Genomic DNA, 288,358 nt, shown 5'->3' on the forward strand with positions numbered 1-288,358 from the left:
GCCTTCCCATATGAGCTTGCCACCTGCGGCGGAGACAGGATCATGGCCAGGGGGAGATGAGCAAGTGGTCCAATCGTAGAAGCGGCAGATGGAAAGACAGAACAGATGCCGACAATTCTCAAGAATTCCCACATCCCCGGATACAGAAACGAGATCCCACATCCTGATTTCTGCAAGGTTCCCCATTTCAGGTCAGTGACGAAAAAGATATCCGAGCTGTCGGGGGAAAACCCCGAGGTAGAAATAAATCTACTCCGAGACTACGTTAGAGAGTTGAAAGCACACACAGTTTATTAATACAAGGTACCAGGGGAGTTGTATGTAGGTCCCTCAACCAGGCAACAACTCAACTTGGGGTTACAAAAAATGAGTATTTAAAGTCGTAAACCGCAAAGGTCACATGTCACTGCTTCTACATCTGGCATTGCAAAAGTGTCAACACAACGAGTTTTTTTTCGTCTTTGTCTGGCTTACTTCCTTATCTTCGCCCAGGGTCCGGTGTGGTTGGTTTCTTTCTTGCTCAGCGTCTTATGACCTTTTCACAATTGCTTATCTCATCCTGTCATACAGTACATTTTCTAAAGCACAGCAATTTCGCACTAACGCTATTAACCCTTCAATCCCTCATTTGGCCAAAATTTTTCATATACATAATTCTAGGCCAACGTATACCGGTCTTCATGCAGAAATTGATGATGTGATGTGCCGGTTCTTGAGCCCCGGGGTCTCCACTCCGGGGTCCAGGTTCCCATCTCCTGTCGCACCTCATTCTGCTGCTTGTAAAACCTCATCATATAGGTGTTTTGGGTGTGTGTAAGCCACCTTCTGAGACACCGCCGGGTTCTCGTAGTTGGAGGGCGGTTGGGTTACAGGTCTGCTCAATAGTAAAGATGACAGTGCTTTGCTTATACAACATTTAAGTAACATAGATAGGCAATACAGCATTATTACCACCACCACAAAAGTAACCAGACCTTGGATTAGTGACGTTCCCATAGATCCTAACCACCCTGAGAACCAGTCCCACAATGTGGAGGCTGGTGGTTGCTTAAGTTTTTTAACCTCTTCTTGGATATGCTCTGCCAGATTGGTAATTTCTTCCGAGCTATCCGGGATGTATGTACAACATTCGGCCCCGATGAGGGCACAGGTTCCCCCTTTTTCTTCCAACACATAGTCAAGGGCCATCCGAATTTGCAGAGCTACTGTGCAGAGGGCTACCATCTCTGCATTAACCTTAACTAGGGCTTCAGCTGTATCGTTGGCCACCTGTTCCAGGAAGCGATGTTAATGGATTCCCTTCCCAATTTACCCGCTCCATACCAGGGAAACGCAATGGCCCAGAATCTTTCAGTCTCCGTGATGGCTCGTCTGGCTCTCCAGTGGAGATCCTTCAGAGAACCCAGGTAATACATGTAGGTATGATATAAGCCAGATAACAAGAATCCGTCCATTCTCGGGCCAAATAGGGTTAGGCCCTGTGACCGCACACAAAATGAGTCCCGTTGTAGAGCGCATACGTATTTATCGCTGGGGGGTCCCATTGGACCAAAAAGTCACCGTTTCCATTTAATGACGGGAATGTCACCTTACCCCCTTCGGCAGGCAAGGTAAGGCTATATGTGCAGTTACTGTACCCCACAATAGGATCTTCCGGTCGTCCCTGCCTTGTGAGACATAGCCCCACTCCCTGCCCCTTATTATACCTTGTTCTCAGGAACGCTGGTAGATAGGAATCGTTATAGGTTGATCGTCTCCACCCACTACACTGTTCTGGATTATACCCATGACTTTTAAGTTTTATTATGGTGCTGCCGTCTGCCTCTATGGCATAAGAGCCAATGCGTGTGGATCCTGTTCTAATTCCAAACATCCAGCTGGCCATCAAATTATCACTAAATGGGATTGATTGTAGGGGGATTCCTTCCTCCGAGTGTGTAGGGACATGGGCACAGACCCAACAACTGGCAACATTGGCTTTCTTGGCATAGGTGTATGACATGTACAAAAAGGTGTTCACATACAACTCTCTCTTGGTCCGTGGGGGTACTCTGGCCTGAGTCCTCCCTAGGCTACATATTACAATTACACAAAAAAGCAAAGTGCACATAATATCACGTAACACATTCATCTTGGATCATCTTTATTTCTTCCGGAGTTTTCTGCTGATGCGTCCGCCTTCAGTTTCCTAGAATGTGTATGAAGGCAGGGTTATTTGTTTTGTTCGCTTGTGCTGGGGTCGTTGAATTCATATTCTTTGAGCTGAGACCAATGTTTCCATCGGCCAACCCCACTCATATCTATGCAGGCGCATGTACCTCCGCTAATTAGGACTTCAAATGGGCCAGACTAATGGGGAGCAAACTCCGTTCATCCTGGCAGACATTTTACCATTACCATGCGGCTACCTGCGGGACCTCTCCCTGGTCCTCCAATTCCTTCTGTTCGTCCCTGCCTGCTTGCCGTTCCCTCACTTCCTTCCTCAATTCCTTAAGTTGCTTACTCAGTTCCAAGATGTATTTTCTAATCCGATCCCTCAGGGGTCCTACGTCGGATCCCCAAGTTATGATTCTTCCGGCAGGCGCATCGCCCTGCCTGTCATCATATGGAGTTAATCCCGTCATTCGATTAGGAATTGCCCTTTGTCTCATCAAGATTGTGGGTAGTAAATCTGCCCAGGCTTGTCCCGTCTCTTGGATGGCCTTTGCTAGGGCTGTTTTAAGTGTCCTGTTCATAAGTTCTACCATTCCAGAGCTTTGCGTGTGGTAGGGGATTTGAAACTTCTGTCTAATACCCAACATAGCACACATCTCCTTCATTATTTGTCCGGTAAAATGGGTTCCTGGTCAGAATCGATTTGGATAGGGATGCCCCAATGTGGGATTACTTCCTCTGCCAATATTCGGGCCATCGTGATCGCGGTGCCATTTCGCGTGGTGAACGCTTCTACCCACCGCGTAAACTGATCTATTATTACTAGACAGTATTTCTTGCCCTTTGAGGATGGTAAAGGTCCCGTGAAGTCTATCTGTATACACTCCCACGGCCCTCTTGGTCGTGGTTGGTGAGCCATTCTAACCTTAACGGCCTTTCCTGGGTTGTGCTAAGCACTCGTGACACATTGCTGACAGTACTTAGCTACATCCCGTCCCATTCCTGGCCACCACCAATCCCCAGTTATGTTTGTTATCATGACGTTCCGTCTGACATGACTGATGCCGTGGTGTAGTTCCATGAGCATTTGCCTAATACAAGCCGGGGCTATCACCTTCCCATCTTTCCTCCATATGAAGTCATCACCCTGGCTCCCTCCTTTTGTGCCTCAATCTTTCTTTTCTTCATCACTTACATCGGCATGTAATCTCACAATGTCTATATCTTCCCTGGTAATGATACTATATACAACTTCTTCCTGCGCTTCTAAGGATATACCTGCTTCCTGTGCCACTTTATCCGCTGCTTCATTGCCCCATTGGACATGGTTTACTACTTTCTGGTGAGCCTTAACCTTGATCACTGCTGCCTCTGCGGGTTTACTGGTGGTGTCGAATAGTAGTCTGATTCGGCCCTCGTGTTTGATAGCCTCCCCACCCGAAGTGACGAACCCTCTCCTGGCCCAGGCAATCATGTAGTCATGGACTACCCCGAAGGCATAGCGGCTATCCGTATATATATTTGCCCGCCGGCCTTCAGCCAGTTGGAGGGCTTCAGTCAGGGCAGTGAGTTCAGCTACTTGGGCCGACAGTCCTCCGTCTAACCTTCCCTTTCAGACAGTGTTTCGCACTTCGTCTACCACCACCCATCCCGTATGCAGGATCCCCTGAATATATTTCCGGGACCCATCCATATACAGGATCAGCTCGGGGTTTTCAAGGGGAATCTCACTTATGTGTCCCGGTGAGTCCTCCCATTCCTGTGACTGGCACTCATGAGGCTCACCCATGGATAAGAGGCCCTCTGCCGGGTTCTCCCCCGTATTGCGTACAATTTTTGCGGACCCATCTAAGGGAAGTAATACTGCTTCCCATTTGGCCCGGCAGACGTTGGACACGGAGCACAATTTCCCGGTGTTGAGCATTTCCATCAAGGTATGTTTGGTATGTAGTATAACCTCTCCTGTCATTACTACTGGCTCATTAACTTTCGCCACCCACATTACACAGTCCAAGGCTGCTACACATCTTGACAGACCTCCTGCCACGGGCGACTGTTGGGTGGAATAGTAAGCTACTGGGCGGGCTCGGTCTCCATGCATTTGAGTAACTACTGCTCCGTAAAATCCGCCCTCGTTTTCACAATGAATGTGAAACGGTGCGTTCATATTTGGAAGTCCTCGGCCTGGTGCCGCCATCAGGGCTTCCTTTATCTGGCCGTATGCTGTTTCTTGTTCAGGGCCCCACTCCACACTTTCTAGAGGTGGTTTTCCTCCCTTAACTAGTCTCTGTATGGGTTCCGCGATTGCCGCGAAGTTGGCTGTAAAGTTCCTACAGTAGTTAAAGAGTCCTAATAGTTTACGCGCTCCTCGGACCGTTTTCAGTCGGGGCATAATGCGAATTGCTTCCTTTCTGTCGTGGGGCATTGTTTTTGTCCCCTGCGACAGTTGGTGTCCCAAGTACTGTACCTCCTTCAATCCGATCTGAGCTTTCTTGGGGTTTACCTTAAATTCCACTTTCTTTAAGGCTTCTAGGTTTCTATTAGAGCCCCCCTATGTCCTCTCTCGTCCTCTGAGGCAATCAACAGATCATCCACATGTTGGAGTATGGTACTTCGGTAGGGGGCTAAATCTACGGTCTCCAAGGCTCGACTCATACTTCGGTGAAATATGGCCAGACTGTTGTGAAAATCCTGGGGCACTTGTGTCCAAGTGTACTGCCTATCCACGAGGGTGAATGCGAATTTATCTTGTGACTCCTGGGCTAATGGTATGGACCAAAATCCATTAGCTATATCTAAGACCGTGAATATTTTATGTTCTGGTTTCAGTCCATTAAATATGGTCGCTGGGCTTGCTATGATGGGGTGCTGGCGGGGTGTTACTTTATTTAACGCCGTATAGTCTATGGTCAATCGGTATGACCCATCTGGTTTCTTTACGGGCCAGGTTGGTGAGTTCGTAGTGCTTTTGGCTTCCCGAAGGACACCGCTCTGCAAGAGGTCCTGTACTATTTGTTTTACGGCCTCTCGGGCTTCAGGTTTAATGGGGTATTGCTTATGGGGAGTGTATTTGGGCCCAGGAATGACCACTGGCTTGGTCTTTACCAGCCCACAATCCTGCTTTGATTGAGCCCACACTTCCCTCATTTGTTCGCATAATGGGCCGTAGTCTCCTGCTGTATCCCAATCTCGGGTGAGAAGTTGCACACTTCCGACCTTTGCGTGATTGTGCAAATTAGTCTGTTCCCCATACGTCGTGATTTTGCATCCTCCCTTATTTCTCCAAACTACTCTCTTATTCTGTGGGTCTATTATTGCCCCTAACTGTTCCAGGAAGTCGATCCCCAACATGGTCCCTTCTGCATTTGTGCATACGTAAAATTGTGCCGGGATCAGAATACCGGCTATCTCCAATAGAATTACTTCACTCTGGTGAGGTTGGTGGCAAATCCTCCCACACCAGTTATATGGACTACATGTTTAGTTGTGGGTAAGGGAATATCTGTCATAGATACCGAGGCTCCGGTATCCATGAAAATATCACACTGCCGGCCCCCGAACAGCGCTGTTATGTGAATACGTGGATCCTCTCCCTGCCCCACGGGGGCCGCTGGCCTTCAGTCTCTTCCTAAGTCCCTCAGCGCTGTGATTAGCTACTGTCGGTTCATCTCCTCTACTCTAAGGCCTGACTGACTATTTCTTTTCTCCTTGGGCGCCCAACATTTATCAGTGGCATGTCCCTTTTTCCCGCAATTGTCACATTGGACGGTTGGTCTTTTGGGGCCCCTACAGTCGGCGGCAAAATGACCCGTCTTGCCACAGTTGTAGCATTCCCCTCGGCCCGCAGTCTTGCTACTCTTAGCCATGGCCACTTCTTGTTTTATTCCTCCAGAGTTAATGTGGTATGCCCAATGGACAGCTTGGTCATAGGCGACTACCACCCCCATTTTTAAGATCTTTTGATGGTCGGCCGAAAGGCCGTCCTTAAACATTTTCATGAAGACTGGGTCATCTCTGGTTGGGGCCGCCTGTCCCAACGATTCTTGGTATTGGAACCGTAACCTCGCTCCGTAGTCATTGGCGATTTCTCCCTTTTTCTGGCGGGTCTGCATTATCAATCCCCAATTTGGAGTGGATGCTTCCATTAAAGCCTGTACAGCCTGCATGAACCCCATTCTGGCAGCGTCTCATTGTGCCCTTGTGGCACACATGGCAGGTATCCATGTGTCGTCACTGTGAGGGGGCGCTAGCCCTGTCCACCAGTCCTTTGGACACATAGCCTGAACTATTTGGTGGGCATCTCGCTCATGCATATCATGGGTCTCATACAATTCTTCTAACTTTTGCCAAAATTCTACATTTCTCTTCCATGGTTGTAGACTCCCCAAATCCTGATTCGTAAGAACATAAGAACATAAGAACATAAGAATTAGGAACAGGAGTAGGCCATCTAGCCCCTCGAGCCTGCTCCGCCATTCAACAAGGTCATGGCTGATCTGGCCGTGGACTCAGCTCCACTTACCCGCCCGCTCCCCATAACTCTTAATTCCCTTATTGGTTAAAAATCTATCTATCTGTGATTTGAATACATTCAATGAGCTAGCCTCAACTGCTTCCTTGGGCAGAGAATTCCACAGATTCACAACCCTCTGGGAGAAGAAATTCCTTCTCGACTCGGTTTTAAATTGGCTCCCCCGTATTTTGAGACTGTGCCCCCTAGTTCTAGTCTCCCCGGCCAGTGGAAACAACCTCTCTGCCTCTATCTTGTCTATCCCTTTCATTATTTTAAATGTTTCTATAAGATCACCCCTCATCCTTCTGAACTCCAACGAGTAAACACCCAGTCTACTCAATCTATCATCATAAGGTAACCCCCTCATCTCCAGAATCAGCCTAGTGAATCATCTCTGTACCCCCTCCAAAGCTAGTATATCCTTCCTTAAGTAAGGTGACCAAAACTGCACGCAGTACTCCAGGTGCGGCCTCACTAATACCCTGTACGGTTGCAGCAGGACCTCCCTGCTTTTGTACTCCATCCCTCTCGCAATGAAGGCCAACATTCCATTCGCCTTCCTGATTACCTGCTGCACCTGCAAACTAACTTTTTCGGATTCATGCACAAGGACCAACCGTGGAGCAGTGGAGGCGTGGCCTATTCAATTGGAGCCCTGCTGCTGTGAGAGGAGCAGCTACCAACCTTAGCTCCTGCCTTGGAAGGCCTAGGAAGGCCTGAAGAGCCCAGGAAGAGAAGGAGGGAAGAGGCTTCACCACCAACTTACACCCAGAGGGAGAGGAGGGAAGCAGAAAACTTTCAACAACTTTTACCATTTCTGCAAAGAGTTGGAGAGAGGGGGAAAGACCAACAACAACATCCAGTGTGGAAGGAGGGAGACTCTACCATTTCGACAGGTGGGTGTATTGGTGCAGTCCCCAATAGACTTTGTTGTATCGGTGGGGGGAGGAAAGAAGACCACTGAGGGCCGGAACATCGCGGGGGGTGTGTGTGTGTGGATAGTGTGTGTGGGGGTCTTGCCTACAGCTAGGCCCCACACATAATTGAACCCATTGCCTAGCCTGGGATAGCTGGAGCTACCAGGCTCAAGAATATTTACCACCTATTTAACATTGTTAGGAGTGTGTGCCTGGTGGCTCTAGCTGCCCCAGGTGAAGACATCTTCTCCCCTCACCCGAAGACCTCCCCAAAGACTATTTGTGTTTTGCCATCTGGGGATTGCACCCACCCACAGCTGCGAGGGGAGACCTGCCCTCGCAGTTCCCCCCCCCTTCCCACCCCCCTCTCTCTTTCTCTGTTACTCTCTGTTTCTCCCCTCTCTCTCTAGAGCCCTTTTCCTCCCAAATTGATTGGAAAAATATAAAACAATTAAGACAACTGAGCAGAGGGAGCAAGGCCCCTCCCCAATTGTCAACTAGGGGAGAGGTGTGCCTCGTTAAGAGCTCCTCTGCTCAGTCTATTAAACGAGGCCATTTAAAGACCATTAAGGCCTGTGACTTTGGGGTGGGTGTAGCCCTTAAAGGGACCCTGTGATGGCGACTCCAGCCACGCCGGTGGCGGGGTCAGCAAAGACATATGCGCAGGCGGCGTCGACATCCACGGCACCTCCTGCGCCTCCTGCTGCCCTGCCACCATTCAGATTAATTACGAGAAAACACGGGGTCAAGAGCTACACTCACCCCACAATGAGCATTGAGGAGTGCGTGCGGGCGATGGCTGGGGTAGTCGGCCCCTCGGCCATTGTCGCAGCCTCCAAGATGTCTGGGAAGGCTGTGTTCTTCCTTGGGTCGGAGCGGGCGGTGTCCCTGGCCCTCGAAAAGGGGCTCACGGTGGGCGGGACGTTCCTGCCGGTGGATCCTCTCGAGGCCACCGCGCAGAGGGTCATCGTGTCGAACGTCCCGCCCTTTGTTCCCACTGAGCTCCTCCTCCCTCACCTACAACAACTGGGGGAGGTAAGGTCGGGGATCAACCCCATACCGCTCGGCCTCAGGGAGAGCAGCCTGCGCCATGTGTTCTCCTTCCACCGCCAGCTCTTTGTCCGGCTGGCACGGGAGGAGACGACGGAGGGCTATTTTAATGTGGTGCACGAGGGGACTGCCTACCGCGTCTTCTGGACGTCGGACGGCGTGCGGTGCCATGGCTGTAGGGAGGTGGGGCACGTTCGCAAGAACTGCCCCGCCTCCAAGGCCGCCAACCCACCGAAGGCGGCTAAGGCTGGCGCCGCCGCCACCCCTCCCCCTAGTTGCGTCCGCGTGCCGGGAGCCATAGGTGCGCGGGCATCGTCGGGGGCCTTTGTTTTCACGGCCTCCGGCGGGGGGAGGGAGAGCGTCCGATCGAAAAGAGGGCGCGGAAGAAGACGAGACATCTAGAGGCGGGTCCCCTCAGTGCGCCAGAAAGTTTGACCACCGCGCTCAGCCCAACCCAGTCACCGGCGAGCGCGGGGTGCCCTGAGCCCGTGCCCGAGCCTTGACCAATACCGCAGAGGGGCTCGGGCGAGGGCAAGATAAGGAAAAGGGGGGGGCGGAGCGGGAGGCCTCGGCAGACATGGAGGTCTCCCTGCCTCCGCGCACCCCCAGGAACAAAAGGAGGCACCGCCCCAATGACGCGGAGGGGGAACAACATCCCTCCGCGGAAGAGGTGGTGCCCGCCGCGTGTCCCGCGTCCCCCACCAGCGCCCCCAAATTGCGCTGTAGGCGCGAGGAGTCTGTCCCCGGGGAGGGTGAGGCAGTCGAGGCTGCCCAGCCGCTGCCTCCTGGGGATGGCGTGGAAGATCTGCCTGTCGTGGGGGGCGTGGGGCCAGCGGAAGTATGCGTAGCCGCCGGGTCGAGCGTCCCGGGGACTGAGGCGGGCGGGGCCGAAAAGGTCGAACCTGAGGCCGCCCAGCCAATACCCAACTTCCCCCGGGATTTGCTCGACTCGGCAGAAACTGGAAATATGAAAATTTTTACTGAATCCGTACACGCTGGGCTGGGGGGTGGCGGCGGGGAAGAAGAACAACAACCCTCGCCCCCTACTGTGGAGCTGGGGGAATTGGAGGACCTGGAACATTACTTTGATCAGGTCTCTCCCTGTTCCCCGGTTCCTGGGGCGGAGGGGGAACCCCTTCCGCTGTCGCTTCCCGACCCAGCACCAATTTTAAAAGAGCCCAGTGGGGACTCCTCTGCCGACGATCCTGGGGGTGGGATCGGGGCAGAGCCAGGGCCAGATGGAGCGGCCGGGCCGTTTGCCGTACCTCGTGCGGTCGACGGGCCGGCTGCTAGCGGCGACCTCCCGGAGGGGGACGGGAACTCGGTGGAGGACGCGGGTGAAGATCTCGAGTCCATCGCCAGTGAGGCGGTGGATCTGCTCACGGCCGCCACTGAGACCCTCCTCATTCCCGCAGAGGAACTCCAGGACTTTTTGGTCCAGTGCCGGGGTCGCCGCGACCAAGCCCGTCTGGCCCTGGAAAGATGGTCCGAGCCGGGGCTGCTCGTCGCGTCCATCCGCGCCGCCGCTAAAACCATGGCCGCGGGCGGGCCCTTATCAAAGGCTCATGGCCTTGAGCTGCCCCGGCTCAAAAAGTTCCTCGCTGGGCTGCTGAAGGAGTGGAGGTCAACAAACGACTCCATTCCTCCCCCACAATAGGTTAGGTAGAGGTTGCACTATGCTCTAGTCATGAAGATAACCATAGCCAGCCTCAACATCAACGTCAGCAGAGAGGCACGCCGTAGATTTAACAATTTTTCGCTCCTGCGGGAGGGGAAATATGCGGTGTGCTTCCTGCAAGAAACCCACACCGTTCCGGGAGACGAAGCCACGTGGCTCCTGGAATGGCAAGGAGAGGTCCGCATGAGCCACCTCACCGCCACTTCCAGTGGGGTGGCCATCTTGCTGGGCCCGCATTTTCAGCCGGAGATCTTGGGGGTCGAGGAGCCCGTGCCAGGCCGCTTGCTGCACGTAACGGTTCGCCTGGGGCACGTGCCGCTCCATCTCGTCAACGTGTACGCCCCTCAGCCCGGCCCGCAGCAAACGCACTTCTTCGAAGAAGTGTCCGCTCTTCTTGGCTCCGTCGACGTCGGCGACTGCATTGTCCTCGGGGGGGATTTTAACTGCACCCTCGAGGCGAGAGACCGCTCCGGTGCCCCGCAGTGCATGACGGCGATGGAGAAGTTGAGGGACCTGGTCGGGTCCTTCGACTTGGTGGACGTCTGGCGAAATCTCCACCCCGACTCCAGCGCCTTTACTTGGGTGAGGCCTGGAGTAGGATGGTCTAGAGTCGACCGCCTTTACGTGTCTCGGGCGTACGTTTCCTGCGTCCCGGCGGCCTCCATGCGGCCGGTGCCGTGTTCGGACCACCACCTGGTGTGGGCGGAGCTCGCTTCGCTCTGCGCGAGGGCGGGGTCCGCGTACTGGCACTTTAATAACCGGCTGCTGGAGGACGTGCGGTTCCAGGACTCGTTCCGTCGATTCTGGTCCGACTGGAGAAGGAAGCAGGGGGGCTTCCCCTCCTTGAGGCTATGGTGGGACGTGGGCAAGGCTCACGTCCGCGTCTTCTGTCAAGAGTACGCGAGGGGGTCGACCAAGAGGCGGGCGGCCAGGGTCGGGCGCCTAGAAAAAGAGGTGCTCGACCTGGAATCCCGTCTCGGTCAAGTCGTCCAGGACCCGGCCCTGCGGACGGTGTACGAAGCGAAGACCGCGCTGAAGGACCTGCAGCTCGTCGGGTCCCGAGGCGCGTTCGTGAGGTCGCGGATCCGGTTCCTGTGGGATCTGGACCGCGGCTCCCCCTTCTTCTACTCGCTGGAAAAAAGGCAGAGTGTCCGTAAGCAGCTCTTGACGCTGCTGGCCGACGACGGCTCTCTCGTCTCGGATCCGGAGGGCGTCAACAACACGTCCCGTGAATATTACGGGGCTCTGTTCTCTCCGGATCCGTCCAGCGAGGAAGCGCGTAGAGTTTTGTGGGAGGACCTGCCGAAGGTCAGCCCGGAGGGCGCCGAAAATCTGGAAGCTCCGCTAAGCCTGGCGGAGCTGACCGGTGCCCTCGACCGGCTCTCGAGGGGAAAATCCCCGGGGCTGGACGGGCTGACCGTGGAGTTCCACAGGGCGTTCTGGGACGTCCTGGGGAGCGACTACGCGCGGGTTCTGGGGGAAAGTCTGGCGACCGGGGGGATGCCCCTCTCTTGGCGCAGGGCAGTCATCGTCCTGCTGCCTAAGAAGGGCGATCTCCGCCTCCTTAAGAACTGGCGCCCGGTCTCCCTCCTCAGCACGGAATACAAAATCTTCGCCAGGGCGATGTCTGCTCGCCTTGGTGCCGTGCTGGACCACATGATCCACCCCGACCAGTCCTACATGGTCCCGGGCCGGACAATCCACGATAACATCCATCTGGTCCGGGACCTCATCCATTGTTCCCAGGAGGCTGGTCTGTCGGTCGCCTTCCTATCCCTCGACCAAGAGAAGGCGTTCGACAGGGTGGATCATGACTATCTGCTCGGAACTCTGCGCGCTTTCGGGTTCGGGACGCATTTCGTCGCCCGGATCCGACTTTTGTACGCTGCCGCGGAGCGTCTGATTAAGGTTAACGGGTCCTTGACGGCGCCCCTTCGCTTTAGGAGAGGGGTGCGCCAGGGATGCCCCATGTCCGGCCAGTTATACGCCGTTTGTGTGGAGCCTTTCCTGCGCCTCTTGCGGACGAGGTTGACGGGGCTGGCTCTGCAAGGGCCGGGCGTGGAGGTCGTCCTCTCGGCTTACGCCGATGACGTGCTCCTCGCGGTAGAGGGTCCTGCTGACCTGCGGAGGATGCGTGAGTGCCAGGAGATTTACTCGGCCGCGTCCTCCGCCAGGATCAACTGGGAGAAATGTTCCGGACTCCTGGTGGGTCAGTGGCGGGTGGACTCCCTGCCGGAGGAGCTCAGGCCTTTTGCCTGGAGCACGACCCATCTCCTCTATCTGGGAGTCTACCTTAGCCCCGACGAGTGCTGTCCTACAGGGGTCGAGCGCTAGTCATAAACCAGCTGGTGGCCGCAATGTTGTGGTACCGGCTGGTCACTTTGACCCCTCCCCCTGCGTTTGTCGCCAAGATACAGAAGAAGCTGGTGGACTTCTTCTGGAACAACAGGAAGCACTGGGTCTCTGCTGCGGTCTTGAGTCTCCCGCTTGAGGAGGGCGGTCAGTCGTTGGTGTGCGTCAGAGCCTGCAGAGATACCTTTACGTCGAGCCCCCTCCTAGGTGGTGCGCTCTGGCGACGTATTTCTTCCGCCAGCAGCGCGACCTCAACTACGACACGCAGCTCCTGTTTGTGAACTTGGAGGGTGTCAGGACCGCCCTCTGGGAGCTGCCTGTCTTTTACAGGGACCTCATCAGGGTCTGGAACAAAGTCTCCACCAAGCGCAGCTCTCCGCCGGCTGGAGTGGCGGCTGTCCTGCAGGAGCCGCTGCTCGTGAATCCGTACCTCCATGACCGAGGTTTTATGTGGCGGTCGGAAGAGAGGGCTGTGGCTGGTGAGGTGACCAGGGTCAGGGACCTGCTCGATGGCGGAGGAGCGGGCTGGATGGCGCCAGACACGCTGGCGCGGCGCCTAAATTCTGCCAACGTCCGCCACGCGGCCGATGCCATCGAGTCGCTAAAAACAGCTCTGGGCCCTGACTCCATTAGGTGCATCGAGGAGGCTCAAGCACGTGGGGAAATCCCGTCCGAACTGACCCCCGTCCGGACGGAATTCCTCATCGGCGCCAAACCCCGGAACCTCCCTCGGGGGCCGGCGCCTCACAACTTGAGCCGCCTCGGGGAAATCCCCTCCGTGCCTTTCAGTTCTTGTACGGGCTGCTCCTGCACACTCTCAACTTTGCCATCCTCGCCTGCCGTCCGGACACGCCATGGCGTACCATCTTGCCGTCCGGAGGAGGCGGGGGTCCCCGATGGAGGGCACTCTACGCAGGGGTCCTCCCACTATTCATCAGGGACTTGGCCTGGAGGGTGGTGCACGGAGCAGTGCCGTGCAACAAATTTTTAAGCCGGTTCACGGACTCCCAGGCCGCCTGCAATTTCTGCGGTCTGGAGGAGTCCGTGTTCCATGTTTTTATTGAGTGCACGAGGTTGCAGCCCCTGTTCCATTATTTGAAGTGGCTGCTCCTGAAATTCTGGCTGCACTTCAGTCCCACTCTCCTGATCTTTGGGCACCCTGTGCGGAGGGGACTGGGTAGGTCCGAGGGCCTCCTCGTAGGACTGCTCCTGGGCAGGGCCAAGGGTGCCATCAGCCGGTCCAGGCAGCGGGCGGTCGAGGGGGTCGTTCAACCTGACTGCCTGCCTCTCTTCCGCTCTTACATCCGGTCCAGGGTGTCCTTGGAGATGGAGCACGCGGTGTCCACCGGTACGCTCGCGGCCTTCCGCGAGAGGTGGGCACCGGAGGGATTGGAGTGCATCATTACGCTCGGCAACCAAATTTTAAGTTGATTTTACGTTTTAAAGTTTAATTTGTTTTAATTGCCGGTGTTTTTAGTGTCCCCTTCCCTTTTATAGGGGGCACTGTGGAAAAAAGGTGATTTTAGTGCCCCAAAAAAAACCAAAAAAAAAGAAAAACACAAAAAAAACAAAAAAAGAAAAAAAAAGGGCCTTGTAAATGTCTGGTGTGTCATCCAGGTCGGGTGGCATGGTTTAATGTTTTATGTTTTATAGGTAGACTCTAAAAGAGTTTCATGCACAAGGACCAACCGTGGAGCAGTGAAGGCGTGGCCTATTCAATTGGAGCCCTGCTGCTGTGAGAGGAGCAGGTACCAACCTTCGCTCCTGCCTTGGAAGGCCGAGGAAGGCCTGAAGAACCCAGGAAGAGAAGGAGGGTAGGGGCTTCACCACCAACTTTCACCCAGAGGGAGAGGAGGGAAGCAGAAAACTTTTACCAACTTTAACAATTCTACAAAGAGTTGGAGAGAGGGGGAAAGACCAACAACAACATCCAGTGTGGAAGGAGGGAGACTCTACTATTCTACAGGTGGGTGTTGGTGCAGTCCCCAATAGACTTTGTTGTATCGGTGGGGGGAGGAAAGAAGACCACTGAGGGCCGGAACATCGCGGGGGGTGTGTGTGTGTGGATAGTGTGTGTGGGGGTCTTGCCTACAGCTAGGCCCCACACACAATTGAACACCCCCCCCCCATTGCCTAGCCTGGGATAGCTGGAGCTACCAGGCTCAAGAATATTTACCACATATTTAACATCGTTAGGAGTGTGTGCCTGGTGGCTCTAGCTGCCCCAGGTGAAGACATCTTCTCCCCTCACCCGAAGACCACCCCAAAGACTATTTGTGTTTTGCCATCTGGGGATTGCACCCACCCACAGCTGCGAGGGGAGACCTGCCCTCGCAGTTCCCCCCCCTTCCCACCCCCCTCTCTCTTTCTCTGTTACTCTCTGTTTCTCCTCTCTCTCTCTGAGACCCCTTCCTCCTAATTTTAAAAAACCAAACAAAAAAAAAACTGAGCAGAGGGAGCAAGGCCCCTCCCCAATTGCCAACTAGGGGAGAGTGTGCCTCATTAAGAGCTCCTCTGCTCAGTCTACATACGAGGCCAATTAAGACCATTAAGGCCTGTGACTTTTGGGGTGGGTGTAGCCCTTAAAGGGACCACGTGATGGCGACCCCATCCACGCCGGTGGCAGGGCCAGCGAAGACATATGCGCAGGTGGCAACCGCTTCCACGGCACCTCCTGCGCCACCCGCTGCCCTGCCACCATTCAGACTCATCACGGGGTCAAGAGCTACACTCACCCCACAATGAGCATCGAGGAGTGCGTGCGGGCGATGGCTGGGGTAGTCGGACCCTCGGCCATTGTTGCAGCCTCCAAGATGTCTGGGAAGGCCGTGTTCTTCCTGGGGTCGGAGCGGGCGGTGTCCCTGGCCCTCGAAAAGGGGCTCACGGTGGGCCGGACGTTCCTGCTGGTGGACCCTCTCGAGGCCACCGCGCAGAGGGTCATCGTGTCAAACGTCCCGCCCTTTGTTCCCGCTGAGCTCCTCCTCCCTCACCTACACCAACTGGGGGAGGTAAGGTCGGGGATCAACCCCATACCGCTCGGCCTCAGGGAGAACAGCCTGCGCCATGTGTTCTCCTTCCGCCGCCAGCTCTTTGTCCGGCTGGCGCGGGAGGACACGACGGGAGGGCACTTTAATGTGGTGCACGAGGGGACTGCCTACCGCGTCTTCTGGACGTCGGACGGCGTGCGGTGCCATGCCTGTAGGGAGGTGGGGCACGTTCGTAAGAACTGCCCCGCCTCCAAGGCCGCCAAACCACCGAAGGCGGCCAAGGCTGGCGCCGCCGCCACCCCGCCCCCTAGTTGCGTCCGCGTGCCGCGAGCCGTAGGTCCGCGGGCATCGTCGGAGGCCTTTGTTTTCAGGGCCTCCGGCGGGGGGGAGGGAGAGCGTCCGACCAGAAAGAAGGCGCGGAACAAGGCGAAACATCTAGAGGCGGGTCCCCTCAGTGCGCCAGAAAGTTTGACCACCGCGCTCGGCCCAACCCAGTCACCGGCGAGCGCGGGGTGCCCCGAGCCCGTGCCCGAGCCCTTGAACAACACCACAGAGGGGCCCGGGCGCGGGCAAGAAAAGGCTCTGCAAGGGCCGGACGTGGAGGTCGTCCTCTCGGCTTACGCCGATGACGTGCTCCTCGCGGTAGAGGATCCCGCTGACCTGCGGAGGATGCGTGAGTGCCAAGAGATTTACTCGGCCGCATCCTCTGCCAGAATCAACTGGGAGAAATGTTCCGGACTCCTGGTGGGTCAGTGGCGGGTGGACTCCCTGCCAGAGGAGCTCAGGCCTTTTGCCTGGAGCACGACCCATCTCCTCTATCTGGGAGTCTACCTTAGCCCAGACGAGGGAGCCTGGCCGGCGAACTGGCAGGAGCTGGAGGCCAAGGTCACCGCTCGCCTAGGGCGCTGGACAGGACTGCTCCGAGTGCTGTCCTACAGGGGTCGAGCGCTAGTCATAAACCAGCTGGTGGCTGCAATGTTGTGGTACCGGCTGGTCACTTTGACCCCTCCCCCTGCGTTTGTTGCCAAAATACAGAAGAAGCTGGTGGACTTCTTCTGGAACAACAGGAAGCACTGGGTCTCTGCCGCGATCTTGAGTCTCCCGCTTGAGGAGGGCGGTCAGTCGTTGGTGTGCGTCAGCGCCCAGCTCGCGACTTTCCGTCTTCAGACCCTGCAGAGATACCTTTACGTCGAGCCCCCTCCTAGGTGGTGCGCTCTGGCGACGTATTTCTTCCGCCAGCAGCGCGACCTCAATTACGACACGCAGCTCCTGTTTGTGAACTTGGGGGGTGTCAGGACCGCCCTCTGGGAGCTGCCTGTCTTTTACAGGGACCTCATCAGGGTCTGGAACAAAGTCTCCACCAAGCGCAGCTCTCCGCCGGCTGGAGTGGCGGCTGTCCTGCAGGAGCCGCTGCTCGGGAATCCGTACCTCCACCACCGAGGTTTTATGTGGCGGTCGGAAGAGAGGGCTGTGGCTGGTGAGGTGACCAGGGTCAGGGACCTGCTCGATGGCGGAGGAGCGGGCTGGATGGCGCCAGGCATGCTGGCGCGGCGCCTAAATTCTGCCGACGTCCGCCACGCGGCCGAAGCCATCGAGTCGCTAAAAACAGCTCTGGGCCCTGACTCCGTTAGGTGCATTGAGGAGGCTCAAGCACGTGGGGACATCCCGTCCGATCTGACCCCCGTCCGGACGGAATTCCTCATCGGCGCCAAGCCCCGGAACCTCCCTCGGGGGCCGGCGCCTCACAACTTGAGCCGCCTCGGGGAAATCCCCTCCATGCCTTTCAGTTCATCGCGGAGGGGTTTCCTGTACGGGCTGCTCCTGCACACTCTCAACTTTGCCATCCTCGCCTGCCGTCCGGACACGCCATGGCGTACCATCCTGCCGTCCGGAGGAGGCGGGGGTCCCCGATGGAGGGCACTCTACGCAGGGGTCCTCCCACTATTCATCGGGGACTTGGCCTGGAGGGTGGTGCACGGAGCAGTGCCGTGCAATAAATCTTTAAGCCGGTTCACGGACTCCCAGGCCGCCTGCAATTTCTGCGGTCTGGAAGAGTCCGTGTTCCATGTTTTTATTGAGTGCACAAGGTTGCAGCCCCTGTTCCATTATTTGAAGGGGCTGCTCCTGAAATTCTGGCTGCACTTCAGTCCTACTCTCCTGATCTTTGGGCACCCTGTGCGGAGGGGAGCGGGTAGGTCCGAAGGCCTCCTCGTAGGACTGCTCCTGGGCATGGCCAAGGGTGCCATCAGCCGGTCCAGGCAGCGGGCGGTCGAGGGGGTTGTTCAACCTGACTGCCTGCCTCTCTTCCACTCTTACATCCGGTCCAGGGTGTCCTTGGAGATGGAGCACGCGGTGTCCACCGGTACGCTCGCGGCCTTCCGCGAGAGGTGGGCACCGGAGGGACTGGAGTGCATCATCACGTCCGGCAACCAAATTTTAATTTGATTTTACCTTTTAAAGTTTAATTTGTTTTAATTGCCGGTGCTTTTAGTGTCCCTCTCCCCTTTTATAGGGGGCACTGGAAAAAGGAAAATTTGATTTTAGTGCCCCAAAAAAAAACCAAAAAAAGGGGAAAAAAAAGGAAAAAAAAAAAGAGGGCCTTGTAAATGTCTGGTGTGTCATCCAGGGCGGGTATCACCGATTAATGTTTTTGTTTTACAGGTAAACTCTAAAAAGAGTTTCATGCACAAGGACCAACCGTGGAGCAGTGGCTGCGTGGCCTATTCAATTGGAGCCCTGCTGCTGTGAGAGGAGCAGCTACCAACATTAGCTCCTGCCTTGGAAGGCCTAGGAAGGCCTGAAGAGCCCAGGAAGAGAAGGAGGGAAGGGGCTTCACCACCAACTTTCACCCAGAGGGAGAGGAGGGAAGCAGAAAACTTAACATCTTTAGCATTCTACAAAGAGTTGGAGAGAGGGGGAAAGACCAACAACAACATCCAGTGTGGAAGGAGGGAGACTCTACTATTCTACAGGTGGGTGTGTTTTGGTACATTCCCCAATAGACTTTGCTGTATTGGTGGGGGGATGAAAGAAGACCACTGAGGGCCGGAACATCGCGGGGGGTGTGTGTGTGTGGAAGTGTGTGTGGGGGCCTTGCTTACAACTAGGCCCCACACACAATTGAACCCCCCCCCCCCCCACCAATTGCCTAGCCTGGGATAGCTGAAGCTACCAGGCTGAAGATTTTCTTAATCACCCATTTAAACATCGTTAGGAGTGTGTGCCTGGTGGCTCGAGCTGCCCCAGGTGAAGACATCTTCTCCCCCCACCCGAAGACCAACCCAAGAAAAATACCCACCCATCGCTGTGAGGGGAGACCTGCCCTCGCAGCCTCCCTCTTTCCCGCACCCCCCTTTCTCTATCTCTCTCTCTCTGTCTCTCCCCTCTCTCTCTGAGACCCCTTCCTCCTAATTTTAAAAAACCAAACAAAAACAAACAACTGAGCAGAGGGAGCAAGGCCCCTCCCCAATTGCCAACTAGGGGAGAGGTGTGCGTCGTTAAGAGCTCCTCTGCTCAGTCTTTAGATAAGAGGCCAATTAAGACCATTAAGGCCTGTGACTTTGGGGTGGGTGTAGCCCTTAAAGGGACCCCGTGATGGCGACCCCATCCACGCCGGTGGCAGAGCCAGCGAAGACATATGCGCAGGTGGCAACCGCTTCCACGGCACCTCCTGCGCCACCCGCTGCCCTGCCACCATTCAGACTCATCACGAAAAAACACGGGGTCAAGAGCTACACTCACCCCACAATGAGTATCGAGGAGTGCGTGCGGGCGATGGCTGGGGTAGTCGGACCCTCGGCCATTGTCGCAGCCTCCAAGATGTCTGGGAAGGCCGTGTTCTTCCTGGGGTCGGAGCGGGCGGTGTCCCTGGCCCTCGAAAAGGGGCTCACGGTGGGCGGGACGTTCCTGCCGGTGGACCCTCTCGAGGCCACCGCGCAGAGGGTCATCGTGTCAAACATCCCGCCCTTTGTTCCCGCTGAGCTCCTCCTCCCTCACCTACACCAACTGGGGGAGGTAAGGTCGGGGATCAACCCCATACCGCTCGGCCTCAGGGAGAACAGCCTGCGCCACGTGTTCTCCTTCCGCCGCCAGCTCTTTGTCCGGCTGGCGTGGGAGGACACGACGGAAGGGCACTTTAATGTGGTGCACGAGGGGACTGCCTACCACGTCTTCTGGACGTCGGACGGCGTGCGGTGCCATGCCTGTAGGGAGGTGGGGCACGTTCGTAAGAACTGCCCCGCCTCCAAGGCCGCCAAACCACCGAAGGCGGCCCCTCCCCCTAGTTGCGTCCGCGTGCCGGGAGCCGTAGGTACGCGGGCATCGTCGGAGGCCTTTGTTTTCAGGACCTCCGGCGGGGGGGAGGGAGAGCGTCCGACCGGAAAGAAGGCGCGGAACAAGGCGAAACATCTAGAGGCGGGTCCCCTCAGTGCGCCAGAAAGTTTGACCACCGCGCTCGGCCCAACCCACTCACCGGCGAGCGCGGGGTGCCCTGAGCCCGTGCCCGAGCCCTTGAATAACACCACAGAGGGGCCCGGGCGCGGGCAAGAAAAGGAAAAGGGGGGGCGGAGCGGGAGGCCTCGGCAGACATGGAGGTCTCCCTGCCTCAGCGCACCCCCAGCAACAAAAGGAGGCGCCGCTCCGTTGAGGCGGAGGGGGAACAACATCCCTCTGCGGAGGAGTCGGTGCCCGCCGCATGTCCTGCGTCCCCCTCCAGCACCCCCAAGCAGCGCCGTAGGCGGGAGGAGTCTGTCCCCGGGGAGGGTGAGACAGTCGAGGCTGCCCAGCCTCTGCCTCCCGGGGATGGCGTGGAAGATCTGCCTGTCGTGGGGGGCGTGGGGATCGCGGAGGAATGCATTGCCGCCGTGCCGGGCGTCCCGGGAACTGAGGCGGGCGGGGCCGAAAAGGCCGAACCTGAGCCCGCCCAGCCAATATCCAACTTCCCCCGGAATTTGCTCGACCCGGCAGAAACCGAAATTATTAAGAATTTTAATAAAACTGTAAATGCTGGGCCGGGGGGTGGCAGCGGGGAGGGGGAGGAACACCCATCCTCGCCCCTTACTTTGGAGCTGGAGCACTTGGGGAGCCTGGGGATTTCCTATGGCCGGGTCTCTCCTTGTTCCCCGGTTCCTGGTGCGGAGGGGGAACCCCTTCCGCTGTCGTTTCCCGACCCAGCACCATTTTTAAAAGAGCCCAGTGGGGACTCCTCTGCCGACGATCCTGGGGGTGGGATCGGGGCAGAGCCAGGGCCGGTTGGAGCGGCCGGGTCATTTGCCGTACCTTGTGCGGTCGATGGGCCGGCTGCTGGCGGCCACCTCCCGGAGGAGGACGGGGACTTGGTGGGGGACGCGGGAGAAAATCTGGAGACCACCGCCAGCGAGGCGGTGGATCTGCTCGCGGCCGCCGCTGAGACCATCCTTATTCCTGCAAAGGAACTCCGGGACTTTTTGGCCCAGAGCCGGGGTCGCTGCGACCAAGCCCGACTGGCCCTGGAAAAATGGTCCGAGCCAGAGCTGATCAAGGGGTCCGTCCGCGCCGCCGCTAAAACCTTGGCCGCAGCCGGGCCCTTGACAAAGGCGCAACACCTTGAGCAGCGCGAGCTCGAGGGACTCCTCGCTGGGCTGCGGAGGGAGTGGAGTTCAACAAAAGACTCCGCTCCCTCCCCCACAATAGGTTAAGGTACAGGTTGCACTATGCTTTTGCCATGAAGATAACCATAGCCAGCCTCAACATCAACGGCGGCAGAGGGGCACGCCGTAGATTTGACAATTTTTCGCTCCTGCGCCGCCTGCAATTTCTGCGGTCTGGAAGAGTCCGTGTTCCATGTTTTTATTGAGTGCACAAGGTTGCAGCCCCTGTTCCATTATTTGAAGGGGCTGCTCCTGAAATTCTGGCTGCACTTCAGTCCTACTCTCCTGATCTTTGGGCACCCTGTTCGGAGGGGAGCGGGTAGGTCTGAAGGCCTCCTCGTAGGACTGCTCCTGGGCACGGCCAAGGGAGCCATCAGCCGGTCCAGGCAGCGGGCGGTCGAGGGGGTCGTTCAACCTGACTGCCTGCCTCTCTTCCACTCTTACATCCGGTCCAGGGTGTCCTTGGAGATGGAGCACGCGGTGTCCACCGGTACGCTCGTGGCCTTCCGCCAGAGGTGGGCACCGGAGGGACTGGAGTGCATCATCACGCCCGGCAACCAAATTTTAATTTAATTTTACGTTTTAAAGTTTAATTTGTTTTAACTGCCGGTGCTTTTAGTGTCCCCCTCCCCTTTTATAGGGGGCACTGGAAAAAGGAAAATTTGATTTTAGTGCCCAAAAAAAAACCAAAAAAAGGAAAAAAAAGAGGGCCTTGTAAATGTCTGGTGTGTCATCCAGGGCGGGTGGCACCGATTAATGTTTTTGTTTTACAGGTAAACTCTAAAAAGAGTTTCATGCACAAGGACCCCCGGGTCCTTCTGCACCACAGCATGTTGTAATTTCTCCCCATTCAAATAATATTTCCTTTCACTGTTTTTTTTTCCAAGGTGGATGACCTCACACTTTCCGACATTGTATTCCATCTGCCAAACCTTAGCCCATTCGCTTAACCTATCTAAATCTCTTTGTAGCCTCTATGTGTCCTCCACACAAACCGCTTTCCCACTAATCTTTGTGCCATATGCAAATTTTGTTACACTTCACTCTGTCCTCTCTTCCAGGTCATCTATGTATATTGTAAACAGTTGTGGTTCCAGCACCGATCCCTGTGGCACACCACTAACCACCGATTTCCAACCTGAAAAGGACCCATTTGTCCCGACTCTCTGCTTTCTGTTAGCCAGCCAATTCACGATCCATGCTAATACATTTCTTCTGACTCGGCGTACCTTTATCTTCTGCAGTAACCTTTTGTGTGGCACCTTATCGAATGCCTTTTGGAAATCTAAATACACCACATCCATCGGTACACCTCTATCCACCATGTTCGTTATATCCTCAAAGAATTCCAGTAAATTAGTTAAACATGATTTCCCCTTCATGAATCCATGTTGCATCTGCTTGATTGCACTATTCCTATCTAGATGTCCCGCTATTTCTTCCTTAATGATAGCTTCAAGCATTTTCCCCACTACAGATGTTAAACTAACCGGCCTATAGTTACCTGCCTTTTGTCTGCCCCCTTTTTTAAACAGAGGCATTACATTAGCTGCTTTCCAATCCGCTGGTACCTCCCCAGAGTCCAGAGAATTTTGGTAGATTATAACGAATGCATCTGCTATAACTTCCGCCATCTCTTTTAATACCCTGGGATGCATTTCATCAGGACCAGGGGACTTGTCTACCTTGAGTCCCATTAGCCTGTCCAGCACCACCTCCCTAGTGATAGTGATCGTCTCAAGGTCCTCCCTTCCCACATTCCCGTGACCAGCAATTTTTGGCATGGTTTTTGTGTCTTCCACTATGAAGACCAAAGCAAAATAATTGTTTAAGGTCTCAGCCATTTCCACATTTCCCATTATTAAATCCCCCTTCTCATCTTCTAAGGGACCAACATTTACTTTAGTCACTCTTTTCCGTTTTATATATCGGTAAAAGCTTTTACTATCTGTTTTTATGTTTTGCGCAAGTTTACTTTCATAATCTATCTTTCCTTTCTTTATTGCTTTCTTAGTCATTCTTTGCTGTCGTTTAAAATTTTTCCAATCTTCTAGTTTCCCACTAACCTTGGCCACCTTATACGCATTGGTTTTTAATTTGATACTCTCCTTTATTTCCTTGGTTATCCACAGCTGGTTATCCCTTCTCTTACCGCCCTTCTTTTTCACTGGAATATATTTTTGCTGAGCACTATGAAAGAGCTCCTTAAAAGTCCTCCACTGTTCCTCAATTGTGCCACTGTTTAGTCTGTGTTTCCAGTCTACTTTAGCCAACTCTGCCCTCATCCCACTGTAGTCCCCTTTATTTAATCATAGTACGCTCGTTTGAGACACTACTTCCTCACCCGCAATCTGTATTACAAATTCAACCATACTGTGATCACTCATTCCGAGAGGATCTTTTACTAGGAGATCATTTATTATTCCTGTCTCATTACACAGGACCAGATCTAAGATAGCTTGCTCCCTTGTAGGTTCTGTAACATACTGTTCTAAGAAACAATCCCGTATGCATTCTATGAATTCCTCCTCAAGGCTACCCCATGCGAATTGATTTGACCAATCGATATGTAGGTTAAAATCCCCCATGATTACTGCCATTCCTTTTTCACATGCCTCCATTATTCCCTTGATTATTGTCCGTCTCACCGTGAAGTTATTATTCGGGGGCTATAAACTACGCTCACCAGTGACTTTTTCCCCTTACTATCTCTAATCTCCACCCACAATGATTCAACATTTTGTTCATTAGAGCCAATATCGTCTCTCACAACTGCCCTGATATCTTCCTTTATTATCAGAGCTACCCCACCTCCTTTCCCTTCTTATCTATCTTTCCGAATTGTCAGAGACCCCTGTATGTTTAATTCCCAGTCTTGGCCACCCTGCAACCACTTTTCTGTAATGGCCACCAAATCATACCCATTTGTAATGATTTGTGCCGTCAACTCATTTACTTTATTTCGAATGCTACATGCATTTAGGTAAAGTGTTTTAATACTAGTTTTTAAACCATGATTTTTAGTTTTGGCCCCTCCTGCAGCCCCTTTATATTCATACATATTGTCCCTTCCTATCACCTTGTGGTTTACACTTACCCCAGTGCTACTCTACTCTGTTGCCTCCTGCCTTTTGCATTCTTTCTTGGGATTCTGGTCTTCTGAGCTCTCACCCACTCTAACTAGCTCAGAGCCCTCTCCTGTGTTCCGAATACTCCTTGCATTGAGGTACCGAGCTTTCATGCTTGCCTTTTTATTACACTTTCATCCTTTAGAATTTTGCTGTACAGTGGCCCTTTTTGTTTTTTGCCTTGGGTTTCTCTGCCCTCCACTTTTACTCATCTCCTTTCTGTCTTTTGCTTTTTTCTCCTTTTTGTTTCCCTCTGTCTCCCTGCATTGGTTCCAATCCCCCTGCCATATTAGTTTAACTCCTCCCCAACAGCACTAGCAAACACTCCCCCTCGGACGTTGGTTCCGGTCCTGCCTAGGTGCAGACCGTCCAGTTTGTACTCGTCCCACCTCCCCCAGAACCGGTTCCAATGCCCCAGGAATTTGAATCCCTCCCTGCTGCACCACGTATTCATCTGAGCTATCCTGCGATTTCTACTCTGACTAGCACGTAGCACTGGTAGCAATCCCGAGATTATTACTTTGGAGGTCCTACGTTTTAATTTAGCTCCTAGCTCCTTAAATTCATCTCGTAGGACCTCATCCCTTTTTTTACCTATATCGTTGGTACCAATGTGCACCACGACAACTGGCTGTTCACCCTCCCTTTTCAGAATGTCCTGCACCCGCTCTGAGACATCCTTGACCCTTGCACCAGGGAGGCAACATACCATCCCGGAGTCTCGGATGAGGCCGCAGAAATGCCTATCTATTCCCCTTACAATCAAATCCCCTATCACTATCACTCTCCCACTCTTTTTCCTGCCTTCCTGTGCAGCAGAGCCAGCCACAGTGCCATGAACTTGGCTGCTGCTGCCCTCCCCTGATGAGTCATCCCACTCAACAGTACCCAAAGCGGTGTATCTGTTTTGCAGGGGGATGACCGCAGGGGACCCCTGCACTACCTTCCTTGCACTGCTCTTCCTGCTGGTCTTCCATTCCCTAGCTGGCTGTGGATCCTTTACCTGCGGTAAGACCAACTCGCTACACGTGCTACTCATGTCATTCTCAGCATCGTGGATGCTCCAGAGTAAATCCACCCTCAGCTCCAATTCCGCAACGCGAACCGTCAGGAGCTGGAGGCGGATACACTTCCCGCACACGTAGTCGTCAGGGACACCGAAGTGTCCTTGAGTTCCCACATGGTACAGGAGGAGCATATCACGTGACCGAGCTCTCCTTCCATGACTTAACCCTTAGATACACTTAAATTGGCAACATCAATGCTAAAGTTTACTCGCTTTTATCGAAGAGAAAAAAGAAAAACTACTCACCAATCACCAGCCGATCACTTACCCCCTTGGCTGTGACGTCACCTTTCTGTTTCTTTCTACTTCTTTTTTGCCTTCTCCCTGCAGCTACACAAGCACGTCTCTCGCCGAACTCGCGCTGCTCCTGGTCTCACTGGCGTTTTGTAGGCCTCTCCGATCCCCGGAACTCCCGCCTCTCGCCGAACTCGCACTGCTCCCGGTCTCACCATTTGTTCACTATTTGTTTTTCTGTGGGGTTGAAAGTGTAGTATTGATATCGGGGGTTCCCTCCCTGTACACCCTGGGTTACCCTAAGAGGGGCTGCCCTTTCTGTATTTACTGAATTTGACGCTTCCATCTCAGTCTCCCCATCAAAGGGAGGAGCCAAGGCCGCTACTGCGGCAACGTAAGTCGGAGGGAGGTCATAATCTGATCCCCCCCACTTGCCAGTTTGTTCATACCGCTCTCTCCATTTCTTATTCTCGGCTTCTGTCTCCTTACTTTTCTCTACTAATTGTTTGGTTTTACTTTGCAGCACACATAACTGATACACTAAAAGTACTCCGGCTTTCTTTGCCTTTTTCTGTTTCTGTTTCTCCCACCAATTCTTTTGCTCTTTGGGGACAGCCGAGGGATCCCACCCATCTTTAATCATTTTATCTATTAAGCCCTTCTGGTCGTCTGCATAGAACCTACTCAGAGACCGTCCCGGCCCCCATTCAAGGTCTTCCCCCGATGCCATTATGTGATCTGACCTTCCCTTGCTTCCTCTGAGAATGAGTCTCTTCACGCGGGCCTACTTCTACTCCGTCACTTATTTATTGCGATGGGATTATCCCTCAACTCTCACACCAGTTCATGCGTATCACACAGTCACTCACAGGTTTCCGCTGTCACTTTGTCCTCCCGGTGTTCCCTTCGACCTTAATCCTTGACCATCACGTGGGGCATTTGTCCTCTTAATTCCAGCTCAAGTTAGGTGATTGAGATAGTTTGTGACAATTGAAGTGACGGGGACACTCGTTTCTCTTACACACCACTTATCTTACTTATATTCTACTTTATCTTAATTTCTACTCACTGTGTCTGTTATCAAACCTCCCCAAGTCTCACTTGTTCGTTGGGTGTCCGGCAGCCTCACTCCTGCCGGATCGACATTCCAATTTCTGGGATGTCGTGAAATCTGACCTTATCCCCATATGTTCAAGTCTCGGTCAGGAGGGCTTACCAGTACACCCAGCTCACAGCGCCAAAACTGTCGGAGGAAAACCCCGAGGTAGAACTAAATCTACTACGAGTCTACGTTAGAGAGTTGAAAACACACAGTTTATTAATACAAGGTACCAGGGGAGTTGTATGTAGGTCCCTCAACCAGGCAACAACTCAACTTGGGGTTACAAAAAATATTTAAAGTCGTAAACCGCAAAAGTCACATGTCACTGCTTTTCCATCTAGCATTGCAAAAGTGTCGACACAATGAGTTTTTTTCGTCTTTGTCCGGCTTACTTCCTTATCTTCGGCCAGGATCTGAGGAAAGAAACTGAATTTTGGACATCGGACCTACATACTGAGGTAAGGACTCCTCTTTATAAAAGTCCTCAGTCAAAAGTCGAAATTCGCCTCTCCTTCTACGCGATTCCGAAAGCCTCCAGTTTGCGAACCCTCCGGTTGGTAGTCGGCTCGAGGTCCCATAGACATCTAAACTTTGGCGGTGTGTTAGTTAATTAATCACCGACCTATTGATCGGCTAGAAAGCCTACGACTCGAGACCCCAGTAAAGAAATCAGTATTATGGCAGCAGGAGATAAGAGCAAAGAATTGCCTACAACTGTTAAAGGTGGGCAGGCACCACCTGAAGTTTCGCTAGATGAAATTCTCGAACAGTTGAAAGAATACATAGAGCAACAATTCAACTTATCTAAAACCTGTATTAAGATCGAACAAAAGTACGGAACCTCCAAAGGACAATGATCCTTGGATGAGATTAAAAGGGTCTGGGGAAAAACGACCCGTATGAAAAATAAAGAGCGAACTAGATGGTCCCTAGCGGTTATGGGACAGATTCGAAAGCGGAATGAAATTATAATGCGTTCCCAACATGATCGAGAACTGACCAGTACAAAGGATCAATTGCAAGCTGTTTGTGCGCAGCTGTGACAGAAAAAGCTTGAACTTGAAAAGCTGGAAGCGGAAGTTAAAGATCTTAAAGGCGAAATTAAAAAATGGAAAAAATCATTAGGTCAAGAGACAGTAATAGGAAAAGGAAAATGTATCGGTCAATTCCCAGGGTACCCATGTTTGGATAAATTAAAAGCGCAAACCCGAAGACACGACCGAGGAATAGATACGAATTCTGAATCCTTCGAAGATACAGGGTCGGAGGATGAAGAATTAGGGGTGCGCTTTGCCCCGTTTAAAAAAAATGATGAGTTGTAGTCAAATCAGAAGAGACTGCGGGTGAGGGTGGAACCAAAAAAACGAGGAAAAGGCTGTATGCAGAATACTTAATTCATGATCCGGCAGACCCAGAGAAAATTGATAAATGGTCCAAGGAATTGCCCAATCCAAAGAAAGGGGGAGTGAAAACGTGGGACCAATTGGACCGCTTAAGAAATATATATCAACTTCATCCCTGGGACGGAGTGCAAATTTTGACCATAATGGTGCCAAAAACACAGGGAAGAAAATTGCACGACAAGGTAGAAGAAGCTTTGGGGCAGGATGAGCAAGAGTTAGACGCAGGATGGGAGGCAATTAAACACTGGCTGCAAGCCTTCAGTCCAGCTAAGACAGACTGGGGAAAAATTGCAGCCTGCCAACAGAAAGGAACCGAGGAGGTCCTGGAGTATGACGAGCGGTTTAGATGCACGTGGCTAGAACATTCGGGTATGAATAATACGGATGAGGAAATGAATGAACAAGTGTTTGGACCCCTGAAAGCAGCTTTCGTGGCAGGTCTAAAGCCAGAATTGTCCAAAATGCTTAAGGTAGTGTTACCGGATTGGGAAGGTAGAGGAACTACCTTTGCAGCATTGGTGGATCGATGCAACCAATTAGACAGGGATATGGGAGCTAAAGTCCGAGCTGTACAGGCTATGGGATGGAAATCCCAGGATTCCGATAAACAGTTATTAGGAAAATTACCCAGAAAATGTCATTATTGTGGGAAAGAAGGTCACTGGGCCAAGACGTGCAGGGCAAAACAGCAAGGTCGTGGCTGGGGAAGAGGACGCAGCCAGGGATGCAATTCAGCCAACAAACCAGGCTTGTCACAAGATAACGACCTCATAGAAGCATTTAAGCAACTGACAATACAACAACAGAAGGAGTTACTTGGGATAGCAAAAAACGATTAGAGCCCACCCTGGCCCCCCTCCTCGCACTAATACAACAGAGGGGAGATGGGCTATATATAACTGTGAGGGTGGGCGATAAGGATGTGGACTATCTTTTAGACACAGGGGCGGAATTAACATTCTTACCCCTAAAATATGGAGACTTTTTGCCGTTGGATGGTAAGGCACGTCCAGCCTATGGAGTTGGGGGGCCATAAAATGGAAATTAAAAGGACAACACCGATACTTATAAGGCTGGGTCCACATGAACTAACCACGCCAGTCTGGATAGGTCCAGTAGATCAACCCCTTTTGGGAATGGACGTTCTAATCCAAATAGATTCATCGTTGCATTTCGAGGATGGTCGGGTGACATGGTCAATTAGAACTTTGAAGAAAGAAGAATTGAAGGAACACCCGATATGGGCTAAAGATAAGAACGATTGTGGCCTACTCCAGATGGAGCCTGCGTCATTTACCGGGACCAAGCCTCCATGCACTAAACAGTATCCCATCAGTCCAACTGCCATCGCGGGAATCTTACCAGTTATTCAGCAATTGGAGAAACAAGGGGTGCTTATTAAAACGCATAGTTCCTCCAATAGCCCCATGTGGCCGGTACAGAAATCTAATGAGACTTAGCGTTTGACTGTCGATTATAGGAAAGCTAACCAGTGTATTGATCAAAAAGCTCCTTTGGTCGCAGATCCCTCCACCATTTTTAATGCCCTCAAACCTGAACATAAATATTTCTCGGTTATAGATATGGCCAACAGATTTTGGTCGGTGCCTCTGGCACCAGAGGTTCGACAGTGGTTTGCTTTCACTGTCCAAGGACAACAGTATACTTGGACCCGGTTACCGCAGGGTTTCCACAACAGCCCTATGGTATTCCACATGGCTTTACAAAGCCATTTGCGAGAATTACCTCCCCTGTCATCCACAGTCATCCAATATGTAGACGATATCTTGCTAGCTTCAAACACGGAAGAACAGCATGAACAAGATTTACGAGCTTTGCTGGACCACCTTCGGCTGAAAGGACATAAAACCAGCATCGACAAAGCACAAATATCCCAAGAAGAGGTTGTATACCTGGGACAAAAGATTTCACAAGGAAAGAGAGAACTTACTCAGGATAGAACTGCAGCTATTCGGGCTGCTAAAAACCCCACCACTATTCAGGAACTAAGGTCTTTTTTGGGATTGTGTAACTTTAACAGAAATTAGATTGACTCCTTCACACAGCTTGCTCAGCCATTGAATGATATTTTAAAGGGGAAACGTGCCTCTAAAGAAGCCATCACCCTCACTAAGGAACAGCAAGAGGCGTTCCTAAGTTTGAAAAAGGCTTTGTGTTCGGCACCGGCTCTGGGAATCCCCGACAGTGGTAAGCCATTTACCCTGTTTGTCCATGAGAAAGAAGGATATATGAAAGCTATACTGACACAAGAACATGGGGATCGGCAAAGACCTATTTGCTATTATTCGGATGTGGAAGTGGATGCGGTAGCCCTCGGATGTGGAAGTTGCCTAAGGGCCATGGAACCTACATGTCGAGCGGTAATGATCACTGCGGGTCTAGTCCTCGACCAAAAGCTGATTGTCAAGTGTCCCCACACCGTATACGCTTTTCTGTCTATGAATCGAATGTCTCAGGTGACGGCAACTAGATGGACCCGCTGGACAGCAGTTTTGGAAGCTCCTAATCTCCATATCGTCCGGGCCAGCCCGGTTAATCCCGCAACTATGCTCCCGATGTCAGAATCGAGGGAGCAAGAGGGGGGAGAATGTGAAGAGCATGACTGCGTGGAGATTTTAGAAGAAACAGCCTTAGCAGCAGAGGAGCCTCTGCACAACCCAGACCTCATCCTCTTTACAGATGGTTCCTCCTTTGTTGACAATGGTACCAGAAAAGCAGGATGGGCAGTTACAACCTTATATGAGGTAGTGGCAAAAGGATGTTTACCCTCAGGAACGTCAGCACAACAGGCCGAGTTATGGGCCCTGTCAGAAGCATGTCGAATAGCAGAAGGACAGACAGCTAATGTCTACACAGATTCGCGTTATGCTTTTGGAGTCATTCACGACTTTGGTCTGTTATGGCGGAAAGGAGGATTCCTCACTGCTGGTACACCTATCCGAAATGGAAAAGAAGTCCGAGACTTACTGGAGGCCATACAATTACCTCAGGAAGTGTCCAACCTGAAGTATAAGGCCCATACCAAGGAAAATACCACAGAAGCACAGGGAAATGCCCTAGCCGACCAGGCAGCTAAAGATGCCGCTTCACAGGGCGTTCCTCCAGAAGAACCAACACAGATGTGCAGATTGAAAGCACTCAGGACTCTGACACGAGACCTTCAAACAATGCAAGGCGAGTGCTCCCGAGAGGAAAAATGGACATGGATTGAGGCAGGAATTAAGCTATGTGAAGATGGTGTCTGGAGACAAAGAGTTACCGACAAGCCAGTCGCGCCACAAGCGCTGATGCCTTTTTTAGCCCAACAGATCCACTCGTGGGGACACTTGGCTTCACAACAGATGACAGCACGGTTCCAGAAAAGCTGGTGGGGTCGGGGATTTAAAAAACATGCCCAGCTGGTAACAGACCGCTGTGTGGTCTGCCAGAAAAATAATTCTGGACCCATCACGGTAATGCCCCAACTGAGGCCCCCTGCCCCTGTCGGACCATTCCAGCATCTGCAGGTTGATTATATATCTCTTCCTTCATGCCAAGGATACACTAACATTCTTGTCATGGTCGACAGATTCTCGAGATGGGTAGAAGCTGTCCCAACTAAAAGAGCCACAGCCAATCACACTGCAAAGGTCTTGTGTAAGGATTACATTCCCCAATGGGGAGTCCCGAGTAGCATTGACTCAGATCAGGGAACACACTTCACAGGTGCTGTCTGCCAAGAAGTCTGTAGGTTACTGAACATTACATGGGATTTACACTGTCCTTATCATCCACAATCATCAGGACAAGTAGAATGAATGAATCGAACTCTGAAACAATGGCTTGCCAAATATCACCAAGAAGGAACACCATGGCCCCAGGCACTACCAATAGTGCTATGTAGCATTAGGGCAACCCCGAACAGAACTACAGGTCTAAGCCCATTTGAAATTATAACAGGAAGACCCATGTCGCTGCCAGGAACTATCGATTTACGGAAAGCTGATGTTCACTTAATGAGTGACACTTTGTTATCATACTGTCAGAACCTAACCAATGCTATTAGTTCTGTTTTCCGACAGGTATCGGCAGCTTGGGGTAATCCACCCGAAGGAGGACATGACATCATCCCGGGAGTCTGGGTGTATGTGAAAAAGTTGCATAAAGAACCTTTGGGTGCCAAGTGGGAGGGACCTTATCAAGTGTTATTGACCACCCAGGCAGCTGTTAAAGTCCAAAGAAAGAAAGCCTGGATCCACGCTTCACACGTTAAACAAGCACCCGTAACTGAAGCTGAAATCTAATAAGGACAATTACTTTTTGCCAAAATGTATAAATTTACTGTATTACTGATTGTAAGTATTCTAGGCATAGGCCTACTTCTTACTAGCCGACCCTCTGCACCAAAGGGAAATAGTAGGGTAGCAAGAGAATTACATGTAAATACCTTTTTATATATGTCATACATTTATGCCAAACAAGGTAACATTTCTAGTTGTTGGGTGTGTGCGCATATTCCTATTCACTCAAAGGGAGGGATTCCCTTGAGGCCAGTTCCCTTGAATATCTCGGAAATGGCTGAGTGGATAATTAATCAAAACAAAACAGGCAATGCGTTTCAGGATATGGAAAACTGGGCACGTAAATGGAAGTCAGCAGGTTACAATCTGACTACCTTTGAAGGGAGATACCAACTGTGCTACAATAATTCCAAACGGCCCCCATTTTTTGTTATCACTAATACAACGGGAATAGGAAGAACGGGGGAATCGGTCTGTCTGATTAGAAACATCAAAGGAGGCCAAAATATGGGGCATAGTAACTGCTCCCGGAATTATAATATAATCAAGCCACTGAACCGTCCAAACTGGGCCAATGTGGGAATTTTTAACGTAACGGGGATTCTGAATAAAACAGATGGAAAAGCCTGGACAGGCCCTGGAGTGTTGCTGACAAAGAAACAGCTAACATTCATTGCCTATAATGGCACCTATTGGGTGTGTGGCCACAAGGCCTACCCTTGGCTGCCCCAGAATTGGATGGGATCCTGCTATTTAGCCTACATTGTGCCTTATATGTATCATATAAAGTCACTGTCGGAACATTTACACCATCCTAAGAGAGCTATCACAGAAACAGAGAGGTTCTTTGCCATTCTGATCCCCAGGTATGGCACCGCCAGACTGGCAAGGGAATCCATTAACATGGCCTCCGTTGTGGAACGAGTGGCCAATGATACCTCAGAGGCCCTAGTTAAAATCAATGCAGAAATGGTAGCAATCCGCACAGTAGCCCTACAGAATAGACTGGCCCTTGATTACATCCTGGCTGAAAAGGGAGGTACTTGCGCCCTACTCGGAACTGAGTGTTGCACATATATCCCAGATAGCTCCGAAGAAATTACCCACTTAGCGGAACATATCCAAAAGGAGGCAGAAAAACTTAAGCAACCCCCATCATTCACTTTGTGGAGTGGAGCCACTGAATGGCTAGGTTCAATAGGAACTTCATTGATGGAAGGTTTAATTCTATTTGTTGTAATTATTTTACTTTTATATTGTTTGTTTATGTTGATTAAATGTTGTTGCGACCAGGTGGCTGTAGCTGCTGTCCCGCAGGTGAGACACCTTGCAGGTCCCAGCAGACCGTCTGTACATGGCACAGGGGTATGTTATGCTTAAGCGAAGGTTGTTTACTGGTTGAATTAAGATATTGATTTGGATTAAATTGGAATAAGGTTAATTACCCTACTAAAACCAGACTTCCATTGTGGCCACAATGGAACTTGGGTTGGTGTAACTTTGTGTGGAAGCTACTAGTCCGGACATGTGGCAAAACACATCAACAAATTTTAGAAGGAAACTCTATTAACATGTATGAAATTATTTTGTAGGATGTTTAACCAGTGATACCTGATGTTTTATGATTCAGTTTGTGAAAGAATCAAAGGGGGGATTGATAGAGAATTCAAACAGGCTGCATTTAGACAGGCTGTGAAAATTCACAGACACCAATTCAGAGATGCTACGTGAGTGGGAGCATGTTGCATTAAGTCATCAATCAACTTGACATTTTAGGACCTTTGGGTAGCGAGCCAATTAAAAGGTTAAAAGTCTATTAATTGAGCCAATAAGGTCAAAGAAGGCGAGTTCTTTTCTGTAAATTGATCCAGGTATAAATACAGCCATTTTGACCATGTGGTCTCAGAAGGACAAAGACCTGGCTTAGAGCCAAGAGCTTGTTGCTGTCTGCCAAAATAAAGTGACATTAAAACTACAATCGGAGTTCGTATTTCATTGGAAATTAAGAGATCTAACAAATCTTAATCAGAAACACATCTTCTGTATTTGCAAACCTTTCTAGAAGTACAGTTATGTAAGTAACTTCTCCTTAACCAATCGTTCTGGAATTATTGTATTTTATCTTTCATGTACGGTAAGAGATAAGTAACTTCTTTTTATTGCTGTTTTTGTTCAATTGTTACAGTTGTATTAAACGAATTCTAGATCTGTCTTTATTCTTTACCAACAGTTTTACACTGCATTTATTAAATAATTTGGATTCTGAAGCTCTGACCTTTATCCATATTTCTTGGGTAGTGTTACAGCTAGCTGGAGAATCAGAGTTATTGCTCGCTGTACGCTACACTCTGTCAGAAACAATACAAGCTTGATTCTCCCTTGTGTTATCAAGCTAACATACGCCTTCTTTTTCTGCTTCATCCTACTCTCCTGTTCATTTGTAATCCAGGGAGCTCTGGCGTTACTTGTCTTTCCTTTGCCCATTGTGGGAATGAACCTGAACCATCTTCTGTTTAAAGGCTGTCCAATACTCCATTACATTTCTGCCTGCCAGTCTTTGACTTCAATTCACCGGGCCAGATCCCTCCTAACTTCACTGAAATTAGCCCTCCTCCAGCTAAGGATTTTTATTCTAGATTGCTCATTGACCTTCTCCATAACTAATCTAATACTTACGATACTATGATCACATTGTTATATCTATCCTGTTCCAAGTGGCCTTTCCTACTGTAGCCCCTATACCCTTCAGCTAGATCCCATCTTCCTCTCGTCTAATGGGATGTGTGGTATTATCCCATGGAACAGCATCTGTATCTTGACCTGAATTTCTTCCATAAAGTTTTTCAGACATCTGTTGGTAAAGCTTCACATAAGTTTCATTGCACAAATCTGATAGCAAAGCAATAATTGAAAAATTAAACAAAGCAGGGAAGATTTCAAAATTCACAGCATTATACAAGGTTTGATGGTTTCACACTAGCCATTTCTTGATTCTTAGTTACTATCCTATGACTCCTAGCTATCTTGGCCTAGAAATGTGATAAGGCCCTAAAATGGGAGGTGCCACCCTGGAACGATGTTTGCTTGTGTCTGTAAAAAGATCGCAGGCAGCGCCGTTATTTTGGCGCTGCCTGCTTATTATCAAATTATTGTGGCTTTCAGCCCAGCGCTGAATGTGCTGAGCTCCCAGCAAGGACTCGGGTGGAGGGAGGACCTGGAGGTTGAGGAGACCTGGAGGTCAGGACTCGGGGCCAGCATGGGGGGAGATTGGAGAGGACCTACAGGTCAGAGTCGGAAGTCAGGTCGGAGTTAATAATGGTAAGTACTTACCTTTTTGTCATTCAACGCTGTTTAGCATTTGCACTCCTGGGAGTAAACATCGCTTCCTCAGACGCAAGCCAAACTTGCAATAGGCAGCAGAAGCAGGCATAAGGCCCCTTATTTGAATATGTTAATGTCCCAACGCCTGCTTCAGACAAAGATAAACATGCCTTTTTTTGCCCTCACTAATAGGGTGGGCAGAAGCGAGGCAGGCGCCATTTTTTCACAAAAGCGGCCTTAACAGCTGGCACTAAGGTGCTGAATTTCAGGCCCAATATCTTTCTAAGCATATGCTGTTTATGCATTTAGAGGCCTAACATAAACATAAACAAACTGAGGATAACTGAGTGAAGAGACTTCATACTGGAAGATCAATGGTTATAGTTCTCAGTCAGTGTTAAACTTTGATTAATCAGATGTAGCCATCATTCCTGATGAGATGTTGTCTCCTGAAATGTTTAAGTAGTTGCCTGCTGCTGTTAAAAATTATACTTGTGAGAAATCTGGAAGTGGACAAACTGAACAATCAAAATTAGCCAACAGATCTTTTCTTGTTGCATTAATGTATTTCGTCACACAAAAGTTAAGCAGAGAGCAAATGGAATTCAAACAACAGTCGGCGCAAATAGAGTGAGAAACCGCTAACTGGAAGAATTGGAATTGACAACAGTTGAGCCCGAAAACGTTAGTTATGCAGGAGGTTGGATCACAGTGCACTGAAAAGAAACTGATAGATTTATATGTAGGAACTTCCGTACAAGAAGCATGACAATGAGGAACCCAGGTTGCACTTAATAAGAGAGCCCTGTGCAACACTAGAAGAATTAAGAGAGAAAAAACAACAGTTGGATAGAACCCAAGCTGATTTAAACAGAAAACACCCAGAAATAGAGTAAAGAGATTAAGAGATGCACAGTGAGCCGGCGTGTCTGGGTCCCGGCCGAGTTGCTGGCTGTTCCCCGGAACTCCCACTGAAGTTACGGTGGGAGTACACCAGACCGGCGGTGGATTTTTAGGGTCATTATTCACAAATTAAACAGAAATCTTCCCTTAAATGTTCACATCTCGGGCGCAGTAAGAAGTTGCACACAGTTAGGGGCTTCTGTAGAATCAGGCCTGTTTCTGTATCTTCCCCCTCTGTGTTGTTCCAAGTATGGGCCCCAGTCAGGAGCTGGTGTACAAGCGGCAGAAATTTTCTGTGAAAAACAAAGTTAAATGTTTAATCATTTCTGCTTGATTTTTACCCACCATTAACACTCACCTGGAAACAGCCCAGATCATAAACAGATTATCCTGCAGTTTGTTCCAACAAAGGGATCACAGTGTGGAGGGAGGTTCAGGTGGTCCCAATAGTTATGATGGGGAAGAAATCTCACCGGGAATTATAGCCTGTTAGTTTAATGACAATCGTGAGGAAAATGATGGAAGGCGTTAGAAGGGATGTGAGTTCTGCTCAGCTGGAGAGTTTGGAAGTTAGTGGAGAATCACAGAATGACATTAGGAAATAGTTGGATGTTACAAAGTATTTATTTTTCACAGAGAGTCAGCGGTCTCTGGAACAGATCACTGACGTGTGCAGAGAGTGTGGATTCCCCACAGTACTTCAAAAATTCCTGAGAGAGGACCTGTCCAGTTCAAGAGAGTACGTTCTGGGCTAGTAGGGTTAATAAGTTATTGCCGTGTCCTGGAGCTATTCTGCATTGTCTCATGGGGTCAGGGAGGAATTCCCCCGATTCTTCCAATTTGCATCGTTTTCTTTCGCTGTTTTTGCTTCCCCAGGAGATTGTGTGCCTCAAGCTGGGGAGGGGGCAGAAGATTGTGTGACTCAGGATGGGGAGGGGGCAGGAGATTGTGTTACTGGGAGTGGGGAGGGGCCAGAATATTGTGTGCCTCAAACTGGGGAGGGGGCAGGAGATTGTGTGACTCAGGATGGGGAGGGGGCAGGAAATTGTGTTACTGGGGCTGGGGAGGGGGCAGGAGATTGTGTGACTCAGGGTGAGGAGGGGGCAGGAGATTGTGTGACTCAGGGTAGAGAAAGGGAGGAGATTGTGTTACTGGGGGTAGAGAGGGGGCAGGAGATTGTGTGACTCAGGGTAGAGAGGGGGCAGGAGATTGTGTTACTGGGGGTGGGGAGGGGGCAGGAGATTGTGTTACTGGGGGTGGGGAGGGGGCAGGAGATTGTGTGACTCAGGGTGGGGAGGGGGCAGGAGATTGTGTTACTGGGGGTGGGGAGTGGGCAGGAGATTGCGTGACTCAGGGTAGAGAGGGGGCTGTGTTGGGTCAGTGGTGTACGGGGCTGGACTTTCCCTGGATCGGATGGGCTGATGGACCAGATGGTCTTGCCCATCTTTTTCACATTTAGAAGGTGTGAAACCTCATAGAAAGGTACAATGGTGGATTCACTGAGCTCACTTTGTGGAGTGGAATTATTTGTGGCCAAATTGTATAATTAAAACAGGTATTAATGTTTTGACTATTAGTGTTACATTATCCAAATCTTCAGCAATGAATCTTTTATCACTTCACTCTTCGAGCAGTCATTATTTATGTGTGTATCTCTCTAGTTGTGATACTCTACATGTCTTCATCCATTCATAGATAAAAATAATGAAATTATTTGCTGTATTATGCTAATCACATCCTAACCCACCCAGTAGACATCAGGGAATGAGTCTGACATCAGACCCACAAAACTCAGGGCAGCCAATACAGTTCAGTAAACATAGAAGCATAGAAACATAGAAAATAGGTGCAGGAGTAGGCCATTCGGCCCTTCGAATCTGCACTGCCATTCAATGAGTTCATGGCTGAACATGCAACTTCAGTACCCCATTCCTGCTTTCTCGCCATACCCCTTGATCCCCCTAGTAGTAAGGACTACATCTAACTCTTTTTTGAATATATTTAGTGAATTGGCCTCAACAACTTTCTGTGGTAGAGAATTCCACAGGTTCACCACTCTCTGGGTGAAGAAGTTTCTCCTCATCTCAGTCCTAAATGGCTTACCCCTTATCCTTAGGCTGTGACCTCTGGTTCTGGACTTCCCCAACATTGGGAACATTCTTCCTGCATCTAACCTGTCTAAACCCATCAGCATTTTAAACGTTTCTATGAGATCCCCTCTCATTCTTCTGAACTCCAGTGAATACAAGCCCAGTTGATCCAGTCTTTCTTGATATGTCAGTCCCGCCATCCCGGGAATCAGTCTGGTGAACCTTCGCTGCACTCCCTCAATAGCAAGAATGTCCTTCCTCAAGTTAGGAGACCATAACTGTACACAATACTCCAGGTGTGGCCTCACCCAGGCCCTGTACAACTGTAGTAACACCTCCCTGCCCCTGTACTCAAATCCCCTTGCTATGAAGGCCAACATGCCATTTGCTTTCTTAACCGCCTGCTGTACCTGCATGCCAACCTTCAATGACTGATGTACCATGACACCCAGGTCTCGTTGCACCTCCCCTTTTCCTAATCTGTCACCATTCAGATAATAGTCTGTCTCTCTGTTTTTACCACCAAATTTATCTATTTCCTTTATGCAGGTGTCTCATAAGGATTGAGTGCCTCAGTGAGTTTGAACACTGTCCTTTCATCTCTGGTACCAATGGGATGAAATATTATTCCTTCTGATGGATGTAGGGTGTACTGTGTGTGTGAGAGAGAGAGAGAGTGGGAAAGTATTGGGAGAAGCACATTCTAGATTGTACATAATATTATTGTTAGGATGATGTAGATGGTGTGACGGTGTTGGGAGGCTGGGGGGTGCTGGCGGGGGGCGTTATACCTGAATTGGTAGAACTTGATGCTGACACAGCAGACTAGGTTATCTGATTGCCATTATTTAAATAATGGCATGAATCAATTCAAAATAAATTAACACCGGCATTTAAAAATTGGCAGAATACCTCGGAAAAACACTGGTTGTCTACACCATTTCTCCAATTTTTTGCTGATCTGAGAATTTGGAGACCTTCAGCAATTCTGCCCCTTACTCTTTGAAAGATATCAAGGTGTTTCCTTACCTGCCACAAGGTGGTGCCTTCAGCTTGGACAATTCTTACAATGGCGAAAATGGGGATCCACATCATACAGAAGATTATCATACACCAGCCAAGGATTATTGCCCAGACAGGGTACTCAACAGGTCCATGTGTTGGTGGGGCAAATGTTACAAAGGACCAGAAAAAGACTGCCTGTTTAAAATGATTGCACAAAACAAGTTCAGAAACAGAATGAGATAGACTATCTCCAGCTTGATTATTTTCAGTTTAAATCACTGAAAGATTACACAGAATTACACAGTTCTGGTATCATTCCAGTAAATCTTTTTTACACTTTCTCCAGTGCTTCTATATCCTTTTTATAATATGGAGACCAGAACTATGTGGTCTAATCAAGGTTCTATGGCAAATGGCATGTTGGCCTTCATAGCGAGAGGATTTGAGTTTAGGAGCAGGGAGGTCATACCACAGTTGTACAGGGCTTGGTGAGGCCACACCTTGAATATTATGTACAGTTTTGGTCTCCTAATCTGAGGAAGGACATTCTTGCTATTGAGGGAGTGCAGCGAAGGTTCACCAGACTGATTTCCGGGATGGCAGGACTGACATATGAAGAAAGACTGAATCGACTAGGCTTATATTCACTGGAATTTAGAAGAATGAGAGGGGATCTCCTAGAAACATATAAAATTCTGACGGGATTGGACAGGTTAGATACAGGAAGAATGTTCCTGATGTTGGGGAAGTCCAGAACCAGGGGTCTCAGTCTAAGGATATTTTATAGCCTTATTAACCTACATCGCTATTTTTAGTGATTTGTACATCTGTACCACAGATCCTTTTGCTTCTCTACTCCATTTAGATTCTTAGATTCTTATTTTACAAGGATTATGAGGCCTCCTTATTCTTCCTACCAAAATGCTCCAACTCACATTTATCCATATGGAAATTCATGTGCCAAATATACTCCCATTCTCCGTTTATTAATGTCTTCTTGTGTTTTGTCACCGTCTTCCTCTGTATTGACTACAACCATCCAATTTGGTGTCTTCTACAAATTTTCAAATTGTATTTGCGATCCCAAGTTCAAATCGTTTAAGTAAATGGGGAACAATGGTAGTACGAGCATCAATCCTTGTAGAACACCACTTCCCACATTTTGCTAGTCTGAGTAAGAGCCCTTAATCTCTACTTTCTGTTTTCTGCTTTACAGCTAGCTCGCTATCCATTTTACTACTAGTCTCCTAACTCCACTTGCTCTGACTTTAATCATGAGTCTAATATGTGGTACCTTATTGAAGGCTTTTCAAATATCTAAATATATTATATCTACTACAATACCCTTGTCTACACTTTCTGTTATTTCTTCAAAGTACTGAATAAGGCTTCTCAAGCTTGACCTTCCCATTTGAAATCCGTGCTTACTAGTCTTCATTATATTTTCAGTTTCTAGGGGCTAGAACCTCATTTCCGGCGTGGGCGGTAAAAAAGTTTTCAGATCGTTGGCTTCTCGGCCATTCTCAAAGCACCTAGTCTCCATTTTGAAAATGGGCATTACTGCGAGCGATATCAAATGGGCGTTAGCGTAAAATTTTTTTGACCTTCTGCCGTAAAGTGTCGCCGTCCTTAGCAATGGCATGGCAACGCTCGATTCCTGCGATTCAGGAGGTCAAGGATCATCATGACATGCGCAGAAGAGGAGGCAGAAAGAGAGGGAGCTCAGAGGGACTGAAAGCATGTGTGGCTGTGGTGTGTGCTTGTTTGGCTGTTGTGGGAGGCACGAGGGAGATTCACCAGCAGCAAAAAGCCTACTAAGCACCAAGAACATAGTTGGCACCGAGTTTTTGTCCAACAAATAACATATAAAATGGAAGAGGGCTCCCAGTGGTCCTGGAGCACGGCACTGCACCCCAAGGTGCCACACCCACATTGCCAATCACATGAGAGCCAGCAGCAACATCTTGTTTCTGGCTCAGAGCACCTTGGGACCATCCTCTCCTGTATCCGTCCAAGCAGCATTTCGGTCGTCACCCGCTCCCCCGCAATGAAGCATCGCCTGGCGGCTTGGAGTCAGGAGGGGAAGGGGTAGAGGTGGGAAGGAGAAACGGGGTGGGGGGGGCGGGGGCGGGAAGGGTTGGTTTGTACAGAAATACTGATGATTTCAGACTAATGTTCGGTTTAAATGTTTTTTATTTAACAAAGCCTTCTTGCGCATTGTCTCAGATAGCTGTACCGTTACACCTTGGTGATTCCTTTACATCAAAGGGTATAATGACACTTAACTTCAATCAACTTAAACTTTAACTGTCACCAAGGTGATGCCCACCATTGATGTATGACTTGCACACCCAGCAGTGTGTCAGCCTTGTAAATACTATCAACATTCTTTCAGGCAAAGCGCTCATTGATGAGCTCCTAACGTAAGGCTCTTGCAGCTATCATGCCACCATGGGCCCTTTCATGCAGTCTACAGGGGGGCAGGGGCATGTCTTCAGCATCAGTCTGATTGACTGGGCCGATGTCAGTGTCCGCCTCCTCATCCTCCTGTTCCTCTCTCTGGTGAGGTGGACTGTCAGACTCATCAGGCAATTCTTGTCCCCTCCTGATAGCCAAGTTGTGCAGCATGGAGCACACCACCACGAATTGAGCTACCTGCTCAGGGTGGTATTGGAGCTCACCTGAGCGATCCAGGCATCTAAAGCGCTGCTTCAGTACTCCAATGGTTTTCTCCACGATACTGCGAGTTGCTCTGTGGCTCTCATTGTATCGCCTCTCGGCTATGGTGTGGGTGTCACGCAGGGGGGTCATCAGCCAGGTGGCGAGGCCATATCCTTTGTCACCAAGCATCCAGCATTGACCTTGTGGCTGATTGTTAAACAAGTCAGATACAGTGCTCTCACGCAGGATGTGAGCATCATGGATGCTGCCCGGAAATTGAGCATTACCTGCCAGTATAATTTGCTGGTGCTCGACAACCAGTTGGACATTCAGAGAGTGGAATCCCTTGTGGTTCCTGAAAACCTCAGCAACCTGAAAAGGTGCCTGCATTGCGATGTGCATACAGTCTATTGCTCCCTGCACCTTGGGGAAGTTTGCAATACTGGAGAATCCGAGAGCCCTCTACTCTGTGCCTCCCTGGTCATAGGGAAACTGATCAAGTCCCATCTGCGTGCGTACAGGGTTTCAGTGATCTGTTTAATGCAGCGATGTGTGACATGCTGGGAAAGTCCGCAAATGTCTCCAGCTGTGGCCTGAAAAGAACCCAAGGCATAGAACGACAGTGCCTTGGTGACTTTGACCTCGACGGACAGTGCAGTACTGGCAGGCTGCAGATCTGCCCTTATCAGCTGACATACGTCAGTGATAAGCTCTTTGTGGAAGAGCAGTCTCCGAAGGCAGGTGGTGGTGGGCAAGTCGAGGTAAGAATGCATCTCCTTCTTCTTGCGGGGGGTGTAACGTCTGGTCCTACTCATTAGTCTGTCACGTCTTACGTTGGGTACATAATGCAGTGGAGCGTTACTTCGGCGATGTCGAGTCTGCTGCATGTAATTGGTGACCAAGAGAGGGTGAAAAAGGACAGACCTCATTGCAGTAACTCTCTGTTTTCCACCGATTGTTCACAAACAAGGAATGTCCCAATGAAGACACCTATTCAATTCTAATCGGTCACAGTATGGTCAAGATGTTTGTAGAGATGTTCACATCAACTCCAGCAACCTGCAGAGTATATCCGAACTCCGCCGAGGTTGAAGCACAGCAGTCTTTTAAAGGACACGACATATGATCTAGAACATGGCGTCCATAACGCTGTGATTAGTTCCGGTTAGTTCCACTTTTTCTGGGTTGTTTTTTGGGCGAGCAATGTTGTAGGTGATATGTGTGGGAGGTGGTGAAATTGCCGCTGGGCGATCTCATGGCCGCTTGTATAGGTAGATATGCTTTGTACGACAAAATAAGTCGGTATTATTGAATCTCGGCATTAAATCCGTGCGGAAATTAACACTGGGCGATATTATGGTCGTTGATTTCGTCCATTCTGATGATTCCACCCAAAAAAAGTGGGCGGGCAGTAATATTTCCCAGCGTTAAGCACATGGAGAAAGTAACCCTCAGCGATAAATTTCCTAAAAATGGCTGTCAGTTTCCATTTTGTGCCAAAATGGGCGATATATGGGCGTTATACGTCATTTCAACGGTAAAATGAGCGTTAAGTGAGCGTTAAGCATGCAAAAAAAGTGAAGGTTCTAGCCCTAGATGTTTTCCTATTATTTCTTTGAGTAAAGATTCCATTATCTTTTGTATCACTGACACTAAGTTAACTGATCTATAGCTCCTTGGACATGTTCTATCTCACTTTTTAAATACAGGAATCACATTAACTGTCTGCTAGTCCTCTGACACCATTCCCTTTTCTACTGAATCTTTATATATATGTAATAGTGCCCCTGCTATCTCTTCCCTAACTTCTTTTAATATGTATGGATGCAATCTATCAGGATCAGAGGTTTTATTCTCTCGGTTTGATTAGTTTATCAATTATCTCTTTTCCATCGTAAATGTCTTTATATATATTTTGATCTCTTCATCTAATTTCATGTCCCTGGTAAATACTGAGGCAAAATTATTCAATATTTCTGCCATTTTGCTACCATTACCTGTGAGTTTATCTTGTGCATCTCTCAGTGGGCCTATCCCTATCCTGGTTTTTAATTTATTATTTATGTGTGTCAAATACTTTACTATTTATTTTGATATTCTTTGATAATTTAATTTAATTGTTCCTCTTTGGTTTCCTAATTGTTTTTTGACTTATTTCCTAACCTATTTGTATTCCCCTTTTGTTACCTTTATCGTCTGTGTACTTAGTGCATGCATTTTCTATAATTTCAATGTTACCCTTATCTCTGTATACATCTATGGTGTTTAATTATTGACTAGTTTGTTATTGTTTTTAGTGGAACATATTTCTCCTGACTCTATTGATCACCTTCTTAAATATTTCCCATTGCTGTTCTATCTCTTTCTCTGTCATTTTTTCACAGTTTTCCTTCCCTAGTTCCAGGCTCATTTCAAAATGAGCTCTTTCCAATTTATTCCTCAGGTCTTTAGCTTATTTTGGTATTTCTCAAACCTTATCTTAAAACTTATTATGTTGTGATCACTCTTGTATGATGATCCCCTAGGCTTACTTCTCTTATCTGCTTTGGTTCATTACTCGATCCAGCAGTGATTCCTCTCTTGTTGGGCTTCTTAAGCACTGAGCACAAAAGGAGTCCTGAACACACTGTAAAAACTCTATTCCCTTTTACCCTTTCCCTACCACTTCTTGCCAGTTTATTTGGGGATCCGTGAAATGTCCCATGATTATTATTCTATGTATTTTAATCATTTCGCAGATTGGTTTAAATATTTCTTCCACCACTTCCCTTCCACTATTAGGTGATCAATGAGCATGATCAATCTCTTCTTATGCTTTATCTTAATCCATATGGATTCTATTTCTATCTTAATGTTAGTTTTGTCCTGTATCTACTGCCGTTAGGTTATCTCTAATTAGTACAGCTACCAACCCCCCACACTTCTGCATTCTTCCTTTTCTATCCTTTTCTAAGTATGTTATATCCTTCAATATTTAACTTTCAGTCCTGTTCTTTATGTAGCCATGTTTCAGGAATCCTGACTACATCTGGCTCCTCGCTGCAAATGGTTGTCTTCAGTTCCCCCATTTTGTTTCAGATGTTGTGCACATTGCCATACAGGCCATTTAATTTGTTTTTATTAATCATTTCACTCACTTTTTTTAAACAGTCATTTTATATTTATGTTCTACAACTGTACCTATTCCCTGAACTTTTATATTACACTTATTCCTCACCTTGGTCTGATCTTTACTCTCATCCATTATTTCTTTTATCTTCAGGCTAATGTTATTTTCACCAGATTCCACCCTCACCTTACTAGTTTAAAGTGTTATCCACAGCTCTATTTATCCTGTCCACGAGGACTCCGATCTCATTCCGGTTTATGTGGAGCCCGCCGCAGCAGTACAACTCCCTCCTGTCCTAGTACTAGCGTCAGTGTGCCATGAAATGGTACCTCTCCTTCCCACACCAGTCTTTCAGCCATACATTGATTTTCCTGATCTAACTCTGTGCTAATTAGCACCTGAATTAGGCTGTAACCCAGGATTACCACCTGTGAGGTTCTGTTTTATTAACATTTATTTCCTAGCTTCTGATATTGACTTAGCAGAGCCTCCTCCTTTTTCTTCGCGATGTCATTGGTCCAGATATGTACCATGACAACTGGGTCCTCTCCCTCCCTTTCCAAGTTCCTCTCCAGTTTCTACAAGAAGTCCTTTACCTTTGCACCAGGTATGTAACACACCTTCCTGACTCTGCGACTGCAACAAATGCTATTGATCCCTCTCATTATCAAACACCCCAAGACTACAACCTTTCTATTTCTATTTTGCTGCCTCCACTTGGCATGCCAGCTGCTCCACGGTGCTAGGGTTAACATTCTGGCCATTCTCCCTGCAGCCTTCATCCTATCCTCACAGATAGAAACTACATTGTACCTGTTGGATAGGATCGGTGTCTGTAGGATCTCCTTCTCTACCTCCCCTAGGTTCCCCCTACCCTGCTGACTGACAGTCACACTTTCCACTTCCTGCCTTTGCAGTTTCCTCAGAGTTGTGACTGTACTCTGGAGAAAACTATCTAGAAATTCCTCCCTCTCCCTTATGTATAAGAATGCCTCCAACTCACACTTCAACTCAATAACTCTGAACTTGAGTGTTTCAAAGTAATGACATGTTCTGCAGATGTGACAATTTGGGATAGCCTCGCTGTCCACAAACGCCCACATACAGCAGTCCTGACGCACTGCCTATGCTGACATTTCTAATCTTTATTTATTTTTTCACTTTAATAATTAGCAATAACTTATTTAGCAGTAATGTAACATCTCCTTACTGCCAACAAGCACGGAGAAATAAGAAACCAACACGCTCTCCACCACAGCCAGAAAAGCCAATTCTTTTCCCCAATCATCATCTCAATGTCCTCGATGAATCGGTTTATCCCTGTGAACAATGAGAGAGAAGAGATACACAATCACTTGGTTTGCTCTGTCTTTAGGACAGCTAATTTTCTGTAGAAGTTCATCCCGCATTGAGTGTCAATAATTCACAAGTTAAATCAGAGATAGAATCACTAAGCATTTCAAACGGTATGAGTAAATTGTATCCTGTCACCATCCTAATTACCCATGAAGGTAAAATGTTTCTACAAAATCCTGAAGAACAGGTGCTCACTCTAGGACAGGCTCTTGTTTCAGATCTGTGCTGGGATGGGCAGGTTCCCTGTTATCAGAATGGAGAGGATAGACTATCAATGTCAGTCCTCTGTCCTGAGCTGAAGAATAGTAAATCAATCACAAGAGGTCAGAAGAAACATCATGAACACCTGTCCAGTTGTTCCAGTTGCCTGAATCATTTGGGAGAAACTGGTAACTGACTGGGTCAAGTGACAAACAGCTGTTCAACTCGGGGTGAAGATGTTTGGACAACATCCCTCAACAATCTCCCCCCAAAAAAACAAGGGGGCACCAGAATAGGTCTTGGAGTGTGCCTCCCCTTTAATCAGGGGGCATTTGTTTAAAGTTTGCAACAAAATAGTTGTTTGGATAACATCCCTCAAAAAAATCCCCAAACCCAAAAAAACAAGGGGGCACTTGAAAAGTTTTTGGAATGTGCCCCCCCCCCTTTAATCAGGGGCACTTGATTAAAGTTTACAACTCAAAATAGTTGTTTGAACAACATCCCTCAAAAAAAAGGGGGCACTTGAAAAGTTTTTGGAATGTGCCCCCCCCCCGCCCTTTAATCAGGGGGCACTTGATTACTGATATGCAACAAAATAGTTATACTTACCATAGATCCAGCTGAGACCGATGAGTTCCAGCAGAACTGATATAATGAGTCCCCATCCAACACAGAAATGATCAATTAAATGCATCCAGTAAATCCCAGCCTAAAATTTAAATGGAAAATTAGGAAGTGTGGAGCTTGAGAAAACCCCAACATACTAATATTCAAGATAAGGGATTGCTTGGATATGAAAAATTTATGTTTTTACTCAAGTACAATCCTAACTTGACTATTTTGTCAGGCTCTATATTTAGTAATAGCAGATGGGGAAATGTCAGTCAATCCCACACCATCACTGCACAATATTAAATAAATGGAAAAACAACAGGACAACACACAATGGCCTTCTTTATAACATAATACTGTGAAATTTCTGACTTCATAGCGTTATAACCAGCACTACATGTGGAGGCATGGCAAACTATTAAAGGACAACATACCTGTGTTACATTTACAAGGCTAAGGAAATAAAATAACAAGCAAATGCCAGTTGTCAGATAAAGGCGCTTTGATCGCAGAAACTGAGGGAACCGGTCCAGCAGGATTGTTATAATTTTTTCTGATGAAATAAAAATTGTTACATGAGATCAGTAATTAATTACTAATTTACACAGTCCCAGAGAAACCCACCACTGGATAGACCAAAGCCCTGCAGACCAAGGAAGCAGATGAGGACAGCTTCCTCAATCCATGAGTCTACTCTCTGAAACATTGAAGAGTTGTGATCAGGCTGTCAGTACTTTACAAGATTAGAAGCAGAATAATACCACAAGGCTTGCTTCTGCTTAAGGCGTGTTTGCACCAGGAACACAGGAATCTGATGATCCAGAATCTGTTATTGGGGAGAGTGACTGAGAATTGCACAAATGTATGCTGACCAGAGAGAGCCAACATGGATTTGTAACATGTAAGACATGTCTAACTAACCGGGTGTTGACGTGATGAGATTTCTGCCCAGTGCTCTGAATGTCAAAGTGTTGAATTTTTTGAGGGGGTCACTAACATGGGAAATAAGGGTATATCAATGGATGTAATTTATCTGGACTTCTGGAAGACATTCAATAAGATTTTACTCAAGAAACTGTTTGGAAAAATGGAAGCACATGGAATTGGAGGCAATCTTTTAATATGGGTAGGGAATCGGTTAGGAGGTAGAAGACAGAGAGTGGGGATCATGGTATGTACTCCAATTGGCAGGATGTGACTAGCGGTCCTCCAGGAATCCGTACAAGGCCTCAACTTTTCACTATATTTATCAATGACTTAGATGAAGGAATAGAGAACTTTATATCCAGGTTTGCTGACAACACTAAGTTAGGTGCCATAGGTTAAAGTTAATTTGCCACTTCACTGCCCAGTCTACAAGTTTTCTAATGTCGTCTTGTATTATGTTGCATTCTGCCTCAGTGTTAGCTACACCCCAAGTTTACAAATTTTGATATTGAGTTACTTGTTCCTCAGTCCAAATCATTAAAGTACATTATGAACAGTGGTCCTAGCATTGATTCTTGTGGAACACCACTTTCTACCTTCCTCCAATCTGAATAACTACACTTTAACCCTATTCTCGGCTTTAAAAAATTTTAGCCAATATGCTATCCATCCAGTTATTTGTTCCCTATCTCCACATGCCCTAACCTTTTTCATAAGCCTATAGTGTAGTGCCTTATCAAAGGCCTTTTGAAAATTCAAGAATATAACATCTACTGCATTACCATTGTCCACTCTTTCCACTCGAATGCAAAGAATTCTATCAACAGGTTCGTTAAGTATGACTTAGTATTTCGGAATCCACATTGACTTTTTTTTGTTATATTTGCTGTCGCTGGATGCTCTTCTATCACTTCTTTTAAGATAGATTCCAGTATCTTTCCTATCACGGACATTAGCTGACTGGTCTATAGTTCCCAGGTTTTGTTCTTGTAGATAGGCACTAGCCCCTCTTCCATGGAACTTTTGTATATAAACTGGTGCCTCTGCTATCTCTTGCCTAGTTTTCTTGAGTATGCATGGGCATCCAGACCTGGGGTTTTATTCTGAGTTTTGCTAGTTTGTCAATTATTTTTTCCCTTTCTCTCCCGACTGTTAATTTTTTTAAGCTCATCCTCTAGTGAAGTATCTAATTCGTTACCTTCTTTAGTAAAAACTGAGGTGAAGTTATTCAATACTGCTGCCATTTCTCTGTCATTACCTGTGAGTTTAGCTTGCTCATCCTTTAGTTATTTATGTGTCCATAAAACATTTATTTATTTTTATATTCCTTGATCATTTGATTTTGTAATTTTTCTTTGCTTTCCTGATTTTTTTTTAACTTCTCTCCTAAGTTCTTTATATTCCCATTGGTCTTCTCCTTTAGTATCTAAATACTTAATGTACGCCCTTTTCTTCAGATTCAATTTCCCCTTTAGTTCTTTATTCATTCACAGTGCCCCACATTTAGCTTGCTTGTTTTTTGACTGTTAGTGGAATACATTTCACTTGAACTATTGATTACCCTTTTAAAGATTTCCCACTGTTTTTCTGACCTTGTCTTTCAAGATCTTCTCCCTATTTATCTTCTTTAGTTCCACCATAATTTCCTCATAATTTGCTCTTTCAATCTATTACCTTAGTCTTTGTCCTACTTATGTCATTCTTTGTCCTAATCTGGAACCATACGATGTTGTGATTACTACTATTAAGATGCTCTCCTACTCTTCTATCCACTCTGGTTCATTACCCATTACAAGTTCCAGCAGTGATTCTTTTCTTGTTGGACTTTAGGAACCAAAATTGCCCCCCTTCTTAAGGTCAATTACCGCCTCTAAGGCCTTTTCGGCCGGGGGCAGGCAGATGGACCAATACATCAGAAATTGTCCACGGGCCAGGATCTGCGGAGACAGGTTTCCGACCCGCCCGTGTTCCCGCTCCATCGGGCAAGTGCCGACCCCTTACTGCCGGCGGTGACCCCTTTCTACACCGCGAGGGAAATTGCCCCGCTGAAGCGGAGGGGCTACCACTCGGTGCCCATGACAACTTTTCCCGGCGGGAAGCTGCCAGTGGCTGGGCGCAATGCCGCCCTTAAAGGGGAGAGTCCCCCACCGTGGGCGCCATTTTATTTTACTTGTCGGCCTGACTCTGAAGTGGGCCTGACAATTGCAGCCACGGGTTCAGCCAATAGGCAGCCCGGCACAACCTCTTGGGTATCGGGCCGCTGGCCTGGCCGAAACCCTCCCTGGTGGCCCAGTGAGTGCCACTAAAGTGGCTGCAGAGCAGACAGCGGCCCTCCCCTTTAACTGAAGAGGAGGGACGTTGCTACATGTCAGCGTGATGTGCCACGTCTGTGTCGTTCTGCTGTCATCAGTGTCGTGCTGTCATGCTCGGCGCGGAGCTGATGACACTGTCCGCCTTCCGCCCCACTCCCAACCCACTTCCACCGCACAGCCACCCCAAACCCGCACGGACAAATAAATAAAATGAAAGAGACCATTTTTTTGCTAATCTTCGCCCCATGGATTGGTGTAAAGAATAATAATTGATTTTGAAATATGCGCCCTGTTTGGGGTGGTAGGCAATTTCGGCTCCTTTATGTACTGAGTGAGAAAGGAGTCCTTTATACACAGAAAAACTCAATTCCCTTTTCTTCTTTCACTACTTATTCTTGCCAGTTTATTTGGGGTCACTTGAATTCTCCCATGATTATTCTTCTATGTCTAACACTCACTTTATAAATTTGCCTCTGATGTTGGTGCGTCTGTCCTCCCAGGGGATTTGCAGGATCTTGCGGAGACATCATCGGTGATATATCTCCAGCGACTTGATGTGTCTTCTGTAAGTCGTCCATGCCTCTGATCCATACAGGAGGGCAGGTATTACTACATCCCTGTAGACCATGAGCTTGGTGGTAGGTTTGAGAGCCTGGTTTTCGAACACTCTTTTCCTCAGATGGCCGAAGGCTGCACTGGCACACTGGAGGCGATGTTGAATCTCCGCATCAATGTCTGCCTTTGTTGACAAGAGGTTCCCGAGGTATGGGAAGTGGTCCACGTTGTTGAGGGCTGTGCCGTGAATCTTGATGACTGGGGGGCAGTGCTGTGCGGAGAGGACAGGCTGGTGGAGGATCTTTGTCTTACAGATGTTAAGCGTAAGGCCCATGCTTTCATGTGCCTCGGTGAATACATCGACTATATCCTGGAGTTCAGCCTCAGAATGTGCGCAGACGAAGGCATCATCTGCGTACTGCAGTTCAACGACAGAGGTTTGGGTGATCATGGGAGTTTTTGGGTGATCTTGCAAATCCCCTGGGAAGACAGACGCACCAACATCAATGTCCTCACCCAGGCTAACATCCCCAACATTGAAGCACTAACCACACTCGATCAGCTTCGCTGGGCAGGCCACTTAGTTCGCATGCCAGACACAAGGCTCCCAAAGCAATGGCTCTATGCGGAGCTCCTTCATGGCAAACGAGCCAAAGGCGGGCAGCGGAAACGTTATAAAGACACCCTCAAAGCCTCCCTGGTGAAGTGCGACATCACCACTGATGCCTGGGAGACCCTGGCCGAAGACCGCCCTAGGTGGAGAAAGTGCATCCGAGAGGGCTTTGAGCTCTTCGAATCTCAACGCTGCAAGCATGAAGAGGTCAGGCGCAGGCAGTGGAAGGAGTGTGTGGTAAATCAGTGCCACCCCCGCTCTTCCCTCAACGAATATCTGTCCCACCTGTGACAGGGTTTGTCGCCCTCGTATTGAACTGTTATTAGCCACCAAAGAACTCACTTTAGGAGTGGAAGCAAGTCTTCCTCGATTCTGAGGGACTGCCTAGAAACATAGAAACATAGAAAATAGGTGCAGGAGTAGGCCATTCGGCCCTTTGAGCCTGCACCACCATTCAATGAATTCATGGCTGAACATGCAACTTCAGTACCCCATTCCTGCTTTCTTGCCATACCGCTTGATCCCCCTAGTAGTAAGGACTACATCTAACTACTTTTTGAATATATTTAGTGAATTGGCCTCAACAACTTTCTGTGGTAGAGAATTCCACAGGTTCACCACTCTCTGGGTGAAGAAGTTTCTCCTCATCTTGGTCCTAAATGGCTTACCCCTTATCCTTAGACTGTGACCCCTAGTTCTGGACTTCCCCAACATTGGGAACATTCTTCCTGCATCTAACCTGTCAGAATTTTAAACGTTTCTATGAGATCCCCTCTCATTCTTCTGAACTCCAGTGAATACAAGCCTAGTTGATCCAGTCTTTCTTGATATGTCAGTCCCGCCATCCCGGGAATCAGTCTGGTGAACCTTCGCTGCACTCCCTCAATAGCAAGAATGTCCTTCCTCAGGTTAGGAGACCAAAACTGTACACAATACTCCAGGTGTGGCCTCACCAAGGCCTTGTACAACTGTAGCAACACCTCCCTGCCCCTGTACTCAAATCCCCTCGCTATGAAGGCCAATATGCCATTTGCTTTCTTAACCGCCTGCTGTACCTGCATGCCAACCTTCAATGACTGATGTACCATGACACCCAGGTCTCGTTGCACCTCCCCTTTTCCTAATCTGTCACCATTCAGATAATAGTCTGTCTCTCTGTTTTTACCACCAAAGTGGATAACCTCACACTTATCCACATTATACTTCATCTGCCATGCATTTGCCCACTCACCTAACCTATCCAAGTCACTCTGCAGCCTCATAGCATCCTCCTCGCAGCTCACACTGCCACCCAACTTAGTGTCATCCGCAAATTTGGAGATACTACATTTAATCCCCTTGTTTAAATCATTAATGTACAATGTAAACAGCTGGGGCCCCAGCACAGAACCTTGCGGTACCCCACTAGTCACTGCCTGCCATTCTGAAAAGTACCCATTTACTCCTACTCTTTGCTTCCTGTCTGACAACCAGTTCTCAATCCATGTCAGCACACTACCCCCAATCCCATGTGCTTTAACTTTGCACATTAATCACTTGCGTGGGACCTTGTCGAAAGCCTTCTGAAAGTCCAAATATACCACATCAACTGGTTCTCCCTTGTCCACTCTACTGGAAACATCCTCAAACAGCCTATGATGATGATGATGAAATTTGCCTACATATTTCTTCCTCTAATTCTCTACTACTATTTAGTAGTCTAAAGTATACCCCTATTAGGGTGATGTATCCCTTTAGCGCAATCCATACGAATTCTGTATCTATCTTGCTGCTAGTTACATTCTTTTCTTCTATCATTATTATGTTATCTTTAATTAGCACAGCTGCTCCATCACCCCTCTCCTTCCTAAATGGGTTATATCTGGCAATATTTTGTTGCCAATCTGTTGTAGCTGCCTGTGTGGATAAGGGCAAAGTCTGCAGGTTGGATGGGCAAACTGATCATGGCACCATGGTACAGGAGGTCATTCAAGTGGAGGGAGTGAAAAGGAATGTTGTAATGATAGGGGACAGTAAGTATAATCAGGGTATAGACACTGTTCTCTGTAGCCGCAACCGAGAGTTCCGAAAGCTGCATTGCCTGCCCAATGCCAGGGTTAAGGATATCTCCTCACAGCTGGAGAAGAACATGGAGTGGGAGGGCAAGGATCCAGTTGTCGTGATCCACGTAGGAGCTGATGACATAGGTAGCACTAGGAATGAGGTTCTGTTGTGAGAGTTCGAGGCGCGAGGGTCAAAATTAAAACACAGAACCTTACAGGTCATAATCTCCCGAAGAGATTGGGACGGGCTCTATTTAAACCGGGCTGGAACCAGTGCCCTGGCGAATCAAATAACAAGGATGGTAGATAGGGCTTTAAGTTAATGAAGGAGGGATGGGAGGATTCAGGAAAGGTTAAATTCAAAAGCAGCAAGAGAAATGTCAAGGCTGTAGAACAGAGTAGTGATTTGAGTAAAAATAAGCAGAGTGGGTCAGGCGGGGACAGAGAGCTTAACAAAGGGCATTAGTGACTAAAGTGACATCAGGAAAAATAGAAAAATGTTAAAGCTAAAGGCACTGGGCTAAAAATGTGGTTGCGTAGCTCGAATTGGCTCGAAAATGATGTCTGAGCCTCACGTGCATACTTTTGAGGCAGGCCGCTTCTTGATGCGTGCACACCTTTGGTAAGGGTGTTGGCGTGGCACTGAGAGAGTGCACCGTAAGTTTGCAGAGTAGGCAGATCGTGACGTCAATCAGCAGGAAACCCTGACGTAATGCCAGCGCTGCCATTTTCGATCTCAATGCTGGAGCTAACCCTCTCTTAACCTCACACAGCTGAGCATGCGTTCAACAGTGTAATAGAGAGCTCCACCTCGTGGACTATTGCTCCCCCTAGTGGACTACTGTGGTAATGCAACTGCTACTGTAAATACAATAAAAGTCACATGATGTATTGGAGCCATCTTGTAAGGTCTGTGTGTTAGTGATGTCGTAAGAATAGATCACAAACAGCAGTAAGGACACCCCGCCAGTGCTGTTGCTGAGTTTGTAAAAGTGTTTGATGCTTTCCAGACTTTTTTAAAGTTGCCTAAAATCTACAAAGAGTGGTGTAGCACATGATCAAGGTATTGATTTCCAAGGGGTTTGCTCAGACCAGTTGCTCCCAGACATGGTGCAGTAATTTGTATCCCCCTTGACCTACAGCATAACAGGGAGAATGAGCAGAGGCGAACAGAGCAGGACAAGCTGCTAGAAGAGGCAGGAGGACGAGGGGGCGAAGGGCTCTCAGCAGGAGGCCATATCCATCCAGAGCTTTCAGGAGCAATTCTCCTACTCAACCTCAGTGAGGAACAGTGCATGCAACGTTTCTGTTTTACTAAGGAGGTGCTCACTGAAATCTGCCAGGGTGAGAACGGCATTGCCAATGGCTGTAAAGGTGACCGTGGCCTTGAATTTCTTCATGTTGGGTTGCTTCCAGACTGGAGCAGGCGACACTTGTAACAACTCCCAATTCACCGTCTCCTGTATAAGGGAGGTGAGTGAGTGAGGCTCTGTATGCAAAGAGAGCTGAATTACATTTCATTCTCACTTGCCAGATAGAAGCAGGCAGAGTGAGCACACAGCCTCGCCAGGATAGCAGGCTTCCCCAGAGTGCAGGGTAACGTTGACTGTACATATGTCGCATGTGAACTCAGAGTTGTACTGCAACCGGAAGGGATTTCACTCCCTCAATGTCCAGCTGCTGTGTGACCATACTCAGAGCATCATGCAGGTCAATGCTTGGTATCCTGGCAGCAGTCAGGATGTCTTCAAATGCTGTACCATCAGCATTTGAGCCACCACAACAAACCAGAGGGTGGCTACTGGACAACAAGAGTTATCCAGGAACCAAATGGCTCATGATTCCGATGCGCAACCCACGCACACATGGGCAGCACACCTACAGTAAAAGCCATGCTGCCACGTGGAATCTAATAAAGCATTCCAGTGGCATCCTTAAACAACGCTTCTGCTTCCTGGACAGCTGTGGAGGAGCCCTGCTGTACTCACCAGAATATGTCTCAAGATTTGTTGTAGTCTTCTGCCTGCTGCACAACTTCACCATCCTGAGGGCACAACCTATGCCACTAGGCATATGGCAATCAGTTGAGCAGGAGGAAGCAGAAGAGGGGGAAATGGAAAGGAGAAGGCAACCCAGAAAACCCCTTTTTGCCGGGCCGTCCTTAATTGATTCAACCAACTTTGGTACCAGTGAATGTAACGCCAAAGTCCCACATCTTTTAAAAAAATTGATTCATGGGATGTGGGCACCGCTGGCAAAGCCAGCATTTATTGCCCATCCGTAATTGCCCTTGAGAAGGTGGTAATAAACCACCTTCTTGAACTGCTGCAGTCCATGTGATGAAGGTACTCCTATAGTGCTGTTAGGGAGGGAGTTGCAGGATTTTGACCCAATGACGATGAAGAAATGACGATATATTTCCAAGTTAGGATGGTATGTGACTTGGAGTAGAGCTTGGAGGTGGTGGTGTTCCCACACACCTGCTGCCTTTGTCCTACTAGGTGGTAGAAGTTGCGGGTTTGGGAAATGCAGACGAAGAAGCCTTAGCGAGTTGCTATCATGCATCTTGTAGATGGTACACACTGCAGCCATGGTGCGTCACTGGTGAAGGGATTGAATGCTTAATGTGGTGGATGGGGCGCCAATAAAGTGGGCTGTTTTGTCCTGGATGGTGCCCACATGGTCATTGGCTGTCATATGTGTGGTGTGAATGTTACCTGCCACTTATCAGCCCAAGCCTGAATGTTGTCCAGGTCTTGCTGCATGCGGCATAGATTGCTTCATGATCTAAGGAGTTGCGAATGGAACTGAACACTGCAATCATCAGCGAGCATCGCCACTTCAGACCTTAGGATGGAGGGAAGGTCATTCTTGAAGCAGCTGTAGCTGGCTGGGCCTAGGACACTGCCCTGAGGAACTCACCTTACCTTCCCTCTGGTAGTGACCATCACAGCATCCTCTTGGCCATAAAACAAACATACAAAACCAATTTTATGAATCAAACTATTAGAATAATTCATTCAAAAGTCAATTAATCACCTTTGCGAATTCCTTTAGTGCCTGTCAACACTGTGCCTTTGTCTGTCCTAGTGCTCTGACACAGTGCTATCCCAGTGGCTGCAGGGTGGCTGCTGGAAGGCTTCTGACTTTCAGTGGGGGAGATTGCAGATGGCCTTGCAGGATGCCCTCGATTAGCTCTGGGCTAAGAAGACCCGGCTTTGGACTTCACCACTTCAGCATGAACGGCAGTCTGGACTGGCTGGCTGACAGGCAAAGGGCACTGGCGGAGTGGCAGTGGTGGGAAGGTGAATACACTCATCCTGAGATAGGACATAAGGTTCGTGCTCCTAATTCTTATATTTTTATCTTCTTATGCAGCCAATGTACAGTAACTCTCCAAAATGCCTTTCCATTACTTTTACATCAGAAGTTGAATATAGGACAAAGGTTTAAAGTAATAAATACATCCATTTTACCTCATCCCTGTCCTGTTACTCTGATGTGTGGTGAGTTTTTCGGGATGTACCTCAAACTATAATTATTATCCGCAGATGCCCAGTGCAACAGTACCTGGACACAAGCAGAGAAATGTGAGGTGATACATGTAGGCAAAAATAACAGGGAAAGGAATTCTTACCTGAACAGTGAGATTCTTAATAGTGCGGGGAATAGAGAGATCTAGGAGAGCAAATACTGAGATCTTTAAAGTTGGGAGTGCAGGTTTGAAAAGGCCACGAGAATGATTCAGGGTTTTATACACTGGAGTACTGAATATATAAGCAGCAAGTGATGTGGAATTTGTACAGGACATTGGTTTTTGGAATATCATGTGTAGTTCTGGCAGCCCCACTGTAGGGAAGATATTGGCTCCATGGACAGGATATAGAGAAGATTCACCAGAATGAGACCAAGAATTACAGATTATAGAAAGACTTGAAAAATTGGGGCTTTTTGACTGGAGCAGACTGGAAATGTTAAGGGGATCTAATGGAGGTTTTTTTTTAAATTATGAAAGGAAAATAGTGAAAGATTGTTTCTACTCATTATTGAATTGATAACAAGAGGACATCGATTCAGGGTCATAATGAAAATAACTAAAGGGGAAGTTTGAAGAAAGTTTTCCATACATAGAATTTACAGCACCGAAACAGGCCATTCAGCCCAACTGGTCTGTACCAGTATTCATGCTCCACACAAGCCTCCTCCCACCCCTCTTCATCTAACCCTATCCTCCTATTCTGTTCTACTCTATTCTCCCTCATGTGCTCATATAGCTTCTTCTTAAATGCATCTATGATATTCACCTCACTATTCCATGCGGAAGAGAGTTCCACATTCTTACCACTCTTTGGGTAAAGATGTTTCTCCTGAATTCCCTATAGGATTTATTGAAGACTATCTTGTTTATGGCCCCTAATTTTGGTTTCCCACAAGTGGAAAGATCTTGGGGGTGATGTACCCACAGGGGAACAGGCGGCCCTCCAGAAAGAAAGATGTGGGACCAGATCGCTGAGGCCATCACTGCCAGCAGTGTCCCCCAGGACCAGGTTCCTGTGCCCAAAGAAGTTTCATCACCTCAGACCAGGGGTCAAGGTCAATGAATGCATCTTCAAAAGCCGTCTCCTACCAACTGCACCACTAGCCGCACACACTGCTGAATGTATGACCGCCTGTTCCGCACACACCCGCCCCCCCACCTCCCCAAATCACTCACCTACCAACAATCTCTACCAAACACAAGGCACACCTCACATTGTTAGCTTCACCTCATCCCCTTGGAGGAGACAGTGCTGGCCATTCTATGCAGGGGCATGGCTGCGCCCATGGCCAGCTGCAGGACTGAAAGAATATGAGATGCCGGTATCCTCATACATTATCCTCCTTCTCTCATCCCACTAACCCTTCATCTCACAATATCTTCTGATTTACAAGCTGCTCGAGGTGCAAGCATGCATAACTTGCTTTACCCCCTCCCCTCACCACAACCCTACCCTTGTGCCTTCCTTGTTTCAGACACCCAAGAAATCCAGCCTGGCCAGTCAGTGGTTGACCAAGAAGAGGGAGAGGAGAGTGAAGAAGAAGAAGAAGAAACACCCACACTTTAATTCACATGCTCAGCCACCAGCTCCTTGAGATTGTCCTGCAAGGCCATCTTCAGTGTCCACCACTGAAAGCCATGCTGCAGCCACTGGGGTTGCATCAGTAGGAAAGGCAATGCCACACACAAGACGGTCACTAAGACAATGCACAAGGGTGATTAGTTGCTTTTTTGACATAATATTGGATGCATATATGGATAAAGTTGAATTGGAAAGTTTGCTTTGTGGTGGGTTTTATTTCAGCATTGTGGCCAAGAAGATGCTGTGATGGTCAATAACAGAGGGAAGGTAAGGTGTGGGACTAATGTTGAAAGGGGAATTGGGGTTGTGTTCACTGGTACTACAGGCGGATGATTCTATCCCAGATATTCCGGCCAGAAAGGGGCTGTCAGGGTTTCCATCTTCCTTCCACTTCCTCCTCCCTCTGTGAGCAGCTTGTCCCCTTTGCTGCCTCTGCCCCATCTCTATGTCCTGCTCCTGCCTAAGGGGGACTGCAACTAGAGCCAAGTAGCGTTCTCAGAGGCCTTTCTTTAAGAGCAAAAGCTTTGCAAATGTCCAGCAGCACTCTCTGCGCTCCGTGCAAACTTTAACAACTTTTTAAATGTATTGCACCAAGCCCGTACTCCAATAAAATGTAAAGAAACCAGTCCAAAAGCAAAAATGTAAACTTAACTGAAAGTTGTGTGTGTCCCTTTAATAAGCACTGGCAGCAGCTCCATTGTACTGCTACACACACATTCTTCTGTACATGGTTTGGAGGTAGTGTTAAGAGTGGCAACATCCAAAATTACAGATTGTGTGTCAATTCAGATGTTGCACTCTGATTGATGTCATGATCTGGATCATTTAAACATGGGAAGTGAGTGCAGGCAACGGCATCATTGCCGACCTACCGAAAATGGCCACCGACATGTTCCGCACCAGAAGTGGGTGGAAGTGAGGCGACTGCCATTTTTTCTTCCAAATTGGTATTAACAGCCAGTGCAAGAGGCTCCAATATCACAGCCCTTCTCTATGTTTTCTACATTAGATTATGAATTGCCTCATCACAAGTAGCTTTTGCGGCAGAGACTTTACATCATTTAAAAGGGAATTGGATAAATACCTGAAAAAGAAGAATATGAAAAGATACACAGAAAGGGTGAGGAAATGTAATTGGAGCAGATAATGCAGTTAAAGAAGTAGCAGTGGAACAGCAGTAATGGGTTGAATGGCCTTCTGTCCTGCAATTTGTAAGATTTGTTTGTCTAGATAAATAACTTCAAGAGTGGAATAATGCAATTAATTCCTGCAATGAATGTGCAGGTTTAAAATTCAAACAAAAATTGTTCAAGAGCTCTTCCAAATGTTGGGGTGACTTCCTCTGAATGTTACTTTACTGCAGGTGTTAACCCATTTAAAACAAACATTTTCATGCTCCATTAAGACATGAGCAGAGAATTGGTACACAAACACATTGAGCGTTTATCCACTTACATCATCATAGAATCATAGAATGGTTACAGCACAGAAGGAGGCCATTCGGTCCGTTGAGCCTGTGCCGGCTCTCTGCCAGAGCACTTCAGATGGTCCCACTCCCCCACCCTTTCCCCATAGTGCAGATTTTGAACACCTCCATCAAATCTCCTCTCAACCTTCTCTGCTCTAAGGAGAACAACCCCAGCATCTCTAATCTAGCCCTGTAACTGAAGTCCCTCATCCTTGGAATCATTCTTGTAAATCTGTTTTGCACCCTCTCTTAAGCTTTCACATCCTTCCTAAAGTGAAATCATGTTTGACAAGTTTGCTGGAGTTCTTTGAGGATGTAACGAGCAGAGTGAATAAGGGGGAACCAGTGGATGTGATGTATTTGGATTTTCAGAAGGCATTCGATAAGGTGCCACATAAGAGGTTACTGCATAAGATAAAAGTTCACAGGGTTGAGGGTAATATATTAGCATGGATAGAGGATTAGCTAACTAGCAGAAAACAGAGAATCGGGATAAATGGGTCATTTTCCGGTTGGCAAACAGTGACTAGTGGGGTGCCGCAGGGATCGGTGCTGGGTCCTTAACTATTTACAATCTATATTAATGACTTGGATGAAGGGACCGAGTGTAATGTAGCCAAGTTTGCTGATGATAGAAAGATGTGTGGGAAAGCAAATTGTGAGGAGAACACAAAAAATCTGCAAAAGGATATAGACAGGCTAAGTGTGTGGGCAAAAATTTGGCAGATGGAGTATAAGGTGGGAAAATGTGAGGTTATCCACTTTGGCAAAAATATTAGAAAAGCAAATTATAATTTAAATGGAGAAAAATTGCTAAGTGCTGCAGTACAGAGAGATTGGGGTCCTTGTGCATGAAACACAAAAAGCTAGGATGCAGGTGCAGCAAGTAATCAGGAAGGCAAATGGAATGTTGGCCTTTATTGCAAGGGGGATAGAGTATAAAAGCATAGAGGTCCTACTACAACTGTACAGGGTACTGGTGAGGGCACACCTGGAGTACTGCGTACAGTTTTGGTCTCCGTATTTAAGGAACGATATACTTGCATTGGAGGCTGTTCAGAGAAGGTTCACTAAGTTGATTCCAGAGAAGAGGGCGTTGACTTATGAGGATAGGTTGAGTAGGTTGGGCCTTTACACATTGGAGTTCAGAAGAATGAGAGGTGATCTTATTGAAACTTATAAGATACTGAGGGGGGCTCGACAAGTGGGATAGAGGATATTTCCACTCATAGGGGAAACTAAAACTAGGGGACATAGTCTTAGAATAATTTCTTCTCTCAGAGGGTTGTAAATCTATGGAATTCTCTGCCCCAGAGAGCTGTGGAGGCTGGGTCATTTAATATATTTAAGGCGGAGATATACAGATTTTTGAGCGATAATGGAATAAAGGGTTATGTGGAGTGGGCAGCGAAGTGGAGCTGAGTCCATGATCAGATCAGCCATGATCTTATTGAATGACGGATCAGGCTCGAGGGGCCAAATGGCCTACTCCTGCTCCTATTTCTTATGCTCTTATGTTCTTATGTGCGGTATCCAGAATTGGACACAATACTCCAGTAGAGGTCAAACCAGTGTTTTATAAAGATTATAACTTCCTTGCTTTTGTACTCAACGCTTCTAGTTATGATGCTCAGTATCCTGTTTACTTATTTTAGCCACTTTCTCAACCAACAGTAATTTCTCATTTTATATAATAAACCTAATACTTTACATAACTTCCTTTTACAAAAGTGGAAAGAGATAGATTAAATTAATAATAATGCTCTCACCTATATTTGCAAACTGAGTGTCGAGTCCCAGAGTGAGCAGCATGAAGAAAAATAAAATGGACCATAAAGGTGCCCACGGCAACTGTGCAAGAGCTTCTGGATAGGCAATGAAAGCCAAACCGAAACCTAAACAGTGGATACAATGATATGGTGCAATTAATGGTGCTTAGAAGAGCGAGTAAAGATTCCGCTACTCTGCCCCAACAATGTAATTCAGCCCCACCCTCAGAAGAGGTTGCACCTGTGTGATATTTTCTCATAGCAGCCATCCAGGGGCCTCTGAGTGATGTCGCCAATGGTGCACGATTAACCAGCGCTTGTTCATTGCTTTGCAAGCAGAACGTTAAATTGGTACTGTATGCTCTTTTACACGATTTGTGTGCGCAGCCAGCGCTACCCGCGTGTTCATTGGCTGCACACGTCAGCAGGAGGCCGATATTGCAAGTGGCTTGGGCTACCTAAAGGCAACCTGCACCTCTTAAAGGGGAGGTGCATTTTAAGGCGCTAATCTTGGGATGGTTCCAATACCGCCTGAAAAAAGTTTGCATCTTTGTCTAGAAATTTCGGCAAACAATGAGGATCCATTATCGATGGCATTAAATCAGGCATTACACAACGGTGTTTGTGTGCGGGAGCCAAAAATTGCGGCATTTTGCATATGCGCAACCGTGTTTTTGTTTTCCCAGACACAGATGTTATTTCAGGGCATGGCGGCTTCCTCATCGCATGCGCAGATAACCCACCCAACTTCTGGCACTTCTGCAGAGATGGACACCCTCACAGTCTCCTTGAAGAAATGTAATATTCCCACCAACACCTGGGAACCTGTGGAGGAAAAGCATCCAGGAAGGTGTTGAACATCTCGAATCTCTTCGCCGAGAGCAAGCTGAAGCCAAACGACAACAGCGGAAGGAGAGTGTGGCAACACAGGCACCCCACCCACCCGTTCCTTCCACCACCGTTTGTCCCACCTGTGACAGAGATTGTCGGTCCTGCATTGGACTCATCAATCATCTGAGAATTCATTTCTAGTGTGGAAGCAAGTCATCCTCGACTCCGAAGGATTGCCTATGATAATGGTGGCACATAGCATGACCAGTATTAGCTGCATCCCTCAGCTTCCTCCATTCAAGTAAACTATTACCAGCTGGTAACGTGCGGCTCTTGCTCCGGCAGCACATGAATGCGGCTTCCCCCGAGGATGGGGTGGCTGTGCAATCAGGATCTCGCCAGGCTCCTCTTCATCATCCTCCTCCACCGCCATAGTTGCCCGGGAACTCAGACGTTTTGACATTGACATCGCCGCCCGAAGCGAGACCCGGCGGGCAGAAGAAGGCCAGTTGAAGGAACATGGTGGAGGTTACACCTTCTTCTGGAAAGGGAAACCAGAGGCAGAAGGCCGCCTTCATGGAGTCGGCTTTGCCGTCAAGAATGAGCTGGTCGACTGCCTCAAAGACTCCCCCTGTGGGGTCAACAAACGCCTCATGACTCTCCGTATCATCCTATCTCGGAACCAATGTGCCACAGTCATCAGTGCGTACGCCCCCACACTTGATGCAATGGATGAGGCTAAAGAGGGTTTTTATTCCAACCTCGAGACATCCTTGTCCCCTGTCCCCACGGACGACAAATTGATCCTCCTGGGTGATTTTAATGCCAGGGATGGCAAAGACACAGCCCTCTGGGGAGGCGTGATTGGCAGAGAGGGGGTAGGGAAAGCCAATTCCAGCGGTACCCTACTCCTGACAAAATGCCGAGAACATGAACTCCTCATTACCAATATCCTGTTCCACAAGAGGGACAAATACAAGGTATCATGGCAACACCCTCGCTCCAAACACTGGCACCTGCTTGACTATGTCATCGTCTGAGCCAGTGATCGCAAGGATGTGCGCATCACCTGCACTATGTCAGGAGCTGACGACTGCTGGACGGACCACCGCCTAATCCGATCCATTATCAACATTAACATTGCCCCAAAGCAGGGGGGACAGCAGAAGCAGTTCCGCAAAAAAGTTAATGTGGGGCACTTAGAGATCCAGCTAAGAGAGCCCTATACAGCCAGTACCTCACTGCCAATCTGGCGTGCCTTGATAACCCTGAGATGCTGAATCCCCATAGCGCTTGGTCTGCCCTCCAGGCCTCTATAATCAGTGTCCGTCAAGAGACACTTGGTTACTCAACCAGAAAACATCAGGACTGGTTTGATGAAAATGATCAGGAGATCGAAGAACTAATAGATCGCAAGCGCAAAGCATTTCTGAGCCTCAAGCAACAGCCCAACTCGGAGCTGCAAAACAACATTACAGACAGCTCAAGCCTCAGGTTCAACAAAAAACTTGAGACCTAAAGAACAGGTGGTGGATGGAGAAAGTACAGGAGATACAACAACTGGCCGACAGCCACGATATGCGAGGATTCTTTACTGTAGTCAAGGCCACCTACGTTCCAAACTCCCAAGGCCTCACCCCACTCCTGGCCAAGAATGGGGAAACACTCATCAAGGACACCGAGGCTGTCAGGGCTCGATGGAAGGAGAACTTGGAAGATCTCAGAATCAAGACTCTGCCTTTGACTCGAGTGTTCTCAATTCCATCCCGCAGCATGCGACCCGCCACCAACTCAGTGAAACTCCAATGTTGCACGAGGTAGGCAAAGCCATAAAACAGCTTAAGAATAACAAGGCTACGGGTGCGGATGGAATCCCTGCTGAGGCATTAAAATATGGCGGAGAGTCGCTGTTGGCGCGGATACATGACCTCATCTCTCTCATCTAGAGGGAGGAGAGCATGCCGGGAGATCTCAGAGATGCAGTGATTGTGACCATTTTTAAAAAGGGGGACAAGTCCGACTGAGGCAACTACAGAGGAATCTCCCTGCTTTCAGCCACTGGGAAAGTTGTCGCTCGAGTTCTCCTCAATCGTCTTCTCCCTGTGGCCGAGGAACTCCCACCGGAACCACAATGCGGATTTTGTCTCCTACGGGGCACAACAGACATGATCTTTGCAGCGCGACAGTTGCAGGAAAAATGCAGGGAGCAACGCCAGCCCTTATGGCCTTTTTCGATCTTACAAAGGCCTTTGACACTGTCAACTGTGATGGTCTATGGAGTGTCTTCCTCCGTTTCAGATGGTCTACAGGATGGTAGTAATACCCGCCCTCCTGTAATGGTCTGAGGCATGGACGATGTACAGAAGGCACCTCAAGTCGCTGCAGATATATCACCAACGATGTCTCCGCAAGATCCTGCAAATCTCCTGGGAGGACAGGAGTACCAACATCAGTCTCCTTGACCAAGCTAACATCCCCAGTATTGAAGCACTGACCACACTGGATCAGCTTCGCTGGGCAGGCCACATAATATGCATGCCAGAGACAAGACTCCCTAAGCAAATGCTTTATGCGGAGCTCCTTCATGGTAAACGAGCCAAAGGAGGACAGCGGAAACGTTATTAGGATACCCTCAAAGCCTCCTTGGTAAAGTGCGACATCGCCACTGACACCTGGGAGACCCTGGCCGCAGATCGCCCGAGGTGGAGAAAGTCCATTCGGGAGGGCGTTGAGCTCTTTGAGGCATGACACAAGGAGCATGAAGGGGCCAGGCGCAGGCAGCAGAAGGAGCGCGCGGCAAACCAGCCCTACCAACCCCTTCCCCCGACGAATGTCTGTCCCATCTGTAACAGGGTCTGTGGCTCTCGTATCAGACTGTTCAGCCATCAAAGAACTCACTTTGGGAGTGGAAGCAAGTCCTCCTCGATTCCTAGGGACTGCCTATGACGATGAGGCTCCTCTTCATCATCCTCCTCATCCTCCTGTGGTGGGCCTGCAATCCCCACTGTCAATGCCTGGCTCCTCATGATAGCCAAGTTGTGCAACATGCAGCACACCACAATGAATTCGGTGTTGAGGGGAGTATTGAAGGCTGCCTCCAGAGCAGTCCAGGCATCGTAAAAGCTGCTTGAGCATCCGAATTGCCTGTTTGATGATGTTGTGGGTGGCTGCATGACTCTCATTGTAGCTGCTCGGCTTCTGTAGTGGGATTGCGAAGGGGGATCATGAGCCAGGCGACTCGGCTGCATCCTTTGTCCCTGATCAGGCAGCCCTGCCCTTCCCTTTATTGCTGAAACATTTGTGAGACAATGCTCTCGCGCAAGATGAAAGCATCATGTGCGCTCTCTGGATAGCGGGCATTCACTGCGAGGATGCGCTGCATGTGGTCGCACACCAGCTGTACATTTAGGGAGTGGTATCCTTTTCAGTTTCTGCATTGTCGAATAGTGCTCGCAAGGCGATGTGTGCAGCCAATGGCTCCTTGAACCCTCAAGAAGCCCGCTATTCTGCCAAACCAACATGCCCTCTCATTCTGGCTGTCCCTGCTCATTGGGAACTTTATCAAATTCATTCTTTGGGCGTACAGAGCCTTTGTGACATGACGAAAGCAGCAATGTGCAGCATATTCAGAGATGCTGCATATGACCCCTGCTGCTGCCTGGAAAGAACCGGAGGCATACAAGGCCAGGGCCACAGTCACCTTCACTGTCTTGGGCAGCGCAGTCCTGTTGGCGCTAGAACACTGTAGGTCTGCCTGTAGGAGCTGGCATATCTCTGTCAGCACTTCCTTTGGGAAGCGCAGCCTTCTCACACACTGCTCCTCAGAGAGCTGGTGGTATGAGTGTTATGGGGTAAGGCCTCCTCCCCAGACATCTTCGGCGTCTCCTCACACATGGCCCGACATGGCCAGCAGCCCTTCTTCCTAGCTTGATTTTGCCTGGCAATAGCAACCATCATGATATGCTGGCGAACTAGTAATGCCCCATTAAATTCTCTCACTGACCTTGTAAGGACACTGTAATGGCGGATAAAAATGCCATTTGCAAGTCGGAGCTTCATGCAGCGGGCGTGCGCAACCATTGCAGTCAATATGAGCTGCGATGTAGGATCCTCATCCCACCACTTAAATACACCGCTAATACTGCTTGCTGCACCCTGGGAATGACATTTTTTTCCAGACGTTTCCTGGGCGGACGTTAAATGAGGCATAAGGGTCAAATTTTCCACCTGGGGCACCATCACAGCGTTGCACGACGATTTACGTCATGATCTCAGTCAAACTGGAGGGCAGGGTGGTAAGTTTTTGCACTGCCGCAAAACAGGAGCCTAATTTACCAGCCGGGCGCTAAAACCTGGATGCCCGGCGTAACGGCCAGAAATACCATTTATCGCCCTCCAGGGCGCAAACAGAGGCACCTCAGTGACCTCACTTATACAGCAGTTCACTGCTAACTACGAGATGTTGATTATATCTCTAGCAGCAACCTGGAAGGAACCAGGCTCATAAAAGTTAATAGCTTTGGGCAATACTGTCCTTGCCCTGTTTTGAGGTTACAGTTGTGACTACAGCAGTTGGTAGATTTCATGACCTCTTTAGTTTGTTTTTATTCATTCCTGGGATGTGGGCATCGCTGGCAAGGCCAGCATTTATCGCCCATCCCTAATCTCTTAAAAAGGTGGTGGTGAGCCGCCTTCTTGAACCACTGCAGTCCTTGTGGTGAAGGTACTCCCACAGTGTTGTTATGGAGGGAGTTCCAGGATTTTGACCCAGCGACGATGAAGGAACGGCGATATAATTCCAAGTCAGGATGCTGTGTAACTTGACGGGGGATTTGCAGGTGATGGTGTTCCTATACACCTGCTGCCCTTGTCCTTCTAGCTGGTAGAGGTTGCGGGTTTGTGTGGTGCTGCCGAAGAAGCCTTGGTGAGTTGCTGCAGTGCATCTTGTAGATGATACACACTGCAGCCAAGGTGCATTGGTGTTGGAGGGAGTGAATGTTGAAGGTGGTGTATGGGATGCCAATCAAGCAGGTTGCTTTGTCCTGAATGGTGTGCAGCTTCTTGAGTGTTGTTGGAGCTGCGCTCATCCAGGCAAGTGGAGAGTATCCCATCACACTCCTGACGTGCCTTGTAAATGGTGGAAAGGCTTTGGGGAGTCAGAAGATGAGACACTCGGGGCAGAATACCTGCTCGTGTTGTTGGTCCAGTTAAGTTTCTGTTCAATGGTGACCCCCAGGATGTTCATGATGGGGAATTTGGCAATGGTAATAACATTGAATGTCATGGACGTTGGTTAGACTCTTGTTTGTTGGAGATAGTCATTGCCTGGCACTTGTGTGGCGCAAATGTTACTTGCCATTCATCAGCCCAAGCCTGAATGTTGTCCAGGTCTTGCTGCATGTGGGCATGGACTGCTTCATTATCTGAGGAATTGTGAATGGCACTGAACACTGCAGTCATCAGGAAACATCCCCACTTCTGACCTTATGATGGAGGGAAGGTCATTGATGAAAGAGCTGAACTGGTTGGGCCTAGGACACTGCCCTGCAGGAATTCCTGCAGCGATGTCCTGGGGCTGAGATGATTGACTTCCAACAACCACAACCATCTTCCTTTGTGCTACGTATGACTCCAGCCAGTGGATCATTTTCCCCTGATTCCCATTGACTTCAGTTTTACTAGAGCTCCTTGATGCCACACTCGGTTAAATGCTGCTTGATGTCAAGGGCACTCACTCTCACCTCACCTCTGGAATTCATCTCTTTATTCCATGTTTGGACCAAGGCTGTAATGAGCTGGAGCCGAGTGGTCCTGGCAGAACCCAAATTTTGCAACAGTGAGCAGGTTATTGGTGAGTATGTGTTGCTTGATAGCATTGTCGACGACACCTTCCATCACTTTGCTGATAATTGAGAGTAGACTGATGGGGCGTTAATTGGATGGATTGTATGTTTCCTGCTTTTTATGGACAGGACATGCCTGGGCAGTGTTCTACATTGTTGGATAGATGCCAGTGTTGTAGCTGTACTGGAAGTGAAGATGTCTCAAACATTGGTCCTCATTGAAGTCGAGGTAAGAAGATTGTTCCCTAAAGAACATGGGCGGATATGACTTCCTGCTGAGAGCCCTTCTCCTCATCTCTCTTCTAGTAGCTTGTCCTGCTATGCAAGTCCTCTCTTCATTCTCCCAGTCATGCTCAATTCCAAGAGGAAACCCTACCAGGCCACTGTTGACAGCTGTTTTCAATTCACCTCAACAATTTTTGTATTGCTGAATGTAAATTTATATATTGGGCATTTTTTAATTTTAAAGTTTCTTAATTTTTGTGGATATTTCCCCACGGTAGTAGAAGAAAACCATGAGTTGACAAATTAACCACTTATGCTCACATTCTTTTAAACAGTGGACCATGCTTTACCAGACCACATGAATTTTGATGGTGCAGTGAGAGATCCAGAGAGATCCAGTAGTTTTAAGAATTTAACATCTTATCTCTAAACATTGGCAAACATCAATGTCACAGCATGACGATAATTTGGACTAAGCTTTCAAGTGGAGAGTATCCCATCACACTCCTGACGTGCCTTGTAAATGGTGGAAAGGCTTTGGGGAGTCAGAAGATGAGACACTCAGGGCAGAATACCGAGCCTCTGACCTGCTCTTGTTGTTGGTCCAATTAAGTTTCTGTTCAATGGTGACCCCCAGGATGCTCATGACGATAATTTGGACTAAGATTTTGCCTTTCAAGAGCTTAGCCTTAACCCATTCAGGGTAATTTGTTATCTCACGAGACAGAGTGCTACCTCCAAAAGAAATTTCAAGTGCTTCTGTCTCTAAATGTAAAACCATCAAGCCGGGGCATCATTTCTTTCTGAAATTGGAACTGATGAGCTGCCGTTTCAAGCACTCAAGAAAGGAAAATTTACTTGAAGTTGATTCTCAAATTTTCATGAAAAAAAAAGAGGAATACAGTCTAGGTGGTTCCTACCCAATGCTGTGTGCCATGGAAGAACATTTGTGGGGAAATAAAATTGAACTTTGACAAGTCCCGTCAGTCCAACAATGCTGGCCTTCAGATTTGGGAACATTTAGAAATGATAAAAATGGACTCTCTCAATATATTGGGAAATACAAGGTCATCTAAAATAAACAAACAAAATGTATTAATAACTTTAACATTTAATCTATGTTTATCATTAATATTTTATTGGATAGTAAAGCTCCCCCAGCCTTATGAGATGAAATGGTAATTACCAACTCAGTAATGTCCCCAGGGAGGCTCCCCTAAGCCCCTGGCCCACCAAACCATGGTCGCGGGTGCATGTAGACTATGCGGGCCCATTCATGGGCAAAATGTTCCTCGTAGTCGTCGATGCATTTTCAAAGTGGATCGAATGCACCATTTTAAACTCGAGCACCACCTCCACCACTGTGGAGAGCCTTAGAACCATGTTTGCACGGAATTCCTGACATATTGGTCAGTGATAATGATCTGTGCTTCACCAGCACAGAATTCCAAGATTTTATAGTCGACCACGGCATAAATCACGCTAAGACGGCACCGTTCAAACCGGCCACCGAAGTTCTGCCACAAAGTCGGGTATGCTCTGGCCCACACAGCGTCTGTAATTGTAGAACCTGTGTCTGGCCATGTGTCGGATGCTCGCTGGCTTCAGGTGGTCTGTTACCAGTGTGCTCAACTCTTCAAACGACTTGCTTGCTGGTTTCTCGGGTGTCAGCAGGTCCTTCATTAAGGCGTATGTTTTCGAGCCACAGCTGGTCAAGAGATGGGCTCTTCTCTTGTCTGCCTTATCGTCGCCCAACCAGTCTTTGGTTACAAAGCTTTGCTGGAGCCTTTCTAAAGTCCTCCCAATCATCTCCAGCATTGTATTTTTCATCTGAGCCGTTGGTCGCCATTCTGTGGATTCTGTGATCCCGTAACTCGTCGCCACTGTAAAGTCCTGACCCTGCAATGAGGCACATGCTGAAGTCAAGGTCATTCAGGACCTGCACCTTTATTTCACAGCTCTCAAATGCTGCACTTGCCTGAGACCTGCCTTTATATACCTGTGTGGAACAGGTATGCAGTGTCTCCTGCAAGTGCACCTCTGGTGGTCAGGTATGCTTGTGGTTACAAGTTATATCTAGTTACAGTCATGTATAGCATGGTAAGATACAGTTATGTACAGTAGTGTGAGATACATGACAGACTCTAAACTCAATGATCCAAGGCAAGGCCAGCAAGGCCAGAAAGAAAGTTAATGGGTTAAGTGAAAATTGACCTCGAGATTTCACTCATGTTCAAAAGAAGAGAATGTCAGAATATTTTAAAGTGATTTAAATTTTCAAAGTATCCCAGCATGCTTTGCTTTCGAATTTTAGTTAGGGAGCGAATGTGGGGAAAAAGTTGAAGTTTCAAAACTATACCTAGATACGGGACTGGTTGCCAGCAGACCCACAACCTAACATGCAAAATCAAGTTCTGAGCCGGTATTATGATAACATATAAAGAAACATATAAAGAACCAGACAATTTGAGATGAGAAGCGAAAAATAATTAGGATGTTGTGTAAACAGCTCTGCCTGGTGTCAACTTGGCGGGATACTGATAGGACCATGTGCAGCCCAGGTTAGCCGAAAAGTAGAAGAATCGAACCTGCTCCCTCCAAATGTTAGAGTGTTCTCGGGACAGTCAGAAGTCCAATCACCTTAACAGAAGCCTAGAGAGCCAAAACTAATCACTCCAGGCCTAGGAACCGCCTGCCATTTAATGTAATCTGACAAACAGTTGTATAAGAACCATACTGTAATTAGTCAAAGTATATTGAAGCTGGTTGTTTAAAATCACCGGACCCTGAATCATACAGCGGTTTTTGTTGCAGGACTAACAACCTTTTATTGTGATCGTAACCATGGGAGTCCCACTAACACAGGGTCTCTGCAATTTTCTTCCTCAACTCCATCAGGATCCTAGGTTGTATTCTGTCAGGTTTGAAGCTTTGGGGGTGAAATTCCCCCTTTTTGAGAGGCCCGTTAGCGCCCCCAAGGGGAAATTGCCCGACAGTTTGCGGAGGCGCTGAAACAGCAACGTTGCACCCGCAGGTAGCACCCCGGGCTGCCACACAACCACCGATGCTGTCGTCACCATGCACGGCGACCCCTCAGAACCGCATGCCGACCCATTTCCAATCTGCGGGTCGCGAAGCCGGCTGACATCCGCTCGCGCGACTGAAGTTAAAGAGGAGGCCGCCACGTACCGCCATATTACATTTTTTACCGACTCTCAGGTCGGCTAACTTACCTTTTTTTTTGCATGGTCCGGGCCGCTGTCATGCAGCCTACCCCGTTGGTCCAGCGGAGGCCATCACAGGTATTGCAGAGTGTGCAGCAGCCCTCCCCTTTAAATGAAGGGGAGCGACGTTGAAGCGCATCAGCGCCACGCGGAGCATTTGCTTAGCACTGCACAATTGGGCCCGTTAGCGCCGCTGGCACTACCCCTAAAGGAGCGCGCGAGATTGTGCTCCATTTCCTTTGAGGGATGGTAAGCCCAATTCAGCGGCCGGGACGGGACTTGCGCACAAGAAGTCCTGCCCCGAACGGGTTACCATCCCCAATCGAGACACAGGGCCTTTTTGCCCCCTTTGTCTTCACTTAGCTTAACTAACTTATCTAAAATGTTCCTTTTACCCATCACAGTTTCACTCATTTCACTCTCAGCCTCTTCAGGATCCACCCTCTATTTAGTAAAGACATTCCAAAACATTATGCAGCTATTTCCATTTCAAAATTATTAGATTTCAGTTTTGCCAACAGAATGGAAAGGTGGAGATTGTCAACCAGGATCAGTTTCATCTCACAGTTGGAAACATTTTAACAGAAGACAGTAAATTTGACTTTGCAGGTACCTGACTGTGCAACCTCTGAAACAGGCTTGTCTTGTACATGTGCCATGTGTCCAAGGACGGAGAAGATGGCAAATCCAGCAAACACACTCGTAGCACAATTAACAACACAGACAATGATGGCATCTGCGAAACAGTTGTTGTGGAATTTGTTGTAGGATGATAGTGTTATTAAGGTGCCACAACCCACTGAGCTGGAAAAGAAAATTTGTACTGCCGCATCTTTCCACACCTGGTAAATAGAAGGTAGAATTAGTCAGCACCGGGAGATTTTACTTGAACTCTTTCAACACATAAAACTACATTAACCATGAGGAATTAGGGGTAGGTTATTCCCACAGCTCAATGGTGAGCTGACTGAATGAGCTCCCTCTGGTCAATAGTGTCTCCCTTAAATAGTCAGGCCATCGTTCTGTCTCCCTGTCCACTACTTGCTGCCAAATTCTCTCCAGGAGCTTCGATGTTTTCCACCGTCAGCCACGTTTTCTAGTGAGTGACGATCCTTTACTTGCAGCTTGTTCACTGTCACGCAGTGCGCTCCATTCTTTTATTGAAAGCAGCAACAAAGGAAAGAATTTCACCACAAAATAATGACCCACATCTATTTGGCTTGAGTTGAGGAACAGATGGGGAGCTGTTACATTGTCGGGAGTTTTTTTGTAACTAGAGCTCCAAACAATGAAAAAGGAGATAGATGAGCAAAATTAGAAGACTTTAATTAGCCTAATATAGGGCCCAACTTTGCCCAATCCCTTTTTTCGGCGCACTTACCTTAAGTGCATCGACTTTGCGTGCTGGAAAGGGCGCCGGAAAAAAGGGGCCCCATCCTGGCCACTCTTCGGCACCCCCAGAGTCCTGGCGTGGTGTGCAGTCTGAAGTGGGGGGCGGAGCAACAGGCCAGCGCCGAAAACAGTCCCGGCACCTGCGTGAATGCGCAGTGAAGGCTGCGCCCATGTTCCTGCCCTCCCAATGTGGCCTGTGGGCTGTGAGCAGGACCCAATGCTCGCAGCCCCTATCCCCGGCCGAAGAGGTGCCCCAATCTCGCCGCACCCTATCCCCGGCCGAGTGGCCTCCTGCACCAGTCGGCCGGCCCGCTGAGTTTCTGGGCGAGGTAGGACTTCAGTTTTATTTTTTATTGTGCTTGAGAGTTTTGATTGTGGGGCGGGGGGGTGGTTGGCAGGAGGAGAGTTTTGGTGGGGGGCGGGGGAAGAGAAAGAGTGTATTGGGGGGGAGGAGGAGAGTTTTGCTGGGGGGGGAGAGAAAGAGTGAATGGTGGGGAGAGAAAGTGTGTATTGGGGGGGAGAGGAGGAGAGTTTTGGGGGGCGGAGGAGGAGAGTTTTGAGGGTGGGGGGAGAGAAAGAGTGTTTTGCTGGGGTGGGGGGGGGAGAAAGAGTGTTTTGTATATCAGCATCTCTCTCTCTCTTTGGCTAACCCTCACCCTATGATATCGCGGCCAGCAGCTCGCATTTCTCCGGTCGGATTTAGTTCATTTTTATTAGTATTTTAATTGTTTGAGTTTTTCCTTGCAATGTTTGGTGCTTGGTTGTTGAGGTCCTCTCCAGTTCCCTTCCCTCCCCTAACCCTACCCTAACGTCTGCCGCATGTGCGCTGCTTTTTCTTCACTGCCCGCAAGGTTTTTCAGAGCTGGCCACATACGCTGACCTAAGTCGATTTGGAGTAAGTTTTTTGCTGGCCAAAGTGGCATAAATGGCCAAAACTAGCGTAAGTGTCTGGGAACGCCCCCTTTTGAAAAAAAAACTGACCTTAAAAAAAAACATACCTAACTGACTTACTCTGGAGCAAATGTTTGGGGGAAATTGGCATTTTTTTAAACTTACGCCAGAAAAAACAACTTACCCCAAAAAATTGATAAGTCATGGCCAATGTTGGGCGCATAGAGTGGGAAATACAGTACAGTGCTATGGGGTAGGGAAGGAGAGGAATTTCTGTTATGTGTACAGAAGAACTTTCTTGATCAATATGTCTCGAGTCCAAAGATGAAGGAAGAAGTATTGGAGCTGGTTTAGATAAATGAAGCAGGGCAAATGGAGTGAGTTACAGTAGGAGATCATCCAGCTAACAGTGACCACAATTCGGTTCAAAGTAATTATGGTAAGAGACCAGAAATTATCAAAGGTAAAAATGCTCAACTAGGGAAGAGCTAATTTCAGTGATTTGGAAGGGATCTAGCACAGGTAGATTGGAAAAGGTGGTTACAGGGTAAAGCAATAATGGAGCAGTGAAGGGTATTCAGAGGGGTACTGAGGGAATGATCAGCCATGATCTTATTGAATGGTGGTGCAGGCTCGAAGGGCCGAATGGCCTATTCCTGCACCTATTTTCTATGTTTCTATGTAAGAGATAGTTCAGATGCAAACTAGGCATATTCCTTTGAAGAGAGCCAGCATATGCATGACGGGCTGAATGATCTCCTTCTGTGTTGCAAGTTTCTATGATTCTATGATAACTGAAAGGCAATAAAGTCTGACTAAATCAAAAATAAGATCTCAATATCAATAAAATACTTGACATAATTCTGATTGTCCAGTTATTTGTTACTATAGTAAAATCAAATGACCCAAACACATAGAATGGTTGGAGCACAGAAGGAGGCCATTCGGCCCATCAAGCCCGTGCCGACTTTCTGCAAGAGCACTTCAGCTAGTCCCACTCCCCCGTCCTTTCCCCGTAGCCCTGCAATTTTTTTTTCCTTCGGGTACTTATCCAATTCCCTATTGAAAGCTACGATTGAATCTGCCTCCACCACCCTTTCAGGCAGTGCATTCCAGATCCTAACCACTCACTGCATAAAAAAGTTTTTCCTCATGTCGCCTTTGATTCTTCTGCCAATCACCTTAAATCTGTATCCTCTGGTTCTCAACCCTTCCACTAATGGGAACAGTTTCTCTCTGTAAGAGAAATTTGGCATTAGGGGTACCAGCAAGACAAGGGTTAAAGTGCTGGTTCCTGCACCGACCCATAAGGAGGTAAAAGGCCTCTCTTCGGCCTTGTACCAAGGCTCCAGAAGTTATTAATTCAATAATATTCCGACAGGATACAATGTGAGAACCTAAACAGACATTGATAAGACCTTGCGAAGAGGCTCGAGGCGAACTCACGGGCACCAAGGAGAATCAACAAATTCTGACCTAATGAAGTCATTCTAGTCACGGCCTAAGGTGGTCACGAGGGTCTTGGCCTGTCAATCCAAAGTAGCACGAATAAGGTAGTCCAATTAGAGAAATAGCACTGATAAGGTAGTCCAATTAGAGAAGTCGCATTGATATGGCAGTCCAATTAGAGATCTAGGGAGGTCTTACCAGGGAATGGAGGGGTTTTTGAAATGTATAAAAGTTGTATGATTGTGCTGTTCGGGGAGCATCTCCACTCACAGACAGTTGTGATGAGAGGTGTTCCCGGACGTTCATAATAAAGATCGTTATACCTTGCCATTCGTCTGTCTGCTAACTCCGGGGGCTGTTAGGCGGGTTGGGGTGAGCGCCGACCCTCTATATCAGGGGGCCCGCTCGTGGGAGGAGAAACCTTCCCTCACTGCAGTTTGAAAGATTTCCAAAATGGACGTTGTTTATCAAGAAAAGTCCCAAACAGTCTAAACAAGCAGGAGGGTTTTGAAAATAACGAGGAGAAAAGGTCTAAGCTATGCGAACTCAGCATAGAAAGAAAAAACTGGGAATTAGAGAATCTTACTGAATTTTAAAATTCTTATAGAAAATGGAACTGGCACGGAAGTTTAGATTTTGTGCTGAGGGAGAAATAAAACACAAGATTTGCCCAGTGAACGGGACCGTAAAATAAAACGAAATCTTGGAATGTATACAGCGTGTGTGAAAATTGGATTTCAGTAAACAAAATAGCTATTAAAAATGTGTGGTCTCGTTTTAAATCAATTTTTTAAAAAATCTTTGGCAAGTACTTGAATTAGAAGTTAAGAAAAAATTGGAGTTTAATCTAAAATGCCGTCTTTCCTGATGAGAAGACTTTTATTATGACGGCTTTACTAATGATTTCTGCTGTTTTAACGGATTCCTAATTTCTAAGCAAGTTTTGAAGGCACAAAGACTTAAAAAAGAATTTTTCGGATGATCACGCGAAGTCACGTAATGACATCAGGCCTTCTTACAAACCTGTAAAAGGAGTTAACCCTTTCCATTGACAGCTGTTTTATACTGGACATTATTCATTTGGATTTCTAAATAGAATAAAAAGGACTCACCTGACAGATAGAGGAAATGGTGCGATAGTCAGAATAAAAATAAAAACAGAACTAGCCTCTGTAATAATACTCGCCTGATATAAATAAAAGAAAGATACTCAAACAAAACAAATTCAAGAGTTAAAAGCTAAGATAAATAAGCTGGAAGAGATTTTTTTTTAAATGGGACCAGACGGATCGTGCAGGTCTGGCTGGGACACCAAACAAGCCCAAAGGGACCTTGGGAAGCCCTACCACTGCCCCGACAACCACCCTGGGGACAACAACTCTTCCCAGCACAACCACGCAAGTCCCCCCATAAGCCCGTCCATAAAGACTGGAGCCAAAGGGGGCCAATAATAAAAGAATCTAAAGAAAGGATATAATTTGGGGTGCGTCAGCGATTACTTAACCTAAATCTAATGGTTATCATTCTTCCTAGCTTCTGTGGGAATGAAACTACCAGAACCTGACACAACGGACACTCGAAGGCCCAGAATCCACTACCCTGAGATTTAATGTCAGAAAGGGAACAGGGCAAGGTCGAACAAAAAGGAGAATACTGGAAACACTAGGCACGGGTTATGTGGCAGGGGTTACGATGATGAATTCCATAGACCTGTATGCAATATACGACCGGGTTAACAACTTAACGTAAATCTTGAGGGGTTTACTGGGGAGGGACATGGATAATTTAAAACCGAGTTGAGAAAGAATTTCTTCTCCCAGAGGGTTGTGAATCTGTGGAATTCTCTGCCCAAGGAAGCAGTTGAGGCGGGCTCATTGAATGTTTTCAAGTCAAAGATAGATAGATTTTTAACCAATAAGGGAATTAAGGATTACGGGGAGAGAGCTGAGTCCATGACCAGATCAGCCATGATCTTATTGAATGGCGGAGCAGGCTCGAGGGGCTAGATGGCCGACTCCTGTTCCTAATTCTTATGTTCTTATGTTCTTATAATCAAGCCCTACAAGCGTGGTTGGGAGATGGCGCGGAAGGGGAACTGTTACATTGCAGAAACATGCCAAGACAATAAATTTGATCCATGCAATGGGGAACGACATAAGTAAACAATTACAAGCTGAGATAGTTTGCTCCAGGTATGGGGCCTGGATTAAGTGAAGTACAACATAATTTGGAGCAACTCCAGAATGGGGACATACCAGATTGGATCCCAAACAGCATACTTAACAATTGGACTCCAGATAAAAAAATGAATAACATGCGAGGTACAAGGAATAGTCACGCATGGGAGGAGTCACCCGCTGTGTCATCACCAACCCTAACTTCTGTTTCAGGCCCATGGGAAAAATAGACATAAATGGATACCACATACATCCCGAGACAACGGAAATCATCCACAGAACGGTCACGGATACCCTCCGAGAGGGGTACAAGGAGGCGGTATGGGAACCGCAAGGCACAGGAATTAAATGAGGAACAATTACGTTTGGTGCAAGGAATCCAGAATCATAGACGACAGTATATCCAGCTGATGGAAGAAGTAGACAACCTACAGAGAGACACTAACGCGATGCTGGCTGATCAGCTCTGGTACTCAAAGATATGGGACATTGGACTTGATAGTCAAATTCACCCATGGATAAGAATAATATCACATGTACTTGTAGCAATACAGGGCCTGGTTCTGATGGTCATGATGGGAGTAACATGTGCACGAATTAAACAAGCCAAACGATACGTCAGGGCACGCACTATAAGAACATAAGAATTAGGAACAGGAGTAGGCCATCTAGCCCCTTGAGCCTGCTCCGCTATTCAACAGGATCATGGCTGATCTGGCCGTGGACTCAGCTCCACTTACCCGCCCGCTCCCCGTAACCCTTAATTCTCTTATTGGTTAAAAATCTATCTCTGTGACTTGAATACATTCAATGAGCTAGCCTCAACTGCTTCCTTGGGCAGAGAATTCCACAGATTCACAACCCTCTGGGAGAAGAAATTCCTTCTCAACTCGGTTTTAAATTGGCTCACCTGTATTTTGAGACTGTGCCCCCTAGTTCTAGTCTCCCCAACCAGTGGAAACAACCTCTCTGCCTCTATCTTGTCTATCCCTTTCATTATTTTAAATGTTTCTATAAGATCACCCATCATCCTTCTGAACTCCAACGAGTAAAGACCCAGTCTACTCAATCTATCATAAGGTAACCCCCTCATCTCTGGAATCAGCCTCGCGAATCGTCTCTGTACCCCCTCCAAAGCTAGTATATCCTTCCTTAAGTAAGGTGACCAAAACTGCACGCAGTACTCCAGGTGCGGCCTCACCAATACCCTATACAGTTGCAGAAGGACCTCCCTGCTTTTGTACTCCATCCCTCTCGCAATGAAGGCCAACATTCCATTCGCCTTCCTGATTACCTGCTGCACCTGCAAACTAACTTTTTGGGATTCATGCACAAGGACCCCCAGGTCCCTCTGCACCACAGCATGTTGTAATTTCTCCCCATTCAAATAATATTCCCTTTTACTGTTTTTTTTCCCAAGGTGGATGACCTCACGCTTTCCGACATTATATTCCATCTGCCAAACCTTAGCCCATTTGCTTAACCTATCTAAATCTCTTTGCAGCCTCTCTGTGTCCTCTACACAACCCACTTTCCCACTAATCTTTGTGTCATCTGCAAATTTTGTTACACTACACTCTGTCCCCTCTTCCAGGTCATCTATGTATATTGTAAACAGTTGTGGTCCCAACACCGATCCCTGTGGCACACCACTAACCACCAATTTCCAACCCGAAAAGGACCCATTTATCCCAACTCTCTGCTTTCTGTTCGCCAGCCAATTCTCTATCCATGCTAATACATTTCCTCTGACTCCGCGTACCCTTATCTTCTGCAGTAACCTTTTGTGTGGCACCTTATCGAATGCCTTTTGAAAATCTAAATACACCACATCAATCAGTACACCTCTATCCACCATGCTCATTATATCCTCAAAGAATTCCAGTAAATTAGTTAAACATGATTTCCCCTTCATGAATCTATGCTGCGTCTGCTTGATTGCACTATTCCTATCTAGATGTCCCGCTATTTCTTCCTTAATGATAGTTTCAAGCATTTTCCCCACTACAGACGTTAAACTAACCAGCCTATAGTTACCTGCCTTTTGTCTGCTCCCTTTTTTAAACAGAGGCATTACATTAGCTGCTTTCCAATCCGTTGGTACCTCTCCAGAGTCCAGAGACTTTTGGTAGATTATAACGAATGCATCTGCTATAACTTCCGCCATCTCTTTTAATACCCTGGGATGCATTTCATCAGGACCAGGGGACTTGTCTACCTTGAGTCCCATTAACTTGTCCAGCACTAACCCCCTAGTGCTAGTGATTGTCTCAAGGTCCTCCCTTCCCACATTCCTGTGACCAGCAATTTTTGGCATGGTTTTTGTGTCTTCCACTGTGAAGACCGAAGCAAAATAATTGTTTAAGGTCTCAGTCATTTCCACATTCCCCATTATTAAATCCCCCTTCTCATCTTCTAAGGGACCAACATTTACTTTAGTCACTCTTTTCCGTTTTATATATCGGTAAAAGCTTTTACTATCCGTTTTTATGTTTTGCGCAAGTTTACCTTCGTAATTTATCTTTCCTTTCTTTATTGCTTTCTTAGTCATTCTTTGCTGTCATTTAAAATTTTCACAATCTTTTATTTCCCCACAAACCTTGGCGACCTTATACGCATTGGTTTTTAATTTGATACTCTCCTTTATTTCCTTGGTTATTCACGGCTGGTTATCCCTTCTCTTACCGCCCTTCTTTTTCACTGGAATATATTTTTGTTGAGCACTATGAAAGAGCTCCTTAAAAGTCCTCCACTGTTCCTCAATTGTGCCATCGTTTAGTCTGTGTTTCCAGTCTACTTTAGCCAACTCTGCCCTCATCCCACTGTAGTCCCCTTTGTTTAAGCATAGTATGCTCATTTGAGACACTACTTCCTCATCCTCAATCTGTATTACAAATTCAACCATACTGTGATCACTCATTCCGAGAGGATCTTTTACTAGGAGATCGTTTATTATTCCTGTCTCATTACACAGGACCAGATCTAAGATGGCTTGCTCCCTTGTAGGTTCTGTAACATACTGTTCTAAGAAACAATCCCGTATGCATTCTATGAATTCCTCCTCCAGGCTACCCTGTGCGATTTGATTTGACCAATCGATATGTAGGTTAAAATCCCCCGTTCCTTTTTCACATGCCTCCATTATTCCCTTGATTATTGCCCTCCCCACCATGAAGTTATTAATTGGGGGCCTATAAACTACACCCACCAGTGACTTTTTCCCCTTACTATCTCTAATCTCCACCCACAATGATTCAACATTTTGTTCATTAGAGCCAATATCATCTCTCACAACTGCCCTGATATCATCCTTTATTAACAGAGCTACCCCACCTCCATTCCCTTCTTGTCTATCTTTCTGATTCGTCAGATACCCCTGTATGTTTAATTCCCAGCCTTGGCCACCCTGCAACCACGTTTCTGTAATGGCCACCAAATCATACCCATTTGTAATGATTTATGCCGTCAACTCATTTACTTTATTTCGAATGCTGCGTGTGTTTAGGTAGAGTGTTTTAATACTAGTTTTTAAACCATGATTTTTAATTTTGACCCCTCCTGCAGCCCCTTTATATTCAGTGGCCCTTTTTGTTTTTGGCCTATGATTAAGGCCATAAGGGATGAAAATTTAAGCAGTCCTACAGGAAGGACTCACCCTATATAACTCTGCAGGAAAGGTCTCAGGAAGCCCCGAAGCTTGGGAGATGGCCACCCAGGTGAACGGACCTATCTGGAACTTGCCTACAGGGAGATAGTTATCGGGAAATATGGCCAGCTTGGCGTATAGCCAAGGGCCAAAAGGGGGGAATTGTAAGAGAAATTTGGCATTAGGGGTACCAGCAAGACAAGGGTTAAAGTGCTGGTTCCTGCACCGACCCATAAGGAGGTAAAAGGCCTCTCTTCGGCCTTGTACCAAGGCTCCAGAAGTTATTAATTCAATAATATTCCGACAGGATAAGATGTGAGAACCTAAACAGACATTGATAAGACCTTGCGAAGAGGCTCAAGGCGGACTCACGGGCACCAAGGAGAATCAACAAATTCTGAACTAATAAAGTCATTCTAGTCACGGCCTAAGGTGGTCACGAGGGTCTTGACCTGTCAATCCAAAGTAGCACTAATAAGGTTGTCCAATTAGAGAAGTAGCACCAATAAGGTAGTCCAATTAGAGATCTAGGAAGGTCTTACCAGGGGACGGAGGGGTTTTTGAAATGTATAAAAGTTGTATGATTGTGCTGTTCGGGGAGCATCTCCATTCACAGGCAGTTGTGATGAGAGGTGTTCCCGGACGTCCGTAATAAAGATCGTTATACCTTGCTATTCGTCTCTGTCTGCTAACTCCGGGGGCTGTTACGCGGGTTGGGGTGAGCGTCGACCCTCTATATCAGGGGGCCCGCTCGTGGAAGTTGAAGCCTTCCCATTTTCCCCTTACATCTCTATCTACTCTGTCCAGATCGGTCATGATTTTGAAAAACTCAATCAAATCTCCTCTTCTCTAAGAAGAACAACCCAAGCTTCTCCAGTTTATCCATGAACCTGAAGTCTCTCATCCCAGGAACCATTCTTGTAAATCTTTTTTGCACCCTCGCTAAGGCTTCGCATCCTTCCTATAGTGTGGTGCCCAGAATTGGACACAATACTCCAGTTGAAGCCGAACCAGTGTTTGATTCATAACTTCCTTGCTTTTGTACTCTATGCCGCTATGTATGAATCCCAGGATCCCGTAAGCTTTTTTAACTGCCTTCTCAACATGCCCTGCCATCTTCAGTGATTTGTGCCCATATACCCCTAGGTCTCACTGTTCATGCATTCCCTTTAGGATTGTACCCTTTAGTTTATATTTCCTCTCCTCGTTCTTCCTACCAAAATATATTACTTTGCACTTTTCTGCGTTAAATTTTATCTGCCACGTGTCCGCCCATTCCACCAGCCTGTCTATATCCTCTTGAAGTCTATCGCTATCCTCCTCACTGTTCACTATACTTCCACGTTTTGTTCATCGGTAATAGATTGGTCGAAAACTTACCTGAAAATTGTATTGATGAATCTGTTACAAGATACTAAAAAGCAGTCAGTACCAGGAAGGAAATATAGCAGCCATTCCATCTCAGCCTGTTCCATCCTAGTCTCTTCCCATCTTATCCTATTATATCCCTTACCCTCCCATTCCATCCCTTTCCAACATGGTAACATCAAGAAGTCAAAAAATAAGAAACTAAGCTCGTTAGAATTGATCACAAGGTTGCAATGAAAACTTTGTCCGGTTATTGCAACAACTGAAATTAGTTTTTCACATTTGAACAAGAACCAAAAGCAACATACATATCTTAAAATGAACTTTAAATAAGCAGGAAAATAGAGTGAAATATGAGACATTTTGACTGAAAATTACAGCTGAAATTCTGTGGATTATCCGGGTGTGTTTACCTCAGTATCAGCCAGTTTTGAGAAGTCTGACCTGCTTCCAATGTAGAATTCAATTCCTTTATAGGCTCCCTCCAGGGTAACTCCTCGGATCAGAAGTATGATCAGAACCACATAAGGGAATGTCGCAGTGAAATACACCACCTGACCATGGAGAGTAGATTGTTAGATGTTCCTGCATTGCTGGTACAACATTTACAGTATTGAATCTAATTGAATGGCAAATTAATAGGATTGCAATTAAAGCAGGAGAATAAACCAGAAGACAATTGGAGTAGTAATAACTACATGAAACGTATATTTAGCACTGAGCTGCATATTGTAACTGAATGTAAATAGTACAATATTATTCTAACTTATTTATATCTAATTCAGGAAAGAAACACATTTAAACAGAGTGCAATGAATATATTTAACTCCTCACATTTCTTTGCCATTCTCATTGTCCAGACAAATCTCAGTTCACTCAAATAAAACCATGATTCTAATCTGCTCATTCACTTAGCCAACCCTGCCCAGCCTTCCAGCGCAATTGGAAATTCACCCAAAGTCCTGTATCAGTGACTAAAACCCTTAGAATGAGGGGCACATTTCAGGGGTTTGGAGAATCGCTGCTGTTCTTTCAATCAGGAGAAAGATCTTCAGATCTCACTCAGGCCTGCGGTGCTCATAAATTATGCATCTTACCCTCCCCAAAGGGTCACTTATTACCTGCAAGATAAACCAGTCCATTTCAAATTTATAAATTCTAGTTTTAATGTACTTTGTCACCAGAGTTTTAACTATTTATCAATCATTTTACCTTTCCTGAAGATTTGATTCCTTTAGATAGCGCTGCCCCAACTATCAACCAAGCCAGAAGCAGAGAGAGGGCTAAATGCCAGACTATCTCTCCAGTCTCATCCATTGAACTTGTACGGCGTAAAGCCACTTTACTAAATAAAATAACAACAGAAAACATCTTACATAATATTACTGTTCATTACACACAATCACTATTAGATACAATGCACAAAAGTTTGAAAGATATCCAAGTTAAAGAGAATCAGTTCTGTGTTTAGAAGTTACATAGCATTACACAGAATCTACAACACAGATATAGGCCATTCGGCCCAACTGCGCTACACAAATATTCATACTTCCCACAATCCTCCTCCCACTCAAATGACCCCTTCCCATCATGCAACCGGCTATAGAACTAATGCTGTCTGCAATCCCTGCGGCAGTGAGTTCCACATTCTTACCACTCTCTGTAAAGAAATACCTTTAAAATTATTTGATCTGTTAGTGACTATCTTTTATTTATGCCCCTTGTTCTGGACTCGCCCACAAGTGGAAACAATTTCTCCACATCCACCCTAGCAAACATCTTCATTATTTTGAAGATTTCTATCAGTTCTTCTCTTCGTCTTCTCTTTCCCAGACAAAAGAGCCCCAACCTGATCAATCTTTCCAGATTGTTGCATCCTCTTAATTCTGGTAACAGCCTTGTCAAGCTTTTCTGCACTGTCTCCAGTGCTTCAATAAAAACTGACATTCAATTTTATATCCTTTTGTTTCTGCTCTCTATATCTATTGATTTAAAAAAAATATGAAGCCTTGTTTAATCAGTGAATGCTGATAAGATTCCCTGGACAGATGATTTGAAGGAGTTCCTGACAGTACTTCATTGACTGCCTTACAAAGCACTGTTAAAACTACCTGATTTAGTCACATTGGGCCCAAATTTGGCCAGGAGTTGCTCTGTGTTTTTTCGAGCAACTTGATTTTTCTGCAGTATCTTAAAAATCCCCATTTTTCACATTCAAATAGCACCAACGTAAGTGAGTTAAAGATTTTTTTTAGTTTAGTTTCATTTTGTTCAAAAGGGGGCTTTACCAGCCACCTATGCCCATTTTAGCCACTTTGCACATGCTCCAAGCTAACTTAGGCAAGCAAATGTGGCCACTTGTGGCCGCACAGAAAGCCCTTGCGGAGAGTTAAGAAATCAGCGCAGGTAGGTACTTAATGATTTGACTAAAGAATGTGAATAGGATCAAACAGCTATACAGGACATATGACAAACTTCGCAAAATTAATTTACTATACAACAGAAACATTCATGGAAGCTTAAACTACAAAAATAAAAGAAGTAAAGAGACAAAACATATTTACATAATTCTTTCAAAATATCCAAATAAAAAATAGAAGTACCTCCTCTCGTAATTCTTATGTTCTTATGTAAGAAAGTATTTTCATCAACAGAGTTAAGAAAAGTCCTGAGTAAGCTCATTAAAATTACTGGCTACACAGTTATCACCCTCCCATCAAAATTACCCCCCGCCTGCCATCAAATCTCCCTTCCCATCAAAACTCCATCCCCCCTCCAATCAAAACTCCCCTCCCGATCAAAACTCCCCCCCCCCATCAAAACTGCCCGCTCCCGATCAAAACATCCCCCCCCCCATCAAAACTTCCCCCCCCTCCCCACCCCCCGATCAAAACTCCCCCACCTCCAATCAAAACTCTCTCCCCCCCGGATCAAAACTGTTCTCCCCCCCCCCATCAAAACTCTCCTCCCCCCCCCAATCAAAACTCTCCTCCACTGCGCACCCGCCCCCTCACCTCCCCCCCCACCCCGCCCACACCATCAAAACTCTCCTCACTAAACAAAGCACAACCATCAATAATAAATAAAAAATAAAACTTAAGTCCTACCTCGGCCCGGAAAGTCAGTGGGCTGGCTAGCCGATGCGGGAGGCCACTTGGCCGGGGATAGGTGCAGGATTCTCTCTATGACGTGCAGCAACCTGCCTGCATCGTGAGGCCACTTGGCTTGGGATAGGTGTGGGACATCGGGTCCCACGCTGCAGAGGAGCTACTGCGCATGCACGAAACCTCCAGTGCACATGCGTTGAGCTGCCGGCACTCTTAAGTGCAGGGCCCTAGCTCCGTCCCCTAATTGAATTGCCACACTGCATCAAGCCATGGGAGAGGCCACAGAGCGGCCAGAATCTGGGAACAACTTTTTGGCATCATTTTTAACCTAGGACGTCGGCGCATCTCACGTGAGTGCGCCGAAAAAAGGGGTGGGCCAAATTTGGGTCCTGTATCTCCAAATGAATTCACCTCAATCAGATTGTTAAACATGGGACCTACTCCCAGGCAGTTTCCCCCAATTCAGTTACCAGACCTATAGGTTAATTACAACAGTATTAAATTAAAACACAGAGAAAGGGATATCAGTCACAGATAATTTGAACCACTTAGGGCCGGATTTTCCGCTAATTTGTGCCTCGTTTCGTGCCGCGGCAGGGTGGTAAATGGTGTTTCTGAGCGTCAAACGGGACGTCCAGGATTTAGTGCCCGGCCGAAAGTTTCGGCAATGGTTTAGCGGCGGCACAAAAACTTACCACCCTACCCTCCGTCTTGTCCGTCATGATGATATCAATTGTCGTGCAAGGCTGCGCTAGCGTCCCGGGTGGAACATTCGGGCCTAACACCTAATTTAACGGCCGCACCAGGTCCCGACGAATAAAACCAGGTAGTCCCAGGTGCAGCAGGAGCAATTGGCAGCATATTTAAAGGGAGGCTGGAGGATCTTATATCGCAGTTGTCAGTGACTGCCATGGTTGCGTGCAGAACATTGCGTGAGTCTACAGTTTAAAGCAGCACTTTTATGTAACTTAACCCTTTGTTTTCAAGGTCAGTAAGAAAGTTCAATGGCGGCAATGCTAGTTCACCAGCAAATCATGCTGGTTGCTATTGGCAGGCGGCTTCTAGCTGGAAGAAGGCTTATTATCTGTGGTGGCCAATGGAATCGAAGTGTCCGCAGAAGTTTGGGGAGGAGGCCTTACCCCCCATGGGTTTACAGGGAACATCGCTCATACCTCCACTTCATTTCTAATGGGCAGTGTGTTCGAAGGCTGCGCTTCAGAAAAGAAGTGCTGACAGAGATATGCCAGCTCCTACAGGCAGACCTACAGCCTACCATTGCCAACAGGACTGCACTGTCTGTCGAGGTGAAGGTGACTGTGGCGATGACCTTCTATGCCTCTGGCTCCTTTCAGGCAGCAGCAGGAGACATGTGCTCCATCTCGCAGCACACTACACATTGCTGCATTCGTCAGGTGACAAAGGCATGCAGAATGGACTTCATAAAGTTTCTAATGAGCAGGGACAGCCAGAATGAGAGGGCTATAGGATTTGGACGATTTGTAGGTTTCTCCAAGGTTCAAGGTGCCATTGACTGTATACACATCATCCTGCGAGCACCAACACAGAATGCAGAGGTCTTCCGAAACAGAAAGGGATACCACTCCCTAAACGTTCAGCTGGTCTGCGACCACTCTCAGCGCATCCTCACAGTCAATGCCCGCTATCCATGATGCTTTCATCTTGCGTGAGAGCATTGTCTCACAAATGTTTCAGCGACAAAGACAAGGTCAGAGCTGGCTGATCGGGGACAAAGGTTACGGCCTGGCCACCTGGCTCATGACCCCCCTCCGGAACCCTGCCATAGAAGCCGAGCAGCGCTATAATGACAGCCGTGCAGCCACCCAAAACATCAATGCACAGACAATTGGCATGCTGAAGCAGCATTTCGATGCTTGGACCACTCTGGAGGCAACCTTCAATGCTCTCCTCATCAGGTCTCTGAGTTTATTGTCGTGTGCTGCATGGTACGCAATTTAGCCATCATGAGGGTTCAGGCATTGCCAATGGAAATTGCAGGACCACCTCAGGAGGAGGAGAACAAGGAAGACGAGGAAGAGGAGCCTGCTGAGGAACCCATACCAAGACCATCACAACCACAGGGGAGGCAGCGTGGAGATGTGGCAAGAGCCTTACGTCGGCAGCTCAGCATTGATTTGCTTGAACAGGGAAGGGGAGATTTGAGCATTGCCTCGCTAGTCTGTGCCACCATGCTGGCTAATCTACAACTGATTCTGCAAATGAGACACAAGACAGCAATGTCAAAGGTCAAACAACAATTTTTACCAACATTAAACAATCTCAATTCCAGCCCCGCCGCCACAAAATCCAAAATTATACAATGGTTAAAGATTTATAGACACAGAACTGATCCCTGCAATCAGCAGCTTCTAAAGTACCAAAAAACTGCATCCTGCAGTGCACAACATGTAAAGGAAAAGAAACTGCTTCCTGCAGTGCACATTTAAAGGAAAATAAACTGCTTCCTGCAGTGCACAATATGTAAAGACAAAAGAAACTGCATCCTGCAGTGCCTAACATTTAAAGAGACAAAAAATGCTTCCTGCAGTGAGCAACATCTAAAGGGACAATTAATTGTTGCCAGCCCTTAATGGGTTTTGGACAGACTCTCCCGCCCCTCCCCACCCCCGTTCCCTTCAACCCCCTCCCATGCCTTCTGTTCCTCCTCAATGAGGCCTCAGAGCACACAGCAAGGCTGCTAGAGGGCTGTTGTGTTGGGAGGCCAGACAATGAAGACAGCATCTGAAGACACATTGGACCAGCTCCTGGCTTGATGGGCACAGCTTTTGACTGGGGCGCAACTTCCTTACTCACACATGGCTGGGGTGTCAACTGTGTATGGTGTATGGTTGGCGAATGAGTGGTGGGAGCTGGAATGCTGTCATCCTGAGGAATGACACCACCTCCCATTTCCCTGGAGTCACTCACTTTCCGACGACGCTGGGCCTTAGCATCTGAACACGAGGTCTACGAACATCTTGCTGACCTGCTTTGGCACCGTCACTTCCCCTTTGAACAGTGGGGAACGCAGAGAGTATGGAAGCAGACATGGACTGCATCATCTGCCCAAGCTGAAGCGTGATCAATGGCATGCGGCACACTCTCCAGAACTCCACAATCGCTACTCGAGGCTGTGTGTGGGCAATGATGGCTTCGTTGGATTCACGACTCACAACGACAATCTGCGATACCGTCTCCACAACAGTCACAGGGGGCTTATCAGTGCTCACTGGGGTCTGTCTCAATGCATAAATAAGATCACGGTGCATCGCTGTACTTTCCATGGACATTTCCACCAGGTCCAGTTTCATGTCTATCTGTCTGTGAGCAGACTGACTTTGCCAACTCACTCTCTGGAGAACGGGCCTGTGGGATTCCACCCTAGCACTGTGTTGCTATATGCCATTGGGGCCAGGAGCATCTGAATCCAAAAGACCGGGAAGTCAGCATTGTCACCCGAAGTATTTAATCCCGAGGGTGCGACTGGTGGGCTCAGATACTCTGCTGGAGCAGTGTCCTCTGGTGCCTCGTCGGCTGCAGGGCCTGAAGTGGAGGCTTCCCTTGAGGGATGCTGCACCTCGGATTGGCCATCTAGAAGTAGAAAACAGCAGACGAGTGGTTAGCAGCAGGGGAGGGGGCAGGGTGACATGAGGAAGGTGGCATAGCACAGGTTCATTTGAGGACTGCCGCAACTCCATAATATCTCGTAATGCTGTGAATTAAGTCGTGCGATCTATTTACATACCCTCACTACCCAGGTGTTCAGCATCGTCTCCAGCAACTGTTCGAGTTGGGACTCCGATGAGGGCAGAAACATAGAAACATAGAAAATCGGTGCAGGAGTAGGCCTTTCGGCCCTTCGAGCCTGCACCGCCATTCAATAAGATCATGGCTGATCATTCCCTCAGTACCCCTTTCCTGCTTTCTCTCCATACCCCTTGATCCCCTTAGCCGTAAGAACCATATCTAACTCCCTCTTGAATATATCCAATGAACTGGCATCAACAACTCTCTGCGGCAGGGAATTCCATAGGTTAACAACTCTCCTTAATGATTGATTCCAGCATTTTCCCCACTAATGATGTCAGGCTAACCGGTCTATAATTACCCGTTTTCTCTCTCCGTCCTTTCTTAAAAAGTGGTGTTACATTAGCTACCCTCCAGTCCATAGGAACTGATCTAGAGTCAATATACTGTTGGAAAATGATCACCCATGCATCCACTATTTCTAGGGCTACTTCCTTGAGTACTCTGGGATGCAGACCATCAGGCCCCGAGGATTTATCGGCCTTCAATCCCATCAATTTCCCTAACACAGTTTCCCGCCTGATAAGGATATCCTCCAGTTCCTCCTTCTCACTAGACATACTGTCCCCTAGTACATTCAGACAGAACCGAAGTATTTGTTTAATTGGTCTGCCATTTCTTTGTTCCCCATTATAAATTCACCTGAGTCCGACTGCAAGGGACCTACGTTTGTCTTCACTAATCTTTTTCTCTTACATATTTATAAGAAGCTTTTGCAGTCAGTTTTTATGTTCCCTGCAAGCTTCCTTTCGTACTCTATTTTTCCCCTCTTAATTAAACCCTTAGTCTTCCTCTGTTGAATTCTAAATTTCTCCCAGTCCTCAGGTTTGTTGCTTTTTCTCGCCAAATTATATGCCTCTTCCTTGGCTTTAACACTATCCTTAATTTCCCTTGTTAGCCATGGCTGAGCCACCTTCCCGTTTTATTTTTACTCCAGACAGGGATGTACAATTGCTGAAGTTCATCCATGTGATCTTTAAATGTTTGCCATTGCTTATCCACTGTCAATCCTTTAAGTATCCTTTGCCAGTCTATTCTAGCCAATTCCCGCCTCATACCGTCGAAGTTACCTTTCCTTAAGTTCAGGATCCTAGTTTCCGAATTAACTGTGTCACTCTCCATCTTAATAAAGAATTCTACCATATTATAGTCACTCTTCCCCAAGGGGCCTCACACAACAAGATTGCAAATTAGTCCCTTCTCATTACACATCACCCAGTCTAGGATGGCCAGCTCTCTCGTTGGTTCCTCACATATTGGTCTGGAAAACATCCCTAATACACTCCAGGAAATCCTCCTCCACCGTATTGCTACCAGTTTGGTAAGCCCAATCAATATGTAGATTAAAGTCGCCCATAATAACTGCTGTACCTTTCGTGCACACATCCCTTATCCCCAACCTTACTACTACTGTTTGGTGGTCTGTACATGACTCCCACTAGCGTTTTCTGCCCTTTGGAATTCCGCAGCTCCACCCATACCGATTCTACATCATCCAGGCTAATGTCCTTCCTTACTATTGCATTCATTTCCTCTTTAACCAGCAACGCCACCCCGCCTCCTTTTCCTTTCTGTCAATCCTTCCTAAATGCTAAATACCCTTGGATGTTAAGTTCCCAGCCTTGGTCACCCTGGAGCCATGTCTCCGTGATGCCAATTACATCATACCCGTTAACTACTATCTGCGCAGTTAATTCATCCACCTTATTCTGAATACTCCTCGCATTGAGGCACAGAGCCTTCAGGCTTGTCTTTTTAACACACTCTGCCCCTTTAGAATTTTGCTGTAATGTGGCCTTTTTTGTTTTTTGCCTTATTTCTCTGCCCTCCACTTTTACTATTCTCCTTTCTATCTTTTGCTTCTGACTCCATTTTACACTTCCCACACACGTAGTCATCAGGGACTTCTCACATAGTACAGGAGAAGCATAACACATGTCCAAGCTGTGCTGCCATGACTTAACCCTTAGATTAACTTAAATTGGCAACAACAATGCTAAATGTTACTTACTGATAGAGAAAAGAAAAAGGAAAATCTACTTACCAATCACCAGCCAATCACTTACTCCCTTGGCTGTGACGTCACCTTTTGATTTCTTTCTACTTCTTTTTTGCCTTCTACCCCTGCTGCAGCTGCACAAGCCACGCCTCAGCAACGAATCCCCGACTCTGCCGCTCTGCCTCCGATGACGCTGCTCCCCGGACTCCTTGCTGTGCCTTTTGCAGGCCTCAGCAACGAGCCCCCGACTCTGCCGCTCCGCCTCCGACGACGCTGCTCCCCGGACTCCCTGCTGTGCCTTTTGTAGGCCTCAGCAATGAACTCCTGACTGTCGCTCCACCTCCGACGATGCAGAGACCCTCTCCTCTATGGTCGTCAGAGGAATTGTTTGAGGCGGGCCTCCTCCTGTTCACAGCTGCTCCCTCCTGTTGTAGGAGTGCTTTGACTGCAAAGCGAAAAATAGGAAGGATTCAAAAATGTCTCTATGCTGTTGTGCCACATATGCCTACCACAGTAGAATAGGTGATACTGTGCGAATGTTCTAGAGGCCTCCGTTCAATCTGTTTGGATCTTGCATATGCTTCATGAGTATGTATTCGCAGGTTAGAGGCTGTAAGTGATCTTTCAGAAAATGATAGGAGCAGCTGGAGTGCATTGCGAGGGACGATCTTAACGATACAAATTATGTGCATCGACCACTAAAAGCCAATGGGTGCCGAAGTAATCCTTCATCTTTGTTATGCATTGTAAAAGGCACCCACTGAGTGTTGAGAGGGACCAGATACATGAAAAACTTCACATTTTGTGTGAGATTAAAGTTATAAGTCATGGAGGCATGCATACGTGCAAATGCTGCTCACCTTGAAGATCCTCGTGACGTCGTTGAACTTTTTTCGGCACTGTGTGCCAGTCCTGGACACAGTGTCTGCAGCAGACACCACTTGTGCAATATCACTCCATACTTGCTTAAACACAGGTGGGAGTGGTCGGACTCACCCAGCAAGATGGCGATAGGCCCATCTCCTCCACAGTATGGACTATGGCCTCGCTAGCCTCATGGCTGAAGCGTCAGGCACACTACCTTGCCTCCAGCTCCTCCATCTCAGCAGAAATGGCTGGAGTGGACCACTTTAAATGCGCATGCATGCAGGAAGCTGGCGCGTGTTGCATTTGCATCTGGAAAAGAATCGAAGTGAAAAAAAAAAACAATCAACGCGCATGTGCAAAATGGCTACCTCCTTCAACACCGAAAGTTTCAGTCCGGGTGCACAAAGTCAGTTGTGCAATGCCTGACGTAATGGCAATTCTCCTCTCGATCACTTTTTTGACGAAAATTCATGACGAGGGCGCAGACTATTTCCCGGCGCAAACTTTTGCGTACCGCCGCGATTTGCACCCCGAAATCCTAAAAGCCAAAAATCCAGCTCTTAATGTTTAGGAGTTCTAGTGGGGAATCTCTTCCTTGAAATAAATAAAAAATGCCCAATAAATGTTTCAGTGTATAAATATTGTTAAAGTAAACCTGCAATGTTAGAAACCAGGGCTCTTTTAACTAATGAAAGGGCCCCTGTTGTGATGTTATTATGTAACAGACATATGATGTAAATAGTACCTCTATCTAAATCAAACAGCTTTTCACTCATTTAGCAGGACATTCACCCAACTGACCTTCCCAAAAGGAAGCTACTGGTACAGCTGTGCAGGTTATAGGTGCAGCGATCTGTAGCAATTTACTTACTTCCAGTATTGCTCACTTGGACTCTGGTGAGGAATGTAGATTTCTGATCCATTTCTGCAAGTTTCATTGTTTGCCTGCAGCCATGTTGTATTCACTATTTCAAAATATCCATCATCCAGAGTGAGATTGCAGAGTGGATCTAGAAAATGTATTTAGAAGTACATTTTATTGGGAATTTTAAAAAATAATAATTCTTGGGATGTGAGCATTTTTGGCAAGGCAAGCATTTATTGCCAATCTTAACCGAGTAGCTTGCTAGGCTCCTTGCATTTGTGTGGGAGCCCTTCCAAACTAGACAATGGATAGGGCAGTTATATAGTAAAACAGCGACATATAGGCCCCGATATTAACTCGGAGGCACATTGGGAGCAGTGGGGTGGGGTCCAATATCAGCTTACTATCATTTTACTTCCAGGTTTGACGTCGATTGTACAGCAGCAGGTGTGATGAGGGCCTGTATAATGCGATCTCAACTCCAGTATTTAAAAAGCCAATCCAAAGATCGAATTTGGAGGAGTTTGGAGCTGGAAGCAAGAGAAGACAAGGTGCGACAATGGATTCAGGAGGCTCAAGGGTTGCTTCCTGCTTCAATGATGCCATCCCTGATGTACTGCTGGGGGCTGTGAGAACTGGGGTGAGATATTCTTCCCCAGCAACAGGAGGAAGAAACCTGCTGCTGCCACAAAGAAGTGTCGCAGGAGGTCAGTAGCACGAGCATTGTGCCTCACTCCTGGATTCAGTGCAGGAAGGACTGTAATGACCTAAGCAAGTCAGGAAAGGTGACTCTAGTTGCACATTCACCTACATCCTACTATGTACATCGTTGCCCCCCCCCCCCCCCGACCTGCGAGAGAACAGCTCCGCAGGTTGGGCTATAAAAGAGATAAAGCAGCGTACCACTTCAACCTCCAGCGTGAACTGCTCCAAGTATATGACGTTTTTGAGATGGGTGACAGGGTGACGTCATCAAAAGCCTGGTCACCATTTTGGAGCATGGGCAGGAACATCGGCAGGGCCTAGGTACAGAGGAGTGGGAAGGCCGGCGTGGATGAGCGGCGAGTGTTTGTGGTAAGATGCGGTGAATGTTTATGGCGGAGGAGCGGTGAGAGATCGTGGCGGAAGTGCGACAGATGAGGGTACGGGACCCAGAAGAGCCGAGGGCCCAAGGGCAGCACGGGCCAGCCCACACTGCGATATGTGTGCGCACTAGGTCCGTGCAGCAGAGCAGGTCTCCAGTCGTCTTGGGTAATCCTTGCCACTGGACCAAGACCTAGCTCTGTCAAGCCCGTGTGGTGGCTGGTGTGCAATGGTCACCACACATAAAAAAAAAATCCATGCACAGGCATCTTCCACCCCCTCAATTGGAGTTCAGGACTGGAACGTCAGGTCCTTCATCGAAACACCTGTGAACTCGTGGAAGCAAGTCATGCTTGTTCGAGAGACCGCCTATGATGATGATGATGATGATGTTGCCTACCAGGGTTATGGACATCTCCTCTGGGCTGGAGAGAAACTTGGAATGGAAGAGTGAAGATCCAGTCCACGTGGGTACCAACGACATCGGTAGGACAAAAAAAGAACTTCTGCTAAGGGAGTATGAGCAACTAGTGGCCAAATCAAAAAGCAGAACCACAAAGATAATCATCATCATCGGCAGTCCTTCAAAGCGAGGATGACTTGCTTCCACGCCAAAAAGGGATGAGTTCACAGGTGTTTCAATGAAGGACCTAATATTCAGGATCCCGAATTACATGTTGAAGGGGTGGAAGATGCCTGTGCGTGGATTTTTTTAACATATGGTGGCCGTTGCACACCAGCCACCACATGGGCCTGACAGAGCTAGGTCTTGGTCCAGTGGCAAGGATTACCCAAGATGACTGGAGACCAGCTCTGCTGCACGGACCGAGCGTGCACACATACAGCAGTGTGGGCAGGCCTGTGTTGCCCTTGGGCCCTTGCCCCTTCTGGGCCCCAGACTCACGCCTCTCCTGGGCCCCGGTCACTTCCATCTACAAACTCTTGCGCTCCTCCTGCTGTGCCTGCCCGCACTGCAATCAGCGACCTGACTTCGCAGCTGTCGACCTCCTGCAGTGGTATGCCGCCACACGCTGCTCCCTCTGATGGCCCCAGCCTGCTGATAGTCTTGCAGGCCGGAACTGCGCCGCCTCATGCTACTCCCTCTAATGCAGCCTTTCAATCACAGTAAAAAGATAATAATCTCCGGATTACTACCTGAGCCACAAGCAAATTTATATAGGGTAAATAAGATCAGAGAGTTAAACACGTGGCTCAGAGACTGGTGTGGGAGAAATGGGTTTTGGTTCGTGGAACACTGGCACCAGTACTGGGGTAAGAGGGAGCTGTTCCTTTGGGACGGCCTCCACTTAGACCGTGCTGGGAATAGAGTCTGGCAAATCGAATGACTCGGGCTGTAGAGAGGGCTTTAGACTAATTAATGGGGAGGAGGGTTCAGGTGAGCAGAAATTTAAAAAGTCAAAGAAGTCAATCGAGCAGGGTAGCACTGGAGAAAATGAAAACCAGAGTGTGACAGAAAGGGACATAATGTATAAACATAAAAGTCAATCAGAAAGTGGGGTCAAAGCAGGAAAAAATGACAAAAAAAACAAATTTAAAAGCTCTTTATCTGAATGCTCGCAGCATTCGTAACAAACTAGATGAGTTGATGGCACAAATAGATACAAATGGGTATGATCTGATAGCCATTACAGAGATGTGGTTGCAAGGCAACCAAGGCTGGGAACTAAATATTCAGGGGTATTTGATAATTCGGAAGGACAGACAGAAAGGAAAAGGAGGTGGGGTAGTTCTGTTAATAAAGGATGCGATCAGTGCGTTAGTGAGAAAAGATATTGGCTCAGAAGATCAAGATGTTGAAGCAATTTACATGGAGATAAGGAATAATAAGGGGGGAAAGTGGGCATTGTCTATAGGCACCCAAACAGTAGCTATACTGTTGGACGGAGTATAAATCAAGAAATAATGGAGGCTTGTAAAAAAGAAACAACAATAATCATGGGTGATTTTTACTTTCATATTGATTGAACAAAGCAAATTAGCTCGGCTTGTCTTGAGGAAGATTTCACAGAATGTATCCGGGATAGTTTCCTTGAACAGTACGTTGCGGAACCAACCAGGGAGCAGGCTATCTTAAATCTGGTACTGTGCAATGAGACAGGATCCTTGTAAACGATCTTCTAGGAATGAGTGACCATAACATGGTTGAATTTCAAATTCAGTTGGAGGGTGAGAAAGTTGGATTTCAAACCAGTGTACTAAGCTTAAATAAAGGAGACTACAAAGGTATGAAGGCAGAGTTGGCGAAAGTGGACTGGGAAAATAGATTACAGTGTGAGACGGTTGATGAGCAGTGGCAGACATTTAAGGAGATATTTCATAACTCACAACAAAAATATATCCCAATGAGAAGGAAAGATTGTAAGAGAAGGGATAACCATCCATGGTAAACTAAGGAAATCAGGGATGGTATCAAATTGAAAACAAGGGCATACAATGTAGCCAAGACTACTGGCAGGCCAGAGCTTTGGGAAAACTTTAAAAGCTAGCAAAGAATGACTAAAAAAATAATAAAGAGAGGGAAGATAGATTATGAAAGTAAACTAGCACGAAATATAAAAACAGATAGTAAGAGTTTCTATAGGTACATGAAAAGGAAAAGAGTGACTAAAGTAAATGTTGGTCCCCGAGAGGATGAGACTGGGGAATTAATAATGGAGAACAGGGAAATGGCAGAGACATTGAACAAATATTTTGTATCGATCTTCACGGTAGAAGACACTAAAACATCCCAATAGTGGATAATCAAGGGGCTATAGGGAGGGAGGAACTTAATACAATCACTATCACTAAAGACGTTGTACATAGAAACATAGAAACATAGAAAATAGGTGCAGGAGTAGGCCATTCGGCCCTTCTAGCCTGCACCGCCATTCAATGAGTTCATGGCTGAACATGCAACTTCAGTACCCCATTCCTGCTTTCTCGCCATACCCCTTGATCCCCTAGTAGTAAGGACTACATCTAACTACTTTTTGAATATATTTAGTGAATTGGCCTCAACAACTTTCTGTGGTAGAGAATTCCACAGGTTCACCACTCTCTGGGTGAAGAAGTTCCTCCTCATCTCGGTCCTAAATGGCTTACCCCTTATCCTTAGACTGTGTCCCCTGGTTCTGGACTTCCCCAACATTGGGAACATTCTTCCTGCATCTAACCTGTCTAACCCCGTCAGAATTTTAAACGTTTCTATGAGGTCCCCTCTCATTCTTCTGAACTCCAGTGAATACAAGCCCAGTTGATCCAGTCTTTCTTGATAGGTCAGTCCCGCCATCCTGGGAATCAGTCTGGTGAACCTTCGCTGCACTCCCTCAATAGCAAGAATGTCCTTCCTCAGGTTAGGAGACCAAAACTGTACACAATACTCCAGGTGTGGCCTCACCAAGGCCCTGTACAACTGTAGCAACATCTCCCTGCCCCTGTACTCAAATCCCCTCACTATGAAGGCCAACATGCCATTTGCTTTTTTAACCGCCTGCTGTACCTGCATGCCAACCTTCAATGACTGATGTACCATGACACCCAGGTCTCTTTGCACCTCCCCTTTTCCTAATCTGTCACCATTCAGATAATAATCTGTCTCTCTGTTTTTACCACCAAAGTGGATAACCTCACATTTATCCACATTATACTTCATCTGCCATGCATTTGCCCACTCACCTAACCTATCCAAGTCGCTCTGCAGCCTCACAGCATCCTCCTCGCAGCTCACACTGCCACCCAACTTAGTGTCATCCGCAAATTTGGAGATACTACATTTAATCCCCTCGTCTAAATCATTAATGTACAGTGTAAACAGTTGGGGCCCTAGCACAGAACCTTGCAGTACCCCACTAGTCACTGCCTGCCATTCTGAAAAGTCCCCATTTACTCCTACTCTTTGCTTCCTGTCTGACAACCAGTTCTCAATCCATGTCAGCAGACTACCCCCAATCTCATGTGCTTTAACTTTGCACATTAATCTCTTGTGTGGGACCTTGTCGAAAGCCTTCTGAAAGTCCAAATATACCACATCAACTGGTTCTCCCTTGTCCACTCTACTGGAAACATCCTCAAAAAATTCCAGAAGATTTGTCAAGCATGATTTCCCTTTCACAAATCCATGCTGACTTGGACCTATCTTGTCACCTCTTTCCAAATGCACTGCTATGACATCCTTAATAATTGATTCCATCATTTTACCCACTACCGATGTCAGGCTGACCGGTCTATAATTCCCTGTTATCGCTCTCCCTCCTTTTTTTAAAAGTGGGGTTACATTGGCTACCCTCCACTCCATAGGAACTGATCCAGAGTCAATGGAATGTTGGAAAATGACTGTCAATGCATCCACTATTTCCAAGGCCACCTCCTTAAGTACTTTGGGATGCAGTCCATCAGGCCCTGGGGATTTATCGGCCTTCAATCCCATCAATTTCCCCAACACAATTTCCCGACTAATAAGGATTTCCCTCAGTTCCTCCTCCTTACTAGACCCTCCGACCCCTTTTATATCCGGAAGGTTGTTTGTGTCCTCCTTAGTGAATACCGAACCAAAGAACTTGTTCAATTGGTCCGCCATTTCTTTGTTCCCCGTTATGACTTCCCCTGATTCTGACTGCAGGGGACCTATGTTTGTCTTTACTAACCTTTTTCTCTTTACATATCTATAGAAACTTTTACAATCCGTCTTAATGTTCCCTGCAAGCTTCTTCTCGTACTCTATTTTCCCTGCCCTAATCAAACCCTTTGTCCTCCTCTGCTGAGTTCTAAATTTCTCCCAGTCCCCGGGTTCACTGCTATTTCTGGCCAATTTGTATGCCACTTTCTTGGCTTTAATACTATCCCTGATTTCCCTAGATAGCCACGGTTGAGCCACCTTCCCTTTTTTATTTTTACGCCAGACAGGAATGTACAATTGTTGTAGTTCATCCATGCAGTCTCTAAATGTCTGCCATTGCCCATCCACAGTCAACCCCTTAAGTATCATTCGCCAATCTATCCTAGCCAATTCACGCCTCATACCTTCAAAGTTAGCCTTATTTAAGTTCTGGACCATGGTCTCTGAATTAACTGTTTCATTCTCCATCCTAATGCAGAATTCCACCATATTATGGTCACTCTTCCCCAAGGGGCCTCGCACAACGAGATTGCTAATTAATCCTCTCGCATTACACAACACCCAGTCTAAGATGGCCTCCCCCCTAGTTGGTTCCTCGACATATTGGTCTAAAAAACCATCCCTTATGCACTCCAGGAAATCCTCCTCCACCGTATTGCTTCCAGTTTGGTTAGCCCAATCTATATTAAAGTCACCCATGATAACTGCTGCACCTTTATTGCATGCACCCCTAATTTCCTGTTTGATGCCCTCCCCAACATCACTACTACTGTTTGGAGGTCTGTACACAACTCCCACTAACGTTTTTTGCCCTTTGGTGTTCTGCAGCTCTACCCATATAGATTCCACATCATCCAAGCTAATGTCCTTCCTAACTATTGCCTTAATCTCCTCCTTAACCAGCAATGCTACCCCACCTCCTTTTCCTTTTATTCTATCTTTGCTGAATGTTGAATACCCCTGGATGTTGAGTTCCCAGCCCTGATCATCCTGGAGCCACGTCTCCATAATCCCAATCACATCATATTTGTTAACATCTATTTGCACAGTTAATTCATCCACCTTATTGCGAATACTCCTTGCATTAAGACACAAAGCCTTCAGGCTTGTTTTTTTAACACCCTTTGTCTTTTTAGAATTTTGCTGTACAATGGCCCTTTTTGTTCTTTGCCTTGGGTTTCTCTGCCCTCCACTTTTCCTCATCTCCTTTCTGTCTTTTGCTTTTGCCTCCTTTTTGTTTCCCTCTGTCTCCCTGCATTGGTTCCCATCCCCCTGCCATATTAGTTTAACTCCTCCCCAACAGCACTAGCAAACACTCACCCTAGGACATTGGTTCCGGTCCCTATAGCCCCTTGATTATCCACTATTGGGATGTTTTAGTGTCTTCTACCGTGAAGATCGATACAAAATATTTGTTCAATGTCTCTGCCATTTCCCTGTTCTCCATTATTAATTCCCCAGTCTCATCCTCTCGGGGACCAACATTTACTTTAGCCACTCTTTTCCTTTTCATGTACCTATAGAAACTCTTACTTTCTGTTTTTATATTTCGTGCTAGTTTACTTTCATAGTCTATCTTCCCTCTCTTTATTATTTTTTTAGTCATTCTTTGCTAGCTTTTAAAGTTTTCCCAATGCTCTGGCCTGCCACTAGTCTTGGCTACATTGTATGCCCTTGTTTTCAATTTGATACCATCCCTTATTTCCTTAGTTTACCATGGATGGTTATCCCTTCTCTTACAATCTTTCCTTCTCATTGGGATATATTTTTGTTGTGAGTTATGAAATATCTCCTTAAATGTCTGCCACTGCTCATCAACCGTCTCACACTAATCTATTTTCCCAGTCCACTTTCGCCAACTCTACCTTCATACCTTTGTAGTCTCCTTTATTTAAGCTAAGTACACTGGTTTGAAATCCAACTTTCTCACCCTCCAACTGAATTTGAAATTCAACCATGTTATGGTCACTCATTCCTAGAAGATCGTTTACGAGGATCCTGTCTCATTGCACAGTACCAGATCTAAGATAGCCTGCTCCCTGGTTGGTTCCGCAACGTACTGTTCAAGGAAACTATCCCGGATACATTCTGTGAAATCTTCCTCAAGACAAGCCGAGCCAATTTGCTTTGTTCAATCAATATGAAAGTAAAAATCACCCATGATTATTGTTGTTTCTTTTTTACAAGCCTCCATTATTTCTTGATTTATACTCCGTCCAACAGTATAGCTACTGTTTGGGTGCCTATAGACAATGCCCACTTTCCCCCCTTATTATTCCTTATCTCCACGTAAATTGCTTCAACATCTTGATCTTCTGAGCCAATATCTTTTCTCACTAACGCACTGATCACATCCTTTATTAACAGAACTACCCCACCTCCTTTTCCTTTCTGTCTGTCCTTCCGAATTGTCAAATACCCCTGAATATTTAGTTCCCAGCCTTGGTTGCCTTGCAACCACATCTCTGTAATGGCTATCAGATCATACCCATTTGTATCTATTTGTGCCGTCAACTCATCCACCCTGTTCAAAGAACTCCAGCAAATTTGTCAAACATGATTTCCCTTTCATAAAACCATGCTGACTCTGCTTGATTGAATTATGCTTTTCCAAATGTCCTGCTACTGCTTCCTTAATAATGGACTCCAGCATTTTTACAATGACAGATGTTAGGCTAACTGGTATATAATTTCCTGCTTTCTTTCTGCCTCCTTTTTTAAATAGTGGCGTTACATTTGCGATTTTCCAGAATCTAAGAATTTTGGTAGATTACAACCAATGCATCCACTATCTCTGCAGTCACTTCTTTTAAGACCCTAGGATGTAAGCCATTAGGTCCAGGGGACTTGTCTGCCTTTAACCCCATTATTATACTGGCCTATATGTGACTTCAGCAATGTGGTTGGCTCTTAACTGCTCTCTGAAATAGCCAGCAAGCCACCCAGTTGTATAAGATGGCTCACCACCACCTTCTCAAGTGCAATTAGGGATGGGCAATAAATACTGGCCTTGCCAGCGACGCCCACATCACATGAACAAATAAATAGAAGATGGCAATTAAGAGTCAACTACTTTGCTGTGGGACTGGATTCTCATAGACCAGACCGGGTAAGAACATGAATGAAGTAGTTGGTTCGAATTCTTTTTCTGCCATGCTGTCATTTCTAGTCACATCATCACGACCACTGTTTCACTCTGACTGAATCAGTCCAATCTATTTTATTAATGGGTGAGGCTGTGGATGGGTCAGAACACAGAGGTACAGTCTCCACTCCACTCAAGGCACAGTCCAGCTCTGATGCTCACTCTGCTTGTAATGGTAGATTTTACTTGACAGATTCTGTAATATTTGTAACCACAATATTACGTTAAGGCATTACATTTTAAACAGTTTCTTCAATAAGTTGTGATTGTCACAGATGGCCTCAGGATATGAAAGAACACCCTTCAGGGCTTCAACATGTTTCAATGAAAGCCTCAGCTCTAGTGCACATCCACTCATTACTAATAAAACCTGTAGAGAGAGAGATTAGCACATACACCTATGGGGACACATGACTCATTGGTATCTCATGACCAGGAGGAACATATGACCCTATAACCATCATCGACATGCTGACTGTCAAGACCATTTACTAATTTTCATCTTCACTCTTAAGTGTCTTTTCTCCCCCTTCAATGGTTAACCCATCTTTCGGATGAGACGGCAAACTCAGGCCCCATCTGCTCTCTCAGGTGGACGTAAAAGATCCCATAGCATCCGTTGTTTAAAAAGGAAGGAAGAGATAGACCAAGTAATTACAAGCCAGTCAGCCTAACATCAGTGGTGGGAAAATTATTGGCAAAAATTCTGTGGGACAGGATAAATCTTCATTTAGAAATTCACGGATTAATCAAGGACAGTCAGCATGAATTTGTTAAGGGACGGTCATGTCTGACTAACTTGATTGAATTTTTTGAGGAGGTAGCAAGGAGGGTCGATGAGGGTTGTGTATTTGATGAAGTCAATATGGATTTTAGCAAGGCTTTTGACAAAGTCCCACATGGCAGATTGATCAAAGAAGTAAAAGCCCATGGGATCCAAGGCAGAGTGGCAAATTGAATCCAAATTTGGCTCAGGAGCAGGAAGCAAAGGGTAATGGTTGATGGGTGTTTTTGTGACTGGAAGGCTGTTTCCAGTGGAGTTCCACAGGGCTCAGTACTAGATCCCTTGCTTCTTGTGGTATATATCAATGATTTGGACTTTGTTATGTATGTAAACATTGTAACTGTGTAAGACTTGCCACCAGAGGGCGCAACTGTTGGAGACTCAAGGGTCACCTGCACACCTCGTGCAAGGGAGTATAAAAGGTTGTCTGCCATGCTGCTTAGGCACTCTGAAGTTGTATTAAAGAGATTAAGGTCACATTAGTTTTAGTTCACAGTACTCAGTCTTGTGGAGTTCTTCCATACATAACAATTGGTGATGAGTAACAGATAACGAACTTTCATGCGGTCATGGCTGCTGTTGGTATTTTAGAGAGATTTGTAGAGGATGATGATTGGGAAGCCTTCATTGAGCGCTCCACCAAGACTTCATGGTCAACGAGCTGGATGGGGATGATAAAGTGATCAAGCGCAGGGGGATTCTCCTCACCGTGTGTGGGTCCACAATATACGGCTTCATCAAGAATCTGCTAGCACCAGAGAAACCAGCGGAGAAGATTTGTGTATGCTGGTTCGGAACCACCTCAAGCCGAAGGAGAGCGTCTCAATGGCCAGGTATCGCTTCTACATGCGCCACCGCTCCGAGGGCCAGGTCGTGGCGAGTTATGTCGCCGACCTGAGACGTCTTGCGGGAACTTGCGAATTTGCTGGATTTTGGGGGGAAATGTTGTGGGACTTTTTTGCGCTTGGTATCGGCCACGAGGTCATTCTTCGCAAGCTGTTATATGCCGAATCCCTCGACCTGAGCAAGGCCATCACGATAGCCCGGCATTCATATGCACGAGCAATAATACCAGACAGATATCTTGCCAGCATCGAAGCCCACTGGCAAGTACTGTGCATAAAATAACGTCGCTAGCAGGCAGAACTGCATATGGCAGGGCCTTCACATCTGCAGCTGCAAGACCTAGGATGACTCAGAGTCCGCCATCAGGCGTGAATGCAAATCTATTAGCACCATGTTGGTGCTGCGGGGGTAATCATCGAGCCCATCAATGTCGATTCAAGCACTACATGTGCAAAGGCTGCGAAACAATGGGGCACCTCCAGCGAATGTTCAAGAGTGCTGCGACTCATCTCGTGGCAGAGTCGGCAGAGGATGATCGATCCGGCGCAAATCATGCAGACCAAACAAGAGAGGCAACTCAACCCGAGGAAGGAGTGTATGGGGTACACACCTTTACCACCAAGAGCCCTCCTATCATGCTGAAAGTCAAATTGAACGGTGTCCACCTATGTTATCCGCCACAGACCAGAGAACTGTGTTGATGCCCTCAGTCGGCTACCATTGCCCACTACCGGGGTGGAAATGGCGCAGCCCGCAGATTTGCTTCTGGTCATGGATGCTTTTGAGAGTGAGGGGTCACCCGTCACTACTCGCCAGATCAGGATCTAGACCAGCCAGGATCCTGTGCTATCACTTGTAAAAAGTTGCGTCCTCAGTGGGAGCTGGTCGGCCGTTCCCGGGGAAATGCAAGATGAAATTAAGCCGTTTCACCGACGCAAAGATGAAATGTCCATCCAGTCGGATTGTCTCTTATGGGGTAATCATGTGATTTTGCCTAAAAAAAGGCAGGGAAACGTTTATACGCGACCTACACAATCCCCACCCAGGCATAGTCATGATAAAGGCTGATGCCAGGTCGCATCTTTGGTGGCCCAGCATTGACTCGGACTTAGAGTCATGCGTACAACAGTGCAATACGTGCTCACAATTGAGCAATGCACCAAGGGAGGCACCATTGAGTCTGTGGTCATGGCCCTCCAAACTGCGGTCCAGGATCCACATAGATTTTGCTGGCCCCTTTCTTGGAAAGATGTTTTTAGATGTAGTGGACGCTTACTCTAAATGGATTGAATGCATAATCATGTCATCCAGCACATCCACTGCCACCATTAAAAGCCTCTGGGCTATGTTCGCCACCCATGGCTTGCCTGACGTCCTTGTCAGTGACAATGGACCGTGTTTCACCAGCTCGGAATTCAACGAGTTCATGACCCGCAATGGCATCAAGCATGTCAGGTCTGCCATGTTTAACGGTCAAGCGGAACTGGCAGTCCAAACTATCAAGCAGAGTTTGAAATGCGTGACGGAAGGCTCCTTGCAGACCTGTTTATCTCAGGTTCTGCTCAGCTACTGGATGCGACCCCACTCACTCACTGGGGTTCCCCCCTGCAGAATTGTTAATAAAGAGAGCACTCAAAACCAGGCTCTCCCTAGTCCACCCAGATCTAAATAATCATAGAAACATAGAAAATAGGTGCTGGAGCATGCCATTCGGCCCTTCGAGCCTGCACCACCATTTAATATGATCATAGCTGATCATGTAACTTCAGTACCCCACTCCTGCCTTCTCTCCATACCCCCTGATCCCTTTACCGTAAGGGCCACATCTAACTCCCTTTTGAATATATCCAATGAAATGGACTCAACAACTTTTTTGAGTGAAAAAGTTTCTCCTTATCTCAGTCCTAGATGGCTTACCCCTTATGACCCCTGGTTCTGGACTTCCCCAACATCGGGAACATTCTTCCTGCATCTAACCTGTCCAATCCCATCAGAATTTTACATGCTTCTAGGAGATTCCCTCTCACTCTTCTAAATTCCAGCGAATATAAGACTATTCGATCCAGTCTCTCTTCATATGTCAGTCCTGCCCGGGAATCAGTCTGGTGAACCGTCGCTGCACCCCCCCAATAGCAAGAATGTCCTTCCTCAGGTTAGGAGACCAAAACTGTACACAATACTCAAGGTGTGGTCTCACCAGGGCCCTGTACAACTGCAGTAAGACTTCCCTGCTCCTATACTCAAATCCTCTCGCTATGAAGGCCAACATGCCATTTGCTTTCTTTACTGCCTGCTGTACCTGCATGCCTACTTTCAATGTCTGATGTACCATGACACCCAGATCTCATTGCACCTCCCCTTTTCCTAATCTGACACCATTCAGATAATAATCTGCCTTCCTGTTTTTGCCACCAAAGTGGATAACCTTACATTTATCCACATTATACTGCATCTGCCATGCATTTGCCCACTCACCTAACCTGTCCAAGTCACGCTGCAGCTTCTTAGCATCCTCCTCACAGCTCACACTGCCACCCAGCTTCGTGTCATCTGCAAACTTGGAGATATTACCTTCAATTCCTTCGTCTAAATCATTTATATTGTAAATAGCTAGGGTCCCAGCACTGAACCTTGCGGTACCCGACCAGTCACTGCCTGCCATTCTGAAAAGGACCCATTTATTCCCACTCTTTGCTTCCTGTCTGCCAACTAGTTCTCTATCCACGTCAATACATTACCCCCAATACTATGTGCCTTAATTTTGCAAATTAATCTCTTGTGTGGGACCTTGTCAAAAGCCTTTTGAAAGTCCAAATACACGATATCCATTGGCTATCCCTTATCCATTCCACTAGTTACATCCTCAAAAAATTCTAGAAGATTTGTCAAGCATGATTTCCCTTTCATAAACCGATCCTGTCACTGCTTTCCAAATGCGCTGCTATTACATCTTTGATAAATTGATTCCAGCATTTTCTATAATTCCCTGTTTTCTCTCTCCCTCCTTTTTTAAAAAGTGGGATTACATTAGCTACCCTTCAATCCATAGGGCCCATGGAATGTTGGAAAATGACCACCAATGCATGTACTATTTCTAGGGCCACTTCCTTAAGTACTCTGGGATGCAGACTATCAGGGCCTGGGAATTTATCGGCCTTCAATCCCATCAATTTCCCTAACACCATTTCCTAACTAATAAGGATTTCCCTCAGTTCCTCCTTCTCGCTAGACCCTCGGTCCCCTAGTATTTTCTGGAGGTTATTCGTGTCTTCCTTAGTGAAGACAGAACCAAAGTATTTGTTCAATTGGTCTGCCATTTCCTTGTTCCCCATTATGAATTCACCTGATTCTGACTGCAAGGGATCTACATTAGTCTACAGTCAGTTTTTTATGTTCCCTGCACGCTTACTCTCAAACTCTATTTTCCCCCTCCTAATTAAACCCTTAGTCCTCCTCTGCTGAATTCTAAAGTTCTCCCAGTCCGAGGTTTGCTGCTTTTTCTGGCCAATTTATATGCTTCTTCCTTGGATTTAACACTATCCCTAACTTCCTTTGTTAGCCACGGTTGAGCCACCTTCCCCATTTTATTTTTATGCCAGACAGGGATGTATAATTGTTGTAGTACATCCATGTGATCTTTAAATGTCTGCCATTGCCTATCTACCATCAACCCTTTAAGTATCATTCGCCAGTCTATCCTAGCCAATTCACATCTCATACTATCGAAGTTACCTTTCTTTAAGTTCAGAATCCTAGTCTCTGAATTAACTGTATCACTCTCCATCTTAATGAAGAATTCAACATATTATGGTCATTCTTCCCCAAGGGGCCTTGCATGACAGATTGCTAATTAATCCTCTCTCATTACACAAGACCCAGTCTAGGATGGCATGCTCTCTAGTTGGTTCCTCAACATATTGGTCTAGAAAACTATCCCTTATACACTCCAGGAAATCATCCTCCATAGAATTGCTACCAGTTTGGTTAGCCCAATCTATATGTAGATTAAAGTCACCCATGATAACTGCTGCACCTTTATTGCACGCATCCCTAATTTCCTGTTTGATGCCATCCCCAACCTCACTACTACTGTTTGGTGGTCTGTACACAATCCCACTAACGTTTTCTGCTCTTTGGTGTTTCGTAACTCTACCCATATAGATTTCACATCATTCAAGCTAATGTTCTTCCTTACTATTGCGTTAATCTCCTCTTTAACCAGTAACACTACCCCACCTCCTTTTCCTTTCTGTTTATCCTTCCTGAATATTGAATATCCCTGGATGTTGAGTTCCCAGCCTTGGTTACCCTGGAGCCATGTTTCCGTAATCCTAATAACATCATATCCGTTAACAGCTATCTGTGCAGTTAATTCATCCACCTTATTGTGAATGCTCCTCGCATTGAGACCCAAAGTCTTCAGGCTTGTTTTTTTAAACACTCTTTGTCCTTTTACAATTATGTTGTAATGTGGCCCTTTTTGATTTTTGCACTTGATTTCTCTGCCCTCTACTCTTACTTTTCTCCTTCCTACCTTTTGCTTCTGCCCCTTTTTTACTTCCTTCTGCCTCCCTGCATAGATTCCTATTCCCCTGCCATATTAGTTTAAACCCTCCCCAATAGCACTAGCAAACACTCCGCCGAGGACATCGGTTCCAGTCATGCCCAGGTGCAGACCGTCCAGTTTGTACTGGTCCCACCTCCCTCAGAACCGGTTCCAATGTCCCAGGAATTTGAATCCCTCCCCCTTGACCATTCCTCAAGCCACGTATTTAGCTGAACTATCCTGCTATTCCTACTCTGACTAGCATGTGGCACTGGTAACAATCTGGAGATTACTACCTTTGAGGTTCTACTTTTTAATTTAACTCCTAGCTCCCTAAATTCAGCTTGTAGGACTTCATCCCGTTTTTTTATCTCTATTGGTATCTATATGCACCTCGACAACTGGCTGTTTACCCTCCCCCTCCAGAATGCCCTGCAGCTGCTCTGAGACATCCTTAACCTTTGCACCAGGGAGGCAACATACCATCGTGGAGTCTCGTTTGCTGCCGCAGAAACACCTATCTACTCCACTTACAATAGAATCCCCTATCACTATAGCTCTCCCATTCTTTTTCCTGCCCTCCTGTGCAGCAGAATCACCCCTGGTGCCATGAACAAGTGTCCCTGGCTTCCCAGATAGCACAGGAGGAGCATGATATGGCTCTGGGCTCTCCTGCCATGACTTAACCCTTAGATCAACTTAATTTAGCAACAATGCCAAAGATTTCCTACTGATAAGAAAAGAAAAAGAAAAAGAAAAAATACTTACTAATCAACCAGCCACTCACTTACCCACTTGGCTGTGATGTCACACTTCGATTTCTTTTTACTTCTATTTTGCTTTTTGCTTTTAGACCCTGAACAGCTAGCTTCTCCCGACTGCTGGGCCCCTTTTATGGGCCTCGCTGCTCCCGAACTTCTCCACTCCAACCTCCGCTGCTTCTCCCGACTGCTGGGCCCCTTTTATGGGTCTCTCTGCTCCCAACCTGCTCCGCTCCGACCTCCGCATGCGGAAGCCCGGCGTCACCGGCAAAACATGTACCACAATCGCGTGGCTGTATCACGTGACATTGATATTAACGACCCTGTGTTTGTCGTTAATTACGGTCATGGTCCTAAATGGGTCGCTGGCACTGTCTTGGCCAAGGAGGGGAATAGAATATTTATAGTCAAACTAATAAATGGACAAACGTGCAGAAAGCATTTGGATCAGACCAAACTGCGGTTCACCGACAATAAGGAACAACCTGAAGAGGACATCACCATCATCGATCCACCCTTGGTACTCCACTATTTCTGGGAGGTTTTTCATGTCTCCATCCGTGAAGACAGACACAAAGTATTTGTTTAGTTTCTCTGCCATTTCCTTAGTCCCCATTCTAATTTCTCCTGTCTCAGCCTGTAAGGGACCCACATTTACTTTTACTAATCTTTTCCTTTTTACATACCTATAGAAGCTTTTAGAGTCTGTTGTTATATCTCTCATTAGTTTACTCTCATATTCTATTTTCCCTTACTTTATCCAAGGGAGGGGCAGGGAAGGGAAGGTGGCTCAACAAGGGAAATTAACGATAGTGTTAAAGCCAAGGAAGAGGCATATAATTTGGCTAGAAAAAGCAACAAACCTGAGGACTGGGAGAAATTTAGAATTCAACAGAGGAAGACTAAGGATTTAATTAAGAGGAGGGAAATAGAGTACGAGAGGAAGCTTGCAGGGAACATAAAAACTGACTGCAAAAGCTTCTATAAATATGTGAAGGGAAAAAGATTAGTGAAGACAAACATAAGTTCCTTGCAGTCAGATTCAGGTGAATTTATAATGGGGAACAAAGAAATGGCAGACCAATTGAACAAATACTTCGGTTCTGTCTTCATGAAGGAAGACACAAATAACCTTCCGAATGTACTAGGGGACAGTAGGTCTAGTGAGAAGGAGGAACTGAAGGATATCCTTATTAGGCGGGATATTGTGTTAGGGAAATTGATGGGATTGAAGGCCGATAAATCCCTGGGGCTTGATAGTCTGCATCCCAGAGTACTTAAGGAAGTGGCCCTAGAAATAATGGATGCATTGGTGATCATTTTCCAACAGTCTATCGATTCTGGATCAGTTCCTATGGACTGGAGGGTAGCTAATGTAACACCACTTTTTAAAAAAGGAGGCAGAGAAAACAGGTAATTATAGACCGGTTAGCCTGACATCGGTAGTGGGGAAAATGTTGGAATCAATCACGAATCATGAAATAGCAGCGCATTTGGAAAGCAGTGACAGGATTGGACCAAGTCAGCATGGATTTATGAAAGGGAAATCATGCTTGACGAATCTTCTGGAATTTTTTGAGGATGTAACTAGCAGAGCGGACAAGGGAGAACCAGTGGATGTGGTGTATTTGGACTTTCAAAAGGCTTTTGACAAGGTCCCACACAAGAGATTGGAATGCAAAATCAAAGCGCATGGTATTGGGGGTAATGTACTGACATGGATAGAGAACTGGTTGGCAGACAGGAAGCAGAGAATCGGGATAAATGGGTCCTTTTCAGAATGGCAGGCAGTGACTAGTGGAGTGCCGCAGGGCTCAGTGCTGGGACCTCAGCTCTTTACAATATACATTAACGATTTAGATGAAGGAATTGAATGTAATATCTCCAAGTTTGCGGATGACACTAAACTGGGTGGTGGTGTGAGCTGTGAGGAAGACGCTAAGAGGTTCCAGGGTGACTTGGACAGGTTAGGTGAGTGGGCAAATGCATGGCAGATGCAGTATAATGTGGATAAATGTGAGGTTATCCATTTTGGGGGCAAAACCTCGAAGGCAGAATATTATCTGGGTGGCGGCAGATTAGGAAAAGGGGAGGTGCAACGAGACCTGGGTGTCATGGTTCATCAGTCAGTGAAAGTGGGCATGCAGGTACAGCAGGCGGTGAAGAAGGCAAATGGTATGTTGGCCTTCATAGCTAGGGGATTTAAGTATAGGAGCAGGGAGGTCTTACTTCAGTTGTACAGGACCTTAGTGAGGCCTCACCTGGAATATTGTGTTCAGTTTTTGGTCTCCTAATCTGAGGAAGGACGTTCTTGCTATTGAGCGAGTGCAGCGAAGGTTCACCAGACTGATTCCAGGGGTGACTGGGCTGTCATATGAGGAGAGACTGGATCAACTGGGCCTTTAATCACTGGAGTTTAGAAGGATGAGAGGGGATCTCATAGAAACGTATAAGATTCTGTCGGGACTGGACAGGTTAGATGCGGGAAAAATGTTCCCGATGTTGGGGAAGTCCAGAACCAGGGGACATAGTCTTAGGATAAGAATTAGGTCATTTAGGACTGAGATGAGGAGAAACTTCTTCACTCAGAGAGTTGTTAACTTATGGAATTCCCTGCCGCAGAGAGTTGTTGATGCCAGTTCATTGGATATATTCAAGAGGGATTTCGATGTGGCCCTGACGGCTAAGGGGATCAAGGGGTATGGAGAGAAAGCAGGAAAGGGGTACTGAGGGAATGATCAGCCATGATCTTATTGAATGGCGGTGCAGTCTCGAAGGGCCAAATGGCCTACTCCTGCACCTATTTTCTATGTTTCTATGTTTATCAATTTCTTGTTCCAACTTTGCTGAATTCTAAAATCCTCCCAATCCTCAGGCTTACTGCTCCTTTTGGAAACATCATAAGCCTCTTTCTTAATGAAATATTACCTTTACCTTCTCTTGTTAGCCACGGTTGGACCACTTTTCCTGTGGGTTTTTTGTGCTTTAAACGAATGTATGTTTGTTGTAAATTATGTAATAATTATTTAAATGCTAGCCATTGCTGGTCTAACATCATATCTTTTAATGTAGTTTCCCAATCTACCTCAGCCAACACTCCCCTGATACATATGTAGTTTCCTTTGATTAGACTTAAGACCCAAGTTTCAGATTTAACTAAATCCCTTTCAAACTAAATGTTAAATTCTGTAATATTATGGTCACTCATCCCTAAGGACCCCTTTACTACAAGGTTATTAATTAATCCTTTCTCACTGCACAATACTAGATTTAAAATAACCTGTTCTCTAGTTGGTTCCTCAACATACTGATCGAGAAAACAATCCATATTTTCCATTTTGTCTATCCCTTTGTTGGAGTCCATTATTAAAGAAGCAATAGCAGGACATTTAGAAAAGCAAAATTCGGTCAGGCAGCGTCAGCATGGATTTATGAAAAGGAAGTCATGTTTGACAAATTTGCTGGAATTCTTTGAGGATGTAACAAACAGGGTGGATAAAGGGGAACCAGTGGATGTGGTGTATTTGGACTTCCAGAAGGCATTTGACAAGGTGCCACATAAAAGGTTACAGCACAAGATAAAAGTTCACGGGGTTGGGGGTAATATATTAGCATGGATAGAGGATTGGCTAACTAACAACAAACAGAGAGTCGGCATATATGGCTCATTCTCGGGTTGGCAATCAGTAACTAGTGGGGTGCCGCAGGGATCAGTGTTGGGACCCCAACTATTTACAATCTATATTTTAGCGACTTGGAAGAAGGGACTATATGTAACATAGCCAAGTTTGCTGACATTACAAAGATGGGAGGAAAAGCAATGTGTGAGGAGGACACAAAAAATCTGCAAAAGGACATAGACAGGCTAAGTGAGTGGGCAAAAATTTGGCAGATGGAGTATAATGTTGGAAAGTGTGAGGTCATGCACTTTGGCAGAAAAACATCAAAGAGCAAGTTATTATTTAAATGGAGAAAGATTGCAAAGTGCTGCAGTACAGCGGGAGCTGAGAGTACTTGAGCATGAAACACAAAAGGATAGTATGCAGGTATAGCAAGTGATCAGTCTTGCTACAGCTATACAGGGTATTGGGGAGGCCACACTTGGAATAATGCGTGCAGTTTTAGTTTCCATATTTCCGAAAGTATATACTTGCTTTGGAGGCAGTTTAGAGAAGGGTCACTAGGTTGATTCCGGAGATGAGGGAGTTGACTTATGAGGAAAGGTTGAGTAGGTTGGGCCTCTACTCATTGGAATTCAGAAGAATTCGATAAGATCTTATCGAAAAGTATAAGATTATGCGGAGGATTGACAAGGTGGATGCAGAGAGGATATTTCCACTGATGGGGGAGACTAGAACTAGAGGGCATAATCTTAGAATAAGGGGCCGCCCACTTAAAACTGAGATGAGGAGAAATTTCTTCTCTCAGAGGGTTGTAAATCTGTGGAATTTGCTGCCTCAGAGAGCTGTGGAAGCTGGAATAAATTTAAGACAGAGATTGACAGTTTTTTAAACGATAAGGGGATAAGGGGTTATGGGGAGCGGGCAGGGAAGTGGACCTGAGTCCATGATCTGATCAGCCATGATCGTATTAAATGTCGGAGCAGGCTCGAAGGGCCGATAAGCCTACTCCTGCTCCTATTTCTTATGATCTTATATTCTTATGTTCTAAAAGTTAAATATCCTGGAATATTAGTTCCCAACCATGGTCACTTTGCAACCATGTCTCCGTAATGGCTATTAATTTCTGTCAGTGCTATTAATTCATCTATTTTTTTGTGAATGCTTCGCGCATTCAGATATAGTGCCTTTAGCTTTGACTTTTTTCTATTTTTCCCTGATGTCACCTTAGTCAGTAATGCCCTATTATCTTTGTTACACTCTCTATCCCATCCTGACCCACTCTGCTTATTTTTACCCAAAACTCTACTCTGGTCTATTGCCTTGGCATGTCGCTTGCTGCTTTTAAATTTACTCTTTCCTGAATCCTCCCACCCCCAGTTCATTAGTTTAAAGCCCTGTCTACTGCCTTAGTTATTTGAGTTGCCAGGACACTGGTAACTCCCAGGAGGGTTATACTTGCATTGGTGGCAGTCCATTGAAAGTTCACTAAGTTGATTCCTGGGATGAAGGATTTGTCTTTTGAGGAAAGGTTGAGCAAGTTAGGCCTGTACTCATTGGACTTTAGAAGAATGAGAGGTGTTCTTATTGAAACATAAGATTCCGAGGGGGATTGACAGAGTAGATGCTGAGAGGATGTTTCCCCTCTGGGGAACCTAGGGGGCATAGTTTCAGAATAAGGGGTCACCCATTTAAGATGGAAATGAGTAGGAATTTCTTCTCAAAGGGTCGTGAATATTTGGAGTTCTGTCCCCCAGAGAGCTGTGGAAGCTGAGTTATTGAATATATTTAAGGTGGAGATAGGCAGATTTTTGAACTACAGGGGAGTCGAGGGTTATGGGGAATAGGCAGGAAAGTGGAGTTGAGGTCAAGATCAGATCAGCCATGATCTTATTGAATGCAGAGCAGGCTCGAGGGGACTACTCCTGCTCTTATTTCTTATGTTCTTATGTTCAGAAATTCCTGAAGGGATGTGAATACTCAAGGCTCCCATCCTACCTTGGATGGTGAGGGAAACCTCTCACCGACGTTAGCAAGTGTTGTTCATCTCAGTCGGTAAGTCAATAGCGTCCTGTTATCGGCCCCCGGAGGCGATAACAGGAGGGGCAAAGGAGGCCAATTTCTAGGCCTAGTTCGTTAAATGTTTGCCATTGCCATCATATCTTTTAATCTGGTTTCCCAATCTACCTTTGCCAATCTGCCCCTCATACCCATGTAGTTTTCTTTGTTAAGATTTAAGACCCTAGTTTAAGACTTAACTGAAATTACTCAAACTCAACATAAATATTATGATCACTCTTCCCCAGAGGCTCCTTTACTGCAACGTTATTAATCAACTCTCTCATTGCACAATACTAGATCTAAAATAGCCTGTTCCCTAGTTGGTTCCTCAGCACTGATCTAGAAAACTATCTTGAATACATTCCATGAACTTGTGCCCTGCACTATTACTGCAAATTTGGTTTGCCCAATCTATGAAAATTAAAGGCCCCCATGATTACTGAATTACCCTTGTTACATGCACCTCTAATTCTGATATATATGGTGCCTGACACTACAACTACCATTAGGGGCCTATAAACTGCCCCTTGCTGTTTTGGCTCTACCCAGTGATTCTACTTCTTGACTTTGAGCTAAGATCCTTGCTCTCAACTGTATTTATCCCATCTTTTTTCAGGGTTACCCCTCCTCCTTTTCCATTTTGCACATCCCTTCTAAAAGTCAAGTATCCTGGAATATTTAGTCCCCATCCTTGGTCACTCCCATTTATTTCTATCTGTATTATTCATCTCTATTGTTGTGAATGCTTTGCACAGATAGTGCCTTTAGCTTTAAATGTTTTTTATTTTTTCCTGATATCACCTTAGTTACTGATGACCTATTACCTTTGTTAAGCTCTCTGACTCTTCCTGACCCATTCTGCTTATTATTACCCAAATCGCTACTCTGCTCTACAGCCTTAATATTTCTTTAACTGCTTTTGAATTTATCCTTTCCTGAATCCTCCTATCCTCCCCCCAATCCCCCCCACCCCCATTAGTTCGAAGCCCTATCTACCACCCTAGTTATTCAGTTCACCAGGATACTGGTCCCAGCCCTTTTTAATTGGAGCACATCCCAACAGAACAGCTCCCTCTTTCCCCAGTACTGGTGCCAGTGCACCATGAAGTGAACCCCCTGCCTCCCACACCACTCCTTGAGCCACACATTTCACCTTCTAATCTGCTTGTCCCTATGCCAATTTGTGTGTGGCTCAGGTAACAATCCAAAGATTACTATCTGTGAGGTTCTGCGTTTTAATTTCAACCCTAGCTCCTTAAGCTCTCAGCAGAACTCCATTCCTAGCTCTACCCATGTCATTAGTTCCTGCATGGACCACGACAACTGGATCCTCCCCCTCCCATTCCAAATTCTCCAGCCATGAGGATATCCCTTATCCCTGGCACTAGGCAGGCAACTCAGTCTTTGGAACTCCCAGTGGTGTTGCAGAGAACAGAATCTATCCCCCTGACTATACTGTCCCCTACCACTACAACATTCCTTTCCGCTCGCCCCCACTTGAATGGCCTCCTGTACCACAGTGCCGTGGTCAGTTTGCTCATCCACCCTGCAGACTTTACCCTCATCCACACAGGCAGCAACATCTTCGTACCTGTTGGACAAGGACAAAGACTGAGGCTCCTCCAGCACTGCCCTGGGACCTCCTTACCTGCCTGAGTCGCAGTCATACACTCCTATCCCTGACCACTAACCAGACCTGCACCATTACCTAACCTAAGGGGTGTGACTGCCTCCTGATCAAAATGTCCAGGTAAGTCTCCTCCTCTCTGATGCCCTAAGAACACAGAGCTGATGTTCTGAGATACAGACACTTCCTGCAGATGTGGTTGTCCAGGATCATGATGCTTTCCACAAACTATCACATGCTGCAGATGCACTCGGCAGGACTCACTCCGAGACACTCATTGAGTCACACCCATGCACCATACCCTTGAAGAGAGAAAGTGAGAAAAATATTCCGAACAAGCAAAAACTGAGACACAAACACAGACAGAAAAAGGGAGCAAGGGAGATAGAATTAGAGAATAGGTGAACAACAGAGAGACAGTTATAGGAAGAAAGAGCCAGTGTTTTTTTCCCATTGAAGTTCATGGAAAAGAATCTCAAGCGGGGAGTAACTGGGATGCCAATTCACCATCACCTGTTTGCACTATCACCCAAGGTGAATTTATTCTCCACAGGTTTTTGTTAATTTTTCTTATAAGCAACACCATAGGAGATCAACTATTTTTACTTTTCTCTGTTCAAAATAATTTATTACTGACTATTTTGAAAGTCCAGTGACTCAGTGACAATCCTGCTGCTGATTTCTATCCAAGTATTTCTGCTGTATGATCAAAATTAAGATGGTCACAAACTATTGTCAATTTTTCTCACTCACTCAGACCGACTGAATGAAAAATGAATTGTCGATGTCGCCACTTTACCCAATAGAAGTTAACACAGTACCTTTGGGAGTCCTGCTGCATGTTTCATCTGCACCCCACCAACTGAAGCAGTTTGCCCATGGCAGGGGGGATTGGAGGGAAGCAAACAAGTAGAATAGGCTGTAGGCGATGATGCAGTTGTAGGAAATGTCGGCAATTACACAAAATAGAACTGTAGTGATTCCCACACCTTTAAAATGGAATGAAGAAAAGGAGCTTAGATTAGAAATGATTTATTTGAAATAAATTCTTTCACATGGAATCAGCTGGTCGGACAAACCAATTGTGTTTAGTTGCCATTGGTTAGCATTGCAATTTCTGCTGTTATTTGTGTGTCCATAATTCTCTAGAATTATGTCCTAGATTAGGACATGCTGTACTTTAATGCCAAGCAGTTTAATACAAGTAGTTTTATTTCTCATTATATATATGTAAAAGACTTGAGTCCATCCTCCTTCAGTTGTCACTTTTGTTACATATGCAAAAAATTGTTAAATAAGCATAAAAATAAAAGCATGCCAGTCATTTCCTGCTGTTTTTTTTGACCTTGGGGAGAAGCCAGGCATTTACAACTAGTTGTAAATTTACACAGAAACCATTACCCTCTAAGTGACCTCAGGATGCACTATGTGCAGCATTTAGACATTGCGGCCTAAAGGTCAAGTTAAGCACAGTGGTACCTTAGCAGCATAAAAATACATTGTGTGTTGCTTGGTGTAACGTCTGTCCTTATAAACAGCTGCTCGTCTGATTCACACTGAGCAATGCCACAGGAGATATGCTACTGAAATAATTAAATATTTAATGCATAAAACTGTTATCATTTTCAATTCTGGGATTAACTAAAACTAAGTGGAATTAAATAAATTATACAAGTTGTGTGTTAACACCTCCCCCACTTTCCCGATGGTCTAACTCATTCTGGGGTTTGGTCCCACAGGGGTTGCTCACCCTCTGGTCTCCTATACGAGTGGCTATTCTTCACCTGTTACAGGATCCTATCATCTCAGGATCCCCGTTTCCATCCTAACAGTAGTTCTTGAACAATCCAAGTTTCAAACACCTTTTAATTCACGCCAGTCTCACCACTCTTGCCAGTCACATCTTTCACCTCTTCAACTCCCAGTCTCTTTCAGTGCCTACTTCTCTTCAACCTCCCCTTTTATGCTTTGTTGGGTGGTTAAAGTCTCCTCCCACTCCACATGCTCCCACTGCAATATTCTTTAAAGGGGAGAATCTTAAAGGGGCCATACCATCTTCTGGGATCAGGGCCCTCATCAGCCCATGACAACCATACCAGCCCTCAATCAGGGCGATTCACCTTGATACCCATTCCCCCTCCCCCGACCCTCCCTCCCCACAGGATAGAGCCATCTTTCTATTAATATTTCCACCATTAAATTAAGGATTGCAAAAAAAAAGCAGGAAAACAAATACTGCACCACGAGGCAGTATGCGTGCGAGAGACAATCGCCGTTCCCATGAGATACTCTCATCTGGTGTTCTACCTCAAAACAATAGGACTGCAGTGGCAAAAACCATCGGGTAACACGGGCATTTTATCTTTGTTGGACCGCATCCATTTGAGGGGCGCGTGATTGGTCACTGGGAGAATCTGGACCCCAGTAGGTAGTGCCTTAAGGTTTTGCAGCCCATTTCATCGATAGACACTCCTTTTCTACCGTAGCATACCATTGTTCCCTAGACAATAGTTTCCTGCTCAGGTAGAGCATAGGATGTTCCTCTCCCTTAGACATTTGAGAGAGTACAGCTCACAAACACAGCTTTGAGGCAGTGGATTGTAACACAATCTTTTCTAAAGTCTAACACCAAGAGCACAGGATTATTATGCAATGCTTGGCTCAGGTCTCTGAAATTAGTCTCCTCCCCAGGGCTCCACCATGCACAGTCTGGTGCCTTAGCTTTAGTTGGGTTGGTAAGAGGGGCAGCTTGGGTAGCAAAGTCCGAAATAAATCACCCAAAAGACCCCTGACTTGCTCTTATTCCCCATCCGGGGTCAGACTTTAATAGCTCCTACTTTGTTTACACAAGTCTTCAGCACCCCAACACCTATGGCGTACCCTAGTTATTTGGTCTCTGACAACCCAATATGGCACTTCTCTGGGTTTGTCATGAGCCCAAATATCCTCAAGCTGTCCAATACAGCCTCTACCTTACACAGATGTGACCCACAGTCTACAGTACTGATGACAACATCATCCAAGTATGCCATCATATACCGGGTATGAGGCCTCAATACTTGGTCCATGGGTCTTTGGAAGTGGCTGGTGCCCCATGAAGTACAAGTGGCTTGAGAGCACCTTGGGAGGTGATCTTACATAGGATTACATAGGATATACGGTACAGAAACAGGCCATTCAGCCCAACCAGTCCATGCCGGCGTTTATGATCCACTCAAGCCTTCTCCCATCTTTCCTCATCTAAAGCTATCAGCATAACCCCCTACTCCCTTCTCCCTCATATGCTTGTCTAGCCTTCCCTTAAATGCATCTATATTATTCGTTTCAACCACTCTCTGTGGTAGTGAGTTCCACATTCTCACCACTCTTTTACGTAAAGAAGTTTCTTCTGAATTCCCTATTGGATTTCTTGGTGACTATCTTACATTGATGGCCTCTAGTTATGCTCTTCTCCACAAGTGGAAACATTCTCTCTGTATCCATTCTATCAAAACCTTTCATGGATTTTAAAGACCTCTATTAGGTCAACCCATAGCCTTCTTTTTTCAAGAGTAAATAAACCCAGCCTGTTCATCCTCTCCTGATATGTATACCCTCACATTTCTGGTAGCATCCTTGTAAATCTTCTCTGCACCCTCTCCAGTGCGTCTTTAACCTTTTTATAATATGGCAACTAGAACTGTACGCAGTATTCTAAGTGTGGTCTAACCAAGGTTCGATACAGGTTTAGCATAACTTCCCTACTTTTCAATTCTATACCTCTAGAAATGAACCCTAGTGCTCGGTTTGCTTTTTTATGCCCTTGCTAACCTGTGTCGCAACTTTTAGTGATTTGTGTGTTTGTACTCCGAGATCCCTTGTTCCTCTACCCCATCTAGACTCGCACCCTCCAAGTAAAAAGTGACCTCCCTATTCTTTTTACTAAATTCATTTGATAATTATATGCCATTCTGCAAGTTTATTACTGTCCTCCTGTAATTTATTGCATTCCTTCTCAGTATTGACTAGCACTCCCAATTTTATGTCAACTGCAAATTTAGATTCCAAAGTCTAAATCATGAATATAAAATATGAACAGTAATGGTCCCAGCACTGATCCTTGTGGAACACCACTACACACCTTCAGTCATTGTGAATAGCGACCTTTTACCACTACACTTTGCTTTCTGTCTTGAAGCTAACTAGCTATCCATTCTACTACATGATCCCTGAGTCTGCATTCTCTGACCTTGTTCATCAGTCTATTGTGGGTACTTTATCGAGGCTTTTTGAAAATCTAGATAAATTACATCGAGTGCATTACCATTGTCTACTCTCTCTGTTACCTCTTCAAAAAATTCAATAAGGTTGATCAAGCAAGACTTTCCCTTTTGAAATCCATGCTGACTATTCATTTCTATATTTTTGGATTCTAGGGGGCTGAATTTCCCATCCGCCCAAATTGGGGCACACCTACCCATTTGTACGTGTTCCGTCCACCCCAATGCATGGGACGGACAATCCGGCGATTTTCAGCACTTTGTTTCCTGTTTTCGGTCGGAGGGGTGTTGGATTAGGAAGAGGGATGGAAGTGCGGGCGGGTTGGAGTGGCCGTCATTCCGAGTCATCAGCGCCGCGCTGACACGTCACAATTTCCCGCCTCTTCAGTTAAAGGGGAGAGCTGCTGCGAACTCTGCAGCCACTCTCATGGCAAACACTGGACCACCAGGGAAGGTTTTAGCCGGGCCAGCGGCCCGGTATCCAAGAGGGGGTGCCGAGCTGCCTCTTGGTAGTCTGGCCGAACTCATGGTCACCATTGTCAGGCAGTCCTGGCAGTCGGCCGACAATTAAAATAAAATGGCAGCCATGGCAGTGCACCCTCCTCTTTAAGAAGCTTCCCGCCAGGAAAAGCTGTCAGTTGCACCGACCAGCGGCCGATCAGCTCCTACAGAGCAATTTCCCACGGGCCAATTTCCCATTGGCCAATTTTCCATGAGGGGCGGAAAGGGGATCGCCACCAGTCGGTAAGGGGTCGACGGGGCGGCAACACGGGTGGAGTGGAGTCATTCTCTGCCAGGAAAACCCACGAGGGCAATTATCAAAATGGTGGTCCCTCCGTGCCGACCGAGCATTGAGTGCTTACCAACCCGTGGCCGCCTCTTTGAGGCTCTTATAGAATGGGGCAATTTTGGCCCATAGATGTTCTTCTATTTTCTCCTTTAGTAGGGATTCCATTATTTTTGCTACCACCAATGTTAAGCTGACTGGTCTGTAATTCCCTGGACATGTTCTAGCTCCCATCTTAAATATAAGTATTACGTTAGCTATCTGCCAGCCCTCTGACACTACACCTTAAGGCCATAATAAAAGCAAATAAGTGTAGTAATGCCTTTGCTATCTTTTCCCTAGATTTTTTTTTTATGAAATCCATCTTTTAATCCTCTTTGAATTTGATTAGTTTATTTAATATAACCCTTTTTATTTTAAACACACTTATCTCATTACTAATCTCATTATCCAATGTTATGTCCACCTGTTCTATCTCCCTGGTAAATACTGAAGCAAAATAATTCTTTAATATTTCTGCCATCTCTCTATCGTTGTCTGTAGTATTATCCTGCCTATTCCTTAATGGTGCTATTCCCATCCCAACCTTCCTTTTTTTATTGATGTGCTTATAAAATATTTTACTATTTTGTTTTATGTTCCTTGATAATTTAATTTCATAGTTCCTCTTAGCCTTCCTAATTTGTTTTGACTTCTCTCCTAATCTCCTCGTATCCTGTTGTCTATGTACTTAATGTATGCTTCTTTCCTTACCCTCAATTCTTCCCTTATGGCTTTATTCATCCCTGGAGTCTCATTAGTGTTTAGTTTATTCCTTCCTTTTTGTGGAATAGTTGTGGCCTAGAAAAACGGGCGTAACGCTGGCAATACGCCAAAAACGGCTTTGGGGAAAATTGAGCACCATGAGAGGGCTCGACATGTTGAATGAAGAGAGCATATTTCCACTCATAGGGGAAATTAAAACTAGGGGGCATAGTCGCAGAATAAGGGGCCGCCCATTTAAAACTGAGATGAGGAGGAATTTCTTCTCTCAAAGGGTTGTAAATCTGTGGAATTCTCTGCCCAGAGAGCTGTGGAGGCTGGGTCATTGAATATATTTAAGGCGTAGATTGAAAGATTTTTGAGCAATAAGGGAGTAAAAGGTTATGAGGAGCTGGCAGGGAAGTGAAACTAAGTCCATGACCAGATCAACCATGATCTTATTGAATGGCGGAGCAGGCTCGAGGGGTCAAATGGCCTACTCCTGCTCCTATTTCTTATGTTCTTATATTCTTATGATTGCCTCCAGCTCCCCTGTTTTATTACGGACACTGTGTGCACAGCTGTACAGACAGTTTAACTCATTTTTAATAGGATTTCCTCTCACTTTATGTTTAACCATCTTTTTAGACTCCTGTTCTATAACTCTATTTATTCCCTTGCCATCAATGTCCTTCTTTACTTTATTCTTTCCGATGATCTCTTTTCCTGTTTAGTTTATATTTAGGTTGGTTAACATTTCTTGCAGACCGCTTCCCCATCTTACTAGTTTAAAACCTTTGCCACCTCCCTATTTACATTTTCCACAAGGACATAGGTTCCATCCCGGTTCAGGTGGAGCCCGTCCCATCGATACAGCTCTTTCCTGTCCCACAACTGGTGTCAGTGTCCCATGTAGAGGAACCCCTCTTTCCTTCACCAGTCCTTTAGCCATGTGTTAATTCTCCTTGTTATGTCTCAAATAAAACAATGTGACTGAGTACTGTAGACATGAGTAAGTGTGACCTTAGTCTCTTTATTCTTACTCCAGAGTACTGGTACAGCATGGGAGGCCTGCTTATATACAATGCTCCCAAGGGATGCTGGGATCCCTTGGGGCTCCAACAGATGTGCCCTCTGGTGGCAGTGGAATTCTGGTTACATAGTGTTGCATAAATAATGTCACTCCCTCCCAAAGTCAATAGTACACTTATTTACAGGGTGAGACGATCTGGGGCTTCCCGCTCCCTAGTCGACCGTCTCGGTACAAATGCAGGTGCAGGTGAGTTGGTTGGTTCTTCACTGGGCTGCTGTGCAGCTTGCCTTGCTGGGCTGCTGGGGATGATGAGTTCAGCTTCGTGGTCAACCGTGATGTCGGTTGCCACTTGTGTGTGTGTCGGAGGGTCGAAGTTGGTGGTGTTATCTTCAGTTTGCTCATGGCTGTCTGTGAATCGCAGTTTGGTTTGGTCCAAATGCTTTCTGCAAGTTAGTCCATTTGCGAGTTTGACCTGAAACACCCTACTCCCTTCTTTGGCTATGACAGTGCCAGCAAGCCATTTGGGTCCATGTCCATAGTTGAGTACAAATACAGGGTCATTGACTTCAATATCGTGTGACAAATTTGCGTGATCATGATACATGCTTTGTTGATACCGCCTGTCCTCAACATAATCATGGAGATCAGGGTGGACTAGAGAGAGCCTTGTTTTGAGCACCCTTTTCATGAGCAGCTCGGCTAGAGTAACCCCGGTGAGCGAGTGGGGTCTAGTGCGGTACCTGAGCAGGAATTGGGACAGGCGGGTCTGCAGGGAGCCTTCCGACACGCATTTCAAGCTTTACGATGGTTTGGATGCGGGCTTGAACGGGGCAGATGTGACATGCTTGATCCCATTGCGGGTCACGAATTCCTTGAATTCAGCGCTGGTGAAGCACGGCCCGTTGTCGCTGACAAGGACATCAGGCAGGCCGTGCGTGGCAAACATGGCTCGTAGGTTTTTGATGGTGGCAGTGGATGTGCTTATAGATATTATTACACACTCAATCCATTTTGAATAAGCATCCACAACAACCAAGAACATTTTGCCTAGAAATGGGCCAGCAAAGTCAACTTGGATCCTAGACCATGGTTTGGAGGGCCATGACCACAAACTTAGCAGTGCCTCCCTGGGTGCATTGCTCAGTTGAGAGCAAGTGTTGCATTGGCGCACGCAAGACTCCAAATCTGAGTCGATGCCGGGCCACCACACATGGGATCTGGCTATAGCTTTCATCATTACAATGTCTGGGTGGGTACTGTGTAGGTCACGTATGAACGTTTCCCTTCCTTTCTTGGGCAAAACCACGCGATTACCCCACAAAAGACAGTCCGCCTGTATGGACACTTCGTCTTTACGCCGCTGGGACGCTGGACCAACTGCTATGGAGGACACAGTTTTTTACAAGGGACAGTAAAGGATCCTGGCTGGTCCAGGTCCTGATCTGGTGGGCTGTAATGGTTGACTTTTCATTTTCAAATGCATCCATCACCAAGAGCAAGTCTGCAGGCTGTGCCATTTCCACCCCGGTGGTGGGCAATGGTAGCTGACTGAGGGCGTCAGCGCAGTTCTCTGTGCCTGGCCTGTGGCGAATTACATAGTTATATGCAGACAGCATGAGCGCCCATCTTTGATGCAAGCAGAGGCATTGGTATTGATACCTTTGCTCTCTGAGAATAGCGATACGAGCGGCTTATGGTCAGTTTCTAACTTGAACTTAAGCCCAAACAGATACGGATGCATTTTTTTTACCCTGTAAACACATGCCAGAGCTTCTTTTTCAATCATGCTGTAGGCCCTTTCGGCCTTGGACAAGCTCCTGGACGCATAAGCGACCGGATGCAATGTTCCCGATTTGTTTGCCTGTTGTAACACACACCCAACCCCCTATGAAGATGCATCGCAAGCTAGTACTAAACGTTTACAAGGATCATACAGGACAAGCAGTTTGTTGGAACATAACAAATTTCGGGCTATCTCAAAAGCTGTCTCTTGTGATTTCCCCCATACCCAGTCATCTCCCTTGCGTAGCAACACATGTAGAGGTTCTAGCAAGGTGCTTAACCCAGGTAGGAAATTACCAAAATAATTGAGGAGTCCCAGGAACGACCACAACTCCATCACGTTCTGTGGTCTCGGCACGTTCTTGATGGCCTCCATCTTGGCATCAGTGGGTCTGATGCCGTCTGCCGCGATTCTTCTCCCTAAGAACTCAACCTCTGGTGCCAGGAAAATACACTTCGAGCATTTCAACCTGAGTCCTACACGATCTAGCTGACTTAGAACATCTTCTAGGTTCTACAAGTGTTCGATGGTGTCCCAACCTGTGATCAATATGTTGTCCTGGAAAACCATGGTGTGCGGAACCAACTTTAGCAGACTCTCCATGTTCCTTTGAAAAATAGCCGCGGCCGATCGAATCCCAAACAGGCATCTATTGTAGATGAACAGACTTTTGTGCGTATTGATGCAGGTGAGGCCTTTCGAAGATTCCGCCAGCTCCTGCGTCAAGTAGGCCGAGGTCAGTTTCAACTTGATGAACGTCTTTCCTCCTGCCAGCGTCGCAAATAGGTCGTCTGCCTTGGGTAGCGGGTACTGATCCTGCAGCGAAAAACGGTTAATCGTGACTTTATAGTCCCCACAAATTCTGACCGTACCATCGCCCTTGATAACTGGAACAATCGGACTGGCCCACTCGTTGAACTCTACCGGGGCGATGCTACCCTCTCGTTGTAGCCTGTCTAGCTCGATCTCCACTTTCTCTTGCATCATGTATGGCACCACCCGTGCCTTGTGCTGGATGGGTCGTTTACCGGGAATCAAGCGGATCTGCACCTTCACCCCCGAGAAACTTCCAATGCCTGGCGGAAATTTGCTCAGATCCTGGGCACATGAGGCATCATCGATGGATGAAAGCGCTCGGACGTCGTCCCAGTTCCAGTGGATTTTTCCCAGCCAGCTTCTACCGAACAGTGTGGGGCCATCTCCTGGTACAATCTATAGTGGTAGTTCATGCACTGCTCTATCATAGGAAACTTTTACTACTGCGCTGCCAATTACAGAGATCAGCTCTTTAGTGTAAGTTCTCAGCTTGGTATGAATAGGGCTCAGCTTGGGCCTGTGTGCCTTGTTGCTCCACAGCCTGTCAAAGGCCTTTTTGCTCATGATGGACTGATTCGCACCCATATCCAATTCCATGGATACTGGAATTCCATTCAGTTCAACTTTTAACATGATCGGTGGACATTTTGTGGTGAAGGTGTGTACCCCGTAAACTTCTGCCTCCTCGGTTTGAGTCTCTAGTTCAGTTTGATTCGCCATGGATTGGTCTTCCTCTGCAACGTGGTGGTTTGCAGGATTTGCAGCTCATTTGCACATTCGCTGGAGGTGTCCCATTGTTCCACAGCCTTTGCACACATAGTGTTTGAAGCGGCATTGATGGACTCGATGATCACCTCCGCAGTGCCAACAAGGGTCAATTGCCTCGCATTAAGGCTTAATGGCAGACTCTGAGTCAGCTGAGGTCGTGCAGCTGTAGGCATGTATGTTCTGCCATATGCATTCCTGCCTGAAAACGTTGTTACTTTGTGTACAGTACTTGCTGAAACATCTTTATGCTGCAAAATTTGTTTGGTGTTATCGCTGGTGGATATAAATGCCTGGGCTATCGTTATGGCTTTGCTCAGGTTCGGTGTTTCAACAGTCAATAGTTTGCGAAGGATAACCTCATGGCCAATGTCAAGCACAAAAAAGTCTCTTGGCATTTGCTGCAGGAATCCATCAAATTCGCAATGTCCTGCAAGTTCCTTAGCTTGGCAATATAGCTCGCCACTTCCTGGCCTTCAGACCGTTGACATGTGTAAAATCGATACCTTACCATCAGAACACTCTGATTTAGGTGCTCCCAGACCAGCGTATATAGTTCTTCATACGACTTGGTTGTTGGTTTCACCAGAGCAAGAAGATTCTTCATGAGGCCATAGGTTGTTGCCCTGCAGACGGTGAGGAGGATCGCCCTTCGTTTGGCAGCGTTCACACTCCCTTCCAGCTTGTTGGCCACAAAGTATTGGTGAGTCGCTCCATGAAGGCCTCCCAATCGTCCCCTTCTGAGAATTTCTCCAGGATACCAACAGTTCTCTGCATTTTTGCATGATGGTTTGTTATCTCGTCGCCAGTTGTTATGTCTCGAATAAAGCAATGTGACTGAGTACTGTAGACATGAGTAAGTGTGACCTTAGTCTCTTTATTCTAACTCCAGAGTACTGGTATAGCATGGTATAGCTTATATACAGTGCTCCCAAGGGATGCTGGGATTCCTTGGGACTCCAACAGATGCGCCCTCTGGTGGCGGTGGAATGCTGGTTACATAGTGTTGCATACATAACACTCCTGATCTGTCTGCTTCTATGCCAATTTGCACATGGCTCGGGCAATATTCCAGAGATTATTTTGTTCAAGGTCCTGCTTTTTAATTTAAAGCCTAACTATTGATACTCTTTCAGCAGGACCTCCTCCCTGTTCCTACCTATGCTTTTTTCTTCCAACATGGACCACGACAACTGAATTTACCCCCTCCCTTTCCAAATCCTCTCCAGCTGCCCTGAGATTTTCCTTACCCTGGGTAGGCAACATACCCTTTGGGATGCTTGTTCTTGGCTGCAGAGGATGCTATTTATCCCCCTAATTATCGAGTTCCCTATCACTACCACATTTATATTCTGTACTTCCCTCCCACTCTTGGACAGCCTTCTGAGCCATGGTGCCTTGGCCTACATTATGGCTGACCTCCCTGCAGTCTTTCTCCTTGTCCTCACAGGTAGTGAGTACACCGTACCTGATGGACAGGACCAGTTTCTGCAGGACCTCCTTCTCAACCTCTCCTAAATCCCTGCTATCTGGCTCCCTAACAGTCACCCTCCCTTTCCTGGACCTGTGCTTTCCTCTGGGGTGTGACTGTATTCTGGATAAAAAGTCGAGAAATTCCTCCCCTCCCTTATGTGTTGGAGTGTCTCCAACTCACACTCCAGCTCAATGAATCTGAGCTGGAGAGATTCCAGATGGAGACATTCACTGCAGACATGCTTGTTCGGGACAGTCTCGCTGTCCACAAACTCCCACATACTGCAGTCCTGACACACAACCTGCCCTGCCATATCTTAGTCTAACCTTATTTTATTTATTTAATGAGTTAAAATCTTTATTCAGTGATCATTTATAGTTATATTATTTATATTACTTTATGTAGTTTAGGTTTTAATTTAATAAAGTACGTTATAGGTTCCCGCTCTTGGTTGAAATCACTGTCCTAGCTTAGTGAAAAAAATCATTAATTTCTCTATTTGCTAGGAGGTTTAGAAGGGATTTGAGAAGAAATGTTGTCACCCACAGGGTGCTGGGGGTCTAGAACTCACTGACTGAAAGGTTGGAAGGTTGGTAGTGGCAGAAACCCTCATCGCAGTTAAAAAGTACTTGGGTGTACAGTTGAAGTGTTGTAACCTACAGGGCTACGGACCAAGAGCTGCAAAGTGGGATTAGGCTGGATAGCTCTTTTTCAGCTGGCACAGAAACAATGTGCCGAATGGCCTCCTTCTGTGTTGTAAATTTCTATGATTCTATGAAACAGGGACAGCTCTGGAGCCCTCACAGCTGCCCGGGAGTAACTGCACTGTTGAGCTACACATGATTTAATTTACTTTTTAATTCGAACCAGCACACCATTTCCCATTTTTTTCTCTCAAAACTTTCTTAATTTGTATTCATTTTTCATCAAGCTTCTTATTCCAGAGGCACACTACTGCACTCGCAGACTGAATTCCCTCCTCCGCTTTATATCAATGGGATATCTTTATTCATTGCTTAAATCCCTTTCAATGACCTGATGAGCCCCCAGTTGTTGCATCTAATTGAAACAAGTAAAACTAATGAGATCTGTTTATCAACATCTCTTTTAAAAAAAAGGAACATAAAACAAACATCAGTGTTAATTACAGAATGACAGATTGAGAGTTTTCCAGGTAGTGGGTCCAATATCTGACTACATTTGGAACGAGGAAGAAAAACATTTCACTTGCTGTGTCTGTCTCTTCACAGTCTGTATCTGTCTTTGTAAAGTGTACGACAGATAAGATTGTAAACAGCACCTCAGCTTAAACCACCTTCTGATAAGGAAAATATAACCAGTTTATTAAGATTAATTAAACACTATTACTCAAACTGGTGCTAAGCTTGTGTTGTTGAATAAACATTAACCTTGTAGCATTGGCACGGCTTTCCACACTGCAACAGGTCCGAGGCTGGCAAACTGCCCAAAGGAAGATTCCAAGAAAAATATTGGCATCCCAGCGAGTACCAGCATGAGTGTGTAGGGGATAAGAAACACACCTGGAAAATATAGTAAAGAAAAGCTGAAAAAGATTGTATGGATGTTAGAGTGACCAGGTTTATTGATGCAGGTTTGCAGTGAATGTTAAACAACTAAACAGTCCATTTCATATTAACACAGGAACTAAAAGTTATCATTGACATAACAGTATGACTGCAGATTGCAATATTATTCAAAGAATCATAGAATCATAGATGGTTACAGCATGGAAGAATGCCATTCGGCCCGGCGAGCCCGTGCTGGCTCTCTGTAAGAGCACTTTAGCTAGGCCCACACATATAAACTAAAGGGTACAATCCTAAAGGGAGTGCATGAACAGAGAGACCTGGGGGTATGTATGCACAAATCGTTGAAGGTGGCAGGGCATGTTGAGAAAGCAGTTAAAAAAACTTACAGGATCCTGGGATTCATGAGTAGAGGTATAAAGTGTGGAAATTATGATGAACATGTGTAAAACACTGGTACGGCCTCAACTGGAGTATTGTGTCTAATTCTGGCACTGCACTTTAGGAAGAATGTGAAGGCCTTAGAGAAGGTGCAGAAAAGATTTAAGAGAATGGTTCCAGGGATTAGGGGCTTCAGTTACGTGGATAGACTGGAGAAGCTGGGGTTGTTCTCCTTACACCAGACTAGATTGAGATGAGATTTGATTGAGGTGTTCCAAATCATGAGGGGTCTGGACAGAGTAGATAGAGAGAAACTGTTCTCATTGTCAGAAGGGTCGAGAACCAGAGGACACAAATTTAAGGTGATTGGCAAAAGAATTAAAGGCGACATAAGAAAAATCCTTTTTACACAGCGAGTGTTTAGGATCGGGAAGGCACTGCCTGAAAGGTTGATGGAGGCAGACTCAATCACAGCTTTCAAAAGGGAGTTGGATAAGTACCTGAACAAAAAAGATTTTCAGGGCTACAGGGAAACGGCGAGGGAGTGGGACCAGCTGAGGTGCCTGGCACAGGCTCAACAGGTCGAATGCCTGTTTCCGTGCTGTAACCATTTTATGATTCTATTCTATGATGCGTTGGATCTGTCAACTCTTGACAGATCGCAAGTTCCGGGTTTTAGCGCATGCGCAGCGCATGTCTAAACCCGGAACTTGCGTGGCCACTACCATTGCGTGCGCACCTCGTACGTGCCCAAAGGGGCCGCAAATTATGGCCCTCTAACTTTTTAAAAATGTTAGAGAAAGCAAAACAATAATTGGGGCTGTCTCATGGGGGAAAGGCAATCTTGAAATAAAGATGAAAAAGCTTTTTAAAGAAGTGATTTTTTAAATAATGTTTCCTAAAAATGTTATTTTTTTATTTATTAAAATGGATAAATTTCACACTGCACAAAATTAAAATTAGTTTTTCAGCCCCTAGCCTTTGTTTAACAGTCAATAGGCTGTTAAAACCTCAGTTACACCCTAATCCATTTGGGTCTAAATTTTAGTGAGGAATTTAACAGTGCTTTTGCTGCAGAAGTTTCCATCAGTTTCTCTGAATTGAGAGATTTCATTGTACAATGCAGTCTGTGAAGGAGCAGTGAATGATTTCCGCGTACTCCTCCGCATGCGCCAAATCCCAAAGACCTGCTCAGTTTCAACGGCGGAGTAACAGCGAACGCTGCCAGTCCGCTGTCATCCGGACCGCAAATTCTGAGCCATTATTCTTTATAAATCAATGAATTGTTCCCTTTATTTCTGCTTTCTCTGCCCTGTATTTTGGATTTGATGACAGTACCTCCTCCATTTCTATAAGCCAGGTAAGGGAATCGCCAGACATTGCCCAGACCCACAGCACTGCCGATCACTGAGAGCAAGTAGTCAGTCTTCGAGGACCAGTTGCCTCGCTCCACATTCTCGTCACTTTTATCCACATGTTCACTGGTAGCAGCCTGGGGGAAAGAGAGGAAATGACTGACTCAGAAGTTAGACTTTGTTAGACTTGAACTCAAGCAAAATGTATAATTTTCACCACTACAGAAACACTGTGTTGTTCACCCCACAGAGAGCCTCTGCAATTTACAAAAATCTAAATCCCCAAATCAGGTTTTTACATGAGTTTACTGTCATGTTTTGATAAAACATTCACCGTGTCCTGGGGAGGGTGTGTTTGGTAGTCATTCCATGAAAACCCAGATAAAGCCAATTCTCTCTGGTCCATTTTTGGACAATGATGAACAATTCTTCTGTTTACTGAGGGTATGGATGTCTAGTTTGAAGACATGCAGTGCTGCAGTAGTCTGGTTAATGGAATGAGTTCCTAAACCAAGTCCAAGAGCAGTGCAAAGTACAATGACTCTTCCACATGTGATTTAAAATGAGTGTAGCTCTGTTCTTACAGGTCATGGTTCCAGCCAAGTTCCTGAAATATTTCTGCTGGCAACTGATGAATCTGCTGGATCAAATATTCCTATTGCCTAATATGTATATTAGTTTCAGAACACTGAGTACCAAAGAGCATCTACAGTTTTGTCTGCAGTTGAATTTTTAAAGGAGACAGCACCTCAAACCTGCATCAGGAGCTCAGGCAATGCAAAACTCTCCATATGTTTGAAAGAAAGACTTGCATTTATATAGCACCTTTCACGACCACCGGACTCCTCAAAGTGCTTTACAGCCAATTAAGTACTTTTTGAAGTGTAGTCACTATTGTAATGTGGGAAACGCAGCAGCCAATTTGCGCACAGCAAGCTCCCACAAACAGCAATGTGACAATGACCAAATAATCTGTTTTCGTGATGTTGGTTGAGGGATAAATATTGGCCAGGGCACTTCTCTTCTTCAAAATAGTGCCATGGGATCTTTTACATCCATTTGCGAGAGCTAACAGTGCCTCAGTTTACTGTCTCATCTGGAAGACAGCACCTCCAACAATGCAGTATTCCCTCAGCACTGCACTGGAGTGTCAGCCTAGATTATGTGCTCAAGTTCCTGGAGTAGGACTTGAACCCATAACATTCTGACTCAGAGGTCAGTGTGCTACCAACTGAGCCACAACTGACACTATGTTTGCTCAAACAATGTGAGTTGTTTTTAATGCCTGAAGCTTAAAAGCAATCCAGTAGACTGCCTGAGTTCATTCAAACTTTACGATTCAAATATTTGTTTTTGCTTTAGTTATACTGAGACTATCTGTTCCAAGGAACAGGCCTCACTGGAGTCACTGGAATATGGTCCTGCACCATCTTCCTCTGCCCTATACTCTTAAACGCTCTGACCACTTGCTTCCTCACTCCCACACATCAGCTTAGATACTTACACTCAGGAAGAATTAGACAGTGTGAGTGAGGATGTAGTCTCAGGTGATTCACAAAATAAGAGGGAGTCGGAGAAGTAGGTAGTGTATGAGGATGTGCCACCTTCCCAGTAGAGGCTACTGTCAGTCCCAGAACTCATGGGTATTCTTCTGAAAAAAGAGATTTTTGAGGAACCTTGGGTGTGAACCTTGTCTTGGGCAGTTGCACAAGACGAGCAATAGCGATTCAATAGCCCATTTTACACAACATTCTATAATGGAAAACGGGCAGCTGATTCACTGTCTTCCAATTTGGCTCTACCGGCCAAGATAAATTTCACCCCCACTGTACTTCTATGGAGACTCTGAGGTCAGTCTTCAAGAAAGTGCGGCAACAGACAGGAGTGATTTTCGAGTTTACACATCCCATTTTCAGCAACAACAGGGAAGCTTCTTCCTTATTGTAGACATCAATGAAGTGAGTGGTACCTTCATTGGAGTCTGCAGTAGACCCTAACCTAAGATACCAGTCAGTGCCACTGCTTCCACAAAATCAGAGACTGTAAAACTGATGACAGTGAGGGAGAGGATAGGCAGCATCTGGCACACTGGCTTCCACACCATGGCTGCTCTGGTGCATGTTGCTGTCTCTCTGAGCTTTCGGGATCTAATAGCCACTGTCAGATCAGCGATCCCGCTGATCAGCAGGGACACAGCTCCATAGCCCAGTGGATACTGACGCCTCTCTGGACAACAGCAGATTCCAGGTCTTTGGTCCTCCTGCCCTCCCACCACCCAGAGCGCCGTATGAGTGAAATATAGGAAGCTACACCAGGCAGCCCAAGAACAAGGCCCAGAAATGCAACCAGCCAAGAGCAAGTTGCCATGAGAAAAGGGCCACCTCAATCCCATGACTCTTTTGCAGTACACCCTGCTAGTGATCCTGGTCTTCAGGTTGCACCTAGGAAAAACATTAGAATAGATGAAACAACAGTAAATGTGGAGACCCAGGGGAAGCAAAGTACTGGTAGAGTAGGTCGCCTTCTGTTCACTTTAAACTTGGTTGTAATAAAATGAAATATGCACTAGCGTTGCACTTTGTTATTCATAGAGGTTCGAGTCACACAGGAAAGGATGGACTTATTTGGTACTAACTAATTTAATCAGGTGATAATTATTAGCACGGTTATGTATAAGCAAAGAGGACTGATATGTGGTCATGCTATATAATGGGTAGTGGATTGAAGGATTGTCCCTTTATTTGAAGGTGGGGAGAAGGAGGTACAGCTCTGGTATCAATGGTAGACTCTGCTGTCAGTGGTGAGATGTGCTGTGATGCCCCTTGCAGTAAGCACTGAGAGTAAGTCATTGTGATGCTCTCTTCCATGTAATTATCACAGGAGATCAGGATAACCTTGCATAGGATTTTGATCCCACTATTTTTAGAGGTACGTAGTTAAGTGGATGGGGAAGCAACATGACTATTGAAAGGATATGACACCTTTTTCAGTAAAGTGATTGGCTCTTTTCTTTCTGAGAGTGCTGTTTTCAGAAGCTAGCAGAATAAGTGTTTCGTGTTTTTTTTTGGTTGCTTTTTAGTGATCATCATCATAGGCAGTCCCTCGGAATTTAGGAGGTCCTGCTTCCACTCCCAAAGTGAGTTCTTTGATGGCTGAACAGTCCGATATGAGAGCCACAGACCCTGTTACAGGTGGGACAGACATTCGTCGGGGGAAGGGGTCGGTAGGGCTGGTTTGCCGCGCACTCCTTCCGCTGCCTGCGCCTGGCCTCTTCGTGCTCCTTTCGTCGAGACTCAAAGAGCTCAACACCCTCCCGGATGGACTTTCTCCACCTCGGGCGGTCTGCGGCCAGGGTCTCCCAGGTGTCAGTGGTGATGTCGCACTTTACCAGGGAGGCTTTGAGGGTATCCTAATAACGTTTCCGCTGTCCTCCTTTGGCTCGTTTACCATGAAGGAGCTCCGCATAAAGCATTTGCTTAGGGAGTCTCGTATCTGGCATGCGTACTATGTGGCCTGCCCAGCGAAGCTGATCGAGTGTGGTCAGTACTTCAATGCTGGGGATGTTAGCCTGGTCGAGGACACTGATGTTGGTGCGCCTGTCCTCCCAGGAGATTTGCAGGATCTTGTGGAGACATTGTTGGTGATATAAGTCCTTACTACTAGGGGGATCAAGGGATATGGCAAGAAAGCATTTAAGTTGCTGAAGGTACTGAAGTTGCATGTTCAGCCATGAACTCATTGAATGGCGGTGCAGGCTAGAAGGGCCGAATGGCCTACTCCTGCACCTATTTTCTATGTTTCTATGTTTCTATCTCCAGCGACTTGAGGTGCCTTCTATACATCGTCCATGCCTCAAACCCATACAGGAGGGTGGGTATTACTACAGCCCTGTAGACTATGAGTTTGGTGGTAGATTTGAGGGCCTGGTCTTCAAACACTCTTTTCCGCAGGCGGCCGAAGGCTGCGCTGGTGCACTGGAGGTGATGCTGAATCTCCGCATCAATGTCTACCTTTGTTGATAAGAGGCTCCCGAGATATGGGAAATGGTCCACGTTGTCCAGGGCCGCACTGTGGATCTTGATGATTGGAGGGCAGTGCTGTGCGGCGATGACAGGCTGGTGAAGGATCTTTGTCTTACGGATGTTAAGCGTAAGGCCCATGCTTTCATATGCCTCAGTGAATACATTGACTATATCCTGAAGGTCAGCCTCTGAATGTGCACAGATTCAGGCATCGTCCGTATACTGTAGCTCAATGACAGAGGTTGGAGTGATCTTGGACCTGGCCTGGAGGCGGTGTAGGTTAAACAGCTTCCCACTGGTTCTGTAGTTTAATTCCACTCCAGCGGGGAGCTTGTTGATTGTGAGGTGGAGCATGGCAGCGAGGAAGATTGAGAAGAGGGTTGGAGCGATAACGCAGCCCTGTTTGACCCCGGTCCGGACGTGGATTGGGTCTGTAATGGATCCGTTGGTAAGGATCACGGCCTGCATGTCATCGTGAAGCAGGTGAAAGATGTTGACAAACATCTGGGGGCATCCGAAACGGAGGAGGACGCTCCATAGACCCTCACGGTTGACAGTATCAAAGGTCGAAAAAGGCCATGTATAAGGGCTGGCGCTGCTTTCTGCATTTTTCCTGCAACTGGCGCGCTGCAAAGATCATGTCTGTTGTGCCCCGTAGGCGACGAAATCCGCATTGTGATTCCGGGAGGAGCTCCTCGGCCACAGGGAGAAGACGATTGAGGAGAACTCGAGCGACAACTTTCCCAGTGGTTGAAAGCAGGGAGATTCCCCTGTAGTTGCCGCAGTTGTACTTGTCCCCCTTTTTAAAAATGGTCACAATCACTGCCTCTGAGATGTCCCGGCATGCTCTCCTCCCTCCAGATGAGAGAGATGAGGTCATGTATCCGCGCCAACAGCGCCTCTCCGCCATATTTTAGCGCCTCAGCAGGGAGTCCATCCGCACCCGTAGCCTTGTTATTTTTAAGCTGTTTTATGGCTTTGCCAACCTCGTGCAACAGTGGAGTTTCACTGAGTTGGTGGCGGGTCGCATGCTGCGGGATGGAGTCGAGAACACTCGAGTCAAAGGCAGAGTTTTGATTGAGGAGATCTTCAAAGTGCTCCTTCCATCGGGCCCTGACAGCCTCGGTGTCCTTGATGAGTGTTTCCCCGTTCTTGGCCAGGAGTGGGGTGGGGCCTTGGGAGTTTGGACCGTAGGTGGCCTTGGCTTCAGTGAAGAATCCTCGCATATCGTAACTGTCGGCCAGTTGTTGTATCTCCTGTAACTTTCTCCATCCACCACCTGTTCTTTAGGTCCCGAGTTTTTTGTTGGACCTCATCCTTGAGCCGTCTGTAATGTTGATTTGCAGCTCCCAAGTTGGGCTGTTGCGTGAGGCTCAGAAATGCTTTGCGCTTGCGATCTATTAGTTCTTTGATCTCCTGATCATTTTCATCAAACCAGTCCTGATGTTTTCTGGTTGAGTGACCAAGTGTCTCTTCACAGGCACTGGTTAGAGAGGCCTGGAGGGCAGACCAAGTGCTGTGGGGATTCAGCATCTTAGGGTCATCAAGGCACGCCAGATTGGCTGTGAGGCACTGGCTGTATAGGGCTCTCTTAGCTGAGTCTCTAAGTGCCCCGGCATTAACTTTTTTGCGAAACTGCTTCTGCTGTCCCCTCTGCTTTGGGGCAATGTTAATGTTGATAATGGATCGGAATAGGCGGTGATCCGTCCAGCAGTCGTCAGCTCCTGTCATGGCACGGGTGATGCACACATCCTTGCGATCCCTGGCTCGGACGATGACATAGTCAAGCAGGTGCCAGTAATTGGAGTGAGGGTGTTGCCACGATGCCTTGTATTTGTCCCTCTGGCGGAACAGCGTGTTGGTAATGAGGAGTTCATGTTCTAGGCATTTTGTCAGGGGTAGGGTGCCACTGGAATTGGCTTCCCCTACCCCCTCTCTGCCAATCACGTCTCCCCACAAGGCTGTGTCTTTGCCAACCACTTTTTAGTGAACTAATCAACACGCTGCGGACACATCAGTGTTGTATCGACGACAAGATTCCACACTGCTTCCAGTGTGCCAGCGCAGCCTTTGGCTACCGGAGGAAGAGAGTGTTCGAAAATCAGGCCCTCAAATCTGTCACCAAGCTTATGGTCTACAGGGCTGTAGTGATACCTGCCCTCCTGTATGGCTCAGAGACATGGACCATATACAGTAGACACCTCAAAGCGCTGGAGAAATACCACCAACAATGCCTCCGCAAGATCCTGCAAATTCCCTGGGAGAACAGATGCACCAACGTCAGTGTTCTCGATCAGGCCAACATCTCCAGCATCGAAGCACTGACCACACTTGACCAGCTCCATTGCGTGGGCCACATTGTTCACATGTCGGACACAATACTCCCAAAGCAAGCGCTCTACTCGGAACTACTACACGGCAAGCGAGCCCCAGCTGGCAGAGGAAACGTTTCAAGGACACCCTCAAAGCCTCCTTGATAAAGTGCAACATCCCCACCGACACCTGGGAGTCCCTGGCCAAAGACCGCCCTAAGTGGAGAAAGAGCATCCGGGAGGGCGCAGAGCACCTCGAGTCTCGTCACTGAGAGCAGAAAACAAGCGCAGGCAGCGGAAGGAGCGTGAAGCAAACCAGACTCCCCACCCACTCTTTCCTCCAACGACTGTCTGTCCCACCTGCGACAGAGACTGTAATTCCCATATTGGATTGTTCAGTCAGCTGAGAACTCACTTTTGGAGTGGAAGCAATGTCGAGGGATGGCCTATGATGATGAGAGCCACCTGGTGGACTACTGATGTAATAAAAATAAAGTCATGTGCTGTGCACTGTTCTTATCTGTGATAAGCTGTGTCCCAAGATATCACAGATTGACGATGAGGATATGATTTTCGGATTCCTCAGCTGAAATTTTTGTTGTAGGACCATCCTACCAACTGAAGGAGAGACAGTTAGAGGCTCTTCGTTTTGCAGAAAACCTTAAAAATCATAGGTAAATTTCGAGCACACTTGGCTGAACTGCCGACATTGCTAGAGTCCAGATGACTGCGCCTATGGGAATAATAGAGTGTTTGGGTGAGTTCCATCGCGAATGAGACTATCGGAGCATATGTGGAGCGGCTAGAAATGTTTTTCACCGCAAATAGTATCGTCAAAGTCCCCATAGAAGTAAACCTTAACCGGCCAGTTTTAGAAATGAAATGGGCTATTTTCTTGACTGAAACCCTGAAAAATGTGGTTGTTCCTGCCAAATCGATGGATGTATCACTGAAGGAGATTTTAACCAAGTTAAAACAGCACTACATTCCTGAGCCCCTGAAAATTGCTGAAAGTTATCGTTTGGGAACATGATGAGGGTATCAGTGAGTACATTGTAGCTTAAAAAAAGTTATTCATTCATTGTCATTTTGGAAACTTTCAGGAACGAGCATTGCGTGACCGCTTTGTTTGTGGGTTGAAAAATGAACAAATCAGAAGAAAGTTGTTGTCAACCCCTAATTTGACTTTTGATTTAGCTTGTCAGACAGCTAGTCGATGGATATGGCCGATCGTTACTTCTGAGAATTTTGTGCCATTTCCAGTCATCAGACAACCAAGATGAATCGGCGGCAGGCTAAAAGTAAAAGGCAGTTGGGTCTAACTCATTCTGGGATTTGGTCCCACAGGTGTTGCTCACCCTCTGGTCTCCTATAAGAGTGGATATTCTTCACCTGTTACAGGGTCTTATCATCTCAGGATCTCCGTTTCCATCCTAACAATAGTTCTTGAACAATCCAAGTTCAAAACGCCTTTTAATTCACACCAGTCTCACCACTCTCGCCAGTCACATCTTTCATCTCTTCAACTCCCAGCCTCTTTCAGTCCCTACTTCTCTTCAACCTCCCCTTCTTTGCTTTGCAAGTCTCCACCCGCTCCACATGCTCCCTCTGCAGGGGCAATATTCTTTAAAGGGGAGAATCTTAAAGGGGCTATACCATCTTTCAGGATCAGGGCCCTCATCAGCCCATGACAACCATACCAGCCCTCAATCAGGGTGATTGATGATGATGATATATAAGAACATAAGAAATAGGAACAGGAGTAGGCCATACGGTCCCTCGAGCCTGCTCCACAATTCAATAAGATCATGGCTGATCTGATCATGGACTCAGCTCCACTTCCTTACCCGCTCCCCATAACCCCTTATTGTTTAAGAAACTGTCTATTTCTATCTTAAATTTATTCAATGTCCCAGATTCCACAGATTTCTGAGGCAGCAAATTCCACAGATTTACAACCCTCTGAGAGAAGAAATTTCTCCTCATCTCAGTTTTAAATGGGCGATCCCCTTATTCTAAGATCTAGTTCTAGTCTCCCCCATCAGTGGAAACATCCTCTCTGCATCCATCTTGTCAAGCCCCCTAATAATCTTATACGTTTCGATAAGATCACCTCTCATTTTTCTGAATTCCAATGAGTAGAGGCCCAACCTACTCAACCTTTCCTCATAAGTCAACCCCCTCATCCCCTGAATCAACCTAGTGAACCTTCACTGATCTGCCTCCAAAGCATGTATATCCTTTAGTAAATATGGAAACCAAAACTGCACGCAGTATTTCAGGTGTGGCCTCACCAATACCTCATCCGCGCTCTCATCTGTCGAGAACAGACCCAGCGGATTGACGGGCGACAATCAGAGCTCCTCAGCACCAGATGTAGTACGATCGTCCGCCGACTCCTGCCCTGGGCCCCCACCTTCTGGCCTCTGTGGCTTTGCCAGGGGCCGTGCTGCTGGTTGAGCTGCAAGACACAAATGAGGTTATTAGAGGAGAAGGGGATGCTGACAAGGTGAGTCCAGCGCCACACACAGCATATGCATGACAAAAGCACCACCGCTCGCAAAATCATCACAGACATCACATTTCATCACAATCAACACATTGTGCATTGCAATGATTTTCATTAGGCCAGCATTATTTCTTTGACACTTTTAGAAATCATCTTGCATATATGATTGTTCGGATATGAGTTGGTGTGGCATCTAGTGACTTTACATCATGCAAAGACGTAAGCTTTACGCACGTGGCATCATTTCAGGGTCTGCAGGTGCATCCGTGGCTGCCGGAGGTGCTTCCCCATGAATGCTAGCACTCGCTCCTCCATCTCTGTGATGTCGCTGGAGACTGGTGGCCCCCCACCCATTCGCCTCTGCATGGAACTCATCGTCGAAAGCTTCTTCTATAAAAGGTGACAGGATGACATGGCTAGGTACTGTCACAGAGACTGATACAACACATAACTGACAGATGTAATCATGATTATTATGATTATTTTCATTCTTTACCTAAAGACGTACACCGTGACCGCAGGCTTTGAGTAAAACATTCCCAGTAAAAGTGCAAGACCACATCTGCTGATAGTCACTCATGAGTGTTACAAATTAAATTATATAAGTACACATAAATCAATGTAATACTTACTCTTGCAGATCCCACAAGGTCGTTCCATCGTTGCCGCATTGGTTGTACTCACGCACCTCGTTGGTCGCCGATGAGACCACCTCTGCTATTTCATACAGCAGTGCCTGGTCTCCAGTTGTCTTGGATCCCCTTGCCACTGGACCAAGACCTTGCTCAGCTAGGCTCGTGTGGTGGCCGATGTGCAACGATCACCCCACGTTAAAAGAACTCACGCACAGGCATCTTCCACTCCGTTAACATGAAGTTCGGAACCTGGAACGTCAGGACCCTCATGGACAACTCCAACAGCGACAGGCCGAAACGTCGCATTGACATAGTTGCTCGGCAACTTAGACGCTTTGACATCTACATCGTCGCCCTAAGCGAGACCCGGCGGGCAGGGGAAGGCCAGCTCAAGGAACAAGGTGGAGGTTAAACCTTTTTTCTGGAAAGGAAAACCAGAGGAAGAACTCCGTCTTCACGGAGTCGGCTTTGCCGTCAGGAATGAGCTGGTCGACCGCCTCAAAGCCTCCCCCTGCGGGGTTAATGAACGTCTCATGACTCTTTGACTCACCCTATCCCGAAACCAATGCACCACAGTCATCATTGCGTATGCCCCAACACTCGATGCAATTGATGAGACCAAAGAGGGTTTTTATTCCAACCTCGAAACATCCCTGTCCCGCGTCCCCGCAGTCGACAAACTGATTCTCCTAGGTGGCTTCAACACCAGGGTCGGCAAAGACACAGCCCTCTGGGGAGGCGTGATTGGCAGAGAGGGGTTATGGAAAGCCAACTCCAGTGGTACCCTACTCCTGACAAAATGTCTAGAACATGAACTTCTCATCATAATCATCATCATCATAGGCAGTCCCTCGGAATCGAGGAAGACTTGCTTCCATTCCCAAAGTGAGTTCTTTGGTGGCTGAACAGTCCAATGCGGGAGCCACAGACTCTGTCATAGGTGGGACAGACATTCTTCGGGGGAACAGGGGGTGGGACTGGTTTTCTGCACACTCCTTCTGCTGCCTGCGCCTGACCTTTTCACACTCGCCGCATTGAGATTTGAAGAGCTCAACACCCAACCGGATGCACTTTCTCCATCAAGGGCGATCTTCAGCCAGGGACTCCCAGATGTCAGGTGATGACGTCGCACTTTACCAGAGAGGCTTTGAGGGTGTCCATGTAACGTTTCCGCTGCCCACCTTTGGCTCGTTTGCCGTGAAGGAGCTCCGCATAGAGCAATTGCTTATCACCAACACCCTGTTCCGCCAAAGGAACAAATACAAGGCATCGTGGCAACACCCTCGCTCCAAACACTGGCACCTGCTCGACTATGTCATCATCCGAGCCAGGAATTGCAAGGATGTGCACATCACCCGCGCCATGACAGGAGCAGATGACTGCTGGACGGATCATCGCCTAATCCAATCCATCATCAATATTAACATAGCCCCAAAGCGGAAGGAACAGCAGAAGCAGTGCCACAAAAAAGTCAATGCCGGGGCGCTTAAAGACCCAACTAAAAGAGCCAGCGCCTCACAGCTAACCTGCCGTGCCTCAATGACCCTGAAATGCTGAATGCCCACAGCGCTTGGTCTACCCTCCAGGTCTCCCTAATCAGTGCTTATGAAGAGACACTTGGTCACTCAACCAGAAAACACCAGGACTGGTTTGATGAGAATGATCAGGAGATCCAAGAACTAATAGATCGCAAGCACAGAGCATTTCTCAGCCTCAAGCAACAACCCATCTCTGGAGCAGCAAAGCAACATTGCAGGTGGCTCAAGGCCGAGGTCCAACAAAAAACCCGGGACCTAAAGAACAGGTGGTGGATGGAGAAAGAACAGGAGATACAACAACTGGCCGACAGCCATGATGTGTGAGGATTCTTCATCGCATTCAAAGCCACCTATGGTCCAAACTTCCAAGGCATCACCCCACGGCTGGCCAAGAATGGGGAAACACTCGTCAAGGACACTGAAATGTCTGTAGCTCTACACTGTGGATGCCTGTGTTACAGCAGCTAGTGCTGTTAAATAAAGAGGTCAACTGACCAGAAGATCAGAAGTTTCCGGAACTTGCAGCCATCTTACAGGTTGTGCGTTGTGTGGTCTCTGAAGATATGACATTTGGCGACGAGAATGGGATGTAATCGGATAATACAAAGCTGAAATTTTTGTTGGTGAAGGATTCAGCCAGCCGACAGAGAGACTTTGAGAGCTTCTCTGTTTTTGGAAACAGCTACAAATCCAACGTAAATTACGAGCACACTTGGTTAAACCGCTAGAGTCAAAATGGCTGCCCCTATGGGAGTTATAGGGCATTTGGGAGCATTTCAACGTGACTGTGAAAGTTTCAGAGCGTGTGTGGATTGGCTAGAAATGTTTTTTGCTGCAAATAATATTATCAAAATCCCCGGTAATGAAGACAATAACCGGGCGGTGTTGGAACGAAAAAGAGTTATATTCTTAACTGAGGCCGGGCCCGAGTTGTATGAAACTCTGATAAATTTGTTTGTGCCTGACAAGCTAAAGCTGAAACAGATTCTAACTAAGTTAGACCAACATTACAGTCCCATTCCATTAGAAATTGCTGAAAGTTATCGTATCAGAATAAGAAATCAGAAGACCGAAGAAAATATCAGTGAGTACATTGTAGCATTAAAAAAGCTATCTATTCATTGTACTTTCAGAGACTTTCAGAACCGAGCATTGCGAGACCATTTTGTTTGTGGGATGAAAAATGTTGCAATCAGAAGAAAGTTATTGACGGCGCCTAACTTGACTTTTGATTTAAGTTTGTCAGACAGCTAGGTTGATGAGCATGGTCAACCAATATTCCCAAGAATTTCAAATTAATTTCAGTCATCAGACAACCAAGGTGAATTGCCTGTAGGTTCAAAGTAAAAGGCAGTGGGGCCCCAAAGTCTCAGAAACTGGAAATGGGAACAGAGCATTAATGTCCTGCTATCGGTGCCTGGGCCAACACATTGCTTAAAGTTGTCCATATGTGAAGGCAGAGTGTTTCGTCTGGAGGAAAACTGGGCATCCTGCGAAGGCATGCCGACAGAAGGGTAAACCAGCTTTCAAAGCTATGAGTAGAAATCCCCAGAGACTACATAGCATAGCATACAACAGGACGAGGAGATGTTCGAGTTAAACGTCATCAGGAGGTTAACGGACAGCGATTCGAAAAGTATCATAATCCACATAGATGTTGCAGGATTCAAGATACCCATGGAAATCGACACAGGTGCATCCGTGAATGTAGTACCAGAGTCACTATATCTCAACAAATTGCGGGATTTCCCATTGGAGAAAGCCAAGATAGAGCTGCGAGGCTACTCGGGAGAGCACATGCCGGTGGTAGGTCGTATCACTGTACCGGTGAAATACGCGGATCTAGTTCAGAGCTTGCCTCTAATAGTAGTGAAAGGAGATAAGTCTGCCTTACTAGGAAGAAATTGGTTGGGATCACTGAAGCTGGGTTGCAGTGAGATTTTTCGCGTTAAAACAAGATTTGCGTCAAAGGATGATATCATCAAGAATTATCCGAAGGTGTTCTGCGAAACAGGCAGTCCGATCCAAGGCTTCAAGGCGAGTGTCAGGGTACAGAAGGATGCTAGATCGGTTTACTGCAAGCCACGTTCCGTACCATATGCACTCAAGGAGAAAGTTGAGCAAGAACTCAAAAGACTAGAGACTGAGAACATTATTTCTAAGATAGATCAATGTCATTGGGCTACACCCATTGTTGTTGTACCTAAGTCTGATGGTAAGGTAAGATTGTGTGGTGATTATAAAGTAACCATAAACCAGGGTTCGAGAGGGTAATGTCCCCAATACATTGCCGAATAGAGAAGATTTGTTCACAACACTGACAGGGTCAGATTTTCTCAAAGTTGGATCTTATTAATGCCTACTTACAGCTTGAACTAGATGAGGAGTCCAAGTCATGTTTGACTATAAATACTTATCTAGGCCTATATCAATTTAATAGACTACCTTTTGGAGTGTCTTCTGCCCCGGCCATATTCCAAGGGGTGATGAACCAGATTTTGCAAGGTATTGAAGTGGTAATATGTTATTTGGATGACATACTAATTTCAGCACCAAATAGGCAAATTCATATTAACATATTGAATGAAGTCCTCAAACGGCTAGAGAAGCACAGAGTACGAGTGTCTGCTCGTAAGTGTGAGTTGTTTAAAAACTCAGTGGAGTACTTAGGGTACAGAGTAGACAAAGATAGTTTCCATCCAACCAAGGAAAAACTGAATGAAATCAGAAATGCACCCACTCCCAAGAATGTCACTGAACTTCGATCATTTTTAGGTCTTTTGAACTATTATGGGAAGTTCCTACCAAATTTGGCTACAGTATTACATCCACTGAATGAACTATTGAAAAAACAGGTCCATTGGAAGTGGTCAAAAGAATGAGATACAGCATTCAAGGAGTGTAAAAGCAATTTGGTAGAGAGCACCATGTTAGTTCACTATGACATATCTCAGGAGATCAAGCTAGCTTGAGGTTCTAGCCCCAAGTGTAGATCAAGGTCAGTCCTTGGAGAAAAAACTCTCCTCAGACTCAGCCTAGAATAAGTCAAAGTCCTACAACAAAATTGGAAAGTTCTGTTCAAGAAAGCAGGTATCCTCTTCAAAATAGAAAAGCAGTGGTTAAGTTTAAACTGCAAATATGGAAAATAATTTCATATCGTCTGTTTGTGTTATAGAATTCTATAGTAGAATTTGGAAACATAAAATGGGTTCCATTTGAGAAATGTATATCAAGAGCTGGGTATACCATGCAAGTCATGTACAATGATTATTTGTTATGATTAACTTCTTCAATAAGGAGGCAGAAGTGTTATAGAGCCACCAAGTGGACTGCTGATGTAATAACAATAAAGCCATGTACTCTGCAAATTCTGGGAGCCATGTTGTGCAGTTGTGTGTATAAGTTGCGTCTCAAGATATCACAATCAGGCCAAAAACTTGCTCTGCCATTCGATGAGATCACGGCTGGTCTGTATCTTAACTCTATCCAGCCACCTTAGCTCAATATCTTTTTATACCCATGTCTGGCAAAAATCTATTAATTTCAATTTAAATGTACTAATTGAACGAGCCTCAACTGCTTTTTGTGGGAGAGAGTTCCACACTTCTACCACCCTTTGCATGAAGAAGTATTTCCTAACTTCTCTCCTTAAAGGCCCAGCTCTGATTTTAAGGTTATGTTCCCTTGTCCTAGACTCCTCCACCAGTGGAAAAAGTCTCTCTCTATCAACCCTATCAATTCCTTTCAAAATGCTAAAAATCTCAATCAAATTACACCTTAACCTTCTTTATGCCAGAGAATACAAGCCTAATTTATGCAAGTGCAACTCCTAATCTAACCCTTGGAACCCTGGTAACATCCTGGTGAATCTGCATTGCCCTCCTTCCAAGGGCAAAATATCCTTTATAAGGTGTGGTGCCCAGTACTGTGCACAGTACTCCAGATGTGTTCTAAGCAGGACTTTTTATACCTGTAGCAAAACTTCCTCCTCTTTATATTCTAGCCCTCTAGTTACAAATGCTAAAATTCCTTGATTATTTATTTTACCTGATCATTACATTTTAGTGATCTGTGTACATGAAGACCTAAATCTCTTTAGATCGCCGCTGCACCTAGCTTTTCACCATTTAAATAATACTCGGATCTATCCTGTATTGGTCCAACATGGATGATCCCACATTTACCTGCATTGAATTCCATCTGCCACAGTTGCCCGAGGGAAGCAGTAGTGGTCAGTGGAGCAGGAACCTGCTGTCCTCTCTCAGGATAAAGCATTCCTGATCCCACCATTGCCACTTCACCATTGCACTTGTTGCTGCCTGTCACCCAGCCAGCCCAGACTATTGCCGCCCAGCCTGAGGTGGTGCAGTCAACAGCATTTCAGGCCCAGAGCAGATCGAGGGCATCCTGCAAGTCTTCTATAGTGTCTGGCCCTGAAACACACCAGCCTTCCACCAGCCTGCTGCAGCCACAAGGGACACACTGCAGAGGAGTATTAGAATAGGTCAATGAAAGAGGTAATATAAGGAAATGCACAATGGTGATGAATAAATACACATTTATACATTTTATTGTTGTTTCATAAATGTTGATTGGAATGTTTAATGTTTGCTGTTGTCTCTCATTTCAGTTTTGGGCCTTTGGTAAAGAAGAGAAATTGATGTGGTGATGGGGACATCCAGAGGAACCGGGAAGTGGGATAGAAATCAGTGGAAATGAGCTCTGATGAGACAGTCACAGACCTCCCTTGCAGGATTGTGATGGAGTCGCTACCTCCTCCATCGCAGGTGTTGCGCCTCCTCGTCCCCCTGCTGTTGCTCCTCCTCCTGATCTCCCTGCTCCTCCTCCTGGTCCTCCTCCTCCTCCTGAGGGGGTGCAGCTATGCCTGGTGTCAATGGCTGTGCCCTCATGATGTCCAGGTTGTGCAGCGTGCAGCAGACGTCGGCAATTAGGGACAACCACTCAGGTGAGTACTGGAGGACTCCTCCCGAGTGGTCAAGGCAGTTGCTTGAGCACTCCAATGGTCTGCTCAAGATGTATCTGGTGGCAGCATGGCTCTCATTGTATGAGAGCTGGGCAGGGTTGATAGAGTTACAGAGGGGTGTCATGAACCAGATGGAGAACAGAAAGCCCTTGTCTCCGAGCAGCCAACCGCAGGCTTAATGTGATGGCTGGAAGAGAGCTGGCACACCGGTCTGGTGCAGGATGAAGGCATCATGACTGCTTCCAGAATAGCGGGCATTGACGGTGAGGATATGGCATGTGTGCTCGCACACCAACAACACATTAAGTGATTGGTAGCCTTTGCGGTTACTGAAGATCTCAGAATTGTGATGCGGTGCCCGCAAAGCGACATGGGTGCAGTCAATGGCGCTCTGCACCATGGGGAAGTCTGCTATCCTGATGAATCCACATGCACACTGGTGCTGCTTCTCTCTGCTCATGGGGAAGGAAATGTAGTCCCTTCTCCTCTGTAGAGAGCATCTGTAACCTCACGGATACAGCAATGGACGGCAAACTGGGAGTTGTTGAACTTGTCTCCTGTTGCACACTGGAAGAATCCATTGGTGTAGAAATTGAGCGCGATGGTCACCTTGACTGCCACTGAGAGCGCCTTCCTTACCCGTCTGAGGCTCCAGGTCTGGTTGCAGGGTATAGCAGAGCTCTGTGACCACGTCCTTGTTGAAGCGCAGTCTTTGAACGCACTGCTCCTCAGTGAAATTGATGTAGAACTGCTGCCAGAATATCCTGGGAGGGTAAAGTCTCCATTTGACAGCCCTGTTGCACATTCTCCCTCTGGCCACATCTTGCTGTTCTTGTCTCCCTCTCTCTCTCCTTGCCTTGCTTCCCCTCTCTCTGTCTGTGCCTTTCTCCCTCTCTCTCTCTGTGCCTTTCTTCCCCTCTCCCTCTCCCTCTCTCTGTGCCTTTCTCCCTCTCTCTCTGCCTTTCTCCCTCTCTCTCTCTCCCACTGCCTTTCTCCCTTTCTCCCTCTCTCTCCCTCTCTCCCTTTCTCCCTCTCTCCCTCTCACTCTCTGTGCCTTTCTCCCTCTCTCTCTCTCTGCCTTTCTCCTTCTCTCTCTCTCGCCCCGCTGCCTTTCTCCCTGTCTCTCTCTCTCTCTCTGCCTTTCTCCCTCTCTCTCTCTCTCTCTCTGCCTTTCTCCCCCTCTCTCTCTCTCTCCCCCGCTGCCTTTCTCCCTGTCTCTCTCTCTCTCTCTCTGCCTTTCTCCCTCTCCCTCTGCCTTTCTCCCTCTCTCTCTCCCTCTGCCTTTCTCCCCCTCTCTCTCTCTCTCTCTCTCTCTGTCTTTCTCCTCTCTCTCTCTCTATGCCTTTCCACCTGTCTCTGCTTTTCTTCTTCTATTGTATTTCCTTTTCCCTGTCTTTCTATGGGGAAAAAGCAGGAATATGGTGTTGAGATAGAGGATCAGCCATGATCATATTGAATGGCGGTGCAAACTCAAGGGCCAAATGGCCTACTACTGCTCCTATTTTCTATGTTTCTCCTTGTATTGCTGCATCTCTTTCTCTCTGCATTTCTCTCTGCTTTTGTCTCCGCTAAAATAACCTCCAATGGTGACGTCACAGCGGGAGGTCAAGGGCCAACACAGCCCCCATGAAATGAGATAAATGTTGCATAGTCAAATCTGCCCTAAATTAAACAAAGCAATAGTTAAGAGCCAGAACAGTCCTTGAGGGGAAAACTGCTACAATCCTTGCAGCAAGCTGAAAATAATAATTGCCGCCAGAAAAGTTTTCGACAAGATGGCGCCGTTAAATAATGCTTCTCCAGCCGCTCCCGCCAGCAACTCGACAGTTAAATCTATGCCCCCTGGTTATTGAGCCCTCTGCTAACGGAAATAGATCCTTCCTATCCACTCTGTCTATGCCCCTCATAATTTTATACAGCTCAATTAAATCTCCCCTCAGCCTCCTCTGTTCTAAAGAAACCAACCTCAGCCTATCAATTTTTCCTCAAAGTTAAAATGTTACAGTCCTGGCAATATCCTCGTAAATCTCCTCTGTACCCTTCCAGTGCAATCACATTTTTCCTGTAATGTGGTGACCAGAACTGTATGCAGTACTCAAGCTGTGGCCTAACTAGTGTTGTATACAGTTCTAGCATAACTTCCCTGTTCTTATATTCTATGCCTCTAATAAAGGAATGCATTCCATATGCCTTTTTAACTACCTTATCGACCTGTCCTGCTACCTTTAAGGATATGTGGATATAGACTCCAAGGTCCCTCTGTTCCTCCACACCTCTCAGTATCCTTGCATTTATTGTGTATTCCCTTGCCTTGTTGCACCTACCCAAATGCATTACCTCACACTTCTCCAGATTGAATTCCATTTTACACTTTTCTGCTCAACTGACCAGTTCATCGATATCTTCCTGTAATCTAAAGCTTTCCTCCTCACTGTCAACCACACCATCAATTTTTGTAATCATTTGCAAACTTCTTTATCATGCCCCCTACATTTAAGTCTAAGTCATTAATATATACTACAAAAAGCAAGGGACCAAGCACTGAGCCCTGTAGAACCCCACTGGAAACAGCCTTCCAGTCACAAAAACACCCATCAACCATTACACTTTGCTTCCTGCCTCCGAGCCAATTTTGGATCCAATTTGCCACTCTTCCTTGGCTCCCATGGGTTTTTACGTTTTTGATCAGTCTGCCATGTGGGACCTTGTCAAAAGCCTTGCTAAAATCCATGTAGACTACATGAAACACACTGCCCTCATCGATCGTCCTTGCTACCTCCTCAAAAAATTCAATCAAGTTATTCAGACATGACCTTCCCTTAATAAATCCATGCTGATTGTCCTTAATTAATCTGTATCTTTCTAAATGAAGGTTTATATGGTCCCTCAGAATTGATTCCAATAATTTAACCACCACTGAGGTTAAACTAATTGGCCTGTAATTGCTCAGTTTATCCCTTCCTCCCTTTTTAAACAATGGAATATTAGCAGTTCTCCAATCCTCTGGCACCACTCCTGTAGCCAGAGTGGATTAGAAAATGATGGTCAGAGCCTCCGCTATTTCCTCCCTTGCTTCTTTTAATAGCCTAGGATATATTTCATCTGGTCCTGGTGTTTTATCTACTTTCAAAGTTTTAAACTCTCTAATACTTCCTCTCTTACAATGTTTAGCCCATCCAATATTTCACTCTCTTCCTCCTTAACTTCAACATCAACATCGTCCCCCTCTTTCGTGAAGACAGTCGCAAAGTATTCATTAAGTATCTTACCCACACCCTCTGCCTCCACACATAGGTTACCATTTTGGTCCCTAATAGGACCTACTCTTTCCTTAGTTATCCTTTTGCTCTTTATATAATTTTAAAACATCTTTGAGTTTTCTTTGATTCGAGTTGCCAATATTTTTTCATGACCTTTCTTTACTTATCTAATTTCCTTTTTAATTTCACCCCTACACTTTCTATACTCTTCCAGGCTTTCTGTAGTATTGAGCTCTCGATGTCTGACATAAGCTTCCCTTTTTTTACCCTATCTGACCCTGTGTGAACCTTGTCATCCAGGGGGCTCTAAATTTGGCAGTTCTACCCTTTTTCTTTGTGGGAACATGTTGAATGCCTTCCACTGCTCTGACACAATCTACCTTAAAGTAGCTGTTTCCAGTCCTTGTTTGCTAAATCACTTCTCAACTTAGTAAAACTGGCCTTCCCCAATTTAGAACCTTTACTCCTGTTTTATGTTTGTCCTTATCCATAACTATGCTAAAACTAACTGAATTATGAGCCCAGAAATCCCAGCCTCACCGGATGCGTATGGAGTTTCTACGGACCCGGGAAGGCATCGGAAAAGCTGGTTTTCAGCACATAATGTGTATGCACTGAAAACTGTCTTTTCCGATCTGTCAAGTTTCTGGCTTGACAGATCTCGCGCAAATCGGGAGCGAGGACATTTGCAAGTGCAAGATTGCGGGATTTACGCATATCTTGCCCATCAAATGTCCTCAAAACTGTAAAAGAATGGCCATTCTCCTCTTTTCACTTTTGTACCACCCATTTTAACCACCCCTCCACACTGATCACCCATGCACAGTGCAGCAAAGTTCAATGGCTTCAACCTGCAACCTGGTACGGTGGTGCAGCGGTTATGTGCAGCTGGATTAGTAACCCAGAGGCTTTGACTAATAAATTGAGAGAATATAAATCCAAATCATGGCAGTTTGAGAATTTGAATTCTGTTTTTTAAAATCTGGAAATAAAAAGCTGGTATCAGTAAAAGTGACCATGAAGCTGTTGGTTTGTCGTCAACACCGAACTGGTTCACTCATGTCTTTTGGGAAGGAAACCTGCTGTCTTTACCTGGTCTAGCCTATATGTGACTTACCAACATTTTAACTGCCCTCTAGAGTAGGCTAACAAGGCACTCGGTTGGATATAGGCTAACTAGGGATGGGCAATAAATGCCAGCCTTGCCAGCAGTGCCCACATCCCAAGAATGAATATTTTAAAACCTGCATTTGGAAGTCCCCTTGAAACTGCGTTCAGGGCAAACCAATTTGTTAACGGGAGCATCAAACAGCATTCAGCCTCTTATTTGCATTTGCAGGGCGCGGGCCCTGGACACCTATACAGGGTCCTTTCCCAAAATGGCGGATAGTGTCTCTGGCTCAGAATGGACCACACGCTGCCAGCCATATTGATTCCTTTTGCATCTGTTTCAGTCCTGTAACACGGGTGCAAGTTCATGGAATTTCTAGGCTTAAGTGTTCACATCTTCCTCCAATTATCTGTCAAGCCTGTAGATGGTGCTGTGATATCAAACCTGCCACATAACCATTTTATAGTGAGAGCATCTTGACAGCATGGTTATGAAAAGATAGCAGTTTCTACTGATCATCCGATGTAACTTCAGTGGAAGTGCCTTGTACGCCATTTTTGCAGGGTTTCTGTGGCTCTTCTGCCTAAGTTACGGTATGGTTGGGAGAAACCCCACAAAGATTCACCTGCATGGTATTCTGAGTCTGCATGCAGTTACAGGTTATAGCCACATGGGTGCACAGCAATTTTCATTTGATTTTCTAACTCCTGTTGACTTTAAGCTTTCAGGGAGCTCAGTTATCATAGGAAGTTGTAGAATCATAGAATAGTATAGCACTGAAGGTGGCCACTTGGCCGATCGAGTCTGCGCCGGCTCTTTCGAAGAGCAATCCAATTAGTCCCACTCCCCCGCTCTTTCCCCATATCCCTGGCATTTTCCCGGGAGGCAGTAGCGTCCCCCTCCCCCGGGTGAAAAGTGTTGTGCGCCCATTAAGGCCACCCCTCCCCCACGGGTGTGCTATTGGGGCTATAAAAAGGAGCAAGTTCACCCACTTAATGTTTCAATGAGATAATCTCCCATCCTTTAAACTCTAAAGAATATATAGGCCCAGTCTACTCAATCTCTCCTTGTAAAACAATTCCCTCATCCCAGAAATCAGTTTAGTAAACCTACGTTGCACTCCCCCCCTAAGGCAATTATATCCTTCCTTGGGTAAGAAAACCAAACTGGACACAATACTCCATGTGTGGTCACACCAAGGCCCTATATATTATTTACTCATACGCTGATCCCATCGTAATAAAGGATAACACACCATTTATTTTCATAATTGCTGGCTGTACCTGTATGCTATCTTTCTGTGATTCGTGTACAAGGACACCGCGGTCTCTCTAAATATCAGCATTTCCCAGTCTCTCACCATTTAAAAAATATTCTGCTTTTCTGTTTTTCCAATAAAGTGGATATCTTTACACTTCTCCATATTATATTCCATCTGCCACATTTTTGCCCAATCACTTAACCTGTCTAAATCATTTTGCATCCTCCTCACAATTTAGCCCAGCAGCGTCGGGAGCAGCATTCGGGAGGTGGAGCAGCGAGCGGCGAGAGGTGAGAGGCCTACTAAAGGCCCAGCAGCATCAAGAGCAGCAGTCGGGAGCCGGAGCAGTGAACCGCAAGAGGGGAAAGGCCTACTAAAGGCCCAGCAGCATCAAGAGCAGCAGTTGGGAGGCGGAGCAGTGAACGGCGAGAATGGAAAGGCTACAAAAGTCCTAGCAGCATCGGGAGCAGCAGTCGAGAGGGGGAGCAGCGAGCGGCGTGAGGTGAGAGGTCTACTAAAGGCCCAGCAGTGTCGAGAGTAGCAGTCGGGAGGCGGAGCAGCGAGCTGCGAGAGGGGAAAGGCTACAAAAGGCCCAGCAGCATTGGGAGCAGCAGTCGGGAGGCGGAGCAACAAGTGGCGAGAGGTGAGAGGCCTACTAAAGGCCCAACAGCAAGCTACTGCAGGGAGAAAGGGCATAAAAGAAGTAAAAAGAAATTGAAAGGTGATGTCAAAGCCAAGGGGGTAAGTGATTGGTGAATAGTTTTTCCTTATCTTTATCTTTTTCTTATCAGTAAGTAACCTTTGGCATAGTTGCCAAATTAAATTAATTTAACGGATAAGTCACGGCAGGAGAGCCCAGTCCCATGTCATGCTCCTCCTGTGCTATGGGGGAAATCGGGGCAGTGTTCCTGATGACTATGTATGCAGGAAGTGTATCCAGCTGCAGCTCCTATCAGACCGCATGACGGCGCTGGAGCTGCGCATAGATTCACTCTGGTGCATCCGCGATGCTGGGGATGTCCTGAATAGCACATTTAGTGAGTTGGTCACGCCACAGGTAAAGGTTACAAAGGCAGATAGGGAATGGGTGACCATCAAGCAGAACAGGAATAGGAAGGCAGTGCAGCAGTCCCCTGCAGTCATCTCCCTCCAAAACAGATACACCGTTCTGGATACTGTTGGGGGAGATGGCTCATCAGGGAAAGGCAGCTGCAGCCAAGTTCATGGACCGTGGGTGGCTCTGCTGCGTGGGAGGGCAAGAAAAAGAATGGGAGAGCTATAGTGGTAGGGGATTCTATTGCAAGGGGAATAGATAGGCGTTTCTGCAGTCGCAACCGAGACGCCAGGATGGTATGTTGCCTCCCTGGTGCAAGGGTCAAGGATGTCTCGGAGCGGGCTGCAGAGTATTCTGGAGGGGGAGGGTGAACAGTTGTCATGGTGCATATAAGTACCAATGATATAGGTAAAAAATGGGATGAGGTCCTACAAGTTGAATTTATGGAGCTAGGAGTTAAATTAAAAAGTCGGACCACAAAGGTAGTAATCTCAGGATTGCTGCCAGTGCTACATGCTAGTCATAGCAGGATAGCTCAGATGAATACATGGCTTGAGGAGTGGTGCAGGAGGGAGGGATTCAAATTCCTGGGACTTTGGAATCGGTTCTGGGGGAGGTGGGACCAGTACAAACCGGACGGTCTGCACCTGGGCAGGACCGGAACCAATGTCCTCGGGGAAGTGTTTGCTAGTGCTGTTGGGGAGGAGTTAAACTAATGTGGCAGGGGGGTGGGAACCTATGCAGGAAGACAGAGGGAAGTAGAATAGGGACAGAAGCAAAAGATAGAAAGAAGAAAAGTAAAATTGGAGGGCAGAGAAACCCAAGGCAAAAATCAAAAAGGGCCACATTACAGCAAAATTCTAAAAAGAGACAAAGTGTGTTAAAAAGACAAACCTGAAGGCTCTGTGCCTCAATGCGAGGAGTATTCGTAATAAGGTGGACGAATTAACTGCGCAGGCAGCTGTTAACAAATATGATATAATTGGGATTACAGAGACATGGCTCCAGGGTGACCAAGGTTGGGATCTCAACATCCAGGGGCATTCAACATTCAGGAAGGATAGACAGAAAGGAAAAGGAGGTGGGGTAGCGTTGCTGGTTAAAGAGGAAATTAACGCAATAGTAAGGAAGGACATGAGCTTGGATGATGTGGAATCTGTATGGGTAGAGCTGCGGAATGCCAAAGGGCAGAAAACGCTAGTGGGTGTTGTGTAAAGACCACCAAACAGTAGTAGTGAGGCTGGGGACAGCATCAAACAAGAAATTAGGGATGCGTGCAATAAAGGTATAGCAGTTATCATGGGCGACTTTAATCTACATATAGATTGGGCTAACTGGTAGAAATACGGTGGAGGAGGATTTCCTGGAGTGTATTAGGGATGGTTTTCTAGACCAATATGTCGAGGAACCAACTAGGGGGCTGGCCATCCATCTGGGTGATGTGTAATGAGAAAGGACTAATTAGCAATCTTGTTGTGCGAGGCTCCTTGGGGAAGAGTGACCATAATATGGTAGAGTTCTTTATTAAGATGGAGAGTGACACAGTTAATTCAGAGACTAGGGTCCTGAACTTAAGGAAAGGTAACTTCGATGATATGAGATGTGAATTGGCTAGAATAGACTGGCAAATGATACTTACAGGGTTGACGGTGGATAGGCAATGGCAAACATTTAAAGATCACATGGATGAACTTCAACAATTGTACATCCCTGTCTGGAGTAAAAATAAAACGGGGAAGGTGGCTCAACCGTGGCTAACAAGGGAAATTAGGGATAGTGTTAAATCCAAGGAAGAGGCATATAAATTGGCCAGAAAAAGCAATAAACCTGAGGACTAGGAGAAATTTAGAATTCAGCAGAGTAGGAGAAAATAGAGTATGAGATAGAGTATGAGAGAAAGCTTGCTGGGAACATAAAAACTGACTGCAAAAACTTCTATAGATATGTGAAGAGAAAAAGATTCATGAAGACAAACGAAGGTCCCTTGCAGTCCGAATCAGATGAATTTATAATGGGGAACAAAGGAATGGCAGACGAATTGAATAAATACTTTGGTTCTGTCTTTACGAAGAAAGACACAAATAACCTTCTGGAAATACGAGGGGACCAAGGGTCAAGCGAGAAGGAGGAACTGAAGGAAATCCTTATTAGTCAGGAAATTATGTTAGGGAAATTGATGGGATTGAAGGCTGATAAATCCCCGGGGCCTGAGAGTACTTAAGGAAGTGGCCCTAGAAATAGTGGATGCATGGGTGATCATTTTCCAACAGTCTATCGATTCTGGATCAGTTCCTATGGACTGGAGGGTAGCTAATGTAACACCACTTTTTAAAAAAGGAGGGAGAGAGAAAACGGGGAATTATAGACCAGTTAGCCTGACATCGGTAGCTGGGAAAATGTTGAAATCAATTATTAAAGATGAAATAGCAGCGCATTTGGAAAGCAGTGACAGGTTCGGTCCATGGATTTATGAAAGGGAAATCATGCGTGACAAATCTTCTAGAATTTTTTGAGGATGTAACTAGTAGAGTCGACAAGGGAGAACCAGTGGATGTGGTGTATTTGAATTTGGGCTTTTGACAAGTTCCCACACAAGAGATTAGTGTGCAAAATTAAAGCACATGGTATTGGGGGTAATGTATTGACGTGGATAGAGAACTGGTTGGCAGACAGGAAGCAGAGAGTCTGGATAAACGGGTCCTTTTCAGAATGGCAGGCAGTGACTAGTGGGGTGCCGCAAAACCCAGTGCTGGGCCCCCAGCCAATTACAATATACATCAATGATTTAGATGAAGGAATTGAGTGTAATATCTCCAAGTTGTAGATGACACTAAGCTTGGTGACGGTGTGAGCTGTGAGGAGGATGCTAAAAGGCTGTAGGTTGACTTGGACAGGTTAGGTGAGTGGGCAAATGCATGGCAGATGCAGTATAATGTGGATAAATATGAGGTTATCCACTTTGACGGCAAAAGCTGGAAGGCAGAATATTATCTGAATGGCGACAGATTAGGAAAAGGGGAAGTGCAACGAGACCTGGATGTCATGGTACATAGTCATTGAAAGTTGGCATGAGGTACAGCAGACGGTGAAGAAGTCAAATGGCCTGTTGGCCTTCATAGCTAGGGGATTTGAGTATAGAAGCAGGGAGGTCTTACTGCAGTTGTACAGGGCCTTGGTAAGGTCTCACCTGGAATATTGTGTTCAGTTTTGGTCTCCTAATCTGAGGAAGGACGTTCTTGCTATTGAGGGAATGCAGCGAAGATTCACCAGACTGATTCCCGGGATGGCAGGATTGACATATGAGGAGAGACTGGATCAACTGGGCCTGTATTCACTGGAGTTTAGAAGAATGAGAGGGGATCTCATGGAAACGTAAAATTCTGACGGGATTGGACAGGTTAGAGGCAGGAAGAATGTTCCCGATACTGGGAAAGTCCAGAACCAGGGGTCACAGTCTAAGGATAAGGGGTAAGCCATTTAGGACAGAGATGAGGAGAAACTTCTTCACTCAGAGAGTTGTTAACCTGTGGAATTCTCTACCGCAGAAAGTTATTGAGGCCAGCTTGTTAGATATGTTCAAGAGGGAGTTAGATATGGCCCTTATGGCTAAAGGGATCAAGGGGCATGGAGAGAAAGCAGGAAAGAGGTACTGAGAGGAATGATCAGCCATGATCTTATTGAATGGTAATGCAGGCTCGAAGGGCCGAATGACCTACTCCTGCACCTATTTGGCATGTTTCTATGTACATTTCCACCTAGCTTTGTATCGTCAGCAAACTTGGATATAGTACATTTGGTCCCCTCATCCAAATCATTTATATAGATTGTGAATAGCTGAGGCCCAAGCACTGATTCTTGCAGTTCCCCATTAGTTTCAGCCTGGCAACCTTAAAATTCCTACTCTCTGCTTTCTGTCCGTCAGCCAATCCTCAATCTATGCTAGTATATTACTGCCAACCCCATGAGCCCTAATTCTGTGTAATAACCTCTAGTGTGGCACCTTATCGAATGTTTTATGAAAATCGAAATACACTGCATCCACTGATTTCCCCTTATCCACCCTGCTAGTTACAATCTCAAAAAACTAACAAATTTGTCAAACATGATTTCCCTTTCATAAAACCATATTGACTCTGCCCAATCAAATTTTTAATTTTCTAATTGTCCATGTTTTCACGTCCCAAATAATAGATTCTAACATTTTACCTACCACTGATGTCAGACTAACTGGCATATTGTTTTCTCTCCCTCCTTTCTTGAATAGCAGAGTTGCATTTGCTATCTACTAATCCACAGGGACCATTGCAAAATCTAGGGAATTGCAGTTGGGAGGGCTTTAAACTAGCTTGGCAGGGGGATGGGAACCCAGGAGAGGGCTCTGAGCTAGTTAGAGTGGGTGAGAGCTCAGATGAACAGAACCCCAAGAAAGGATGCAAAAGGCAGGAGGCAACAGAGCAGAGTAGCACTGGGGTAAGTGTAAACCACAAGGTGATAGGAAGGGACAATATGTTGGAATATAAAGGGGCTGCAGGAGGGGTCAAAACTAAAAATCATGGTTTAAAAACTAGTATTAAAACACTTCACCTAAACGCATGCAGCATATGAAACAAAGTAAATGAGTTGACGGCACAAATCATTACAAATGGGTATGATTTGGTGGCCATTACAGAAACATGGTTGCAGGGTGGCCAAGACTTGGAATTAAACATACAGGGGTATCTGACAAATCGGAAAGATAGACAAGAAGGGAAAGGAGGTGGGGTAGCTCTGTTAATAAAGGATGATATCAGGGCAGTTGTGAAAGATGATATTGGCTCTAATGAACAAAATGTTGAATCATTATGGGTGGAGATTAGAGATAGTAAGGGGAAAAAGTCACTGGTGGGCATAGCTTATAGGCCCCCAAATAATAACTTCATGGTGGGGCGGGCAATAATCAAGGGAATAATGGAGGCATGTGAAAAAGGAACGGCAGTAATCATGGGGGATTTTAACCTACATATCGATTGGTCAAATCAAATCGCACGGGGTAGCCTTGAGGAGGAATTCATAGAATGCATACGGGATTGTTTCTTAGAACAGTATGTTACAGAACCTACAAGGGAGCAAGCTATCTTAGATCTGGTCCTGTGTAATGAGACAGGAATAATAAACGATCTCCTAGTAAAAGATCCTCTCGGAATGAGTGATCATAGTATGGTTGAATTTGTAATACAGATTGAGGGTGAGGAAGTAGTGTCTCAAACGAGCGTACTATGCTTAAACAAAGGGGACAACAGTGGGATGAGGGCAGAGTTGGCTGGAAACACAGACTAAACGGTGGCACAATTGAGGAACAGTGGAGGACTTTTAAGGAGCTCTTTCATAGTGCTCAACAAAAATATATTCCAGTGAAAAAGAAGGTAAGAGAAGGGATAACCAGCCGTGGATAACCAAGGAAATAAAGGAGAGTATCAAATTAAAAACCAATGCGTATAAGGTGGCCAAGGTTAGTGGGAAACTAGAAGATTGGGAAAATTTTAAATGACAGCAAAGAATGACTAAGAAAGCAATAAAGAAAGGAAAGATAGACTACGAAAGTAAACTTGCGCAAAACATAAAAACAAATAGTAAAAGCTTTTACCGATATATAAAACGGAAAAGAGTGACTAAAGTAAATGTTGGTCCCTTAGAAGATGAGAAGGGGCATTTAATAATGGGAAATGTGGAAATGGCTGAGACCTTAAACAATTATTTTGCTTCGGTCTTCACAGTGGAAGACACAAAAACCATGCCAAAAATTGCTGGTCACGGGAATGTGGGAAGGGAGGACCTGAGACAATCATCACTAGGGGGGTAGTGTTGGACAGGCTAATGGGACTCAAGATAGACAAGTCCCCTGGTCCTGATGAAATGCATCCCAGGGTATTAAAAGAGATGGCGGAAGTTATAGCAGATGCATTCGTTATAATCTACCAAAATTCTCTGGACTCTGGGGAGGTACCAGCGGATTGGAAAGCAGCTAATGTAATGCCTCTGTTTAAAAAAGGGGGCAGACAAAAGGCAGGTAACTATAGGCCGGTTAGTTTAACATCTGTAGTGGGGAAAATGCTTGAAGCTATCATTAAGGAAGAAATAGCGGGACATCTAGATAGGAATAGTGCAATCAAGCAGATGCAACATGGATTCATGAAGGGGAAATCATGTTTAACTAATTTACTGGAATTCTTTGAGGATATAACGAGCATGGTGGATAGAGGTGTACCGATGGATGTGGTGTATTTAGATTTCCAAAAGGCATTCGATAAGGTGCCACACAAAAGGTTACTGCAGAAGATAAAAGTACACGGAGTCAGAGGAAATGTATTAGCATGGATATAGAATTGGCTGGCTAACAGAAAGCAGAGAGTCGGGATCAATGGGTCCTTTTCTGGTTGGGAATCGGTGGTCAGTGGTGTGCCACAGGGATCGGTGCTGGGACCACAACTGTTTACAATATACATAGATGACCTGGAAGAGGGGACAAAGTGTAATGTAACAAAATTTGCAGATGACACAAAGAATAGTGGGAAAACGGGTTGTGTAGAGGACACAGAGAGGCTGCAAAGAGATTTAGATAGGTTAAGCGAATGTGCTAAGGTTTGGCAGATGGAACACAATGTCGGAAAATGTGAGGTCATCCACCTTGGGGAAAAAAAACAGTAAAAGGGAATATTATTTGAATGGGGAGAAATTACAATATGCTGCGGTACAGAGGGACCTGGGGGTCCTTGTGCATGAATCCCAAAAAGTTAGTTTGCAGCTGCAGCAGGTAATCAGGAAGGCAAATGGAATGTTGGCTTTCATTGCGACAGGGATGGAGTACAAAAGCAGGGAGGTCCTGCTGCAACTGTACAGGGTATTGGTGAGGCCGCACCTGGAGTACTGCGTGCAGTTTTGGTCACCTTACTTAAGGAAGGATATACTAGCTTTGGTGGGGTTACAGAGACGATTTACTAGGCTGATTCCAGAGATGATAGATTGAGTAGACTGGGTCTTTACTCATTGGAGTTCAGAAGGATGAGGGGTGATCTTATAGAAACATTTAAAATAATGAAAGGGATAGACAAGATAGAGGCAGAGAGGTTGTTTCCACTGGTCAGGGAGACTAGAACTAGGGGGCATAGCCTCAAAATATGGGGAAGCCAATTTAAAACCGAGTTGAGAAGGAATTTCTTCTCCCAGAGGGTTGTGAATCTGTGGAATTCTCTGCCCAAGGAAGCAGTTGAGGCTAGCTCATTGAATGTATTCAAATCACAGATAGATAGATTTTTAACCAATAAGGGAATTAAGAGTTATGGGGAGCGGGCGGGTAAGTGGAGCTGAGTCCACGGCCAGATCAGCCATGATCTTATTGAATGGCGGAGCAGGCTCGAGGGGCTAGATGGCCTACTCCTGTTGCTAATTCTTATGTTCTTATAAGACCAGGCCCTCAAAACTGCCACCAAGCTCATGGTCTACAGGGCTGTAATAATAACCGCCCTCCTGTATGGCTCAGAAACATGGACCATGTACAGTAGACACCTCAAATCACTGGAGAAATACCACCAATGATGTTTCCGCAAGATCCTACAAATCCCCTGGGAGGACAGACGCACCAACATTCGTGTCCTTGACCAGGCTAAAATCCTCAGCATCGAAGTACTGACCACAGTTAATCAGCTGGGTAAGCCACATTATTCGCATGCCAGACACGAGACTCCCAAAGCAAACACTCTACTCGGAACCCCTTCATGGCAAACGCACCAAGGTTGGGCAGAGGAAACGTTACAAGGACACTCTCAAAGCCTCTCTGATAAAGTGCAACATCCCCACTGACACCTGGGAGACCCTGGCCAAAGATCGCCTTGAGTGGAGGAAGCATATCAAGGAGGGCGCTGAGCACCTCGAGTCTCTTCGCCGAGAGCATGCAGAAATCAAGCGCAAGCAATGGAAAGAGCGTACAGTAAACCAGTCCCACCCACCCCTTCCCTCAACGACTATCTGCCCCACCTGTGACAGAGACTGTGGTTCTCGTATTGGACTGTAAAGCCACCTAAAAACTCATGTTAAGGGTGGAAGCAGGTCTTCCTCGATTCCGAGGGACTGTCTATGATGATTCCCTTTGTTAAGCCTCTGTTCCTTCCTGACCACTCTGCTTATTTTGACGCAAATCACTACTCTACAGCCTTGACATTTCTCTTACAGCTTTTGAATTTAGCATTTCCTGAATCTTCCCACTCATGCCCTTTCATTAGTTTAAAGCCCTATCTCCCGCCCCAGTTATTCAATTTGCTAGGACCGGGTTAAATGGAGCACATCCCCACGGAACAGCTCTCTCTTTCCCCAGTACTGGCGCCAGTGGCCCATGAAGCAAAAGCCTCCAGTACTCAGCTGAACGGATGTCACTTTTCATCGTCGTCTGCTGCATGCTGCACAACTTGGCCATCATGAAGGCGCATCCATTGCCACCAGGCATAGCTCCACCACCTCAGGAGGAGGAGAAGGAAGAGGAGGAAGAGGAGGAAGAGGAGCATGAACAACAGCGGCGGAGGAGCCAGGCACTCAATCGGCCTTGTAGAAGGGCGGTCTGTGACCGCCTCATCAGACGTCGGTTGCTCAGCATGTCCCCATCATTACATTAATTTCTCATTCCATACCACACCCCAAAATTGAAATGAGAGACAGCACTAAATGTGCAACATTCCACTAATAAATGTATCCAAAAATATTAACCACATATATACACACACACACAACAGCAAAATTGACTAATCACCCTTGTGCAAACCATTACCTCCCCTCTTAACAGTGCCTTTTCCTATTCTACTGTTCCTATGTAGTGTCTTCCCTGTGGCTGCAGCAGGACTGATAGAAGGCTGCTGAGTATCGGTGCCAGAGACTACAGATGACCTGGCAGAATGCCCTGGACCAGCACTGGGCCTGGAAGGCTCGGCTGCATACTGCAACACCTTAGCATTGGCGGCAGCAATCTGTGCTGGATGGGTGACAGGCAGCAACAATGGCAATGGTGGAATGGCAGTGGTGTAATCAGGAATGCTGTCATTCTGAGAGAGGACAGCAGGTTCCTGTTCGACTGACCCACTGCCACTCCCCCTGGGCGCCACCTCAACATCCCCACCAATCTGCTGGAGCACAGATTGGTGGCCTGCTGCGACACCGTGAGATCCCCAGTGCCAGCAGTCAGAGCTTGCGTGGCATCCAGCGGACACTGCATGAGAGCAGTCTGAGTTTCAATGCCAGCAACCATTGATTCCATTGCAGCACTAAGACATTGCGTTGCTGCTGCCTGTACTACAATAGAAGCTGCCACATCACCCATGACATGCGTCATGAGGTCTTTATCCGCACGGTCTCTCTGGGAGTCCATCATCATCTGCAGACTGGAAATGATGGGCTCCATGGTGTGCGCAGAGCTCTGTGCAATGTTGGAGGTGCACTCCTTACCACTGTCAATTAGTTCTCGGGCACCCTTGCCATTGTAACTATCATCTTGGAGTCCATGGTCATCACTATTCTTGTGAATGCCTCTCCATCGAAGTCCTCATCTGAGTCCTGTGCAGCAGAACCCATGTGAGAACTCACCCTCCAGGGAGCTGGCTCCCGAGCTACCCTTTCCCCTTGTCCTTGCTGCAGTCCGCTCATCCCCGTTGTAGACCCCTCGTCTAAACTTGCCTCTAAAGATCATGCAGTGCCAGTCTCTGAGGTGGTGCCTGTGGGTAAGAGATGCAGTGACGGGGTGCTTGGGTCCTCCTCTTCTCCTTCCTCACTCTCAGTGGGAGGCTCAGGGACAGGCTGGTCATCTGCTGTATGGTTATCTGAAAGCATAAAGGTATAAGACTACCATTAAGGTGAGGGCAGGGGGGCAGGAATGGAGCAAGAATTGCAGACAGTAGCAGGAGCTGCAAAGTGATAAAGGTTATTGCTGTGAGGGGGAAGTTGATATATATGTGGACTTGTATTTATTCTGTACAGCCACCAGAGGGCTCATTCTCCGGAGTCCCAAGGGATCACATAATCCTTTGGGAGCACAGGTATTTAAGAAGGCTTCACAGGTTGGAGAGGCACTCTGGAGACCTGCAATAAAAGACTAAGGTCACACTCTACTTTAAGCTCAATGTTCAATCTGACTCTTTCTCCATACACAACAACTGATGATGAGATACAGATAGCGAACCCAAAGATGCAGAGAACAGTGGGCATCCTGGAGAAATTCTCGGAGGGAGATGATTGGGAAACTTTTGTGGAGCGACTCGACCAATACTTTGTAGCACACTGGTCCGAGAGCATTTGAATCCGAAGGAAAGCATTCTGATGGCGAGGTACCGGTTCTACACCTACAAAAGGTCTGAAGGCCAGGAAGTGGCGAGTTATGTCATCGAACTGAGACGCCTTGCAGGACATTGCGAATTTGAAGGACATTTGGATCACATGCTCACAGACATTTTCGTACTTGGCATTGGCCACGAAACCATACTTCGCAAGCTTTTAACTGTAGAGACCCCAACCTTGAGTAAGGCCATAGCGATAGCCCAGGCGTTCATTGCCACCAGCGACAATACTAAACAAATCTCTCAGCACAAAAGTGCTGCTACAAGTACTGTGAACAAAATGATGTTGTTTTTGAATCGTAACATACAGGGCAGGTCACACATATCTACAGCTATACATCTGCAGATGTCTCAGAGTCCACCATCAAGGGTGTTGAATGCAAGGCCATTAACACCTTGTTGGCGATGCGGGGGTGATCATTTCCATTCATGCCGATTCAAAGGATACATTTGCAAGGGCTGTGGAACAATGGGACACCTCCAACGAGTGCGCAGGCGAGCTGCTAAGCCTGTTAAACCTGCAAACCACCACATTGTAGAGGAGGACAGATACACGGAGGATCACTACAAACCAGAGCCTCAGATAGAGGAGGCAGAGGTACATGGGGTGCACACATTCACCACGAATTGTCCCCGATAATGCTGAATGTTGAACTAAATGGACTCCTGGTGTCAATGGAGCGGGACACGGGCGCGAGTCAGTCCATCATGGGCAAAAAGACTTTCGAAAGGTTGTGGTGCAACAAGGCCTCAAGGCCAGTTTTAACTCCAGTTCGTACGAGACTAAGAACTTATACTGAAGAACTGATTCCTGTAATCGGCAGTGCTACCGTAAAGGTCTCCTACAATGGAACGGTGCACAAGCTACCACTCTGGGTGGTACCGGGCAATGGTCCCACGCTGCTCGGGAAAGATACACTGGAACTGGGACGACGTCCGAGTGCGATCGCCTGCTGACGACATTTTGTGTGCACAGATCTTAAACAAATTTCCTTCGCTGTACAAACCAGGCATCGGGAAATTCCAAGGAGCAAAAGTGCAGATCCACCTAATTCCGGGGGCGCGACCCATCCATCACAAGGCGAGAGCAGTACCGTACATGATGAGAGAAAGGGTAGAGATCGAGCTCGACCGGCGGCAACGAGAGGGCATTATTTCACCGATCGAGTTCAGCGAGTGGGCCAGTCCTATTGTCCCAGTCCTCAAGGGAGATGGCACTGTCAGAATCTGTGGCGATTACAAAGTAACTATCAATCATTTCTCCCTGCAGGACCAATACCCACTACCAAAAGCCAACGACCTCTTTGCAACACTGGCAGGAGGAAAGACATTCACGAAGCTGGATCTGACTTCAGTCTACATGACGCAGGAACTGGAGGAATCATCGAAGGCCCTCACTTGCATCAACACGCACAAAGGTCTTTTTGTTTATAACAGATGCCCGTTTGGAATCCGATTGGCGGCGGCGATATTCCAGAGAAACATGGAAAGTTTATTGAAGTCGGTCCCGCACACAGTGGTCTTCCAGGACGACATCTTGGTCACAGGTCGGAACACAGTCGAGCACCTGCAGAACCTGGAGGAGGTTCTTAGTCGACTCAACCGCATGGGGCTCAGGTTAAAACACTCGAAGTGCGTTTTCCTAGTGTCTGAACTGGAGTTCCTGGGAAGGAGGATTGCGGTGGACGGCATCAGGCCCACCAACGTGGAGACGGAGGCAATCAAGAATGCACTGAGGCCACAGAATGTGACGGAGCTGCGGTCGTTTCTGGGACTCTTAAACTACTTTGGTAACTTCTTACTGGGTCTCAACACCCTGCTAGAACCACGACATATCATACTACGAAAAGGGGGCGAATGGGTTTGGGGCAAAAGCCAAGAAAATGCCTTTGTAAAAGCGAGAAAATTGTTATGCTCAAACAAATCGCTTGTGTTGTATGATCCATGTAAGCATTTGGTACTAGCATGTGATGCGTCGTCATATGGCGTCGGGTGTGTTTTGGAACAAGCTAATGATTTCGGGAAACTGCATCCAGGAGTCTGTCTAAGGCCGAGAGAGCCTACAGCATGATTGAAAAAGAAGTGTTAGCGTGTGTCTATGGAGTAAAGAAAATGCATCAATACCTGTTTGGGCTAAAATTCTAATTGGAAACTGACCATAAGCCACTTATATCCCTGTTTTCCGAGAGCAAAGGGATAAATACCAATGCATCAGCCCGCATCCAGAGATGGGCGCTCACGTTGTCCGCATACAACTACGCCATCCGCCACAGGCCAGGCACAGAAAACTGCGCTGATGCTCTCAGTAGGCTGCCATTGCCCACCATGGGGGTGGAAATAGCGCAGCCTGCAGATCTAGCCATGGTTATGGAAGCATTTGAGAGTGAGCAATCGCCCATCACTGTCCAGCAGATCAAAACCTGGACAAGCCAGGACCCCTTATTATCTCAAGTCAAAAGCTGTGTGCTTCACGGGAGCTGGTCCAGTGTCCCAGTGGAAATGCAGGAAGAGATAAAGCCGTTCCAGCGGTGCAAAGATGAAATGTCTATACAGGCAGACTGTCTTCTCTGGGGCAATCGAGTAGTGGTCCCCAAGAAGGGCAGAGATACCTTCATCAATGACCTTCACAGTACCCACCCAGGTATCGTAATGATGAAAGTGATAGCCAGATCCCACGTGTGGTGGCCCGGTATCAATGCGGACTTAGAGTCCTGCGTTCACAGATGTAATACATGCTCGCAGTTAAGCAATGTATCCAGGGAGGTGCCGCTAAGTTTATGGTCTTGGCCCTCCAAACCGTGGTCTAGGGTACACATCGACTATGCAGGCAAGTTCTTGAGTAAAATGTTCCTTGTGGTTGTAGACGCGTACTCCAAGTGGATTGAATGTGAGATAATGTTGGCTAGCACGTCCGCTGCCACCACTGAAAGCCTGCGGGCCACGTTTGCCACACACGGCTTACCCGATGTCCTGGTGAGCGACAACGGGCCATGTTTTATCAGTGCTGAGTTCAAAGAATTTATGACCCGTAACGGGATCAAAATGTCACATCTGCCCTGTTTAAACCAGCGTCCAATGGTCAGGCAGAGAGAGCAGTGCAAACCATCAAGCAAGGCTTGAAGAGGGTAATTGAAGGCTCATTGCAGACTCGCCTATCCCGAGTCCTGCTTAGCTACCACACGAGATCACATTCACTCACTGGGATTCCACCTGCTGAATTGCTCATGAAAAGAGCACTTAAGGCAAGGCTCTCGTTAGTTCACCCTGATCTACATGAACAGGTAGAGAGCAGGTGGATTTAACAAGTGCATACCATATGATAGTGCAAATATGTCACGCGAGATTGAAGTCAATGATCCTGTATTTATATTAAATTATGGACAAGGTCCCAAGTGGCTTCCCGACATGTCATGGCCAAAGAGGGGAGCAAGGTGTTTCGGGTCAAACATTCAAATGGACTCATTCACCGGAAACACTTGGACCAAATCAAACTCAGATTCACGGACTACCCTGAGCAATCCATCTTGGACCCTACCTTTTTTGATCCCCCAACCCACACACCAGTGGCAACCGGCACCACGGTTGACCACGAAGCAGAACCCACTCATAGAAACATATAAAATTCTGACGGGGTTAAACAGGTTAGATGCAGGAAGAATGTTCCCAATGTTGGGGAAGTCCAGAACCAGGGGTCACAGTCTAAGGATAAGGGGTAAGCCATTTAGGACCGAGATGCGGAGGAACTTCTTCACCCAGAGAGTGGTGAACCTGTGGAATTCTCTACCACAGAAAGTTGTTGAGGCCAATTCACTAAATATATTCAAAAAGGAGTTAGATGAGGTCCTTACTGCTAGGGGGATCAAGGGGTATGGCGAGAAAGCAGGAATGGGGTACTGAAGTTGAATGTTCAGCCATGAACTCATTGAATGGCGGTGCAGGCTAGAAGGGCCAAATGGCCTACTCCTGCACCTATTTTCTATGTTTCTATCTGCAGCAGCCCTGAAGAGCCCAACACAGCAGGCAGCCCAGCAAGGCCAGCTGCACAGCAGCCCAGCGAGGGCCCAACAAATGATTCAACAATACCAGCTTTCACACCAAGATGATCAACCAGGGCAAGAAGGACCCCAGATCGACTCACATTGTAAATAGTTACACTTTATTGACTTTGGGGGGAATTTTAGATATGTGGACTTGTTTTTACTCTGTACAGCCACCAGAGGGCTCATTCCCCGGAGTCCCAAGGGATCCCATAATCCCTTGGGAGCACAGGTATTTAAGAAGGCTTCACAGGTTGGAGAGGCACTCTGGAGAATAAAAGATTAAGGTCACACTCTACTTTGAGCTCACAGTGTTCAGTCTGACTCTTTCTCCATACACAACCGAAGTGAGATGAGAAAAGGAGAGGGTATGAAGATACCACTATAGCCTCCACTTGGGTCGACGTCACCAACGGCCACGGCGCCCACCACGTGCTGTCCAATGACTGACAGCACTCACTCCTCAAGGTCTGAGAGCGGCTGGAGCTGATCATCACCCCCGCATGTTCTCTGCTGATCCCTCCTATTGTGATTCATCTTGGTCTGCAAAAGAAATGAATGTGTATGAGTCAGAGTTCAGCTATGTGTTTAGGAGATATGCCTGCCATCGTTGAATAGATGTGATTGTAGGTAAGGCGTGCGATGTGGATGAGAGTTTGAGTGGGTGCAGATATTTGGTGGACGTGTGGTGGGGGTGTGGTGCTTTGCACAGTGTACACAGACTGAGGTTCAGATGCTGTTGAAGCATGTACTCACCTTGACCACATAAGTGAAGTTGTTGAATTTCTTCCAGCACTGTGTCAGGCTGCGTTGCACCACACTAGTGGCCGAGATCTCCTATGCCATTTCCCTTAACATTGCCCTGAAGACCTGAGGCAATGGCCTCCTTCCAGTGGTTGGGACAGCCCTCTTCCATCCTTCACTCCACTCCAGCCAGCAATGGCTCCAATGCCCCGTCTGTGAAGCGACGAGCTCTCTCCCTGGGATTGGGATCATCCATTGCCCACAGGGGATTCACTTGCTCACAGGTCGCCTTCACAGCCAGAAAGGCTGAAAAGCAGCAGCTGCACAATGATACAACCTCCCCTTTAAGAGCTGGAATGAGCCAATGTGAAGGATGGAAGAATCATTGCTGAATGAATTGCATCTGAAATTCATTATCACTCTGCTGGTAGCACCCTGCAGCGCCCTACTGAGGTCAATAGTGCTTGATGTAGCATTTCACTTCCTTCCTGGGGCACTAACATCCAATTTCCTAGAAGTTCAGAATCATTAGTGCCTGGCCCTAAAATTTCACAATTCCAAAAGTTAACACCCCAAACGGGGCGATACCGAATTTCTCCTCCCAACTATTTATATATTAAAATCCCTCTATGGTTCGCAACATTCCATTTCAAATTACATGCGTCAGCTGTGGCTGAGTCAGAAGGTTGTGGGTTCAAGTCACCCCCGGCAACCAAATTTTAATTTGATTAAATATGTTTTAAAGTCTAATTTATTTTAAATGTCGGTTTTAGTGTCCCCCTCCCCTTTTATAGGGGGCACTTGGAAAAAAAAACTATGATTTTAGTGCCCCCAAAAAAAACAAAAAAACCCCCACAAAAATCACCAAAAAAAACCCCCAAAAAAAACACAAAAAAAAGGGCCTTGTGAAATGTTTGTAGTGATCGGGGGACACTTAATCTAATGTTTGTTTTGTTTACTCAAAAAGAGTTGTGGGTTCAAGTCACCCCCGGCAACCAAATTTTAATTTGATTTTATATGTTTTAAAGTTTAATTTGTTTTAATTGCTGGATTTTTAGTGTCCTCCTCCCCTTTTATAGGGGGCACTTGTAAATTATGGTTTTAGAGCCCCAAAAAAAAACACAAAAAAAACCTACAAAAATACAAAAAAAACCAAAAAAAACAAAAAAGAGGGCAGTTAAATGTGTCTAGAGTGTCCCCCAGATCGGGGGGGGGCACTTGATCTAACGTTTATTTTGTTCCCCCCCAAAAAGAGTTGTGGGTTCAAGTCACCCCCGGCAACCAAATTTTAATTTGATTTTATATGTTTTAAAGTTTAATTTGTTTTAATTGCCGGGTTTTTAGTGTCCCCCTCCCCTTTTATAGAGGGCACTTGTAAATTATGGTTTTAGAGCCCAAAAAAAGACACAAAAAATAACTACAAAAATACAAAAGAAAAGGACCTTGGGAAATGTTTGGAATGTCCCCCAGATCGGGGGGCACGTGATTTAATGTTTATGTTTGCCCCAAAAAGAGTTGTGGGATCAAGTCACAGCCGGCAACCAAATTTTAATTTAATTTTATATGTTTTAAAGTTTAATTTGTTTTAATTGCCGGGTTTTAGTGTCCCCCTCTCCTTTTATAGGGGGCACTTGTAAAATATATGGTTTTAATGCCCCCCAAAAAAAATCACCAAAAAAAAGATTTTTAAAAAGGGGCAGTTAAAAGTGTCTGGAGTGTCCCCCAGATCAGGGGGCACTTGATCTAATGTTTATTTTGTTCCCCCCCAAAAAAAGTTGTGGGTTCAAGTCACCCCCGGCAACCAAATTTTAATTTGATTTTATATGTTTTAAAGTTTAATTTGTTTTAATTGCTGGGTTTTAGTGTCACTCTCCCCTTTTATAGGGGGCACTTGTAAATGATATGATTTTAATGCCCCAAAAATTTTTTTTTTAAAACACAAAAAAAAAAGAAAAAGGAAAAAGAGGGCAATTAAAAGTGTCTGGAGTGTCCCCCAGATCGGGGGGCACTCGATCTAATGTTTATTTTGTCCCCCCAAAAGAGTTGTGGGTTCAAGTCCCACTCCAGAGAATTGAGCACAAAAATCTCGGTTGACACTCCAGTGCAGTACTGAGGGAGTGCTGCATTGTTGGAGGTGCCGTCTTTTGGATGAGATGGTAAACTAATAGCATCTGCTCTCTCAGGTGGACGTAAAATATCTCATGGCACAATTTCAAAGAGGACCAGGGCAGTTATTCCCTGTGCCCTGGTCAATATTTATCCATCAATCAACATCACTAAAACAGATTATCTGGTCTTTATCACATTTCTGTTTATGGGAGCTTGCTGTGCACAAATTGGCTGCTGATTTTTCTACACTACAACAGTGACTACACTCCAAAAGTACTTTATTGGCTGTAAAGTGCTTTGGGATGTCCATGTCATGAAAGGTACGATATAAATGCAAGTCTTTCTTTCTTTCTTACATTACAAATTCCTACGTCAGGCTCTGTCAATGAGAAAATGCTTTATAAAAATATAAATATTTACCTGCAAACCCAGTAGAAATTTTCGATATTAAAAGACACATAACATTAGCTGCTAAAAAGTTGCTGAATAATATGTTGTTAAGGTTAAAAAAAAGCTATTTTAACCTGGATACAATTGCATGATATGGCCACCTGAAGGCACTGTGGAATAACTTACATTGAGGCTCCGTGGTAGTCAGCAGCCATGTTGGTATTAAAGTACCAGTACTTGAAAGAAAATTTATTGTTTGTTTTAAAATTATTTCCCAGCTTATCATTTGCCCAGATGCTCTGCAGTTCCATCCTACTGGACCCACTTTCTGGCGGAAAAATGCCTTTGCCCCAGTTCCTATCTTGCTGCTCCACATTCCTCCAATTGCTTACCCACTACTGTTCCTGGCTGCCCTTTTTGCCAAAGCCCCCCCTCCACCCCAGCACCCCGGGAAATCCCAAACTGCTTTTCAGTCACTGAAGTACTTTTGATGCTCAGTTTGGGTTCCACCAGGAACACTCGGTTCCAGACCTCACTAAAAAAGGAGTGCAGAAACAGAGAGACCTGGGGGTGTATGGACACAAATCTTTGAAGGTGGCAGGACAAGTTGAGAAGGCTGATAAAAATGCATATGGATCCTTGGCTTTATAAATAGAGGCATAGAATACAAAAGCAAAGAAATTCGGCTAAACCTTTATAAGACACTGGTTCGGCCTCAGCTGGAGTACTGCGTTGAATTCTGGGCACCACACTTTAGGGAGGATGTCAAGTCCTTGGAGAGAGTACAGAAAAGATTTACTAGAATGGGACCAGGAATGACGGACTTCAGTTATGTCGAGAGATTGGAGAAGCTGGGGTCGTTCTCCTCAGAGCAGAGATAGTATGGAGGAGATTTGATAGAGGTTTTCAAAATCATTAATTGTTTTGATAGAGTAAATAAAGAGAAACTGTTTCCTGTGGCAGAAGGGTTGGTAACGATAGGACCCAAATTAAAGATGATCAGCAAACGAAGCAGAGGTGGGACCTCAATGCATTGCGAAGCATATTCTGTAGTAACATGCAAAAAGGAATTGAATAAATACTTGGAGAAAAATATTTATAGGGCTATGAAAGAAATAAATAAAGATTTGCATTTATATAGCGCCTTTCATGACCAACGGACGTCTCAAAACGCTTTACAGCCAATGAAGTACTTTTGAAGTATAGTCACTGTTGTAATGTAGGAAACGCAGCAGCCAATTTGCGCACAAGCAAGCTCCCACAAACAGAAATGTGATAATGACCAGATAATCTGTTTTTGTTATGTTGATTAAGGGATAAATATTGGCCAGGACACTGGGGATAACTCCCCTGCTCTTCTTTGAAATAGTGCCATGAGATCGGTTTAACATCTCATCTGAAAGACGGCCCTGCAACAGTGCAGCACTCCCTCAGCATTGCCTTGGAGTGTCAGCCTAGATTTTTGTGCTCAAGTCCCTGGAGTGGGACTTGAACCCACAATTTTGACTCAAAGGCAAGGGTGCTACCCACAGAGTCACAGCTGACAAGAAAGAGCAGCTGGGTGGGATTACTTGGATAGTTCTACACCTTCTTTGCTGTATCATTCTATTATTCTATGAGCTGCAAATTCCATATTTACCACCACCGCCTATATCTCTGCGGTATTCTGGCGGTATACACTAATTTTTAGTACCAACGGAATACTGCTAAGAACCAAACCACTATTTTCGGCTAAATTTCCCTGGTGGTGGCAGTACAAACATAGAAACATAGAAAATAGGTGCAGGAGTAGGCCATTTGGCCTTTCGAGCCTGCACCACCATTCAATAAGATCATGGCTGATCATTCCCTCAGTACCCCTTTCCTGCTTTCTCTCCATACCCCTTGATCCCCTTAGCCGTAAGGGCCATATCTAACTCCCTCATGAATATATCCAATGAACTGGCCTCAACAACTCTCTGCGGCAGGGAATTCCACAGGTTAACAACTCTCTGAGTGAAGAAGTTTCTCCTCATCTCAGTCCTAAATGGCCTACCCTGTATCCTAAGACTATGTCCCCTGGTTCTGGACTTCCCCAACATCGGGAACATTCTTCCCGCATCTAACCTGTCCAGTCCCCTCAGAATCTTATACTTTCTATGAGATCCCCTCTCATCCTTCTAAACTCCAATGAATAAAGGCCCAGTTGATCCAGTCTCTCCTCATATGACAATCCAGCCATCCCTGGAATTAGTCTGGTGAGTCTTCGCTGCACTCCCTCAATAGCAAGAAGATCCTTCCTCAAATTAGGGAGACCAAAACTGAACACAATATTCCAGGTGAGGCCTCACTAAGTCCCTGTACAACTGCAGTAAAACCTCCCTGCTCCTATACTCAAATCCCCTGGCTATGAAGGCCAACATACCATTTGCCTTCTTCACCGCCTGCTGTACCTGCATGCAAACCTTTAATGACTGATGAACCATGACACCCAGGTCTCGTTGCACCTCCCCTTTTCCTAATCTGCCACCATTCAGATAATTTTCTGCCTTCATGTTTTTGCCCCCAAAATGGATAACCTCACATTTATCCACATTATACTGCATCTGCCATGCATTTGCTCACTCACCTAACCTGTCCAAGTCACCCTGCAGCCTCTTAGCATCCTCCTCACAGCTCACACTGCCACCCAGTTTAGTGTCATCTGCAAACTTGGAGATAATACACTCAATTCCTTTATCCAAATCGTTAATGTATATTGTAAAGAGCTGGGGTCCCAGCACTGAGCCCTGCGGCACTCCACTAGTCACTGCCCGCCATTCTGAAAAGGACCCGTTTATCCTGACTCTCTGCTTCCTGTCTGCCAACCAGTTCACTATCCATGTCAGTACATTACCCCCAATACCATGCACTTTGATTTTGCACACCAATCTCTTGTGTGGGACCTTGTCAAAAGCCTTTTGAATGTCCAAATACACCACATCCACTGGTTCTCCCTTGTCCACTCTGCTAGTTACATCCTCAAAAAATTCCAGTAGCGGTAGATATCGGGCGGTAGCAGTATTCTTAGTCGTGAAAGACTGCACAAATTTTTTCCCGCTATTCAGGGGTCAGGGGGTCATCCGCACATGCGCAGAAGAGGGAGGGGGGCGGGGGAGAGAGAGAGAGAGAGAGAGAGAGCGAGAGAGAGAGGAGACTGCCTGCTAGTATTCTTCGACATTCCAACAGATAATTCACTGCAATATATTAGATTTCTGAGTTTCCAGCTTAAATTTTCTGCATTTATTTGCAATTATTTATCATCTATATTGATTATATTGAATATTATATATTCATAATTTCCATCAGAAAATAATGGAGAGGAAGGTGAGGGAGTGGCTAAACGAGAGGTAAGAGGAAGGAAGAGGGCCAAGAGATTCCCCTGGGAAGCCCAAGAGGCCTTGGTCCATGAGGTGGAGGCAAGGTGGACTCAATTGACCCGGGGTAGACGTGGGAAACCCGCCCAGCGGTCTACCAGAGAATAAGGTCGGAGATTTCGGAGGCAGTGTCCTCGGTTGCCCAGGACTATCAGGAGGCAAACCAATGCCGCAAGCATTGGAACAACATACCAGCTCCAGGGCCTCCTCCATCCCTTCCATGTTATATCTTAATTGTTGGACAAAAACTCGGTGCCAACTATGTTCTTGGTGCTTAGTAGGCTTTTTGCTACTGGCGAATCTCCGTCATGCCTTCCACAACAGCCAGACAAGCACACACCACAGCCACACATGCTTTCAGTCCCTCTGAGCTCCCTCTCTCTCTATCTCCTCTTCTGCGCATGTCATGATGACCCTTGACCTCCTGAATCGTGGGAATCGAGCATTGCCATGCCGTTGCTAAGGATGGCCACACTTTACGGCAGAAGGTCAAAATAAATTTAACGCTAACGCCCATTTGATATCGCTCGCAGTAACGGCCATTTTCAAAAATTGAAACTGGGTGTTTTGAGAATGGGCGAGAAGCCGGTGATCTGAAAACCCTTTTTTAATGCCCACGCCAGAAATAACACCCATTTTTGGCCAATAAGCACAAAAGTGGAGGTTCTAACCCTGTAACCTGCATAATTTCCACCCAATAATTTTAATAAACAGAATATGATTCAGACGCTGACTTTTGCACCCGAATTCAGTCTCACCAAGTTCTGCACTGGAAATCCTGAATCATAAAACCTAGCCAGTGGGTGAAGCCATGACTGGAAAATAATCTGTGGCAAGTAATGAGCTCTGAGTAAAACTGACAAATATCCCATGATCATTATTAAATTTGGAGTGTCTTTCCCCGTGAAGGTTAAAGCCAACTGTGAATGCTCCATTTCTCCCTTTTGAAATTCTGCTTAGTATGGTCTGTATTTTTATTAGTTATCAGTGGTTTATGCATATTAAGGAACAATTCATGGAATTTGGGCTGTTCTTCATACCAGCCAGCACTACAATGATTTCCTTTTACCAAACACTTCACAAGCATACATATCGAACTCTGTGAAGAGAGATACACCATATTATCCCTTATTGATCGTCCTATTAAAAACCTGTCACATGATAAGAATTGTTATTCTGATGCAGATTATGGGGGAATCCCTGCTTCCATGGACATACTGGTTACAAGCTTACATTTTACTGTAACTGGTATATTATAAAACTATTCAAAGCAAGGGATTATCTATTAATATGATATTGATCCAATATGTAATATGTATTTTTTAAGATTAAAATAACATAGTTTGTTTCTTCAATCTTTTGACTCCTGCTGAATGTTTTGGAGGTGGAAGTGACTTTTAAAATATTGACATTTTGAACAGTTAAAAATCAGTTTCAAAGGCCAGTTTTTTAGAGCTCTGTTATTTCCAATTAAATCTCTTCCTTAAACACATAATCCATTGCACAATCAGATAGTAATTACTGTTGATGATATCAGTGACTAAACATTTAAAGCATTCAAATTACAGTCCTCTGTCCTCTATTTTGTCTCATCATAAATGAGTTAACACCTTCGCTAACTGGGCAGTCTAAGGAACCTCATATGAACTGGCTCATCGTCACTGATAATACCAACAGTAACTTTTAGTTAAGAACAGTGGGCTCCAAGACTCTTTTAGCACTAATAATACTGCGACACTGCATATCCTGTGTACCTGAGATACAACATAAACCTCACAGGGGGATCAGTCTGTGTTGGTTGTGAGACCACTTGGAGGTGAAGCATATAGTCTCAGAATAACTGGAGCAAAACCAAATATTCAAACAGTAATTTAAAAGTGTAAAATGAACTCAGGCACCAGTGGATTACCTTTAAGTTTCTGACATTAGAAAAGACTGTCCCACTTTTAACATTCAAAGTGCTGCTTTGCCTGAGCTCCTGATTGTTGCAGGTGCACTTGGTACTGTCTCGTTTAAAAAATATTGTGAAACCTGTAGATTTTGGTCTGGCAGATTAACCGAATAACATTTGAAATACTCTGGGAGCTTGGATGCCATCATAGCATGAGTAAGCAGAGTTACACCCCTTTTAAATTGCATATAAGGAACTTGGTTCTGACTGCAGAAGAGTCTCTGTCTGGTGTGGAGCTGATTAATCCTTAACCAGAGTCAAGGAGCAGTACAAAGTGAGAAGATCATTGGGCAAAGGTGTCCTCCTCAAGTTTTACATCCCATCTTCAGTAAACAGAAGAATCGTTCATCATTGTCCAAAAATGAACAAGGGAGAATTGTCTTTACCTGGGTTCTCAACGAATGACCACCAAACGCACTCTCCAAGGGACACAGTGAGTATTTTATCAAAACATGACAAACCCGAGAGGTGCTGATGATTTGGGGATTTTGGTTGTTGTGAATTGCAGAGGCTTTCTGTGGGGTTCGGGGTGTTTCCAAACTATCAACCGATTGCTGCTAAATGGAGAACAACACAGTGTTTCTGCAGTGGGTGAAAACTGTACTTGTTTCTTGAGTTCTAGTCTGACAAAGTCTAACTTCTGAGTCGCCCATTTCCGCTCTTTCCCCCAGGTTGCTACCAGTGAACATGTGGATAAAAATGACGAGAATGTGGAGCGAGGCAACTGGTCCTCGAAGACTGACTACTTGCTCTCAATGATTGGTTATGCTGTGGGTTTGGGCAATGTCTGGCGATTCCCTTACCTGGCTTACAAAAATGGAGGAGGTACTGTAGTCAAATCCAAAATACAGGGCAGAGAAAGGAAGAAATTGACTTGTAAAAACATATTTAATTCAGTGAACCAGGGAACCTAGGTAAATAAGGCAGGGTTGATCATTACTGATATAAGGAACAATAAATTGAATTACAACTTTAAACTGTTGGCTATTTATAAAATGTAGTGGGGATTTAAGAAGCACCCCATGATTAGATAGCAAACTGGAAATTCATTCCACCAGTCCCTTCCAGAGTAAAACTGACAAGATCAGTGATTATTTAGGAGTGAGATTTATATTTCTAGAAAGACTGACACTGAACAAAAACCCATTAAGAGAAATCTGTTTTTAGTTAGGAGTGAGATATATCACATAGATGGTATTTAAAACCTAAATGAATGAGCCTTGGCAGGTGTGTAGAACTGATGAGTTATTACTTTTGAATACCTTTTAAAGTGTTATTGTTTAAAATGCATGAACTGGTCACATCAGGCGCCTTTAGTGCACAATATCTGAATTCCTCAATCATCAATCTCCCAGTCAGGTTCTAGGCTCAGGTTTGTAAATTGGATTATACTGCTCGTATCGCAAACCCACAAAACTGGATCAATGGAAACAGAGAACAAAAGTGTAAAAATATTATAACACGGGTGCTCAATGTCTTTAATTAAAGAGATGGAAAGCATTCTGATTCAGTGAAAGAGAGGAATTTAAAGGTGAGAATTTCCCTGGTAATTTAATTTTTCATTGAACATTCAGAATGGGAGCTGAGAGATAAAACACCTCCCATATATTAATGTATATTCACATCATAAAATATTAACGGAATCACAATATGAACAATGAAATAGAAAAAAAGAAAAACTTGCATTTCTATGGCGCCTTTCATGACCACCTGACCTCTCAAAGTGCTTTACAGCCAATGAAATACTTTTGGAGTGTAGCCACTGTTGTAACATGGGAAAGAATGAAGATAATTTGATTATTCTGTGTAGTGATTAAAGAAAATGTTTCTAGACAGACAGACAAATAGATAAACCGAGGGATATGTTTCAACAGAGAACAATACCTATGCCATGCTTTTACGAAGATTAGAGTGCCAACCCTTTGTCGGACTCCAAAATAATCTGAAGGAGCCTGTCCTTCCCTGAAAATAGTACTTCTACTGAGAATATCTGTTCTCCAGTATTCAACATTCAGCCCTTGAAAATCAGGAACTACTAACTGCCCCTTTTCACCATCGGTGGGTTTATTAGAAGTTAGTGAGTCAGTGCACTGTCCTTTCCTGGGGACAGTTTGACCAGTATGGAAGTGGCACACAGAACTTTCAGCCATATATTCATTGGATCTCTATAATTGGTTTTAAATGTTCACATTTCCATATTATGTGTAACAAGAAATAGTTACTGAGCAGTTTCTCCAACATCGGAACCAGGTCCAAGCCCTACCCTTTGGTGTCAGATTACTGTAAGTCTGTAAATATATCAAGGAAACCCGCCAGCAACATAAATCACTGCATTTAGTGCCTGACTAATGTTCGACTTCAGGGTTGTACTATGTGAAAGCATGCAGGGGTATATTATACTCATATCTACAATACCACTCAAATTAACAGAATTAAAACATCTTTAATGCATTATATCCCGTAATTTACAATGCTACAATTACACTTCCAAAATATTCACTCAACAGGCTGCCTTACCTACATTCCTTCAGACCAGGTTTCTGTATCCAAGTCATTTCTTGTGTTAATTTCGCTGAAGACCTGAGATTATGGGAATATTCCTGTGAGTTAGTTTGAAATCCATTTTCATAAGCTTCCTTTCCCATACAATACCTCAGGTTACAAGGGAAACTCCCCAGCAACATAAATCACTGCATTTAGTGCCTGACTAATGTTCAACTTCAGAGTTTTACTACATGAAAGCATGCAGGGGTGTATTATACTCATATCTACTTTGCCACTCAAATTAACAGAATTAAAAAATCTTTAATTCATTATATCCCCTAATTTACAATGCTACAATTACTTTCCAAAATTCATCCAGTTGTTGTATTAAAACTGTAGAGAAACAACAACATGTATAAATTAGTTTCATCAAAACTATGATTACCTGCCTTGTTAACTCACTTTGGGAAAAGCTTAAAACTTGTTTCCTGCTGTCACTGGCACACATATCAACTGAAGTGTATCTAACAATAATAAAGGAGGCCACAGCAAGGTAAATGCAACTTAAAGATCAGTTGCAAATCCAGGGAGGTTAGTGCCTGTAGCATTTCAGTCTTTCTTAATAACGTCCAAAGGGAAAAAAGAATCTGATCTAATAAAGGTTTTAATTTTCCACTAAGTATTGCCAAGTTGTATTCATATTTTTTCTTTTTAACCATGCTGTTATTCACACTGCCTGGAGATTTGAACTTGCTCGACGATTTACCTAAAGTAATGGTGCATTTTGATGTTATAATAATAATCTCTTTATGTACTTTCATATTCTGTAGTTTCAGTAGTTATTATAGATACTCCATTTCTTGGTGAAAAATCAATGTCGAAAGTTTCTGCTGGGAACACAGATTCTATTTTCACCTCCAGCCCTGATCCCATAAGGATTACCCTGTAAAATACATGACTGTGCTGAAATAGAGCATTTGCTTTGTGCCAGGTGCCAGTTGAGACTCTCTAGTGCAAGGGACTGGGGTGTTGGGAGAAATGCGATAGGATAAGAGCCTGAATGTTCATTGTGGCTGTTTTGTTTTGTATTCAGGCGCTGAGTAAATTTTACATCTGCAGTCACACCGTTCTGTCAATTACACCTTTTAGTTCCTGTGTTAATATGAAATGGACTGTTTAGTTGTTTAACATCCACTAGAAACTATCAATAAACCTGGTGACTCTAACATCCATACAATCTTTTTCAACTTTCCTTTGTTATATTTTCCAGGTGCGTTTCTTATTCCCTACATAGTCATGCTGGCACTGGCTGGAATGCCCTTGTTTTTCTTGGAGTGCTCTTTTGGGCAGTTTGCCAGCCTCGGACCTGTTGCAGTGTGGAAAGCTGTGCCAATCTTACAAGGTTCATATTTATTTAGCAAAATGTTAAATGATTAATATTGTTTCATTCATATGAATATACTGGTTATTTATTCCTTATCAGATGGTGGTTTAAGTCAGCCTTTGAAGTACTGTTTACAATCTAATCTGTCGTACACTTTACAAAGACAAATACAGACAGTGAAGAGACAGACGCAGCAAGTGAACCATTTGCTTTCCTCATTCCAAATTTAGTCAGATATTAGAGCCAATGCCTGGAGAACTCTCTGTAATTCAGTTATTAATGCTGATGTTAGTTTCATGTGTTATTTTTCTAAAAGAGTTGTTGATTAATTGAGATTGTGTTAGTTTTACTCATTTCATTTGGATGCAGCAACTGGGGTTCGACAGGTAATTGAAAGGAATTGAAGGGTTTGAATAAATATTTTCCATATGAAGTGGAGGAGGGAATTCAGTCTCTCCTATTGCATTATTATGCTCTGGAATGAGAAGCTCAATGAAAAATAAAAGCGAATGAAGAGAGTTTTGAGAGAAAGAACAGTGCTGCTTAGAATTAAATAAAAATGGAATTACATGTGTAACTCAACAGTGCGGCAGTGAGGGCTCTAGAGCTGTCCCTGTATCCGATAATGCAGCATCCCCCTCAATGCTGCACTGGAGTGTCATCCTATATTTTTGTGTTCAAGTCTCTGGAGGGGGATTTGAACCCACAACCTTCTGACTCAGAGGAGAGAGTGCTAGCAACTGAGCCACGACTAAAATTAAAAGCATTTGCATTAACCTGCTTTGCAATTAAGTAGTTATGAGATAATTCTAGAGAATGATGTAAACACAAAAACACAGAAGTACTGTACACCATCCAACTCCCTTCCCCAATTCACAGAGATTCCATACACCATCAAACTCCCCACTCTTTCACAGAGGCACTCTCCTCCAGCTCTCTCAGTTCATCCTGGCACTCTACCAATGTGTTGCTGCCCTTTTCCTCCCTCCGTTCGAGACAATTATGGACACACAAGTGACAGAAGAACTGACCTTGCTGATCAAAATTGGTTTATCCGACCAGCTGAATATGTGAAAAAACAATAATTTCAACTGAATAGTTTCTAATTTAAATGTCTCTTTCTCAATCCATTTAAAGGTGTGGGTATCACCATGGTTCTTGTGTCAACATTTGTGACCATTTACTACAACTGCATCATCGCCTACAGCCTGTACTACTTGTTTGCTTCCTTCCAATCCCCCCTGCCGTGGGCAGACTGCTTCAGTTGGTGGGGTCCAGATGAAACATGCAGCAGGACTCCCAAAGGTACTGTGTTAACATTATATTGCTAAAGTATAGACACCGACTATTCGTTTTACATTCTGTTGGACTGAATGAATGAGAAAAAGTTGAAAATACTTTAAGTAGCTATCTTCATTTTGATTGAAGGCATCTCAAGTAATAGAAGATAGATAGGTTGAAGGGGATAGTGGCATCTGTTATCATGGTTTCCTGGAACTTACTTAATTGCCAAAAGGTTTTTTTCCTTGATTGGCCCATGGTTCTTTTTCTCTTTCTTTGACTCTCTTTGGAGATTGTTTGGGTTTTAATGTGGGGGATGGAGGTTGAGATGGGATGGGATGAGATGGGTGCGTATAGGTTACACCATGTGAGATAGGATAGGACAGGCTCAAAGGACTAGCTGGTGTCCTCCTATTGTTGTAAGTGTTTGGTTAGCATTCAGGGGTGGCAAGCATATTACTGAGCCACTGCGTTTTCAGGATAGTCAGTACATTTTAACAGACAAAATGCTTAAAATGAAACGAATTGATCTCCCATGATGTTGCTCATGGGTAAAAAAAAATGTGCTTCTTTGTTCCTGCAACTGTAGAGTAATTTTAACCTAACCCGCCTGAAAGAAACTATTGAGATCTCATGGGCTATCCATTTTACACCCTACCTAATTTTACTTTCTATTGAGCACAATGGGCAGCCAATCAGATCCAGTCAGTTTCCCGCTGGGCAGGTTAGGTTAATTTTAAACCTATCTGTTCGTCACCTATTTTAAGATTCTTCCTCTCGTTCTCGCTTTCGTTCTGTTTGTCTTCCATTCTTGTTTGTCGCTTCATTTCTGTATATCTACCACTCACTCTCTGCCTCACACAAACATACTCCCTTTTAGTGTGTTTCTCTATCTTTTGAATATTGTGCACTCTTTCCTTTTCTTCTCACTAGCCATGGAAACCCACTGTTCAACGTCAGGCTTAGAAACACAGAGAGCTGCAGAAATAGTCTTGGCTCTGTCTTGAACAGGGGCTAGGACACGGGCGTGACAAAAATGAATCTAGTTTTGATTTAGTGGCTACTCCTTTAAATTCAGCCACAGTACACAAGAAATTTAACAAAAATGAACTGCAGTTAAGATCCCAGTTCAATTGTATTGGAATACAATTATGCAAGTTCATTAAGTTACAGGTTGGAGTAATGCTGTGTGATTGTGACTGGCAGTAATCTTTTAATATAAAAACAGAAAATGTTGGAAATACTCAGCAGATCAGGCAGCATCTGTGGAGAGAGAACAGAGTTAATGTTTCAGGTCGATGACCTTTCATCAGAACTGGAAAAAGTTAGAGATGTAACAGATTTTATGCAAGTGCAGGGAAAGGGGCGAGAGGAGGAAAAAACAAAAGGGAAGGTCTGTGATAGGGTGGAAGGCAGGAGTGATTAAATTACAAAAAGTATGATAGTACAAAGCAAAAGGAGCTAGTAATGGGACAAGTAAAGAAAGAAAAGATAAGTCAAGCGGTTAGAACCTCCACTTTTTTTGCATGCTTAATGCCCACTTAACATTCATTTTACTGCTGAAATGACGTATAACGGCCATATATCGCCCATTTTGGCACAAAATCGAAACTGGCAGGCATTTTTCGGAAACTTATCGCCGAGCATTACTTTCTCCATATGCTTAATGCAGGAAAAAATTATTACCGCCCGCCCACGTTTTTTGGGCGGAATCAGCAGAATGGGTGAATTCAACGACCATAATATCGGCGAGCGTTACGTTCTGCACCGATTTAACGCCGAGATTCAATATTAACGCCCGCCCCCTTTTTTTGTTGTAAAGAGCAAATTTACCGAAACTAGTGGGCATGAGATCGCCCATCGTCAATTTCACCTCCTCGCACACATATCGGCCACAATATCGCTCGCCCAAAAAAACACCCAGAGAAAGCGAATCACAGCGTTATGGACGCCATGTTCTAGATCACATGTCGCGTCCTTTAAAAGGCTGCTGTGCTTCAACCTCGGCAGAGTTCGGGTGTATTCTGCAGGTCGTTGGAGTTGATGTGAACATCTGTAAAACCATCTTGACCACACTGTGACCAATTGGAATTGAAGAGCTGTCTTCATCGGGGCATTCCTTGTTTGTGACCAATCGGTGGAAAACAGAGAGCCACTGCAATGGGGCCTGTCCTTTCTCACCCTCTTTTGCTGACCAATTACATGCAGCAGACTCGACATCGCCGAAGGAACGCTCCACTGCATTATGTGCCCAATGTAAGACGTGACAGACAGATGAGGAGGACCAGACGTTACACCCCCCGCAAGTACAAGGAGAAGCATTCTTACCTCGACTTGCCTGACACCACCTGCCTTCGGAGACTGCACTTCCACAAAGAGGTTATCACTGAGGTATGCCAGCTGATAAGGGCAGATCTGCAGCCTGCCAGCACCATCAGTACTGCACTGTCCATCGAGGTCACTGCGACACTGTCGTTCTCCACCTCTTTTCAGGCCACAGCTGGAGACATTTGCGAACTTTCTCAGCAGGTCACTGAAGCCCTGTACGCATGCAGGAGGGACTTGATCAACTTCCCTATGACCAGAGAGGCACACACTGAGAGGGCTCTAGGATTCTCCAGAATTGCAAACTTCCCCAAAGTGCAGGGAGCAATAGACTGTATGCACATCGCGATGCGGGCACCTTTTCAGGATGCTGAGGTTTTCAGGAACCGCAAGGGATTCCACTCCTTGAATGTCCAACTGGTTGTCGACCACCAGCAAATTATATTGGCAGTGAATGCTAAATTTCCAGGCAGCATCCATGATGCTCACATCCTGCGTGAGAGCACTGTATCTGACTTGTTTAACAATGAGCCACAAGGTCAATGCTGGATGCTTGGTGACAAAGGATATGGCCTCGTCACCTGGCTGATGACCCCCCCCCCTGCGTGATACCCACACCAAAGCCGAAAATGATATAATGAGAGCCACAGAGCAACTCACAATATTGTGGAGAAAACCATTGGAGTACTGAAGCAGCGCTTTAGATGCCTGGACCACTCAGGAGGCGAGCTCCAATACCACCCTGAGCAGGTAGCTCAATTCATGGTGGTGTACTCCATGCTGTACAACTTGGCTATCAGGAGGGGAGAAGAATTGCCTGATGAGTCTGAGAGTCCACCTCACCAGAGAGAGAAAGAAGAGGACGAGGAGGCGGATGCTGACATCGGCCCAGACAATCAGGCTGACGCTGAAGCCATGCCCCTGCCCCCCTGTAGACCACATGAAAGGGCCCATAGTGGCATGAGAGCTGCAAGAGCCATACATCAGGAGCTCATCAATGAGCACTTTGCCTGAAAGAACATTGGTGTTATTTACAAGGCTGACACACTGCTGGGTGTGCAGGTCATACATCAATGTTGGGCATCATCTTGGTGACAGTTAAAGTTTAAGTTGATTGAAGTTAAGTGTAATTATACCCTTTGATGAAAAGGAATCACCAGCGTGTAATGGTGCAGCTATCTGAGCCAATGTGCTACAAGGTTTTGTTAAATAAAAAACATTTAAACCGAACATTTATCTGAAATCATCAGTACTTCTGTAATAACCAACCCTTCCCCCTGCCCTCCCCCACACCACCCCCCCCCCCCCGCTTCTCCTCCCCACCTCTACCCCCTTCCCTTCCCCTCCTGACTCCATGCCGCCTGGCCGAGGAGATCCTCAGGCGATGCTTCATTGGGGGTGACGGCTGAAGCACTGTTTGGACGGATATGGGAGAGGACAGTCCCGAGGTGGGAATGTGCTCCTAGCCAGAAGCAAGATGTTGCTTCTGGCTCTCATGTATGGTTGAGATAAGCTCCCTCTCTTTCTGTCTCCTCTTCTGAGCATGTCATGATGACCTTTGAACTCCTGAATCACGGGAATCGAGTGTTGCCATGCCATTGCTAAGGACGGCCACATTTTATGGCAGAAGGTCAAAAAAATTTAACGCCCATTTGATATCGCTTACGGTAATGCCCATTTTCAAAATTGTAAACTTGGTGTTTTGAGAATGAGTGAGAAGCAGACGATTTGAAAAACCTTATTTAACACCCACGCTGGAAATAACGGCCATTTTTGGGTGATAAGCACAAAAGTGGAGGTTCTAGCATCAGAAGAGATGTAAATGGGAATGGCAGAATCATCAACAGCTGCCATGTGAAAAAATAGGGGCAGAGGTTCTGGTCTGAAATTGTTGAACTCAATGTTGAGTCCAAAAGGCTGTAAAGTGCCTAAACAAAAAATGAGGTGCTGTTCCTCAAGCTTGCGTTGTGCTTCATTGGAACAGTGTAGGAGGCCGAGGACGGAGAGGTCAGAGTGGAGTGGAGCGGGGAATTAAAGTGACAGGCAACCGGAAGCTCGGAGTCATGCTTAGGAACTGAACAGAGATGTTCCGCAAAGCAGTCACTCAATCTGCATTTGGTCTCCTCAATGTAGAGGAGATCGCATCGTGAGCAGTAATCTTTTAAATTTGTGTGCCGGAGTTTTTAAAATCTGGAAGTCTTAATAAATATTTTCTGAGCTATCAAAGTGGGTGAATCAATTTGAAAATCTCAGGCAAGTCACTGGTCACTATGAATTTCTAAGAAACAGCTTATTAAGCTACTCAATGCACGGAAAATATATAAGCATATAATATGATTATTACTTATTTGCTGTTATTTCATAAAATAAAATAACAATGTTTTAATTTAATATGAGGTCTGATACGATGTTTAGCTGCTTTCAGAGGCTGGAATGAGATCTTATGGAAACATAGGATTTCTGCAGTAGCTAAAAGCTATGGCCAGATAGGGTTTGTTGTGCATTTTCCACACATGTTACTGAAAGCTTACCTAGATCTCAAGGTGAGGATAGACACTCGCAAAAACTTGGGGAGTTGAGATTCGTCCATAAGAGATGAGAGCCAATATAATCTGAAGTCAGAAGATTAGAATAGACCCAAAATGGCGGCTGGGTATTGTCCTAATATCAGTGTGTGTGGGATTGGGGGCAGGGGCCTGGTTTGGAGTGGAACAGGGAGCCTGCGGTCTGGGCTCATGATTGGAGGGAGCAGGGAGACCGGGGTTTGGCCCCAGGGCGATAGTTGGGCTGGAAGCTCAATGATTGGTCCCTGCTTACTGTGTGAGCAATAATGTATTAACAATTACACGGCTAGTACGGACCAATCAGATCTGTGGGTCACAATGGACAATTGTGGGGAAAACTCTTTTTATATAAATACCAAGTAGATGAATTATTGCAGTATTATAAATGATCCAAGTATCCAGTAGACAACCCTTTAACAAGGTTTTCATCCCTCATCAGCTTCTCTCTTCACACCCAACAACTGGGTTTCTCTGTCTCTATTTCTCATTTCACCCACATGATCATCTCCAATGTCTTTCCCAACCAGAGCATCTCTATCTCTTTCCCCTCTCCAATTATTATCTGTCTCTCTTCTTTCCCATCCCACATCGATGCTGAAATAAATAGAAATTCATTCACCCTGATACATTAATGAATCGGGTTACATTTACATTCCCCTTACCACACCCTATGACTCACATCCTGTCCTTAGTCTTCCATAATTACAGTCTGCAAATTACTATGGAATGTTTAACTTATGGTTTTCCCTATTCATTGTTGTAGTACAGCAATAACTTTACACAACTGGGACTGTGGGTGATGTCTGACCTTATTATACAGACTGGGACTGTGGGTGATGTCCAACATTATTATACAGACTGGGACTGTGGGTGTTATGTGAACTTATTGTACAGATTGGGGCTATGACCCTGGTTCTGTAGACTAGGAGGCTGGCCATTGTCTGACTTTGGTTCTGAAGATTGAGATTGGAAAACTATTACAATATGACCATTCAAATAAGTGCTACCATTTTGAAATGGTCTACCAATGATGAATTAAATAATCATAGAAATTTACAGCACAGAAGGAGGTCATTTGGCCCATTGTGTCTGTGCCGTCCGAAAAATAGCTATTCAGCCTAATCCCACCTTCCACTTCTTGGTCCATAGCCCTGTAGCTCATGGTGCTTCAAGTGCACATCCAATTATTTTTAAATGTGATGAACGTTTCTGCCTCTACCACCCTTTCAGGCAGTGAGTTCCAGTCTCCCACCACCCTCTGGGTGAAATATTTCTCCTCGACCGATGGAAATTCTATCATTAACACTGGGTGTCAGGGATGCCCGTTTGTCCTGGCATGCAGCATTACAATGTGTGGCAGAACAGCCATTTACATTTTTAAAGAACCAAAAAGTTAAGTTATTGATTGCACGGTGACCAATTTATTTCTGTGCCCATTGGTAAAATTTTAATTCCCCACCAAAGAGTTTAGTAAATAGCACAGAGACTGCCTGCCATACTACGAGGGCTGCTGCAGCCAATCTCCAACTTCTCCAGGTCAATTCCCTTCTGGAGTCTGCGGAGCCCCTCCCTAAATAATGCGAATTAGCTTAAAATGCAGAATATCAGCTCAACCCAATGGATGCAGAGAAGCAGCTCTGCCATAGGTCCACGTTTGTGAAAAATCCAAGCTGATATGTCCACCGGACCTTGCAATGTCTACCGCTGCAACCTCCTCCAATGTTATATCCCCTCTGACACCCTTCAGTTTTCCAGTTCTAGCCTTCTCTGTTTACTCCACCATTTGCTCCATCATAGCTGATAGAGTTCCAGAGAGTAAGACTCTCCCTAAATCCTTCCACCTCCATCCTCATCTCTCTACCATTAAAATGGCCAACTCATGTCGATTAATATCTAATAGCTGATGATTTTATTTTACAAGTAGGCTAGTAAGACAATTCTTCTATAGGAAAAAGATGTTCTCTAATTTGTTAGTGCCCCACAGTGATGACTTTTTGAAAGCTCCACACTTGGTCTGTGAGACTCTTTTCCTTAACGTTTTAATTCCTGCTGCTATTAAAGTTAATGCAGGAAAGAGAGAGTTTCCATATTGAGAACCCAGGATGTGTTGAGGCCTAATGGGGTGTGTTGTGCTGTTTATGGATGGGAAGTTGTTGTAGTCAAGTTCATAGATAAATTGATGATTTCTTTGTGACGTTTTCTGATATGCATTGGAGTTATTTTTAGGGTGATATAGTAGGTTGGGTGAGGAATTGTTCTGGTGCTTATATATTGGATTTTTTTTTTGCTGGTATGTGCTTGGGAACAAATTAATTCTGGTAGAATGGGATTAGAGAGAAAATTTACTTTGTGGAAATATTTTGTCCAATATGATTGGCGAATAACAGAAGTGGGAAATAACCAAAATAACAAAATAGAAAGTAGAAAAACACAGAATTAACGAGCGAGGGAGAAGAAAGGACATTTAACCAGCAACAAAGAAAAAACTGACAAATAGGGGGTCAAATTGCTCTTCGCCCAGAGCGCAAAACAAGTAATAGCGAATTGGCAGACCCTTTTACACTATGAAGTCAATGGAAAAGACACCCATTTTGCACTATTGCTGAAAACCAATTTCAACCCCATTGTCTTAACAGTTATGAGCTAGATATTGGTCATGGTATGGACCATAATCATGACAAACCCAAGAAATGTTACTCTAAAGGTAGATATGGGAAGCAGTTAGCACTTTTACCCATGATCCACAAGGATGTATTATCTGTTATCAGAGGGCAAAGGGTTGCCATGGGGTCATGTGTTCTCATGGGGACATTGTGGGGGTCATGTGTTCCCATGGATTCACTGTGGGGTCAATTGCTATTTCTCTGTACCAGCTGTACTAGTGAATGAAAGTGCACTATACCTGAGCTTTCAGTAGAAACACTTTAAAGCCCTAAATTTATTTAATAACCAGATGGCCTTGTCTGATAAGCATGACTCATTAAAGGATCTGTTTATGCATTAATGCCTTAATCAAATATTGTGGTTAGTAGCTTTACATAATCTATCAAATAAAATCTACAATTACAAGTAGAGTGACCACAATAAAATATATATGTCACATTGTAGTAGATATGATGCACCGTTATACAACAGGGATACCGTAATATGCGAGGTGCATCATAATATATGGCATGCACTAATACATGGGATGCTGTATAATTCTTGGGGAGCAACGTAAACATGGCATGCAATGTCATACATAGGGTGCGCTCTGATACATGGGGTGCACTCTGATACATAGGGTGCACAATAATACAGAGAATTCAGTGTAGTACATGGGATGTACTGTAATACATGGGGTGCACAATAATACAGAGAATTCAGTGTAGTACATGGGATGTACTGTAATACATGGGGTGCACTGTAATACATGGGGTGTACTTTAATACAGGGGGTGCACTCTAATACAGGGGGTGCACTCTAATACATGGGGTGCACTGTAATACAGTGGGTGGACGTAATACATGAGATGCACTGTAAAAAATACTTCTGAATAATTTTTTATCCACATATTGTTTATTATAACTGATTTATGGTTTCACAAAATCTCACTGGAACTAAAATATTGGTAAAAAAGATCATAGGATTCGTTGCGGCAAAAATGAACATTGGTTTATTCTATTACTGTAAACCAATGGCCGAAATGCAAACAAAATCATAAGAACATAAGAAATAGGAGCAGGAGTAGGCCATACAGACCCTCGAGCCTGCTCCGCCATTCAATAAGATCATGGCTGATCATCGATCCTCAACTCCACTTTCCCACCCGATCTCTATATCCCTTGATTCCCCAAGAGTCCAAAAATGTATCTATGTCAGCCTTGAACATACTCAAAGACTCAGCATCCACAGCTCTCTGGGGCAGAGAATTCCAAAGATTCACAACCCTCTGAATGAAGAAATTCTTCCTCATCTTGGTCTCAAATGCCCTCCTAGTTCTAGATACGCCAGCCAGAGGGAACAACCTCTCAGTATTTACCCTGTCAATCCCCTTCAGAATCTTGTATGTTTCAATGAGATCATCTCTCATTCCTCAAAACTCCAGAGAGTATAGGCCCATTCTACACAATCTCTCATCATAACACAGCCCTCTCATCCCAGGAATCAATCTGGTGAACCTTCATTGTACCACCTCCAAGACAAGTATATCCTTGCTTAGATAAGGAGACCAAAACTGTGCACAGTACTCCAGGTGTGGTCTCACCAAGGCCCTGTACAATTGTAGCTAGACCTCCTTACTCTTATACTCCAACCCCCTTGGAATAAAGAACAACATGCCATTTGCCTTCCTTATCGCTTGCTGCACCTGCATGCAAGCTTTCTGTGTTTCTTGCATGAGGACACCCAAATCTCTCTGAACACCAACATTTAAAAGTTTCTCACCACTTAAAAAAGATTCTGTTTTTCTATTCTTCCTACCAAAGTGAATAACCTCACATTTCCCTACATTATACTCCATCTGCCACCTTACTGCCCACTCACTTAGTCTATCTGTATCCCTTTGCAAACTCTTTGGGAGCAAAATTGTGTAGCTTCCCGTTTGGGGGCGGTAACAGCCGTGAGGCGGGAGTTCCTGTGCCAGCCGCGGAAGTCCCACCTTGTGACCTATATTCAGGTTACCGCCCCCGACAATAGGTGGAGCTCACAATATCATCCTACATTTGCTCTGTGGGGTGCGAACAGGGTGGAAGAACTCCGTGAGGGGTGCTGCGCTACGCGGTGGAACACGTATAGACAGAGCCCTTCATTAAAGGGGAGGGCCAAACTGCTGACTCTGCATGTGAGAAACAGGGCCCCAACTGGATCACCAGGGAGCGGGGTGCTGTGGCAGCAGTTTGGCACATAAGCAGAGTGCCGGGCTGCAAGATCGCGGCACAACCACCACTATCCAAAATGAAGAAAGCTGCGACCGGCCATTTTTTTCAATTCCCCACCTCCCTTTAAATTTTGCCTAGCAAGCGGCCTACAGCTCGCTATGTGCCTCCTGAGCATGTCGCTGGCATCGCCCAGTACAGCTTCAGGGGGCGCTACCGAATTTTCGCTCAGGAGCGAAAACGGGTCCCTGCGCAGTGATTTCCATGGGGCACTACAGGTAACCGCTGCCGCTAAACTCCCGCAGAATTTCACGGGAGTCATTAGCGGCATGAAATGACGAAAAGTCATTTTCCTCCTGAATTTCTCTCCCTTTATGTTCTCCTCACAGCTGACTGTCCCACCTAGTTTTGAATCTTCAGCAAACTTGGATAAGTTACACTCGATCTCTTCACCTCGGTCATTAATATAGATTGTAAATAGCTGAGGCCCCAGCACCGATCCTTGCGACACCCCATTAGTTACAGCCTGCCAACCTGCAAAAGACTCGCTTATCCCTACTCTCTGTTTTCTGTCCATTAACCAATCCATGCTAATACATTAACCCCAATCCCATAAGCCCTTATCTTGTGTAATAACCTTTTTTTGGGTACCTTATCGAATGCCTTTTGGAAATCCAAATATACTACATCCGTTGGTTTCCCTGCTAGTTACATCCTCAAAAAAGTCTAATAAATTTGTCAAACACGATTACCCTTTCAGAAAACCATGCTGACTCTGCCTAATCATAGTATGATTTTCTAAGAGCACTGATACCACTTCCTTTACAATGGATTCCAGATTCCAGGGAATCAGAATCTGGGAAAACCAGCAAAAATCCCATGTAATAAAACAGATCTGACTTCTTCAGTCAAAATAAAACAGTGGCCCTGATTATATGACAGTATTGTTACCAATAAAATGTTCTTTTAAACACATAGGTGTTAGCTGTGGCTCAGTGGGTAGCACTCTCACCTCTCAGTCAGAATGGTTGTAGGTTTAAGTCCCACTCCAAAGACTTGAGCACAAAATCTAGGCTGATACTCCACTGCAGTGCTGAGGGAGTGAGTGCTACACTGTCTGAGGTGCTGTGTTTTGATAAAACATTAATCCGAGGCCCCACGTGCCCCCTCAGATTTCCATTAAAGATCCCATGACATTATTTCAAAGAAGAGCAGGGGAGTTCTCCCTGGTGCCCTGATCAATATTTTCCGTAAAACATTATCACCCATTATCTGGTCATTTATCACATTGCTGTTTGTGAGACCCTGTTGTGCGGAAATTGGCTGCTGCTTTTCATATATTACAACAGTGACTACACCTCAAAAGTACTTCATTGACTTTAACGCATTTTGGGATATCTTCAGTTTGTGAATGGAGCTTTATAAATTCAAGTCTGTCTTTCTTTGTTTCACATTCCACATTTTCTAGATCCACTCTGCAATCTCACTCTGGATGGTGGATATTTTGAAATAGTTAATACAACATGGCTGCAGGCAAACAATGAAACTTGTACAAATGGATCAGAAATCTATGTTCCTCACCAGGGTCCAAGTGAGCAATACTGGGAGTAAGTAAATTGCTACAGATCACTGCACCTATAACCTGCACAGCTGTACCAGTAACTTCCTCTTGGGAAGGTCAATTGGGTGAATGTTCTGTTTAATGAGTGCAAAGCTGTTTGATTTAGGTAGCGGTACTATTTAAATTGGGAGATACAGTGACTAAACCCAGCTAGTTTTAACAATTCTTTGTAAGGCAGTCAATGAAGCACTGTCAGGAACTCCTCCTTCAAATCAACTCTCCAGAGAATCTCATTTGCACTCACTGTTTAAACAAAGCTTTGCACTGCTATGACTTAATTGTTTAATTTAATTATTGCGACCCACAAAATATTTTGTGATAAAGTAGTTGAGTAATATGAGACGGCGGCTGGAATTTTCCCCGTCCCGAGCGTGTGGTTAGGAGGGTCGTGTCAGCAGTAAAACTCGCAGAAATTGCCTGCGTGTCGGGAACCCGCCGTAATCCTGCCGACTTCCACATTTAACTCAGGCGCATTTCCCAATGCACCACGGACCTGCTTGGGAGAGGCGGTGACCTCATTGAAATATTTAAATGCTTGTTGAGAGACCCTGGAGAGGCTGTTTAACATCAGGATTTGGCATTAACTTGTTGCGCACGGGATTCACACACCTCGGGATTCACATATCTCGGGAAACTCGCCTGTGAAGGGAAGGCGGATGCTCAGTGGCCATTGTGCGAGTCCATTAATTGATAGCTGGGAAAAATGCATAAATACTCCCACATGAAACCTGCTTTCTTGCCTAATGGAATCATCATCATAGGCAGTCCCTCGAAATCGAGGAAGACTTGCTTCCACTCTAAAAGTGAGTTCTTAGGTGACTGAACAGTCCAATACAGGAATTACAGTCTCTGTCAAAGGTGGGACAGACAGTCATTGAAGGAAAGGGTGGGTGGGGAGTCTGGTTTGCCGCAACACCTGGGAGTCCCTGGCCAAAGATCGGCTGAAGTGGAGGAATGCATCCGGGAGGGCACTGAGCGCCTCAAGTCTCATTGATGAGAGCGTGCTGAAATCAAGCGCAGGCAGCGGAAGGAGGGTGCATATGATGATGATTCCATTTAAAATGGAGATGAGGAGGAATTTCTTCTCTCATGGGGTCATGAATCTTTGGCATTCTCTACCCCAGAATGCTGTGGAGGCTGGGTCATTGAATATATATTTAAGGTGGAGATAGACAGATTTTTGAACTTTATGGGAGATAAGGGTTATGGGGAGTGGCCAGGAAAGTGGAGCTGAGGCCAAGATCAGACCAGCCATGATCTTATTGAATGGCGGAGCAGGCTCGAAGGGCCAAATGGCCTAATCCTGCTCTTATTTCTTATGTTCTTATAAAACACCTTCTGCACTCCTACCTCAACCTTCAATGGAGATGTGTGCAAGGCTACTTTAAATATCGATTTAATTGGGCCGGGAAATGCGCAAACTGTTTTAATTGGGGCCATTGAATGGAATGCGCAGTGCAGAAGAGCTGTTCAAATCTTCGAGTTCCTGACCCACCACACGGCCCATACACATGCAACCCAACTCCAAGTTAATGATTCCGGCCACAAATGGTAAGTATAGCATGCTTGGGAGGAACAGGTGACTTTGGACCTATGGTTCGCAAAGCTTTCCACCATTGGGGTTTTCCTCGTGTTATGTCTGGGACTGTTGTAAACTAATTGATAGAGACTGATTGCCATGATTAGTCAAACAATTCCATTATCTTTGTATCATGAGATTACCAGGAAAGTAGAAGTCAAACTAGGTGGACATGAGTCTCTTTTCATCTGGCACTTCCTACGTTCCTATGGGCTCCTTCTTTCCTCTAATGGCAGGAGTAAATAAAAGCTGAACACCACAAATACAAAGAAAAAATAAAATATTAAATTTAATCTCAATTCCTTGTAACAATTCACTTCTAAAAGCAGTACTGATTCTCTTTACCTTTCAAATCCATGTGTAGTTGACTAAATGTGTGTAATGAACAGTACACTTACATGAGATGTTTTCTGTTGTTATTTTATTTAGTAATGTGGCTTTACGCCGCGCAAGTTCAATGGATGAGACTGGGGAGATAGTCTGGTATTTAGCCCTTTGTCTGCTTCTGGCCTGGCTGATCGTTGGGGCAGCGCTATCTAAAGGAATCAAATCTTCAGGAAAGGTAAAATGATTGGTGATGAATAGAGTTAAAACACTGGTGACAGAGTACAAATTTCTGCAACAATTAAACTGGAATTTATAAATCATTTGTGAAGTGGGCTGGTTTACCTCACAGATGATGTTAACAGTGACTCTTTGGGGAGTGTGAGATCCATAATTTTTGAGCACTGCAGACCTGAGTGAGATTTGAAGATCTTTCTCCTGAGTGAAAGAACAGCAGCAATTTCCCAAACCCCTGAGAAGTGCCACTCATAACTGCACCCTGCTGATTACATCTTTTTCTGCACTCTTCAGCTCAAAATTATTTGCACCATAATTTGCTCGAAGTGCGAGCTGAAAACAGCTTGGTGAGGACAATGGGCATCTGGCACCTCAGTGAACAGCAGGACCAACAATATATCCTTAACCAATGAGATTTAAGGATTGTGAAAGAAAGTGAAAGGAGTGAGATGGAGGGTGAATTAGAGTCAAACCAGGTACAGAAAGTGAAATAAAGAGAGGGCCAGACAAATTAGATTAAGAGAGAGAGAAAAAAGGGACAGAAAGGAAAAGTAAGAAAACAATTAAAAAATTAAAAATTTGACAATTTTTAAATCTCTAAGAACAATTTACCACCTAAAGAAATGAGACTCCACTATTTAAATTGTTCAATTTCTGGGACAAAGAGGTTGATTGACACGGTATTAACAATTATCACATCATTAAAAATGTATTTATCCTCTTAATTACAAGACGTAAATTTCTGTGCTGATTTTAATAGGCTATTAATGTGTAAATCCAGTAAGTTCTTAAAAATAATGGGAAGGCGAAGGGTGAGATACCGTTTGTGTGAAGCAAACAGTGGAGTTGCACAAATCGACCAGCAAGGTCTGGAGATTCGTAACTCACACCGTATCTTTAAACCCCGCATTTGCTGGCCGATTTGGACATTAATAAGGGTGCATATCATTAACTCACCGTTATACTTACAGCAAGATCCAGCCCAATATCATGCTATTTTTAAATTCAGTTACAATATGCAGCTCAGTGTTAAATATACCCTTCATATAGTTATTACGCCTTTAATTGTATTCTGGGTCATTCTCTGCTTTTATTACGAGCCTATTAGTTTGTCATTAAATTGCATTCAATACTGTAAATGTTGTACCAGGAAAATCTAACAAGCTACTCTCCATGTTCAGGTGGTTTATTTCACTGCGACATTCCCCTATGTGGTTCTAATCATACTTCTGATCCGAGGTGTTACCCTGGATGGAGCCTATAAAGGAATTGAATACTATATTGGAAGTCAGTCAAACTTCACGAAACTGCGTGAGGCTGAGGTAAACACACCAGGATAATCCACAGACCTTCAGCTGTATTCTTCAGTCAAACTGTTTCACGTTTCACTTTTATTTATTTTCCTGACTTATGACAAGTTCGATGCAAAAGCTGTGTTGTTTTTTGATTGTTCACTTATGGGAAAACAAATTCCAGTCATTGCAATTCAGTTGATAGAAGGAGAAGCAAGTTGCAACTGAAACATAGGGTTAAAGGCTAATGACTTTAATTTATGCATTTTAACATCGAGATGTTTGCAGATATGATGGGATAAAATAGCAGAAATGGGATGAGATTGGATGAAATAATGATAGGATGGAATGGGATATGATAGAATTAAATGGGACGGGCAGGATAGGATGGAATGGGATACAATAGAATTGGATGGACAAGGCAAGATAGGATGGAATGGGATACGACAGAATTAAATGGGACAGGGCAGGATAGGATGGAATGGGATACGATGGAACTGGATGGGACAGGGCAGAATAGGATGGAATGGGATATGATAGAATTGGATGGAATATGGCTGGATAGGATGCAATGCAACAGCAGCCATATTTCCTGCTTGATGCATACTTTATGGTATCTTGTAAACAATTCACTAATAAAATTGTACAGTAATTATCTTATCAAGCTATATGTGTAGGTCGCACAGTAACATTTAAGTGGACAATCAATATTGTGACATGGCAGTTATTGATATTATGATCTGATTGTTAATTTTAGTGGAATTCTGTTAGCTTTTTGATGCACCTTTGATTTGTGCTACTTTTAACTAGGGTGACAGTAATTCAATTAAACCATCAAGTCATACACTTGAAAACATAGCAGTACAGAGCATATAAGCTCCTGGAGAAAATTAGACATGGAGGCAGAATGGGGCTTGGCAGGGTAGATGCAGAGAGGATGTTTCCCCTCGTGGGGGAATCTAGACCTAGGGGGCATAGTCTCAGAATAAGGGGTCACCCATTTAAAATGGAAATGAGGAGAAATTTCTTCTCTCAGAGGGTTGTGAATCTTTGGAATTCGCTACCCCAGAGAGCTGTGGAGGTTGGGTCATTGAATGCATTTATGGTAGAGATAGACAGATTTTGAAAGATAAGGGAGTCAAGGGCTATGGGGAGCAGGCAGGGAAGTGGAGTTGAGGCCAGATTCAGACCAGCCATGATCTTATTTAATGGCAGAGCAGGCTCGAGGGGCCAAATGGCCTACTCCTGCTCCTATTTCTAATGTTCTTATGTTATGTTCTTTTGGCCCTAGTATTTAAGGGAGACTCTATTGACCAAAGGGATTTTCATTCAGTTAGCTCACCATTGAACTGTGATACTAACTTCCCATGGTCCTCATGGTATGTAGTTTTATCTGCCACAATTCAAAGAGGCCAAGTAAAATCTCCTGGTGCTTACTAATTCAACCTTTTATTTACTGTACCAGGTCTGGAAAGATGCTGCAGGACAAATTTTCTATTCATTGTCAGTCGCTTGGGGAGGTTTGACAGCACTGTCATCCTACAACAAATTCCACAACAACTGTTACACAGATACCATCATTGTTTGTGTTATTAATTGTGGCACAAGTGTGTTTGCTGGATTTGCCATCTTCTCCATCCTTGGACACATGGCTCATATACAAAACAAGCTTGTTTCAGAGGTTGCAAAGTCAGGTACCTGCAGACTCAAACTTATTGTTTTCTGCTAAAATGTTTCCAAACTGTAAGATAAAATTGTTCTGGCTCAACAACCTCAGCCTTTCCATTCTGTTGGCAAAATCTGGAGGCAATAGTTTTTAACTGGAAATCGTTTAACATAAAACTTTGACATGTAAACAAAGCAACTACGTCAACAACAACAACTTGTATTTATATAGCACAAAGTAAAATGTCCCAAAGTGCTTCACGGAAGTGTTATCAAACCAAGCCACATAAGGAGATATTTGGACAGGTTTTAAGGAGCATCTTAAAGGAGGAAAGAGAGGTGGAGAGGCGGAGAAGTTTAGAGAAGGAATTCCAGAGCTTAGAGCCTCAGGTGCTGAAGGGATGGTTGCCAATGGTGGAGTGATTAAAATCAGGGATGCTCAAGAGGCCAGAATTGGAGCACTAATTGATCAGCTGCTTGTAATTCATAAACAGGAATAACCTGGGGATTGCGTGCTGCAATGGGATGGACATGCATCTTACTTCTCGGATCTGGCACCAAATTTGGCCCAAACTGATGGGACTAATGTCTCCACGACTGCTGAGTGCAAGGGTCCTACCTGGAAAGAGTTTGGGCAGTCTCCATCCTGGTCCTAGTGGGCCTGGGCCCACAGCACAAAACTGGCACTGAATTGGCAACATCACTCAGAGAGGTCCCAGGATGGCTGGTCTGGGCAATGGGAAAATGTTACACTGGTGCAACCTCTTCTAAGGGTGGGGCTGAGGCACATTGTTGAGGCAGAGTAGAGGGATCTTTATTCTGCAGATAACTGTGATGAAACTAGGAGGGAGAAATTGATTATTGCCCCGTTTGGGGGCAGTAACTCTTGAGGTGGGAAAATTAGCGGCAGGCACTAAAGTTTGCCCGCTCTCAAAAAATTTGCTTTAGTGCTCCAGGAAGGAAGTGAAGCGCTAAATCAAGCACCCCACTTCCTTCTTGGAGCGCTAACAGGGCGCACACTTCAGCAACACTGCACACTGGGCCGTGCAGAGCTGCCACGTACAAATCGCTGCACACTCTGCAATTTAAAAAGCACCTACTTGGAGCACCAAGGGAGCAGGGGAGCAGCACAATCAGTGGCACTCAAGCAGAGTGCCGGGCTGAACGGTCGCAGGCAGGACCCCGCGAAGAAAACGGAGGAACACAGCAGTCACCTCGTCTTTAATTATCATCCCGGTAGCAGCCGACTGCCCGATCCAGACTTCCTGCACCTGACGATGTTTTTGCTCGGCACTGCTGCAGTTGGTTAAAATCAACTTCAGGGCCGGGCGTTAACGAGGCGATGCGCACTGCGATGACATCACGATCTCCGGACGAAGGAGATTGGGGCACAACACTGTAGCGCTGCCACTAAACTCCTGCCCAATATGGCAGGGGTCATTGTCAGCGCCTCGCCCGGGTGCTAACAGGAGGTGCATATGCACCAAATTTCTAGGCCTGGGGGCCTTAAATGGAAACTGCCCCATTCCCCAGCACTGACATCACTCACCCTGATGGAAAGAAATCACAAAATCTCAGGCCGAGTACACAAGTACTGAACAAAAGTGATAAATTTTGACAGTCTAGATTCCAAATTAATTAATACATTTTAAATAAATTACATCAGTTTAGAGTATTTCTCTTTTAAGCACCATTAATTGCACCATTTCAATTGTATCCGCTGTTTAGGTTTCGGATTGGCTTTCATTGCCTACCCAGAGGCTCTTGCACAGTTGCCAGTGGCACCTTTATGGTCCATTTTATTTTTCTTCATGCTGGTCACCCTGGGACTTGACAGTCAGTTTGCAAGTATAGGTAAGAATGACATCACTTCATTGAACATATTCCTTTCTACGTATATAAAATAAATTCTATAAAGTATTAAGTTTATATCAGTGGACAAATATTTAACGTGTTTTTATATCAATTTTGTGCTTGCTATGTTAATGGAGCATGGACCTGTTTGGTTTAAGTGGGTTAACACCTCCATTAAACTAACGGCCAGAGGAATGCCACACCAACATTTGGAAGAGTTCATTCACGAATATCAGCAGCAGTAATTCTAGTCCAGAACTTTCATTTGATGAATCAGTTTTTCTAACTCTAACATCTGTTTCTAATCATAAATCTTTCAGAATAATGTTTCGTGCAGTGAATCCATCCATTTCGCTGCTGTGTTTAGCCTTGTGTTATTGAAGATGGAGGTCATGAGATGAGGTCATTTTAGGCCAGTGTAGTGACAAGGAGTTATTGTAGAATTCTGGAGATGCTATGGTATCAGCCGTTGGTCACAATCAGATTTCATGAATAAAAATCGAGGCCTAGAGATTTGTCTTGGGCGGTGATGCAAAATGGACAGGATTGGATCGGCCTCCCATTACACACAGCGCCTGATATTCAGTTCCACTGCAGTCGGCACATTGAATCCAACCCTAGTTTTTGTAATCTCTCCTCGTAAGTTAACTCTTGGAGTTCAGCTATCGTTCTGGTAAATTTACACTGCACTCTAAGGCCAATGTAGCCTTCCTAAGGTGCAGTACCCAGAACAGAACATAGTACGCCAGGTGTGGTCTAACTCGGGCTTTGTATAACTGTACATAAGAACATAAGAAATAGGAACAGGAGTAGGCCATACGGTCCCTTGAGCCTGCTCCGCCATTCAATAAGATCATGGCTGATCTGATCATGGACTCAACTCCACTTTCCCGCCGGCTCCCCATAACCCATTATCCCCTTATCATTTAAGAAACTGTCTATTTCTGTCTTAAATTTATTCAATGTCCCAGCTTCCACAGCTCTCTGAGGCAGCGAATTCCACAGATTTACAACCCTCTGAGAGAAGAAATTTCTCCTCATCTCGGTTTTAAATGGGCGGGCCCCTTATTCTAAGATCATGCCTTCTAGTTCTAGTCTCCCCCATCAGTGGAAATATCCTCTCTGCATCCACCTTGTCAAGCCCCCACATAATCATATACGTTTCGATAAGATCATCTCTCATTTTTCTGAATTCCAATGAGTAGTGGCCCAACCTACTCAACCTTTCCTCATAAGTCAACCCCCTCATCCCTGGAATCAACCTAGTGTTTCCAGGGATGAAGGGGTTGACTCGCTTAGCCTGTCTATGTCCTTTTGCAGACTTTTTGTGTCCTCCTCACACATTGCTTTTCCTCCCATCTTTGTATTGTCAGCAAACTTGGCTACATTAAACTCAGTCCCTTCTTCCAAGTCGTTAATATAGATTCTAAATCGTTGTAGCATATGTAAATAACTGTAGCATATCTTCCAACCCTTTGTATTCCAATTCTCTAGATATAAAGCCCAGTATTCCATTAGCATTAATGATTATTTTCTGTACCTGTCCATGAAATTGTAATGATCTATGTACATGGAGCCCTAAGGTCCCAACAAAAATTCTTGCGGAACACCACTAGTCACATCCTGCCAATTAGAATACCTCCCCATAACCCTACTACGTGTTTCCTGCCGCTCAGCCAATTTCCAAACCAGGTCAATAATTTGCCCTCAATTCCATGAGCTTCAACTTTAGAGGGACTTTATCAAATGCCTTCTGGAAGTCCATATAAATAACATCCATAGACATTCCCCTCTCTACTACTTTAGTCACCTCTTCACAAAATTCACTCAAGTTCATCAAGTATGATCTATCCTTTGCAAATCCATGCTGGCTCTCTCTGATCAGCTGAAAATTTTCAAGGTGTTCAGTCACTCTATCCTTAATTATAGACTCTAGTAATTTCCAGACACCAGATGTTAGGCTAATTAGTCTATAATTCTCTGGTTTCCCTCTTTCACCTTTCTTCAATAGCGGAGTGACATATGCAATTTTCCAATCTAAAGGAATGGTTCCTGAATCTAGAAAAATTTGGAAGATTATAGTTAGGGCATCTGCAATGTTCTCACCTACCTCCTTTAAAACCCTGGGATGGAAACCGCCTAGTCCTTGGACTCTGTCACTCTTTAGTCCCATTATTTTCTTCATTCTTGTTGTTTTGGCTACATTAATTTTGGTGAGTCCTCGTCCCTGATTCAATATTAGTTTCCTTGGGAAGCCAGGCAAGCTATCCTCTTCCTTTACTGTAAATACTGATGCAAAGTAATTATTCAACGTGTCCTGGTTTTCATTTACAGAATCACCGTTATCAATTTTCAAGGGGCCCACATTGTTCCTGATTACTCTCGTTTCCTAATATAATTGTAAAAATAATTGTGTTGATTTTGATATGCCCTGCAAGTTTTTTTCATACTCCCTTTTTGTAGTTCTGTTTGTTTGTCACCCTTTGTTGTTCTTTGTATCTCTCCCAATCATCAGGATCTATGTTTTTTTTGCATTTTTGTATGCTTTTGGTTTTAGTTTTATGTTATCCTTTACCTCTTTTGTCATCCATGGACTTTTTTCGGCAAGTAGAGCTCTTAGACCTTCGGGGTATAAACTGGTTCTGTATCACCTTAAATTCTTTTTTAAACTTCTGTCAATTTAACCATTAACAGATTTGCCCAGTTTACTGTGGACAATCTTTGTCTCATCCCATTGAAGTCAGCCTTACCCAAACCTAGAATTTTGAAATTGTTTCGCATTTCTCCCTTTCAAACGCAAGGTTGAACTTGATCGTATTAGGCCAAAAATTGCGGTCAGCGGCGTAGTTCCAGAGTACGCAGCCAACCTACGAAAAGAATGAGTACTTACCTTGAGCGAGGCCTGGAATGGAGACTTCCTCTTCAATGCTGCAAAGTTCTGTGCAGCATATGATGTCAGGAAGGCCAGGAGTGCAGCTTACAGCCTATGTATAAGGGAAGACATGCCCATAAAGCCCTCAGAAACTTCTTTCAGCCTCTTCCATTGAAATTACATTTTAAACTTTCTAAAAACTTCTTTCAAAATCTTCTAAAACTTCTAAAAAAAAACTTTTAATTAAACTGGTACTTTAATTTATTTCATATATCAGCATTTTGTTTTATTTTTTCATCCAAACTCACAATTTATTAGTCCCTATTTATACAGCTTCCTGTTTAGATAGTCAATAAAGTTCTAACACTTCTACGCGTAATGTTGTTGTACTTCAGAAAGAGATTCCCAGCCATATATTCAATATTAATTTTCAGGATTAAAATATATTATTCAGACCTCACTTAGATTGGTAATAGATAAATCTATTTTCCTTGTTATAGATGCATTATATAGTTTGTTATGTTGTTCATTTTCGAGTTGAAAGGGTAGAATTGGTCACTGAAATCTGATAGATGTTAGTGATTAAGAATGAAATTACTTCAATGATAAGAGAGGAAATAATGAGAGGTAAGTAGGCAGTTGAAACTTTATGGGTAGAATTAAGAAATAGAAAAGAATCTAAGACTGTAGTGGGAGTTGTATATAGGCCCCGATAGCAGCTGTGAAGTGGCAGAATATATAGACTAGACAAGTATGTAGCAAAGGCAGAGTGGTTTTAATGTGGAATTTTAAGTTTTTTATAATTTGGAATAAGCAGACTCGCACCTGTCAGAAAGGTAGTACATTTCTTGATTGTGTTCAAGATAGTTTTCTACATCAATATATGTTTTAGAACCAACAAGGGGGCTAGTATTATGAGATGTAATAATGAGTAAGGAGTCAGATTTAGTTAACAGCTTAACGGTGTGTGAACATTTATCTAGCAGTGATCATAATGGCTCGGATTTTGTCGTACCCTCTAAGTTGCATTTACGCCTGGAGTTCATTCAATTTGTTCCTTATACTCCATTTGTATAAAGAAGGTTTATTTGGGTCACACACCCTAACTTGTCTTTATGCTCGAATGTTGTTTTTCTCACACATTTCTTTTTTCTCTCTCCTGGTTTAATTACTTTACATCTTTTAGTTTTCCTTTTACCTGTAGGTTTTAGAATTATTATTTATACTACCTTTTCCACCTGAGCACTCCCCCAACCCCCATTTACTAGGTTAATGACCCTGTGACCGCCCTATTCATCCATCTCGCTCGGATCCTGGTCCCAGCCTGGTTCAGGTGGAGCCCATCCCAGCTGTACAGTCCCTTCCTGTCCCAATAATGGTGCCAGTGTCCCATGAAATGGAACCCCTTCACAATCACAATAAACGTGTGAGTACTGCTCCATTTCCCCTGCATGGATATTGTCAATTCCATCCTGACCGCCACCCCCCCACCCCACCCCACCCCTACCCCATTCCAAGACTGATAGCACATCTTCAGTTTCTTCTGTACAGAGGCCATCCATGGATGGATCTGCAATGGCTTTAACTCTCCAAGAACAAAGGCAGGTTTAGTCTTCCAGTCACTACGGTGGGGCAGTGCCCCTCTATGGGATCATTGCTTGGAACGTTGCCTCTTCCTGAAATCTCTTGCTGGGTATGGAGGCACGATTTTCCCTCCCATTCCTCTCTTCATCCTTCTTATTACACCCCCAAAAAAGACCATCAGGATACTGAAAACATCCACTGGTCTCATTGACACTGGAGGGAAGGCTGCAATGCCCTGCACTGAGTGTACTTCGAGTTTTGGCCTTTACTCCACAATGGTACAGCAGCACCAACCTCTCAGGAGCTCACTGAAAATGGCTTCAAGACACAACATGAGAAAGGAGGCATTGAAGTTATCAACCTGCTCCACCAGGGTCAGATGCTGTATTCCTGGTGCAAACACAGCGTAAGCACAAGCAAGCCTTGGTGGTGATATTCTGCTTATAATCTTGTAAAGGATTGACAGCCTGACCACGTCTCTCCAATGTTTCAGAGAGTGGACTCATGGATAGAGGAATCTGTCCTCATCTGCTCCTCTGGCCTGCAGAACCATGGTCTCCAGTGGTGGGTTTCTCTGGGACTGTGTAAATTATTAATTAATTACTGATCTCATTTAACTTTTTTTTCATTAGAAACAATTATAACAACCCTGCTGGACCAGTTCCCTAAGTATTTGCGATCAAAGCGTATTTATCTGACAGCTGGTATTTGCTTGGCATTTTTTTTCCTTGGCCTTGTATGTGTAACACAGGTACGTGGTCCTTTAATAATTTGCTCTGTTTCCACACATAGTACTGGTTATAACCCTATGAAGTCAGAAATTTCACAGGATTAAATAACAAAGAAGGATCTTGTGTGTTGGTCCTGTTGTTTTTCAATTTATTTAATATTGTGCAATGATGGTGTGGGACTGACTGACTCTTCCCCATCTCCTGTTTCTAAATACAGAGCCAGGTTAAAGAGATGAGAATCATCTTTTTTTAACACCATATGAATCAGGTTTACAGTGTACACATTTTAAAACAGCAGGGTGTTGTTTAAAATATTTTCTTTCTGTTTAGGGGTGCCCACCTTGATAAGTTTCTGTCTTAAGTTTCAGTTTGCCTCAATTGGAAACACGCTCACCGCTGAGTTAAAAGGTGGTAGTTTCAAACCGCAACCGAGAATTGAAGCACATATTCTAGGCTGATACTTCCGTGTAGTAGCTGAGGGAGTGCTGCATTGTCAGAAGTGCTGTCCTTTGCAGGAGATATTAAACCAAGATCACATCTACCTGTTCAGGTGGATCTTGAAAATTCCATTGCATCTTTTGGTTACGTTTCCTGCATCGCCCAACTCTACCAGAAACAGATTAGCAGGTCATTTTATTCCTGTATGTAAAGTGGCTGCTACATTTTTTCACATAATCATGGTAACCGCACAAAGTAATTCATTAATGTCCAATTTCAAGGCACTGGATAAGCTCCTTGAGATGGATCAGAATCATTACATTTCCGGCTATCACAAATATTTTTGAGATTTTTTTATACTAACTGTAGTTCTAGTAGAGCTGGAGGCTGTTTCAAATGATCTCACTGGGGATAGACAAGGTTGTAGATAATGAGACAGACAGATCAAATTGGTATTTTTGCATTATATACCAGCAGAGATCAGCAACAAAATACTTGAGTCCTTTCAAACTGTAGGAAAACATGGGACAGTAGTGGAATGTATCAGAGAATATAACAGTGCAGTCAATTTTGTTTGTGGTTGATAAGTGTTAATTTTTCATGCTCTTATTTTGAATATCAGAGTATTTTAGTTTTCTCATGCAGGATATTTTCTGATATTTCATTTCTATTTAGGCTGGGATTTACTGGGTCAATTTACTTGATCATTTCTGTGCTGGATGGGGAATTCTTGTAGCTGCTGTCATTGAACTTGTTGGTATAAGCTGGATTTATGGTAAGTGCAACAGAGAAAGCACTGAAACAAAATGAAATTATTCAATTGTCACAAAATACTTGTATGGGTCTTCATATCTTGTCAGAGAAAATAGGACAAATGAATAAGGTGATGTGATGTAGATAGTCCTTCATCTTCAATAATAACTGAGAATTTAAGAGTCCCCTTGGTTGTCAACAATCTTTCCCCATTTGGTTCCAAAGACCAATATGAGAGAGGCAGTGTCTTCTGCATCCTTCACCTGTGGTCCCCTTGTTCTTGCTGGGTTGCAGCTGGTTGTTGTTGGGGTGAATTCTGCTGCAGCCATTTTCCTGTTAATTGCTGATGGGGTGTTGTTCAAACATCTTCATCCCGAGTTGAACAGCTGTTTGCCATTTGACTCAGTCAGTTATCAGTTTCTCCCAATTATCCAGGCAGATGGAACAACAGGACAGGTCCTGCTTCAGCTTGTTCATGATGTTTCTGGGATCCATTTGCTATTTTTCAGCTCACGACAGAAGACTCACTTTGATAATCCATTCTCCCCCATTCTGATAACAGGGGGCCTGTCAGTCTCACCACAGAACTGATACATCAGCCTTTCCTAGAGTGAGTTCTTCAGGATTTTATACAAACTATTTTGTATCCTGTTTGGAGTCCTGAGTGATCCCTTCTCTGATTTAACATGTTCATTAGTGACACCCAGTAGGGGATGAACTTCTACAGCAAACAAGCTGCCCTAAAGCCAGGACAAACCAAGTGATTGTGTAGCTCTGCTTTCTTGTTCACAGGGATAAACCGATTCACCAAGGACATTGAGATGATGATTGGGGAAAAGAATTGGCTCTTCTGGCTGTGGTGGAAAGTGTGTTGGTTTTTTATCTCTCCGTGCTTGCTGGCGGTAAGGAGACGTTACACCTTTTGGTGATTTAAACTGAAAATAATCAAGCTACAAATAATCTATCTCATTCTGTTTCTGATCTTGTTTTGTGCAATCATTTCATACAGGCAATCTTACTCTGGTCTTTAGTAACATTTGTTCCACCAACATATGGATCTATTGAATACCCTGTCTGGGCAACTGCACTTGGCTGGTGTATGATAATCTTCTTGATTATGTGGATCCCCATTATAGCCATTATGAAAATTGCCCAAGCTAAGGGCTCCAACTTATGGCAGGTAAGAAAACACTTTGATATCGTTTAAATGCTAAGTGAATTTTACACTTATTCAGGTGCAGATGTCAGTGCAGTGTAATGGAAAATCATATACATTTATCACTGTCTATTCAACTCTAACATTGTGCCTTAGTTACAATCTCTGAAGAGCATCTTCCAACACTCTCTCACTCACTCACTACCAGCCATCATGTGATTCCAGTTAGTAAAATTTATAGTTTAGTGCCAATTATGGACAATTTTATTGTTGTGAATGGAGTATACTGGTCCAATGGAATCAAATGAAAAACACATCATCAGTGAGAATGGTGATTAAAAACCTCTACCTATCCATTGTGCAAATTAAGAAGTGCAAAGAACATTTAAAACTATGTACAGCAGCTCGAATGTTGTTATTTCAGTCCAATTTCCAATCCATAGTTCCACATGCAATAGTAACTGGGTTGAAAGTCTATCAGATTTCACTCCCTGGTGGTGTTTTAGTGGCACAATTTTGCATCTCCTGGCTCTTCATTCTATGTTGCAGAGAAATTCTTATGCTCTACCCCTCTTTTCTTCCCAAGTTATTGGAAGTTCTGCTATTTACCTATAAATAATAATATTAAAATCAAAGTATTATATAAAATTAGAGATGGAATGTATGACTTTAAAATGGGGACTGAACCATATCTGTGCTCCGGTCTAATTATTCTCGGCCCTCTAAACTTGCATCATCTGAAGACAGCTCTTGGCTTTGACTGACTCCCCATGTGCGATGCCATGGGAGATCAGCTAATAGATTTAAATATTCTCTAAATGTATTGAATGTGAAGTGTGTTTAATGCTTTGAAGGACTTTGTGACAAAGTACTGCATTCATGCGACTACCAGGTTGGTAGATGGAAAACTATATATACCTTGGTCTTTTTTCATCTAGCAATTCCTATCTTCTTTAAGTCGTTTTGTTGATAAATAAAAGGTGGAAATAGTAAAATAATGCTGTATACAACAGTGATTAGTGCCATCATCCTGCTTTATGGCAGAATACATGGATCAATTCTGACCTAAAGTCAAAAGTTTCCAAGTCATAAGAGCTGCTGTAGAGGGACCAAATATTGGGACAGGTGTAAAAACTGTTAATTAAGTCAAAGATAATTCTATTGATATAATTCTTCAGAGGAATCCATAGACACTGAGAATAATAGGCACAAGCATACTACCATATGTTACAGTATGTTAGTGGTGTATCACACTAAATAACACAGTAATGGGATTTGTGCTCTCAATCATGATTCCTCACATAGTGAGTTCCCAATTTCGGCCATACAGACGGAAGGGATGTGAGCCATTTGTCAAGTGGGAAGGATAGACCTCTCAGGTCCAGTTCAAAGTATCATTAACAAGAGAGGCCACCTGGTCACTTCTGCCTCAGTGAATGGGTCCTAGAGCAGGGAGGGCCTAAAATGGGAAATAAATAAACAAAAATGGAGAGCGGAGGGAGGAAAACATAACATGTTAGAATGTGATCATTTAAGCACACAATCCAAAAAAAAACACTGCAGATAATTCTGTTAGTTGATATTTCAGCCATTTTGGGTTTTGACTGTAAACTGAAAAAGTGATAAAAATGCAAATTAAAACTATAGCTGAGCTATGATCACATTTAGGGCACACACACATACTGTCATCTTGTATAGATTTAAATGCTCATTGACACAACTGTCAATATAGCTCAGGAGTCAGGCCCTGATCTCACTGCCCAGTGTATTAGATTTCCTGGGTATGTTCTAAACTACTTTTCATTATTTTTCATTTCAGAGAAAGGAGATCTTTAATTATTAGAGCTCTGGACATGAGCCGAACACGCAAATGCACCGCTCCTTAATGGTTACCCTACATGTGACCTGCACTGAAGCATATGCAACAAGTATAACTCTGATCTGCTAACATAGCAGTTCCCTTCACAAAAACCAGCCTGAGATGAATAACTACAGTTTAACTGCAGTCTCACTGTTAGAATATTCATCACAAAGACTGCTTACTTCCACAGCCACATTACTTCCAACTTTCCTATCAAAGTCCTTTCACTGCTCAAACCCTTAGACTTGCTTTCATCAGCTCCAGGATCAATTACTCCAGTGCTGACCTTGTTGACCTCCTTTCTTCCGCCATCCATAAACTGCAGTACATCAAAAACTCTGATGCCTATATCCTACCCCTCACCAATTCCTGCTCATTCATCACCTTTGTCCTCACTGAATTACATTGCCCACCGGTCCAATGTCCCAAATTTAAAATTCCCATGTATATGTTTAAATCCCTCCATGGTCATTCTACCCCATATCTCTGTAATCTCCAGCCACCCTAAACCCTCACCAACTTTCCATTCCTCTGACTCCACACTCTTGAGCATTTCTCCCATTGTTTTCTCCAATATTGGTAGCACAGGTTTCGGCCACTTGTAGAGTGTTAATGGTGGATAAGAATCAAGCAGAAATGATTAATCATGTAATTTTTCTTTTCACAGAAAATTGTTGCAGCTAGTAAGCCAACTCAAGACTGGGGTCCATACTTGGAACAACATAGAGGCGAAAGATACAGCAATAAGCATGATTCTAAAGAAGCTGCTATTCATGAGATGGCAAAACGTTAGGGAACATTTTCATTTCAATTTGTAAACATTAATTTCAAAGTCAAAGAATTTTAAAAGAAAAAATGTTGTTTCTAAAAGAATCATTAGAAATGTTTGTTCGAACACATCTTTCAAAGTACAAGGTTAATTTTAAAAATGCATACTCCACTGCCTGTGGTGCTTTGCTGGCCTGAGCATTTATCAAGAATTCAGGCATGTATTCCATGGTAAATCAAATCGAACACATTACTGAATTCTCAATGTGCACTCCCAATGGGCAAGGCTCCATGCTGGGAGCACACTTTCATAAAATTACATCTTTCAGTTTCTATTCAAAAAACATCACATCTATAAAATGCTTAAGGGGGATTCGGTTAAATTTAAACAGTGCCTATGGCCCCAATATTACCAATGAGGCACATTCTGTGCGGGGTGGGGTGAAGTTAGGAATGGGAATCCCGGAAGTTCGGGTTTCCCGAATGTCCTGCAATCTTTAACTGCAGCTCATCACTTAATTATTTATGTAGGTTTCCCACCCACAGCCAGCTTGATTGACAGGCTGACTGCCTGTTGGCCAGGAAAGCCTGCAGCACAAGATCGCAGCCAAACAGAGCAGGTAGGTCTAGTGGGGGGCATGGGAGATATCGTGGAGGTGGTGGTGGTCAGGGGTTGCGATCGTGGAGGGGGGTGGGGGGGGGGGGGAAAGCGGAGATGTTGATCAGGAGGAGCAGATGGTGTCGAGAGGGTCTTATTGCAGTAAAGGGAGCAGACAGATCGTGGTGGGGGAGTTGGGGGAGATAAGAGGTTGGACAGACCACAGGTTGGTGTACTGGTAAGCTTGTTGAGCCTGGAGGAAATGCTCCTGCTTCTCTTCGCCCATAACTTCAAAAACTCTTACATAACACACTGGCAATTCTTTGGGGGTGAAAGCGCAAAATCCCCAGATTTATTACACGGTAAATGTAAAAGGATTCACACAATGGAGATACAACAATCCCTAAAGCTGTTGATATCTCTTCTTATGGAGCTGATTAAGTGACTGGCTGTTTGGCCAAGCAATAAATGTGATTTCCTTCAATGTCGATTTTGCTTGAAATTCAGTGAGGACATTGCTCCAATATCACAATACACCTTTGAATCCTATGGGGATGCAACACAGTCAACAATTTAGGTGCATTCTCCTAGTCCTGGCAGTGACAGTGACTCAGTGAGGGAGCAACGTCCTCCCAATCCTGGGAAGTGACAGATGCCTACCTGTCAGTGCATAAATGCTATTTGTGCAAATAAGTTCATCAGGTAATGGAGAGAGACCAGAAGCACAATGACAAGTTCCCTCACCAACATTTTATACGATTTTCCTCCTTTCTTGTAAATTGATTATGATTGGTTTGTTAAATTCTGCCCTAATATATAATGAGGTGATTTTAAAAATGAACCGTTCCTAAGAAAGAGATTCATGGGATGCGAGTACATGCTGGGAATTTGGATGCAGAGATCAGCGTGATTTTCCACCCATTAATATGGTCACTGATTTCTGAGCCCAAATTCTTGATTATGAGAAGCCCTGCACTGAGAGGTCAATGTAAAATCTTCCCTAGTGTCTCATTTTGTTTTAAATAATCTGTGTTTTGGCCCACTCCAGTGGGGATCGTTGCTGAGATGAGGTCTCACTCTGATAATTTGTTTGGTTGCCTGCATGTTGCTCCCACAATTTCCCTCATCATCATAAATGATGCAAAGGCCCCTTGTGTACCCAATGTTGCTCTCTTCCAAGTTAATTCCACAAGCATTGGACAGTGCGCTAACTAACAAGTTTGGGACAAGTGTGGGAGTTATTGCCAGTACAGCTTTAAACTGTTCAGCCAGTGGACTGATAAATTTAGATTGTGCCACCACAATTGTGCGAATGATCTTAGCCTGCCCTGCCCAGCGCAAAACTGACATGATTGGATGGGCCACACATTTTACACTCCACCCGCTTTTACTTTCCAGTGACGGGCAGCCAATTAGATGCTGTCGGTTTCCTGTCAGGTTGGTTAGGTTAAAATTATCCCCATATGAATCAGGAAATGTATTCTAAGGGCTGTTTTTATATCTAAAAAAAAAATAAATGTTATTCATGTTTGCTCATAAAGTGTTTTGTCTCCTTCTTCCAAGCCTGGATCCTTTTAGGAAGCAACAATTATCATATATTTTAGAACTCCAAATGACACCATTTGTATGTGTGTATTCATCTCACATCACTGAATAGAATTCTTCATTAGTTGCCTGTAAATGCCAAAGGCTGCTGACTTGCAGTTTTCACAAAAAATTGGACAGAAGCGGAAGACGGCCCCAAAAATGCATTAAAAAAGTCACAATAATTCCCAAGTAATGAAGACAGAATTCAACTGATTTCAGTCACCAGGAACCAGATCGCCTAAATAGAAATGGACGGATTCATTGGATTCAAAGAACAAGGAAATGTCCCAGAATGCCTTGCAGTAGAGGGATTGGTGGAAACATAGAAACATAGAAAATAGGTGCAGGAGTAGGCCATTCGGATCTTCGCGCCTGCACCACCATTCAATATGATCATGGCTGATCATTTTTGCAACTTTAGTACCCCATTCCTGTTTTCTCTCCATACCCCTTGATCCCTTTAGCCGTAAGGGCCACATCTAACTCCCTTTTGAATATATCTAACGAACTGGCCTCTACAACTTTTTGTGGTAGAGAATTCCACAGGTTCACAATTCTCTGAGTGAAGAAGTTTCTCCTCATCTCAGTCCTAAATGGCTTACCCCTTACCCTTAGACTGTGACCCCTGGTTCTGGACTTCCCCAACATCAGGAACATCCTTCCTGCATCTAACCTGTCGCATCCCGTCAGAATATTCTATGTTTCTATGAGATTCACTCTCATTCTTCTTAATTCCTGTGAATATAAGTCTAGTCGATCCAGCCTTTCTTCATATGTCAGTCCTGCCATCCCGGGAATCAGTCTGGTGAACCTTCGTTGCACTCCCTCAATAGCAAGAATGTCCTTCCTCAGATTAGGAGACCAAAACTGTGCACAATATTCAAGGTGTGGCCTCACCAAGGCCCTGTACAACTGCAGCAAGACCTCCCTGCTCCTATACTCAAATCCTCTCGCTATGAAGGCCAACATGCCATTTGCCGCCTTCATCGCCTGCTGTACCTGCATGCTAACTTTCAATGACTGATGTACCATGACACCCAGGTCTCGTTGCACCTCCCCTTTTCCTAATCTGTCACCATTCAGATAATATTCTTCCTTCCTGTTTTTGCCACCAAAGTGGATAACTTCACATGTATCTACATTATACTGCATCTGCCATGCATTTTCCCACTCACCTAACCTGTCCAAGTCACCCTGCAGCCTCTTAGCATCCTCCTCACAACTCACACTGCCACCCAGCTTAGTGTCATCTGCAAACTTGGAGATATTACATTCAATTCCTTCGTCTAAATCATTTATGCATATTGTAAATAGCTGGGGGCCCAGCACTGAATCTTGCAGTACCCGCTAGTCACTGCCTGCCAGTCTGAAAAGGACCCGTTTATCCCGACTCTCTGCTTCCTGTCTGCCAACCAGTTCCCTATCCACGTCAATACATTACCCCCAATAGCATGGGCTTTAATTTTGCACACTAATCTCTTGAATGGGACCTTGTCAAAAGCCTTGTGAAAGTCCAAATACACCACATCCACTGGTTCTCCCTTGTCCACGCTACTAGTTACATCCTCTCAAAATTCTAGAAGATTTATCAACCATGATTTCCCTTTCATAAATCCATGCTGACTTGGACCGATCCTGTCACTGCTTTCCAAATGCGCTGCTATTACATCTTTAATAATTGATTCCAACATTTTCCCCACTACGAATGTCAGGCTAACCGGTCTATAATTACCCGTTTTCTCTCACCCTCCTTTTTTAAAAAGTGGGATGACATTAGCTACCCTCCAATCCATAGGAACTGATCCAGAGTCTATAGAATGACCACCAATGCATCCACTATTTCTAGAGCCACTTGCTTAAGTACTCTGGGATGCAGACTATCAGGCCCTGCGGATTTATCTTTCGTCAGTCCCATCAATTTCCCTAACACAATTTCCTGACTAATAAGAATTTCCTTCAGTTCCTCCTTCTCGCTAGACCCTCAGTCCCCTAGTATTTCCAGAAGGTTATTTGTGTCTTCCTTAGTGAAGACAGAACTAAAGTATTTGTTCAATTGGTCTGCCATTCCTTTGTTCCCCATTATAAATTCACCTGATTCTGACTGCAAGGGACCTACATTTGTCTTCACTAATCTTTTTCTCTTCACATATCTATAGAAGCTTTTGCAGTCAGTTTCTATGTTCCCTGCAAGCTTACTCTCATACTCTATTTTCCCCCTCCTAATTAAACCCTTTGTCCTCCTCTGCTGAATTCTAAATTTCTCCCAGTCCTCAGGTTTGCTGCTTTTTCTGGCCAATTTATATGCCTCTTCCTTGGATTTAACACTATCCCTAATTTCCCTTGTTAGCCACGGTTGAACCACCTTCCTCATTTTATTTTTACACCAGACAGGGATGTACAATTGTTGAAGTTCATCCATGTGATCTTTAAATGTCTGCCATTGCCTATCCACCGTCAACCCTTTAAGTATCATTCGCCAGTCTATCCTAGCCAATTCACGTCTCATACCATCGAAGTTACCTTTCTTTAAGTTCAGGAACCTAGTTTCTGAATTAACTGTGTCATTCTCCAACTTAATGAAGAATTCTACCATATTATGGTCACTCTTCCCCAAGGGGCCTCGCACAACAAGATTGTTAATTAATCCTCTCTCATTACACAACACCCAGTCTAGGATGGCCAGCTCTCTAGTTGGTTCCTCGACGTATTGGTCTAGAAAACCATCCCTTATACACTCCAGGAAATTCTCCTCCACCAGTTTGGTTACCCAATCTATATGCAGATTAACGTCGCACATGATAACTGCTGTACCTTTATTGCACAAATCCCTAATTTCCTGTTTGATGCCATCCCCAACCTCATTACTGCTGTTTGGTGGTCTGTACATAACTCCCACTAGCATTTCTGCCCTTTGGTGTTCCACAGCTCTACCCATACAGATTCCACATCATCCAAGCTAATGTCCTTCCTTACTATTGCGTTAATCTCCTCTTTAACCATCCACCTTATTATAAATGCTCCTCGCATTGAGACACAGAGCCTTCAGGCTGGTTTTATTAACACTCTTTGTCCTTTAGAATCATGTTGTAATGTGGCCCTTTTTGATTTTTGTCTTGGGTTTCGCTGCCCTCCACTTTTCCTTATCTCCTTTCTACTTTTTGCTTCTGCCCCCCTGCATAGATTCCCATCCCCCTGCCATATTAGTTTAAACCCTCCCCAACAGCACTAACAAACGCTCCTCCTAGGACATTGGTTCTGGTCCTGCCCAGGTGCAGACCGTCCGGTTTGTACTGTTCCCAACTCCCCCCAGAACCGGTTCCAATCCCAGGAATTTAAATCCCTCCCTCTTGCACCATTCCTCAAGCCATGTATTCATCTTAACTATCCTGCTATTTCTACTCAGACTAGCTCGTGGCACTGGTAGCAATCCTGAGATTACTACCTTTGAGGTCCTACTTTTTAATTAAATTCCTAGCTCCTTAAATTCAACTTGTAGGAACTCATCCCATACTTATATGCACCACGACAACTGGCTGTTCACCCTCCCCCCTCCAGAATGCCCTTCAGCCGCTATCCCAACATGCCAATTAAATCTGATATGTCCTTACTACACAGTATAGAAGCACACGAGGCCCATACTTGAGAGAAGTTCACTCTGTAACCAGTAACCTTTATTAGCCAGCACTGAAGTGATGAAGGTGGGTGGAGCTTCCCCTTTTATACCTGAAAGTCCAGGTTAGGAGTGTCTCCCACAAGTTCACCACCTAGTGGTCAATGTTCTCACAGTGTACAACTTAGGTCAATTTATACATGGGTTACAATGACAGTTAAATACATGACATCACCTCCCCCCCCCACCAAAGTCTTATTGAGATCACAGGTTAAGTCTCTCTGGTGGTTAACACTCCCTTGTAGAGCGCCTGAGTTGGGGCTCTGGCTGTTGGGCGCTGGCCTGAGTATCTGCTGTTTGCGGTGCCTCAGGCCTGTCCGGACAGTGACTGGGCTCTCCTCCGCTTGGTTCTGGTGTTCGGTCACCTGTGGAAGAGTGAACTCTACATCGTTTTCTTCCTCTGCTTCTTCTATGGGGTTGCTGAAGCTCCTTTTTGTTTGATCCACGTGTTTGCGGAAGATTTGTCCATTGGTAAGTTTAACTACCAGAATCCTATTCCCCTCTTTGGTAATCACAGTGCCTGCGAGCCATTTAGGCCCTGCAGCGTAGTTGAGGACAAAGACAGGGTCATTGACATCAATACATCGCGCCCTCGCATTCCCGTCATGGTAGTCACATTGGGGCCAAGTTTCGGCCTGAGTTGCTCCTGTTTTTTTGGAGCAACTGGTTTAGAATGGAGTATCTTAGAAATTTGAATTCTCGGCATTTAGTTTGCTCCAGTTCTAGTCAGTTAGAACAGTTTCACTTTGGAACAGAATTTCTTTTTCAAAAGGGGGCGTGTCCGGCCACTTACGCCTGTTTTCAAAGTTTAGGCAGTGAAAACTTACTCCATTCTAAGTTAGTTTGGAGTAAGTGAAGATTTTTGTACGTTCGAAAAAACCTTGTCTACACTTTAGAAAATCAGGCGTAGGTTACAAATTAGGTGTACGGAATGGAGGGGGGGGGGTTTAAAGGGAAGTTTACAAACATTAAACACTTCAGTTTTACAAATAAAGAGCCATCATCAATAATAAATGATAAATACATCAATAAATCAACCAATAAATCAATCAAAAAAAATTAATAGGAGCACTTTCATCATTAATCGGTGGAGTCCTGGTGTATGAACTGTATATGTGCTCCACATGAATTCGCTGAACCTCAGCTTCCTGCGATTTCCCCCAGTGTCCATTCAGCCTCGTAGGGCTTACATCGTCCGCGTCCTCCTCATACATCAATCTGGCTGCAGGCTTCCTGCACATACACGCCAAGTGACCGCTGACGTTGCAGTTTCTGCAGGTATATTACTGATACCTGCAAGCTCTGGCTGTGTGTTTGCCTCCACACCTCCAACATGAGCCGTTGTTGGAAACAAATGGTCCATTACCAGTTGATCGTCTCTGACTGTCTCTGTAACTATCCTTAAGTGCACCATTGACAGGTGTTGATGGCCCCATTACTGGCCGCATTGTCCCTTGCGATGACATGAATCACCGTTCAGCTAGCCATTGTCTCTGTTGAATTCCCCCTTTGGGTTCGACTACATGCTCGTGCATGTCCGATTGCCCCTGCTGGCCTGGAGAACTGTGTGCCGCATTAACAATGTTGACTCCCTGTCCATTTGATGCCTTTAAACCAAGATTTTTGTCAACCATCATTCTGGTCTCTTCCTCCCCTGAGATAAATGTCTGGGCCATCAAAGCCGCCATTTCCAGGGTCAAGTCTTTGGTCTCAATCAGTTTCCTGAAAACCCCAGCATGCCTGATGCCCTCAATAAAAATGTCTCGCAGCATCTCCACTCTGCATGCATCTGGGAACTTACATAGGCTCGCCAGTCGCCGAAGGTCTGCCACGAAGTCTGGAACACTTTGCCCTTCTCGCCGCTGGTGCATGTAAAACCGGTGTCTCGCCATGTGCATGCTGCTCGCCAGTTTAAAGTGTTCCCCAATCAACAGAGTGCAGGAACAATCTAACCAGCTGAAAGGAAAGAACAAATTAAACACTAATGAAACTCCATGGATGAATATAGCCATAAGAGAACAATTGAGGGTAAGGAAAGAGGCATACATTAAGTACATAGACAGAAAGAGTGTGCATGATAAGGGAGAATACGAAGAAATTAGGAGAAAAGTCAAAAAAACAATTAGGTGGGCTAAGAGGAACTATGAAATTAAATTATCAAAGAACATAAAACAAAATAGTAAAATATTTTACAGACACATCAATAAAAAAAGGAAGGTTGGGATGGGAATAGACAGATTAATACCACAGGTAATGATAAAGAGATGGCAGAATTATTAAATAATTAATTTGCTTCAGTATTTACCAGGGAGATAGAACAGGTGGACATGACATTGGATGATGAGATTAGTAATGAGATAAGTACATTTAAAATAAAAAGAGTGCATATATTAAATAAACTAATCAAACTCAAAAAAGGATAAAACCCCTAGTCCGGATGGATTGCATCCACGCTTTTTAAAAGAATCTAGGGAAGAGGTAGCAGAGGCATTGCTACACATATTTAATAATTTGTTAGAAAAAGGTGTAGAACCAGAGGACTGGTGGATAGTTAACATAATATCTATATTTAAAAAGGGGGATAGAACATGTCCAGGGAATTATAGATCAGTCAGCTTAACTTCGATGGTAGGAAAAATAATGAAATCACTACTAAAGGAGAAAATACACGAACATCTAGAAACCAAAAATATAATAGAGTAGACAGCATGGATTTCACAAGAACATAAGAACATAAGAAATAGGAACAGGTGTAGGCCATGCGGCCTCTCGAACCTGCTCCGCCATTCAATAAGATCACTGCTGATCTGATCATGGATTCACTTCCCCGTCTGCTCCCCATAACCCCTTATTGTTTAAGAAACTATTTCTGTCTTAAATTCATTCACTGTCTCAGCTTCTACAGCTCTGTAAAGCAGTGAATTCCACAGATTTACAACCCTCAGGGAAGAAATTTCTCCTCATCTCTGTTTTAAATGGGCGGCCCCTTATTCTAAGATCGTGCCCTCTAGTTCTAGTCTCCCCCATCAGTGGAAACATCCTCTCTGCATCCACCTTGTCAAGCCCCCTCATAATCTTATACATTTCGATAAAATCACCTATCATTCTTCTGAATTCCAATGAGTAGAGGCCCAACCTACTCAACCTTTCCTCATGTCAATCCCCTCATCTCCGGAATCAACCGAGTGAAACTTTTCTGAACTGCCTCCAAAGCAAGAATATCCTTTCGTAAATATGGAAACCAAAACTGCACGCAGTATTCCAGGTGTGGCCTCACCAATACCTTATATAGCTGTAGTAAGACTTCCCTGCTTTTATACTCCATCCCCTTTGCAATAAAGGCCAAGATGCCATTGGCCTTCCTGATCATTTGCTGTACCTGCATACTATCCTTTTCTGTTTCATGCACAAGTACCCCCAGGTCCTGCTGTACTGCGGCACTTTGCAATCTTTCTCCATTTCATCATAGGCAGTCCCTCGGAATCGAGGAAGACTTGCTTCCACTCTTAGCATGAGTTCTTAGGTGGCTGTACAATCCAATACGAGAACCACAGTCTCTGTCACAGGTCGGACAGATAGTCGTTGAGGGAAAGGGTGGGCAGGGAGCCTGGTTTGTCGCACGCTCCTTCCGCTGCCTGCACTTGATTTCTGCATGCTCTCGGCGACAATACTCGAGGAGCTCAGCGCCCTCCCGAATGCACTTCCTCCACTTAGGGCGGTCTATGGCAGTTATTATTTAAATAATAACATGCTCTTTGAGTTTTTTTCTGCCAAAGTGCATGACCTCACACTTTCCAACAGCCAAATTTTTGCCCACTCACTTAGCCTGTCTATGTCCTTTTGCAGATTTTTTGTGTCCTCCTCACACATTGCTTTTCCTCCCATCTTTGTATCATCAGCAAACTTGGCCACGTTACACTCAGTCCCTTCTTCCAAGTCATTAAATAGATTGTAAATAGTTGGGGATCCCAGCACTGATCCCTGCGGGACCCCACTAGTTACCAACCAGAGAATTTATCAATTTATTCCGACTCTCTGTTCTCTGTTAGTTAGCTAATCCTCTATCCATGCTAATATATATTACCCCCAACCCTGTGAACTTTTATCTTGTGCAGTAACCTTTTATGTGGCACCTGGTCAAAAGCCTTCTGGAAGTCCAAATACACCACATCCACTGATTCCCCTTTATCCACTCTGTTCGTTACATCCTCAAAGAACCCCAGAAAATTTGTCAAACATGACTTCCCCTTCATAAATCCATGCTGACTCTGCCTGACCGAATTTTGCTTTTCCAAATGTCCTGCTACTGCTTCTTTAATAATGGACTCCAACATTTTCCCAACCACAGATGTTAGGCTAACTGGTCTATTGTTTCCTGCTTTTTGTCTGCCTCCTTTTTTAAATAGGGGTGTTACATTTGCAGTTTTCCAATGTGCTGGGACCTCCCCAGAATCTAGGGAATTTTGGTAAATTACAACTAATGCATCCACAATCGCTGCCGCTACTTCTCTTAAGACCCTAGGATGCAAGCCATCAGGTCCAGGGGATTTATCTGCCTTTAGTACCATTATCTTACTGAGTACCACCTCCTTAGTGATTGTGATTGTGTTAAGTTCCTCTCCCCCTATAGCCCCTAGACTATCCACTATCGGAATATTGTTAGTGTCCTCTACCGTGAAGACTAATACAAAATATTTGTTCAGAGTTTCTGCCATCTCCGTGTTCCCCATTAGTAATTCCCCGGTCTAGTCCTCTAACGGACCAACATTTACTTTAGCCACTCTTTACCTTTTTATATACCTATAGAAACTCTTGCTACCTGTTTTTATATTTTGCGCTGGTTTACTTTCATAGTCTATCTTCCCTTTCTTAATCATTTTTTTTAGTCGTTCTTTGCTGGCTTTTAAAAGCTTCCCAGTCTTCTATCCTCCCAATAGTTTTGGCCACTTTGTATGCCCTTGTTTTTAATTGGATACCATCCTTTATTTCTTTAGTTAGCCATGGATGGTTATCTTTTCGCCCACACCCTTTCCTCCTCACTGGAATATATTTTTCTTAAGAGTTATGAAATACCTCCTTAAATGTACACCACTGTTTATCAACCATCCTACACTTTAAGCTATTTTCCCAGTCCACTTTACCCAACTCTTCCCTCATTCCTTCATAATCTCCTTTATTTAAGCTTAGCACGCTTTTCAAAAGGGAAAGTCTTGATGGAACAACCGCATTGAATTTTTTGAAGAGGTAATAGAGAGTAGACAATGGTAATGCAGTAGATGTAATTTATCTACATTTGCAAAAGGTCTCGATAAGGAACCCATAATAGACTGATGAACAAGGTCAGAGAATGCGGAGTCAGAGGACAAGTAGCAGAATGGGTAGTTAGCTGGCTTCAAGACAGAAAGCAGAGAGTAGGGGTCATTCACAGTGACAGAAGGTGGGTAGTGGTGTTCCACACGGATCAGTGTTGGGACCACTGTTGTTCACAATTTATATTAATGATTTAGACCTTGGAATCAAAAACACAATTTCTAAATTCTTGGATGACATCAAATTAGGGGGGCGGGGGATAGTCAATACTGAGAAGGACTGCAACAAATTACAGAACTTGCAGAATGGGCATATAAGTGGCAAATGAATTTGGCAGGATGAATAGGGAGGTCACTTATTACTTGGAGGATGCGAGTCTTAGTGGGGCATAGGAAGAAGCGATCACGGAGTACAAATACACAAATCACTAAAAGTTGCGACACAGGTCAGCAAGGGCATAAAAAAGAACAAACTAAACACTTGGGTTTATTTCTAGAGGTATAGAATTGAAAAGTAGAGAATTTGTGCTAAACCTGTATCGAAGCTTGTTTAGATCACACAGGGGTAGAAATTGCCCCCTGCCCAAAACAGGGTGTACGCACCCCAATTCAATGGTTTTTACCGCAGCTGTGGTTGAGGTCGCCTTTTGAGCAAAATTCCGCTCTTTGTTTTTTTTTACTTGGATCTGGAAGTCGCTCTCAATGTGGGCGGTGACTACACAAGAGAGGCATGTACACGTGATGGCAGCACCTGAGGGGCGGAAGTTGGGGGTGATGCGGAGCGACCACCACGATGACATCATCATGGCGCTGCGTTACCATAGCTCTCCACTTTACTTAAAGGGGAGAGCCTTCGCGATTTTATAACTTCGGCCCACTGGGCCACCAGGGAGGGTTTCAGCCGGGCCAGCAGCCTGGAACCCAAGAGGGGGTGCCAGGCTGCCTGTTGGTGGCCAGGCCGAACCCGGGGGCATAATTGTCGGCCCGACATGGCGGCATTCCCTTTAAGGGAAGCCGCACTGCCGTTGCAGAAAGTCACAGCCTCACTGGACCACCGGGAAAAAACAGGCTTTGACACCGCTGGCCAGGCCAAGGATTTTAGGAGGGGAATGTCACCATCGGGGGATAGATCAGCAGTGTGCACTGTGATGATGCACTTAACATGGATCGGCAGCAGCGGTGTGGTGGGGTGGGGGGGCGGGGGGGGAGCAGGTCACCACCGGAAAATCTTGGAAGGGCAATTAGGCTATCAGCGACCATTCCATGAAAAGTCAGCGGCCACTCCATTCCGCAGCGTGGCCACCAATTTGAGGTGGTAACAGGCTTTAAGGAGAGGGGCAATTTCGGTCCCTTAGAGTACTGCGTACAGTTCTGTTCGCCATCTTATAAAAAGGATATAGAAGCACTGGAGAGGGTGCAGAGAAGATTGACAAGGATGATAGCAGAAATGTGAGGGTATACATATGAGGAAAGGATAAATGGGCTGAGTCTCTTTTCTCTTGAAAAAAGAAGTCTGAGGGGTGACCTAATAGAGGTCTTTAAATTTATGAGAGGTTTTGATCGAGTGGATATAGAGAACATGGGGCTAGAATTTCCCCTCTGATCGGTGACACCGGGATCCTTAGCGGTATTCCAATGGTTGCATCTTTTTAACCGCCGGAATACCGCTGGTGTGCACTCCTGCAGTTTTCGCGTCCTCGATGTCGGCGGTGGTGAAGCCTAGCGATAGCGGAGTGGAGTGAGCGGCAAGAACGGGAGAAAAGCTGCCGATCTCCTTACGTTTATGGCCGGAAAACCAATGACCACGATTTCGGGGTCAAGGGTGACCCTGCACATGCACAGAGAAGAGTAGGACAGCACTGGACATCTTGAAGCTGCAAAGATTGGTTGAGGTCAGTGAAAGAGGAGCTGTGAGAGGATTTGTGAGGTGTTTTGAGGAGTACATTGATTATATTCAGTTTCTTTACAATATCATAATATAAAATAATATAATTAGTAATATAACGACTAATAATTATAATAATAGGTCTTAAAATCTTAAAAAATAATATTAATAATAAATAAATAATTAAATTCAAATATAATATATATATAAATAAATATCAACAAAATGGAAAATCAAGCCATGGAAGTGGAGAGGGAGGGAAAGCACCACTCATTTCTCGGAGGAAGCCCAGGACTCATTGGTGGAGGAAGTGGAGGCCCATTGGAATCAGTTAACACGGGGTGGGTGAGGGAAACCATCACCGTTCATGTACCAGCGGTTATGGCAAGAAATCATTGAGGTGATGTCCTCCATCACGCCCATGATGCGGGGGGCGAACCAGTTCTGCAAACGGTGGAATGACATCGTTGGGTCTGTGAGAGTAAGTACTAACTTTTATCATGCATTGATGATTGACTCTTAAGTAGTGCCCCATTTTATTATGTTGTAAAGCTTGGTGTCATTTTTATTTCCCATCATCGATCTAATTGTGTTCGTCCTTTTTATTTTCATGTGTTCATCATGCAACATTTGCGTGGTAACAAAACTTAAATCATGCACCTGTTGACGAAAAGACTGGGGGACGCTTAATTGGGGATGTGTACCTATATATAGTGTATGTATGTATGTGTGTGCTCTGTATTAGTAGCTGTCAAATTAGTTCACACATACTTTTTGTCCCCTTTGCCGAAAAAAATGAGCCGGCAATAGGACGGAGCTCTGCAAAACGGGCGGTGGTCCGCCAAAGACTATTCCTCTGACGGACCTCAAGTAATGTGTTGCAGCCCTGATGGGAGTGTACGATCGCACTGCCACATGTGTTGATGCCAAATCAGTTCTCCTGGAGGGTAAGTCTACGTAATCCCTGGACTGTACTGCGGTCATGTAATTCAATCTTATGGCAATATAATGCAGAATGTAATGTAATGGTGGGAGCAAGATATGTTGTTAGTTGTGACATGATTTATTGGTTGATCAAACTGCCACTTGGAAAGCAAACTGTTTGGGACTCAAGTTTTGTTATGTCATGTACTTTCTCTATACTTTGCTTATGACAGTTACATGTAATGATTCTCAGTAAAAAATGTTTGTTCTCCACATAAGCCTGCGCAAAGTAAATTGCTCTGATGTTACCTCTGACCCCTCCCCTCATGTGCCACCAATCATTAATGTTATGTTTTTACCGTTGCACAGGTGGAGACGCCTGCCCCTCCCAGAGAGGAGTCATTGCAGGGAAGAACAAATGAAGAGATGGTGGAAGCGACAGAGGAGATGGTACTGCAAGAGCTGGAGGAGACCACTCCTCAAAGCGTTGCAATGGTGGTGGTGCAGGAGGGAGGGGTGGCAGGACTTGAAGGGTCCTTTCTACCGGCGGCCACACTCTCAAACCACGTGAAAAATGGTTACTTGGATGAGGCCCCAGTGCGTGGACAGATGCGAAACATCTGCAATCGAATTGGGTTTATTTTTTAAATAATGTTTCGATTGTGAGCGTCTTGTTTCTGTGGATCCAGAAATACACCAGGCAGCATCGCTTAGCAAACTCCCTGAGTTCAGTGTGTCTCTGAATTGACAGCAGCTAGCGAAACATGGCGTGGGATCAGTAGTGAGGCATCATTCCTTGCCAACCTGCATTCCTCAGTTTAAAAAAAAGTTCAAACAATAAAATGAACCACTGCCCTCCCTCTTCCCATCCCACTCACATGTGTAACCGCTAATAAAATATTTCACTGGTGATGATTGATGTGACTGATTTTAATTAGATCAGCCCAGGCCTGGTTGTAAGTACTCCAAAAATTACTTTATTATATATGAAATGTGATAATAAATGCAGATTTTCTTTCTAAAGGCTAACAAGCTGTAATGCATTCCAAGGTCAAAATGTTTCTATCATCCTCTGCAAATGTTGCTTCCTCTCCATGCAAACAGCTCCAATAACTGAAGCTTGATGGAAGTTCAACTCATGATGTTGATGGAACAAATGCTGAGGTTGCTCCTAGTCAGTCTAATTCAAAAATCTCTGGTTGGATCTAATGGGGAGCAAAAGTTGTTGGGAAAACGGGGGGTATCTCCCCAGACTGTTATATCACCTGATAGTGAGATTGAAAAGGGGTACAGCCTATTTTCTTCACTGGAAGTACTGCTTCTCCTTGGAGCTCTGATCCATAGCAGCCCTCCAGCACCTCACCCAAGTGGCTATCCCTTTGAACTTAACGAATTTTGGGCTATTTGGCTATGAACCAAATTTACAACACGTAAAAAGGCCATCTCAGCCCATTGTGTCCGTGCCGGCCGACCAAGAACTATCAAGCCGAATCCCACTTTCCAGCTCTTGGCTCTATGGGTGTATTGCAGTCGATCCTCATTAGGTGATCCAACAGTATATCAATACATTTTAGAAGAAAGTGTTTGGTCTTGGTGCTGAAGCGCGGCTTGTGCTGGTGACGCGGGATTCCGTGTGGCAGAGGGGATTTGATCTTGGAATCATGGAATCGGGAATGGGGTGTTCCCCCTCGGCTCAGGGAATGGGAGGCTGCCCTTCTGGGTGAGGAAATGTTAGACTCCTCTGCCGGGTCATGGAATTGGGGGGGGGCGGGGTGGGCGATCCACTCCGGGTCAGGGAATGGGGGGGGAGGCTTCTCCTCCGGGTCAGGGAATGGAGGGGCATGGGCTCACCCTCCGGGTCAGGGAATGGGGGGGGGAGGCTCCCCCTCCGGGTCAGGGAATGGGGGGGGAGGCTTCCATTCCGGGTCAGGGAATGGGGGGGGGACTCACCCTCCGGGTCAGGGAATGGGTGGGGGGAGGCTCCCCCTCCGGGTCAGGGAATGGGGGGGGGGAACTCACCCTCCGGGTCAGGGAATGGGGGGGGGGGGGGCTCACCCTCCAGTTCAGGAAATGGGTGGGGGGACTCACCCTCCGGGTCAGGGAATGGGGGGGGGGAGGCTCCCCCTCCGGGTCAGGGAATGGGGGGGGGCTCACCCTCCAGGTCAGGGAATGGGGGGGAGGGGCTCACCCTCCGGGTCAGGGAATGGGGGGGGGGGGGGGACTCACCCACCGGGTCAGGGAATGGGGGGGGGAGGCTCCCACTCCGGGTCAGGGAATGGGGGGGGGGGGGGGGGGGTTCACACTCCGGGTCAGGGAAGGGGGGGACGACTCACCCTCAGGGTCAGGGAATGGGGGGGGGGACTCACCCTCCGGGTCAGGGAATGGGGGGGGAGGCTCCCCCTCCGGGTCAGGGAATGGGGGGGGGGGCTCACACTCCGGGTCAGGGAATGGAGGGGGGGACTCACCCTCCGGGTCAGGGATTGGGGGGGGAGGCTCCCCCTCCGGATCAGAGAATGGGGGGGGAGGCTCCCCCTCCGGGTCAGGGAATGGGGGGGGGACTCACCCTCCGGGTCAGGGAATGGGGGGGGGGACTCACCCTCCGGGTCAGGGAATGGGGGGGGGGGGGGGCTCACCCTCCAGTTCAGGAAATGGGGGGGGGGACTCACCCTCCGGGTCAGGGAATGGGGGGGGGAGGCTCCCCCTCCGGGTCAGGGAATGGGGGGAGGCTCCCCCTCCGGGTCAGGGAATGGGGGGGGGGCTCACCCTCCAGGTCAGGGAATGGGGGAGGGCACTCACCCTCCGGGTCAGGGAATGGGGGGGGGCAGCTTACCCTCCGGGTCAGGGAATGGGGGAGGGCACTCACCCTCCGGGTCAGGGAATGGGGGGGGGTCACCCTCCGGATCAGGGAATGGGGGGGGGGGGCTCCCCCTCCGGGTCAGGGAATGGTGGGGGAGGCTCCCCCTCCGGGTCAGGGAATGGTGGGGGAGGCTCCCCCTCCGGGTCAGGGAATGGGGGGGGGCTCACCCTCCGGGTCAGGGAATGGGGGAGGGGCTCCCCCTCCGGGTCAGGGAATGGGGGTGGAGGCTCCCCCTCCGGGTCAGGGAATGGGGGAGGGGGCTCCCCCTCCGGGTCAGGGAATGGGGGAGGGGCTCCCCCTCCGGGTCAGGGAATGGGGGGGATCCCCCTCTGGGTCAGGGAATGGGGGGGATCCCCATCCGGGACAGCGAATGGGGGGGATCCCCTTCCAGTTCAGGAAATGGGGGGAGGGGACTCACCCTCCGGGTCAGGGAATGGGGGGGGGGAGGCTCCCCCTCCGGGTCAGGGAATGGGGGGGGGGGGCTCACCCTCCAGGTCAGGGAATGGGGGGGGAAGGGCTCACCCTCCGGGTCAGGGAATGGGGGGGCGGCTTACCCTCCGGGTCAGGGAATGGGGGGGGGGGACTCACCCTCCGGGTCAGGGAATGGGGGGGGGGGGAGGCTCCCTCTCCGGGTCAGGGAATGGGGGGGGGCTCACCCTCCGGGTCAGGGAATGGGGGGGGCGGCTCCCCCTCCGGGTCAGGGAATGGGGGTGGGCTCACCCTCCGGGTCAGGGAATGGGGGAGGGGGCTCCCCCTCCGGGTCAGGGAATGGGGGAGGGGCTCCCCCTCCGGGTCAGGGAATGGGGGGGACACTCACCCTCCGGGTCAGGGAATGGGGGTGGGGCTCCCCCTCCAGGTCAGGGAATGGGGGGGGGACTCACCCTCCGGGTCAGGGAATGGGGGGGATCCCCCTCTGGGTCAGGGAATTGGGGGGTGGGGGCTGACCCTCCGGGTCAGGGAATGGGGGGGGGCTCCCCCTCCGGGTCAGGGAATGGGGGGGGGCTCCCCCTCTGGGTCAGAGAATGGGGGGGATCCCCCTCTGGGTCAGGGAACGGGGGGGGGCTCCCCCTCCGGGTCAGGGAATGGGGGGGATCCCCCTCTGGGTCAGGGAATTGGGGGGTGGGGGCTGACCCTCCGGGTCAGGGAATGGGGGGGGCTCCCCCTCCGGGTCAGGGAATGGGGGGGGGCTCCCCCTCTGGGTCAGAGAATGGGGGGGATCCCCCTCTGGGTCAGGGAACGGGGGGGGGGCTCCCCCTCCGGGTCAGGGAATGGGGGGGGCGGGTTGGGCGATCCCCTCCGGGTCAGGGAATGGAGGGGGGACTCACTCTCTGGGTCAGGGAATGGGGGCGGGGCTCCCCCTCCAGGTCAGGGAATGCGGGGGGGAACTCACCCTCCAGGTCAGGGAATGGGGGGGGATCCCCCTCCGGATCAGGGAATGGGGGGGATCCCCCTCTGGGTCAGGGAATTGGGGGGGGGCTCACCCTCCGGGTCAGGGAATGGGGGGAGGGCTCCCCCTCCGGGTCAGGGAATGGGGGGGGGGGCTCCCCCTCTGGGTCAGAGAATGGGGGGGATCCCCCTCTGGGTCAGGGAATGGGGGGGGGCTCCCCCTCCGGGTCAGGGAATGGGGGGGGCGGGTTGGGCGATCCCCTCCGGGTCAGGGAATGGGGGGGATCCCCCTCCGGGTCAGCGAATGGGGGGGATCCCCCTCCAGGTCAGGGAATGGGGGGGCACCCCCTCTGGGTCAGGGAATGGGGGGGATCCCCCTCCGGGCCTTCACCTGTTCCCTGACCCCTGGGACCACCTGTTCACCCTCACTGTCTGGGCTCAAACAGTCCACAGTCCCGCAGGAGACGGAGGCTTCAGAACGAGCGCGCGCTTCTCCCGCTCTTGGGGGTGTGGGGGAGCGGTGTCAGGGTCACGTTCCATATCCGAGGATGTCCAAACTGTTCTCCTTCAGCTGGGCAGCAGGAAGCTGGATCCTCTTCTGAACGAGGAAAACATATTCAATCTGATCAAAACCTGCCTCGACAGTGTGTTGGGACTGCCGCCCCTCGGGATTGAGAAGACCAAGGACAAGACCAGTGCCGGCATGGAGAGCGAGAGGTAATGATCAAGGTTGTTTCGCCGCTTATAGTGGAGTGGGCTTGATACTGGCATTTGACCTATGGTGCCCGAGTTTAAAGGGAGCCTTACTCTGCTGTACCCGTGCTGTACCTGCCCTGGGAGTGTTTGATGGGACAGTGTAGAGGGAGCTTTACTAGTATCTAAACTCTAAAATCATAGCAGGCCAGCGACACTTGCTCGATGGAATCTCTTGTACCTTCATGATCTGAATGGAGTGAGCATGAGCATGGTGGCGATCCCCCATTTCACGGTAGCACTGGGTGACAGCACCAGCAGTGGTCAGGTCCCTGTACACCCTGTACATATGGGTTCCACTGTGATGCGTTTATATATTTTTTTAAATCTTCTCCTCTCCTCTCTGGCTCTTTAGAGAAGATGGAACAGCTGGAGTGATCAGCCAGCCTGTTATGATGATGAAAAGTAGTAATCTCCACTCTGAATAAAGTTTATAACCCAGCTGCCAATACTTAATCCTGCATATCGCTGGCCCAAGTCAGGTTGGTACGTTAAAAATGGGCGGTTGTGATTGGAGTGGTAGCGGGCCTTAAAAAATACGTTTTGGTGGAAATTAGTGCTGGGGGAAATTTGAGGCGATTTCTGGGCGGCAACTGTGGACGGGCGATTTGTAGCATCGCCGGCAGTAATCGTAGGCCAAAATTACCGCCAGCGATAATCGGGAGGTGAAACAGGCGGCACAGAGCGGTAATTTACATTTTTGACCAAAACGGGTGGAAACTGGGCGTTAAATAGGCGATTATAGAGGAAATTCTAGCCCCATATGTTTCCACTTCTGGGGAAGAACAGAACTAGAGGCCATCAATATAAGATAGACTCCAAGAAATCCAATAGGGAATTCAGAAGAAACTTCTTTACCTCGAGTGTGAGCACATGAAACTCGCTACCACAGAGTGGTTAAAGCGATTGGTATAGATGCATTTAAGGGGAGGCTAGACAAGCATATGAGGGAGAAGGGAATAGAGGGTTATGCTGATAGATTTAGATGAGGATGAGGAAAGACGGGAGGAGGCTTGAGTGAAGCATAAACGCCGGCATGGACTGGTTGGACCGAATGGCCTGTTTCTGTGCCATATATCTTATATAATCCTATGTAATTAGTTTTGATTGCTCTAGCACAGAGACAGTACTGACATGATGGGCTGAATTGCTGCCTCTTGTACTGTAAACTTCTGGAGAGATGAGAGCTGGTAACACAACACTGCTAATAGTGATTCCCAAGATATGTTGATAGGCTGAGGCTCAAGTGGAGCATAAACACCAGCTAGACGTGTTGGGCCGAGTGGCCGCTTTCTGTGCTGCATTCTATGTAATCAATTTGTTTTAAAATTAAAACAAACTCAAATCAGTTACTGTAGGGTTTTGAAATTCTGTTTACTCTCCTTCGTGGGGGCTTGAGTGCTTCTCTGATCCCCACAGGGAAAGCACAAGCCTCCCCCTCACCCCCAAGCGTGAGATCCCTTCGAAATGCTGCTTGAACCCAATCCTACCACTGATCTTTTTTTTAATTAAAGTTTCTGGTTTCCTAAAATCCCTATCCTACCTTTTTATTTTCAAACCAGAAATCAAGTGGGTGGACAGTTAAAACCCTCCAGGTTGCTTACCACTAGGACTCCCTGTCCACAATTTTAACCTGCTCTCCTGAGCAAGCGGCAAAGGTACCTGCTCAAAGCCACAGGGAACGTTCCTTACATATGCATGTCCAGTCTCGACGGCATTATTGGGAACTGACTGCAATTTTAACTCACACACGAGCAGGGAAGCCACCAGGTGAAGGCCAGTCAGGACCTGCCCTGGAGAAGAAGAGGCTACAAACAGTAAGTTGTTTACTCTCCTTTGTGGGGGCTAGAGTGCTCCTCTGATCCCCACAGGGAAAGCACAAGCCTCCCCCTCACCCCCAAGCGTGAGATCCCTTCGAAATGACCCTTGAACCCAATCCTACCACCTATCTGTTTCAGTGGGCAGCCTCCAGGCCACTTGATTTTCCATCGCTTGCCACTGACTTCCACCCACAACGACATGGAAGGGGGAAACTGGCTGGCAGGATTTAGATGAGACCTGATCAGGAGGCAATTTTAATCTAGCTCATTGAAGGGTAACTGACGGGATCGGATCAGCTGCCTGTTTTACACCCTGCACAGTTTTATAAAATATTGTGGGTTGTAAAGCAGCCACATGATCCAATCCCTTCAGGATCCTGCCAGGTGGGTTAGGTTAAAATTAACCACACCACCCATCCCAGGACTTAAAATAGCCTCATTTCTAGAGCAGCAGGAACTCACCTCGTTAACCAACCATACAAAACCCACCCGGTGTTAAAATAGGGGCCATCCTCTTTACCATTTTTGCTGAAAGATTAATTTCCTATTCAACAAGTGCATTATTCAACCTGGTGAATCTGCCCAACATCGCATCTGGTACTGCTGCTATTTTGAATATTCCTCTAACAGTGTATTTGCAATTTAAGAGTAAGAAACTTGAGAGTTTGCAAAGTGTTGCTGATGTTGGAGTGTGCACAGTTACCTAACACTTCTCAACCCTTAGCCTACTAGTTTTTCCAACTCAATTGGGAGGGAAAGCTGGAAATGTAAACAAGAGCCCCCCTTGGATCACCAACCAGCTGTAATTTTCTCTTACATGCTCTTGCAAGGACTGCAAACACATTAACAGCCAGGCTATCGTGCAGAAAACTGCCCACTCATTCTTGCGCAGCACTTCAAATGATTAAGGACCAGCAACAAAAGGAGCAAGCAATTCCACCTGGGGTGGGGCACGAAAGAGGGTTAGGGAGACACATTCCAGACAAGCATTAAGCAATGGCTTCACCTAACCATGAACCCCGCCCCCCAACACACCTAATTTTGTTAGGTCAGAGATTAAACTTTATCTTCAAAAATTCAAATATTATTTCAAACTAAGATAACTTCCAAATACTTCATCCCTCTCAATCAACATCTAAACGCTCAGTCAAATTTGAGAGAAGGCTGTAATTAGATAATGGCAAAGTCAGCATACTTTATGCCAGAGTGAATCAAACTCTCATACATCGCAACAATAGACGGATTGGTGTTCTCAGGACAGAAATGAATTTCGTACAGTAGAATGTTCTGTCAGTTGTACATCATAAATGGACTTAACAGGTTGCAATTGAGGGAAGGATGGATATTCATCCACCTGTAATGTCCACTTCCAGTTGGGCACATGTTGGGAATAGGAAGATTCCCCCAAAACAGGCGGGAACTTCATTGTAAGTTGTTAATAGGCTGCCTATGCCGTCATTTGTATGTCAACGCAATCTAATTTTTCAGGCATAGGAACTACTCTCTTTGTAAATTTTGTCCATATTGAACATGGTTACTAGGTTGTCACATGTCATTTGACGAGATATGTGGTAAGTAGAAATAATAGGCCAGGATTTGCTGAAAAAATAACAGTGAGTGAATGATGCACACCATTATTAATGTGCAAATCAGCCACCAACTTGTAGAGAGAAATACGCTGATAATTGTGAATCGCTGGATGATTTGCACCGTGAGCTTCATGAAAATGGCATCTTACCCGTAACCTCCTTGTGTGTTCAATGAAGTTCCTGTACTTGCACATTAATTGCCCATTAAATTCGCCACAGAAAGCTAAGTCTACTAATTAATAGTGCAAGTACCCTTCTGGCGAGGTGATAATTGTTCATGACTACAAATCAATCACGCTGGCCCAGGAAAGTGAATTAAAAATGTGGGCCGGAATTTTGCGGGGGGTCAGCAGGCATTGTTTTTCACAGCGGGTCAGGACCCTGCTGTGAACCCGCCGCCATGCGCCTTTCCCAATGTCAGGTCTGTCAGCACTGAGCAGATCCAACACGCAGCAGGAGGGGACCCAATTAAGCTCATTATAATCTTGTTTAGACGTCATTAAGAATACATTTTAGCTTACCTTTTGACTTTACGCACTCACCGATGGGGTACTCGCTGCTCGGGGATCACATCTGTTAAGCTGAGGTGGGAGATGAATAGCCATTGAATCAGTTGATTACTTGACAGCTTGAAATGTGCTATAAAAGCTTCCACCTCATAGCTCTTCACTTTCCAAGCTCAGAAACTGTTGCTTACTGCATTTGGAAGACATACTGAGCTTTATGCAGGTTGCAATTATTTGGTGCAAACTCTTTATCCAGTGTCACCTCATTAGAACAGCCTCTCTCACCACTGACAGATCGCTTCTGTCATCTCAAGTTCACCTGCCATCTATTTCATCTGCATGGGTGCCCTTTATAATCTCACTTTGGTCCTCAGAATCCCACCATGATCAGCCAACACCAGCAGCACCAGACAAACCATCAAAAACACAAACCTTCTCCACAGTCAATTGATGCTGTACAGGATACAGGGCATCAGCACCTGACCACATTGCTGCCCGGGATGCCGGAGAAGGCCTCACCATGGCGAGCTTTACTTCACTTGACGATGTACACCCTGGCTGCCACATGATGCGCCAGGTTGGCACCACCCCATATCAACACCATAAAGCATCCCTACAATGCCCAAGCCATTCCTCTCATATTCATGATCATTGCAGGGGGGTACCCTTGTGTCCCACCATTCACTGCAACTCATTAAGCCACTTCCAGAGGTGCACACAAATCTGTCCAAGGATATACAGCATCAAATGAAGTAAAGCTGGCTCTTTTTTCTCTTAGTCCAATCTTTTTTTCCCTCTCTTTCTGTACCCGATTGATATTGAATTCACCTTCCTTCTCAGTCCTTCCTGTTTATTTCTCAATTCTTAAATCTCATTGAGATACACTTTTGGTCCTGTCATTCACCAAGGTCCAAGATGCCCTGCAATCAGCACTCACTTCCAAGAACTTACAGGGCAAAAATATATTGAGCTGAAGGGTGCAGGGTAAAGTCTAACTAACCGGCCACCCCCCAAGATGCCCTGCTCCAGCAAATTCCAGCGCAATATTTTGTTGGCAGCTTTTGACGTCTTTTTCCACTAGCTTTCTTACTGTCAAGTTGTTAAACATGTTTTGATTCATGGAGTTTGGAAATTATATTTTTTGCATTCCCACTTCCTTCTGGGAATTGGGACAATGGGTGTCACTACTGGAATCCTGATGTATGTCAGAATATAAAGGTTTCATGTAGGTTGGGCCAACACAGAATGTACTTATCATTTATACTGAAAGCGGTTGACAGAGAAAATGATCTAGCTGTGATTATGTTCCGATCACAAAAGCTGAGAAGCCATAGCCAAAGCAAACAAGATATTGGGCTGTGTCAATAGAACCATTGAATACAAATCAAAGGATGCCATTCTGTCATTATCATCATCATTGGCAGTCCCTCAAAACGAGGATGACTTGCTTCCATGCCGAAAAGGGATAAGTTCACAGGTGTTTCAATGAAGGACCTAATATTCCGGATCCCAAACTACATGTTGAAGGGTGGGATGCCTGTGTGTGGATTTTTTTAACATGTGGTGACTGTTGCACCCCAGCCACCACATGGGCTTGACAGAGCTAGGTCTTGGGCCAGTAGCAAGGATTGACCAAGATGACTGGAGACCAGCTCTGCTGCATAGAGCTAGTGTGCACACATATTGCAGTGTGGGCTGGCCCGTGCTGCCCCTGGGCCCTCGCCTCTTCTGGGCCCTGATCACATCCCTCTTGCCGCTCCTTCGTCCTGACCTCGCCACTACTGCTGTACCTGCTTGCACTGCAGTCAGCCATTGCACTCCTGCAGTAGCAGGCTATACAGGCCATTGTTTAGAACGCCTCTGGAGTACGATGGACAGTTTTGATCCCCACATATGGTGGGTGATATACTGACCTTGTAAAAGGTTCAAAGGATAGCTACGAGAATCATTCCCAGCTTAAAGATCCTCTCTTACTCAGATAAGCTTAAAGTTCTATTTACTTTAGAGCAGTGTAGACTTGGACATGACCTAATCGAGGTCTATAAAATAATGAAATGACCGGATTGCATGCCTATTTCAATTTGAATGATTGTGGAGGGCAAGTACAGTTAAACTGTACAAAAGTAGGAATAGACTGGATGTTGGGCAGTTCTTTTTCCAGAGAGTAGTGAGCCTCTGGAATGCTTTACCGACTTGTGCAATGTGTGCTGACTGCCTGTATTACCTTCAAGAGGGGGTTGGACCACTTCTTTGCTGAGGCAGAGATCACATCATATGAAAGGTAAGTGGATTAACAGTTGACATACGCATGGCCAATGTGATCTCCTGGACTGGTTTTGATTGCCTGAGAGGGACGGGAATTTTCCAGAAGTTGTTTTTTCTTTATCGCCCTTGAGCTTTTTTCTGTGTTTTTCTCTCACAAGAGATTACATGGCTGTGGGAATCTGGGCCAGGGGTTTGGGGGTGGGGGTGGATGGGGTATGTCAGTGGAGTGGGGGGAGGGGGGGCTGGCGGAGGGTTGCAGGTGATAAGAAGTGTCTAGTCATGATACTCCAGGTATCATGAATGTGGGCAAAGTACATGGACCAGACTTTTCCTGCCCGTCATTTTCATGTGTTCATATCTGAATGACATTCATGATTCCCTGGATAGTAGGCAGAGAACTTCTGTGCTACAACAACAACTTGCATTTATATAGTGTCTTCAATGTAGTAAACTGTCCCAAGGTGCATCATATTAAGTGTTATCAAACAAAATTTGACACCGAGCCACACAAGGAGATATTAGAACTTGGTCAAAGAGATAGGTTTTAAGGACCGTCTTAAAGGAGAGAGATAGAGAGGCAGAGAGGTTTAGGGAGGAAATTCCAGAGCTTAGGGCTAAGGCAGCTGAAGGCATGGCCACCAATGGTGGAGTGATTAAAATCAGGGATGCGCAAGGTGCCAGAATTGGAGGAACACAGAGACCTCGGACAGTTGTAAGGCTGGAGGAGGTTACAGATATAGGGAGGGGCGAGGCTGTGGAGTGACTTGAAAACAAAGATGTGAATTTTAAAATTGAGGCAATGCTGGACCAGAAGCCAGTATAGGTCAGCAAGCACAGGGATGATGGGGTGAACTGGTCTTGGTGCAAGTTAGGATACTGGCAGCAGAGTTTTGGATAAGCTCAAGTTTATGGACGGTGGAGGGTGGAAGGTGAGAGGCTGGCCAGAAGATCATTGGAATGTTCATTGAATAATGGGTCCAGCCTTTGGACAAAGATGGAGAGAAGGACTGAAAGAAATAACTTATAAATAAGCACCTTTCATGACCGGGGATGTCCCAAAGTGTCAATTAAGTACTTTTGATGTGTAGTCGCTGTTGTAATTTAGGAAACATATTATTGTATTTCATGCATTAAAAGCCCATATTATTAACCAAATAAATATCTGCCACCCAACTAGTTTCTCTCTTTATTACAAGTAGCCAGACTAAACATGCAAAAGATACAAACAAATGTACGTGGGTATGTTTACTCGAGGGGCTATTGAACAGAATCATTTTTAGGAGATGCACAGCAGATCAAAGAGAAAGTACAGATTCAGACTTTGAGAGAATCTTCCTGTTCCTCCCCAGCACTACAGACAGCGCAACACAAAGGAGATATTCAGTATTCAAAGAGTTATTTGGCAACCTCAAGGGAAATTCCAACACGCAGGTAAGACTTTCCATTGAAGTAATACATATTTTGTTGGTAATAAAGTGATGCATGTATGGAGCTCAAGGTGAAACAGGCTGGAGAAGCGCCACTGTAAGAATATGTGAGAGTACAATTTGTTCAATGAGATTAAACACCATTAAACTCTTGTGTAACATGGCTATCGTTCAGGAGGTAAAGAGATTTACTGGCAATCACATATTTTTTGGGGAAAAAAGGTGCTAATGCTGCACCGTGGCAGAAGAATAGCAGCATAAAAAGGGGAATATTAACATGGTGAAGTGCGTGGGTTTGGGTGCAGGTGGGAGTTTAAATCCGGGGAAAATGACAGCGCACTAGGAAGCCGGTATCAACTCCCCAACTTATGCATTTCACTCGAGTGTGTTACACGGTGTGTGCGCAGACCCCTCGGGAGAGGCAATTTGCCAATTAACTTGGCTTTTACAAAATTAATAGTCACTTGGACAAGTGTGGATTAATTAAGGAAAGCCAGCACGGATTTCTTAAAGGCAAATTGTTTAATTAACTTGATAAAAACTTTTGATGAGGTAACAGAAAGGGTTGATGAGATCAATACGGTTGATGTGGTGTACATGGACTTCCAAAAGGCGTTTGATAAAGTGCCACATAGTAGGCTTGCCAGCAAAATTGAAGCCTATGGAATAAAAGGGGCAGAGGCAGCATGGATACGAATTGGCTCAGTGACAGGAAACAGAGAGTGGTGGTGAACGGTTGTTTTTCGGACAGGAGGAAGGTGTTCCCCAGGAGTCAGTACTAGGAACATTGCTTTTCTTGATATATATTAATGATTTGGACTTGGGTGTACAGGGCATTATTTCAAAATTTGCAGATGATTTGGAAGTATAGTGAACAGTGAGGAGGATAGTGACAGACTTCAAGAGGACATAGACAGGCTGGTGGAATGGGCGCACACATGGCAGATGAAATTTAAAGAAAAAAATATGACGTGGTACATTTTGGTAGGAAGAATAAGGAGAGGCACTATAAACTAAAGGGTACAATCCTAAAGGGATGCATAAACAAAGAGACCTGCGGGTAGATGTGCACAAATAGTTGAAGGTGGCAGGACAGGTTGAGAAAGTGGTTAAAAATGCATACAGGATTCTGGGCTTTATAAATAGAGATATAGGGGCCAAAATTGATGAAGGCCAAGGCCCTCCCAAGTGCCGCCCAAAGGACCGCCAGTGGCTGCCAAGAGACTGGGCGGTATTTTGCCAGGAAGATTCCTCTAAAAGAGATGGCAGTACCGCCCGGGGCCAAACAATGGCTTACACTGTCAATCAAAGGATCTTGCCACCCAAATGCCGCCGAGGATGGAGTTGGGCCCAGGGAGGGTGGAAGACCTGCAACTAAAAATCATAGGAAACAAAAAAAAACACTGGAACACCTTCAGGGGATCCGTCCAGGTCTCTAGCAAAAAAACCATTTTAAATATTTTCACTAATCTTTTTTTCTGCTCTTCGTATCTACCATCGGGGTTAGAATAGCCTCCACGCAGTGGTCCTTCCCCCTGCTGGCGCCGACTCCTGTCCGCACCAATCTGGCATCTCAGTGGGCGGGAGGCCACTTGTGCTATTTGGCCGCCAGAGGACGTCAACGGGCAGTACTCCTCTCCCAAGTGGAAACTGGGAGAGAGAGGAAACCGGAGACAAAACTCGGCAGCAGTCGGCGGTAGCAGGCGGTAAGGCCACCAATATCAGGCCCATAGAGTACAAAAGCAGGGAAGTTATGATGAACCTTTATAAAACACTAGTCGGCCTCAACTGGAGTATTGTGTCCAAGTCTCTGCTCCGTACTTTAGAAAGGATGTGAAGATCTTAGAGAGGGTGCAGAAAAGATTTACAAGAATGGTTTCAGGGATGAGGATCTTCAGTTACATGGATAGGCTGGTGAAGTTTTGGTTCTTCTCCTTAGAGCGGAGAAGACAGAGGAGATTTGATAGACAATGACTGTCCGGTGGACATTGCTACCAATGCTGTCATGGACAGATGCATCTGTGACAAGGTAAACTAGTGAAGACGAGGACAAGTAGGTTTTTCCCCTCATGTTGGTTCTCTCACCACCTGCCACAGGCCCAGTCTGGCAGCTGTGTCCTTCAGGACATAAGAAGATAAGAAATAGGAGCAGAAGTAGGCTTTCGGGACCCTCGAGCCTGCTCTGCCATTCAATTAGATCATGGCTGATCTGATCTTGGCCTCAAGTCCACTTCCCTGCCCTCTCCTCATAACCCTTGACTCCCTTATCTCTCAAAAATCCGTCTATCTCCACGTTAAATAAATTCAATGACCCAGCCTCCACAGCTCACTGGGGTAGAGAATTCCAAAGACTCACGACACTCAGAGAAGAAATTCCTCCTCATTTCCATTTTAAATAGGCGACCCCTTATTCTGAGACTATGCCACCTAGTTCTAGATTTCTCCAAAAGAGGAAACATCCTCTCTGCATCTATCCTGTCGAGCCCCCTTGGAATTTTATACGCTTCAATAAGATCACCTCTCAAGTCTTCTAAACTCCAATGAGTATAGGCCCAACCTGCTCAACCTTTCTTCATATAACAAACCCTTCATCTCAGGAATCAACCTCATGAACCTTCTCTGAACTGCCTCTAATACAAGTATATCCTTCCTTAAATAAGGAGACCAATACGCTACGCAGTACTCCAGCTGCAGTTTCACCAATGCCCTGTACAGTTGTAGCATTACTTCCCTTTTCCATCCCCTTTGCAATAAAGGTCAACATTCCATTTGCTTTCCTAATTACCTGCTGTATCTGCATGCTAACTTTTTGAGTTTCATGTAAAAGGACTCCCAGATCTTTGCAATATCTCCCCATTTAAATAATGATTTGCTTTTTTATTTTTCTTACCAAAGTGGATAACCTCACATTTTGCAACATTATGTTCCATCTGCCAAATATTTGCCCACTCACTTAGCCTATCTATATCTCTTTGCAGATTATTTGCATACTCCTCACAATTTGCTTTCCCACCTATCTTTGTAACATCAGCAAATTTAGCTACATTACACTCGGTCCCTTCATCCAAGTCATTAATATAGATTGTAAATAATTGAGGCCCCAGCACTGATCCCTGTGGCACCCCACTAGTTACAGTTTGCCAACCTGAAAAAGACCCATTTATCCTGACTCTCTGTTTTCTGTTAGTTAGTCAATCCTTTATCCATGCTAATATATTACCCTCAACCCCATGAGCTCATATCTTGTGCAGTAACCTTTTATGTGGCACCTTATCGAATGCCTTAAAGAGGTTTCGGGGTCCATGTACATAGATCAGTAAAATGTCATGGACAGGTACAAAGAATAATCAGAAAGGCTAATGAAATTCTGGGCTTTATATCTAGAGAATCAGAATACAAGGGGGTAGAAGTTATGCTAAAGTTGTACAAAGCCTTCATTAGACCACACCTGGAGTGCTGTGTTTAGTCTGGGCACCACACCTTAGGAAGGATATATTTGGCTTTGGAGTATAGCGTAGATTTAGTAGAATAATACCTGAACTCCTTAGGTCACAGATCTACCATGATCTCATTGAATGGCGGAACAGGCCCGAGGGGTTAATTGGCCTATTCCTGTTCCTATAATTCCCTCAGAAGGACTCGGCTCCTCGAAGGAATTATCGTCGGCGACATTCATCGATTTCTGCTGCACATGTGAAGGCCTGTTGGAGATAATAGATATGGGCCCTGAAATTGCAGCCTCCCCGGATCCGTACGGAGTGTGTATGGACCCGTGAAAGCATCGGAAAAGCCGGTTTCAGCACGCAATGCGCATGCGCTGAAAACCGGCTTTTCCAATCTGTCAAGTTTCTGGCTTGACAAATGACCGCATCTCAGGAGCGAGGAAATGCCCACGGCAGAGATTGCGCTATTTGCTCATCTCTTGTCCTGCGGATGTCCTTAAAACTCTTGTGCTTGGTAAAAGCAGGCGCATAGCCTATTTTTACCACCGTAAGAGTTTAAAAACATATCAAAAACATGTTAAAATAAAATTTAAAAATACATATTTATGTTAAAAACTCTGCCACTCAGGTAATTTTATCTTAAACCATAATTAAAACTTTTTGTTAAAAATCGGCAAATTTTTTTTTCAAAAACATTTCTATCAACTTTAATTTATATAATGTATTTATGTGAGGTGTTTTTTTAATGTTTTACGTAGTGTTTGGAGGTGTTTCTCATTCATAGTAATAGGAGTTTCGGACTCCTATTACTATGAATGAGAAAATATTTTACCGTGATTGGGTGTCTAGGCCCACGTGACTCCTACAGACGTCCCACGTGAACGCGCTCCATTGCACAAGAGGCGGCCTCAAGTCCGGGATCTCTAGCGAGCGTTCGACCAAAAGGTGTGTGCATCTTTTCACCTATTTTTAGTCGAATGCCTGCAGGAAGAAGAAATCGGGATTTCAGGGCCATGAATTCATCCTAGCAAGGTAAGGATATGTTGCAAGTTATCAAGATGATAATATTTTACTCGTTGTTGAAATCAAGTCAACGTGACTGTGTGTTGTATGTCGTGTGGGTCACTAATATTTAATTGTGTCACCAGGTAGCTGGGATGTCCCCATCTCCGACAGTCAGTGAAGCCGAAACTCCATTGATTTCTAGCACCTCCTTCTCTGTGCTGGTCAGTTGCAAGATATTTGGAGGACCACCTCCAGTTCTCTCCTTTTCCTTCATGTTCTGTGCTCCCTTCTCCTGCAACGAGGGAAAGAACAGGCCTCTGAATTAGTGTAATCGCATGTGTTAACACGATGGATCGAGTGCATTTGATGAGAATATCAGGGAGCGACATGAAATTGCATAAGGGTGAGGGTGAGTGGCAGTGGTGGATGTATAGATGGGGATGTGAGGAAGTGCATAGAGAGAGAATGATGGGTGCACCTGCAAGCTAAGTAGGCGTGAGGAATGATTTGATGGAATAGGCTTGAGAAGGCAGAATGACGGTATTGCGGTAAAGCACACAGCAGAATGTAGGTGAATAAGCAACTGTACTCACCTTTCCGACGTGGCCAGGTCATTAAACTGCTTCTTGCACTACATCCAGGTGCTTAGCTCTACGTTCCTGCTGCAGACCTCCTGGTCAACCTCTAACCACACTTTCTTCGTTATTACCACAGGTTTTCTCCTCCCATTGCTGGGTTTGGTATGTCCCTCGGCTCCTCACCTACCCCAGCAGCACATCAAGGGAGGTACCAGTGACACAGGGCACAGCCTTTGATCATCTCGGAACTACTGTTGAAGTTGCTCCTCTCTTCTCAATTCCAACTCCTCCAAATTGCATCTTTGGATTGGCCTTTTAAATACTGGAGTTGTGATCGTGTCATATGAGTCCTCAACACACCCGCTGCCATGGATTGGACGGCAAACCCGGAAGTAAAATTATAATGAGGTATCGGAGTTAAAAAGCCACTGTCAAGCGCGCTGAATATACTTTTGGGTTTCCCATGCAATATCGGATCTCACCCCCAACCACCGCACCCCCCCCCGCCCCCCCCCCCAACTCCCAGCACATCTCTCTGTTATTATTGGGGCCAATGATTTAGATGCCCTTTGAAAAACAAGGTGACTTTGTACCTTAGGTTCCCAAAGCTATCTACCACTGGGGTTTTCCTCGCCTCATGTAAACTAATTGATAGAGAATGATTGCCATGGTTAGTCAACAACTCCATTTTCGTTGTGGTATGTGACTACCAGGATGGTCGAAGAAAGACTAGATAGGCCTCTGTCTTCTTTCGTCTAGCAGTTCCTATGTTCCTCAGGGCCCAGGAAATATACAGCACTTTGTCTGTTTCCGTTGAAGTACAGACAATGATTAAAGAATCTGAATGCAAATTTGTCCAAATCTATGACCTGCGGAAGGCGAAACATTTCAATTTACCTGATAAAGCTAAAGCAAACACAAGCAGCTCTATTATGGGAGATCATTTTCTTCCATTTAAATGGAAGTAACATTATATCCCTCAGATATTGGGAGCCTGGACAAAGACTCAAAATAATTAAGTTAGATGTATTACATATAAAAAAACAGAAAGAATTTTCTTTTGTTGGCTACTAGATTTTGATTATTTAATCATTGTTTCTAGAACTGAGTTTGAAAGAATGTTAAAAATCAAAGGCAAACAATGAGTTCATTCATTCGCTGATGCAGGCCAAGTTAAGCCTCCCATTATCGGCTACAATAGTGCTATTGTACTGCTCACCACTATGGCATGCATTAAATAAATAAACTTACTGTCAGTTACAATCTGGTTTACTGTTTAAATATCCAGCAGGCTTTGCACTGACTATTTTCCCACTAACCCATTCAAAAAATGATTTGTTCCTAGTCAAACTCATTAGCTTGTTCATTTGACAAGGGCTCACATATTCAATTAAAACTGAATAAATTTGTCTCTATGTTACCACTATGTTTATTTGGCCAGTCCACCTGGTTGTTGGATTTTGGAGAACTTATAAACACTGATCAGTCTACCTTCTGAAAAATTTGTTCTCAGCAACAATTTTTTTGTTGCTTCAATTATTATAACGCTGTCTGATAATTCCACCTTGTTGTTATTTTTCTAGATCTAGAACAAACAGAGAGGTTCAAACAGACTTGATCAGCCAACTGCAGTACCCCCTGAAAAAAAGTTAGCAGAAGTTATTAAAATAGAAATAGATGAAGATAAATTATATCGGTACTTACTTGCGTTTCAATTTTATTCACCGCTAATGATGCTCCCCGATACCTGACACCTCTTAGCTTGAACCATTGCATCAACATTTGGAGCAAATGACTGGCCTGAGGCCTGCCTTGGATAAAAACATGAGGACCACTTGTCACGATAGAACTTTGTGCCCAAACCATTAACCCTGGAAGTGAATTCCACAGTCTCACAACTCTGTGTGTGAAGAAGTTTCTCTCAATCACTGTTCCGAATATCTTACATTTAATCTTGTATCTATGGCTCCTTGTCTTGACCCCTCAACCATTGGAAGCAGCCTGCTTCTATCTATCCTATTTTTCAACATTTCTATCATAGCCCCCTGGATTATGTTGAATATGAGAAGGATGAGTCCAAACAAATAGAGCACAAAGTCAGAATGGGCCTGAGACTGAGCCACCTACCTTTCTGGTCAAGAATGCACCTGTCTTGGTTGACTTCCTGTACTCCTGATGCGTCAGTGAATATTGCTGTAAACCACACACACACACACACACCTTGCAAGCTGGGTCCTTCACATTGGGGTCTAAAACAGCAGGAAGAGAGGATAAAAGGAGCCCTCCATTCCCATAGCAACCCGTGTGCTTCACTCTGTAACCTTCACTGTTCAAATAAAGTATGTCCCTTCTGGCTTCTTGCAAGGTTTCTTCGGATGACCTTTTCTCCTTGTTCAGAGTGACTATTGACAACGCAGCCAACCTGCATCATCGATGACATCGCAACATGGCCTTGCATCGCGCTATTGACAATGGACAATTTAGGGTTGGTGCTCATTGGTTAGTGATTGGGGCTAGCAATTGGAGTGTTAGGGTTAGGGGCTAGCGATTTGGGTGTTAGGGTTAGGGGCTAGCAATTGGGGGATTAGGGGCTAGTGATTGGGGTGTTAGGGTTAGGGGCTAGTGATTGGGGTGTTAGGGTTAGTGATGGGGTAAATGTGCTAAACTTAGGGGTTAGGATTAAGGTTAGAAATGCTATTGTCACCAGAGGCATAATTTTCATTTCATGTTTCCACCTCATGCAGACAAGTCACAAAACAGGCCCCTGAAGTTTTCATTCAAAGAACCTTCTTCTGGCCCGAGCCCGATTTCCTCCTTTCTTTCAGATCTCCACATTTCTCACAGAAACCGAGATTCAGGAAGTTAGACTTTGATCCAGGTATTGCTCTGGTTACATTCGGTCATCGGGCTGCCAGCAAAGGGCTTCTGGCAATAGCCCGTCACCAGATCCCACCCTGAGATCCGCCCATTCGCCACCTCTCGCCTACACTCGAGCTGGTTTCTGCACCAGGACCATTCCCGGGGCGGAGGCTCTGATTCCCATTTCACAGTCTCAGTCTCGGGGCTCCCTGCATTTGGTCTCAGAGAGGAAGCTCACTGTCGCCGCCATTTCCTTATCCCAGGCCATCAGCTGAAGCCCCTCTGCTTCCCCATTGCCTGCTTCACCTTCGATGCTCAGATCTCTCTGCTGTAAAATGCTGTTGAACTGCGGAGCGCCAAGCCCTGTTGCAGAGCGAGGGAAAGCGGCTGAAGGTCAACTGCGCGCGGAGCCCAGGCCCAACGGAAAGAGCGCGAGCGGGGAGAGCCAGGGAGAGCTGTAATTGGAGGATCAGTGAGCGGGGTGGGAGCTGTGATTGGAGGATCAACGAGCGAGGGAGATGCAGTTGGAGGATCAGCGAGCAGGGGAGATGTGATTGGAGGATCAGCGAGTGGGGGAGCTGTGATTGGTGGATCAGTGAGCACAGTGGAAAGGGAAAGCTGTGATTGGAGGATCAGCGAGCACGGGGACAAGAGGGAGCTGTGATTGGAAAATCAGCGAGCACGGGGGAAAGGAGGAGCTGTGATTGGAGGATCAGCGAGCAGGAGGAGCTGTGATTGGAGGTTCAGCGTAAATGGGAGAAAGTGGAAGCTGTGATTGGAGGAGGGGATGGGAAAAGCAGCTTTAGAAAGTTCCAGAGCTCAGGATTTGTCTGCCGAGGCTCCGGGGTTCAGGGAAGTTGCCCACAGCCTGCCTCTGACAGGAAGTGTGTGGCCGGATGGTAAACCGGCCTGGATTTTCCTGGGCCTATGACGGTGTACATACGCGGCCATAAGTGCCCCGCAAGGTCCAGGTTTCCACTTGCGATATGCATGCACAAAAACCCGGAACTTGTGATTTGTCAAGATTCTGCTTGACGGATCCTCCGCATCCCCAGGACATGAAGCACTGTCGGCGAAATATTTGCCCAACTACTGCCCAGTGAATACCCACCAAACTCTTACGCCTGGTAAAATAGGCAGGAGGCCTTTTACCAGCGTAAGGGTGTAAATAAATATTTAAATACAGTTTTTCATTCATTTAAACATTCTGAAACTTGTAAAATTAGTCAAGGTTACTTTTGGCCCCTTTAAAACTGTTTAAATTTATTTTTCAAACTATTAAAATGTTGTTTTACTGTTTAATTAAATTGTATTTTAATTCATTTTGACCATATGATGATTTATTTTTATATAACTAATGTGTAATTATGTTTTCCAGGGGTTTCCTATTCTTGCTTATGGGAATTCCGCATGTAAATAGATTTCCCAATAACCATAATGAGGATTCCCCTTTGTGATTGGTTGGGCCGGCCAAGGTGATCCCAGCAATGCTTGTGAACTGCTTGCACCCATGGGATACGTGGGCCTTTACGCAGGCCTACGCCTGCAGGCCAGGATCGCAAGAGTCCGAAGGTACGGAGCTGTCAGATAGGTTTGTACTTTTCTCATGGATTGGAGGCATTTGCCCACGGGAAGCCTCCGACCGCAATTTCAGGGCCAATATATTATTAGCCAATCTCCAGATGATAGGCAGTCGAATACTATCTTTCATAAGAGCCATGAATTTAAAATGAAAACAATTGGCAAAATGGTCACTTCCGGAAGGGCTGTGACATTATTCGGGTTTTGGCTATTCACTCCAGCTAGGAGATTTCTCAGAGCTAATCCTGCTCCACCACTGGAATTTTCATCACAGTTCCAGTGAAGTTACAGTGATGCAGCACGATCAGCTCGGAGGAATTTCCTGGCCCCTATCAAAGCCTTACATAAAACATTCCTGTTAAATCTCCCTAGACTTCTCTGCTCCAGTAGAAATATTCCAAGTATCTTAAGTCTCCTCACAACTACAGTTCCCCATCCCGGGCACCGTCCTGGTCAACCTATGGTTTTAATGTCCTTTCTGTAATGTGGCCCTGAAAACTGCCCTCAGTACTTTCACTATGGCCTAACCATTGCCTTGCACCAATTTATCATCAGCTCTTTCTTTATTCTTGTGCTCCTTGCCATTATTTATAAAAACCCAAATACTATAAACGTTTCCTCTTTCATGATTTTATCTACCTTCATTTGCATTTTCAGGGGATTATGCATTTGAGTCTCTGTTCATCTACACCCTTTGGCTTCTTTCTTTAAGTGTGTACTCTCATTCCCTATTTTCCCCAAAAATATATTCCCTCCATTTCACAACTTTAATTGCATCTGCCATCTCTCTATCCATTCCACTATCTTGCCTGTTTTCCCACATTTCTTTCATACTGTCTTCTCCCTTTGCTTCTTTGAGTGTATCTAGAGGAGGAAGAGAGGTTAGAATGGGTTGCTGAGGAGCAAAGTTTGCATTTTACTTGCAGTAGGGCTAGCATGAGTGTTTCATGATCTAGGAAGAGAAGCCTAAACCTGCGGCTGGCGGATAACCTCCAACTTTCCTGTCCCAGACTCTATGACCTTTTGCAGCTGGATCTAAAGAGCTTGCTCATCATAGAGGGAAGAGGTTGAAGGGGAGGCTCGCCCACTCGTCACCAATATCTTTGTGTTATTATGTGTTGTCTTCTTCTTTAAAAAGCAATCCATTAAGTCTTTGTTTCCTATGAGATACAGTAAAACCCAGTGTCAGCATGCAGAGGGGCAGGGACATGCACGTCCAACATGCAATTTCACTTCATGTGAGGGTTTTAATGAAGTGAATACACATAAGTTGGTCAGTGAATGAACACTTCCAGGTGAAGACAAGAAACAAAAAGGACCACTGAATATAAAAGGGCTGCAGGAGGGGTAAAAACGAAAAATCATGGTTTAAAAACTAGGATGAAAACACTCTACCTAAATGCACGCAGCATTAGAAATAAAGTAAATGAGTTGACGGCACAAATCATTACAAATGGGTATGATTTGGTGGCCATTACAGAGACATGGTTGCAAGGTGGCTAGGACTGGGAATTAAACATTGTCGAAATCTCGACCTCCGAAAAGAATGACTCCGACACTTACAGCTCCGGTAGAAGTTTCTTTTTAATTTACTTGCTCGCAAGGGGTAGGTCACACTCAGTCAAGGGCTAAGTGAACACCTCCCAAATGGTTCAGTTTAACAAGATATTTATACAGTAAAACCAAACTTCTGGCCTCTCCCTGTGTATTGCTCTGTCTCACAGTCAGTGAATACAGATAAAGAGTTAATTACTATATCCTGGTGCTGACATGGTATCCAGAAATTTCCTTTTGTCAGGGTTATCAGAAAGCCAAACGGCCATTACTCCATGAGTCATAGGTAATGGGCTATCACCTGTCTTGTATTGTGTCAGGATTGTTTTAATTTCCTGGTCAGTTTATCTGTTTGCATCAAATGGATGAGGTCTCGGAAAGAGATAATGGCTAGAAGATAAGGGTGGGGTGACATGGAACTCCTGTAGTGTAGACAATAGGAGAGCACCATGGGGGTTACTTGTCTCAGCATGACTTGTCTCCTAGCTGTCTGATGGCCATCAGTCATCTCACAGCAGGTTTAGCTGTTTATGCAAGCTGACTGCTAAAATGCAGAAAGTTCTGGAAGGGCCAGGACTCCATTTTAATCAAAAGGCACACAAATACCGTATGGTATCAGCTTAGATAAAAATACTTTCCACAACATACAGGGGTATCTGACGATTCGGAAAGATAGGCAGGAAGGGAAGGGAGGTGGGGTAGCTCTGTTAATAAGGGATGATATCAGGGCAGTTGTGAGAGATGATATTAGCTCCAATGAACAAAATGTTGAATCATTGTGGGTGGAGATTAGAGATACTAAGGGGAAAAAGTCACTGGTCGGCGTAGTTTATAGGCCCCCAAATAATAACTTCATGGTGGGGAGGACAATAATCAAGGGAATAATGGAGGCATGTGAAAAAGGAACGGCAGTAGTTATGGGGGATTTTAACCTACATATTGATTGGTCAAATCAAATCGCAGGGGGTAGCCTGGAGGAGGAATTCATAGAATGCATACGGGATTGTTTCTTAGAACAAGCCTACAAGGGAGCAAGCCATTTTGGATCTGGTCCTGTGTAACGAGACAGGAAAAATAAACGATCTCCTCGTAAAAGATCCTCTTGGAATGAGTGATCACAATATGGTTGAATTTGTAATACAGATTGAGGATGAGGAAGTTGTGTCAGAAACGAGAGTACTATGCTTAAACAAAGGGGACTACAGTGGGATGAGGGCAGAGTTGGCTAAAGTAGACTGGAAACAAGGACTAAATGGTGGCACAATTGAGGAACAGTGGAGGACTTTTAAGGAGCTCTTTCATAATGCGCAACAAAAATATATTCCAGTGAAAAAGAAGGGCGGCAAGAGAAGAGATAACCAGCCGTGGATAACCAAGGAAATAAAGGAAAGTATCAAATCAAAGACCAATGCGTATAAGGTAGCCAAGGTTAGTGGGAAACTAGAGGATTGGGAAGATTTTAAGCAACAGCAAAGAATGACTAAAAAAGCAATAAAGAAAGGGAAGATAGATTACGAAGGTAAACTTGCGCAAAACATAAAAACAGATAGTAAAAGCTTTTACAGATATATAAAACGGAAAAGAGTGACTAAAGTAAATGTTGGGCCCTTAGAAGATGAAAAGGGGGATTTAATAATGGGAAATGTGGAAATGGCTGAGACCTTAAACAATTATTTTGCTTCTGTCTTCACAGTGGAAGACATAAAAACCATGCCAAAAATTGCTGGTCATAGGAATGTGGGAAGGGAGGACCTTGAGATGATCACTATCACTAGGGAGGTAGTGCTGGACAGACTGATGGGATTGAAGGTAGACAAGTCCCCTGAAATGCATCCCAGGGTATTAAAAGAGATGGCGGAAGTTATAGCAGATGCATTTGTTATAATCTACCAAAATTCTCTGGACTCTGGGGAGGTACCAGCGGATTGGAGAGCAGCTAATGTAACGCCTCTGTTTAAAAAAGGGGGCAGGCAAAAGGCAGGTAACTATAGGCTGGTTAGTTTAACATCTGTAGTGGGGAAAATGCTTGAAGCTATCAATAAGGAAGAAATAGCAGGACATCTGGATAGGAATAGTGCAATTAAGCAGACGCAGCATGGATTCATGAAAGGGAAATCATGTTTAACTAACTTACTGGAATTCTTTGAGGATATAACGAGCATGGTGGATAGAGGTGTACCGATGGATGTGGTGTATTTAGATTTCCAAAAGGCATTCGATAAGGTGCCACACAAAAGGTTACTGCAGAAGATAAAGGTATGCAGAGTCAGAGGAAATGTATTAGCATGGATAGAGAATTGGCTGGCGAACAGAAAGCAGAAAGTTGGGATAAATGGGTCCTTTTCCGGTTGGAAATCAGTGGTTAGTGGTGTGCCACAGGGATCAGTGCTGGGACCACAACTGTTTACAATATACATAGATGCCCTAGAGGAGGGGAGAGAGTGTAGTGCAACAAAATTTGCAGATGACACTAAGATTAGTGGGAAAGCGGGTTGTGTAGAGGACTCAGAGAGGCTACAAGGAGATTTGGATAGGTTAAGCGAATGGGCTAAGGTTTGGCAGATGGAATACAATGTCGGAAAGTGTGAGGTCATCCACCTTGGGAAAAAAAACAGTAAAAGGGAATATTATTTGAATGGGGAGAAATTACAACATGCTGTGGTGCAGAGGGACCTGGGGGTCCTTGTGCATGAATCCCAAAAAGTTAGTTTGCAGGTGCAGCAGGTAATCAGGAAGGCAAATGGAATGTTGGCCTTCATTGCGAAAGGGATGGAGTACAAAAGCAGGGAGGTGTTACTGCAACTGTATAAGGTATTGGTAAGGCCGCACCTGGAGTACTGCGTGCAGTTTTGGTCACCTTACTTAAGGAAGGATATACTAGCTTTGGAAGGGGTACAGAGACAATTCACTAGGCTGATTCGAGAAATGAGGGGGTTAACTTATGATGATAGATTGAGTAGACTGGGTCTTTACTCCTTGGAGTTCAGAAGGATGAGGGGCGATCTTATAGAAACATTTAAAATCATTAAAGGGATAGACAAGATAGAGGCAGAGAGGTTGTTTCCATTGGTGGGGGAGACTAGAACTAGGGGGCACAGCCTCAAAATAAGGAGGAGCCAATTTAAAACCGAGTTGAGAAAGAATTTCTTCTCCCAGAGGGTTGTGAATCTGTGGAATTCTCTGCCCAAGGAAGCAGTTGAGGCTGGCTCATTGAATGTTTTCAAGTCAAAGATAGATAGATTTTTAAGCAATAAGGGAATTAAGGGTTACGGGGAGAGGGCGGGTAAGTGGAGCTGAGTCCACGACCAGATCAGCCATGATCTTGTTGAATGGCGGAGCAGGCTCGAGGGGCTAGATGGCCTACTCCTGTTCCTAATTCTTATGTTCTTATGTTCTTAAGACTGGGGGTGTAAGGAGAACTGCACGGCCTCTTGAGCATTAATGGTGATCTATTCACACATTCTTGAGCATAAGGGAAGGGGCCAAAGTGGCTGACATTCTTCAAAGATGTGAGTGGCTCCATTAACTTTGCCTGAGTTGGTAAAATAATTAAATGTCTCGTAGCAGTGAGCTGCATGTATGCTGCATTACACTTGCCACCAATTGTGCTGGCCACCTTCATGCACTGCAGATCGTCTTGCACGCCTCAGTGCCAAGTAATACCATCCTACTCCGTCTGACTTCATGACAAAACAGTCCCCTGACTTCCCTGTGAAACTGAAGACACCAGTCGCTCACTGGCCTCATAGCCATTCTTTGAACACTTTTAGTTCTGCGTCCAAAACCTTTAAGCTGTTGCCAGATTTTCAGTGCTGCAGGAATTGAGTAGGCACCACTGCCAAACAGCAAGCTCCCAAACACTATCATTCATAATGCCAGGAGCTTTACATTATGATAATTAGTATTATTTAAATGGTGACGGCTTGGGAAATGTCGATGTACAAAGGGACCTGGGTGTCCTTGTACACCAGTCATTGAAAGCAAACATGCAGATGCAGCAAGCAGGTAGGAAGGCAAATGGTATGTTGGCCTTCATTGCAAGAGGATTTGAGTAAAGGAGCAAGGATGTCTTACTACAGTTATACAGAGCCTTGGAGACCGCACGCACCTGGAGTATTGTGTGCAGTTTTGGTCTCCTTACCAAAGAAAGGATATACTTGCCATAGAGGGAGTGCAGCGAAGGTTCACCAGACTGATTTCTGGGATGTCAGGACTGTCGTATGAGGAGAGATTGAGTCGACCAGGCCTGTATTCACTAGAGTTTAGAAGAATGAGAGGGGATCTCATTGAAACGTATAAAATTCTGGCAGGGTTGGATAGACTGGATGCAGGGAGGATGTTTCCCCTGGCTGGGAAATCTAGAACAAGGGGTCACAGTCTCGGGCTATGGGGTAGGAAATTTAGGACCGAGATGAGGAGAAATCTATTCAATCAGAAGGTGATGAACCTGTGGAATTCTCTACCACAGAAGGCTGTGGAGGCCAAGTCATGGAATATAGTTAAGAGGGAGACAGATAGATTTCTGGAAACAAAAGGCATCAAGGGGTATGGGGAAAAAGCAGGAATGTAGTGTTGAGATAGAGGATCAGCCATGATCATATTGAATGGCGGTGCAGACTCGAAGGGCCGAATGGCCTACTACTGTTCCTATTTTCTATGTTTCTATAACCCCTGACAATGCAGTGGGATCAGCCCACTTCTCTTCAATGGGCATGAATTGTTTACACTGTAGTAGAATTGCCATCTAATCAGGAAATTACACCTAAAATGCGCTTGAAATTGCACTGGTTAGGTTGCAGTTCAAATTTTCATTAAAATTCATTTACATAATCACAAATGTAAAATCTTCAATTTACCAGTATGTAATAAAATGGAATTGTTCCTTTTTTATTCTTTCCATTAAAAAGTAATCTTTTATTAATACAGCTGAAAATAGGGTTATTAAAAATAAGATCATGACTGACCGATCACAACTCCACTTTCCTGCATAATCCCCATATCTCTTGATTCCCTTAATTTACAAAAATCTACCGATCTCGGTCTTGAATATACTCAACGACTGAGCATCCACAGCTCTCTGGGCTAGAGATTCACAACCCTCTGAGTGAAGAAATTTTATCTCAGGCCTAAATGGCCGACCCCTGAGACTGTGACCCTGGTTCTGGACTCCCCAACCAGAGGAAACATCCTATGAGATCACCTCTCATTCTTCTAAACTCTTGACAATATAGGCCTAATCTACTTAATCTCTCCTCAAAGGACAATCCCCCCCATCCCAGGAATCAGTCTGGTGAACCTTTGTTGCACTTCCTTAATGGCAAGTATATCCTTCCTTAGGTAAGACCACCAAAACGGTACACAATACTCCAGGTACGGTCTCACCAGGGTTCTATATAATTGCAGTGTCATCTTTACTCATACTCAAATCCTCTTGTAATAAAGGTCAATATACCATTTGCTTTCTTAATTGCTTGCTGTGCCTGTATGTTAACTTTCAGTGATCCATGCACAAAGGACACCCAGGTCCCTCTGAACACCAACATTTCCCAATCACCTACCTGTCTGGAACCTTCCCTGAAGTTCAGTATTATTCATTCTATTATCGGAAATGTGACAAAACTAGGATAAAATTGCAAGCAAACGGGAGTGATTGGCACGCCTTCAATCTAGCACAACCACCTCACCTTCAAAGTGAGGGCCAACAATAGAGAAACCCTATGGGAGATGCATTAGATTAGCCTGAAGTAGAACGGGTATTCATACCCGCTCATTACAGACTACTTTGCATTTTCTCTCCTCCAATCATCCTTATGACTTTATCAAGAGCCTTCATAGTCACAGCATTCAGACAGTATGATTTGCTTCCTGGAGATGAGTGCAGCTCCAAAATAGGGCAATCCCAATTTCGAAGAGAGACAATATTGGCTCCTATACGGAAAAACAATATTAGATCTCTTTGGAGCTTATCTTAAAAGTATGCATCCCTATAGATTAATCCAGAATTTGTATCAATATTCCCTCTAGCTTCGCATTAGTGGTTGGGGCTGCATTTATACTACAACTGTTGTATTGCTGTGAAGTAGTTTCCACGTTAAAGTTGCAGTACAATGTCCCATCTCCTGCATCTGACCGCCATCCAATCGTGCACACACCCTTCCTGTTCTTTGCAATTTCACCTCTTCTCATCCATAAAGCCCACCACCTATCATCCATAATCCTCCTCCTATCCCAGCTCCTGAAAAATCAACTTGACCTTTTCTTTTTACCATCATCAACCATGTTCTCTTATCCACACCTTCTCCACACTGCGGTATCACACTCCTCCTCAGGAAATCGATCTAAAAGTCTTTCTCAAACCACCACCACCCCACTCATACCTTCCATCCTCACTGAAATCCTGGAAAACATTTTTATCTTGTATATCCCACCATTCCTTATTTGAGTTCCTCCATTCTGGCTTCTGCCCTTCCTAAAGTACAAAGACCACAATGGTCAGAGTCACAGAAGACATCATGTGTGACTGTGACTATCACTTTCAACTTTCTGCCTCTCAGCTTACAATGTACATCCGAGCTCCATCCTTGGTCTCCCCCCATCTGCATGTTATCTCTTGAAGGAAAGAAAAGTAAGACTTGCATTTATATAGCGCCTTTCACGGCCTCCAGATGTGCCAAAGCACTTTACAGCCAATGAAGTTTGTTCACTGTTGTAATGTAGGAAATGCAGCAGACAATTTGCGTACAGCAAGCTCCCACAAACAGCAATGTGATAATAACCAGATAATCTGTCTTACTGATGTTGTTTGAGGGGCCACGACACTGGAGATAACTCCGCTGCTCTTCTTCCAAATAGTATGATAGGATCTTTTATATCCACCTGAGAGCGCAGACAATGCCTCGGTTGAAAGTGCACCTCCGGCAGTGCAGCACTTCCTCAGTACTGCACTGGAGTGGCAGCCTAGATTTTTGTGCTCAACCCACAACCTTCTGACTCAGAGGCACAAGTGCTACCCACTAAGCCACAGCTGACATTACCCAGAAGCAGGGGGTCAGGTTCTACATGTATGCTGATGACACACAGCTCTAGCTCACTGTCTCATGTACTGACCCAAAGTTTGCAGCCCACACTCTCAATAAAGGTTAACATACTAATTGCTACTACCCCATTGTATTTTAATAGGAGTTGCTCATGGACAGATAACAGTTAGATGACATATGCTACAATCACAATGGCAGTGTCACACAAGAAAGAGTTGAAAAACCCATATTTTAATCCTGCTCAGTCTCCTCCACTCCTTACTTAATAACCCATGTACATTTGAGTTGTACCATACAAGCCACAGAATGAAATTGTCGTTGAGGTATTCTTTGGCAGAACAATCTCAGATACTTAGACGATAAGAGCTGGTTGTGCCATATTTTACAGGAGCTCTGCCCTTGCCTATTGTTTCTTTTGGGGCCCAGTCAAGTTATGCTGGACTGTGTCTAGTCCCCATCAGTGGACTTCCATACACCACTGGCATCTGCACTAGCCCCAAATCCCAGTTCCCTGCCGTGCCCTCTATCACATACTGCAGCAGTCCCCTCTCCCCACCACCCACCTCCTCCCGAATCCTGTTCTCCCAGACCCCTAACCTCCTGCATCCTATGTTAGGAGGAACAGCAAGTTGTGTAGATGGGAGCAAGAAATTACATGGGGACATAGAATTTTGCCCACTCACATAGCCTGACAGATGGAGTTCAATGTGGGGAGACGCGAGGTCATCCACTTTGGGTCAGAGAAAGGCTTTAGGTGTCCATGTACACAAATCACTAAATGCTAGTGCACAGGTACAGAAAACAATCAAGAAGACTAATGAAATGTTAGCCTTTATTTCAAGAAGATTAAAATACAAATGGGAGGAAGTTATGCTGCAGTTGTACAGAACTTTGGTTAGACCCCATCTGTAGCACTGCGTTCATTTTTGGGCAACGCACCAGAGGAAGGATATATTGGCCTTGGAAGGGTGCAGTGTAGATTCACCAGAATAACCAGGGTTTAAAGGGTTAAATTATATGGACAGGTTGCATAAAGTTGGCTTGTTTAGAAAGATAAGGACTGATCTAATCGAGTTGTTTTAAGTGATAAAGGGATTAAATAGAGTAGATACAGGTAAACGATTGCCTCTGGTGGGGAAATCCAAAACAAGGAGGCATAATCTTAAAATTAGTGCTAGGCCTTTCAGGAGTGAAATCAGGAAGCACTTTTTCACACAAACAGTAATGGAACTCTGGAACTCTCTCCCTCCCAAAAGGTTGTCAGGGGTCTCTCGGAGCTTTCAAGACCGAGATTGACTTCTGATAGGTGAGGGTGAGGGAATCAAGGGATATGGAGCAACAACTTGAGTTAATAGAGTTGAAGTATAGATCAGCCAAGAACCAACTAAATGACACAACAGGCTTGAGGGGCTGAGCGTCCTACTCCTGTTCCTGTGTTCCTTTGAGCTTCCACACACACCTTTCTGTGCTCCCAGCTCTCTTCCAGCCACCCCCCCCTCCCCCCACCAAGTACTCCTAAACAATAATCCATTCCTTTTCAATGTTCCCAGGCCCAGATGAATGCTCCCAGAGTTCTGCCATCCCCAAGATCTTCAGGTCCCTGGCACAATCCCACAAAGTATTCCCAAACCCCCAGAATTACTCCAAGCAGATGGTCATTATGCTACCATTCACACCCTATTTCAAGCATGGCAGCCTGGCCCAGCAATCTGCGCGGCCCCCGGCCTGCGAGCACCATCGGAACAGGCCAGGGAGCGGAAGGAGCAGCGTGGCGGCATACCACTCCAGGGAGCAGCACATGCTGGAACAGGAGAGCAATGGCAGCGAAGAGTGACGTCACCAAGATTCAGTGATTGGAGCGTGGGCAGGTACAGCAGGAGCGGCGAGAGATTGTAGAGGGATGTGATCGGGGTCCAGGAGAGGCTGAGTTTGGGGCCCAAAAGAGGCGAAGGCCGGGGGCAGTACAAGCCAGCCCACACTGCGATATGTGTGCGCACTAGGTCCGTGCAACAGAGCTGGTCTCCAGTCATCCTGGTTAATCCTTGTGACTGGACCAAGATCTAGCTCTGTGAAGCCCGTGTGGTGGCTGGTGTGCAACGGCCACCAGACGTTAAAAAAAATCTACGCACAGGCATCATCCCCCCTTCAAGCTTTAGTTTGGAACCTGGAATTTTAGGTCCTTCATTGAAACACCTGTGAACTTTTTGACATGGAAGCAAGTCTTCCTCGATTCAAGGGACTGCCTATGATGATGATCTCGAATAATGTTTTTCTAACTCCTGGCATTAGCATTTGAATTTGGGCCATCATCCCTTTTGTCTCTCCTATCTCTCTTGTCTTCCAATCTATCACAGACCTTCCCTTTTGTTCTTTCTTCCCCTCCCCTTTTTAGTGCTTGTTAAGAATCTGTTCTTTTTGAACACTCTCCAGTTCTGATGAAGGGTCATCGACCTGAAACGTTAACAGTACTTTCTCTCCACAGATGCTGCCTGACCTGATGAGATTTCCAGCATTTTCTGTTTTTACTCCAGCTCTACTCATGGCAGACTGGGGGCCCCATTGCCGGCAACAGTCCATCCGCAGCACAAAACCTGCCAGCGCGCCTCCCTCTCTCAACTGCCCCTCTGGCAGCACCTAACAGCCTCTCACTACCCCTACCCACGATATGTTGCCTCTTATCCACTTTCATACCAAAGGTCTCACAGCATCTTCAATAGTCTAACTGTTAGCAAAGGCAAGAGATAGAGTACAAGAATGTGTCAGAGTCCTGAGAAGTGTTGGGGTTGTAGGAAAAGAGTGGATAGATCTACAAAAAGAATGAGAGACTCATAGATCTTTCTCTTGTAACCATTAATGTGTCTCTATAAATATTACAATCACCGAAAATCTGCGAGTTGTAAATCACCACATGAAAACAGACATAGAAACATAGAAATTTACAGCACAGGAGGCGGCCATTTCGGCCCATGGTGTCCGCGCCAGCTGACAAAGAGCCACATGGCCCTCAGTCAGCAGCCCTGAAGGTTACATATAAACCTATGAACAATTAACAATGGCGGACAGGTAAGGAGCATTCGGCCCAACCAGTCCGCCCCACACAACTGCAATATCCCATGTATCGCAACATTTTACACTCCACCCCACCCGGAGCCATGCAATCTTCTAGGAAAGGCAAAAAAAAAGATAAAACCCAGGCCAATTGGGGGAAAATAATCGGGGAAAATTCCTCTCCCTGACCCATCCAGGTGATTGAAACTAGTCCAGATCATCACCTTGGCCGTATTAGATTCCATGATGTACTTACCATCGTGTCTGCACCAGCCAACAAAAGGTTATCCAGTCTAATACTACTCACCAGCTCATGGTCCATAACCCTGCAGGTTATGGCACTTCAAGTGCCCATCCAAGCATCTTTTAAATGTGGTGAGGGTTTTTGCATCCACCACCCTTCCAGGCAAAGACTTCCAGACCCCCACAACCCTCTACATGAAGAAGCTTCCCCTCAAATCCCCTCCAAACCTTTCACCAACCACCTTAAGTTGGGTGGCAGTGTGAGCTGCAAGGAGGATTCTATGAGGCTGCAGAGCGACTTGGATAGATTAGGTGAGTGGGCAAATGCATGGCAGATGAAGTATAATGTGGATAAATGTGAGGTTATCCACTTTGGTGGTAAAAACAGAGAGACAGACTATTATCTGAATGGTGACAGATTAGGAAAAGGAGAGGTGCAACGAGACCTGGGTGTCATGGTACATCAGTCATTGAAGGTTGGCATGCAGGTACAGCAGGCGGTTAAGAAAGCAAATGGCATGTTGGCCTTCATAGCGAGGGGATTTGAGTACAAGGGCAGGGAGGTGTTGCTACAATTGTACAGGGCCTTGGTGAGGCCACACCTGGAGTATTGTGTACAGTTTTGGTCTCCTAACCTGAGGAAGGACATTCTTGCTATTGAGGGAGTGCAGCGAAGGTTCACCAGACTGATTCCCGGGATGGCGGGACTGACCTATCAAGAAAGACTGGATCAACTGGGCTTGTATTCACTGGAGTTCAGAAGAATGAGAGGGGACCTCATAGAAACGTTTAAAATTCTGACGGGGTTAGACAGGTTAGATGCAGGAAGAATGTTCCCAATGTTGGGGAAGTCCAGAACCAGGGGACACAGTCTAAGGATAAGGGGGAAGCCATTTAGGACTGAGATGAGGAGGAATTTCTTCACCCAGAGAGTGGTGAACCTGTGGAATTCTCTACCACAGAAAGTTGTTGAGGCCAATTCACTAAATATATTCAAAAAGGAGTTAGATGAAGTCCTTACTACTAGGGGAATCAAGGGGTATGGTGAGAAAGCAGGAATGGGGTACTGAAGTTGCATGTTCAGCCATGAACTCATTGAATGGCGGTGCAGGCTAGAAGGGCCGAATGGCCTACTCCTGCACCTATTTTCTATGTTTCTATGTTTCTATGTTAAACCTATGCCCCTTCATAATTGACCCCTCCAACAAGGGAAATAGGCCCTTGCTATCCACTATATCCAGGTCGCTCAAATTTTTATACACCTCAATGGAGGTCTCTCCTCAGCCTCCTCTGTTCTAAGGAGAACAAACCCAGCCTATCCAAACTGTCCTCATAGCTAAGATTCTCCATTCCAGGCAGCATCCTCATAAATTTCCTCTGCGCTCTCTCCAGTGCAATCACATCCTTCCTATAATACAACGACCAGAACTGCACGCAGTATTCCAGCTGTGGCCTAACCAAAGTATTATACAATTTAAGCATAATCTCCCTGCTCTTGTAGTCTATGCCTCAGCCAATAAAGGCAAGCATTCCATGTGCCTTCTTAACTACCTTATACAACTAGCCTGCTACTTTCAGGGATCTGTGGACAAGCACTCCAACAAGTCCCTTTGTTCATCTACACTTCTAAATGGCCTACCGCTTAATGTGTATACCCTTTCCTTATTGGCCCTCCCAAAGTGCATTACCTCACACTTCTCTGAATTAAATTTCATTTGCCACTGTTCTTCCCACCTGACCAGTAAATTGATATCCTCCTGATGTTCATGACGTTCCTCTTCATTATCAACCACACAAACAATTTTAGTGTCATCTGCAAACTTCTTAATCATACTCCCTGTATTCAAATCTAGATCATTGATGTATACCACAAAAAGCAAGGGACCCAGTACTGAGCCCTGTGGAACCCCACTGGAAACATCCTTCCAGTCACAAAAACATCCATCAATCATTACCCTTTACTTCCTACCTCCAAGCCAATTTTAGATCCAACTTGCCACTTTGCCCTGGATCCCATGGGCTTTAACCTTTGTGACCAGTCTACCATGTGCGACCTTATCAAAAGCTTTGCTAAAGTTCATATACACTACATCGTATGCACTACCCTCGTCGACCCTCCTGGTTACTTCCTCGAAAAATTCAATCAAGTTAGTCAAGCATGATCTTCCCTTAACAAATCTGTGCTGACTGTCCCTAATTAATCCTTGCCTTTCTAAATGTAGATTTATCCTGTCTTTCAGGATTTTTTCCAATAATTTTCCCACCACTGAGGTTAGGCTGACAGTCCTGCAATTACTCGGCCTATCCCTTTCTCCCTTCTTAAACAAGGATACTACATTATCATTCAAAAATCTGTCTATCTCCACCTTAAGTATATTCAAATGACCCAGCCTCCACAGCTCTCTGGGGTAGAGAATTCCAAAGATTCACAACCCTCAAAGAAGAAATTCCTCCTTATTTCCATTTTAAATGTGCAACCCCTTATCCTGAAACTATGGCCCCTAGTTCTAGATATTCCCACAAGGGGAAACATCCTCTCTGCATCTACCTTGCCAAGCCCTCTCAGAATCTTATATATTTCTCCAACGTATTTCCTTGCTTAAATGTTGCTATGGTTCGTATTACCCAGCTGTTAATGCAGATGTTTTCTTGTATGTGTAACACAATTCGATTCACTTACACGATGAAAACATTAAAATCACTACATAATAAAATGCTTTGCTGAATCCAAAGTATGTGAGTTCTTGCTTTGGTGCGACTTTATTCCCCTTCTGTACAGGTTAACGCAACTACAGTTATGTGACATTTTGTAGCATCAAATGGATAGAATGGTTAACAGGAAGCGGGTGTTTTATTCCCATATTTGGAGATCAAAATCTTCTCTAGTTCAGTCAGTTTAATCTCCAGAGTGATTAGTTTCTTTAACATTTCATCCTGAATGGCAATCTTCTTCTTCATAGTTTCCAGGTTGTCACCACTATAAGTCGAATGCACAGAAACAAAATATTCACTTTGTGGCTCAGACTTGTTGGGAATTATTCCAGTTTCTTCCACCTGATAGGTTTCCTATGACAAAATACAATCAGAACATTAATGAAAGCATTAAGTGGGATAATTCACTGCCTCCAATGACATCTTGAGAGCTTGTGAGCTCTCACAATAATAAGTGTAATAAGGCATCTGTGTAAGTAGACAGACGTTGTATGTGCACCTCAACCTGCTGATTGATGCAATTGTGCTCTACAATAAAGGAATAATTTTTCTAACACAATAACTGGGCTTGTTGAGGTTCACTATGCCCCAAACAACAATGAGTCATTAGAATGCTGCAGTGTTATATAATGCAGGACAGTTGGTAGTAATAATCTGGCAAATACTCTTTTCCCTTTCCTTCTTACAAGTCGTGCTTATGCTTGAAAGATAATAAGACACATCAGAACTACCCGACAGAGAAGGTCAAAAAAAGTAAATCCACCTCTCTCACGATGGCTACAGTCCCATCCTCAGTGAGGCAGGACACCTGTTGCCTAGTGTTCAATCAGCACTTTCATTAAACGCATCACAATTAAGTGCAGCTTATTGCAGCACAGGCCCCATTTGCCACTTTGGCCGGGCAATTCACCTCGTACCAGCACTGAACATGCTTCTGGCTGAATCACCACCAAGTGGACCTCTGCCAGTTGCTGTCAGGGAAGGAAAATGGGCCAATGCATAGGTTTAGAGGGTTATTGCAAGAGCAATCCATCATCTCCCCACTCCACACACAACACTTTTATGCAAGAGTCCAGGAAGAACAACTAACATGTTGATAGCACTTGCATCTCAAGGTTCTTACTATTAGGAGGTAAAATCAGCACATCCACTTCCAGCTTCCTTCAGCTTACAGGTGAAAGGCTGGGCCTCAATGCCCAGGGAATTGAAGCCCATGCCCTCATGACAATAGTCACCTACATTCTTTGTTCTCGTTTTTTCCCAGGGTCTAGAAATGGGAATCCCAATCCAGTGATATCAACAACAACAACAACTTGTATTTATATAGCGCCTTTAACATAGTGAAACGTCCCAAGGAGCTTCGCAGGAGTATTATGAGACAAAGAAATTTGACACCGAGCCACATAAGGAGAAATTAGGGCAGGTAACCAAAAGCTTGGTCAAAGAGGGAGGTTTTAAGGAACATCTTAAAAGGAGGAAAGAGGTAGAGGTGGTAGAGAGGTGGAAAAGTTTAGGCAGGGAATTCCAGAGCTTGGGGCCTAGGCACAAGTAGGCACAACCACCAATGGTTGTGCGATTATAATCAAGGATGCTCAAGGTCAGAATTAGAGGAGCGCAAATATCTCGGGGGGTTGTGGGGCTGAAGGAGATTACAGAGATAGGGAGGGGCGAGGCTATGAAGTGATTTGAAAACAAGGATCAGAATTTTGAAATCGAGGCGTTGATTAACCGGAAGCCAATGTAGGTCAGCGAGCACGGGGTGATGGGTGAGGACTTGGTGCGAGTTAGGAGACAGGCAGCCGAGTTTTTGATCACCTCAAGTTTATGTAGGGTAGAATGTGGGAGGCCAGCCAGGAGTGCGTTTGAATAGTCAAGTCTAGAGGTAACAAAAGTATGGATGAGGGTTTCAGCAGCGGATGAGCTGAGGCAAGACTGGAGACGGGCGATGTTATGGGAGGTGGAAACAGGCAGCCTTAGTTATGCTGCGGATGTGTGGTCGAAAGCTTATTTCAGGATCAAATATGACACCAAGGTTGCAAACAGTCAGTGGCTAGGGAACAGAGTTTGTGATGGGGACCGAAAACAATGGCTTCGGTCTTCTCAATATTTAATTGGAGAAAAGTTCTGCTTATCTAGAACGGGTTGTCGGATAAGCAGTCTGACAATTTATAGAGACGGTGGAGGGGTAAAGAACTATCAGCATAACCCTCTATTCCCTTCTCCCTCATATACTTATCTAGCTTCCCTTTAAATGCATCTATACTATTCGCATCAACCACTCCCTGTGGTAGTGAGTTCCATATTTTCACTATTCTCTGGGGAAAGAAGTTTCTTCTGAATTCTCCATTTGATTTCTTGGTGACTATTTTATATTAATAGCCTCTAGTTTTGCTCTTCCCCACAAGTGGAAACACTCTCTCTATATCCACTCTATCAAAACCTTTCATAATTTAAAAGGCATCTAGATGCATTTAAAGATGAAAAGGGGGACTTAATAATGGGAAATGTGGAAATGGCCGAGACCTTAAACAATTATTTTGCTTCCGTCTTCACAGTGGAAGACACAAAAACTATGCCAAAAATTGCTGGTCATAGGAATGTGGGAAGGGAGGACCTTGAGATGATCACTATCACTAGGGAGGTAGTGTTGGACAGACTAATGGGATTGAAGGTAGACAAGTCCCCTGGTCCTGATGAAATGCATCCCAGGATATTAAAAGAGATGGCGGATGTTATAGCAGATGCATTTGTTATAATCTACCAAAATTCTCTGAACTCTGGGGAGGTACCAGCGGATTGGAGAGCAGCTAATGTAACGCCTCTGTTTAAAAAAGGGGGCAGGCAAAAGGCAGGTAACTATAGGCCGGTTAGTTTAACATCTGTAGTGGGGAAAATGCTTGAAACTATCATTAAGGAAGAAATAGCGGGACATCTGGATAGGAATAGTGCAATTAAGCAGACGCAGCATGGATTCATGAAAGGGAAATCATGTTTAACTAACTTACTGGAATTCTTTGAGGATATAACGAGCAGGGTGGATAGAGATGTACCGATGGATGTGGTGTATTTAGATTTCCAAAAGGCATTCGATAAGGTGCCACACAAAAGGTTACTGCAGAAGATAAAGGTACGTGGAGTCGGGGGAAATGTATTAGCATGGATAGAGAATTGGCTGGCGAACAGAAAGCAGAAAGTTGGGATAAATGGGTTTTTTTCCGGTTGGAAATCAGTGGTTAGTGGTGTGCCACAGGGATCAGTGCTGGGACCACAACTGTTTGCAATATACATAGATGCCCTAGAGGAGGGGAGAGAGTGTAGTGCAACAAAATTTGCAGATGACACTAAGATTAGTGGGAAAGCGGGTTGTGTAGAGGACTCAGAGAGGCTACAAAGAGATTTGGATAGGTTAAGCGAATGGGCCAAGGTTTGGCAGATGGAATACAATGTCGGAAAGTGTGAGGTCATCCACCTTGGGAAAAAAAAACAGTAAAAGGGAATATTATTTGAATGGGGAGAAATTACAACATGCTGTTGTGCAGAGGGACCTGGGGGTCCTTGTGCATGAAACTCTTTTAATCACAAAAGATTAGTTTGCAGGTGCAGCAGGTAATCAGGAAGGCAAATGGAATGTTGGCCTTCATTGCGAAAGGGATGGAGTACAAAAGCAGGGAGGTGTTGCTGCAACTATATAAGGTATTGGTAAGGCCGCAGCTGGAGTACTGCGTGCAGTTTTGGTCACCTTACTTAAGGAAGGATATACTAGCTTTGGAAGGGGTACAGAGACGATTCACTGGGCTGATTCGAGAAATGAGGGGGTTACCTTATGATGATAGATTGAGTAGACTGGGTCTTTACTCCTTGGAGTTCAGAAGGATGAGAGGTGATCTTATAGAAACATTTAAAATCATGAAAGGGATAGACAAGATAGAGGCAGAGAGGTTGTTTCCATTGGTGGGGGAGACTAGAACTAGGGGGCATAGCCTCAAAATACGGAGGAGTCAATTTAAAACTGAGTTGAGAAGGAATTTCTTCTCCCAGAGGGTTGTGAATCTGTGGCATTCTCTGCCCAAGAAAGCAGTTGAGGCTGGCTCATTGAACGTTTTCAAGTCAAAGATAGATAGATTTTTAAGCAATAAGGGAATTAAGGGTTATGGGGAGAGGGCAGGTAAGTGGAGCTGAGTCCACGACCAGATCAGCCATGGTCTTATTGAATGGCGGAGCAGGCTCGAGAGGCTAGATGGCCTACTCCTGTTCCTAATTGTTATGTTCTTATGTTCTTATCTATTCAGTCACCTCTCAGCCTTCTTTTTTCAAGAGAAAAGAGACCCAGCCGGTTCATACTTTCCTGATAGATATAACCTTGCAGTTCTGGTATCATCCTTGTAAATTTTTTTTGCATCTCTCCAGTGCCTCTATATTCTTTCTATAATACGGCGACCAAAACTGTACACATAGTCCAAGTGTGGTCTAACCAAGATTCAGTACAATTCCCTCTTAAAAGGCTGTAGATTCGAGAACAATTGATATTTTCAATGGTAAGCACGATACGCTTTTAAAATGTAAGGATATCAAGTGATATGAAACAAAGGTGGGTAAATGGAATTGAGGTATGGTCTAACTCAGTGGTTGGAAAAATACGGCCCGCAGGCCATATCCAGCCCGTCAAGTCATTCTATCCGGCCCGCTGGATCGGAGAGAAATAGAATGAGAGCCAGAGCGCGAGCTGCACATTTGTCTATCCACTTTCATTTCTCATGGGTCGGAGACAGACCCAAACTGCAGGGAAGGAACAACAACAGCAATACTTCATTCAAATTAATAATTTACAAAAGCGATTCTCCCTGGCCCGATCTTAAAAGGATCCGTTCTGTGATTCTGGGCCCCAATGGTGGACATGTACCCAGAATGCACTGCATACTCAAATATGCCCCATCCATTTTAGAGTGGAGTCATGGCTGCTCATTTCCACAACTCTTTTACCGAAGAAAGTGACGCATCTTTCTTCTCCTAGTATCCAGAGTATGGCGGCAGGGGAGTTCTCATCTGGCACCAATTGGGACAGCATTAGTAATCTTTGCAGAGAGGCATAAGGATGACTGAGGTGGTGAATTAATGCTGACACAGACTCTAGAGGATACAGTTCTATTTCACAGCATTGATTTACAGAGACCAGAAGATACCACAATATTTTCAACCTTTATGTTTGATTCATTTCTAAGCAATATCAAATAAATGTTGTGTATGTAAGATAGCATGTAACTACTATCTGAATTTATGTTTATGCAATGTTTATGTTTACGCAATGTTCCCTCTAATTTTTTTCCACGAGCGGTCCCTTTAAATTTGCTGTGTGGCCAGCCATGCGCAGTATCTCTTCCAGCGACAGGAGCTGGGGAACGGCCTGCACGGGACCTTGCGCTTATTGCGCCACCATGCAGCCAAGCGCCTTAGGGGGAACATTGGTACGCTGCCCTCAACAGCTCACCAAAACTTGTTAAGTGGTCCTCCAGTACAAATAGTTGCCCACCCCTGGTTTAACTAAATGGAAGAACAGACTCAAGAAGCTGAATGTCCTATCCCTGTTCCTAGGTTTCCTATTATGCATTGTATGGGTAGCAATACGGTGTCTCAGGCATTTGTATTAAATTGACATAACTAGGCCACAGATGCTTATGCAGCCCACTGCCCTTCTCTTTCATGGTGCTGTTGGTGCTTACATACCTCAATCATCTGTGGAAATGGGTTCCACTGTTTGTTACAGGATGCCCACCAGAAAGCAGGCATGCTCAATTATCACAAAAGGACGGAACATAGTTTGTTGTATTGCGGAAAAGTACACATGTTTATAGGTGTTCCACCAAATCACTCTTGCCAGCTGTGGGTTAGAGGATGGCTACAGACAATCCTTTGTAATCAGCACAACTATGTGGTGGCTCTGCACTTGGAATGCACAATTGGATGGACAGCGCCTCAGTGATCAAGCGTGAAGAAGCATTGCTATAGTACCCAGGCTGTGCTGAAGTATCCCATATTCACCAGTAGACCATTCACTGTTCGAGAGCTGATCAAGCATTAGGATGGAGAATGAAATAGTTAATTCAGAGACCATGGTCCAGAACTTAAAGAAGGGTAACTTTGAAGGTATGAGGTGTCAATTGGCTAGGATAGATTGGCGAATAATACTTAAGGGGTTGACAGTGGATGGGCAATGGCAGACATTTAGAGACTACATGGATGAACTACAACAATTGTACATCCCTGTCTGGCATAAAAATAAAAAAGGGAAGGTGGCTCAACCGTGGCTATCAAGGGAAATCAGGGATAGTATTAAAAAGCCAAGGAAGTGGCATACAAATTGGCCAGAAATAGCAGCGAACTTGGGGACTGGGAGAAATTTAGAACTCAGCAGAGGAGGACAAAGGGTTTGATTAGGGCAGGGAAAATAGAGTACGAGAGGAAGCTTGCAGGGAACATTAAAATGGACTGCAAAAGCTTCCATAGATATGTAAAGAAAAAAAGGTTAGTAAAGACAAACGTAGGTCCCCTGCAGTCAGAATCAGGGGAAGTCATAACGGGGAACAAAGAAATGGCAGACCAATTGAACAAGTACTTTGGTTCGCTATTCACTAAGGAGGACACAAACAACCTTCCGGATATAAAAGGGGTCAGAGGGTCTAGTAAGAAGAAGGAACTGAGGGAAATCCTTATTAGTCGGGAAATTGTGTTGGGGAAATTGATGGGATTGAAGGCCGATAAATCCCCAGGGCCTGATGGTCTGCATCCCAGAGTACTTAAGGAGGTGACCTTGGAAATAGCAGATGCATTGACAGTCATTTTCCAACATTCCATAGACTCTGGATCAGTTCCTATGGAGTGGAGGGTAGCCAATGTAACCCCACTTTTTAAAAAAGGAGGGAGAGAGAAAACAAGGAATTATAGGCCAGTCAGCCTGATATCGGTAGTGGGTAAAATGATGGAATCAATTATTAAGGATGTCATAGCAGCGCATTTGGAAAGAGGTGACATGATAGGTCCAAGTCAGCATGGATTTGTGAAAGGGAAATCATGCTTGACAAATCTTCTGGAATTTTTTGAGGATGTTTCCAGTAGAGTGGACAAGGGGGAACCAGTTGATGTGGTGTATTTGAACTTTCAGAAGGCTTTCGACAAGGTCCCACACAAGAGATTAATGTGCAAAGTTAAAGCACATGGGATTGGGGGTAGTGTGCTGATGTGGATTGAGAATTGGTTGGCAGACAGGAAGCAAAGAGTAGGAGTAAATGGGTACTTTTCAGAATGGCAGGCAGTGACTAGTGGGGTACCGCAAGGTTCTGTGCTGGGGCCCCAGCTGTTTACATTGTACATTCATGATTTAGACGAGGGGATTAAATGTAGTATCTCCAAGTTTGCGGATGACACTAAGTTGGGTGGCAGTGTGAGCTGCGAGGAGGATGCTATGAGGCTGCAGAGTGACTTGGATAGGTTAGGTGAGTGGGAAAATGCATGGCAGATGAAGTATAATGTGGATAAGTGTGAGGTTATCCACTTTGGTTGTAAAAACAGAGAGACAGACTATTATCTGAATGGTGACAGATTAGGAAAAGGGGAGGTGCAACGAGACCTGGGTGTCATGGTACATCAGTCACTGAAGGTTGGCATGCAGGTACAGCAGGCGGTTAAGAAAGCAAATGGCATGTTGGCCTTCAGAGCGAGGGGATTTGAGTACAGGGGCAAGGAGGTGTTACTACAGTTGTACAGGGCCTTGGTGAGGCCACAACTGGAGTATTGTGTACAGTTTTGGTCTCCTAACTTGAGGAAGGACATTCTTGCTATTGAGGGAGTGCAGCGAAGGTTCACCAGACTGATTCCCGGGATGGCGGGACTGACATATCAAGAAAGACTGGATCAACTGGGCTTGTATTCACTGGAGTTCAGAAGAATGAGAGGGGATCTCAGAGAAACGTTTACAATTCTGATGGGTTTAGACAGGTTAGATGCAGGAAGAATGTTCCCAATGTTGGGGAAGTCCAGAACCAGGGGTCACAGTCTAAGGATAAGGGGTAAGCCATTTAGGACCGACATGAGGAGAAATTTCTTCACCCAGAGAGTGGTGAACCTGTGGAATTCTCTACCACAGAAAGTTGTTGAGGCCAATTCACTAAATATATTCAAAAAGGAGTTAGATATAGTCCTTACTTCCAGGGAGATCAAGGGGTATGGCGAGAAAGCAGGAATGGGGTACTGAAGTTGCATGTTCAGCCATGAACTCATTGAATGGCGGTGCAGGCTCGAAGGGCCGAATGGCCTACTCCTGCATCTATTTTCTATGTTTCTATGTTTCTATGCAAGCATGATTGTCCATTGTTAATAGCTCAAGCAGCTATTATTGGGGGTCTTCCTGGGCTGCACTGCCACAGTTAAAGTGCAAGAAAATGGCCTTGGACTACTGACCAATAGAGTGGCCTGCACATGAGAATCTGGGCTGGATTCAGGGTATTAAATTGGGTACAATATGGGTGAGAGAATGACGGAACATTTGCACAGTGAGGAGCACTGGTGGTTCACCACCCAACCGGCATTTCCCGCCTCACGCTTGATCACTGCTGTCATGTATCTCACACTATTGTATATAACTGTATCTTACCATGCTATACATGACTGTAACTAGATATGTCCTGTAACGACAAGCATACTTTACCACCAGGGGTGCACTTGCAGGAGACACTGCATACCTGTTCCACACAGGTATATAAAGGCAGGTCTCAGGCAAGTGTGGCACTCGACAGCTGTGAAATAAAGGTGCAGGTCCAGAGTGGCCTTGACTTCAGCATGTGCCTCGTGTAAGTCTGTACTGCAGGGTCAGGACTTTACAGTGGCGACGCGGATGGGATGATGTTCACGCCATGTCGTCAGAGGAACGGACTTCCTGCTCAACAGTTCTAAGTCGTTTTGAACATCTCTTTCAGCCAGGTGTGGACACCTTCAAAGGGGCAAAAGTTAAAATCTACATCACACAGGATGCCAGACCGGTCCATCACAAGGCTAGAGCTGTGCCTTATGAGGGAAAAGATTGAACACGAAATGGACCGGCTTCTGCGGGAAGGCATTATCTCACCCGTGGAATTTAGCGACTGGGCAAGTCCCATCGTCCCAGTCATGAAGCCTGATGGATCCGTACGAATCTGTGGGGATTACAAGTCTACCACAAACAGAGTCGCCCTACAGGACCAATACCCGCTGCCCAGAGTGGAGGACCTATTTGCCACATTGGCTGGAGGAAAACTTTTCTCGAAACTAGATCTCACATCTGCGTATATGACGCAAGAACTGACCGAAGAGTCTAAGCTACTCACCACTATCAACACACATCGAGGTCTTTTTATGTACAATCGATGCCCATTCGGCATCAAGTCGGCAGCTGCTATATTCCAGCGCAACATGGAGAGTCTGCTCAAGTCCATCCCGGGGATGGTTGTGTTTCAAGATGACATACTCATCATGGGCAGGGACACCGACTCCCATCTGCGCAATTTGGAGGAAGTACTAAGTCGATTGGATCGTGTAGGCCTAAGAGTTAAGAAATCCAAGTGTCTGTTTCTCGCGCCCGAGGTTGAATTTTTGGGCAGAAGAATTGCCGCTGATGGAATCCGCCCAACAGAATCCAAAACCGAAGCAATTCGTCTGGCACCCAGGCCCCGGAATGTCTCGGAACTGCACGCCTTTCTCGGGCTACTCAATTACTTTGGGAACTTTATGCAGAACTTGAGCACGCTGCTGGAGCCTCTCCATGTGCTACTCAGAAAGGGATGCGATTGGTTTTGGGGGGACGCCCAAGAACGCGCCTTCGATAAGGCACGCAACCTCCTATGTTTCACCAGTGTTTTAGCCTTTTTTGACCCAGGTAAAAAGCTAGTTTGTACATGTGATGCATCAGCGTATGGGGTCGGATGCGTTTTACAGCATGTCAATGATGCAGTTAGATTACAACCCATTGCCTATGCCTCCAGGTCACTTTCGTGGGCGGAGCGCGGGTACGGTATGGTTGAGAAGGAGGCGCTCGCATGCGTGTACGGTGTCAAAAAGATGCACCAGTACCTTTTCGGGGCCAAGTTCGCGTTAGAAACCGACCACAAACCCCTCACGTCCCTGCTATCTGAGTGCAAGGTAATAAACGCCAATGCCGCGGTTCGCATTCAGCGGTGGGCACTCATTGTATAGTCGTAAGACGCCAGCATAAGGCACAGACCAGGCACAGACAACTGTGCCGACGCGCTTAGCAGGCTACCCCTGGTGACTACGGAAGGGTCCGACGAACAGAGATGGTCATGGCAATCAATGCCTTTGAATCCACAGGTTCGCCCATGACGGCTCGCCAAATCAGAGCCTGGAAGACCAGTGACCCCACGTTATCCTTAGTCAAAAGATGTGTTTTAACTGGTGACTGGGCAGAGGCTCATGATGCCTGCCCCGAGGAGATCAAACCTTTCCATAGGCATGAACTATCACTACAGGCAGACTGCCCGATGTGGGGCATCCGAGTAGTTAAGCCCTTGCGAGGCAGAGAGGCGTTTGTCCGGGTGCTCCACTGCGACGTCGTTATGAAGGCCCGCTCCCTATAACCCTTGACTTCCTTATCCTTCAAAAATCTGTCTATTCTGAAACTATGCCCCCTAGTTCTAGATTCCCCCACAAGCGGAAACATCCTCTCTGCATCTACCCGGTCAAGCCCCCTCAGAATCTTATATGTTTCAATAAGATCACCTCTCATTCTTCTAAACTTCAATGAGTATATACCCAACCTGCTCAACCTTTCTTCATAAGACAATTCCTTCATCTCTGGAATCAAACAAGTGAACCTTCTCTGAACTACCTCCAATGCAAATATATCCCTCCTTAAATAAAGAGACCAAAACTGTACACAGTACTGTGGTCTCACCAATGCCCTGTACAGTTGTAGCAGGACTTCCCTACTTTTATACTCCATCCCCTGGAGCCCTCAAATCATCTGGAGAGAGAACAAATGACAGAAGCAGCTCCTACAGAGTAGAACTGGAAACCTAGAGAAGGAGTGGGGCAGGGAGAGGAAGAGGGAGAGGACATGCACACACAGAGATACACCTGCTTTTGAGTGCAAGGACTTATATGTTTCAATAAGATAAGATAATGAGGGGGCTCGACAAGATAGATGCAGAGGGGATGTTTCCACTCATAGGGGAATCTAGAACTAGGGGCATAGCTTCAGAATAAGAGGCCGCCCATTCAAAACTGAGATGAGGAGGAATTTCTTCTGTGAGAGTTGTAAATCTGTGCCCCAGAAAGCTGTAGAGGCTGGGTCATTGAATATATTTAAGGCAGAGATACAGATTTTTGAGCGATAAGGGAATAAAGGGTTATGGGGAACGGGCAGAGATGTGGAGCTCAGCCCATGATCAGATCAGCCATGATCTTATTGAATGAGCAGGATCGAGGGGCCGAATAGCCTACTCCTGCTCCTATTTCTTATGTTCTTATGACTGAGGGGTGCTTACTTGCAATTCATGACTGGAATTTTCAGTGTTTGGTTTACCTTCCTACGTGCTGCTCTACACGGTACTGCTGCCACTATCACAGTGCTAGGCTAACTGGCTTTCAGGTTCAACAAACACATGTCCTAGTAAAAACAAATGCCTTGAATACATCTTGCAAGTTCCATGGAGCACAATAAGGAGGTTTCCATGATGCTAACTGTAAAGCACTCACAATCCATGCTCCTTAAATGGCTCTGACTTACTGAAACAGCGCTTGGCAGAACGTCTACAAAAGTGCAAGCATGTCATCTTTATCACAATGACATTACACACAACTGGCACGATGATGCCATGAGACCTGATGACACTGCATTCAGCAAAAAAAAAATTATTTTGATTACAACCACATTTTGATCTAGATGGTGCCAAACTAACAGAGTATTTGCTGTGATTCTAGGAGTATTACTAAAGCACTTGATTGAAGAATATTAAAGTGGTGCACTTTTAAAATTGGTCAGATACTGTCAAGATTAGGAACAGTATGTGGCACCTCTACACATCATCATATCATCATCATCATCGACGGTCCCTCGAGCGAAGATGACTTGCTTCCACGAGAATCCACAGATTTTTCAATGAAGGACCCGATGCCCTGAACTCCAGTTGAGGGGATGGAAGATGCCTGTGCGTGGATTTTTTTAACGTGTGGTGACCGTTGCACATCAGCCACCACATGGGCTTGACAGAGCGAGGCCTTTATCCAGTGGCAAGGATTAACCAGGACGACTGGAGACCTGCTCTGTTGCATAGACCTAGTGCGCACACATATCGCAGTGTGGGCAGGCCCGTGCTTCCCCTGGGCCCTCAGCTCTTCTGGGCCTCGTAACTTCAGTCGCCGCACTTCCGCCACTATGTTCCAGGGCCCGGGGCTCCAGCTCTATTTATAGCCCCGACCTGCGATGGTGTTCTCACACAGGTCGGGGCGGCCCACAATGTTCCAGGGCCCGGGGCTCCAGCTCTATTTATAGCCCCGACCTGCGGTGGTGTTCTCACACAGGTCGGGGCGGCCCACGATGTTCCAGGGCCCGGGGCTCCAGCTCTATTTATAGCCCCGACCTGCGGTGGTGTTCTCACACAGGTCGGGGCGGCCCACGATGTTCCAGGGCCCGGGGCTCCAGCTCTATTTATAGCCCCGACCTGCGGTGGTGTTCTCACCTCTACACACCTTCCTGTTAAACCACACATTTACAGTCGGCATGTTTTCTGAACTCAGGCTGTAAATGGATATCTGGGTGTGTTGAATACCAACCCATGCTGAGTATGTGCTTGCCAATATTTTTTTTAATTTATTAATTCCTGGGATGTGGGCGTCACCAGCAAGGTCAGCATTTATTGCCCATCCCTAATTGCCCTCGAGAAGGAGATGGTGAGCCGCCATTTCAGACGGCAATTAAGAGTCAACCACATTGCTGTGGGTCTGGAGTCACATCTAGGCCAGACCAGGTAAGGATGGCAGATTTCCTTCTCTAAAAAGGACATTAGAGAATCAGATTGTTTTTTTACGACAATTCGTTAGTTTCATGGTCACCATTATTGACACTAGCTCTTTATTCCAGATTTATTTATTAACTGAATTTAAGTCCCCAGCTGCTGTGGTGGCATTTGAACTTGTATGCCCAGGTCAAGAGTCCCGGCCTCTGGATTGCTAGTCCAGTGATGTAACCACTATGCCACCTTGCCAATATATTTCACTGCATAGGTAAGAGTTGGCACAAAATTCATAAGGACACTGGGTGACTGAAAGCAAGAGTGAATAGATTGCTTCTCTCACCAATCCATGAAACACAATACTGACAATCACAACACCACAAAAAACAATTTAAAAAGTCACACCACCATGAAACAGCACTCACAATTACAACACCATGAAACACAGCACATTTATTATGAAGAATGTCACAGATGATCAACACTATTGTTTTGCTTTGTGTTGTTTTTCTATACTTGTTCTTGGGATATGGGCAATGCTGGAAAAGCCATATTTATTGTCCTTTCCTAGTTGCCCTGAGGGCATTGAGTGAACCATGTAGTGTAGGACTAGAGGAACATGTACATCAGAGCAGGTAAGGGTGGCAGGTTCCCTATCCGGAGGGACATTAGTTTAGAAACATAGAAATATAGAAAATAGATGCAGGAGTAGGCCATTCGGCCCTTCGAGCCTGAACCACCATTCAATTATCATGGCTGATCATGCAACTTCAGTACCCCATTCCTGCCTTCTCTCCATATCCCTTGATCCCTTTAGCCATAAGGGTTACATCTAACTCCCTTTTGAATATATCTAACGAACTGGCCTCAACAACTTTCTGTGGTAGAGAATTCCACAGGTGCACAATTCTGAGTGAACAAGTTTCTCCTCATCTCGATCCTAAATGGCTTACCCCTTATCCATAGACTGTGACCCCTGGTTCTGGACTTCCCCAACATTGGGAACATTCTTCCTGCGTCCAACCTGTCCAATCCCGTCAGAATTTTATAGCTTTCCATGATCAAGTATTTACCCAATTCCCTTTTCAAAGTTACTATTGAATCTGCTTCCATCACCATTTCAGGCAGTGCATTCTAAATCATAACAGCATGCTGAGTAAAAAAATTCTCTTTATCTGCCCTCTGGTTCTTTTGCCAATTATCTGTGTCCTCTGGTTACCTTACCGACCCTCCTGCCAGTGGAACGGTTTCTCTCTACCTACTCTACCAAAACCCCTTGTAATTTTGAACATCTCTATTAAATTGCCCAGTCGCCTTCTCTGCTCCAAGAGAACAATCCCAGCTTCTGAACTTCGATATACTAACCAGAACCCTGGGCACCCATTCCACATGGGCCTCAGTTGACAAGAAGGCTGAGTGGTAGAGAAGCTGCATCCAGGACAACCCTAACCGCCTAATCAATATTTAAATTATGTTTCCCCCTGGTTAAGGCAGGCACTTCCATTGGCTATCGGATGTGATGGTGGAAAATGGAATGCTAAAGTGGGTGGAGATCCAATATAACAAATTTCCATCGCAGAAATTAGGTGGAGGCCAGTAAAATATTCATGCTGATATCCTGTGGGAGCTTTACTCCCACCTCACAATTAAACGTGGATCAACAATGCTGGGCAAGTGTTTTAGAAAGAATTCTGGACTCCCTGCTTCACCCAGATCAGGTAGGTTTGCACGGAATAATGTACAGAAAGTGCTTACTATTTTGAATTATGTTAAATGTAATATTTCAGCAATTACCTTTCCATTGGATTCACAGAAGGCCCTCAACCATGCTACATAAGAACATAAGAAATAGGAGCAGGAGTAGGCCATTCGGCTACTCAAGCCTGCTCCACCATTCAATAAGATCATGGCTGATCTTCTACCTCAACTCCACTTTCCTGCACTATTCCCATATCCCATGATTCCATTAATATTCAAAAATCTATCAATCTCTGTCTTGAATATACTCAATGACTAAGCCTCCACAGCCCCCTGGGGTAGAGAATTCCAGAGCTTTACCACCCTGAGTGAAGAAACTTCTCCTCATCTCAGTCCTAAATGGCCGACCCCTTATTCTGAGACTGTGACCCCTGATTCTAGACTCCCCAGCCAGGGGAAACATCTTCCCTGCATCAAGCCCTGTAGGAATTTTGTATGTTGCAATAAGATCACCTCTCATTCTTCTAAATTCTAGAGAATATAAGCCTAGTCTACTCAATCTCTCCTCATAGGACAATCCTCCCATCCCAGGAATCAGTCTGGTGAACCTTTGTTGCACTCCCTCAATGGTAAGTGTATCTTTCCTTATGTAAGGCCAACAAAACCCAACACAATACTCCAGGTGCAGTCTCACCAGGGTTCTATATAATTGCAGCAAGTCATCTTTACTCATACTCAAATCCTCTTGTAATAAAGGCCAACATACCATCTGCTTTCTTAATTGCTTGCTGTGCCTGTATGTTAACTTTCAGTGATCCATGCACAAAGGACACCCAGGTCCCTCTGAACACCAACATTTCCCAATCACCTACCTGTCTGGAACCTTCCCTGAAGTATTATTCACTCTATTATCGGAAATGTGACAAAACTAGGATAAAATTGAAAGCAAATGGGAGTGATTGGCACACCTTCAACCTAGCACAACCACCTCACCTTTAAAGTGATGGCCAACAATAGAGAAATCCTATGGGAGATGCATTAGATTAGCCTGAAGTAGAACGGGTATTCACACCCGCTCATTACAGACTACTTTGCATGTTCTCTCCTCCAATCATCCTTATGACTTTATCAAGAGCCTTCATAGTCACAGCATTCAGACAGTATGATTTGCTTCCTGGAGATGAGTGCAGCTCCAAAATAGGGCAATCCCAATTACGAAGAGAGACAATATTGGCTCCTATATGGAAAAACAATGTTAGATCTCTTTGGAGCTTATCTTAAAAGTGTGCATCCCTATAGATTAATCCAGAATTTGTATCAATATTCCCTCTAGCTTCGCATTAGTGGTTGGGGCTGCATTTATACTGCAACTGTTGTATTGCTGTGAAGTAGTTTCCACGTTAAAGTTGCAGTACAATGTCCCATCTCCTGCATCTGACCGCCATCCAATTGTGCACACACCCTTCCTGTTCTTTGCAGTTTCACCTCTTCTCATCCATAAAGCCCACCACCTATCATCCATAATCCTCCTCCTATCCCAGCTCCTGAAAAATCAACTTGACCTTTTCTTTTTACCATCATCAACCATGTTCTCTTATCCATACCTTCTCCACACTGCGGTATCACACTCCTCCTCAGGAAACCGATCCAAAAGCCTTTCTCAAACCACCACCACCCCACTCATACCTTCCATCCTCATTGAAATCCTGGAAAACATTTTTATCTTGTATATCCCACCATTCCTTATTTGAGTTCCTCCATTCTGGCTTCTGCCCTTCCTAAATTACAAAGACCACAATGGTCAAAGTCACAGAAGACATCATGTGTGACTGTGACTATCACTTTCAACTTTCTGCCTCTCAGCATACAATGTACATCCGAGCTCCATCCTTGGTCTCCCCCCATCTGCATGTTACCCCTTGAAGGAAAGAAAAGTAAGACTTGCATTTATATAGCGCCTTTCACGGCCACCAGGTGTGCCAAAGCACTTTACAGCCAATGATGTTTAGTCACTTGTGATGTAGGAAATGCAGCAGCCAATTTGCGTACAGCAAGCTCCCACAAACAGCAATGTGATAATAACCAGATAATCTGTCTTACTGATGTTGTTTGAGGGGCCACGACACTGGAGATAACTCCGCTGCTCTTCTTCCAAATAGTATGATAGGATCTTTTATATCCACCTGAGAGCGCAGACAATGCCTCGGTTGAAAGTGCAGCACTTCCTCAGTACTGCACTGGAGTGGCAGCCTAGATTTTTGTGCTCAACCCACAACCTTCTGACTCGGAGGCACGAGTGCTACCCACTAAGCCACAGCTGACATTACCCGGAAGCAGGGGGTCGGGTTTTACGTGTATGCTCACTGCCTCTTGTACCAAAGTTTGCAGCCCACACTCTCAAAACTTTGCTGAATTCCAGATTTCCACTATCCTTTGTGTGAAAAAGTGTTTCCAGATTTAATGTCTAAATGGTCTGGCACTAATTTTAAGTTTGTGCCCCCTTGTTTTGGATTGCCCACCATAGGAAATAGTTTCTCCACATCTACCCCTATCGAATCCCATTATCATTTTAAACACTTCGATTCCATCACCCTTCAAAGTACCCAGGAGGACTAAATAAATGCACGTAATTGCATTTACAGGAAAATGTAGGGCATTTTAGAAGTCTTGGTACAGAAAGTGGAGCCACCAGAAGACAAAGACAAAGAAACTGGCTGTACAGGAAGGAGATTAGGATTGAAATTGAAGGCCTGTAAGAGACCTGGCAGAAAAACTGGATATCATGTTCCATCTTTTTAAAAAGGCCACAATGATTTTTCACAAACTGGGACTGTGAAAGATTTCAATATTCCATAGCATGCAGTTGCAGAATGAGAGCGGGGTGTTTCTTACACGTAGACAAGTTTTCTTGCGTGCTGAACAATTCCTAATGTTATTCAGTTCGCTCAACACATCCCATTGTTTAGGTCTATGTTTAAGATTTTATCTGCTTCCTGCCCTGGCACCAATATGGCATTCTGTTGAGTCAGTCCATCCAGAGGGTGGTGAGATTCTGGAACTCACTGCCTGAAAGGGTGGTAGAGGCAGATACCTTTCCAACACTTAAACACTTAAAGTGCTGTAACCGACAGGGTTACAGACCTAGAGCTGAAAAGTGGAATTAGGCTGGACACAATGGGCTGAAATGGCCTTCTTCCATGCTGTAAATTTTTTTTTTAAATCATTCTATGATTCTATTTCTGTTTGAGTTATTAAACAGAGTCTGCATTCATTACATTACAGGTTAAACCTGTTCCATTGCTTAGCAACTAAGGGTGAAGTAATTCCTCATCAAGTTATATAGTTAGTTTGTTGTTTTAACTTACACCTGCCACCAGCTCTCTTCCAGTTCCACACAAACATGTTAGCTTGGCTTAGTTGGCAGTATTCTGATCTGTGAGTCAGAGGCCTGGGGGTCCTTGTGCATGAAACTCTTTTTGGAGTTCATCTGCAAAACAAAAAACATTAAACGGTGCCACCCGACCTGGGTGACACACCAGACATTTACAAGGCCCTTTTTTTTTTTCCCCTTTTTTTTTGGTTTTTTTTTGTGTTTTTCTTTTTTTGGTTTTTTTTTGGGCACTAAAATCACAATTTTCCCCAGTGCCCCCTATAAAAGGGAAGGGGGACACTAAAAGCACCGGCAATTAAAACAAATTAAAAAGTTAATTTGCAGGTGCAGCAGGTAATCAGGAAGGCGAATGGAATGTTGGCCTTCATTGCGAGAGGGATGGAGTACAAAAGCAGGGAGGTCCTTCTGCAACTGTATAGGGTATTGGTGAGGCCGCTCCTGGAGTACTGCGTGCAGTTTTGGTCACCTTACTTAAGGAAGGATATACTAGCTTTGGAGGGGGTACAGAGACGATTCACGAGGCTGATACCTTATGATGATAGATTGAGTAGACTGGGTCTTTACTCGTTGAAGTTCAGAAGGATGAGGGGTGATCTTATAGAAATATTTAAAAATAATGAAAGGGATAGACAAGATCGAGGCAAAGAGGTTGTTTCCACTGGTCGGGGAGACTAGAACTAGGGGGCACAGCCTCAAAATACGGGGGAGCCAATTTAAAACCGAGTTGAGAAGGAATTTCTTCCCCCAGAGGGTTGTGAATCTGTGGAATTCTCTGCCCAAGGAAGCAGTTGAGGCTAGCTCATTGAATGTATTCAAGTCACAGATAGATAGATTTTTAACCAATAAAGGAATTAAGGGTTACGGGGAGCGGGCGGGTAAGTGGAGCTGAGTCCACGGCCAGATCAGCCATGATCTTATTGAATGGCGGAGCAGGCTTGAGGGGCTAGATGGCCTACTCCTGTTTCTAATTCTTATGTTCTTATGTAGGCCGTGGGTTCAAATTCAAGTTCCATTCCAGGAAATGAGCACATAAACCAGGCTAACACCGCACATTACAGAGGGAGGGCAGCACTGTCGGAGGTCCTGTCTTTCAGCTGAGATGCTGAGATGCTCAGATGGATGTAAAGGATCTGATGGCACTATTTTGAGAGGGTAGGGAGTTCTTCTGGTGCCTCGGTTAAAATTTCTCCCTTAACCAACAGCACCAAAAAGAGACAAGGTATTTATCTAATTTTGTATTTGTGGGACTTTGCTGAGCAAAATTTGACTTCAATTATTTTCCTCTGATTTTTGTTTTTGTTTTCAAGTAATTCAGTGTGAACTGTTTTTGGGTATCCTCAGGATGTGAGGTGGTGATATATAAACTCAAGTTATTTCTTTTGACACATCTTCCAGATAATTTCTCAGCTTTATTTCAAGAAATTGATTCACATCTCCCTCAGATTATCTTTCTCATTACCGCCCCAAAAAAATCAGTGCAGACTTACCTTCCTTAGGATCCCGCTTTCCTCTTTTTTTCATATATCCTTAAGCATATAGACCTAGAAACTGTCCTCACCAGCGCCTCCCATTATCGCCTTCATGGGGCAATAAGGGGCGCTAACCGGATAGCGACCGGGTGCAGCGATAATAGCAACTCCCGCCATATTCAGCAGGAGTTTTGCCGTGACGGTACGACATTGCACCCCGATCTCCTTCACCTGGAGATCGTGACCTCATCGCCCCGGTAACACCCCACCCCCTGCAGCACCGCCAGATGCAGGAGGCGTCCAGTGGAAGGAAGGACACTTTGGGGATGATACTTAAAGGTGAGGTGGCCTAGGCAAGTAAAAAAATATACACACACCTTCTCTCTTGCAAGTTTATTCGCGGGTTCCTGCCCACGATCGATCAGTCCGGCACTGGGCTTGATGGTCCTTGCCTTTAATGGAGGGAAGGAGCCTTTCAACGCAGCAGCTCTGCACGACCCAGTGTGCAGCGCTACTCCACTCACTGCCCCACCTGCTGTCTCCTGCACAAGTGGAACGCCTGATTTAGCACTCCACTTCCTTCCTGGAGCGCAATCGCAAATTTTTTTGAAGTTTGAAAACATTAGCACCTGGTGTCTGCCACCAAGTTCTCTTCCAGTTCCACACTAAAATATCAGTTTGGCTAAATTGGTAGCATTCTGACCGGTTAGTCAAAATGTAATTTAATATACAGGAGAACACTGAAAAGTGTTGCATGCAATTGAGGGAGATAAAAACAGCCATAAGAGTAGCCAAGAGATCTCTGGAAAAGATGATGGTGCTTAATTATGGCAATAATAGCAAAATCTTGCTCAGCTATATCAGAAATCAACTACGTCAGAAGTCAGAAAACGATTAAGGACCGTATAGGGTACTAAAGGGTAGATTCAAACTGATTCTCTGATGCTTTGTATTGAATAGAATTATTAAAAGAGATAGTAATGTCATCTTGGATAGATTAGGAAATCTCAAAATTGATAGGACTCCAGGTCCGTATAATATCTATCCAAGGATGATTAAATAGATGGGACAGGTGCTGTGTGAGCCCCTTGCCCGCACCTTCTATAGTTCCCTTAGACTGGAAGGAAGCTCGTGCAGTTCCAATTTTCATAAAAGGGGGCAAATCAGAGCCAGGGAACTACACGCCTATCAGCCTGACATCTATTATTGGGAAGATGCTGGATTGGATCATAAGAGATGCTCTTAATGATCACTGGGAAAAGGAAGGAGCCAGTAGAAATTCAAAATACAGCTTCTGAAAAATAGGCTGAGCTGTACAAACTTGATAGAGTTTTCTGAGGAAGTTACTAGGGTAGTGGATCAGGGCAATCTGGTAAACATTGTCCACCTGGACTTTCAGAAAGCCTTGGATAAGGTACCTCACACTAGGTTGGTTTACAAGTGAGAACCTTGTGGTAACAGTAGTAATTGGAAACGTTGGATTTGAAATTGGCTCCAATTGCCTCAGCCAAAAGTTGTAGTTAATAGATGTGGTTCAGCTTACAGAAATGTTACATTCCTAGGCCAACTACTCTTCATTGTCTTTATGACCTAGGCAGTGGTATTGGAGTATGGTCAGTAAGTTTACAGATGAGACCAAAATCTGTGCAATGGTTAAAACAGTAGAGGAGTGCAATCAAATGCAAAAGATTTAGATGTGCTGGGGAGTGGGCCACATATTGGCAAATGATTTTTAATTTAGATAAACGTAGTGTCATGCATGTTGATAGGACCAGCATAGAATACACATATTATTTACATAGAACAATACTCAGAGGTTGAGAGAGAAAAAGATCTAGGTCATGTTGTGCACTGAAGGTTCATGACCAATGTAGAGAAATTGTAGCTGAAGCTAACAAGATTTTATTAATAGAACCCTTCAATATAAATCTGTAATTTATGTATGCTTGGGTTTACTAGCCACCAGGTGGCGCCACTGTCGGAGGTCATTGGGCTGTGCGCATGTGTGTGCGGCCCAGGTATAAAAGGCCAGCCATCTTGTAATGTAGCCCTAATAAAGTAGAGCCAGCTTTGTACCTGTTCAGAGTTTACAGTATTCAGTCTATTGAGTTATTGCATACACAACAAAATCAAAGGACACCATTTTGACATTATATGTCGCTCATCAGACTGCATCTAGAGTACTGTGCCCAGTTCTTTCCCTCCACATGGTGGGCGATAGGGTAGCCTTGGAAAAGGTCCAGAGGAGAGCTACAAGAATTATTCCTGGCTTAAAGAACCTCAGCTATTGAGTTAGGCTCAAGGATCTTGGACCATTTACTTTAGAGCAGTGTAGACTTAGAGGTGACCTGGTAGAGGTCTATAAAAGTTAAAGGGCTGGATTGTGTTCCTGTTGATAGATTATTCCATTTTAACAGATTGGAGAGGACTGGGGACATGAGTTTAAACTACGTAAGTATAGGAATAGACTGGATGTTAGGTGGTTCTATTCCCAGAGAGTTTTGAGGCTCCAGAATATAGTACCAGTTGGTGTAGTAGGTGCCGACTGTCTGCACACCTTTAAGGGAAAGCTGGACCAGTTCTTGACTGGGGCAGAAATTGCATCATATGGAAGGCAAATGTCCTTATAGGTAACACTGTCCATGTGATCTCCAGGACAGGTTTTGATTGACTGAGGGGGGCGGAGAAGAGTTTTCCAGAGTCGTTTTTCTGTATTGCCCCAAGGTTTTTTCTGTTTTGCCTCTCCCAGGCGATTGCATGGCTGTGTTTATGAGGGAGGGAATAAGCGTTTAGTCGTGATGCTCCGGCCATCATGGTGTAGGGCAGGCTTGGTGGACCAGCTGATCTTTTGTTGCGCATCGGTTTCATAAGTTCATATTGTTAGCAAAAAAAAAAAGAGTCTCTTTTTCTCTTGAAAAAAGGCTGAGGGGTGACCTAATAGAGGTCTTTAAAATTATGAAAGGTTTTGATAGAGTGGATAGAGAGAGAGAATGTTTCCACTTGTGGGGAAGAGCATAACTAAAGGCCATCAATATAAGATAGCCACCAAGAAATCCAATAGGGAACTCAGAAGAAACCTCTTTACCCAGAGAGTAGTGAGAATGTGGAATTATTCCTGGCTTAAAGAACCACAGCTACTCAGTGGTTGAAACAAATAGTATAGATGCATTTAAGGGGAGGCTAGACAAGCATATGAGGGAGAAGGGAATAGAGGGTTATGTTGATAGAGTTAGATGAGTATATCCTATGTAATCCTAAATAATGTGGGTCCATTTTGAGCATGATTGACCCAATTGGTTTCTGTTTGATTGACAAGAATGTTGCCAACACTGGAGAATTTTGGCTATGAGAAAAGTTTGGAGATGCTGGGTCTGTTTTCTTTGGAACAAGGCGGCTGAGGGGAGACCTGATTGAGGTGTATAAAATTATGAAGGACTGGATAGAGTGGATAGGAAGGACCTGTTTCCCTTGGCAGAGGGGTCAATAAACAGGAAACGTAGATTTAAAGTAATTGGGAGGAGGTTTAGAGGACATACGAGGGGAAATGTCTTCACCCAGAGGGTATTAGGGGTCTGGAACTCACTGCCTGAAAGGGTGGTAGAGGCAGAAACCCTCACATTTAAAAAATACTTGGATGTGCACTTAAAGTGCTGTAATCCACAGGGCTACGGACCAAGAGCTGGAAAGTGGGATAGGCTGGATAGCTCTTGGTCAGTGGGCGGAATATGATGGGCCGAAATGGCCTCCTTCCATGCTGTAAATTTCTATGATTCTATGATTAGTTCAGGCCTCTGGTTTACTAGTGCAGTTACATAACCATTATGGGTACGACAGCCTAACAATGATCGGGCAACGGGCAGGGGAATGCACACATGACCATTTGTACAGTAAGTACTGCTGTGCTCCCAGTTTTATTTTATTTTGCGTGACTGTGAGGACAATGATCAGAAAACATCTTAATGTCCATTGGCTCACTGGTAACTATGAATAATATCACAATGACAAAGTGACATCACAGAGCAATTTCAATTGATTTTCTTGGATAGATATATTATATATGTATATCTATAAATATATTAGCTATATTAGATGGGATAGATGGATAAAAGCTTCCAACATATGTTACCAGGGTAAGAGATGGACTATAAATTGGTTGGGGAGAGTTCACCATTTTATAATAAATACAAGTAATGCATGCATGCAAGGGCTATCTGGCCAATGGTAAAACAATGGGATTGTGTTTCCATGGTAACTGATGCGTATGTTTCCATGGTAACTCTGCTTACTGTTTTTGAGTATCATCATTGGGCTGTGCAAATAATGTGATTGAATATTGGTCTGTAGTTGTAAAAACATCTTTCAGAAATGTGTTTCTCGGTTCAGAATATAAATTTGGGAGGGAAAGTTTAAAATTCCATTATAACATTTAACAGGGTTGATTTAGAACAGGATAGTGAGCAATGGGGGTAGCAAGAAATGTAATATGTAGCACAATATAGTGTACAGCAAACTCAACTAGATTTTCCACTAATTATAAATGGGTAAAAAATTTAGCCCACTTTTGTTTGCTCTATGATTTTAAAAATAAGACTCAAAAGTATTAGAACAATTGCTAAAAGAACCAAAGGTGACATAAGAAAAAACTTTTTTACGGAGCAAGTGATTAGGATCTGGAGTGCACTGCCTGAAAGGGTGGTGGAGGCAGACTCAATCACTGCTTTTAAAAAAGGAGTTGGATAAGTACCTGAAAGAAAAAAGAGCTGCAGGGCTCCAGGGTAAGGGCAGCAGAGTGGGACTAGCGGAATTGCTCTTGCAGAGAGCCGGCATGGGCTCAATGGGCCGAATGTTCTCCTACTGTGCTGTAACCATTCTATGATTCTAACAATTCCTGGATCTAAAATTACCCCCCCCCCAAAAAAATAATAACCAGATTGGATCCTGTCAACTCTCAGCTCATTGAAGGCACCATCCAAACGCTACAACCTAATTATAAAAATGACCTGCTTTAAAAGAATGTTTTTAACTAAAATGGCTGTCACGCTTAATTGGTGAGACTTGTGATTGCAGCAGGAACATTATAAACACTGGAATATGGGCACATGTTGGTTGATTTGCAGTGCTGTATTTCCCTACATTTAACAGTCAGTTACTATGATGGGTCATGACTGTAGAACCCTTCACTTCGGCTAAGGGGCACAGTTCACTCTCCATTTTGGATAAGTATTCTCATTTTTCTTTTGCTTCCTATAAACTTCTTGTATCATATTTCCCCGCTGGCTGGTTTCACTGAATTGTTCTCAACTCTTGCTATCGTACTACAATTCACAAAGAAGGCTTGCATCCCCACAGAACCGAAATTCCAACAAACGGGCTAGTGTTCCCGCCGACTAGCAGAGGAAGAGGTCAAGAATACAAAAGAGTGAATATCTTGAGACAAACAGCAGACTGTGAGAAGCTTCAGAAAGCCAAACTGCTGTGGTAAGATTTAACTTCTCCCAAACAGGGAGCTGTTTTTGTGGTAAGCTCACTTATTTAAAGGAGAGGCTGTCACCAGTTTCTGTTGTCATAAGCACAGTGGGTGGGATATTCTGTCATCCCACTATCACAGCTCTTACTAAATCACATGAGTCATTGAAAGGAGGCTGCCATACTGAACAAAAAGAACATTAATTCACTATTCCCTTCAAAGCAAGGCACTCTTCAGCCTGTTCTAAAACGTTTTTGGTTTAACGCTGACAAACTACTCGAGTCGCTTAACAAAGAAGGAAAACTGCAGGGCCTGTAAATCTAAAATGAAAGCAGTAAATGTTGGAAATGCTCAGCGGGGCAGTCACAATCCCTAAAGAGGTACGGTACATTAAAAACATCGCAGATGTGTACCCTGCATCCAGTTGTGGTGAAATAATTTGAAGGATCTAATGAAGGGTACATAACTGAATTGCCACAATCTGCCTTCTCTCTTGCCAGAAACTAACTGCAGGCTGATCAGACCTTACTGGCCCAGAACGGACACAGAAGATCCCCGTTAGGGTTCTGATGATAGTTTGATTTCCAGTGCTAGAGAAGAAAGTGTGAGTTCTACCCCCTTCCCTGGTCGGGATAAGGAAGCACTTACCTCCACCGTCTTCACCTGCCTTCGAATCAGGAAGAGGAAAAAAATTAACAGACCCATCCCGGTTAACAGCATAACTCGGCCAGCCAAAAACTCGGGAGAATGATGGCTTTCGATCGTTGAGTTTTGCTCGAAGACACTTGGCGAACAGTATGGAGAGTTAACCAACTCGTCGCTTATATTGAAAGTGAGATCCATCTCCACACTGAGCAAAGTGTAACGGTCAAGCCTGTATCGCTGGGGCAACTAGCTAAACCCGGGGGTGTTAACCGGGACTTCAGGCACATGTAACGTCACAAGTGTTGAAACTGCACAATAATAATGTCATTAAAATGTGTTGAAGTCGGGTCATTTTCATGTGCTGGCTATAAGCCTTTGTTGAATGGGGCTAAAACCAGACTCCGGTTTACATGTGTTACCTGTTTCATCCGGTTATTTCCCGTGCTGCAA

General features: G+C 45.5%; 2 protein-coding genes across 2 annotated transcripts; one reads left to right on the forward strand and one right to left on the reverse strand.

The window, feature by feature from the left end:
- Nucleotides 1-36,891: 36,891 nt before the first annotated feature.
- LOC139265196 (sodium- and chloride-dependent neutral and basic amino acid transporter B(0+)-like) lies at nucleotides 36,892-132,723 on the reverse strand. The gene is made up of 14 exons (XM_070882122.1): nucleotides 132,652-132,723; nucleotides 132,301-132,454; nucleotides 130,444-130,575; nucleotides 118,198-118,365; nucleotides 94,292-94,430; nucleotides 84,835-84,967; nucleotides 84,036-84,176; nucleotides 73,313-73,541; nucleotides 62,577-62,702; nucleotides 48,205-48,323; nucleotides 47,768-47,867; nucleotides 46,812-46,921; nucleotides 39,856-40,026; nucleotides 36,892-37,029 (listed from the first exon to the last, which is right to left on the reverse strand). The coding sequence occupies exons 1-14, from the start codon at nucleotides 132,721-132,723 to the stop codon at nucleotides 36,892-36,894; spliced, it is 1,932 nt and encodes a 643-aa protein (XP_070738223.1).
- Nucleotides 132,724-178,204: 45,481 nt separating this feature from the next.
- LOC139265745 (sodium- and chloride-dependent neutral and basic amino acid transporter B(0+)-like) lies at nucleotides 178,205-212,280 on the forward strand. The gene is made up of 14 exons (XM_070883089.1): nucleotides 178,205-178,411; nucleotides 178,650-178,803; nucleotides 181,733-181,864; nucleotides 182,984-183,151; nucleotides 194,341-194,479; nucleotides 196,502-196,634; nucleotides 197,815-197,955; nucleotides 199,391-199,619; nucleotides 201,319-201,444; nucleotides 206,533-206,651; nucleotides 207,745-207,844; nucleotides 208,615-208,724; nucleotides 208,832-209,002; nucleotides 211,507-212,280. The coding sequence occupies exons 1-14, from the start codon at nucleotides 178,340-178,342 to the stop codon at nucleotides 211,630-211,632; spliced, it is 1,920 nt and encodes a 639-aa protein (XP_070739190.1). The 5' UTR covers nucleotides 178,205-178,339; the 3' UTR covers nucleotides 211,633-212,280.
- The last annotated feature ends 76,078 nt before the right edge of the window (nucleotides 212,281-288,358 follow it).

The sequence above is a fragment of the Pristiophorus japonicus genome, chromosome 6 (assembly GCF_044704955.1).
Source record: "Pristiophorus japonicus isolate sPriJap1 chromosome 6, sPriJap1.hap1, whole genome shotgun sequence".
Taxonomy (NCBI): Eukaryota; Metazoa; Chordata; class Chondrichthyes; family Pristiophoridae; genus Pristiophorus; species Pristiophorus japonicus.

Bases quoted from the DNA above. Each gene is read 5' to 3' on its own strand.
- LOC139265196 (XM_070882122.1), bottom strand. From the start codon at position 132,723: ATGGACCAGAGAGAATTGGCTTTATCTGGGTTTTCATGGAATGACTAC. The intron at 132,455-132,651 runs GTGAATGTTTTA...TCTTTCCCCCAG, and splicing joins CACACCCTCCCCAGGACACG to GCTGCTACCAGTGAACATGT. The intron at 94,431-118,197 runs GTACTGTGTTAA...TACATTTTCTAG, and splicing joins ATGCAGCAGGACTCCCAAAG to ATCCACTCTGCAATCTCACT.
- LOC139265745 (XM_070883089.1), top strand. From the start codon at position 178,340: ATGAACAAGGGAGAATTGTCTTTACCTGGGTTCTCAACGAATGACCAC. The intron at 197,956-199,390 runs GTAAACACACCA...TTACTGTACCAG, and splicing joins CGAAACTGCGTGAGGCTGAG to GTCTGGAAAGATGCTGCAGG. The intron at 199,620-201,318 runs GTACCTGCAGAC...TCCGCTGTTTAG, and splicing joins TTCAGAGGTTGCAAAGTCAG to GTTTCGGATTGGCTTTCATT.